Below are 213,932 nucleotides of genomic sequence, written 5' to 3' on the forward strand. Positions count from 1 at the left end.
CTCTCTTCTAGAGTCTCTGTTTGAAAGGCTCCAGGTAAAGAACAGAAACTTGGCTGACAGAAGAAAGTACCAGATGGCTGCTGGGATGGGAAAAAAATTGAAGAGAAGAAAACAGTGAAATGTGAGTTGTAGAAATAAGGATTGAATCACAATCAAAATGTAAGTAGAGAACCAGAGCCATCAGATTTTAGCAGAAGCCATGTTAGCAACATAGCATCTACCCAAGCGGTAAACTTGACAGCCTCAAGAGGCCCTTAAAAATGCAATGCAGCATTAACAAATTGCATAAATTATATCTATAAAGAGTGCTCTTTGAACAGTCTCTTTTGGCTGATGTGGATTTGCACAAACCTTTCTGCTCGTACCTAAGATGTGTAAACCTGAATATTGAGCCCACACCAGTATGTGTGTCTCTCACATAAACCATGCACTTACTCAGGGTTTTTTTGTTGTTGTTTGTTTTTGGGTTTTTTTAAATTTTAAAATTCCCAGTAATCTGTTCGGGAATCAAAGGGATGAGAATTCATATGCTAAAAAAGTACTAATATAAATGTTCATGCTGTGGTAGTAGACATTGTCTTTAGTAGAGAATGGTGTGGAAGAAAAAGAACTCTGGGACTAAAATTTAACTCTAAAGATAAAATATGTAACTCACTTAGGAATACAAATGAGAGAGTCTGGGTTACAGTATACATATCCTTGAACTGTTGGTCACTTTATTCTAGCTCTAGACACTAAAGCTAGTAACACCCTTTTTAAAAAAAAATCTGTCTCATTTTAGTTTGCCTTCAGAAATACTGTCCTAAAGAAAGCTACTAGTACTGTGTTAACATTCATGAGTATCCAGATTTGTATCATATTTTGCATATTTGTAGTGCACCCCCCAGTGGGGGAAAGCATGGTGATTGTGTGATTAGATCCACTTAAAGAATAGGGCCATCACTGGCAGCTGTGCTGGGTGACAGTAGCTCAGGCATCCATTTTATATCCAACCTGAAAAATTATGTTCCGGTGGGATTTTTTTCAACAGCTAATGCTGTTTATGAAATAACAAATGCTGCATGTTCTGTAGCAAAATCATTAACAAAATGGTTGCTCTTAGCTAGCTCAGACACCCAGTCATCATACCCATTCTTAGGCACACCCTTTTGCCACCTCTTCCTAGACACAGCACTGTAAAACAGCCTTCCAGAACATCCCCAATTTCCCTCGTCTTTCTTCATTTGCCTTTCCTTCCATTAGATGATCTTCAGCCCCACTGGTATGAGAGACTTCATTAAAAAATTCCAGTTGAACTGAACTAGCTGATTCTTACTGCCAATGAAATTGCTGTTGCTAAGAAGTCTGTGTAAAAGACTAGCACCTGGAGACACTAGATTGCTCAAGGGATTGGTAACAGGCTATGGAATATTTAATCTCTAGGGTATTGGCTTAAATCCAGAGTCAGGACCAAACTTGAAGCATCAGTCTCTTAGGCAGGCTGCCACACGACACCTTTAAAAATTATACTCCTTCACTCAGGAGACCCCTTACCAATCTTCTGTTGAGAAACTTTCTCCTCCCTCCAGTCTGAACCTTACAGCTGAGACCACTACAGGTTGGAAGGCTATAATTTAGAAATGTGCAAAATGTTATGCCAACACAAAATAAAAGTTTTAGTGCAACTGTATGAGCAACCCTATGAACTAAATCTAGTGGTCTTTCAGAGGACTGACATGTAGACTCATGGTTTTGCTGTCGATACATGCTATATCACAAGAGACAAATGACAGAACTTCTCTAAGACCAGAGCATAGAGACCACATGCAGCTATGACAACAGTCTTCTATTGCCTCCACACTGAATCTTTATGGACTAAAAATCCAACTAAAATTTCTTAACGATAATGAATAAACATATAACAAAGAAAATAATTTTAAATGGAAATTAAAAGGTAGTAAGGGTAGAAACCATCACAACTAAAAAACACTTCAAGCCAAACAATACAATGAAGTTTAGTCTGTTTTAAACAAAAGACATTCCCCAGCACCTTTTCCCATACACGGCAGCAGCAGCTGTCTGCTCCTTCTCTGTGATGGTGTTGGAAAGAAAATTCCTATGCCACTCCCTTCCCTCCTTCTGTGTTATCATTGTCCACAGCAGATATATTCACACCCTTCATTAAGCTTGATCCTCTTACTCTTTGAGCAAAGACAAAATTATTTCCATTTGATGTTTTGTATCACTGTTCATCTCAATGAAAATACAGTAACTCCCTCTATTAGTGACTCCCAACTTAGCAGGTCTGCGACTGTACAGTATCAGTGAAAGCGCAGCTGGGGAAATAAAACCCATGTAAATAGCTGAAAAGATAGGTAAAAGTCTGGGCAGTGATCCAAAAACACTAAACTACAGACTCCCAACATCTGGTTCAGGGTGGATTCCAAGAAAGACAGAAAGACAGAAAAAGAAAGACAGAAAGAAAGGATTGATTTCTCTGTATATTTTTTACAGAAGATTTTAATTTTTTTTTAAATTCATAAAAAATTCTACTTTATTATTGTGGTTTAATTTCTTCACCCTACTGCATCCTGTTGCTTTACTATTTTAGCCATATTAAGCAGAAGGAAGCAGTGCTTTGGACAGGAATTATAAGCAGCCCTCAGTTTCATACTTCCATATTTTATTGTGATAGAAGCAAATTACAGATAAAAAAGACTGAACTTTATTATCTGTCCTCTCTCTCTTTTTAGCTAGGACTAGGCTTATGACACATGCATGAGAGTCTTACACTGATTTCATCATTTTTCAGACAAATGGTTGCAATAGTGCTAACCCTGCAGTTACTCAGCTTGTCTAAGCACTACGGACTCCAGAGCAAAGCCCACACTGTTAAGCACCTACATGAGGCACCCAGGACTCCACCACTTTCACCACCGCTGTGTGAAGAGTAATTTTCTGCTTTGAACAGTTTTATGAGCTGAGAACTTCTGCTGAGTTCAGAGACAACGTAATTCTCAAAAGCTCATACATGGCTTAAGATCACAAAAGCCCCCTGGTTTTCAGGGTTTTCCCTTTCAGTGTTGTCCACCCTTAACACACCTGAGCTCTTTTCAAACTCCTGCCTCACCATGTTAAATGAACATATCATCTATTCTGCACATGACTGCCTTCTCTGGCCACACAGAATGCCCCAGGCTATCAACATGTAATGTCTACCACCGATACATTCAGATCACCTTGCTCTACACAGAGCTAAAGATGCTGTTCTTACAGACGGCTTGCCTCTCTGGGAAAGTCTTGCTGCCATGAAGACTGTCTCCCAAGCAGGGAGCACTCTGCCTTGTCTGGGTGTTTAATCAACAGTGGGTTTTGCTCTGCGTTAAGTGACAGGTAGCAGACACGCTGCTGGGCCTCCACACTGCTCACACACCAGCTCTGTCCCCACTGTTTAACAGGACTCCTCCTCTGGGGTGCCAAGCTGCCTGGCACCTGCGTGCCTGCATTGCAGGTAGGCCTCTCTGTCCCTCCAACTGCTGCCAGTGGCATTCAAACCTCAAAAACTCTTGATGTGTGAACTCACAATAATCATTAAACGTACAAATGAGATCATGAGAAACTCTGAAAAGTCTCCAAACAATCTCAAATTTGCCTGCTTTGTGCTTCAACGCCGCCTCACTCAGCTGAGCCATGCGTGCTTGTGTGCTTTGCAAGTGTTATACACATACAAACACAGAAAGAGAAAAAAAAAATTCACATAGGGTAATTGTGTGATTCTCCTGCTGAGATTAATCCCCCCTCCATCTAAGCAAGGTATGCATGTTCTTACTTTCTCCTGTCTCAAAACAGAAAGGAGGGTCAGGACAGTGTTCAGGACTTGACACCAAGCAAGTGCACAGGCAGGCTGGACACACCTGTCTTGCCTCTGCCAGTGCTGTGCCCTAGCCCAGGGCACCAAAGAATTTATTTCCATCAGAAGACCTTTAATGCAACAAGGTGGCTTCCAGTAGTGTATGCTGCCAGTAAAATGGCAATAGGCCACCACTCACGTCTCTTAATCCATGAGGAGCTTTCCACTTACGAAAGAAGCCAAAGACATTAATGAAATGGGAGTCCCATTAGGGCATTGACAGGTAATATAAGGAGATGAATTGTCCCTCAGAAACAAAGTCCCTGAGAAATAAGGAAGCTACTGTTCTTGAAGATCTGTGCAAATCATTCTTTAAGACTGGAGCCTCAGGGTAGCAATTACATATGCATATTATTCAAACCTGAATTCTTTTCTTGAAACTCTCTTTAAATTATGCCAGTTTACAAGACTATCTTTTCTACCTGTTCATAGCTTGCTACCACAGAAAGATCAGCTTTCTCCCCCAGCCTGCTGCCCTCCTGCCTGTGCCATCTCACTTCTCCCTTTGCATCGGTCCTGGCTTTGAACTGACCCTCAAGGGAGCACATTCGGCTCTCTAGACCACCAGAAAACAACTGACTTTCACTCTGGAAATACTTGACTGATGTTCCACTGCCCCAGGCAGAAGAAAGAGAATAAAGCAACTTGCTACACAGTTGACAAAGCATGAATGCTTTGAAAAATGACTGATAGGCTCTCCACCCCATACCTTTGTGCTACCCACATCAGTCTGAATGCATGTGTTCGTACCTGGGCACCTAGATCACACACCGAACTAAAGGAACAGTCACAAATGAGAGAGGTAATTTCAAATCAAACGGAATTTCCTTCTGAGTTACACTAACACCACTTTATATTGAAAGCGACAGGCAAGTTAAATGAAATGCCCTGATACAATCCAGTACCTTTCACCCAATCTCCTGCAGTTATTAGTTTCTTCTGCAATTAAGTAATCTAGCAGAAAGCTAACCCCAAAAGACAGGACAGGACAGAAAGTTTTCACCTCAATTTCTTTCAAATGAATTTGGAACTGTTGGGTTGGGTTGAAGATTGCAGGTACTAGCTGATATGCAGGTTGTGGGTTAAAAATGGGGGGAAGGAGGAGAGGGGAAATGTGTAAATACAACCACCATGACTCACCTTATCAGGCAGAATTAATTAAAGCACTTCACAAATAATTACATTAGGTAAAATTCTAGCATTACACAGAATGATTTTTTGCAGGCCATAAGCCACTTGAAAAGATGAATCATGACAGTCAAAAAGCACATCTATCCTTCCTTTACAAGGTTCTTACTTTACAGGCAGATTTATACACAAACAGGCCAAAAAGCTAGCCGAGACAGTACGGCTTCATCCTGTACAATGAAGGCAACACACCAAGTCAGTGAAGCTTAAAGGAAGTCACTTTTTTCTGTATCTCAGCCCTCTGGCTTTTCACCACCTGGACACCAGTTCTAAAACAATGACCTCATCATTTATCATTTTACCTTTCAGTGCTTTACTTAATACATGACCTGCTCAGTAAAATATTTGCAGACTTGGTACTCTGGTACTTTATCCCATTACAAAGGCACGCATAACATTTCACATCTCTTTCATGCAGGTGGTCCTCTGTTCTAACTCAAGGCCAAACAGAATATAAAGTTAGGCCAGTTCAGCAGTATAGGTGAAGGCATCTGAATTGAGAGGAGGGAGTACAGTAACTGCAGATGCCAATTGGGGCTATACATTTCAAAGATAGTGCTAATTTATTTATTTATTTGGCTTACAGTGACCAAATCCATCTGTCCAGTACAGATGATCAACCACATGACATCTAAGAATCACTACGAATATACATTTTTTTATTAAAATTGTTCACATATGTACCGAGGAGCCACAGAAAGGTGTATTAAAAATCGTCCCGTTCTTTCAGGCAATTTCACTCCATTAAATATTATGAGTACACGTGTCTGAGAGAAGGAGAAGAAGAGAAGAAAAAAAAAAATAGCATGCATCAGATACTTTTATGTGCCCAGTTTATTTTTATAATGTTTAACAGTGCAAAACATAATACCTTTTTAGTTCATTTCTCCATTTTTCCCCCCATTCCAATAAAATATTTCCTGTGTTAGATGATTTTTTTTTCTCTCTCAATAGTTCTACAGTGGATGATCTAGTTGCAGACACAGTGATTTAGATTTACAACCAGCAAATAGAATGTATCAATAGAAGTATCTAGACAGAGGAGTTACAGTACCCACAGGCAGGAGGCATTTCTTTTCAGCTTTCTTACAGAACGCATCTGCACAACTGGTTTTGATTTCTATTTATATTCCTCACTAAGGAGACAGATGTGAAATTTGGTGCTTATGGCATGCAGTGCTGATAGGTACTGGGAATGATGCCACCTCCAAAGATGACACTGTAAACTATGGGGACACATACAGGTCTCTCCCAAGGGAAGTTTGCCCTTTCAAAAAAGAAGCACAGCAAAGAAGAGTTGGGAAGATCTCTGCAGTCTAGCTTTCTGTAACAATTCCATTTGGGTACAGAGCTTGACTGTCACAAGAGCAAAAGGGCAGATCCAAAGACACACAGGTGACAGAATCTAAGAGTGAAAAGTACTTTACAGAGCCCTTTATTATGAAAGGTTGCTAAGGAAATTGCTGGGTATACAGTGACTGACTTACTATTCTTTCTCTCTTTTTCAAAGACTCAGTTATTGTGCTCTCAAATTAAGATTTGGCTTCAGCTTTTAGAAAGACATGAATAATAATAAAACCATATTGCCGCACATATGACTTATGATTAAGCAGATCTCTGGGTTATATACAGAGGAAATGTCTGAAAAGGCACTGGCTGACACTTATCAAAGAATTTGGAAATGGAAATTACAGCAAAAGAAAGTAAATTAGCCAAGAATTTTAAAAGAAACAGGATATAATGATCAAATAGATGACATCAAATTAAAACCCCAGACCAGGAACCAATGCAAAAAAACGCAGGAAGATATACTTTCAAGCTGGTGGCATCATATTTATGTATGTCCTATGTCATTCAGACATATTCTGGTGGTTTCAGTGAAGATACAAAGCATACAATTTTGAGCTCCCATGGTTTTGTGCCTTGTATATTGCCAGCATCCCCGGGCTTTGCAGATTACTGAAGTCAGTCCCCATTCATAATTCTGTTGCTAAAATTCTACTTAAAGTCAATATTGGAAGGTAGTGCTTTCCAGTAGTATAATTATTGTGAAGAAAGAGCACAGCATTTTTCAAGACATGAGTTAATGAGTCATACAGTTTGTGTTTCCCAAATAAATTAATAACAACAACTAACAATTCATTCCTAAAGTTCCTGCATGCCCACAATTCCAACTGACTGCAGCGGGAGCCAGAAATGCTCTGCAGCTTTGAAAATGAAAACCATCCTATGTGTTCCAGCAGAAGTTTCTACAGATTAATCTGATGATGGTTAAAGGTGACACTTAAAATCTTTGAAACCAAATCTTACAATTAAAAATCCTAACCCCATAAAACACAATAAATTTATTATAGAACACAGTCTTTTGACACTACTACTCCTTTTACCTGTGCAACCTGCCATTGAGTAGCAGATTCTGTATTTACTGTTACTGGCAGTGACAACATTGTCATTACAATTATTTATTACCAATTATTCCCAACAGATTATTGAGAACATCGGTAGAGCAATCCAAATAGAAAAATGTTCACTTTGATGAAAAACACCAACGCCTGACATGAAAAGCTGGAACCTGAACTCATGTCCTGAATGAATCTACTTTAATGACACTATTTTAAATGTGTGTAGGTACACTTTGTACCTAAAGCACACCTTTATGCAAGGACCTCAAAGGTTTGGTATTTGAGGGTTTGGTTGATTGGGGGTTTGGGGATTTTTTATAAGTTGGGTGTTAACATTCCTTCCGTATGGAAAGAGAAGAGATGGCTCAGGGTGGTACACAGGTTTGCCCAGCACAAGTCATTTCAACGAAAACAGCAGCAGCAGCCACACCCTGTGCTGGGCTCCAGCCTGCAACCTTCCATCATCCATATTGCTGAATGGACTGCTACGCCATTCTTCTGTGTGAACAGCTTTTAAGATTTCAATTCGGGAAAGTACAGTAACATACAAAGTCACTTTGGCTTCTGCAGCTGCCTTAACTCTGGCCCGAAAATAAATGTTCCAAGACTGGGACTCTTAGTGTTTAGCTATTAGAAACAAGAGAAATGGAATCAGAAAGGAAGATTGACTTGTGTATAGTAAGCCTGGATGGTGGGTGAGGATGGTGGTGCTGTTTAAGTGAGGGCAGCCAGCAGTTCACCTATGTGGGGAGAGGAAGGCAGCGCAGTGAGGGTTATATAAGCAAAGTCACTTGTGGAATGTGCAGAATGTACACAGAGGGTGTGCCCGGGGCGAGGGCAGCAGGGAGCTGGGGGAAGAGCCTCCCAGACCTGTGTAACGGGTTGCCTGACAAAAGGTGTTTCCAAAATGTAGCCCATGTTCTTTGCCCTTGCTGCTGTTTCTGCCCTTGGACTCAAAGTCACTAAAGCCATCAGATACTAGCATGGACAGTACAGTGCATTATTTAATGCTATTAAGATAATCATAAAATAGTCAACGTTTCTGCAGTGCCTTCATCATCCTTCCTGAAACAGGCAAGACTTCTGTAGTTGTTGGCATCAAAGTGCAGGCAAGATACATACAATCAAAGGTAAAGAAAAAACTTCATACCATTTCCAGAGCAGTCTGGGTTTTTTGCTCTTATTGCTTTGGATTTTCTTCCATGACTAATTAACACACACATCCCAAAACCTACCCAAACCCCCAAGCAAATAAAGAGAAAAAAGGGAATATTTTGATTTTCAATGAGTCTGCTCTAACCACTGTAATGCTCCTTTTGTTTTCCTTTTCCGGTGCCACTTGAAACAGTCAAATCCAACTGGCAAAAGTATTGAAAGTAAGTCCACTTTAAATTTACAGAGGTTTGTAAAGCAAGTGCTCTTGAAATCATGGACTAAAACCTCATCCAGCTGAGAGGTCGATTTATCTAACTAATGCACAACTCCAAGTATCTGTGGAAATTTGTGTTGAATAGTTTTGCTAAATACTTGACCACTGGCTTTGTGGACCCACTGTGGGCACACAGAAGTGTGCATGAGTATCCTCTGACTTCAGTACAAAATCAGTTAGGGGCAGAATTCCACTCCTTCCCACTCAGCTACAGGACTGCATCCTGTAAGTGTTTTGTGACTGCCAACAAGAAAACTAAGTTAAACTATCTACAGTGGTACTTGCACTAGCTCTACTGATCAGAACTAATTATAAGAAAAGTTCACACATTGAATGTCAAAGATGAATCCCCAGAGGAAATATAACACATGAAACACATGTTCCAGACACACTGATCAAAACAAATCTGAAAAAAATAAGGTCAAGGAACCTGGAATATTTCTCACAGAGATTCTGCAAGCTAAGTAGCAAAATGGCATTAAATAAATCAGGTGGTTTCAGATTACTCACTATACAACTACAAACTACAGAAGAATATGGCTTTTCAGGAGTACCCTGCCTACAGCAGGACAAACTTGTCTGCAGAAATACACAAAGAAGAGCAGAAACTATCAGATACCCTTTAACTGTTGGCCATGACTTACTTTCTGTTCCATAAACACCAATCAATCTGTTCTTCAGGAGCCGAATTCTGAATGGACTCACTGAGCAGTTCTGTACTGGGAAATTGTGAAGACAACCATTAGCAGGCAGTGAGAACACCGCATACACATCACCTCATTGTACTTAGGCTCCCAGCAGCAAACTGACACAGACCCACAGGCATCTCTGAAGCCCTATCACACCGGCTCTGGGCAGATCTCAATACAAGATTGGGGCAGTAAGATAAATTTAATTTAGAATCAGATGTAGTTCACAGCATTTAGTTAATTTTGCAGGTCTGGAGCGTTACATAGGAACACCATTTCCAGAGATAGCATCATTTCTTTCAAAAAGGATTGTTGACTGCACATTCTGTTAGAAAAGGGATCCCTGCTCCTTCTGGAAATTTCATATTCTCAAGTGTCATTTTTCATAGGAATGGCCTCATTTTTGAGTTCATAGAAAGCGGAAAAAGCAATAAAACCTTTAGATGTGAGGCGATTTTTCATCTTGCTAGAAACACTTCAGCAAAATTCTAATTCACCATCATCCCAGGAAAGGCTGTCTATAATACACTGAAAGACAGCTTGGGCTTTCAGCCAGCAAAGCACTTCAGCATGAATTCAGCCTTGTGCTCAGGCACTGTACCACTGATTTCAGTGAGATGACTTAAAAATCATTGCAATTAAGAAGTCTAAATGGCTTGCTAGTTTAGAGCCTTGGTGTGAACTTCCTATATGGAGTATCATAGCACACAGCTATATCATTTTGAGTTTATAATGCCCTACCACATGACCCAACCTGAGTAAGGCCCTGCAGATGAGCTCCAGGTGAAATTTGATGGGAATGGACAATACTTGCAAAAGGCCTTCAGCAGAGGCCTTTGTATTCAAGAGTCTCTTATCCCAGCACAGGTGAGAGTCTATTTTATACATCCCAGGAGAAAAATAACTTAGTCAGAGAGCTCTCAAAGATAAAGAGTACAGACAGGAAAGCTATTGTGCATAAATCCAGGTGGAATCATAAGTCTTTCTCAAAATGCTGAAAGAATAAATCCTCCTCCCACAAACTACATAAAAAGATGTGGTTCCCATACACAACTGAGTGGCAAAGCAACTTCCCACATAGTCACATCTGCCTCCTTTTTCCTCTGGTCCATCACTTAAATTCTGTCATGACAGTAAATGCAAAAGGGGGAAGGGGCTGTATATGCACACCGTCAGGGGAAAGAAAAAAGGAGGGAAGAGGGTCTGTACCTTAGATGTTTGCATATGAATTTGGCTTCAGCCTTCATCGCGTTTACATGCCTTTGAACACTTTCTGTTTCTTTCTGCATTCTTCGCTGCTCCATTTTATTTATTTTCACCTTCTGCTTCTCAGATCTTCTGCCAGACTGCTTATTTAATTCTACTTGTTGCACTGAAAACACCATTGTTGTCATCCAAATTAATCCCTGAACATAATAAAAACCTCAAAATAACTCAGACGACCAGTTTTCCATCCTTTGGTCTCACTTGAAGTATAGTATAAAAGCCAATACTTGGGAGCTCTGATAGTTTACACAGGAACAGTCCTAGGTAAATAGTATTTTAGTAGGCAGGGAAGTCTTTTCCTTCCCTACCTATCTTCTCCTTTCATCAGTTAAGACTGCTCAGTGTTCCCCCCACCATCTCCAGCCCAGTTAGCCCCTCTTCCAAGGTAATCCATTGCAAGACTTAATGTTTTTCAAATAGACTCAGCACTTTTCAAATACTGAGGTGGCCTTCTGTGACAGGTTAGCTAAGAAGCAAGATAAACTAAGGTCACCTTTACTTTTAGGGATGAAAGAAGAGAATCGTCTCCTAAGAGTCTGTGGTGAAGCATTAAAGCATGATGGCTGCAGATGTCCTATTAAGTCTCCTGTGTTCCTCTCCAAACTGCACAGGGGACAAAAAATAGGAAAAAAAAAAAAAAAGACAAGACAGAAATATGATAGGACCAATATTTTCCCCAAATCTGTATTGTCATTATCTGCCCTTATCCTCAACTTTTTTACCGTGAAGTCTTCCCAGAGATGAGAAGGGGTCTGAAAAGACTAAATATTCTTTTGCTGCAGATCAAATATCTATCCTTTTAACAGTCAATCAGGAGGTAAGGGAGCTAAAGTGAATGAACACAACAGTCCACACTACTAGCCCAGTCAAGTATTCATTTCATGCATCAGGGGAACAAAAAGGCAATGTTGTTCTGTTTGAGGAGCTGGACAAACTTTCTCAGTCTAAAGCTTCTGGTGCCAAGTGTGCATGGGGGTACTCTGCAGCATAATGAAGAATAAGAGCACAGGCAGATGAAGACATTTATCATATGACACAACATGATCAAAGAATAGGATCTGGTCAGCTGGTCAAATTTATAATTTTTAAATGCTATTTTTGTGTATTGTTTTACAGAGGAGAAGAAAGTGGCAGATGCTAAAAGAAGGAATCGCTAGAGTAAGGACTGACTTTCTCTAGTCTCTGAGTCTGCTAAAGCACTCAGAAAGCAATACAGACTACTTAGTTTTCTTACAAACAACAATAACAAAAATTCTGAAACTGCAAATAATCTTTTCTTGCTTGCATTGTTCAGTCTGTCAGTATTGTATTCTTTCGAGGGTAGCTCACTGATTACCCTTCAGTCTTTTTCATTACCTTGATTTGAACTAGATGGTAAATAAATATCATAAGGTGAATTTAAACAGCATATCAGTGAGAAAAATGCTTACTTGAAATATAAAGAAAACACTCAAACCAGGACTAAAATAATTTTTAAAGCTGTTCTAGTTTTTAAAGGACTAGTTTAGATGATTTCTTACAGTCTCAAGGACTCCTGTTTATTTTTTTCACATAGAATTGACAATTATTCCTACCATTTATGTCATCCAGTAGCACTTCTAAACCAGAAAGCCAGACTGGAACTTCAGCAGCTTGTCTGAGTATTAACCAGCCTCAGCTCCTCCACTCTGACAAAGCTTTGGCTGAGAGATAAAAAAGAAACACATACCTACTTGTTAAATGCTATTCATGACAACTCTTCCTTCCCCTTGCTACTACGCACTAATCACAAATTAGAAAGTATTTTCATATTGTCAACACAGAGAGCTTATGCAAAGCCAGATGAGAGAAATAAATCAGAAAAGTAACAAAATCTTTGAATTTATGCTTATGTTGCTTTAGCAAATAATTAATTGACTGGATTATACACAGGCTGCTTTCTAGTCTGTAGATACATTGGATGCTGTTGTAGCAAACAGTGTCGTTTTAAAAGTAAGTCCTTAAAAATAAAAGTTGTAATTAAGACCAAAACATTTTAAGCACTCACTTTTTACATTCAGGATCTCACTTGATTTTGCTGATTTGGGGAACCCAAATTGTAGTTTTCTGCTTCACTTTATGTTCATACCAGGTTTGCTCTGTAGCTGTAACACTAAACACAGTAGGACCGAGTTTAATAAAAATGTGCAGTTTCCAGTGGTCTGGTGGATCTATTTTCCGACTCACAGATATTTCCACTCATATCAGACTCTGTAAAAAGCAAAACAAAAAGCAAAGTCTAACCCACATTTTAGTCCTAAGATATCTTCCAGTAGTCTTTTAATCCTGAAAGATAAAACCACAATAAGATCACCACATTCATAAAGAGCAAAAAGCCTTCCTAAAATAAAGCCTTAAAAGAGGGGGGGGGGGGGGAGGCGTCCTGAGAATTTTATCATGCACTGAAACAGTCAATTGCATCAGATCTGAGACACGAGCAAAAGCTGTTTCAACATTGACACTGCCAGCCTCAGCAGACAAAATTATCCTGTCATTTGAGAAAGTATTTACCACCTTGTAGCTGCTCTTTCCCATGCCAGTGTTTCTGTCCCCTCAGAACCACTTAGGAGGGATGCTCTTCCTTATTTTAACTTACCTGCCATCAATAAGGGGTAACCGACAGGGAAGAAGAAAGTAATGTACATAACTGCCTCTCCATATCTCTGAAATCCTTTGAACTAGAAGCACCTCAAAGCTTTCACTGAAAGGCAGGTTTTTGCACTTGGACTGGGGCCGATATCACTGAACCATAATATTTACATTCTTTCTCTTTTACATTGCTTTTCCCTAGCACTTCCATGAGACACTTAAAAATAGAAGGTGAGACACTATAACTAGGCAGAAGGCTATTTAGTGGCATAGTGCTCCCTGTGGATTGTCCATGCCTATTCCTTTTTGATGAGTGGGGGAAATACCTACTAGGTCAATTGGTGCACCTCTTCCTACTCCTGCCAGTGCGAGATTACTACACTGCACCTCTCCACACTGGCTCATGCCCAAGAGACTACAGTATCACTTGCATAGGTTATGTAATGAAGGCTGCCGAGAGCTTTATGTAGCTCACTGACTTAGAAAATTAAATTGGCTGTTCTCATGAAGGATCTGTTTGAGGTGCTTCCTCAGTTTATCAGACTCTCATGTCACTTCGTCTGCTGTCCATGACTGTTCTGGGAGGTTATCTGGCATTGCAGTACTTCAACAAAATTTTAGGAATTTGTTCTTTCCTAATTCACGTTGCCATAATTTTTCAAATTTAGTTGTCTTTTTGATGTCACTTTCTTAAGGTCTCCTCATAGTAACTAATCTCCCAAATACCTAAGTCTCATACAGAAATACTAAAAAGTTTTGTTCTATCTAAGGCTCTCCATACGAGAAAATTTCCTGCATATGTGATCTGCTCCGTATGGGGAATCTCCAGACTCTAACTAGTGTGGAAAGAGCGAGACATGCCAGCCTTCTTGCTGCCTTTTCAACTTTCTTCATAAGATGCTAATACTATGAAACAAATTATCTCTGTGCATTGTCAGAGTAAGGTCATATCTTAATACTCGTGTGAAGAATTACTCTTATTTGGTGCACAATGTATATATATGCCCATGGGTGTTTACTGTGCCAGTGCTGTATCACATGCATGCATTTCAGTTAGGGCAAAGTAATTCACACTCTGCACAGTTAACACACAAATCCATAATATAATTAGAACAAGAATGAAAAATATTAGTCTCCAGATGAAGGATAATACACAGAAGAAATGGTTCTTGAAATTACTAGTATCAATCATCATTTCGTCAGAAACCTGTGTTTACACAGCTTAGAAAGCAGCAATATTGAAATGTATCTCATGTTTTTCATTCCAAATGCATTTCTTTTCTATAATGTTTAAATCTGTTTAACTGTATTTCAGCTGTAAAAAGGTACAAGTGACTTAATGATTCAACTAATTTTACTAACTTGATTTTGAAAATCAAAATATTGGCCTAGTTTTTCACATTTTTAAAAATTATAGTAAAAGTTATTCTTCTAATAAGTTTTCCATTCAGCTACCAGTGAAGTTCATATTCTTTTTTGTTTGTTCATATTCTTTTTCTTACAGAAACCAACAAAGCCATCTCTACTTATACTTCAGAAGACCATTTGCATGTTTTTTGTAACATACAAACCAAACGGAACAGATATTGGAACAGAAAAAAGGATAATAAAATCTGTCATGAAAACAAAACTTCCACTTATTATTAATTACAGTTTACTGTCTGAAATATTTTACTTTAAAAAATGGTTTACCACCATGAAAAAATTCTATTCTAAGTAACATATTATACATAAGTATATGTTCACAACTGAGAGACATAAATTACAGTTTCTTACCTGAAAGAAGACTATGTAGTGTGCTAGAGTGATTAATTACGACAAGTAGGCTGTTTCCATTAAAGTTTCACTATAAATATATAAATGTATACATGCACGCACATACATATATATTTATTATTGCTGGTTGGTGATCATGGTTCTGGGTCAGTGAGACAAACACTGTTGCAGTTCACCCTCCCATCATGTTTACAATGGCTGCAGTTTTCCACTGCTTCCCATGCACATTTACTCCACAAAAGCAGACCATGCCTATACCCAGAAGCTTTTCCAAATGGTTTTGAGAGTATGGTATAAACAAGATTGAAATCAAATAGTACCACTGCAAAATATCTCAGGTACTCAGTGGACGTAGTACACTGACAGCTAAAACATTGCACGTATAGCTGTTGATTGTGCCCATGGGACCACTACAATTTCTGCAGAACCATATGAACCAGACCAGTGAGGGTTGCATAGTTTAAAATGCTGAAGACCCCATGCCATTTAAGCACCCTCTCACATTAACAAAATTAACAGGTCCCGCATTGGTGTTACACGTGGCTTACACCTTGAGCACTTAAGTCACTCTGCAACGATACCCTGCATCTGCAATACATTGCTAACAAATTCACACTATTAGCTATCAGTCTTTCTTACAAGGAAATCAGGTATCCTTGGTTTCATTTCCACTTTTATTTCTTATGGTCTTCCCATTTCTCCTTCCTTAAGTTTGCTTCTTTCTCTCCTTAATTTGTGACTGAGTTTTTGCTGCTCCTTATGCTTGATCCATCTTTCATTCTACCTGCCAAATACCCTCTCAATTCAGATTCCTCCTCAAAACCATTAATTTCTCCACCTTTACCCTTTCCTTTAAATGTAACCAATGGCTTGTCTCTTTTAGGCTGCAGATCTTTTCACTAGGGCCTACACTTTCAGTGTTTATTTGTACAATATCTGATTAATTTGTAAGCCTTTGAAAATTCTTACTAATATTTCAGTAGGGTTTTTTTCCCCTCACACATAGGAAGTGATACAGTGTTTGTCTTTTCTGAAGCCAGAGAGATAAAGTGGTCATCCATAACTAGATGTACAAAGCACAATGGAAAAATTAGGTGGTTTCAGCCAGAAAAACTAACAATCGAGAACCTTTTGGCAGGTCTGAATTTTAACTTAAAGCTGCAAAATACATCATTTGAGACAGTTTCAAGTCTTGACCAAATCTTTACTGGAAATTACAGTAGCAAAACAAAGCAGAGTCTCCTGAGACACCCTCACATCTCAGCTAACATTGTTAATCACCTGGCAGCTTACAAGCATTTATTTCACATAAGAGGGAATGTTCCAGATGATTCTGGAATTTGATGGAAAAGACTGTTGAATTCAATAATATTAAAAACTCTGGCAGTCAGTGTCAAACTTGCTGGGCCCAAAATACAATTTCTCTTAAAATGTTATTTCCTTCTCTTAGAGTTTAAATGATGTAAGGCTCCAACTTACACTTGTTCTTTGCAAGACCAACTGGCTAGAAATTTTAAAGACAAAACCCAAACAATTCACTGTGGGGCCCCACCATAAACAAAGTCATATATGAATGCTATTTTTATTACAAAAGCTGTAAAGGTTTCCTGGAAGCTCATCTGTGAAGTTGCTGAGTACTACATACCTAACCAAGGTTTCTGTGATACTGCCTCCAATTCCATGGACTTTCTAGGAGACAGGAAGATTTTTAATATCCTTCTCCTGTTCCAGTGGAAGCACTCAGGTTGAAGGAAAGTATCACTAGCCAGAGTCTTACAAATTTATGATTCTGATTAAGCATTATTTTTTTTCTTCTGGAGATGGCAGTAGCATCCATGTACAGATCACCTAATTGCCTTTCTGACTTTTCATTTGAGTGCTTGGAGAGAACAATTTTTTACTTAATAAGTGGAAGATGGAAGTAGAAGCCTTTAGTAAGTGGAAGATGTGACAGAGAGACATTTTTTGTACTATGCGACAAACTAGTTTCATTCTCTCTCCTTATCTTACATCCTCAGCATGAAGTGTTCCTTCATTTCTTCTCCAGTTTGTTTTGCAACTGCAACTGCTGTCAGTCAAGCTTTCACATATAGGTCACCAGCCCTGAAAAACAGTGGGGGCACACAATAATACAATTCTCATGAAGCTGACCTTTTCAAATAAGGTAATTTTATTTCTCCAGACCAACCTTGTATCAAAAATAACCCATGAAATAAATATAGGTGAGGAAATAAGGAGCCCAAACAGTTATATGGGCAAGCTGCAACAATGCTGTTAATCTGCTCACCTGCCTGTCCTGCCTCCTCCCACCCCAGCCCCACATCAACTCAAGATCTTTCAGATGTCTTTAGTGTTTAGTTAAACAAAGAAGGTCTTTTCCTCTGTTCCAAGTTTTATCTTTCAGTTACTTGCCTGAATAGTTATAAGTGGACAGTTTTTAGCATATAGCCTTTTTTCTCCTTTCTAGCGTTATGCAGACCACCCAACATTTCAGATCCTTCATCCTCCCTTCTCCTCCTACAGCTTGTTGCATCTTGGGTTGAAATTTCTCAGAGGATCAACACCACCACATGTTCAACTCGTAATAGATTCAGCATGTAGCTCAGATCCTGACTGGTCCTTGGATGCTATCAAAAAAAGTAGCACCATATATTTTTGGTTTTAAAATAAGCTTCTGATTCATGCTCCCCTGTTACTGGCAAGACCACAAGTGTGACAGAAATAAACTGTGTGACCTCCATATCAGCAGGGGATCTGTTTTAGGTTGTGCTCACAGAGCAGAAATGGGAGAAGGGGGAGCCGTAACAAGCAGCATCAGACTTCAGTCTTCCTCCCCAGCCCCAGCCTTAGTGTATACGTTAGCCTATTGCAGGGCTATGCTGCCATCCTTCAGGGATTCCTTGCTTAAATTTCTGTTTATATCACAGTGTCATCTCTCAACGCATTTCCAAATTCTACAAACCAAACAGCATTAGTCTATTATTTCTTACAATCTAAAGATGAGTGTCAGAGAGCAAGCTACTGTCAAGCAGGCGAGCTCTAAATGTCTTTCTAAAGAGATTACTTTGTTGAATAAAAAGCATTTCAGAGCCAAGGAATGATCGTGTTTATTTTCTTGTCTCCTTGATGAAATAGAACTAATTTTTTTTTACGTTCAAAGAGATTTTGCTCAGAGCGCTCAGTTTTCAGAACTGCAACTCTGAGCATTCCCATTAGGTTCTCCTTGCAGTTTAAGCTTTTGCCAGCAAGAGACAGACAAACCTGCTGGGTGTGGTCTAATGCACGTCCAGGAGGTCTCTCAAACCATATGTTTCTCATGGTTCTAATCTAGGATTAAATCAATCTAAAAGAACAAAAGCTGTGTGAAAGGAGAAAAGACCTTTATCTAGAAATGAAAGAAAATGCAACCAAGTGTCATTTTCTGAGATTTTTTAAAAGATGCTGCACCTACCAGCAGGTGCTAAACATGGCAAAGTCTTACTCAGTGATCAGTCCCTTCTCTCCAGTCTACAGATCAATAGGTTCTGATCCTCATCCACAAACCACAAGACTGGTGAGCAGCTTTTCTACCAGAAAACATAAAAGGATTTGCCTTTAACAAAAAAAAAAAAAGACCCTCCCACAAAAACATCTCTTGTCCTTCACAACCCTTTAGAAATCCACTTGTTAGTTTTTCCAGTTGTGAAATGTTGAGAATTACAGGGCACTAAGCATGTTTAAATTGTGTGTTTGTATGACATGACACACTCACTTGTACAGAGGTGCAGGTTAACTTAAACAGAGAGGTACAGAATTTGTAATGATGGTATCACAACATTTTAGTGGAATACAATAATATGCAACCACTGTACCTCAGGTATTTGAGATTAAACAGATTCAAACCAGTAAATATGTTTTTCAGAGTAACCATGTTTATAACATAAAAAATTACATAATTGATTGTTCCATACTGACACCAAATTACAGTGTCCCAATTTTGGGACCCCACATAAAATATCCTATGCCAGCAGCTCATAACAAGGCAGTAAATCCACAGCTGAGCCACCTAGCTGTAGTCCTCACCTGGACGTGGTCCCTCTGCACCAGTGTCCCATCCCTCTGCCAACACAACCTCCTCTGGCCCAGCCAGCTCTCTTCCATTACACCACACACCCTTGGCTGGCTCTGCATTGGGTCTACACCGCTCTGCTGTCCCTGTCAGGTACAGCAGTGTTTTGTGGCCCTTCCTCTTGGCTGTAGTGGACACCGGACACTGCTGTTCCATGTGCACCAGAACAAAAGGACAATGCCTGACCATTGCAGAGAGGCACCATTGAACACCTAGGGAGAAAAGCAGGTCCGCCAGTTTCCCTGTGCTGTTGGCCTCTCCCTCCCTTCAGCATCCCCTGAGAAGCCAGGCTCAGTCTAACTGGGGAGGTGGATGAAAAGGATCACTAGCTTATTTTGCTACATCACAGCACATTCCTAGGACCCCAGCCCTTAGGGGCTTTACTGAACTTGCTGTGTATTACACTCGTTTGGCTGTCTCATTAAACACTACATTTGGCAAATCTGACGTGCCTTAGGCGACGTCTACACTGTAAAGCTTTGCCAAAGTTTTGCACACCCAAGGTCAGCTCAGGGCATGGAAAACACGCATCCTGTAGCTGACACTGTTACAGTGGTGGGACTCCAGGGACTGACAGCATCTGCGCTAGCAACAGAGTCCATGTCATTGTACCTTCTGCTGTTTAGGAAGGTGATGTCCCTAAACCAGCATAAAACCTCCTGAAAGGATATACTGTGCCTCCACGAGGTAGTCTGTCTTGTAGCCACTGCAGAATAAATAGCTTTTGCTGGGTACACAAGACATACTAATTGCAAGTTCTACTTGTACGTTCCCATCTGGCTTTTCTTTGTTCACTTTCTTTTCCTTATACACCATATAGTTCCCTAGCCTTTACTTTGGAAAAGATTCACAGTTGCCTCAGGATGTAACAGAAATTCTCTGTGAATTTTTCATGTTGTGTTTACAAAATACACAGGTTAAAACATGCTTTTAGAGCTCAGTTTCTTGCAGATATCAATTATATGAAGGCTCTTTTTGTTAAAAATATTATCAACATTTCACTGGGGGAGACATGTTCAATACCAAGAATGCAAACTGATGGGAGCCGAGGGAGTTGGTGATATGCAAAGAGGGCAACACCAGGTCTTTCGGATTGTCATTGACACATCATGACAAACATTCCCAAACACGTTCTGTGCAAAATAAACTGTGCCCTTTCTCCTTAAAATAAACATCCTTGATATACTTACTGAAACCAGGAATGTGCCATTACTAATGATAATGTAGTGCAGGAGACAGCTTTTCTTAAGGTTACCCAAAATATTTTTGCTGCTTCATCAGATGTATTGTTAGAGCTCACCAAACCCAGAGCTGTGGTGCACCTGTTTTCTCTCAGACACATCTTATTTTTCTTCCTTGGAAGTCCCAGCTGGCGTCCAGGTTTTCTTAAAACGCTACCAGAGCTAATTGCTAAATTGCTACCAGAGCAATGCCCCAGAAGATGGGGAATTGCTTTCTGTGGTGAAAGGTAATCAAATAGGTGGACTCAGTTAACTAGAATGGCCAACAAGATGGAAAGAGCTGGTGCTAACATCAGCATGGGAGGGAAGAGGGAATACAGCAGCTGTAGCCAGGCAACCACAGTTTTGGGGTCTTTGACTTGGGGATGCTGGAAGCAGGAAAATTTTAGGGAGGCTCAGGGGAGAAAGGTGTTGCTTGGGGCTGGTAAAAAGCTGGCAAACAGGTGGTTCTGTTGGGAGTCACTCAGCTATGAAATCACAAACTTAGGGAAAATATTTACTGAATCCCAGATTTGCTCCACCTGAAAGCATGAAGGCAGTCTGTTTTCTTCATTTGTTTTTTATTTCTTTTGCTTGTTTGGATGCTCTATGATACTATTCCAATATTAGTTTTGAGAGATTTCTCATTTAAGTAGATACTGAATTCAGCCTAATGGAATGGCTTCTCAGCCTGTGACTGGACTCTCAAGCACTGCTTCACTAACAGAAAGGTCAGTCTCACACTAGTAGCTGCAATAAACCCAGCAGCAGAAATAGCAAATGGCAAAAGCTAAGAACAGGCAATGGTTTTGAACTTGCAACCAGTTTGGGAAGGGAAACAGTATTCAACTCACTCAGCAAACTCACAACTTGGTAACAGCTTTGTTGAAACATTTACAGAGAAATTATTGACAACACCATGCACCTTTTTAAAAACAACAACAACAACAACAACAAAGAATACCACCACTAAAACCCTGTTCTATGGGGCCTGTAATACTAAAATAGTAATGATAATTTAAAAATTTAAGTAAATCTGTGCAGTTCTATGCAAACACAACAGAAAAGACTGCTTCCCTGTGATAATCATCTCAAGAGGCTATATCAACATTTTCACACTCTGGCTTCAGGAACCACACCAGGATATCAAACAAATATTATCCCATATGTGCAGCAAACTTCTTTCTTCTTGCAACAAGCAAACAAGAATTATTTTCTTAACAAACATACAACAGACAAAAGTGCTACTAAGCAAGATCATAAGACTAAGTAAAAAAAATAGTGGTACTGATGAAACCAAAAGTTTGGGGTGATGTAAATGAACACTTTCTTCTTTCCAGTCACAAGTGGCTGGAATTTACACATGTTGATTACTTATGGCTGGTGTTGCACAGGGGCAGCTTTGCAAGGTGCTATGTGCCTGTGTGAATGGCATGCAGATCACCTCAATGGAAACTGAGATGAGCACTTCATGCTGCTGGGGGGACACAGAAAAATACCCAGAAGTAATAGAGAGGAACAAATAGATGATGCAACCAGACTTCTATAAGCTCAAAATGCCCAGTCAAGGTTAGATACGACTTCTCTTCAGGGATTTGATCTGAAGAAGAAAACAGCTCTGCATGAGAAAACTCCCAGACTGATAAATACCAAGACTTGGTATTTCTCAGCAAATGAACTACTTGAGGGATTTCAAGGAGTATCACTATAAAGCCTGTACTGCAGGGTACGCTCCCTGCATGCAAATTTGCAAACATGTTAAAATGTAGTGTGTATTGTAAGGGAAAAAACTTGATGAAAGCCTCAGTCCCACCACACCGAACATAGACTGTTACCTCTAAGAACATGAGCACAAAGTCATGTTAAACTTTGCATTCATCACATTCCCATTGGTTTTACACATGAAAGGGAGGTTGGGACATTGCTCTAGCAGGCAAGGAAAACAGCATTAGAGATGGGTTTAAGTTATTTGAGTGTGAGTTCTTTTCTTAAAAGTCTTCAATCCTAAGACAGTCAGTTGCTGCTGAAGTAAACCACACTGAAACCAGCACAGAGCATTAGTTGCATTTCTCTAAGCAGCTCAGCATCTCTAGATTTATATTTGCCAGTTTTCCTTCACTTATTCCTCCCTTGTGCTAGGGAATGGAGTCCTCAACAAGCAGGATTAGTCTCTTGTAAGAGCAGTAACATTACCAAGAGTAATAAACAAGCAGTAACTATTTTAAACTTAAGATTTAAAATGAGATTCAGTCAGTTAAATGCTCATTCCCTGCTTTCATTTTCAGGAAAAGAAAAAAAAAAAAATCTTCAGGGGAATTAAGGGGGAGGGGGCAATTCTTCCCTAGAGGTTCAAATATATCTCCCAGGCAGCACAAAAAAAAATGTTGGTATTCTGTACCACCCAGTGCCTGCCCACTTCTATGCTTGATTACCCCGATAAATCAGAAAACCTGTTTGTTACAGGCTCTCCTTCCATTACAGCTGTTGCTCTGGTTAACATCTTCTGAATCATCCAATTCATCAGGATCACATACATGGGGTTTTAATCCTTTGATTTTTTAAGTTACTTTGTTCTGAATTTTTCGCTTCATCCCTTTACTGACAGAGGAACTGGATAAAGATAAATAAGTCAGAGTAGCATTGTTTTTCTCCCCTGCTTTTTATTTTGCAAGGGGAATAGGGAGGAGGGGGAACAGGGTAGCTCTCTATTTCACAGTTCTTTAGCGGTATCACTCAGTGTTGACAGTGCAGCCTGAAATCTGAAGAGTCTGAAAACCAGTGGTGAACTTCTGAAGTACAGTTAGTCCTATTGTGTTTTCCCAGCCGTTAAAATGCTATCTTTGAAAAATGTATATTACATAGACAAATAGCTTGGTGGTTATTCCAAGCCCTCCATCACTGCAATGCCTTTCAGTACTAATTTCTGTAAAAGGAACAAAATCAGGAATTGTGTTACAACTGAAGTGTAATTGCTACATAAATTATATGGAGTGTCAAAGCTGGAAAGGAAAATGGGGAACATACTAGGTCCAATGGTTGCTAATGGGCTATTGAATCATTCACCTGCCCAAATCAAAATCAGACATGAGTACACACGTTGGAAGGACGCAAGAGAACATACTCTGTAACACTGTTTCAACATGATTTTAGGGTTAATGCACACAAACACACCACACACCTCATATTCATACAAAGATAGGAGAAAAGAGGAATGATGACTAAACCTCAGATTGTTCCATGATTCTACTATTGATACGACACCCTTTGTTTTGAAAATCAGACTGCCTATTTCTTTGTAAAAATGAACTCAACATAGGAATCCAAGATTCCTAAGACTGTGTTGTTCCAAGTCTTAGCTACCTTCAGGACACAGGATTTCAAAACCAAATATAGACTATTTATAAGAGCAAAAATCACTTTTGACAGAGAAGGAACATCTCTAATATTTTACATACCTCATACTGCATAAGATTAGCACCAGTGTTTATAAATTCTTTAAGAAGAAAGTATCACAGCCTTCCTTTTCTGTCCTCCTCACCTGCTTCTTTCCATCTATTTCTTCCCCCTTTCAATAATGGCAAAACCTTATGTCATTACAAGAAAGTATTTTATTGACCAGCATAATGGATTCAAGATCTGAATCCAAGGTTACCAAATGAAAAAGTACCTGTCTAGCCGTAATATGTCAGAAGGAACAGTCTTTAATTACCAAGTTCCTGTAACTGTGATCAAGGATTTTGCTTCTGTTTAATTTCCCAAGAGCCATTAGGAATATATGGATCCAAAAAGATAAGTCAATGGCATCAACAAAAGTACAATTTCTGGCCTCTTATATTTGAGGTAGAGAAAGACAAAGAAAACATGAATAAAAGAAAAAGCCTTCCTTGAAAAATCTGTCTGGTATTTGCTACAGAAAGATTTAAATAGCTGCTTTTGATTGAATTTATCTGATTTGTTAAGCACTTATAGAAAATATTTTGTACTAAAGTCTTTGGGTTCTTGCACTGATTGGACACAGTTGCACAGTATAAATCACATTTATACTGGAAACCCATAAAATAATAAACTAAACTTGAACACAGAGAATTTTGTGAAGATCTTTAGAATCAAAGCAAGCAGTTTTCCCACAGAGTATCTCCTACAGGCAGAGGCTCAACAAGCAATACGTCTGGGTTATAATAATAAACTGTAGGCTCAGTCCTGCAAGAAGTTGAAGTTGGCAGAGCTGCTCAAGAAAGACATTCAAGACTTTTCAGGAATGCACCTGTATTCCACAAATGACAGAGAACAATCTCCTTGAACAAATCAAATCAGTCAGCTTCTGAGTTAAAAAAAACGTGTCATTAGGAAAATATGTGAAAGAGTTATGAATAAAAGCAGCAACATACACCATTTCCCCCATAATACTTTCATTTAATCTTGTAGTCTTTCAACAAAGGACTGACAAATACTGACAATATATTGCAAATGCACGTCCTTCTGTCTGATGACGCTGTTATTCACATAGCATTCTATCAATGTGTATAATGGATAAACTCAGGCACAAAACAGTTGATGTAAATGTTTTCAAATACAGCTTCGGGTTAGTAGCCTACATTCCAGCCGTGCTAAGGACCCAGAGCTTTCACTAAATTAAATAGATTGACAGTACAGATAGCTGCATTAAAATTATTAGAAATATGTAAGTAAAAAGTAACATTTCCACTTTCAAACTCCAAATGGCTGACTGAAAAGGGAATATTAGTATCAAGAGAAGAGAGAGTACCCTCCCTTTACCAGAAAATGCCACCTGCTTTTTACTGCAGAAAAATTCCCTCAGACAGAAAAGAAAAGTTCAGAAGTAGTAGTACGCTGCGACATCCACCTCCAGCTGGGGAAGACAAACATAGGCCAGGGCCAAATAGCATACTGTAAGAATAAAAAGACAGGACCCACATCAAGGGAGACAAAAATGTGGCACATAGAAAGGTAACATAAATAGTCCAGCAGGAACATTTATCAGACTGTGATGAAGCTTGGGCTTACAAACAGAAGTGGCATTGCTCAGAAAACAGGTTGGAAAAAATGACACTGTTTTTTAGAATCACTTGTTGAAAAGAAAGAACCAAACAAAAGCCAAATAGCAACACACCCCTGAATAGCCAACTTCAAAAATAGAGACTGGACTTGGTAAAGGTCACTATTATTCTTTATAAAACAGGAAAGACTTTTTACTTTTAAGTCTATAATTAGACTTCAATGGAAAGTTACATTGTAAGCTCAAGAAAATTGCCAAACTTTCAATATGATTTGAAGAATAGTACAATCTTTATTCATCTGGTCTGGACACGTGTTACATTTTAACAAGTACTTTGCATTGGAAAAGTTCTCAGTCACAGCAAATTTTTAGTACCATTGGAACCAGATACTTCAAAATTTGTAGAGAAACAGATCATTGTAAAAGAGACATCAAAAGTTTTACCTTGAAGCTCTCTCCAAGGCATCTAAGTATAGCAAGGATAAGAATAATAAAGGTCTACTGCCTACCTCCATGCCCGCCACCCTGTGGGACTGCTTATTTTGCAGTCCTCCATGAACATCATTGGCTCATGGAGGCCTCGGTGAACGATGGGTCCTCGTCACATCATCACCGTAACTTTGTACAGCTGGCAGTCTTTCTTCCAGGGAAGTCAGAACACACTTAGCTCAGATATTGAATTTCCTTTCACCTCTCCAGGGTATGGTCTTTCCAACTCAGGGTTAAGCTTGTTTGCAATTCATGGGGAAATGGATTGCTGCTATTGCTGTTGTCTGCACTGTGCATGGCTTATGAACAAAGAACTCTGGTTTCTAAGGCTCTTGCAACTCTTTAAACAGTCACTCCCTAAACGAAAATTTCCTGAAATCTGACCCTCAGATCTGAACCTCTTGAAAACTAGAGGATGAACAGTCTGGATTTAAATCCTCAAAACCAAGTATCATGCTTCTTTGTTTTTAATTTATCCAGACCTCGATTCAGAAGAAACCCAGATCTGATTCTAGCATGGCCAGACCAGAGTCTTGTCTTAACAATCTCATCACAAGCTGGCACAACTGTCTGTGAAGGAGAAAGTTACTCCTGCAAGATTTCTGTTGTCATCTACTCAGATCTTGCAAGACTGAAGGCAAGATTTCAGCAGTCAATAATCTCAGACTTAGCCAGATCAGCCTAAACATGCAGACCCAAGCTAAACACCACCTCTTCAGGAACTCTGCAGTCCCACAGCACAGGGAGCTGGACACTCCTGCAATCAACAAAGCCATAAGCACTTCATTAAAAATCGCAGTGTCTTCCCCCTTGCTTGAACACAGTCGTAATAATGTTAACATATACTTTAATACTATATACTATTACAGACATTTCATAAACACCTAACACTGTTCAAAAGACCTTTATTAAAGTTTAAATATAGCTGCCATTCTCTGCTACTTTCCAACAGGCAAAAAGACTCTCTCCAGAGGCACTTTTGATTTTCCAGACAGTCGGGGTCTACAGTGGTCTACAGTGGTCAGACAAGAGTCTGAACTTTGGCAGCTCTGCAGCAGTCCCTTCAGTCATCATAAAACAGCTTTGATGGGATCAAAAGGAAGTTGTATCAGATGGGACTCATGGGAAGTTACATCAGACCTTTATTTGCCCAAAGAAGGTCAGCAAGTCAGAGTGTTCAGAAACAGCATGCAAAACATGGCACACATTGCAGGGTGTGGATAAAGAGGAAGGATCTTTCATAAGAAAGAAAAATAATTGACATGGCATATTTCATCGGACTACAGTTTTTCCCTATTTCCTGGAGAAACCAAAGCACAGAGAGAGAGAACAATTTGCACACATTCACGCATAGCGAGTGTATCAGAACACATATCTCTTGGTTTGCAGGACACATCCTCTCTCTTTTGCCTAACACGCTGTTTCTCCATTGCCTGGAAATGAATGCACTGGAGAGACTACACTTCAAAAACTCCTGCTTTATGTACTACCATGTTTATGTTTGTTACCCTGTTGCTTGAAAACTGAAGCATTTCTAACTGCTTGTCATTTTATTCATGATTCTGTTTGGTTCCAACTAGATGTGAATGTATTTATACCCTGGAGTTTATTCATTGGTCAGAGATACACAGGAGATTGCAGTGCGAAAGCAGCAGGCCTCCTGGCTGACTTCCCTAGAAAGAGGAGGATCCTCCCTTCTGGCACACCCAACACCTGTTGAGGGACACTGACCTCATAGGGTAGGGGGTGCCGGCTCAGCTCCTCCTGACACTCCGGAAGGAGATGGCCTTGTTACAGATTTGAACACACTAGCAAGTCCAACATCTATTTCAAATTCTTTGCAGAAACCCAGTGCTAAAGAGTGCAAGGTCCTGCACCTGGGTCAGGGCAACGCCCAGTATTAATACAGGCTGGGGGATTAAGGGATTGAGAGCAGCCCTGCGGAAAAGGACTTGGGGCACCAGTGGATGAAAAGCCAGCAATAGGCACTTGCAGCCCAGAAGGCCAACTGTATCCTGGGCTGCATCACAAGCAGCGTAGACAGGAGGTTGAGGGAGCCAATTCTCCCCCGCTGCTCCGCTCTGGTGAGACCCTTTGCAGTGCTGCACCCAGCTCTGGGGTCCTCAGCACAGGAAAGACACGGACCTGTTGGAGCAGGTCCAGAGGAGGCCAGAAAAATTATTAGAGGGCTGGAACACCTCTCCTCTGAGGAAAGGCTGAGAGAGTTGGGGTTGTTCAGCCTGGAAAAGGCTCCAGGGAGACCTTATAGTTGCCTTTCACTACTTAAAGGGGGCCTTTAAGAAAGATGGGGACAAACTTTTTAACAGGGTCTGTTGCCATAGGACAAGGGGTAATGGTTTTAAACTAAAAGAGGGTAGATTTGGCAAGATCTAAGGAAGACATTTCTTAAGCTGAGAGCAGTGAAGCACTGGAGCTTGTTGCCCAGAGAGGGGGTAGATGTCCCATCCTTGGAAACATTCAAGACCAGGTTGGACGGGGCTCTGAGCAACCTGGTCTAGTTGAAGATGTCCCTGCTCATTGCAGGGGGGGTGGACTAGCTGGCCTTTTAAGGTCCCTTCCCACCCAAACCATTCTATGAAGAAAAAAAAAAAAAAAGGAAAAAAGTCTGAACAATAGATGACAGTCTGCAGGGAACAGCATTAACTGTGTTTGATAATGGAAGTGAGAGTGAATTACCATTTATTGTTTGTGGCAAGGTATCATCTTTGTCAGTTTTTCTGCTTGCAAGATGAGATTTCTATACGCTGTCAACACACACCAGGGTTCTACTCTGCTTAAATACCTGATCAAGACTAATTGGCAACAATGAAAGAGCTAAGCATGTTTTGACAGTACAGCAGAAGCCATCCATTAGTCCTTTCTGACAGCAGTATGAAGCCCAAACTGCACACAACTGCCAGGAGTGAATTCTGGGGGCAAATACTCCCACAAGCCGTGAGAGAAGAGTGGGACCCATGAATCGCACTGGTCCTTTCAGCCTCAGATCAACACCCTCTGGTTGCTCTGGAGAAAGCAAGCTCAGCATCCCTGTTCTTTCAATTCTTTCACCTCCCCTCTGAGAATGCCAGTAAATGGGCTTATTGCAGTACTGCCTATAAATACGAACAACAACAAAATCACTCAAGAAACCCCTTCTATTTGTCTCCCAGAAAGTGTGTGTTCACCACCTCTTTTCATGTCAGTTACTTTAACACAGTAAGGTGTTTTCTTCATCCAAAAGGCTGGATGGAGGTTCACTAGGATGAAGATTCTTGCTGTTACTTAATAACCTCTCCACAGTTTAAAGGTCTTCCTTTGCTATCTCAATATCTTTAAAATCCTCTACAACATATATAATATTGAATTCTCATACCACTAGGAAAGCGTAGCTCGGGTTTAGAGAGACCTATTTAAAATGAGAGATGAATGCACCCGAAATTCTATTCTGCTGTTGAAAGGTACACTGACCTTGAGGCTTGAAATAATGTCCCGAATTAGCTTGTCAGCAGCCCAGAGATCCAATCTCAGTTTTCATGGAACTGTTCCCAGAGCAGGTAGATAATGCCCAATCTTCAAAGTAACTATGTCTCAAGTTTATCAAACAAGCAGAAAAAAAATGACACACCAAAGGGCCTATTCACTAAAGAGTGGCTTACATGAATCGGCCAAGCATGTGAAGATCTATTTTTCTTCCTTGGGTGACAGAAATCTTGCACTACAAAGGGCAAGAATACAACTTGCAAGTAGATTACATGGGTTCAGCATAGACAGAATGAATTATTTCAGCCCAATCACAAATCTCCTTTGAACATCAGAGTTTAGGATTTGATTCAAGTATTAAGTTCAGATTTGATCAGCAGAGACCAAGAAGAGAAAAACTAGAAAAAAAAAAAGAAAAAAGCTAATGAAAAATGTACACAGTCTCAGCAGCTCAAGAAAAGCAAATTCCCTTAAGCCAGTGTGACACATGCTGGACATTTCTAATCCATGAATGAAAAACTAGATGCTTCAGGATTTATTTAAACAAAATTCAAACTCCCTTGAAGAAACAAAAAACTACAGCATAGGCTTGACCTACATGAAACAGGCATAAAGCCCTGTACTTTGGGGAGTCTGTAAAAACAACACAACCCCCCCTAAAAGTTCTCCAGTGCAAAGAAGACTTTGTCTACACTTCAGCTGAAGCCTGGATGTATTTGGAGCACAGAATGAATAACAGCCATCATCTTGAGTAGGGGTGGCTAAACCATCCTTAGCACAACATTAGTATCTGTACTCCTGAACCAAGCTATGAGGACAAACCCTGACTTCTTGCAAAAATTTTCTTTTCACAGAGGAACAGATCTTCCAAATCTGTGCATGATTTTATGCAGATTGCTGATGTTTTGTCCATACACCAGATTCTGTTATTGCTAACTCTTTAGCAAAAGGTTCTGTACTTAAGTTCCAAGAAAGTTGAGTTTATGCCTCAGTCCTCATAGCTTTTGCTACATACATTTTATTCTCTGATATCACTGCAGATCACCACACAGGCTCGATACACCAGACACAGTTTTCATTTAACTTCTTCTAAAGTCTTTGTGATGAATATGTAATCCTCACATAATTTTGTTCATCTCAAAGCATCAGTCAAGATAGTTTTCAGCCCTTGGTCCCACTCCTACACTTAGCAGTCTGCCAGTCTTGGAGGGTCCTACCTCTTCTCTTCCTCTTCTTAGCCGTTCAGCATTTTCAGGGTCTCGGAGAAGATCAGCTTCTTGTCCTGTGGGTGAGGCAGCAGCAGCAGCTCTTTGCAAGCAGATGGAAATTCTGCAAAGCAATCCCCCTTCAGTTCGCAAAGGATGCAAGACCAAACTCACAACACAAGCACACAGGGCCAAAAAAAGGCCAGACCCTCCCCACCTTCCCAAGACCATAAAGAAAATGTTAGATAAATGCTTATGGCCTTGGCAACTTTTTTTTTTTTCTTTGAGACAGGCCCTGTACTTTTGACAGTGTCTGATCAAAATCCTTTTGCACTTTTAGGTTTACGGAACAGGGGAGATTATGAGGGGGTTACACTTTCTCTCTGCCAGGGATGACGGAGGGCATCTGTACTGAGAGGTAAAGCTTTGATGTTAAGCAACACACAAGCATTGCCATAGCCTCTGAGCCTGACACTAAGCTGACCAAAGTAATCCACTGAAATCAATTAAATGACATCAGTGTAAAATCAGAACAAGTGAAAAAATAAAGTCCAGAGGTTCTTCAGCCTTACTGAAGAGATGCGACAGTAGTGGAGAGGCATTTTTGGTTTAATGTCTTCTTTGCACATCTAACTCATTTTGGTGGCAAGTAGCTAGGAACAAACAAACAGTAAAAGAAAGCAAGGCACAATGGGAACATGTCATAACATTTTGGTTAACAAAGGTAAGGGGAAAGGTACTTAAAGTATCTGGTGTTCAAAGCCAGAGACTGAAGCCTTTAAACCTTCCTGGGCAATGCAGACAGAAATTTCAGTGCTGAGAGATGCACTTACAGGAAGCACATTCTTGCCTTTCATTCTTTCCTGAATTTTCCAAAACCCAATTGTTTCAAAATCAGAATTAAAAAGCCTTTATACACATACACATACACACACACTTGACATTGTAAAGGGACTAAAAGTTCGGTTAGGCTGACAACAACCTGGAACAGTTCCATTAATCTCAAGTGGTGGAACAGTTGGCCAATCGCTGACCTCCCATTTCAGGGCTAAAATCTTGCTGGTGAGTGTACCTCTGTCCAGTCTCAAATATGGCTCCATTTCAGTCCTGAACCTTAAAACATTAATCTAGTTCAATCCAGATCTAGATACTGCATCCCTCAACGCATCTTGCTTTATAAACAGAAAGTAGTTTTTTCTAAGAATACCCATCCTTAAATAGAATTTACCACATGCAAAGTAATGAAGCACTGTGATAGACATCAGGTCAATGATGCTTGCCCTGGTATGTTGGCAGTTTGAAAACCAAGACAGAGAAGACAGACAAGAAAGGCAAGACGGAGAAGCTGACGGTTTTTTAACTCACCACATCTTACTGATTCTGCCAAAGATGTGAATTTAAAGAAGGTTTCTGAACAACAGAAGTGATGGTTTAGGAAAGTACAGTGAGAAAGGGGACTAGCATTCAGGTAGAGATGGGAGGACAACAGCCTATAATACAGAAGCTAGGCGAGAGGAGAATGTGGAAAATATCTGACAGGAGACAGCACAGGAAGAAAATCAAGAGCTTAATGAATGCTAACCACTTATTCAAAATACAGTTTAGTCCCCAGTCTCTCAATGACTTTTTTCCCCTAAATCTTAACAGAATTTCAATTCTAAAAGAAATAACACAATGAAATACATATGTTTTCATCAAAACTGAAACATCAAAGATCACAATTCAACGAAGGTACAGTAGAAAGAAAACCAATAACCTTGCAGTTACATTAACACTGGGTTATTTAGGGGAAAAAAAAACCCCAAACCTTTCATTTATAATTCAAAAACTCAGAAAACCGATTTGCTTGTAGACTTGGGTCATGCTATTTCCTGCTGTTCCCATATGGCATAATTAGAAATACTGTTACTGCAAGAAACAGAAAAAACACACAACACAATTCACACTAGCAAATACCAATGCAAAAAGGCAGAAAACCAGATTGGATCAAAACTGCAGCCTGAATGCATTTGTTTCTATGCATAATAATGATCAGTATTATGGCAACACCTTGTGTTGAGGACGTAAAAACAAAATCCTCTCCGAAGAAATGACTCATTGCCTTCACTCTCAACTATCTGTGAGATTCCTTGGAAATAATTTGAGATCCTCGATGCACAACTCTGTGAGGAAGCAGCTCTGCAAAGTCTGACAGCTTTTTGGGATGAAACAATCTCACACCTGTCACTGCACCTCCTGATAGCCACTGGAGCTTTGCAGCAGAAAAATCGCCTCTCAGATTCAGGTTAGGCTCTCAGTATTTCTAAGCATCTTCACATAGAATGACATAGACAGAAATTTCAGAACATTAAAAGACAAGTCAAAAGAACCACGGTTCTGAGCCAACACCTATTGCACTGCATTGGAAAGCTCTGCATTAACTTTCTTTTCTTCATGGTTCACCTTTTTGCACCCTTTTCCAGAATTATCTAGAAATACAGAGATACAGGACTAAGCGCTACCTTGTTTCATCACTCGCTCTTTTTTAACATTTTACGTAACTTTGGTTATATTAACCAGAGCTTTCTTCTTAAGCACATCTTACAAGAAAGAGTAGTTCAGAAAAGATTATAGCACCATCTTTTAGCTCAATTAACTGCCTATAAAACAGAAAGCCCATGACTCATTCCTTTTAAACAGAAGTTTTGCCCTTTACTGTCTTCGCAGTTCAGTCTTCAGATTAATTCAGATCTGCCACCAAGTCTTCAGGTAAGGAATCAGAGAGAAATACACAAATGCAGTAGAACCTGACCTCTGCTACACTGAGGCAGAGTCCCTTTCTGCCTAAGTAATTCTTCTGGGCTTTTGAAAAGATAGACAAAATGCTGCAAAATCCACAACAACAGTCATTCAGAGTAGTGTCTATGTTCCAGTCGCAGTTCCTGGGATATACCCCTAGAGATAAAACAGTTTTTCTTAGGCTTGGCAGGTCTATCAACATTTTATCCAACCCAAGGTTTAAACCATGGCTCCAATCATGCCCAAATGGCCTCCATCACTTGACATCTACTTCATTTAGCACATGGCCCCTACTAGTCCACTGGAGAAGTCAAAGTGAAAACTGTGTTTAAAAGAGAAAAAAAGAAAGTGTTTGGCTCTCAATTTGGGCATAAATTATAATGTCCAGGAGCCAAACAGATTACACTACATATGCACAGCATGAATAGCTGAAAGGCTTTCTAGCCTTAAAGTTTCCAGACAAGGTAGGCAGTTCAAAGGCATGTGCAGTAGCTATCAGACCTGCCCTATGCCCAGCCTGGATGCAAGTCCCAGCTTTGGCAGAAACCTGAAAGGAGATGGTGCTGGGCAGGGAGGGGGGAGACAGCACATGTGAGAGTTTTCCTTTGTAAAGGGCGCGTTTATTTTTTTTTAAATAAACAGCAGAAAACGCAGAAGGTGCACAAACTATATTTGAGAGCAGGATTACGCCTGCAAACATCACAGGAGGAAGGAGAGGACATCAAGTAGGAAAGTGAATTGGGGAAAGAAAGCGGAATTTAGGAAAAAAAAGGAGGGGATCAATGGGTAGACAGTGGAACCTGAGGAAAGAAGTAGCAACAGAAGAACTGGCAAACACTGACCAATGAGTATTAGGGGCTTTGCATACCCTCTTTCCATATGAATTGAGGGGTGTGTCTTTCTCCAAATGAGGCAGCTTCTGAAGAGAACGTGGCTGGAATCAGTGCATGAGAAAACCATAGCCCTAGTAGATTTTTGTAACTTTTCCCATCCTTACTTCTGGGCCAGGGCATTGGTCTAGTCTTTGTATATAAGGTCAGGAAAACAAGTAAATACATAACACATGTCAGTCATCCATGTGGTTTAGCAGAGAAATATTTTTCTGTTTTTCTTTATTTTAGGAAGCATTTTAGATGCTGATATAACACAAAAAACAAGTTAATAGACCTGAATTTGCCTCAGAAAGATCAGATTTGTCAGCTGAGTACTCAGCTGAAACTTACTTTCCAGTCAGCAAGACTGACAGTTCCAGCACCCAGAGGACCCTTTACTGTCTTGAGTAAATAAACAGTCTATAGCTTAATTTCAAGGTAGAAAGTTGAGTTAATTCCTTTCAAAATACCATCTTCAATGTGGAAACATACTTAAAGGGACACAAACTCAAAGCAAAATGGATTCCCCAAAACTACCGAAAAATAAGTTACACCTAATATTCATTTGCTCAAGAAAGATGCCATCTGGCTTCTAGACTTCAGAACACACATACAGTGTACCATGTGCCCCACAAACAACATTCCCATGTCCCTCTGACTATAGTAGCCAGAGCATCTACTGCTCAAAACTGTCTTACACACTTAGTCTTTTCAAGCATATCATTCCTTGAAGGTGGATAAAAATTCACATTTTAGCCTACATTGACTTTAGTGACTTTTCATCAGACAAGCAACTATTTTCCCAGGTTTGATATAAATTCTAACTAACCTGAAGTTAAGGGTGTTCAAGTTTTTCTTACTTTTAAAATTCTCAAAGGAAAAAAAGAAAAAAAAAAGTCAAAGAGAAAACATCACAGGCAGTCATGCTTTTATCCATTCCTGATTTTTTTTTTTACTTGAATACATAGGCCAAATTCTGCAAAACATCTTTATAGCCATCTCTTCAAATTACAGAACCCTATGTCAGCTGCAGCAACTGAAAATGAAACTGAGAATAGAGTTGTTTTAAGGCCAGCCAAGTTGATATTTCATGTAATCTTTCACAGTGATGAGATCATATTCTACTACCAAGCTAATACTATAATCAAGATAAGTCCCTGTTTTAGGAGGGCCATGACTGACACATTCCTTCCTTCTGCCTTAAAGGCACAATCCTGCTTCTACAGCAATCAAGTGGCCAATGTTTTTTCTATAATTTCTCCAGATTTTAGAAAAATAAATACTTACTTTGTCATTACATATAAAATAGAAGAACGAGCTCATTTAATTAATAAAATATCCTTGAAATCCCAGGTCATATTTTAACTTGTATAAATTTAGCTGATATCCACAATGGCCCACACTCTGCTTAACTGTGCACACTGCTGCCTCAATATACAGAGAAGGCTTTTTAAGTGCAGGCGGCCTTACTGCCTTCCAGATGAGGCTCTTCTCAGGCAACCTCCAAAGAACTTGCACTGCAAACCTTTGCACCTTATTTGTGAGTGCTCTAGCCAGGTTCACCTAAGTGTATTTAGTCGTCAATCTGCAAAAAGGCAAATGTGTTTGTAATTAATGAGTTCTTAGTTTACTGTATATAAATCAGAAAAAGGGAAAGATACCGTTAAACAAAGACAGCTATCAAAGGAATTATTTTGCTTCCAATTAGGTTCATAAGGAAAAAGGCTTTTCAATGACTGGTTTCTGTTGGATCTAACTTGATGCTCTCATTTGTTTTGCAGGGGTCCAGAGATTAGCCCTTCATTAGAGCAAAGAAGCGAAATGGCTAATTTAAAACTCATTCCAACACTCCACAGATTTTTGTCCTCCTTTTAACTGAGAAGATTTGCTGGGAGGTCATTTATCTTCTCTGACAGATGCTGCTGCTGTTTAGCTTCTGATCATTTTGTAAGTGCACACACACTCAAAACCGGAAGATTTCCAGGAATTTTTTTATATATAGAAATAAGAAAAAACCAGCAGTTTCATAACAGTGTTGATTTTTCTAAAACATTATCCTGACACAATAATTAACTAGCCATATTCTGATTGTTACAAACCCTTCATTCATTTTACTTTCTTTCTTATCTATCTTATATTCCAGATATAACACTTACAACTAAGCAATCACTCAGATCAAACAGACATGATCAGTATTTGACAACATAGACAGACTTCCAAAAAGCTCTTCAAAAGCACTCTGGAAACTTATACAGGTAGACTTGACACACAACAAACTTGCCTTTCAAAAAGTGTTAAATAAAAGCATTGCTAAAAGTACTCTTTTTAAGGACAAGTACAAAACAGTAACTCTCACCCTTTGTGGCCTTTAATATAATCTTTTCTTACTTGAGAGAGCATTTTTTGTGCAAACTGTGTTTTGAAGGCTTCAGTAAGGAAGAAAGCCACTACTTCCACAATCATATACAATAGAAGAGAAAAGCTACCCTGCCCTATTTAAATTCGACTAGAAGAATTACTTCCACCCTCCCAGACTTGTGCCATCTCATTGCAGTTTCTAATTCACTTCCTGGCTCAAATGGCTAAAGCCTAGGTAGGTGCTTTGGTAAACCACTCCTTCATTAACTCTGCACAGGCAATTATAAGATATTTCTTCAGGATGTAAAGTTCTTGGGCATCATTCTAGGTAAACCATGCTGTTATTCATCGCATTAACGAACACAGCCAGTGTTATTCACTTATCTCTCACTACACAATACGGCCCTTAATAGCATACAATCACACATTACCTCTCTTCTCTGAACTATGATACTGAGAGGATCTCCCTTACCCGAAGGAAAGCTGAGCAGAAACATGCTGATGTTGTTTTGCAGCCCTGTGCTATTTGATTAAATCCCCATTTGTTGTGTTCTTTTGCCACCCCTTTTCTCAAGGCTGTATCTATCACACAGCTGTTCCACATTGAGTTGGGGAATTCATTTGGAGACTCAGGAAAGCAATAGCTTGGCAATTCCAGCACTGCAAAGGCAAGGCTGAAATGCCTTTATGCAGCACCTGCTGAGGGGACCTTTTACTGCTTTCATAATATGGAACAGGAGTTTGGCCCCAAGGGGAGGATCTCACTATACACATGCAAAACCCCAGGTTCTGCCTCATTATAGTTATTGGCCTACCAATTAACTTGCTTCCTGTGAGAGCTGGGAGGAAGGTGTTTTGTTCATTGAGATATTCAGGCTCTACAGTTTGTGCAGTTCTCTACTTTAAGGACTGTGTATGTCCCTAATTGGCATTTGTCACTAGCCATTCAAAACACTTTTCCTAGGCCAGATGCTACATAAAGCATCGTACCCCACTTTTTTACAGATGGGTAAACTGAGGCATAGAACAGGATATCTTGCCGTGGTAATGCAGCATGTCCACAACCCAGCCTAGTTCTCAAGGCACTGTGTTCAATCTGCCTCCACACAGCTTCTCTGATTGCCCAGCTATCAGATAACTATTTGTACATGGTTTTAATAAGAAATGCCAGAAATACTAATTCCTGGAAGTGTTCTGTGTTTGAGAATGTATCTGGGATGCCTAGTCCTCTGTAAGTTTAATCTAGGTCATTTAAAATGTCTTTCTAGTACATCACTCAGTCATCCATTGGCAATGCCATCTGCAACAATAAGATATTCTATTTGTAATGACTGTAAGAGTGGAAAAAAACATTAATGTAAAAAAGGCCTGAAATAAAAGTTCTCTTCTAAATAAGTTGTGTAATGCTTGCAGACTATTTAATACAAGCAGCACGTATGATGTAGCACATACCTACCAAGTGTTAAACTGTGCTACTGTAGTAAAACTGTCAGCCTTGATTATTTAAAAGGTGTCTACCTGCAGGCTTCGTTTTCATTCACTGTTGTTATTAGTACATCCCACATGTCTGATCAGACTGGCCAATGCTCCGCTCCGTTCATATTACACTTGGCCCCTGCTCCTGATTTATCAACCACAGAGACAAAAGTTTGGCTTGCCCTTTCTGAACAACCAAGATTTATTCTTGATGGCATCCCTCTGCAGTCAAATAAAATTCATGTATGCATTTCTCAACAAATCCATGCTAATGCCAGAAACATACATCAGTGTTGCAGCCAAGACAATGACTACTTGTGATAAAAGATGGGTATCATGCAAGCATTGCAGTTGATTGTAACACATAATAGAGTTGACGCTGCCTGAGCCATAGTTTCCAAGCTCACTTGTTCCTTCCTGACCACCACTTTTCAAGTTTTTTCAGCTCTGTCTGCAGGCCCCATCTCATTCTCCACATCTGTAACTCCCATCTGAACTCAAGTCTAGCCTATATTCAATCCACGCATCACAGAAAACAGGAACACTATCTAGTCAATCTCTACACCAGAGTTAAAACAATTTACACTGCCTCCACACCATGACAGAAAGAAAGTTTATGCAATCTTTGTGTTTCTATTAAACATTAACATGCATGAATCAATATGGGCTAGATTCTAAGCTCATTGTCCCTGGTGGACATGGGGAGTAAAATACTTTTCTTTAATGGAATTACTCCAAAATCTGTCCTTTCAGAAGTGCCACAATAATTCTAAAGTTTAAAAGGAGCTTTGCTTGATTCAGCAGCTTTTAGCAAGAACTTCGTCAAACCAAAACATGCTTTAAAATAAATATGGTCTGGATCATCTTTGAAGTGAAACTATAGCTGAGATTTGTATTTCTTACCAGATTAATTAGACTAGCCAAAATTTTTAATACTATTTTGCATGCCTCAGAGAGACAGAAAGATAAAGATATAATTTTCTGTGAATGGGCCATTACTAACTGTGAAATTGCTTGCTGTTATCTACAGCAAAGCTCTTTGTGGTCTAGCTGTATTTGTTCTGCATAATGAACAGAATGCCCGTGGTTTCCATCTACATACAGCTCTGCACTCAGGGCACTTTACAGATACGGCTGACTACCTTTACTAGTTAAAAATGGAGTTACCAGAGGCAAAGAAAATTTAGCGGTCAAAACCCAAGTCTGTGGCAGAGTCAAGAATAGAACTTAGAGCTTCTAAGCTATTCCCAAAGGCCTGTTTTAACCACTACACAGCACTGTGCTAGCAGGGTGCAACCACAGGTCGAGTTCTGCGCCAAAGGGAGAAGCTGTCTCTAGTGGTGTCAGCTCCACTGTAGCTGTGTGCGTGCATGCGCTGTAGAGCATGTGTACTTGCACATTTCTTTCCCATCCCCCAAATCTTTACAGAGCTTTTATGTGTCACAAGAGAATAAATGCCTGAGACATTATCTGCCCATTCCAAGAGTTCAGAGAATGTGTATGACATCATGGGCATGACTCCCCCACTAATCACATTATATGCTGTTTAACTTAACACTGCTAAGCTTTGTCTGATAACATTGTAAATACCATTTTATTGTAAATTAGATTATACAAACCTCCTCGGAGTTTAGGTCAGTTCTTGTGTGAGGTCCTTGTTCCCCCTCCTCTCTAGGACCCTAAACTGAATCTTTTTGGTGCCTAAGCCAGGGCATTTCTACAGAAGGAAGCACAAGAAGAAAAGAAAGCTAAGCCATTATCTGTTTCTAAGTCAGCACTGCAGATTGCCGTAAGTGGACAGAAGACTCCACACATCTGTTCTTTTTCTCTTTCTTCCCTTGGAATAAAATCAATAGGTTTTGTTTTGCTCTTGAAGCTGGCTGGATTTCATTACAATCTTCCTGTGAGGTAGCATATACTCGAGACCTATCATTTCCTTCTATCAAGCCTAAACTGAGTTATTCCAGTTGGTAGCCACTGTGTGCTTATCCTGGCCTTAAGGTTTCCAATTTGTTTACCAAGAAAGCTGCAGAAGTATTACTTTATTTTAATTTTTGCATTTGATTCTGGTTTCATTAACAAAAGAGCCAGACTGATTACACTAAACCATAGCCCCAGCACCAGCAAGATTTTCAAAGCAATTGACACACTGATGCTTCCCACTTTTGAGAAGGTTATTTTAATTTTCACATTTTGACATATTTAGGGCTGAGGGAGATAGCCGAGAAGTTTCTAATTGTTTAGAAAACCTCAGCAACAGGATTTCCCAACTTTTTTAGACTACTGCATGAGAAGATGCTCCTCATCTATGTTCCCTAATTTTATCAAGGCCATAAATATCCCATGCTATTAAAGCAGAGGTTTGAGAATCCAGACTTCTGAGGTCTTGCCTCAGCTATGCTCCGCTCTACATTCCTGCCCTCACTACAGTCAACACCGGCTCCTTGTGTCAACCTGAATTTTGCTTCCCATCCCTAGGCAAAACTCTGAGGCTGGTGATGCTTCAGACAGAGTTATACCACCCAGGACCAGAACTACCAGCTCTGAACACCAAAACAAGGCTTTGATTTTTGAAGCTGGACCCACTTCTCAGCAAGGATGCAGACCAAGCCCTCATGCCTTCCCCACCTCCCATACTTAAGACAGATAAATACTATCACAACTAACTGAGAAAGAAAACGTAAGTGAGGCTCATCCTTCCTCAGCATGAAGAACCACATGATGCACTTGTCTTTCACTTACAGGATCCCTGGATAAAACAGGCTTTGCAGCCAGCTCAGAGCCTACACATCCTTAGGGTAACTGTCTTATAAGACATGGTATTAAGGAATGCTAGCAGCCCACAAGGGGAATGCAACACAATCCAGGTGACTACTCAGACCAAAGAACAGCAAATACAAGTGCTAGTAAGGCAGTAGTTAACTGCACTGAAGACAGATTCTCATGGCCTTGAGCAAACCACCTGCATTTTGCATTCCTGCCATGTTCCCATCTGGAGAAAGGCAACAGCAATGCTATACAAACACAGCAAAAGATGCTGTAAAATAAACATTTTGAGTTCTCACATGAAACTCAATCTAGCCAAATTGTGATTACTATATACTGCATTTGTATAAGGTTAATGCTATAGAAACTGGGTTCTGTTCATTCCTGATTTCTCAAGACAGATTTTAATGAAAGTCATATTACGAAACTTAAGTAGCTGTCCTGAAAAGAAACCTCTTATACTAAAACCAATGCACATTCCAGTGGGTGTCAGTCAGATGGAAGCAAGACTGTGCTCTCTTGAATATGTCCTCCCTATCCTTTGCCTGCTTGCAGAACTCATCAAAAATATGCCTTTATGGTGGTTTTCGTAACCAGGTAGTTCCTCTCTCCACAGAGATACAGTGATGAAGCAACATGATTTGTAGGGCTGTTGGTTGCTCGGGTTGCTTGATGGTGGAAATCTCATACAATTAACATTCATCAAGTCAAGTATGCAAAGTACCTGGCTGCATTTTTGACAACAGGAGGATAATGCTGTATTTTAATTAACTAATTCATTAGAGAAAAGAACAAACCTAGTAAGGTATAGAGGGATTTATATACAGAAAAGCGTAATTACAGGATAATTAGCAAATGGGGTTACCATTTTAGACATTTTTTACATGTTTCTTGATAAGCATACTATACAAATAACCTGGTACTAGGTAAATGAACTTGAGTAATGTTACTCATGTGAACCATTAGCAGTTAAGCTGAAAAGCTTCAGTTGTCAAAAATGCCAAAACTGTAGCCTTTTAGCATAATCAGGAAAAGGACGAGGTATTTATTTTATTTTTCCCTTTTCTGTTCTTTATTTTAGGGTCTGTCTTGTTTGGATGGATCCATCTAATCACTCACTTCTAGAATGAGCTCAGACTTCCTAACTCCACCTCACACACTGATATATTTCAGTTTTAGTTTTCCAGTGAGAGAATCAGTGCCATTGTCCTCAAAGAGAGACACAGAGAAGTTCAGCTACAGGGCCAAAAATCCCAGAGCAACTTAACCATAGAACTGCCCCAGTGTGTAAATCTGTGCTTCAGTTTGAACAGTTCACAGTACCAAGAGTTGACTGAGGTATTTAAAAAACGCTCCCAGGTGATAAGATGATAGCAAGAAAGCTCAATGAGTCTTTCTATCTATGTTTAATACAGAAACCTACAGCCTTTTGCAAGGAGAATTAATTTAAGGCAGCAGCACAGATGAAAATAATGAAATGATATGAGGATTAAATGACAATCCCCACAGGTACCACATGGGAAATTGCCAGACTATTAACTATGGTAAGAAATCTAGCTCATAAATGAGCCTTACTGCAAGAAGAATAAAAGAGAGAATAAATGACATAACTAGTGAAAAGATCATGACCAAGAGAAATAGGTATTCAATGTCAGTGATGTGGGGAGCTCCCCAATGGACTCTGAATCAGGTCTGTGATGTGACTACTGCTTTTTCATATTCCACAAATGATCTGGAAATGCTGTAGGCAGATGGCTGATGATACAAAGCCATTCCCAAAAATGAAAACTAAAATTTATTCAGTGAGTGGGTGTTAGAATAGTAAATTTAACTCAAAGTTCATACATGAAAAATAATGTATGAGGAAAACGACATTCTTGCTGTGCTTTACATCAGCTATTACCAGTCATTAAAGAAATCCCGGAGAAGTGGATAGTTCTCTGAAAAGATCAGTACAGTGTCAGCAGTTGGGAAAAACCATCCTGTTACAAATTTTTAGGAGAAGAATGAGAACAAAGCAGAAAATGGCATTATTCCTTTATATAAATCCATAGGATGCCCACCTCTTCAGTACCAAGCACAGTTCCAGTGGTTGTGGAAATACAAAGCTACAGAAAGGGCAAGAATAACAGTGTACCAAAGCTGCACAAGAGATGTTAGAAAGCCTTAGCACTGGGAAAACTTGAGCAAGCCAGAGCCTTTCAAGCTGGAAAACAAGGAGAATAACAATTTAAGTTCTAAACAAGCTGTTACAGCACGGAAAAGGTAAACAGCAATGATTATTTTAAAGTAGTCTTAACAGAAAAAATAGGGCACAAACTCAAACTGGCAGGCAGCAAGCGGGTTCAAAAGCAAACAAAAGGAAGTTCATTTTCACACAATACCTAATGATGTTGTGGAACTCATTGCCACGGGATGTTATGGCAGCCAAAAATACAAGTGGGTTTCGAAAAAACGATTAGACAATTTTATGGAAAAAGGTCCATCAAGGAATATCAAAAACAATGATACAGCTGCAGCCTCCAGCTCAGGAAGGTCTCTAAACCAGAAACCACTGGAAGCTGGGAGGGTTTACCAAAGGAAGTATCACTCTATACTCGTCCTGTTTTCCATACACAAGTTATTAGCCATTATCAAGAGGCAGGATATGGGGCTAGACAGAACTTTGCTGTGACTTTTTTTTATATTTGACCAATACTAACTGATGCAGATATAAAGACATACCCCTCCATGGTCACGGATAATTCTATGAAAGGCTGCTGTAGTTAAATGGCACACACTTAGAAGAGTAACATAATAAATATCAGCATTTTTTGAGTTGGACTAGAACAGCTTTTGTGTTTCCTTAGGTATGTTCTGAGTCTATGCTCTCCAGAGAGGAGTTAGGATGTTATCCTCCTTTGTATTACCTAACTACAGCAAAAGAGACAAATCCAGTATCTAATTATCTAGACAAATCTAAATTTCAGCTGTAAGCTACACAGTGACTTACATCCTGGTGACTGAGAGCTTCTCAACTTAAGAAACTCCAGAGAACTACTGAAGTAACTGCCTATCAAGTTTGCTGAATATGGCCATGCTGCACAGGTGCTTTAAAACACAGATTAAGACTTCCAGTGATGGTCTAGGACAGAATCTGCAGTCATGGTAAGCCTTCAACAGCGGAGTGTGAGTCCTTTGAGATCTTGTTCCTTACAGACTCCAGCATCCTGAACATGCTTCGACACTTGAATGGCCTCCTTATCTCCTCCATCAGTGAAAACAGAGAAGGAAGTGACTCCCTGTTACTTCAACACCCCACCACCTCTTAGCAGCTATGAGCCTATGCATCACATGACAAGCCTCAAGCCTGCTATAACAGATTACTTACCACCCTTTTATTAACTGTTTCTCAAACCATGGAAGTGAAGGCGGTGGGGGTGGGATGAGGAAAGATGATGACAATGAAGGGATTTTACCAGGATACCCTTATTCTAATTTCTATCATGCCCCTTGGTTCAACAGCTGGGAAGGAAATACTGCTGTCTTGGCACAAAATTACAGCATAAACTACAACACAAAAGGTACGTGCAAGATATAAACACTGTGGAGAGAAAAACCGTGCATCAGTCAGTAGCCACATGGCAAGTTGCATTGGTGTGTAATATACTGAGGGGTAGAATTACACAGGTACGTATTCTCTGGTACGCTTGGCCAAATACTAATACCAAGGCCTAATGACTCAGTGTTCCTGTACTTCTAGGCCAAATCCAAAGAAAAAAGGTTACAAACGGAGACAACTGTCTTATGCACCACTTTACCCCACTGAAGAAGCATTTCCCATTCCTTATTAAGCATTTAGTACTTGGTAATGTAATAGTATGAATAATTTGAGTCAGGACTCAAACCTGTGCTTAGCCATGCCAAGGAAAGAAAGGTGTAATTTTTCACGGACAAGAAGTACCTGCAATTTTCAAATGGGATAGAACCCAGGCAAAGCTGAATACGTGAGGGTCAACAAAGCTCTGATGTTCGTTTGCACATGCTTGTCCATTACTTGTTCCCCTAAGGACTACAGATCTTAGTTACAGCAGTTCTCTCCAGATGGGGGTTTCTTGTGAGTCAGAGGAGAGCCAGAACAATTCTGCTTCCTACTCGTTAATCCATACTGGGATTACTAAAAGCAGCAGATCCACATTTGACACCAAAATAAACAATAACTGGAAAAGGTGGGTACTTCCTCCTTTGAAAATTACATAATCTATTTAGGCACCTGATCCCAAGACCCAGGTAGGCAAATTCAGAGCTTTATCCTTAGTCCCTCACCTTCATTCTGCCACCAATTCTAAACTTGCCACAAAAATATATACATACTGCTATACATTGACTGAAATGCTGTTGCCTCATTCATGTTGCCTTCCATCAGAAATCCTTCCACAAGACAGAGCAGTGAGATTCCTCAGGTCAAGGACTCTGGTTTGTTACGCACTTCTTAACACAGTACCCAGCACAAACTGGGTCTGGGCCTGGAAGTGGTACTACAAAAGATAATAATAATACTAGCTTAAGTAAAAACAATCAAAGATAAAAACCAATAAACCATCCTCTGCTCCCCTTAAGAAAATTTGTTTATTCACCCCCTCACAAAGGAGGTTGTCCTATTTGTCTGCCAGGAAACCTCAGACATTCCTTGCATGTGCGGCACAGATGGTCGCCACACAACAAAAGGCAGAAGGGCTCCCCACACATGCACAGTGGACGTGTCTGGTTTCTGGATATACAGAAACTTGGTCAGAGCTACTGCTCCAGCAGGGCTGCTATGCATCCAAATCCCAAACAAATATAGAAAGCCATCAATATCCTTTGAACAGCATCTCTTAGTGGAAAAAGAGACTGTTTGGGAAAATGGAGATGCACAGTGACTTCAGTTGTGAATCTTAATTCATTAGTGTACATAAATTGTTTTGAGATCCCAAGCTGGGAAGTGCTAAGGAAGCAAAACTATTATTTGTTAAAGCTCAAGGCTCTGTTGTTTCTTTATCCTCAGATATTCTTCACATCTGATTTTTCATTCATGGCCATTGCTACTTCAAATTTTTTTCAGCTGTCTTAATCTTTTCTTTACCAAATGGAATTGCCCCAGGCAAAGGATATGCAGTATCTAGATTTGCTCAGTGCACTTATTTATCTTACTCTTTTCTAATTAATTTAGTGCTTTGACCCCAGTCCTGCTCTTCCTTTGATTTTATATTCAGATATCAAATGTGGCTGCTCTCCATGAATAGTAATTATCTTGCAAATAAATGCCATTAATATTTTCACTACCTTGCTAAATGTACATTTCTACAGTGTATGGGAAGGGGTCTGCAAGGTCCATTTTATCGAACTGGGTATAAATATTGCTGCTAATTCTTCTGTAAATGGAAAGGCAGAGCAGTTTGGCAGTAACCATTTCAGTTCCCAAGGTAGACAATACAAGCTTAATCAAAGAATAAACCTGGGGAAGCTGCATGAACTGAAACAAAGCAGAGCAGAAAATCAGTTCTGCAACGCATTATGTTCTGTGACACAAATTGTATGCAAGTTTCTGTCCTCCTTTAAGAAATTACTGAGTGCAGAACTGTATTCTATGTAACACATGAAAAAAAATGACTGTTTCTTCTTTTGAAGGAGTTATTCTAGCTTTCAGTATTTAAAATACACGCCTTTTTTTCTTGAAACAATACAGGATACAAATCTCTCTGCTTTTTCCTCAGCTTAGTGAAAACATAAATAAACCAGGAAATTAAAGATTAAAAAAAAAAAAAAAAGAGAGAGAGAGAGAAGAGAAAGCTAACTTTTCCGCATCCTGTTGTGCGTAAATAGAACATATTGTACCAGCCTGTACAACTTCTCAATAAAATGTATCGCGGGCACTTCAAAAGCTGACCATAATCATGAGAGTTAAGTGAGGAATGTCAGCTTGGATGGGGGATTTTGCTGCTTTTGATATACATTAGTTAAGCATGCAGGTTTGTGTTTTTTACTTTATCTTGGATTTTACTGTAATGTAATTGAACTCTATCTTGGATTTTACTGTAATGTAATTGAACTCTGTTACCTTTTTCAGTATCCTGTAGTGTTCCTCTAAGTGCTTGTGTGGATTTGGGTTTAAGGATATTGTAACAGTCAGCAGCAGAAGCCAGCAGCAGAAGCCTCTGTAGAGTTTGGGTAGTCCTTCGATGCGGAAACTGGTTTTTTCCTCTCTCTTCTTAATACCCCCAGGATCAACCTTCAGACATGTTCAGAAATAAGGTGACTGCTATGAATCCAGAGGCAAAACTCACACTTACTTCAGCAAAACCAGGCTTCACAGAAGAAAAGTGTATTTGGTTGTAGTGGGATCATTCACATTATATGAATTTCATGCATTAAAATCACAGCATTTACAGGATTATGTCCTTAACAGTAATTCTGGGTTTGGGGCATCCCATTGTTGTATCTCCACCCCATCTCCATCTTGGACCTCTGCCATTTTCACCAAGGCAGTTTATTTCCCTCAGTTACCTCATCACACCTGAGCCTTCATATAGATACTACAGAAGTAAAATATCTGCATAATCTCTGCAGTGGGATGCTTGAACTCCTCAGACAGTGGTATCTCCATGAAACCATACATGATAAACAAATAGTCAACAAACACACTTCTGTAGATTTTACTACCTCCAGAGCAGACTGTATTTCTATAAAAAACCCAGGTTTAGGCTTCATGTGTCAAGTTCTGCATCAAATACACCCCTTTTACAGCCACAGCTCTGACAGGAAAAAACACACCCACCCCCATTTAAAAACCAGATTCTTCACCCACTGCAGAGACACATGTAGGTGTTCCATGTCATAACATCACCATTTCCTTCGTATCTTCACAACAGCACTTCCCCGGGGCCTGCAGGGAAAGGAGGCTGCATGCCATGGTCTTTTTAACCCTCCCTCTGGGGTGGATGTGGGGAGAAGCACTTGCTGTGGGGCAAGACCTCCTGATGGCACAGACCCACTGTGGGGGAGAGACTCTGTGATGGGAGAGGCCTGCTGAGGGGATGCCCACCATGGGGTAGTCTTGCTGAGGGAAGAGACCTGCTGGTGGGGAGAGATCTGTCGAGGGGGAGGCTCTCTGAGGGGAGAGACCCACTGAGGGGATACCCACCATGGCGTAGACTTGCTGAGGGGAGATCTGCTGAAGGAAGAGACCTGCTGTGGGGGACAGACTCTCTGAGGGGATGCCCACCATGAGGTAGTCTTGCTGAGGGAAGAGACCTGCTGTGGGGGACAGACTCTCTGAGGGGATGCCCACCATGAGGTAGTCTTGCTGAGGGAAGAGACCTGCTGTGGGGGACAGACTCTCTGAGGGGATGCCCACCATGAGGTAGTCTTGCTGAGGGAAGAGACCTGCTGGTGGGGAGAGACCTGCTGAGGGGATATCCACTATGGGGTAGACTTGCTGAGGGAAGAGACCGGCTGACGGGGAGAGATCTGCTGAGGAGGAGAGACTGTCTGAGGGGATAGCCACCATGGGGTAGACTTGCTGAGGGAAGAGACCCACTGAGTGGATACAGACCATGGGGTAGACCTGCTGAGGGGAGATCTGCTGAGAGAAGACTTGCTGAGGGGTAGACTCTGAGGGGAGAGACCTGCTGAGCAGGAGAGACTCCTTGAGGGAATGCCCGCCATGGGGTAGATTTGCTGAGGGGAGACCTGCTGAGGACATACCCACTATGAGGGGAGAGACCCTGCAGAGATGAGACCTACTATGGCGATACACCTTGCAGGAAACCTGCTGAGGGGGGCACGACCCATACCTCAGCTGCGGAGGCTGATGCCCCCGGAGGAGCCGCTCCGGCCAGAGGGCGTCTCCAGCAGCAGATCGGGCTGGTTGCTTGGGGTCAATTTTGGCGAATTGTCTGCGGTTGTCTCTAGCCCCCGGAGCGGCACGGAGAAGGACGTGGGCGACACCACACTTCAGGGACACGAAAGCCCAGTCGGACCGCGCAGTCCCCGGCGGCCAGCTCAGCCCCCCGCCGGCGGCAGAAGCGGCGGCCCCCCCAGCACCCCAGGCCGGCGGGGCAGGCGCGGCGGCAGTGGCGCGAGCAGCAGCGCCGCCTAGCGGGCAGGGCGGCCGCCGAGGGGGCGGTCGGGGCACCGGGGGCGGCGGCGCGGGCCCTTCCCTCCCTCCCGGGCCCGCCGGTGTCTGTGTCTGCGCCCCCCCCGCCCGTCTCCCCGGGCCCGGCTCCGTCTGGCTGCAGCGCGACCGGCAGCTGCCGTTACAGATACGGTGTCGGCGGGCCGGGAAGAACGCGGAAACACCTGTTTCCAACATGGGGAAGGTGGGGAGGGAGCCTGCGGCGGGGCCGGGCAGCGCAGCTCGCCCTCCCCTCACCTCCCGCCGCCTGTAAACCCGGCCGTAAAGCCCGCGGGATCGCTTTTCAAAAAGATCGCTTTCAGTTTTTACACATTAATCTGAAAAACGCGTCTCGAGCCCTCTCCTCACGTGTTATTTTTTCCACCGTGGCCCGGTTGGGGGGGGGGGGGGGGGGGGGGCCCTGACAAGACCCGCCGGCCCTGGCCGAGCCGGGCCGACCCGCCGCCTCCGGGCCGGCTGTGCGGGACGCGGCTGCGGGGGGACCGCCGCGGAGGGCCGGGAGGGGGCCGGAGGCTGCCGGCGGAGCCGGGGCGGGAGAGGCAAGGGCCGGCCGCGCTGCGCCGCATCCCCGGCTGCGTGCGGGGGCTCCATGATTTCATCGGCGGCTTCGCGGGGCCCTGCCAAGAGCTGTTATGCCTCACTGCGATGTGTAGCTTTTTCCTGCCATTTTTTTTTTTTTATAATAAAAGAGGGAGTGAAGCTGCCTTTTTTTTTTTTCCTTTCAAAAAAAAATAATAAAAAGAGCCAAATGGATCAGAGAAGAAGGGGGGGGGGGGGGAAAGAAAAGCAATAGCCAAAGGGGATGCCAGTGAGGTGTGGCTTACATTTAAATATCCAATATGTCAATGTAAGGGGAGTGTGTACGTATATAAAGTGCAGTTTGCATCCGAGCGCGGGACACATCCAGCTATGGGAGGCGCGGGCAGCGCGGGGCCGCGCCGGGGCCGGCAGCGCGGGGCCGGGCGGCCGCAGCCCGCGCTCTGAGGGGCCGCTCCGCGCCGCGCCGCGCCCCCCGCACGCCCGCCGGCGGCCCCCGGCCCCATGGCCGAGGTGGGCGGCTTCCTGGGCGCGCTGGACCCCGACCTGCACGGCTTCCCCCCCGCGCTGGGCGCCGGGCTGCCCCTCGCCGATTCCCCCGGCTTCCTCAACGAGCGCCTGGGGCAGATCGAGGGGCGGCTGCAGCGGGGCTCCCCCACCGACTTCGCTCACCTCAAGGGCATCCTGCGGCGGCGGCAGCTCTACTGCCGCACCGGCTTCCACCTGGAGATCTTCCCCAACGGCACGGTGCAGGGCACCCGGCAGGACCACAGCCGCTTCGGTAAGGGGGCGGCGGGGGGGCCGGCAGCAGGTGCCCCGCGTACAGAACTAATTACCCCGCTAATATAAATCATCCCGGGACGGATATAATTAGACTCCTAAACAAATGTGCTCACTCCGTAGCAATGCGGGAGTTTTTATTTCCAATTTCCTACTCTCCCGGCGCTCAGCCCTTTGCAGGTGCACAAAAACGTGCCTTAGCAAGACGGGGGAAAAAAAAAATTAGAAAAAAGGGGGGGACACATGGCAGCTCTTGCTGTGCCTCTGAAGTTAGCGGTGAGGGAAGCAAAAGAGAGAGCAGCTGGAAAAAGAAATTCCCAGCTTTTTGGTTTTTTGGTTGGTTTGCTGTTTTTTTTTCTCCCCTCCTTTTCTTTTAGCCTTCACAGATATGTGTGAGCTGATTTCTTTTACTTGCCTGAATTTCATTAGAAGAGTGTCTTCCCCAAAGCGGGCAGGGATCGGTTGGCTGGATGGGTGTCAGCAGCTCGGGTTGGGGAGGCTGTTGGAAAGGAAAGGGGAAGCTGAAGGGAAACCTCCGAAAGAAAGGAGAAGAACAATAGGCAGAGCGCCGTGGATTTTACCTTGATGCCCGGTATACAGCTGGAAGACTGCAACGCCTGTATCAGAGTCACACAAGAGCAGGGATCTCTAATGAGACTATATGTAATCTTCAAAAAATGCATCCCAAGCCACAGGCGAAGAAGTACAGTAAGTTTGAGCACAGCTAAGAAAAATTCCCGCTACTTCAGCATCTAGTGCAGGTGTCTGTGTAAGCTATCAACAAGTCCCATGCCAGTGATCTCAGCTATGTTGTCAACAGGTTGCAAGAAGTGCTCGCAAGACTTTTTTTACAGTTTTCAAATGATTTAACTCCTCAGTGACAGGAATTTTTTTTTTTTTTTTCCTTTACTTGTTTGCAGCCAGTCCTTTCTGATACGTAAGGAACGCCACCACTGCTGCTGGCGTTGGTAGTGTAAGGCAGGTTTTTAGAACAATTGGAGAAGCTTATCTCAGTGCAGCGCTTTCCATAAACACCAGGTGTGTGCATAGCATGTCCCTGCCTAAATCAACAAGAAAGTCATAACCCACAGGTCAGAGCCAGGTACTAATAGGCTTGTGGGGTACACGTTCGTTAATTACCTCCCGAAAGACACGCATCTCTTAACCTTTCATGCTGCAATATGTGATGGGTTTCCACATTAAAAGAAACTGAAAGCAAACCCCTTGCATCTGTTTGGTTTTAGTTCAATCTGCCACGTAGTATTTCTATCGGTTCTTTTTACTTATCTTTATGCAAGTAAACAGCCAGTTTCAAATGGCAGCATTTGTCTTATTTCCATTTTTATAAAGATTGAGTAAAATAAGTGTATTTCCACAAACTTTGGAAAAAGGCGTTAAAGGGGCTACAATTTTTCATGAATTTTGCACGCTTAAGCTTAAGTCGCACAGTGCATTCAATAAATCCAAGCATTGGCATTCCCTAAGTGTTTTAGCAGTCAGCATCCAGCTACGTAAACTAGACCAGACTTCAGATATAAAATATTACAGTTTTCTGCTTCAGGGTTTTCCCAGAGGCAGTGTAAAATAAATAGTTATTTGTTGTAATTGCAAGACAAAGCCCCAAAGGATTAGACTGGAATCCTTGTGTTCAGATAAAGTTGGACTAAACCTGGCTTCAGCAGAGACTCAAAGCAATAACATATTGGCACACAGTATTCACCATCTGCATTCAGTAGCCATGAATATTTAAATTCCAGTGTTACTGGTATGGTTCGTATTAGGATGTCATGTATCAATGCATTCCTAAATTTTGCATGCAGCAGTCAGGAAGAAGTAACTTATTACAGAAATAGGCAGCCTGAGCGATTCTGGGGGACTACAAAACTGTGGCGAGGGATACAGAGCTCAGCAAGAGTTTCAGGCTAGCGGTTTAAAGCTGCCTTAAATCTAGTGGCATCTGGGGAAATACTTAGAAATCCAGTATGGTGGTTTGGGGGATCAAGCCCACATGGCTGGAAGGTGCTCCCTGATACCATGAGCAGGTAATTAATGTGCTCCATGGATGGCTGCGACACCGCAGCAGGGTCACGCATCCAGCTGCAGATGGGATGTAGGGTAGAACCAGACTTTGCATCTGTATTTCTTAATACTAGAAGGGGTTCAGGGAAAGATGGACAGTATCTGCACCCTCCCATGCACAGCCATCCCAAAGGCTACCAGATGTGCAAGACATCCAAGTCCTCATGAGAGGATGATAAAGAGCCAAAGAGCCCACTGATGCAGAACACAGTACCAAGGTCCAAACGGCAAGGGTTAAAGGGAGGGATTCTTTTGTACCACAGCATTCAGTGGATGTGACCATAGGACACAGGGGACATAACAGCAGCATCTACCCATACTGCCTGTGCAATCACAGTTAACTATTCCCTCTCATCTGTTGAGGACTGGAGCGTTCCTAAATCCCACCTGTCTTCTGGAACGCGTTATTTTATACTTGTAAAAATACAGATTCATGTAAGAACAATGGGGCACAGCTTGTTTTTTCTGGAAGGAGGCTTAGTGCAAAATTTGGTGAAGCCCTCTGGGATCGTTGGAAGAAAGCTCATTCTCACAACAGAGAAGTGCCCAAATTCACTCTCTGAAACCGCAGCTCTGCCTAAGTTATCCCAGAAAGAATATCTAAGTGTTTTGAAGACTGTATCTGTTCTCACTGCATCCGCTGAGAACCTTCCCATACAAAGAAATAAAGGATGGTCAAAGTCTGGGGGGGGGGTTGGACTGACAATAGTGCCCCTGTGAGAATCCTTCTCAGAATGAAACCCAGACGAATCCACCACGAGAATATCTGCCAGGAGGAACTGCTCCTTTTCTGCCTCGTGTCTGTTTTACAGCAGCATTGAACAAGAGTAGCACCCCTGGTGTCACTTAACTGCAGTAGAGGAGAGAAAAAGGCCTTGAGTTTGTACTGCAGACTAATAAAGGCAGCGAATGCAGCTCTTCTCAGGTACGAATCTGCTAATGGATCTGTAACACAGTCTGCTAAGAAGCTGGTGAAACCTCAGAAAAAGTTTTGCTGTGGGTTTTGACTGTAGTGCACCTGTTGCTGAACAGTTGTTGAGGTTTTTAGCCGAAGCTTTAGATTTGTAGCCATTAATACAACATCTGATGTTTCTGTGCCCTGCTCCTGAATGTAGTCATGTAAGAAGAGACAGGTGCAAGGAGCTGAATTGTTCTTTGAGGGATGGTTTATAGTAAGGCGAGAGCGTGCGGGTCCAGCCACGGCAAAGCTGGGGAGATTATTCAGTGCTTTGGTGGTAAATGAATCCAGGCAGAGTCTTAATCAAACCTCTCCAAATATTATCGAGAAAGGCTCAAGGAGCAAAGAGAATGAAAAGTCAAAGCGAGAAAAAAAAAAAAAGGCAAGTCTGGGGTGGGGGGGGTGGGGGGGGAGAAAAAGGAAAGAAAAGAAAAGAGAAAAGAAAAGAAGCATGTTCTACCACAAAAACACACCGCTACAATTGGAAAGAAAATTCTTGAGCTGGCCCCAGTGGCCACTCCCTGTGCTGCTGGAGATCACATGTACGAAGCTGCAATTTTGTCTAGCAATTGGAGTGAGTTAAGGACAGGATGGATATCCGCCCACATTTTTTCAGCCTTCACTCTGTCTCCTGACTTTTGTGGGTTTAAGTTACGTTCTTAATGCTGTTTCAACATAGTTGTCTTCCGTGCACAGCTCTAAGTGCCACTCAAGGATCAGAAAAGGGGAACATTGCAAGGGACACTGTCAGAAGGGACTGTTGTAGGCACACCTTGAAGAAATGTAATTTGCAAAACCAGCAAGCATTTCCCCAATCTGCACCAGCTGAGGGGTGTCTCACCCAGCCACTCAGAGAGGGAAGAGGCTAATGCTGTTCCTGGGTTGCTCCAGGTTTGGAGACCTGGGTTCACGTGCCACGTACAGAGCGTGCTTGTGGGCATACTCAAGAAAAGCTCTTGGTTTCCCTGCCTCAGATATCCCTTGGTTTTGAAGTGGGACGAGCAGTGGTTTTCTGCTTCCCAGGGGTGACAAAAGACAAATTTTTTAAAAAATCTCCGTTGCTGCGGACTGTGTTTGTACCTACAGGAAGGTCTCCTACTGTACCTACTGTTCTCCAGCTGTCAGATATTTTTTGCTTGAACATCCACTTGTCTCCAGTCTGGGAAAGATGACTCCGTTTCTGGGTATCCCTGTACTCTTTTCCCCCCTATTACTGTTTACACTCTCTCTAGTTGTTGACACTCTTCCTTCACTCTCTCCTTTTCAAACATTGGCTGTCATCGTTTCTGTCCCGCAGATGCGGAAACGGAAGCACACAGCAGTTCAGTAACTCCCTCCACATGTCAGAACCGGTGGGTAGCAGAGGCAGAAGACCACCCCTCATCCTGCACCTCTTCCCTCCCTCTTCGTTCTTCTTTTCATATAGGAAACCACGATAACTACCAGGGAGCGAGCAGAGCCAGGGTCCTGGTTTGCCTGCCTGGCTTGGGAAGGCTGCCTTCCCTGCTTGCTCCTGGCATTTCAGAAGGCAGTATGTGTCCCCAGGCCGGGGAGTGTAGCTGGGCGTATTTCAGCCTGGAAAATGTCTGCACTGGTCCATAAAGCATGTTTTCTGTCATTTGCTTCCCTGTTTGTTTTGAGGAATTGCTGCTGCCAAACCCATATTTCATCTCCCTCCACCCCAGCACCTGCTCGCTGCAGGGAGGGCTGGATTCGATGCACAAGCCCCAGAGTAGGCAGGGAAAAAGGGGACAGAAAGTCTGATATAAGGCAGGAAGACTAATTCTTGCACCCAGTGTAGCTGCCTGCATCTGGGTGATGAGTCTGCGTTGAGCGAAGGGGGGCAGAGGTGTCCATCGCCGTCTGGTCTGTCCTATATTTAGGTGGTGATGCAGTTATCGTCTGAGATCACACCCGTGCCTGGCCAAGAAGACGATACATGCCCCAAGCTGAGGGGTGATGGGGAGCTGCGACTGCCGCTGAAGTCAGCTGGCTCAGGTGGCCGCTCGTCACGCGGGGATTTTAGACTCGAGGCATACTTTTAAGAGGAGCTCTGGGAGGTAACTTGATCAGAGCGGCAATTGCTCAGGACTGGACGTTTGGGGAGCTATATTAAGAGACCTGGAGCCACACTAAAGGTTAGAGCAACTTGGTCTGCCTGTCAATGGAGACATCTTGCCCAGTCACTAGATGGGATGGTGAAAACCATCCTTCCTCTGCTGCTACCTCCCAGTTAATTAATTCAGCACCGGACACAGGCAAAGACTGCCCATGACCTCTAGCTAGGGAGCGTGTGATATCTACAGTTTAACACGGTCCCACTAACGCCTTCAGGAGGTTTTCCTGTGAAGTTTGAAGGTCTCCATCACTTGCAACGTTGGCTTTGTTCAGACCAGTTAAAAATGCACCTACTTGGGGGCTGTTTGTTTTTAAGCGTTTCACCGAGGGTTCTCCTGTTACAAGTCTTTCCTCCACCAGAACAGCTGCCATCCCCCTTTACCGGCAGCGGAGTTGCGGCAGGCAGCACAGCAGACCCCGCTCATTTCTTTGCCAGAGGAAGTGAGGCTGCCCCTCATTACTTAAAGCATCTGACACCATCGTTGTAGGCTGAAGCCCACGGGTACAATGGTTGCTCTCGCAGGGCTGGAGATGGCTAGGGCAGGTACTGCTGGGCCGGGAAGGGGCTGGCACGAGGCTGGGGCAGGCAGCAGGACACAAGGGGCAGGAGGGGGTTTCTGGCAGTAAGGAAGGAGCTCCTTCTGGAGGAAACACCAGCGGCTCCCTGGTTCCGAAGGCTGCAGAGGAGGATGCATTTCTACCTCCATGTATTTGAAGGTGGATTTTATCCCTGCAGCTTATGGGGGTGGCAAGTACCCCACTGGAGTGCCAGGGTGAAGATGGCCCTCACAGACGTCTCTTCTAGAGCTTTTTACTTATTTTTGAATAATATATTACTCAATAATGTATTTTTCAATAATATATTATTGAACTGATCACTTTAAAACATGTGGGACTATCACCTCAAACCAGAAGCCCCACGGTGACAAAAATCATTCTCCTTTTGGTGAAGAGTAAAACCCAGCATGGTAGCAGCGTTCTGAAATTTCTAGTGGGCTAGGCACAAGTTTCTACATCTGTCTTCTTGGTAATAACTAGGGAAAAAAAAAAAACAAAACAAAACCAAAATGAAAAGAAGAAAACCTAACAAACCTTTTCTCATTAGCAAAGGTAATTCCTCTTGGGCATGTCAAATTTGCAGTGCAGGGGAGAAGCCTAGAGTGAACCTGGAAGATTGCACGCATGTGGGTCTACAGATTCAAGAACTGTGTCATTACAAACTAGGAAAACGGGGTCTGTAGGAAGCTCTGCAAAGGTTGGGAAAGGCTGTTAGGCATTTGACACGGGAGCCTGGTGTTGATTTTATTCTCTGTATAATTTGGACTTCTTTTCTCTTTCAGGGATTTTGGAGTTTATTAGCCTGGCAGTGGGGCTGGTGAGCATCCGTGGGGTGGACTCAGGACTCTACCTCGGCATGAATGAGAGAGGCGAGCTGTATGGGTCGGTAAGTTGAAGGTTTTGTGCTGGTTACAACACCGTGTAACATACACAGCCGTACAGGCTGCGGGGCCTCATCGGTGCCACAAGCTGTGTCTGTCACAGGCCTCGGAAGCCCCTGGGTTCCACGTGCCCCCAGCCTACCCGTGATGCCACTGTTGTTCTAACACCAACGGTATATTTGAAATAGGGTTGTGGAGGGAAGATTCGCTCATGTGGCAAGATCCCACGGTGGTGCCCAGCCCCTGGGGCAGTGCCTGGGGAGCTGCAGGGGCTCAGCGAGGTTTTACCTTTCAGAAACCGTGAGGCTGCGTGGGAGAATTTAGCATAAACCTGGGGGCTGCTTGTATGTTTTCACTGCCTGAGTAATACACATCAGTTGTACTCTCTGCGTGGTCAGGATCTGCACCTACCTGCAGATGTTATATTTCTATTACAGCTCTTTAACTAACAGAAGCTGAAGTTGTGGTCTGAGTGTTATTTTATTATAACATTCTCTACAACTCCTTTTAGGAGTTTAGGGGAGCTGCTCATAATTTTCTAGAAGTGCCCTTTTCGGACTAAACTTTTCCATCTTTTGCCAAAAACAAATGTAAACTCCTTGTGAGTTTTTCACTCCACACAAACTCTTGAAAACCCATAAACTCTTCCTGACATCACCCATAGCAGATTCTGCCTTACCCTGTGCAGGTTGCACTGCCGCAGCCAAGGAGCAGCTCAGGTCCGCCTCGCTGCTTTTCTGCCCAGCATTACTGAACCTGAGCACCCTGTAAACCACTTTGAACATGGGCAGGTGCTCTGATGAGCCAGACCCAAAATGAGAGCGTACATCAGGGTTTTGCTGGATGAAACACCCGCACGCATAGCGACCGCTTCTGCAAAGCTCAGCTGGGACTGCGGGGAAGGGGTGCTCTGAGGAGCCTTGGCATCACTGGAAAAGTCTCCATCAACCCGAACAGAGCTGAGCTCTCCTCTGCGTCTCTCTTATTTTATTAAGTGTTAAGACTTGCAGTCAAAATGTCAGGTCTTAACAACTCGGCAGAGGTGCTTTCCACAGGTTAATTTAACCCAATCCCTAATTATTTAACTCAGCTCCTTACAAAACAGTTATTTCTAGTTAGCTAGAAGAATCACTTCTATTTGGAAAAATTAATTGCATTTTAGATAGCCATGTTTAAGTTTCCTTTTCTGTAGCTGCTGCATGTCACTGGTGCTTTTTCTTCAGATGCCCTGTTGCCTTTAATTCAACCCATCACGTGTGGGTTTTGTTGTGGTTTTTTTAATGCCTCTTTCTAGATCACAGCACTACCCTACGTGAGGATCCTCATTTTTAAGGATGGATCACAGTAAATTTAAAATGCAATAAAATAAAGCAGTTTTAAACCAAAGTGGAAGGCACATACTCCCTCTAACCAAATCAGATCAATCTCATTGTGTAGAGGTTTAAACTTGTGTACTCTGCATATCCAGAAGCCTTCAGAAAACCTTTGCTTAGCAAACAGTAAAAGTAAACCACGAGTTTCCATCTTTTTTTCCTCCCATTCCCATCTGAGACTGCCACAGACCCTTTCACTATTTAAGATGCAGTTACTCATGTTTATATGAGATAATCAAACAGCAGCATGCAGCGAGATCTGCTCTTTTTCCACTTCATTTCTGTAATAACATCTACTATGGAGACAGCAGTTAAATTACAAATGTGCAAGGTATATAAAAAGTAAAATCACCAGGATTCCATAAAACACAAAAAACCTTAAAGCACACTTCAGAAGGCAGGGCTGGAGCCTCCGCGTGTGCAGCAGCATCTCCTCTGTCAAACCGTGGTGCTGCTCAGCAGCTCCTGGAGTGACAGCTTTTCCTTGTGCCTGCTGGAAAGGAGGACAGAAGCCTGCACATTCCCTTCTGTGCTTTCGAACCCTGCAGCTCTGATTATGAATCAACAGTTTCATGATGGGTTAATTAAATTCTAGGGCCTGTGTTCCCGTTACGATGCAGCAACAAAAATAGGCTAACATTTTGCAACACTTCATCTGGAAACAGAATTGGCCTGAAGACATAATCTAGAGAGTTTCCTCTCTGTCATTGTGTCTTGTTCACCAGACGATACGCTGATGGGACACTGTCAGACTGCTGATCCAAACTGTGCAGAAGTCACGAGCCAGGTCCCCAAATAACCCCGGAGGTTTAAAATCTGATGATTTTAAAATGATGGCTTTTCAAAATTGAAAGCCACTACAGTATTCTTAATTAAAGGTCCATAAAACAGTGCCTAACAACAGCATTAGCATTACAATGGTATTTTAGGAGATTACAGTGCAGCGGTATTTTTAAATTTTCGGCAAGTTTATTATTTCCCTCTGTACCAGTTTTGCCTGGACTGTGTGTTATATCTGCGTATAGCCCGAGCCAGCCATCCCCATGGCGACACGTGGAGTCCCCTCAGGACAGACAGCTTTTCTGCCTGCCCCTGTTAACCTTGTGCCAACGGTTCTGTGAAGTTTTCCACTGATTTCAGTAAACGCAACTAATACTTAGGGCAGCAAAAGTCGCAGGCAGCACCTTGCACGCTGCCTATACGGCATCAGGCTCAGTGGAGACATCCCGGGGCTTGGAAAGAAATCAAGCGCACCTTGCAGTCACCCCAAACTCACCAAAGGTTTTCCACAGACACTGGACCTCCAAACAGCGCAGTGAAGAGCGGGTAAACTGGGGCAAAGCAGCAGCGCACGAGTTCAGCCAGTCAGCAGTTTCTAACGTATTCAGAGCGGATGGCATCCTAGGGGAGGGGAAAGAAAACGGAGTCTGTGTTTATTGATGGATCTGGGAAGACAAACCCCCGGTTCCCTAGGCCTCAGATGGCAAGGGCTGTGGCGTAGGCTCACAACACACCTCAGGGTTGATTTAATTAGCAGCAAAATATTCAAAACAGGTTCTGAGCACAGGTGAGCTCCTGGGTCATATTACAAAACATCTACTGCAGGCGATAACATTTACTTCCCACTCTGTGTGCCGCAGATAAGACGCATTCCCTACCTGAGTAGTTTACAGTGTAGGTACGGTGTTTGTAATAGTATAGCATCCTACGTTTGCAGACTGCCTTTCACCTGAAAGCACTCCCACGTCCCCCTGGGATGGGGCGGGATGGTGGGTCCCTCTGTGACACAGCACGGCGGCTCTGGCAAAGCCACCCATGTCCCCGTGGGGTGGGGGGACAACCCCGCTCCTCGCTGTGGCTGGGCACGTCCCTGCAGCTGGCACGGGGCAGGTGGGAGGACAGGGAAGGGGCGATGGACGTGAACTGAAAAGCCATCATCAGGCGCTGGCTGTAAGGGCTGGAGGGAAAGGCTGGTTGTGGCCAGGTGACACCGGTGCCATCCATCTCCCCGGCCCGGCGCAGGATGCACTGGCCGTGGGCTGGCGCACACTCGCCACATCACCTATCGCCGCTGTAAATCTTCCCCGGGGTTAGACATCCCCATCCAGACCTCCCCGGGTCTTGTTATGGCCTCACATCACAGCTCTCTGGCGCTTCAGAAGATGAAAGGCCTGAGGAATGCTTTCATTCCCATTGCAGTGTGTACTGTTGCGCACCTTCAACTTTCAAAGCGGCGCTTGCTCCTGTTCAAACCCTTCAGATGCGCTGCCCGCTTCTCCCGGGGTGGCCTTTTACCCAGGGGAGCGTTTTTGGGGTGTGTGCGGTGCCGGGGGACACGGCCGTGGTGGGCAGCCCCTGCAGAGGACCGGCCCTGCCAGGCAGCACGGCCACCCCAGCAAGCTCAAAACTGGCTCCCTGGTCACAGAGACCTGGCTCTCAGGTTTGGAGTTCTGCTACGGCCCTGTTTTGTTTTTTTATGGAGCACCTTTGCAAAATGCACACCCACCTGCCCCTCCTCCTTTTGTCTCCCTCCACCTCCAGCTGCAGAGGTCTTTGGGTCCTGGCTTGTTTGGCTTGTGCCCATTTCCAGCTCTCACCCAGGGGAAACATCGCCGGCAGCGCAGTCCTCAGGGGAGCCAGGAGAAAGTAGCTGGGAAAACGATAGGAAAATACATTGAAGGAAAGATGAAAAGATTATTATTATTATTTTCATTTTTGACACAAATGTCTTTTCCTTCCCCTCCCACGCCTGCCCCATGCAGAAGAAGCTCACGCGGGAGTGCGTTTTCCGAGAACAGTTTGAAGAGAACTGGTACAACACATACGCCTCGACCCTCTACAAGCATCCCGACTCGGAGAGGCATTACTACGTGGCTCTCAACAAGGACGGCTCCCCCCGCGAAGGGTACAGGACTAAGAGACATCAGAAATTCACTCATTTTTTACCCCGGCCTGTGGACCCTGCCAAAATACCTGCGATGTACAGAGACCTCTTCCACTACAGGTGATGTTTCCTGCAGCTGTCCCATCAGTGTACATACTTGGGCTCCCAAGCTTTTTCCCAGAGCACTATATTAATAGTCATTCCATCATTCCTGTAAGCGTAGATGACATAGGAAAGCACTTACATTGAATTCAGACACTGCTGTTCCTCCTTGTTTCAAGCGTATATCGAACCTGGGTTATTTATGGGGTGGGGGTAGGGGAAGGGAGGGAACCTTACATATAATCTTTCGTTTTCAATCACTTTCCTTACCTGGTTGCTACAAGAGAGGCTGAATGTTCGATGTTATGGTTGCTTAAGGAACAAGCAGGCGAGCAAACCTGATCACCGGGGAGGGGGGGGAGGGGAGGGGGAAATTAATCTAAAAATGAAGAGAAGGAAAGAAAACAAAAGACCACAGAACCGCTGCAGATGCTGCTGCTGAGCTCGGGATGGTTACTGGCTAAGAAAAAGCCTTTGGAATGGTACCCTGCTTCAGCAGCCTGGGAGTTTGCTACATGGATGATGCTACGTGGACTGGTCCTGATGCGTGGGGTTTTTCCTGCTGTTGGGGTGGGAATGGGACGAGGAACATTATTCAGATGTAAGCATGGATACTGTGCATAAGGACAAAACTATTTATAAAATGTATATGATATTTATTTTATATATTTATTTATTTCAAAATAATTTTATTTTTAATGAGAGATGCTATGACCGGATTTTCATCAGGAAGAATAAGGTCCTACTGAAACAGGAAAAAAAATGAGTTTTAAGAGCTTATCGGCAATAAAATTGTCTTTATATTGTAGATTTCTTGCTAGCCCTTTTTTTTGGCACTCTTAACAATTAACCCAGTATTTCCCCATCAGTATAAATATTAAGACCTCTAAAAAGTCTTTGTATGGTAAAGCTGAATTACCTAAGCCTCAAACTCTTGTACAAGGATGGCAACAAATTATACCTGGCACGGACCTTGGAAGCGTGACCCTACTGAGATGACCAGTTGGGTGTCCAATGAACCGTCATTTCCAGGAAGTGCAAATCCAGCTTCTCCTTTAGTCTGGTGTGGACAAAATAGGTCCTGGGGCCACACCAGCACCCAGCACGGCTCGGCTTTTGTAGCCATCGGATGGGTTCGCCCTGTGTGAGCGTCACCATCGCTGCGAAGGGAGGAACCGGGCAGGCAGCGCCGGCGTCCTCGGGCTCTCCCTCGCCTCTGTGGCCCCACCAGCCTGGGAAGCACCGGTGCAGCTCTTGTTGGGAGCTGGGTCGTTGGGAGCTGAGATGCTTCGGCACGTGATGCAGCCACTGTGGATTAACTGTCTGGTCAAAAATCAAGCGGAGAAACATTTGGAGCATCTGCTGAGTGTTTGGATGGCCCTGTTGTTCCTGCAATGAAACTGCCACACCTCACACAAGACTTACCTGAAGCATGATGGAAAATCAGTGAAGAAAAAGTGGAGCAAAAGCAATTTTAAACCCACCTCATTTTCAAGCAATTACTGTGGATGAAAATCATCCCTGTGGGCAGTGCTTGGATGTTCATGGCTGCGTGGCATTGTCCTCTGCAGAAGCTGCCTGGTCACACAGTCCCATCCCCTTTCCTCTGCAGGGTAGCTCCTGCCTCTTGCTGGGCCCAGCCAAACCCACCAGCGTTTCGGCAGCCCCGAGCCAGCCCCGCATGTCCACTTGCTGCCAGCGCTGTGCCGGGGAGCTGGGGCTGCTTGTGCTGGAGGTTTTGCTCTGCAGCTCACCCCAACACGGCTGCGGTGACGCTTGTGCTGCACATCTGCCCTCACTGCCTGCCCGGGGTGTCAGAACTGCAGGGGAAGCTTCCAGGAATGATCCCAGGTTATTTTTTGTCCCCTGTGATCAGCAGAGGGTTTTTCGCACATGATGGGAGCAGGAGCATGTAGTTGCTAGAGGCACTTTGCAGCACAGGAGAGGTTGGTGTGAAACATGGTTCTCCAGAGCATGCAAAAATACATACAGATACAGATGTAGTGGCTTTGAGTTGGGGTTTTCTGTATCACAATGGCATTTTTCACAGTGTTGTTTCTCAGCCGCCTCCTTGCAAAGCAGTGGAGGTAAAATCTCAGCTTCTCCAGCTTCAGTCCGTGAATTCCCAGGATGATTTCACTGACCTGGGGATGATCCTCACCAACTTCTTCACGAGCTGTGCTGCTAACAGAGCAGCAGCCCTGGTGCCCAGCTCTGCTCCTGGCTATCTCTTGCCCTGTCTGCCACCTTCCACGTCCCTGCCGCAAGCCTTCGGTGCCCCAGCCGCTCTGTGCCGGGCGCAGTGGGTCCAGCAGCCACCAGCTGACAGGCTGCGGATCACAACGGGGAGATTACAGGAGCTTTACCTTGAGCGATCCAGACATGATGGAATTTAATCCTGTGTTTGAAATAAAAACTGTTTATTTACCTTCTTCCTCTGAGTCACTGCTGAAACATCTCATCCTCAGCCACCATGTCGGGAGCACGATCACTCATGAAGTGTCCTAAAGTGTCCTTTTGACCTTCCCCCGTGCGAAGGGAAATCCCTCAGACCTCGAGCTTCACTCTGCCCCCAGGATGATCCTGCCTCCCTCTAGCCAGGGCTTTCCGTTGCACTTGAAGATAAATCCAGTGGTTAACATCTTGCTCCTCTTCTTCAAAATGAAGGTCAAAACCCGATCTCAGCAATGCCGAGTACATTTTTCACCAACTCAGAAGGGAGCTGATTTGGCCCGTGGGGGCAACACAATGGTCTCATTTATCCGCTACCCGAATTGAAGAGCTGCCCCAGCAGAGCCTCCTGCTGCAGAGGGATGCACAGGTGTGAGGGATGATGTAAAACACCTTCCCAGGATCTGAGTTCAAAAACCCGATACTTGCAAACAGCAAGATTCACAAAGAATTTACTGGAAACCCCTTGGTGAAGGTTGGTGTTATCTACGATGTGGGACGTTCTTTAAAGGGGGAATTCAGCATTGCTGAGTCTCACCCCAATGGTTGCTTTCAGCAGAAATTTACTGGGTTTGCTTCTCGTTCAACAAAATCCTTAAAAATACAAGGAATCTTACTGACCTGGGAGCTTAATAGCAGCAGAATTAACAGCCGCAGACTTTGGCTGCGTTTTGAGTGGCACAGGGAGCAGTCGGTGCCGCACAGCGGGTGTCCTCAGGTGGACGCAGCCACCTCTCCGTCCCGTCCCTGCAGCAGAGCAGCCGGTCACCTCGTCTAGTCGCTGCCCCACCAGCTGCCACTCTGCTGGGCAAAAGCCACCTGAGGACACCGGCCGCCCCTTGGGCCGGAGGCTCTGGCAGGATTGGGCAGGTGGACCCCGCAGCGGCGTACGGGGCTGGGTGCATCCGTGGCAGCGGCCCTGGGGGCTGCCCTGCTCTGGCTGGGAAAGTTTTAGAAGAAAACATGTTGGCGGTGCATCAACCTGAGAGACTCTCTCCTACATCAGCAAAAGGAAACGTCGATGTATGTTTGGGATCTCAGCTCATGGAGTTGCCATGTGCTTCAGTTACCATGGCCTGCTGAAAAAAGGAAAGGCAATGGCAGCTGGTGCAGGGGTGGCCACGGTCCCACAGAAACCCTGCTGTGCCCTTCACCCCCAGTGTTGTTTTACACACAAAAAGCCGTGGGTCTGAGAACACCACAGCAAATGGGACAAAAGGCATTGCTTTCAACCCCTCTCCTTCCATCCAAGAGGGGTGGGCACACCGAAAGGGAAACCTTACCCCAGGAACAGCTGTGCAAAGCAGGAGGAAGGAGGTCGGTGGCAAAGGGTTGGGTAATTTCTCGAGTCTCACTGTGGAGGGGTGCGGAAACGGAGGGAGACCCCCTGCGTGAGGCCAACATGGTGCGAAGCAGAGCACAGCGCCAACCCAGGAAAAGCCCAGCTCCCCAGCTTTGGCACGTGGTCCGACACATGGGGATGGTCGCAGATGGGACCAAGGAGACAAGCCTACAAGTGGCAATGCACAGGTGGCCTCAAGGACATCCCTGCAGAGACCCCACTGCCTGCGGGGAGCCCTCCTGAGCGGGACGTGTGGCTCAGGGCTCCTTTCTCCATAGGGGGGAAGGAGCAGAGGCCTCAGAGACTTCCCTTCCCTGGAGAACATGATGGACAGCCCAGAACTATGGAGGGAATCCAGAAACTCGGCACTGAAAGGCAGAGAAGGTGCCTGTCTGGTGAGGTGCTGCCCCGCCTGGCAGTGGGTCCATCGCAGAGAGACACATCGCAGCTGCCGGACAGTGGCTGAGACATTCCCGAAAGGGCACCCCAGGGGGGAGCATCCCCGAAGAAGAAGGGCTGAAAGGCTTGCTGACGGTGAGACAAAGGCACCCGCGCCCAGTGGGACAGCGCTGGTGTTAGATGACGCTGGGTGCCTCATCTAAAGGGCGATGTCCTCTCCCACAACCCCACGTTGGAGTCACCTCATACTCGGGGGTTTGGCTGAACCACCGACTGTCCTGGCGCGGGGAGCAGGCTGCAGGGCAGGGTCCGGCTTCAGCTCAATCCCGAAAGCTTTGCAGTGCCTGAGGTGCTGTGAGGAAATACAGTGAGGTTACTGGGCGCTCCCTCTAAGCCACAGGACATACAACACACCGAGGGTGTTACTGGGGTTACCTGGTATCTCGGTGTCATTATTAACGAGCAGCTGCGAGTCAATTATTTCTCTGCTCTTCGGAGGACGAAGCAGCGCCAAGGCCTTGCGCTTGGATGGCAGACAACATAGCGAGCACCTGCGCTGAAAGTAATCCATGAGCAAGTGGGCAACACAGGTGCGATGCGCTGCCTCCCCTGGTGCTGTGGGCACCCCGGGCAGCTGGCGGAGGTGGAGGCACAGGACAGAGCTCAGCCCCCGGGACGGAGCAGGGACGCAGCCAGCAGCACTGCGGGGAAGGTGCTTTCTGGGGCTGATGCTGTACAAACACAGCTCCTGATGCTGCTTTTCAGGTAAAGACAGAACAGGCTGCAGGAGGGGAGAAGCAACACGCACCGCCCGCAGCCCCTGAGCCACCCGCTGCCAGCAGCCAAGTCGGCAGCATGACATGGAATCGCAAAAGATGATAAACCAAGAGGACCAAGTCATGCAATAGGGATCATAAGACTTCCCCCCCCCCCCCCCCGCCCAAAGCCATGTAACTGCTTTGGAGATGTTAAATTCTCCTACTGGAAATTACCAAGGATGGAATCTCACACCTGTGCTGGCCAAGTCTGAGAAAGGCATCTGCAAAGCCAACTCCACCAAGGCGGCTCAGGCTCTTCCTTCACCGCACCAGCAAGTGTTCAGCACTGGGATGCCCGTGCTGAGCTGGGCTGGTCACCGCGCGAGACGCAGCGTCCCCTGCGCTGCTGCTAACGGGCGTCAGCAAGAATGCGGGGAAATGAGAGAAATGGTTTGTGCAACTGAATTACAAATGTAGCTGTGTCACGGGATGCCGCTTTGGGTATCGCCCCAGCTATTGGTGATGCGTTCCACGCCGCCGATAGTTCTTGCACACACCAGTCGTTAAACATGAAGCCAAGGTGGCGTTGGAGACCAGACAGCGCAAGTGGCCGCGCACAGCCCCAAGGGGTGACCCCAGCCCCCCGCCCCCCCAGGGCAGCCTCTCCGTGCCAGGCCTCAGCCCCTCCCCAACACCCTCCTGCCGTCACCACCTCCCCGCCGGGCAGAGCAGCTGCCGGCGCTGGGGCCGGGTGAGAAATGGCAGGAGCAGGAGCAGGCGCAACTCCAGGCCCTTGGCGCAGCGCGCCCGGTCCGCGGCCACCAGGGCAATGGCTGCAGGCGGCTCCCGGCCCTGCAGCACCTCGGAGGCCGCAGCTCGCCCGGCCTCTTGCCGCAGCGTGGCTCTCCGAGGGCGTGCTCGGTGGTGTCCCGTGGGTGCTCAGCGCTAGGGGTGTCCGGGGCAGGTTCCACAGCACAGGGGTGCACCGGGATTGCTCCAGCACCTGAGCGGGTCTGGGAAGGGAAGTTATGTGGCCGATGCTGCAACACTGGCATTTTTCCAAACATCTCCAGCTGGGAATACTTGGGATATTCGTCTGCCCATAAATACTGAAAATTTATCGAACTCTCAAACTCTTTTTGCTTGAACTGATGGATTTACTCTTATTTACCCTGCTCAGAGGGGTTCTGCTTTAAGGCAGCCCCCCCCGGGTAAGCTCTCAGCACCCCCACACCAGAAGGTCGCTGCTCAGCACCAGAGCAGCCCCCAGCCGGTGCCACGCGGGGCACAGCCCGGGGCGCTCCCTGCTGCAACAGGCACAGCCAGCACGAGCCTCCGCCACCAGCCTCCCCTGCCCTCTGCCCAAGGTTTTAATCAAGTCAAAAGTCACACGGGTATTTAAAACCACGTCGCCCACGCTGCCCCTTGCAGCACAATGTGACAGTTCTCACACCAGACACAATTCCCACAAACCGGCCGGGGCAGCCGCCCGGCTGCAGCACTGGCCAGGAGCCCCCAGGAAAGCTCCAAGTCCAGGGAACGAGCATAGGGGGCAGACTGAAAACACAATTGTCTTTTTTTTTTTGGCGTAGGAAAGGAGGTTTTGCCCATCAGGTGGGATCTACTAACTAAGAAAGGGAGAAGAATAACTACGAGGCTGAACTATGCAAGTAGGTTATTCTAATTTGACCAAGTAGAACTCCACCTCACTCTAAACAACTTCTCACTGCCGGGCAGCAACTCACTCTCCATTTTAAACAATGTCTCAGTGCCGGGTGACAACTCACCCTCCGTTTTTAGCAGGCAGGCTGGCTGCAGGAGCTACTACTCACTCACAGAACTCAAAAACCTGGACTGCAACTGTTTTCGCTAAATGGAATTAACGGCTACGTCCAGTAACGGGTAAAGAGCGCTTCAACTCACAGCGCAGCGCTCGGAAGACACGTTCTCAGCCCGTGTCCTGCGCAGTTAATGCTCTTTTGTCAATGTAGCACAAGGCACGTTGATGTATTTTGGTCACTTTATTAAATGAGATATTAAATAGTTTAAGTTTCAACTACTAAACAGCACTTTGAATGGTGAAAACACAGATAGTATATCGTCATACTTGAATGCTTCTTCTCTTTAAAAACACATTTCCAGTCCTAATATATATTACAAAACAGCCTTATAGGAAGAGGGAACACCTTTTCTATAGTACTTAAGATATTTAATACAGAACTGAAAAGCCATCTAATAGAAACAAAGGCAAGTCTTCACAGCTGTATGATTTCAGCAGCCAAAGCTGGTTGATGGACTGAAACATTACTATACAACTGGGACAAAACATATACAATATCACAATACTAAGCAAAAACGCTTTACATCAAAAGGAATAAACAGGTTACAAAATGTGGAGAATTTAGCAGGCAAAACTGTATTACAAGCAACATTTTTATTCGTCATCTTAAGCCATTTTATCTAGTTAAAACATCTAAAACAAATATAAAAATGAGCCTTTTATTATCTTACTGATTTATGTTCTGTCTTTAAATATTTGTTAAAGCTTGATGTTATACTCAAAGCACATTGTTATGCAGCTAAAATGTCAAGTGAGAAACATGTATGCAAAGTGGTCCAAGTTTTATTTCAATGCTTATCTCTGATTTCTTCTTCTGTGTTAGTCTTCTGTTATCCGTAGTTTGTCCAGAATGAAAAAAAATGTGCCTTTAAATGTTGCCTAAAACTTCCACATTTAAGTCTTTGAGTTACTGTAAAACTCCACTGAACATTCCCAGGTTTGGTAGAAAGTATTTTTCTTATTCATGACACGTAGGAATATTGGTGAGAGTTGCCCAGAGTACATTTGCCTTCAAAAGTTTGTCTCAAAGTCTCACATTTTGTTTCTTCTAGTGTGAATACCTCTCTCTTTGCTCCCCCCGGCCCCAAATTACATTTAATTGCAGAGCTGGCAAAGCACTAGAACATACTGAGGTTCTTTTGTGGTTATCTTGTAATAAAAGAGTCCAAGACAGCAACGTGTTAGCTGGTTTTGCAACAGATCAAACAAACTGTTCAGATCACAAACCAAGTTTCAGTCACAAAATGAAATGTCGCGCAAGATTTGCATGTTCATATGCAAAAACCACTTGTCCATTCAGGGCAAGAACTCAAACTCCTGCAAGAAACCTTCCAGAAACCAGAACAATTTTAGTTCGTGTCAGCAAGTCAGAAGAGTCCAGCAGTATCTGGAGCAAAAGCTTCCATCCGATCATTTCTCCAGAGCTCTCCGTAGTCCATACACCATTGCCTCTGATGTTCCTGTCGCTTACTTTTACCCCCAGGTTATAAACTTTTTTCAGGGGGAAGAATCAACCAAACTATATTCAAAGAAAGGCCCTATTTGTATTTAATTAGATCTTTACAAGCACAAAAAGTGTGGATGAAGAGTGCTAATGATATATAATAAACCAGAAATTCACCTCCAGTCTAGATTGAATAAAACCCCAAAACAGAACCAAAAAAAAAGAAAAAAAATAATGAAGCTCTTCATGTACTAAATTAAGTTTTCACACAAATGAAAGGGAACAGGGAGGAGTGCATAACCAAAACTCTTACCGAACAGAGGGAAAGTTATTTCACTGTTCTGGCAGCTCTGGAAGTTGCCACAGCACTTTCTTTGTATCGATTTTAAATGGGCAATGGTTCTGCCATTTTAAAGTTGTTCATATAACAGGGTTTGACCCTGGCCACCATCCCTATTTTAACCCCCAAAATACCAGGAATTTAGTTTTCTTGGCCCGTCTCCCATTGCCGGCAATGGGAAAAGACAGTAGCACCAGCATTAAGGAGTTAAAAGAAATGTGCTTTGTATTGGACTCCGCACAGAGTAAATCAGCGTGAAGGAAAAACGTCGCCAACTCTAAGATCACCATTTGTTATTCCATCACATAAAACTGAAAATAAAAAATGGCAGAAGACTAGGGAAAATCAATCACCTTCCCCAAGTCGCTATTTAAGGCTGTATACAGTTTCTATGTAACTGCACGACTCGAAAATTTCAGAGCAGTAGTATTTAAGAATATTGCACTCAATTCTGTTTCAAAGAGCATTTTCAGTTCCTGTTTCATTCAGCGTAGGTGATATAGTATGAGTCCAGACCTCAGTCAAAAGGAAACTAGACTACTCCTGTTATAATATTCACACTAATATAAAGAAATGGGTAAGCAGAAAACTATTCCATAATTTGAGGAATCAACTCTAATCAAGAACTCAGCTGTTTACAAGTGACATATGGTATACTGAAGCATACAGACCTGCAGTCCTTCCTAAGCTTCTCAAATCTGTTGACAGCTTCGCAGCTACTAAAAGCAAGCATAGGAGTTTAGACAGGAAACCTGTGGAGATGCTACTGTTACGGGAGGACTTGTTTTCACTGAAAACAACTTGTTATCTCCTGTACTCAACATATGTAAGAAGATTCTAGGCAACATCACTGACAACAGGGAAAACATTATGTCCTATTTAAACAAAGCTGAAACACTAATATGGAACATGGCATTTAAGGGGACCAACCAAACTTTTTTTTTTTTTTTTTTTACAGTTGAGTTCTGTTAAGCCATTGATTCCTAAAAAAATAAAAGTTCTTTCTCTGATTTTAACAATCCTTTAGGCTTTTAGTGCAAAATCACATTGATTTCCCTTGGGAAGGCCCTGGACTTTTGCCTCTCATTGGGGGTGGTGCTCGTTGTAACGGTGGTGGCTGCATACCACCAGACACAGACTGATACATTCCTCTCATATCTACCTGTTGGTAGTTGGAAGGATTCATGATTAAATTTGGTGGCTTTGGCATCATGAGATGACTCATTGCTGCTTGCTGGTAAGACATCTGCTGCTGTTGTTGCTGATTGTACTGCTGCTGTAGTCTTCTGTTCATAAGTATCCTCTGAACACAACTGATTAACTGTGAAGGGAAAGTAAAGCTGTTGTAAGAGCGTGACCCGCGTATCAAGTTCAGAGTTAAAATCAATTTGTTAGGGATAGCATGGCTGAAGGAAAAGAGCACCATTGTTATCACCATCACTAATGTGCTGGTATTCACAAGCTGATTACTGTAGAAACCATTTAGTAACACCATTTAGGGCTAAGTTCTCTTAATGACTTGCCTACTGTATCGCATGCAGCGTTTACATAAGTTGCTACAGCAATACTACGAATGATTCCCAGGTATAAGTTACAACGCTATGTATCAGGTACCATTTACCTTCCCTTGGAAAGCCCTGCATGAGGACTGTCATTAAATGTTTGTTTGCCTTAGAGAAGGCTCTTCCCATTGACATCATCTGGGCAACTTTTGGATTTTGCGAAGTAATTCTAAGCTAAAAACCCATTACCGACGCTTTCTAAGATGAGTGCTCCCTAAGTTCCTTCCTGAGCTCTGGGAATCAGGTTTCTCTCGAAGGCCTCACGACCTTCAAGCAAACTGCTTCTACAGAAAAATCCGGTATTCTTCTTTTTTTAAATGAACTTCTGAAGGAGTCTCCTTCGATGAGGCTGAGCAACGCAACCCAACACGCTGCAGAGGTCACCACCTCCGGATGTGACACCACGTACACCACTGCGCAGTGCCAGCAACCCCCAACCCACTGCAGCACACGTTCTGTCAGCACCACCCCTGTACCCACACACATACTCCAGCTCCTGAACACACACAGGCACGTCCATGCTCAGCATCCCAGTTCAAACATGGACAGTTGATCAAATAAACAGTAGCTATTTTACCATCTGTTGCTTGGTAAGGACGTCGTTATAGATGGCTTCTCGGCGCTTGACATCAAGCTCCTGGCTCGCCTGTCTGCTCAGTGCCAGGGCCTGCACTTGGCTCTCTGTGAGCGTCGCATTTTCTTTCCACTGAAAAGAAAAAACAAAACCAAAACCTTCTTGGCACTAGTCATTTTAACAAAAGCGTAATGGTAACAGAGGTGCACCTAGAGTTAAACACACAGCCCAGTTTCTCAAAATGCAAAATTATACTTCACCAGAATCGGAACTATGAGTTACTAGTTCTTCTAACTGCTCGTTAAGGTGATATACCTCTAGATTATTGGGAGCAAGTGAGAAATGTGGCAGACCACGACAGACAGGTAAGGATAAGATACAGGAAATACGTTCTCATCTCTGTATAATTATTGTTATTTGTAGAAAAACTGGCATTTTCTAATTACAGATCTAAACTGCCAGTCCTCCAAGGTCCATAATATCTAGACACCATTAAGGGTAACTACAAGTGGCAGGAATAAACGTCAAACTGGAAATTATATTAGTTAATAAAGCAGTTAATTAGCTGAATGACCATACGTAACAGTAATTTCTTTGCCTGATACGTTTAACATTTTCCCATCTCCTGATCTAAACCTAGTCACCCATTTCACTCACTATGGTTGAAATAATGTCTTCAAGGGGCTGAATTCTTGCTGCATTTACACTATTGGTTGCTTCCACAACTTTCTCTCTTCCTTGATTAATGAGGTCCTGAGAAAACACCAAAAAAATAAATGTAAAGAACAGATACAAAGAACACGTTTCTTTGCCAACCTTCTGTAAGTTTTCTTCATCTTTGCCTTGCGTACCTAGACCTTAATTACTCTTCTCTCTCTATTTGCACAAGTCAATGAGCCTAAGCTTTCACGCAACTGGATTTCAGCATACATTGACTGAACAGCAGGTATAAATCTGCCAATCTGTACAACGGACAGTATTTAAAACCCCTATTTTTGTAGCCAAAGGTTTTCAGATCATCACAGGAGTGCTACATTCCTACCTAGGCAAATTTTCTGCGATACTGACTTTGATGATGTCACGGTTTCAATTCATTCTGTGTGCTCAAAATATTATCTATTAGGCTACATTATCTATTTTAGCCTAGCACTAGCATTTATTGTGCATTATTCCTCAGGCACACTCAGCACAGGGCCCCCTGGCCTGCACACTTTACTGGAGGTGTTACATTCTTTAGCGCAGACTCCTCACCAGACACCGGCAGGTACCGTAAGACAACTGTGCGTCAGCTCCTGCAGTTTACAGCTGGCATCTCGTGAGGAAGAAACGCCCTCAGCAACTTCAGCCGAGGTGGCAAACCAGGACCCGAGGTAACTGAGGAACACAGCACGCGTTCCTCTCTCCCATTCCTTCTTGGACAGGAGGCAGAAAGCTAGGTATGGTAATTAATTTCTGCAAAGAATGCGCTTCACCCTCCAGGATCCCGAGCTACTACACAGGAATGGGTTTATATGCGTACAAGGCAGATGTCAATATAGCTACACACACCAAAAAATACCCTATTAGAAACAGGATACAATTACATATCAAGATATTTAAGAACAACACTACCCATTATTTGTGACGTAAAAAACCACACGCTTACGGCACACAGACATGTTACAATACCTGCGACTCCTACTCACCTCCAGCTGTTGGTTACTCATTGCTGACAGAGCACCCACATTGAAAGGAATATATGGTGTTTGAGAGTTGAAATTTGTGGGAAGCATATTGGTCCCAGCTGGCATGTTGAAACGCATAGTCAAGCCCTTAAAAACACAAAATGCGCTTGTATTTTAGTAACTCTGATAATTCATGGTCTTCTATAATAGCCCATGAAATACCAGAGGCAGACAACCAGCCCTTGGAGGAGGCTACAAGCCCCATACGCTGTGCGAACCCCTCTCAGTGAAACAAAGGCCCTTTCCAGACCTCAATTCAGAAGGACATTCTAATCACAGAGGAACAAAAATTCTAGTCTTGAGTAATACAGGAATTTAGCTTAAAATTGTTGCACATACTAAGAAAAATGAATGACCAAGACTTACTAGTGTATCTTAGGTTGTTTAAGATGCATTTTTTTTTTAGCATTTCAAGCCCACTACTGAACATTGAGTCTGACCTGACTGTAATCAGATTTTGGAGAGGTGAAATGCGTAGTTTATTAGCAGGAATATAAAGCTCATCTCCCATACAGATTTCTCACAGGACAATTTTCAGGGTGTAGTGTACTCTATCTTCCAGTTTCTTTTCCCAATACTCCATACTTCGCTTGTCATTTGTTCACTCAAGATGGTCAGTGGCCATTTATACGTTCACTTTTTGTGCTTTCAGCTTACTGATCAGATCTTCGTCCTCCCCGGAATTTTCTGCTATTAGTCTCCAGTTACAAGTTATCATACTCCTTTTACAATAAAAATATTCCAAACCTGTACCCAATTTACAATTTTCTTCATTCCACCACCTGCTTAAATATCAAATAAACAAGACACAGGGAATAAGGGGGGGCGGGGGGGAAGCAAGCTCTCAGGTCCTTTCCAGCAGATGTTTATATGGGGGATCATGGCAAAAGATTCTGAAATCCAATGTATACCTTTAATGGAGCTAGAGATTTCCCTCCAATGGTAAAAGAGAAGTATTACAGAGGACACCAGTTGAGTTTTAATATGTAATAGAAAAAAATGTGTGTGTAAAGGGGAAAATAATTTTTAAATGGAAGTAAAAAAGAAAAGACACACAAAAGACCAGCACTGAAAGAGCGAACAAGACATGGTATCTCCATTTGTCCTATGTCAAAATTTACATATCAATTTCTTGGCCAATAAAAAAACCGATTTCCCCAAAACAAACTTAAAAAGGTGAGTGGCACCTAAATCTGGAAAGGTTTTTTTCGTATGTGTAAACCTGATCAGCTAGCTTTACCTTCTTTTCTGCTTCATACTCTGCCCATGCTGCCTTCCTTTCCTCTTCAGTGAGCTCCTCTTCCTCCTTATGGTCCAAGAGTGAATCATGTTCATGATACCCAACTATATACTCTTTATGGATTTGCAGCAATTCTGCCAGAATTGTATCCTGTTCAAATGAAGAGACAGTAAAATGAGAAGTCACTCTAGAGCTCTACTGTATTTCTTCCTTGTGCATGCCTAACTTACTGCTTTGACCCAATTTCACAAATCGCAGCTCAGAGCTCCTCACAGCAAAAGAAAATTAAAAAAAAATAATGTAAAAGCACAATTTTCCTCAGAGGGAGGGTAATGGATTAACAATCTGTTACAGAGATGACAGTCCAATCACTTAATGAACCACAGGAATGCACTCAGATTCCACAATAATAAATGCAGTTTAAGAACCCAAAAAGAATGGAATGTGCTCAATGAGTTTTCCTTTGCTCAGGCTGGATACCTGAGAGGACCTATCAATAATCTGCACTTATAATACACAAAGAGCACCTCTACTGGATATAAACCACTAAGCAGTACTTTAGTCCATCAACTGTCCATCAGCATTCAACAGGAGAGGCTGCTTTCTTCAAACTGCTAAGATACAACGTCAAGATAAACAGTCCTGCACCCACCTGGAGTCCAGAAGGTGAAATCACTGCTACAAACCACACTGCATCAGCAGGCTGCAATTCAGACCTCTATATTCCACAATACCCCTAATACTTAATTGCTTTTGAAGGTGAACCAAAGTATTTACAATGTGCTTTATAACGGCAAATGATTGCGAAGGTTCTGTTCACGGGCACGCTAACATTTTATATACATAGATCTGTATTTTTTTTACATATATACACACATACATAAAAGAAAGCTCCAATGTAGCTCAGCGTTCAGTCCAAGATTTCTAATACAAAAAATTATACAGAAATCCTATTAGTGTTTTTTGAAATGCAGATTTACCAGCACATTGAACATTTACTAGATAAAGGAAAACCAAACTAGCTGCTAAGCAAAACATGAAGTTGCTACTGCCCTTTGTCTGGACTACAGATGCCACATCATGATAAATCATTATCTCCATTCAAAAGTGAAATAAAAAGAGAAAAATCAATGTGAAAAGCTGGCATTTCAAGGCAGGTAGCGATGGTTTTGCAGTCCTCATTCTTACTGAGTCAACACTCCAGCCTCCACGTTTTGCAAAGATGACGCCTCTGTGTTAACATAAAGGTGATGCTGCAAAGGATGAAGGAAAACATGCTCTGTAAGACTATTAAGAACTGCTCGTGCTGTGTGGCAGGAGTCCCCTTTAGGGGTAACTATTGAACGTGGGGTTTTATGAATGCACTGGCATCAGTAATGAGCTTGCCAGATTAAGAAAGCTCCAATATACCTCAGCATTCAACCTAACATTCATAATACATTATCCCACTGAACTTTTGGACCACTCCTGAAATGACTGACCGCGAATACACTGAATATACATTTTGCAGCAGGATTATGTAAGTACCTGCAGACCCATTCCACACCATGCCCTGACCCTGCCAGGCACTTGTACAGGCAGGGGTGACACTGTCCTACCCTGATGTTTTACGATCCAGACAGAACAATAACTGGCAAGAACGGCTCGGATCCACGAACAGATTTTTGCACCACCACTGGCAACCCTGTGGAAGTCCTGATGGGTGGTTTTGTCACAACAGCTGCAGAAAGTTGTTTGTTCCTCTGTGTGTTTAGAACTCAACTATGTTAACCAATTATATAAACTAGTCTTTGATTCATCCTTGGGCTATCTGGTCTCTCTAAATTCGAATCGAGGCTTTCTTCCCCAGCTCCTCAACCAAATCCTCAATGCACTATCTGCATGGCTAATGGGCACAAGGAAGAAATAATGGCAGTTTTGGGGCGATGGGCGAGAAAGCTGAGAGAGAAGAGGGATGCAGTAACAGGTATGACACAAACATCTAGAGGAAGTGGGTGAAGAAGAGGATACTACAGAAGTAAGCTAATGCAATTAAAGTGCTCTCAGCATACCGTAGCTGTATATCAGTGTGTGGAGGGTTCCGGGACATGCATATGCATCAATTTCCATGGTAACACTATTATTGAAAAACAATACTGGAATATAATCCACACTCACTCTGCCAGCAGAGTCTTCAAAATGTGGCTTAAATTACATCCAACTGTGTATTTGCTTTCCTTGTCTAAACTTCATTTTGTGTTAACTTTAATGATGGAGCTTGAAAACTGGGATATGGAAGGCACTGCCATTTAGTTTAATTTTACAATTAAAAGAATATTCATCTTACACAAAAAAAAATTATCAGAATAAGTATTCCTTTTCGTTGATTAGCTTGTTGATAGAAAAATGATTATCTATTGGTTTATAAGCTTTAAGGTAAGTCCTGGTGATGAATGAAGAAAATTAAGACACTGAAAAAAGGTTTTGAATTTTAAAAAAGGTTTGTCTTTTTAAAATCCTGATGGAAATTAAATGCTATGGAGAGATAAATGTATTGGAAAGGAAACCTTCCATGAAGGAATGTAAGCTACATTGTAAGTTACAAACAAGTTTTCCTCAACCAATTGAACATTTAAAACCAAGGTTAAAAATAAAAATAAATTTAAATAAGCAGCAAATTCTTCCAATTTTGAGATCAACAGCCTTCCCAAATTCACAAAATTGACCCCTAGTACGGAACTACAGTAAAACACATGCCCTGGCTATGTCCTGAGGTAGTATAAAATAATTATATACCGTATCCAACTGAATCTGAACTATTATTTTAATCTGCTTTTCCAATCTGCATGACATGACCTCAACTGAGCCAAGTTTTTATTTCACATAGAGAATGTGACTGTGACTCTAAGCCAGTGAACACGCCGATCTGGGGGAGAGTAAGCCAGGAACAGAGGGTGCGACAGTGCCAGCTCCGAGGGACGCGCAGAGCCCCCCCGTTCTGCCTTTGCCCAGCTCCCACCGCACACGTACCGCTCCGACAGGCGTACGCACTGGCCAAGGCGAGCACCGCGCTTACCGCTTAACTTACTAGCGGTACTTGTGGCTAATAAACGTTTTCTCTTTACCTACGTATCGGCCAAGTCTACCCAGTACACAACCCTCCGGGAGCCGACCGTTCAGAGTCTGGGAGAGCCTGTTTTAAAAAAAAAGAAAAATCCCAAAACAACAGCCCAGTCATAAACCACAATGATTTCAAAAAAGGACTCCAGGTCCGCTGTTCAATTCACAGCAAAGTAAAACGTAAAACCCAAAATACAATCACAATACATCACGCAGAGTTTTCTCACTTTACACCAGCTCTTCTTTTGAATTGCTACTCCTCTATGGAAATAGTAACAAAACCTGCTTACGCCTTTACTCTGTGTTAGATAATGAGTCATCACATTTGCATATAGCTCGTGGACTATATACAGTAATTATTTCTATACTTAAATACAGCAAATTTGACTGATTACTCAGCCTTAAGACATCTGTCACACCTTTTTTTTGGACCAAATTCCTGAAGTAGTCCTTTTCGACTCGACAAGGGTAGCGGATGAATGAAATCAAGCAGTGGAAGTTAAAACTAGTAATTCATGTGAACAACATTCATAATACAAATATTCTGTTAAACCCGAGTATTTACAATGTTCAAGACACAGAAGCCCTTTCAGAGGGGTAAGGGCAGACGGCACTACGAAGGGACGGCTGTCTGCGACGGGCATTTTCCCCCCGAGAACCACAGGCACTGGCTCCTCAGCACTTCTCGGCAGCCTGAAGGTCTCGTTCTAAACTGCTGCTAAAATTAAAACTTGACACGCAACTTTGATAAGCTTCCAGGAAAACTACGTACGGCACATTTGCTGTGTGACTTCTTATATAAAATAGCAACATTCAACATCTTCCCAAGGAAACTGGTCTTTGATTGAAACTTGGATTATTGCAGAAACAAAATTCTCAAGGCTATCTTTTAAAAAGCAAGTGGCACTTGTTTCTTCACTCACAGAATGGCTTTACTTCTCACTTTTAAAACAATATAGAATGAATTCTCCTAACCCATTAAAAGCAAAAGAATTTAAAACCTTTTTTTTCTTAGATCAAAGAAGTTGTAGCTCTTAGTTTTAATACACTTTCCAAAGAACGCTCAACTCTGAAACTATCCTACTCAACACAGGCGACTCCTGGCTCCGTACCCACTAATGCCTTGAACCTTCAAAGTCCGGCAGCTCTCAGCCTTAGCAGACATCCAGCAGGAAACCTATTATCCGTCCAGGTTCTTCCACATTCATGCTCAGATAGATGGTTGGAGAAAAGACGGAAAATATTTCACCTAATTCCTATTCAGAATTCCCTCTCGAACAGACGCTTGGAAGGGGTCAATTCGACCACGCGTATTTTCCAACGTCTTTCTACCCACGATCCCAGGCACCCGGTACCTGCAGAGCCTCGCTGTGTCTCCAGGTGACACGAAGTCTATTTACCTGTTTCTACTGTGCATTTCACAGCCAGGCTAAGGATTACAGAGGTAATCCCTCACCGTCCCATCCACACAACAAGGAAATGACACGGCGGTAACACCGTCCAACAGACTATGCTTTGAAGATGCAGAAGAGGCCTGAAGACACAGAGAGACAATTATACACAAAACCTGTAAAAGGCAGAACTAAAGCCTTCCGCTAGCCTCAACGCCTATTTGGCTTTGCCGGTGATTCTGAAGAGCCAGCTCAGCCTTCACAGCTCGGTGACGGAAGAGTAACACGATGACGTGTTGGGGGCCCTTGTGTCCCGCTGAGGGCTGCAGAGGTCGGGCAGGGGGTACCAGACCTTCCACCAACAAACCAGCCCAGCATCATTCAACGTGATCTTCAAGGACATTTTCATCTCCAAATGCCGCATAATTAATCGGCGTTACATTAAATAGTTTTCATAAGCATATCAGTAGTCTTTTTAACCAATGTTTTAGGAAAAATGCTGCGTTGTTAAATTCATTCAACTGTTAAGTAGTTTTAGAATTATAAAGCTAAATCACGCATCACTGCTCCAATCACACAGAAACAAGGAATATTAACTTTCTGAATGAATAACCTTGCACAATTTAGAGCATAACAACCACTATGGGATTTCCTACAGCTGATACTCGCGTGTGATTGCTTATGTAGGATTTTAGAGAACTGGCCAGATCAAAAAAAAGACAAAATAGGAAATAAAAGTTAAAACTCACAGTACTACAAATAAGGCATGAGCCACAATTCAATTAAATGGATGACAGGAATCTAGGAAGGAGTCACTGCAACTACCGGAACAGCTCAGTTAGGTGCAAAGCAAGAACCTTGTAGTGGATAAAATGAAAAGGAAATGTCCCAACCAGCTGAGCTTCCCAGGGAAGATAAATGGAGCCAAAAATCATTTTTGAGAAGCGGGATCACCAAAGTAGTGAGCATAAGTACCAAATGAAAAAGAGTTCTCCTGTACAAATTCCTTTGTGACAGTTCGCTCGCTGCCTCAGCGCCAAGCGCCGTTCGCCCAGACACGGTGGGTCGATGCCGAACGAGCAGAGACGCCCCCCTACGCGTAACTACTCGCTTGGTGCTCTTCCTTGGCTGAACCACCTTGGCTCGTTCACGGGAACTGGTCACTCAGGCACACTGGATGGCCCCACAGGACAGATGCACTCCTGCCCAAAGCCCAGATCGCAAGCACTACTTTACACGATGACAACTAGTCATTTTTATTAACATTTCTAGAAATACTACCCCACCCCCCCAACACGCTGAGGAAGTTTTCACCACAACCACACCAATGGCCCATGAAACCAGCAGCCACCCCACGTGGCCAGCCCAGGGCGAGCACTGGGAGCCATGGACCGCCGCCACACGGACTGCCGCTCCCCAACCCAGCGCTGCGAGCTGAGGGAACGCCGCAGCCAGCATGATTCCTCCCGGTACCGAGATTAATTTGGGGGACAGAGAAAGGGAAAAAGTGGTCGGAGGTTAGTGGCTACCATCCCATGTTCTGCGAGGCTATCCGGAACGCAAAGCCCTCCTTTCAGCAAATAAATCCAGGGATGGCTAAAATAAGATAAATCTACCTCACGATTTACAGTCTTTTTAACAAACAAATAATAATAATAAAAAAAAAAAGGATTACAAAGTTGCACACAGTATGTACCAAGAGGCACATCTTCAAAAGGACAAAATTCCATTCAGTATCGCTTCCTAAAACCATGAGAAAAACCAGAGCACTGCAGTACACAGATTTGCTCTAGTTACAGCCAGGGACTTGGTTAAAAGCTTGTATTCAGAAAATAAATACAATTTATTATATTATAGTGATCTACAGATAGTCTAGAATGGAAAACATACCGCTTTTCCTTGGAAATTACTAGATTTACAAACTGGGAAACCTGACAGTGATGGTTGGAAGGGAATTAATATGGAGCTATTTAAAACTCCATGATAAAGTAAGTTTCGAGTTTGAACTTCCTCTTTTGCATGATACTTTATTCATTAACAGATTTATTATTGTAAAAGAAAACAAAGTAACTTTCAAAATGTAATTGTTGCATTGGATTGATCAACGCTTTGAGTAAACATACTGAATTGTTTCACAGGGTTTTGACCTATTTTAATTTTCTTAAAAATAAGCAGCAGCAAATGGTGATGCATTAGCTATGAGTTTGTGGAAGCATACACATATATATATACGCTATATAATGACTAAGAACATAAAAAGATAAAATCAATACTATTAATTACAACCTAAAGGAAAATGTTTTAGGAGGTAAAAAAAAAAATACGCCAAAATGTACAACACAGTAAAAAAGTAAATAAAATTTTCAGTTATCTACAATTTACTGCTTACAGTGAGAAACACTGTAATAAAATGAGCTTAGATACAGTCATTAAAGTTTGGTTCAAGGGTTTTAAAATGCATGTGTAACAGCAACTAACACTTACAGGGCTAACACTTCTTAAATCCCCCTGGCAGCTGCACCGACACTGTAGGTGGTCTAATAGACTGTTTCAGAGACTGGCTTAACTATTAAGAATGCCAGTGCGATGCCTGACCACAATTTATTATATTATAGTGGTCTACAGATAGTCTAGAATGGAAAACATACCATTTTTCCTTGGAAATTACTAGATTTACAAACTGGGAAACCTCCCTGCCCACACCCAGACACTGTACAATGACCTAAACACAGCAGTAACTCAAAAATTTAACTCGTTACCTACCTGTGAGTCATACATTTACCTGTTACGGTTTACTAGCTATTCACCTGGTAAGACGCAAAGATAATTGCACAACAGCTTAATGACAAATTAGTCTTTAGCAGACCACGTACACAAAGAATATAAAATACCTTACAAAACCTTAGCCCAATCTTAAATACAAACTGACTTGGAAAAAAAGAAATAACTGAACCAGTTTTCTTTCCCCTGAAGGCTCCTCCTGTCTGACCGTAAATGTTACGGGTTTTATTTTTAAATTCCGTTAGTAAATTTTCAGGTCCCTACTATTACTACGTAGAGCAGTGACAAAGAACCACTACTACACACAACACATCCCCTACAAATACACTTAGGCAGGCTTCAGTGAAAAAAAAAACATTGAGGTCTTAAATGTTCATTTAGCACCAAGTTGGGAAAAGGTCTGACATGGCTACTCCGTACTGGCTCAGAGTACAGAGTATCAGCATTTTCACTAAGTTGTGTAAATGCTTGTCAACAAAAATGTCTCTACTAGTACTGGCAACACTAAAAATAGATAATAAAATCTTAGCTTGTCCGATTTTCCTCACCTGAATGGTAAATTAGTACAACTTTTCCACTATTTCTACTGTTTCTCCATTAATGGTCCCTGCAAGAATTCTTATACAAGGAACTAAAACCCAAAAAGGCTTGGCAGTGGAGAGCATGGATGAATTTGGCTCTTACGAAGGCTCACCTAGGTAGATAAAAACCAGACCCTGAAGTACAGCGTCACCTCACAGATTTGTTATCACAAATCGAGGTAATGCTAAGGTTATCACCAGCAGCTGCTCAGCTGCTGATCTGAATCTTGGCTTCCACAGTTTCCTGCAGTAAAACTTCTATTCACTCAAATTGTGTGAAAAAGTATTTCTGTTTATTCAGATCTAAAACTTCTGTCTTTTAACTTAAGATCTTTTTCTTATTCTGTCGACTACATTAAAGGGAAAGCTGTTATCAGCTCATTACACAATCCGTTATTTTAATGACGTATTTTATTGTTGTTACCTGCTATTCACCTCCATCTGAAGTGAGAAAATACTGCTCTAAAGTGAAAACACAGCACTCTTCTCCTTCCAAGATCACATACCCTATGTTCTTAAACAGATGTACGTTATTTTTATAGCATGTAATTCCTAGTGATGTGCATCAACTTACTTTTGGCAACATTGGTGTATCTCTCTTCTTTTTCTTTTCTGAATTAGGATCATCCAGCAAATCTGGCTCGAAAGTGTACAGCTCTGTAAGTTCATTCATAGTAAAATGACGTTCAACTTGCTGTTGGTCGACAACCCGGAAAGACAAGGACTGCTTCGTTACCTGACGATCATAGATCTTATCTTCCATTGTTCCCTAGGAAACAAGACACTCACTGTCATACACATACTGGACCATCTTGTTATACAAGGAAATAAATTAATACATGTAAAAGAGCTAGAATAACAACATAACAGTGCTCTATTTCCCTTGTTTCTTTGACCCCCCATCTACAAAGTCACCTGAAAACACTTTGTTTCCTAAGAAAAAAAACAAACCCAAGCCTCCTGGAAGCAAACACAAAGTAGTATGAATTGTGTGTGTGGCAGATGTCATCTAGCTATTGACTAGAGTAAGAAATGTATTATTTCAGTAGGGTTTCGAAGAGATCAGTTTCTACTTCAATTCCCCAAAGTGAGATTATGACCAAAAAAAAAATGGCAATTTCCACAGCAGGTACTTTATTTTGCTGCTTTGAGGAGCCTGGAAAAAGGAAAACAGATACCCTATCACTGGGGTGGAGAGGAGAGGGAAAGGGAAGCAGTGAAGGCTAATTCATCGCAGCTGTGTAAGAAAAAATTAGACCCTTGATGAAAAAAGGAAAATTACTTAAAAAAAAAAAGATGATGACTATGAGAAGTATGAGAACAGCACAGCCTGTTCTGAACATCGTAATTTAAAAAGGATATCAACAGTTCAAAAGTGCACATAGAAAACGACAAAAATAGACCAAACCCTGCAGAAAAAAACCATGTCTGACAGTACCATGTTACAAAAAGTCATCTATTTAAGTTGGCAAGTAAATAGTGACTTGATCAAGAGTTAATCAGTTACTGGGAAAAGGTCTTCAGAATACTCTGTAACACCTGAAAGGACTAGATGAAGTAAGATACTTCCTAACAGAAATAATGGAATAAAGCATAATCAGTGACCATCAGAATTATTACACATCTTTAATATCTGTAGGTTGTGATACAAGTTTTCAAATCATGACTAGATGCCTTTTTATAAAAAATTCTCCAGCTGCCTGTATTTTCATTCCAGTTGGACTGTCAGGGGCCCACAGAGCAGGGGTCTGTAGAAGACAGCTACACCAAGCAAGCCTACTGCATAACAACCACCATGCTTATGCAGTCTACTCAATTACAAATTTTTAGTGGTGTGCAAATTAAAAAAAGCTGAGAACATTGTTCAGAGTCTGGATACATGAATCATTGCTAGAGTTCCAGAATTCACGTTACACAAAGTGCCAAACAAGGTAGGCTTAACAGCAAATTTCAGTTGTTATTTATTTTAACAATCCTTCCTTCAAGAGCTTTTTCAGTGGCCCAACACTGCTATCAGATGAGGGCTGGAAGATGACGGGATCAGTGTGGACCACAACAGACTCCACCACAAGGCCAAGCAGTTACAGTCCAAACAGCTGCAGTCCACAAATTTGATTGCAGGACCAGAGCATTCACAAAAATAACAGACAGAAACCTACCTGAGCCAAAAACCTGTACACAAACACAGGTTTGTTTTGCCCAAAGCGGTAAACCCTGAAAATACTCTGGATGTCATACGATGGGTTCCAAGAAGCATCAAAGATGATTACTCTATTAGCAGCCACGAGATTAATTCCAAGGGAACCTGCTTTAGTGGATATAATAAACAAGCGGCCTCTGGAACAGAGAAAAGTTGCAAAATTTTAGTATTTTGGAAAACAACTATTGTTCCCATGTTGCTGTGTTACTATGGAGTTGTTCTACACTGAAATAACTCAAAAACGTCATTAAAATATTGTATTAAGCATAAAACAGATGCAGGTTTCACAAGGACAACACTTGTAGCAAAACACACACTCCCAGAAATACAGATCAGGGCCTTCTGCAAACCAACTGTTAACAAAAACTGGCGGGTAAGAAAAAATTTTTGGGTTTGCATTTTCAAACTCTAATAAAATTAGTTATATCAAATTAAACCATAATTTTAAACAGGCATATTCCATGCTATTGAAACTGTTTCCTGGTTAGCAAACTTCCAGGATAACTCCAGAATGACACTGTCTCTTTGATGTATCTGCTTACTTTTTTGAATACCATCTCACTCAGGTTCAACTTAAAATGAGCTCTTCACAGATACTCTTCAATAGTTTATTCTGTCAGGTATTAACACCAAATTAGTTTACTTTGTTCCATTTAATTATTTTTTTTCCTGTACATTACAAATGACTGCAACTATGTATTTTATTTTTTGAACAAATCTAGGAAGGTGAAGCTCCTTAACTTCATCAAACTTGTACAGGTTTGTATCTACCTACCTAGCCAAATCAGTCCAAATCAAGCCTTGGAAGTCCCATCCCATATGAACACTGGATGGCTGGGAGACAATTCTGGATAGCTGGGAGGGCTCTGAGCTTCTGCCTGGACAAGTGACTGCTGTCTCCTGGCCAGACCCCACAGGGCTCTGACATTCCTAGGTCCTTAAATCTTTTTAAGTAATTGTAATAAAAAGACTCTTTTCCGATCCAAATTGCTTTCAAGCTAAACAAGAGTGAAAACTGCAAGCAAGCACTGAACAAGTATGGATCAGTGCAAATGGAAGTAATCTCAGGAAACCAGAAACTGATTGTTGTAGCACATTTTCTGTGCAAGTTCTGCACCTGACAATACTGTGGTATTTATTTGCCTAGCCTTAAGAGGTCATTAAGCTAATACAAGTCACAAAAAAACAACAAACAGGGAACAACAGAAAGAGAAGGGGGAAAATTAGGCATATATATATTAGAACAGATCTCACCTCACATTAGTTTCATCATTAAATTCTTCAGCCCATTTCTTTCTTGACTGAGCTGTGGTTGAACCATCTAAGCGATAGTAATCAATGTTTCTGAACCACTTTCCTTCACCTGGAAATGTAAGTGTCAAATTATTAAAATGCTGATTGCGTAAGCAACCAGACTGATAATACTGGATATACACAACTCTCTAAAGAGCAAAAGAACTAATACAGAACATAAAATCTACTATTCTCTAACATCTGAAAACACAGGAGAAGACTATAGGCTATTCAAGATAGAGAATGGTTTTGGAGGATACAGGTGCTTGCCACAGGCATGCCTTGAAAATGACGTAGTGAAGCTTGCAGAACAAAATATGAAGTATGTAACATGACAGAAAACAGCAGCAATTGCATTTGTGACAACAATGATCATCCACAAGCCTGCAATAGCTCCTACAAACTCTAAACAGATTTTGTCCAAAATGATTAAAAAAAAGAGTAAGTGTTGTCAATATAATTTTACCTTGCAAAAAGTATCCAGCACCTAATCCCTATCCACTTCTTCTTAAGATTTTACTATTTTTTACATAAAGACATTAAACAAAACTCTGCAAAGCAGTTTAATACAGATGGGAATTAAAGATACAAATCTGTAACTAAATTACATTCCAAGGTTAAATTGAAATTGGAAAAGACCTGAGCTTTTCTGGGGTTGTTCCTCTTATTTTTCACTATTTCTTGTTGTACATACACACTTTAGACATATGCCCTAACTCGGAGCCAAAGTTAATTTTAAAAAGTAACTACATCTAATCGTTAGGCATCACAGTACTTAACTGTATCTTTCTAATTGACGTAGTTTCATGTTACACAATTGGTGTACATCAGTCTCTCCCATACGAATTGCATTCATAAGTAAATGCTCAAAAAGAGATTTCAGAAGTCATGGTCTAATAATTTTGGAACTGAAATTCAGAAAAATTGCTTTGTATTACCCTTGAGTTATGGCTACTTCTTGCCAGATTTGGGGGAGGGGGGGGGAATAATTACAGCTGATAGAAGATAATTCTTCTCTCGCCAATTCACAAGCAACCTTTCATTTTCTTTGGCCATCAAAGTGTATGTACACAAAATGAGCCCCACTGTCCCATCAATTACAAAGAAAACAGCATTTTTAGGAGACGGCATTGCTTAGTACAATCAATTATGAGAAACAGATTGTTATGTCAGGAAGGTCTCTATATGGTGAATCTTGCTATGCTATATAATCTCATCACTTACCAAAAGAACTAGCGTAAATAAAAAACAAACACCACCCCTTAAAACATCATCTCAGACTGAAGACACAAACTCCGTAAAACACAGACAGCTCGTAACACCTGAAGATGACAAATGTTCAGAAGCTAAGGAAGCAACAGCCAGAAACAATAAATCTGTGAGAGAGATACTGGAGATCTTCATCTAACTACGGTGTTGGCACCACTAAGCCACATTTCTCTTACGCAACTGGTCAACATATTTACACTGAGAAATAAAAGATATTTGAAAGGAATGGCAGATTCAGAAGTAATCCTTCAATCAACACATACTGGGAATTGAAACTTCACATAAAGATGAACCGCATCACCAGGAGCTCCAGGAGGATCTCACAGAGTAAACAGAAGAAACGTCCTACGCAAAGGACATGTCTGGCTAGCGAGAAACTCCTCGCCATTTCAGCATCGCTAGGATAATAATTAATTCACTACTTTGCTCCCTTATGAAATCCATAAAATAATCTGCTGCAGCGCGTATGAGCCCAGATTCACATTCTGCATGTTCTACACACTGTTTTAAAGTAGTCTAATTTTCTTTCATTATCTTTCTCCCAGCGGGAAGGGGATCAGAATTTGCCATGCATCAGCATTTAACATTGCTTTTCTACAGAGTTTAACAAAATGCCTTCTCTCCTTTCAGATGATGAACACTTAATCTGCTTAGGCTATATTAAGCACAGATGATACAGAATGAAATCAGAAGCAAGAGTCCGAGACCACCTGCAGAGGAGACCAATAATCCTGCCAACTTCAGGAAAGTACAGAGCACACAACACTTCTAACGCAAACAACTATTTCAAATCCGTTCACTTTGGACTGGATAGAGACTTGTAAAAAGAGTTAGCAGCTTTGTAACTGTTCAAGCTGACACTCACCTTTATAAATAGGAGGCTTCTCTTTGTCAGTTTTCTCCCTGTTGGCCAGCTCCAGAAAATCTTCTATCAAATCCAGAGATATTAGGGACTGGCTAAACACTAGGCTGAAAACAGAAATGGGAACACAAAATTCACCTCTGTGGTTATTTTAATCACTCCATTGCTTTATTTTACTTCCCTCCTCATTCTGGTAGTACCTTTGAAACAGCCCTTCTAGGCCAGAGGAAGACTCTTGTGGAGTGAATGCATGTATGGGAAAACTCACTGATAAAAATCAAAGTAGCATGGACATTTGCTGATAAGAACTGAGCTACAGCATTATGAAGACTGAATGAAGAACACTGTCAGACTAACATATTTATACGGTCATTAACAATACTTCTAGAACCAACTTACACTTTGTCTCCAAGCTCCTCTGCCATTCGAAGAATTTCAAAGAGAAGCACCATTTTCCCAGAATGTTCTAACACTTCAGCATCTGCATCAGTGACAAAATCTTTGTACCAATCTGGTGCTGGGCTACCAGGATTGGAAGAGGATGCAGCTTGGCCTATAAAAAAGAAAGTAAAAAAAAATGTTTAAAACAAAGGCAGTGGTCTCCATTTAAACGCTCTGAAATGTCTGAACTACAGAATTCTTTCCTCATTATTAGGCTTAACTGGTATGAAAAGAGTTAAATAGACAAAGAACAAATAGTGTTTGTTCTATTAGCAGTTACCAATAGCAGAAGTTATCAGTAAGTCACAAATCCCCTTTCTGTGCTGCAGGATATTTGGACAAATAGTTCCACCATCTCCATCGCTACCCCGAGAGTATTTATTGACAGGTCTGTTTCCAAGTATGCGTCTTTGAAAACTCACGCATAAATGTTACAGCCACTGAAAAGAAGCTTTCCATAAAGAGAATTACTGTGGATCTCAAACATCTGAAATTGCTGGAAAAAGAGAGTGGTCTTTTGGGTTACCTAGTTTATCTAGCAAGGTAAACTCTCTGGAAGAAAGTTTCCAATTACTATTGTACAGGTGTTTAAGACGAAACTTGTAAACCATCTCCTCTTACTTCTGTTAGGCTCAGATTTAGGATTTTTTTCCCCTAAGCTAATTTAGAAGACAACATTAGCATATAGGAAAAACACCCCACTCCCCTCCAGCTTTTACATTAATTCGCAACAGAGGGATAAAACAAATTCTACCATCACATTCTGCCTTCTAAAAAGTTCTTTAAGGAAGTTTCTTGTCTGCCTATCTGCTAACACATTATTACACTAATAAAACCGGTAAAATACATACATGGGAAGAATCCTATTTTTAACATGTTACTATCTTACGAATTATTTTGATAATTTTATTTAACCCCTTAAAAATACAGAAGTACTAGAACAAATATCAAAATTCAGTTATGTATTAAAATAACCATGCATCTAGCAAAACAAGTCTGTTGGGGTCTGTGTCACCCACTCAAGTGTCAGATGCAGACCATGCTCATCTTTAATGATGCTCCCATTATGTTTATTCTGAATTCACCCAGAAGAAAGCATGGATTAAGCATTATAATCAGAACCAGAAAGGCTGCCAAGAACCATGAATTATTTTGATTAATATCACTTAATTTCTTTTATGATATTGCCATGACCTTCAACTTAACCTCCTTTGCATTACAGTGATAAAAAGTAATGAATTTACAATTTTTCTTTTTTCACATAAAAACTTTGATCTACCCAAATATTTACTTACATAGTAGCAGAATTCTATCTTATGAACAATTCAAAACATCTATGTTTCAGACTATGCACCACAGATCAATCCTGACACGCCAGTAATTTTCATGTGCAAGATGGGATCTCCACAGAACTCATATCTGAGCCTTCATACAAGCTTTTAAAGAATGTATTTTTCAATACAAAGAAGGTAACCAAGTAAGAGACCTGGATGTGCTGTGGGAAAACCCTACACACAGCACTTAGCTATTTTCACCTTCACCCCTAAACTTCGCAGAAGGGCCTCCGACAGCTGCAGTCAGAGTCTGCCCACAAACCTCAGCTGGTGCAGCATCAAATGTTTGTTTAGAAATTCTGTACCTACATTAAATTAAACAAGGCTGCATGAAAGAGGTAAACATTTAAGCAACCCAGACAGAAACCCATCCTGCCTATAATGCAAGTAATTACCTTAATACATTTAATCTGTATGTGTATTTAACACACACACTCACACTCTTCCCCTTACCTGTTTACAATGTTTTGTCATTGGGATGGGGACCAAAAAAAATAATTCTCACCTTAACAGTTCCCCAAAAAATCATTTATTTAGGGAAAGTGATCAGACAGAATAAATGATGTAATCAGAAAACCAGCTCTATGATACTAGAGACAAGACAAAAGCTAGATTATTAAAGGAAAATCCAAAATTGAAATGCACAGATGTAAGTAGTCTGAGTAACAATCTTAAAAAAGGTCTCATATTCCTGCTACATTATATGCTTCCTCAACACCCATTTCAAATTCCAGGTGCAAGAATGAATGACATATATATTTCTTGATTTTTCCATTACTCTTTCACCAATACACTTAAAAACAGCAGGTGAAAAGCAGCATAGTTCCTCTATTAACTTTGTATTGTTCTGTACTTGCAAATTAAAAAAGTAGTTCACTGTGCAGCTTTCCTGCCACAAGCACCCGGAGCTCCAAATTGACGCCCCTTTTTTTCCCCAGGGTATTATTAGAAGTAGTGGGAGCTGTAAGCATAGAAGCAGTTCATGGAATTAAGGAATCTGCCATTTTGCAACAAAGCAGAATTCCTGACAGCCCTCTCAAATCACCTTCTGCCAAAGGAATTGCTTTATTTTATGTACTTGTGTATTATACTCACCTTCTTCTGATTTTGTAACAGATGAAGGGTTGTTTACAAGTTCTTCTGCGTTTCCTTCTCCACCTCCGCGAGATCTTGAATTCCAGACTTTAATTACTTCAACATCATTATCGCTGCCACTTCCGCTGGAGCTACACTCTTTCTTCACTTTTTTCCCCTTGGATTTTTTTTTCCTAGAAAGGTAACATTGTACACCCCATTATTTTTTAGAAATTCTACTGCTAGAGGATGTAAAAATTCTAAAAAATATGTAAAAATAGGAAGCATTTTTATGAAGGATATAAAAATATAAAAACGGTAAATATTCTACTGCTAGAGGACATATTTAACAGATACACAAAAATAAAAAAATAACGTTCACTTCTATAGAAATGGCTCAAGTTCTATGAGGGAAATGAATCCAACAATCAACAACAAATAAAAGCGCAATTACTTTGTATGATCATCAGAACTTAAGTTCATTGAAGTTTCATCAGAATCTGAAGCGATGAACTCATCCAGACTGTCTTCATCAAAATAGCCCTCAAAAGAGAAAAAACAGAAATTTTATTAAGTATTCTCATCCAGAAGCTTTTATTAAACCTTTAGCCATCTGCTCATTCTTCATTTAAACAATGGTAAGTCCTACAAAGGGTTGACCTTGCAAAATGTTTTAAGAATGACAACATACCCAGGAACAAAAATATGACAAAAACAGCAGCAAAATTACCCCACAGCAACAAAGATTTCCATTAATTTGACGAAACTTTACCTAGCATTTGGCATAGCTTCTTTGGAAAGTTCTCAATAGAGATTGTTTTGATATATCTAATTTACCTTATTTTCTTTGCTAATATAGTCCAGCTGCAAGCACCAAGGGTGAGTCCAGATTCTGCTCAACATCTGGAAATCCTGGAATAGTTTAGCTCCAGCTTTGCCTCTTCCACCTTCATTGCCACCACCTACACCTGACAATAAAGTTCAGGTTTTAGAATGAAACCTTGAAGTAGGTTTGCCACATACTGTTCCCCCTTTGAACAATCCGTTAGTACAGTACTGAGTGTTCTTTCCAGATGCACATCATATTGTAACATCTCTTGTAAAAGAGGTCAAATTACCGAGTCACAGGCATTTTTTTCCTAGTTAAAGTTGTCAAAATTAGATTTTCCCCTTTTTCTTGATAATGAAAAACACGATTACATTTTTACATAAAAGCACATTTCTCCCTGGCATAGGAATGAATCCAAATTCTCTTAAAAGGACAGTCATGTCTATTTAGGTTTTGTAAAAGCAGCCCTAGGTGGAAAACACAAAATACAATTCGCATTTAGGTCTCAATGAATTCAGCTTACTATTTTGAGCTGCCTTTATTTAATGACTTATAATGCTGCAGTATTCTGTTACAATAAACAATCTAAAAAAAGCCCAGGCTATTTTTTCATTGTCCAAGCACAAATTACTGCAAAGTAGTGCAACATTCAGAGAGTTAAATTTCTTTTTGTACTCTCAATTTCTCACTAAGCAGCACACTAACTTTAGGTTCTCGCAACACATTGTTTTCGTATTGATCATATGCATCATTTAAGGCATGTATACCTGCAAGAAAATAGTATTTACTGCGCCACAATTATGAAATGTCTACATCAAAACAGGCACAAAGCTTATCTAGTGCATTTCCTCAATGCACAAGACAATCCCAGCAAATGTCTACAAAGTGTAAGTATTTTAACAAATACTTAATCATACAACAGCTTCGAGTATCTTCCCATTGTGCTCCCATATGACTGGAAAATGGAATTGTAATGACAGAAATTCTTAGCTTCCACTTCCCCAAACCTAAGCTAAAAATCAGAGAAATTGGCTATTAACAAGTTTCAACTTAAAAAATCTCATAGATTTTTTTAATTTTCTGTATTACATTAGTGAAACAAAACATGTACCATTTTCATTAATTGAAGAAAAACCCTGGTAAAATTGCATCTAAAATGTGTACTTTAGTTTATGCCTGTTACAGTGCACAAAAAAATGTAATTTAAAAATTCAGAGAGAAGCAGCAATTCCCCTTCTATATTTATCTTCAGTAGCAAGACTCCCTTTTTTATTTAATGAAAATCAGAAAGCACGTAGTCTTCTTTTGAGATACAAAGGTCTTTCGCTCTAAAGACTTGAGCCATGCTTAGCTTAGAAAGCTTTTTCTCCTCTGAAAAGAGGCTGCCTGTCTTTCTCGCTTCCCCTCATCCTTCTCACACTGTCTCTGGCACTGACCCAAACTGGCAGGACACTAACCAAGACGAAGCCAGAGAATGTAGATGACGCTTCCCGCTAGGTTCAGAGAGTTTAAGCAGCCCACGAAGGGCCGGTAAGTTGTGCACCAGTGCGAGTCCTTTTGACAAAGGCAAACTTGGCTAAACTCAGGTCTGTTGAGCCCTTGAAATCTAGGCAGATTAAATAAACTCCCTGTTAGGCAGTGCATTTTCTTACAGTTAGTTACACATACAATGCTAATAAATTAATGGCTCCGACAACGTAGCAAATTTGAAGCTCACTGTAACAGGCTTTTTGCCAGAGCAAACCTTTTCCTTCACTTTAACAATGAACTAGGGGCACCCTCCTCTTATCTGCTGCCTGCTGTATGAAAAAAAGGTAGCACTGAAAGCCATTGTATGTAAAGACTTCCATAAAGAGTAAACCAGTGGTAAACATACAGCGCTAGCTCTTACGCCAATCAATGATCTGTGAAAGATTTACACTGCCATCTAAAAGCATGGCACACCAACAAAGCCAGCATCGGGAGAGAGAGAAATTACAAAACCAGCCCCACTCTGCATTGGAAATTGGCCAAAAATAACCTACCAACCTACCCTAAGCATTGTGATTAAAAAGTTCCTATGAAGAGCTTCCTATAAAGATTTAACCTAAATCATTTAGATGCATGCCTGTAAAGTAAATAGCTAACGCTTATCACTTTTAAGCTACTAGCTTTTGGAAGGCATTCAGCATGATGAAGAAATAAATAGAACACAAATAACCTGCTTTTCAGAACACTGATATAAAGTAAGATATAGATAAAAGATAAAAAGACCAGACTGCAGTACAGAACTGATTAGGAATCAGCGCTACACAAAGATTTGGGCTTGTTTACATACTGTTTTGAAGTACTATTAATGTAAGAAGGGTGTGTGCGTTTGTTTCAGTCACTTTATATTTTTTTTAAATAAAACAGCAAGTTTCTACTCCTTTAGGATAAAAGGGCAAAGAGGGAAGCTGGCATTTAGGCATCCAGTTACTACTGAAGGTATCAGCAGAACTGAAATTACTTCACTGCTCCTTCAGAACTCCTTACTTCTGTAACTTAACCGAGGAAAGGGAACAGACAACAGAACTGTGGAAATGAAGTCTTGCTAGCAGTTATCTAGGAGATCACAAACTGCACTATCCAGAATCTGAAGTCACTAAGACAACACAGTGAATTTAATATTGCTATAAATGATAGGTTAATTTGAGATACAATCTTTCTTGTAATTAAAACTTGGGAGAGTAACCAGAATAGAAAAATATAGATTAAAAAAATATATATAATAACAATCCATCAGCAACAGACAGGCATTTTAAGACAGGTGGCTTAGCAAGTGCAAAAAAACCCCCACAAACCGGCACAGACTACGTAGTACATTTTGTAATCACTGCAAAAAGCAATTACACACTTCAAGATTTAGACAAAAACCTATCAGCAGTGCCTTAAACATTCTTGACTATGGAATTCAACCCCTGATCATTAGGTCAATTATTACAGATGGTATTTCAAAAAACAAAACCAAACAGAATTACTCTAGAACCCAAGAACTTCTGCTGAGCCATTTGGCTGTATGAAGCACAGTGGTACAGAAAACCTAGCTAAGAGTTCCTTGAGATTAACATTCTAATGGTCTAAATGGTACATATGTGTGTATCATTTAGAGGTGTTGATATTCCAGCACTTTGATACACTAAAATTACAAGTTACCGTAACAGCACACCAGCCCACAGTAACATATTCTGGGCTTGTGTTTTTTCCTTATACACCTTTTCAATTAAACAAATTTATATCTTGTTGGGAAGATGTAAATCCCCAAGACAGAAGAGTCAAAACCCCACTGAAAGCTAATGAAGCACGGCCATTATGAAAACCAGACTTTTGGGTTTAGAGAACAAAAGGAGAGAGTTCCACAAACGAGCCGATATTTGCAAATCACAGCTTCGGTTAGCATAATGACAAAAGGCTATTACAAGGCGGCAGCAATGCTTTCACCAGTACATCTCAATTTTGCATTCTCTCCCTCCAGTCTTACAGTCGTTATCTTGTTTCTTGGAAGAGGAAGACAGTAGATCAATTAGATTTTATGTTTAGAAAAGGAAGAAAAGAGAGATGAACCAAAACCTGAAGCTGTGTATAGTCAAGAGATGCAAATATTATTTCTCAAATAAGTATTTTTATGTGCAACCTAATGTTTTGCTATAATTCAAATTTCAGAGCTAAGGAAAATCTTACAGGAAGCAGAAAAATACATCTGTAGAGCAAATAATACATACAAAAAACCCCAGCCTACTGACTGTGGCAAGAAGCCCCTTATTAGATGACCATCAATCTTGTTACCCGAGAGAACTGCAGGCACATACCTGTCAAATGATCCAAGTAGTACTGGTAGAGTTTGCACTGAATAGGTGTCATTCGAACTTCTAGAACATACTCGTATTTTGGTGGGAGGAACTTTGTTAAAGCTGTGTAATCCTTCCTCTGTAATTTTACAAACAGTACTTCAGTCACATGAACATGAAAACAACTACTGAGAGCTTAAGAACTTCTGGCATCTTAAAGGAGGAAGCACCACGCATAAATTACAAAGATTCAGATACTTTCCAACCACAAAGGGGGAAAAAATAGCCCACTAAATACAATCCAACTACAGGCACTGTCTGCAGAAGCTGATGTACCTAGTAAATGCGGTTGTCTGGCCAAAACTCTATGACCTGTTAACCCCATGTCCCAGTTCCAAGTCCTTGCAAAGTCAACTGCAACTTCAGTAGCTGCTCTGGTAAATACTTCTGCGGTTTTTTAAAAAATATTAAACCATTTTTTTGTGAAAGTGTGGGTAAGTCAAGCAACTGCTATCAGTGTTTGTATCGCACACGAACTCACTCAGGTTAACTTTTCTGGTTTAGAGTACAGAGTACATGGTTTCTGAACACTTGCTTGGGGCAATGCAAAATTCTGTTTTCATTTTTTTGACTCTGAATGCTAGTCTGCTTTTCTCCACCTACTCCTTCGTTCAAACGCTGAACGGTTTATTGACTCTGACCGAGAGACCTTTGCACGTTTAGGAGTTAAGTGACCTTCATCAGAGCTAACCTGCCTGTGCTATGCTGCACAAACTCCTTAGCTGCGGGATAACCTCAGCCAGTCGCTGCAACAGAGGAGCCTGCAGGCAGCTCCCACTTGATACCGACGATTACACCACCTGCATGGCCTTGCTGTTATCTAGAAGTGCAAGAAGCTCTCATGAGAACATCCTTTAGGAACAGAGTTGTTTTCTTCTAAAGAAACTATGTAGTAGCTCGAATGAGCAAAAGAAAGAGCTGCTCCCTACGGACAGGATCTGATCTGCAGAGTGCTGTGAGAAATTCCATCTGGGCTTTGTCAGGGTGGCCAGCACCTGAAGGCACGTAAGATGTACTTGCAATTTACATTCCTCTTCTCGTTCTGTCTTTTGGTTTGCATTCTTGTACTGCTGTATAGATGCACAGAATTAAGTATGCTATCCTCTCACTACAGGTCCTTTTCCAGCTTCATACACCGCCATAAACCTCTTTATTTCGCTGCTTGTGGGACTATCCCACTATGACCATTTCGGACATCTCGAGCCCACTTGGACTATTTAATCAACTACCAACAACTGCGCAGCCAGGAGGTGGCACTCAGTGCCTACAGTGTCACACCTTCCATCAGGCTGCCTGTGCCTGGGTTTATAAAGCAGAAGAGCAGTAGCATCATGCTGATAGTACACAAGTGCAATACCACAGCAGGTTAACTGGAGAGCAAGGAATCCAGCTCTCATTCCAGAAAGCTAGGGAGTTTTCATTTGGTTTTACATCCAAGGTCTTTAAGGTAACAAGTGCTTCACCCTTCTGAATTAATCTTGCTTCTCTCCTCTTCCCCATTGTTCTGATTCTCACAAATCAGAAAAAACAGGAATTCAGAAAGAACCAAGTGACAAACTACAGATCATCAACAACTTTCTGGGTGGCTTTTAAGGCAACTGAGGTTTTAAATGTGTATTCTTTGAACGTGTATATGGAATTAAAAGAGTATTTCAAAGCAGCTGCTGTCCTACTCTACCATGTAGTTTTCTAGTCTCCTAGCAGGAAAACAGCTGGATTCTCTAATACACACATATGTCCTGCTTAGCATACACTGACATTTGGGTAAAAGCTATGAAACTTTTCTGAGTTTTTCTAGTCACAACAAATAACATAAAGGTCTAGAAATTAGTGGAAATATTTAAGCAATAGCTGCATTCGATGGAGCTTTCAAACAGCAAGATAACAGGCCTTTGAATGCTTTTATCAGAATGAGGTGAAACAACTCCTCCCCCCCCCCCCCCCGCAGCTAATCCAAGTCATTAGTTATAGTAAAGCCGCTCTTACCTGAACACATCCAGCTAACATCTCATAGAGAATATGTGCACGCTTCTTCATTACTCTGACATCTACCAGAGTAGAGTCTGCACACTGACCGTTCTGAATTGGATTTATAAATCTATTTCGGAATTCCTTGATTGAACCGAGCAAATTCTCCTTAATAAAGTTAACCATGCAGTGATCTAAGACAAAAAGATCAGACTTGAGTAGTTCAAAATGGAAAGTACAGTACTGGGATTAATTCTAACAGAAAATAAATGCATCTTATTTAAGAACTTTCTGCTGAGAAAAAAAAACCCAAACCACCTCAAAATCTTCCAGAAAGGGCATCTTAAATTGACACATACTTCAGGCACAGAGGTAACTTCTAAATTTAATGTCTGATTTTAAACTACCTCATCATGTTTATTACACAAAGGTTGAAAGCTGCTGTACACCAAAGCAATATTACAAAATAATTGTATTTCCAAGTATGACTTTAAATAGATTGAAAAGCATATTAATCAACAGGAAAAAAACCTATTACAGCATATTCACAAACTGGAGCTACTGTTAGAAGCTAGTTTAGAATCAAATTCCCAAGACAGTAACATAAATCACTGTTTAGTGAGTTCACTAAGAACACTGCTCTACAATGCTTTAAAAAAATTTAAATTGATGCTGCTGTAAGACCCGGTCCACCCATTTCCCCTCTGAACATTCCCTCCCTTCCCCTTTTGACATGCTGAGACTCATCTCATCCTTTGATTAGCCAGATCAAGGAACTAAACTGCCAGAAAGCTATTCACTCCTGCATTGCTGGTTTTCTGATACTCCTCATACAGGCTCCCTGAGGAATCAGATATATGTACGGCCACATCAAGGGAAAGATGGAGGAGAGGCCACCTTCCCAACAGCTTCATTTTAATTTGGCTTAAACCATCATGGAGCCACATCTTGACACAATGACTTAAAATGCAAAATACAAAACCAGATCGTTAGGGTTTTTTTAGACAGAGAAATGTAACAAACAGCTTCACTGTATCAAATTATTTTCTTCTAATCAAGCTAAATCCATCTATATATTGCTGAAAGGCAAAAGTATATTTAAGGAAATAAACACTTAAACCAGACAAGTACTCACATTCTATAAGATTATTTTGCAGTGGTGTTCCTGTAAGGATTATTCTTCTCCTAGATCGAATAGAATTCATTGCCTTAGAAACAGCAGATGCTTCGTTTTTTAGTATGTGCCCTTCATCACAAACAACAAAGTCAGGGCCTAGAAAGAAATAACATTAGATCTCTTCCATCTTTTACAACCACAAAGAATCTGGCAGCCTAAAGAATGAAAATTTGTTCTGTTAGTTTTATGAAGTGGGGTTTTTTAACTTTTGTGTGTGTGTTTTGTGGTGGGGTTTTTTTAGCTCAGTTAAGGTTCTCATTCAACATTTGCACAAGCATTCACAGTAGCCATTCTGGTAAACTACAGGCTGCTGCTTGTAAAGTCTTCATGGGAAGGATTATTTTTTTATATATATATATATATATTTTCATATTCTTATAAAAATTATCTATCCATGCAGCTAGTGTGTGCATGTCTCCATTTCCATTCACCCTGTAAAAAACTCATAAAACTGTGCCTTAAATCCAGCTCAGGCTGCCATCTACTGGTGTTCGCTCAATTCTAAAGAAAACCAAAAATCAGATAACCAGTAATTTTTCATTAAGGCAAGAAGTCAGTATCAATAGGGGTAAACAGTGCAATCAGTCTTACCTAAGATAAGACACAAACAAATCTGATCTGAATTACAGACAAGTGAATACCAGCTTGCAGCTGAAAAGTCACCATAGAAATCTCCTCAGCTTCCTTCCGGAAGATAAACCCAAAGATTACAGACTGTTATTTTAGGTGAGTTGCACAAGGAATGTCAAAAACACAGCGCAATACATTTCCACAAAAGCAAACTCTTCTGTATTTTTAAGTGTTACAATTTGGGGTTTAAGATAAATAATAGCAAACTCGGCAGAACAGACTTACACATCCTAATGCTTTTCAGATTTAGGGCAATTTCTGGTACCTTTTTCCTTGAAAGGAGAAGTGTAAGATATTCTAGGATCCAACTAGTAACTCTGAATGAATGCTTTACCAGATCTAAACTCTATCTCAATTCTAGTACTATAAACCATGAACGAAGTCAGCTGAAGTCAAGTTTATGTACCTTTGAAAAACACTATACAAAGCCACCAGCTGGGTTCATCCATTCAGCTCTAAAAAGGCTGATACTTGAGGTGTCAAAGGAATATTTATCAGCATGGACAATCTCACCTTTTATAACTTAGAACAGTTTTCCTCAGACTAACTTTAAACTGCCTTGTAAAGAAGAAAGTTCACTCTAGGACAATGATCAACAGAGTATCAATTACACCTCTGACCACTTGCATGACCTAATGCCAGTGCCGGTCATCTTCATCGTGCCATGCTAAGTGTCAAAGTGATATGAATCTTATATGCTAACAGAAAAGGAATCAAGAATTCTCCCAAGCAGAAAACCAATGTCTTTAACCAAGTCTAGAAGACAATTATTCAAGTCCACATATGAATTCTAAACACACTCAGACTTATCCAAGCCTATGTATTTCTGAGTTTTCACACCTGCCAAAGAAACATTTCCCCACAGTATGTCACAGTTTTTGTACCTTCCCTAGTTTTGACAGCATGCAGAACACTGAGTGGCTATACACAAAGCCTTCCTTTAATTTTAGGTAAACACCTCTTAATAGTGACAGAGCCTTCTCTACTCCTTGTCCTAGTATCTCCTGAAGAGCAAGGATCTCACAAGTTCACCCAGCGCGCAGTACTACTGAGATGGTTTAGAGCAGTTTTCTAGAACTGCAGCACTGGCAAGGATTTGCAACATCTCCCCACCAGATGTGACAGTTTGCACATTAATACATCATTCTCAGAAATAGATTTGGTCTAGTACATTATGTTTACAACTGGAATCAAAGTACATTAGAGAAGGACAATGAAGTCTTAATAATAGACAGCAATCGAAATTGTGCAGATACCCCAGAAATCAGTTTCAGTAAAGACTGTGATTCATTAACATGAACTGGTTAGTTAAAAAAAAACAAACCAAAAATCCACCTGAAAAGCTGTTGCTTAGAGTAAGCGAATGATAGTAAAATATGAATAAACTACCTTTGTAAAATTATTCATGGTTTGTTTGGCAGGCATGTAGCATTGGTATCTTGAACTAACATCTTGGCTACAATTCAGTGGCAGGGATTTTCATAAATTTTTGTGTTTTTTCCTTGTTCTTAAAAAACATAAATGCAATTCATTATGGACAGAACATTTATCATATTCAAAAGGAATGTAAAGCTTAAAGGGACCTCAAGGGATCATTTAGTCTACTTCACCTGAGATCAGAGTTATGAGAAAGGGACCTATCCTCCTGGACAGAAATAGGAAACTCCATGACCTCTCTGTCTTGCTAAAACACAGTGCAATACCTAATTTAAAAGATCTCTGCTGCAAATCAGAGTAAGTTCTGCCCTTTCCTTTCTCCAACTGATGTAAAAACCAACTGATAACAGTCCTTTCAGTAACCAGCCCTTACATGGTGGAAAATGTCAGCTTAGTTGTCTGACTTCTAGGCTGAAAAACTTCAGTCTTTCAATCTGTCCTCAAAGATCACAGTCTTCATCTTCTTATCCTTCTTACTGTACTTACACTTGTTAATATATTGATATACATTAAAAATACTCAGTGATAGATAGATAGATATACACACGGTTCTCCTCCTCCTCTGAAGTCTACAAGAACTTGTCTGCTTTGTACAACTGCCAATTAAAGAGTAGTTTCCAAGTTAAACAGTAATGGAATTTTTATTAGTAGCAGCAAGCAAAAAAAATATAGTTATTAAAATGCTGCGAGCAAAGCACAACAGCTATCAATAAACCCAACAGCATTTCATCAGCTGCACAAGGCATTATGGGAAACCATTTGTTGCTCTGCATGCATATATAATCCTGCTATTATTTCACATAGCAGAGCTAGTTAATTAATGAAATCACTCCTCCACCCATAAACTTTGGCTAAACCTTCCCTCTCTGGTCCCCTCTTCTGTAGAGTATACAGTGCAATACAAGCTTCTACTATAGAATACATCTACCCTAGCAGTATTCATTTTAACCAGACACATATCATTAAATTATCGCTCAAATACCGAATTTGCAACTTTTTAAATTAAAAATGCTCCCAGAGGAACCAGGTTTCCTATCTACAGTCACAGCAGTAAGCCAGCCTACAGCTTCATAACTCTTACTGTCAGCCTGTTATACTGCCAGTGCTGTGATTCACTAAGATAGCAAGAAACAAACGATGGTCGCTGCAAAATACTTCTCATCAATTTAGCAAATCCAAATGTCTCCAAAAACTAATGGGTAACAACAGATGAACATGTCTGTCTTTTTGTAATTAGTTAAAATAAGGAAAGATGGGAAGCAACACGAAAATAATTACAGAGTTATGTCAAGGTTAGTTTTCCTAATGGTCTGATACCATCCTACCAACCAACTAGTCCAAGAAGAGAGTAGAAGAGAGTAACAGGTTCACAGGGAATTATCCAATTCAACGTTCAATGTGCTGCAGTTTCTGAACCTGATTAAATCTACAAAAGTCAATAACCTAATGACAAACACTGCTCTATCCTGAGTCCTAAGCTGTCTGAAGAGGTCTGGAAGTATAGCAGAACCACACCTCTAAGGAGGATGTAAAAACCAAGAGGTTGACAAGAGATGGGACAGGGAAGGTTACACACGTCACTGCCTCCTCCATAAAATCACGTGCTCAACAGGCCACCTCACTCCACAGCCCAGTATTTCTGAAGTTACATAAAAAATAATCCACAAAGAAAGGGACAATACTACTAAAAAGACATGTGGTAACAACCCCTATGTTTAGCTTCCCTTACACTTTTCACAAGGAATAAACACCATAAAAATCCATCACTGTAAAAGCGTATAACATTTTATTTCATCGTTGCACCAGAACATGACCTGCTGAATACAAAGCTACTCCCCTGTCACTGCTACTTCAAGACAGCAGTTCACACCTTTTCTTCTCTAGTTTTAACTTACTCAGCAATTTTCTCAACAACTGCAACATCCTGAGCAAACCAGGTACAAAATAAGACGGACAGCAGTGTTCTCCCCACCCCGCTCTTTAATTTTTTTTTATTATTTTTAGTAACTGCCACATTAATAGAAGGAGTCAGAAAACCCACTGGCAAGAAGCGTGTTTTCTTAATTGATTAAATAATGTATGCAGGTTCAACATGATCACAAAAATAGTTTATCAGCTACCGTACTGACTACTGTACAGCTACTGACTCCACAGCAATTATACGATTTAGTCAAACTGGCAGAAAAATTAATGTTTTAGCTGCTCAGACAGGCTTTCTGCAGAGCTGGAGATGCCAATTCCAACTGGACAATGCCAACAACCACAAAGTTATTTTTCCCATTAGAAGAATCCCTTTTGTCTAACAGAACAAAATCCACAGCCCTATTATTTGAGACTTCACAAAATCAAGCTCACCAAGTACAATTACAAACCAGACCAATGCTGCATTTCAATCAGATTAAAAAAAAAAAAAGAAGAAAAAAACAAAGAAAAGCGTATCAGCCACACACTTGTCAAGAAACCTGAAGCCTGGCCAAGTAAATAAAACCCAAGAAAACCTATCTCCAGAATCAAAGAAGCCATTTACCCTACCTACTGTATCAGCATTCCTAATTTAAAGAGAAATACCAAGTTACAGCAAAGGTGCCTTCTAAAAACAGTTTTTGAGGTTTACTGCACGCTGTAAAAACATAACTTGTTTTCAGAGATCAATTGCCAATTCAGAATTTGTAGGAAAATTTTGCTATTTTGGTGAAACTTGCTAATCCTAGTATTTTTAGTTCTTTTTAGTGACCACCTGACAGACTGGTTATATCAGCTTGGAATATTTTCAAGTGCTTTCTTTTCAAGTTCACTCAGTTCAGCTGCCCTTAAACCAGACATCCGTTTCTTTAAGACTGAAAAATTAATCAAGTGTTTTATCTGCAATCGATTCAATTAGCACTTAATTAACACTTGTTCATTCACACTTCTAAAGTACATTCTCAACTGTTTTCCATGCGTAGTTGCTTCCTCAACAATACATTTCTATCAAGGATAAAGCAGCTTGTGGCTGCAACAAATCAGCAGATTAAAATAATGTTAGGTTCCAGAGTCACTTCAAATCACCTCGCAAAGAAAGCAATGCTAGCTGTCATTTCTGTCTTTGATCTAATAGAAAAGACTGTTACAGAAGTCTGTTTACAAAAGCAGATGGGGTAGTTTCTGAAGAACCATTCCTGTATCTCAACAAAAGCCAACAAAGAAAATGTGATAAATCTTACCAACGTTATTGTTTAAAATCATTTGCCCAACAGATTTCCATTTGCAAGATTACTCAGCTCATATACATAAACTAGGAAGTACAATATATATAATGCATACCTTAATTTTCACTTACCTGGATCAACTAAAGCTTTATTAAATATTTCTTTAAGTTTTCGGCTCTTCACGTTCCTGCCTTGTGCAAGGTTACGATACATCTCATAGCCTATTATCATCACACCTCCTTCATCTTGCCAACGCTGGAGCATATAGCCTCTCTCTTGAGGGCGTTTCACAGTTGCTAGTTCACAAACCTTTCAAAGGGGGAAAAATATGCTTGAACTTCTCTTAAAATACTGAAGTACTGGGGTAACTTTCAAATGCCTAAGGCTTATTAATGCAAGTAGATTTTTCACAGACTTAAAGTACATTCCTTAGCCTGTATTTTGAGTGGTGGAGCTTCCTAATTATGTAAACCGTTCAGTTATTTTGTTTTCAAATACTTGTTTAAGTCTTATACCTCCAGTTTTTTGTCATCTTCTAAATCTTCTTGCCATTTTTCAAACTCATTCAACCAGTTCAAGGCAGTGTTTAGTGGGCACACTACCAGAGCTGTCCGAAAATCCAGCTTGTCACACAGCAAGACCGTGTGAAGAAAGCTTACTACCTGTGAGAGAAAAAACAGACAAAATGCCAAATAAAACACTGAGTATTAAACGCTAGCAAAGAAACAGACAAGTATATATTCACAGATAGAACTTACCAACAACAGTCTTGTTTCAACATTTTCTTTGTTAAATAACTTGCTGCTTAAAATTTAATACACATGCATTTTGAAGTCATACACTTACTACTCTGCATTATATGGCTGCGTACATCCTTCACATACCAAGATGCATGCAGTTTTGAGTTGTATCAGATTGCTGAACGATTGTGTAAATAAGGAACCCTCCCTATACATTTCACCAATCATTTTCATAAACTAGAAATTTCTACTAGGTCATTTTAAAGTTTTCTCCCAATACCTGTCCCACACATTAAATAACTTCACCTCTTTGGACCATAAATATATCAGGTTTCTTGAAAGTGAACTTCAGCCTTAAATCAACGTTTCCCACATTTTTTCAACATATTGGTAAACTTCCTCCAAAGAGCTCCGAAGCAGGTTATTGAATCACTTTCCAAGTATTCACCCTGCAGCCAGACTGGCTCTATGATGCAAATGATAACACCTCCTTCAGGCCTGGGAAAAAAACTTGAAATATTCCGATGCCCTCAGTATTTCTGCTGGGCTGCCTGGTTTTGAGCAGCAGCAAATAAAGGCAGGGCTAGAGGTAACCTGTAAACACCTGGGAGCAGAAGGATCAGTGGTCCCATGGCAGCTCCAGCTCTCACACCAGACTTCTATTGGTGAAGACTGCACTCATCCACATACTGTACAACATCCAGAAAGCTCTTTCCGGAGCAAATCTTGGTATCTGGCAACTCTGATTTAATACACTGATCAAAGTAATTTCAAACTGTGTGATTATTCTCAGAAAATGGAAAAACATGCTTGGGCCACAGACTGCTTTTAGATGTTGCGATACGAAAGGAATTACTAGTGGTTATGCGATCAAGACAAAAGCATCTCATGTTCAGATGCAAAAACTACCCCTGAAGAGTAACCACGGAAGTCCTATGTCCTGGACAGCCAGCAACTCCCTAATTGCCTTATTTCCCCGATCCTTCACTGACATTCTTCTCTGCAGTTTGCAAAGTCTGCTAAAACCTATTGCTGATTTAGCTCTTTTAAGAGCTAAACAACAAACGGCATTAGAGAGTACAGTAGGACTGGCAAATGACCACAAGGGAAAAACCAACTACCTAAGCTACAAACACTGGCCATAAAAATACCTGACACATATTTGTAACTGTGGCTCTGAGACTATCAAGGCGTTACAGGCAAATCCAATGTCATGAACACATCTGGATCACATACAAAAATACCATCTGCTGTAAAATATTTCATCAAACTGAAGTATACAAAGTGTAAGCGTACAAAGTCCCCTAGACTGCATTGCTACACTAAAGCACAACAGCTCTGCCAAACACTGCAAACCTCCAGTAAAAGGTGTAATTAACCTGAAGAACCATAAGCACGTACAAATACACTCTTCAAAGGTGATTTTCCAAGTATGTATGAAAGCTCTCCTCTACAGTATTGCAGATTTTCAAAATACTGTGCCTGTCACCCCAACTTCCATAAACAAAGCAAAGCTATATATACTGCAGCTGGAGTTCTTAAACACTGCCCACGTGCTGTGCACCACAAACAGCCAAGGCTGCAGCTTGTTTTACCTAAACAGTACATACAGTGCATGACCACAGTGCCTCTGATCATTGAGAACATTGTGTTACTCAAAAAAAACCCCACAACCAACAAAACCCCACCAAAATCAGAAAGCCACAAACCCCAAGCTTCTCTTGAGCCTGTTCTTTGCAGACGAATCTAGGGGATCTAAAGAACCTGAAGACGTTACACCAGCCTAAGCACTCCAGAACTATATCCTGCAATTTGCAGGTCAAGAAAGATGATCCTCAGGATCAGAAAGTCCAAAATAAAATTTATCTAAATTAAGTCAGAGGAGAACAGGATTAGGTCTTTGTCACGTAACTTCACTTTTTGAAAAACCCTGGGTAGCAATGGTTTACAGGGAAGATGCAAGAATACTGAAGCCATCTGACCCAGCAGGGCACACCTAAAGCTAGCAGAGTAGCATTCACCTCCTGCTAGAGTCCCTCTGAAGATTTTCTCTTGAAGCACATTTCAAATCTCCAAAAATATTAATGAAAGCCTTCAAGACAAGTCAAATCTGCTATCTTACAGCATCCAGGTGCACAACCTATGCCAAACACCAACTAAGACGGCAGATGTGAGCACTACTGAGAGTAAAAACTACTGAGACAGCCCATTCCAAACGTAAGTGTCAATACTCACAGCTTGTCAGCAGGATCTTACAGCATTTTGTTTGTGAAGTGCCTGACAAGGTCATAAAGCTACCTGTTGCCACCTGCAGAGCGTGAATTCAGCTATGGCACAACAATCTTAAGACATCTTTCATACAGTTTGGAATTCCCGTACACTGATATACTGACCTCTCTACGCATGGACATATCTTGAGCCCTCGGGTCAGGCAATAGGGCTCCCCAGTCCCATGGGGAAGCTTCTACCACAACTGACCAAGATGGAAGAGGATGGTGAAATGGCATTTCCTCACAGATGTTTTGAGGATCCCATCCTCACTGTAGGAAGAAAATAACCTCTTTGAGAACCACCATCACCACGCTAAAGAGACTGCCCTCCAGGAAGTAAGTGCATCCACATTTGGAGCATGGGAAGAAAGATTCAGAAGGAAGTGCTGAGCAAGTGCTGGCTGCTAACGCGATCTAGGCTGGCCGGTCACATGCTGGGAGCACCAGGCAGAGCTCCTGTTGAGTGAACCTGATGGCCAAGAACCGCTCCTGGCATAGGAAGGCCCTGACTGACCCCAAGTTGAAATTGGGTCTGATCAATTCCCATGCCTGCAGAAGCGGCAAGTTAGATTTCTCATGATTTTGCTCAAGTCAGAGATCAGAAAGGTTCACAGTAATTCATTTCACTGGCCAGCTGTCCTGAGATAAAGGTATGGGAGTATCTCCCTCCTCCAGAAATGAGGAAACGCAGCATCAGAGGCCAATGACAGGGAGAGCCAAGCAGCCCTGCTTTTCTGAGGTCCTTTTCAAGCATAGATAAGGTCATTACCCTTCTTTCTTCTTCAGAGTTCTCTTTTTTCTCTTCCCCAGAATCAGAAGGAAAGGTTCTTCTGTCAAATGTCTTCTGCTAAAGGAGTACTTGGGAACAGACTGGGCAGCAGAGCAGCAGGACAGGGAACTCACCCCAGCTCCTTGCTCACAGTATTTGTGGTGATGCTACGTCTGGCCAAATGCAAAACCTGAATTTATGATGATAGGTGCTTGGAAACAAGCAAATGCGAAAGGGATTCAACATTCCTGACTACCCTGAATGGTACTAGCATGAATACTGAGATGCAGGGAATTTAAGAAAATTGGTTTAGATCTTTTACCTCTTTTGAAGGTCAAGGGCATAAGCTTCTCCTGAGGCCTGCAATGATTATATGAGGCCCAAGAAAAAGAGCTTTTGAGAAGAACTTTTACAGCAACTGCTTGACTGATCAGTTTCAGAAGCAACATTTTAAGATGGGGACTGACCTTCATCTAAAGACTAACAGAAATGGTAACTTTTTCACTACGCAACTTTCAATATGGCAGAAAAGCCACCTGTATCAGACCGAGAAATATGGAAAATTTTTTTAAGAAATGCTACAATATCCTGGTTTAAAGATTTTTGCAAAGCAGTCTTCAGCAGTGCAAAGGAGAAGGAACATGCGCTGAAGTGACAATGAAGGCTCGAACCTGAAGATCTCAGGAAGCAAAGAACAGTAAAGCCAAAGAAAAGAAATAAAGAAGTGAAAAATGGGTTGAAAGTATGCCCTGTAGTTAACTGCCAAGGCAATGAAGGTTTCTGGTCTTAACTGCTTGTGATGCACAAAGACTCAAAAATATGAAAGTACATATGGACAATTACTGAAATAGAAAACAAATGCCCCCTGTCCCTCAACCTGGAAAAGTCTAAATTGTAACAAAACATTTTACATTAAAACGCAAACCATCTGACTTTAGACACTGGAAGTCTGGCACAACCAAAGCCAACCAAACAAAAAAGTCCCAGACCCTAAATAAACCTCTGCTTTATCAATGCAACAAATTAACTGAAAAACCACTGAGTAAAATAAGGAACAACGAAGGAATAAGGAAGACAGTAAAACCCACAATCTGCTTCAGATTATTAAACTGTCTTACAAACATAGCTTCCTGAAGCCTGTATCCTACTAGCTCTTATTAGCTTGTTCGGAGTTGCAAGGGAGCTACACATCACTTACAACTAAATATAATCTTTTCACATGTATAACAATGATTACCTAATCTAATTTTAGATATTTTAAAAGCAGAGAAAGCACAGGTGTGTATCACAACTTTCACAGCTGTATACTATAAAACACAACTTCTTTCTCAAGACCTTGTTACAAAATGTTTATCTCCAGAAACCCTCATCGAGTCACTGCCTAGGAAACAGTAAGCTTCACTATGTTCTGAAAGTCATTAACTTTTGCTGGACCAACTTTTGAGAGTAAACTACAGATCAGAAAAAAAGACTTGTTTCTTACCTGTAACGTTTTCCCCAGACCCATACAGTGAGCAAGAATGCATCCAGAACCAGGAGATGTCTTTGTTTTTTTTACAGATTCACAACAGCAATCCCACATGAACTGAACACCTGAAGAAAATATTGAAAACTTTCTTATTAAATGTTCATTTTAGTAAAGTTCACAAGAGATAGGTGTGATCCCTGTAACATCATAGTAACTCTTAGAAAAGCAGTGCTCAGGGTAATTATTGATGCATTTCTGTCCAATGGGTTGTACAGGGGACCATCTTTTGTCTTGAACGTAATTATATTCACAGTTTTCACTGAAGATGTGGCATCTGGGTCAGAAAATATTACTGTGCAGACTGCAGATGATTGTGATCTTGGGGATAGGGAGAAAAGAGGAGACAGAACAAAAAGTGGCAAGGACCTCATGAAAAGACTAAAATGATTCTCAGTAAATCAGCAACATTATCTGATACAAACTCGAAAAAATTCTGCCAAGACAAATCAGATGTAAGTTCTATGCTTAAAGAGGAAAAAAGTCAAGTTAAGAACTGTGACAGCTGAAAAAGGAAAGGAAATGTATGCTACATTAATAAAATGCATTAACAGCATGAGGGTCTGCTGGGTGGTTTTTTTTGTTCTTTACAGTATTTACTGGGGAGTTGTGTTCTACTATGCTATACTCAGCACAGATGATGCTTCAACTTCACTGCTGTGCCTGGTTCAGGGCACCTCCCTTTAAGAGTTGAAGCAAGTCCCGAAGTTCCTTACTGAAATGGCTGTAGATTATGAACTTTGAGGAAATTTTAAAACAACAGAATGAGCTGTGAAGAAAATTACAATTGGTTATTCCCCTTTTTTCCTTCTCCACTAGAAACAGAATACAGAAAGAAGCTGGCTTGATGAGCAGTCATGTCAGGTATCAGGAAAAAAAAATTCTGTTAAGAAAGCCAGGAAAATACTGAGAGATTTTTAAAACTTCACTGAAAACTGCAAAAAGTGAATATACTAATTCCTCAATAGAACAGGTAAATATAAATTGATTCTGCCCTCAGTGTAGAGAACTGGGTGATTCTGAGGACCCTTCCAACTTTACATTTCTAAGGTTCTTTGCTTGTAAAACAACAGGTATGGCTGATCTCGTTTACTTTTGTTCAGACGTTCCAAACATAAAGCATTAAACCTGACATCCTGGCATTTGCCTGCCAAGGAGATTTTCTTAGGATTCTAATTCAGGTTGCATAAGGTGCTGCGTAAGTGGAGGGGGGAAAAAAAAATTAAATTCTCTTTCCTTACCATCTACTTGGTGTGGTTTCAGTCTGGTAACTATACTCCTGTGAACCTGCACCAATGGTTCTTTGGTTTCTTCATCTTCATCTAAAACCAGCTTAGTTGTAATAGGACATTTCAGAGGTGAAGCATCTTCTACCTCTATCACCTAGAAGTAGAAACAGGGCATCATAGGAATACTGCACATTTGAATAATACCAAGCATTTTACAGACACCAGCTTTAGTAAAATTGGAAGTCACCATTTATGGAGTAAAGAGAAACCTTAAATTGTTCACTATGCATCACAACTTACTTTGGGAGAGCGCTTTTCCCCAGTAAAGCAGCAGGCAACTGACACATACTTCTAAAGACCTCTGCAGTCTTGAACAAAACTTACCAACATTAATCTGCAGGAAACTACAGATAAAACTTGTGGCTTACAAGGTTACAGAGATTTAATTACTTACCAAATTAAACTAAGGGTAAATATGTAGTCTTAAACATCATCATCAGTTCAATTTCCTAGCATTTCACAAAGAAAACAGAACATACCTCTCTCAATTTCTCTCTTTCCCGTTCTCTTTCCGCTATACGTTTTCTTCTTTCTTCTTCCTCTTTCAGTGCATTTTGTGTTTCTGTTCTAAGCTTATCATCTTTAATAATTTTTCTTATTTTCTTCCTGCCTTTTCCAGGAGATTTTGAATCATCATTGTCCTCACCCTCAGAATTACTCTATTTCAAATTAAATAAATAAAGCATTAGGAAGAAAATTATGGCACAGACCATCAAATGCTTCATTTTTAGACAAGCTCCCAACAACTTTTATATATGCAGGTGGCGTTTAGCTTAATAAGAAAAGATACTTTTTCAAAACAAGTTAGCCAGCCTGATGAACTATAATGTATTCTGAGGTATTAAAGATAAGCCCAGCTGTGCAAAGACAGCACTAAAGGTACTGTTATAATTTTATAGTAGCTAATGACTATTAATAAAGAACTATTTTTCTGTTCTAGTAGTGCTAGATCAGATCAGCTATCACCTAGTCCACACAGGAAAAGAAGCCCTAATACTAGGAAAGCCTTAATCTACTATTTGTGTCATCTTCTACAACAGGAAATGGTTTTAGTTAAACATGGCCATTTTTCTCCATAACAGTGCTGTTTTATGAATTGTAGCATTGACTTAACATTGAGAAAAGTTTTAATTTTTTACTGTACTTTATACAGAGTTGTTTGAGATACCCAAATCCCTAAGCAGGTGGCAGAAGAGATAGGAACTCCTTTTCCTATTTATTAGTTCAAAACACAGTATAGTACCTTATTGTTGTTTTCACTTGAAGAATCCTCTTGAACCTTTATACGCCTTCGTTTCTTTTTCTGTTTGTAACTGCGCTGGTTTTCTTCCGCCTCAGCTTTCTTGGCAGATCTATGGAAAAACGCAGGCAGTATTACTGATTAACAATAATCATTCATTGCCTCACTGACAAACAGTAACAAAAGTACATGAATTACATTGCTAATTACCACAATATACTCAGAACATACTCTTTTTGTGCAACCAGGAGTTTACTTCTGAATTTCTTCCTCTCCCTCAACTCAGGGGACTCACACAGCAACAGTCTATTTCAGACAACCCTGAAGAATCTCAGAATTGTTTATTCTTTTTCTACTGCAATCCATCATTCCTCAATTGACATTTGACACATTTGGCATAAAAATGCTCATTTTTTGTTAAATCTGTTTTTCATACTGGCTCATCAAAATGCTGTATACCACATATTGTGCTACAAATTAAAAATTCTCATATTTGCTGCCAAGTTAATTAGCAGATACCAAATTATTGACAAGTATCATCAAAGGTTTTAAGGACCTATCCAAAGTCTTTAACTTTGAGATGGTGAAAGTTAAAGACTTTGGGTAAGTCCTTAAAACCTTCGTCAGTAATTTGCTATCTGCTAATTAACTTAACATTTTTAATAAAATGAAACCCAGGATTAAGCATAGTTAAGTTTTACTTATACCTTGTTCGTGGACGTTGGTCGTCTTCAGACTCGCTGACTTCTTCACTAACCGCAGATTCATGAAACTCGGAGTCATTTGAATCATCGCTGCTCACTTTACAAACAGAAGTATAATTTCATGTTGAATATTACTGCAAAGTTAGCAACGTTACGTATCTTCTAATTATACAAGCTGTTTAAGAACAACAAGCACGGCAGAAGTTTGTTTCAGACACTGTAAGACCCATTAAACCCACTGACAAGAAGCAACAAGTATATAAGGGGTATGGCATAGAAAAGCTTAACATGTAAGCACTAGCTGAGCCGTGACAGATGGCATGTTATGCCAACAAGACTTGAGGTCTTTATGCATTAATACATCTTAGTTTACAAGGAAATGACAGAAAACATTACATGAGAAAGTGTCACATTTCAAAGACAGCAGGCAAGGAGGAGAGAACAAAATGGGAAGAGTGCTGAACAAACAAAAGATGATTTTTTGTTAAACAGAAACTTTTGTTTCGAATGTTTTAGACGTAATTTTATAATCATACTTCACAAATCATGCAAACGAGCCTTATTTACTAACTATATATGCAATTATATTACTGTATTTATGGCTTGAAGTTTCTTCAGGTAATGCAAGTTTAAAACTGACTCAAAAGACAATTAAAAATACACCTGAACTAGCAGGTAATACTTCTATAACTACTTTTAGGAGCTATCACTGGCATTTATAGGCAATTAAGACCAGCATGCCATTTAGCACCTTTAGAATTTCAGTTTGACCTTCAACACAGTGGAAAGCGTAACTATTTTATGAGTAACAAGGTTTAGGAATTGTTTTACATACATGGGGGAACATAATATTGGTAAAATAGGGCTAAAAACTAACAAGCTGGAATAAAGTATGTTGTTCTATCTAAGACTAGTCCAAAGACTTACACTGAGGAATTCTGAGAATTACTCTGGCTGCATTTTATTTGCACATTGACACTTAATTTACAATTACTGTTCTTGAAAGACATGTTGTTGGTAGAGTTATAATTCCGTAAGGGAGGAAAAGCATGAATATACATTCAGACAAAAATGAAGAGTTTTCATGAAGGAAAACTATACACAAAACACATTGCATCTTTTAGTCTATGGAAAGTCTATGGAGTCTGCAAAAGATGGCTAGCATTAGTGCAACACAGAGCAGGAATGTACTGTGCACCCCTACTTCCACTGGTCACAAAATACTATCAACACCTACACTGACCAGCATGGCAGTAAGCATTTATCTTCACTATCGCTCTACTCCTCTGTTCAAAAGGACTTGTTCCAGCACGCAACAATGAAAATGACAAATCAAAGTCAGGCACCGTTTCACAGTGCCATCTGGTGTTCAGCTAAAGCTTGCAACAGTTTGAACTCGGACGGAGACATGTCTGATGCACAAGGGCGTACTAACAGTCCAAACTAAGGAGAGACATTACATAAGGTTGATCTTCACAAATTACGACATGCTGGCCTTGCCACTGTTATTTAAAATTAATATTCTAAGACTAAACACGATTAACCCAATTCAGAGGATACACTAAGTGGAGAGTGCTGCATTTGTATTCAACAGCCTCAATAAAATTATTTATCAATTATTCACAGACAAGTGAATTCTAGATTTAATACATTAAAGTTTATACAGAGATTTTAAAACTACAGAGTTTTCAGATCTCCATTCTGATAGGCTTTCAACTTATGTTATAGAAACAAGTACATGTGAAAAAACCAAAACAAAACAGCTGGACTATGTACCTTTCCTTCTATTTCTGCGTTTCCCTTCTTTTTTGTCTTTTGGTTTCACCTTTTTTTCTTCACCAGACTCTCCATCACTCACTGTTAGCTTGTGCCTCAGCAGTCTGTGTCTGTATCTAGGCTTCTTTGATTCTTCTTCCTCTGAATCCGATTCAGAATTATCTTTCTTCTCATTCTCTTCTGTCAGAGATAAGTCAGTACATGCACACTGGTCATTTTTTTCTTACTTAAATTTGCCAAGAATTAAAATCTGTATTAATTTAGGCTAAATTCTGTGCTTTTCCAGGAAATAAGGGGGCAACAACACACCAATGTTTCCTCAAATTTTAGGTATTTTATGCTGCCCGAACACTTGAAATGTCTGTTCCAATAACGGTGTATGTTAGACAAATCTTTCCCATGCATTTGCAAGTCTTACTGTTCTGTACAGATTATTCCTCACAAATCACTAGGACTTTTGAACTGGTTACAAAAATCAGACTATTAACAAAAAAATACACTTAGAAGAGCAAAAAAGATAACAATCCTCATGACCATGTACACTGGACTATTTGGCAACTACCTATCAACATCGATGACATTTTTTTGTTGAAAACTGAAGAAACTTTATGATCATTTTCCCCAGCAACCTTTGAAATTATGACAGGTGCTACAGCACCATTTTTTCCCAGATGCTTTTTGGTGCTCACCATCATCTCCTGCGTTTTCGTTTTGCTTTCCAGTTTTCTTTTTTCTTTCATCCGATTCATCATCTGAAGATGCATCCTCATCAGAGGAAAGATTGGCTTTAATTTCTTCTAAAAGCATTTTCTTGGCAATTCTTTGAAGTAAAACAGAAAAAATTATTTATTCCATTGTTCAAGTAAATCTATGAATGATCAGTGTAATCCTATACCATTCAGAACTTAAAAAAAAAAGGGGGGGGGGTGGTTTGAAAGTTGAACAAAAAAAAGACATGATGAAAAGTCATTGTGGCAACACAGGATCTATCCGCAAAAATCTCATGTTAAAATATAATGTGTTAACTTGCTTTCAGAAAGCAAATCTGCATAATGCTTCTTAAAAAAGAATTTAAATGCTTTAAGCAAGACTGGAGATAGCTATAAAATGTACAAACTTTCATTTTATTCATGGTTTGTTTGGATGAACTCTCATCAGTTCTGGGACAGCACCTATATGTATGCTATCACTAACAAGAACATGAAGATGCTGCAGACCAAACCCTAACACTCAAATTATTCTCCCAAAAATGGTTATCATGCTTACTTGATTTAACTCAATGTGATTAATTTCCTGAGGCACTGAATCTACTTGACCAGTGTATATGTAAACTAATGGTTTTAAAAACAGCATATCGCTGAACGCACGTTTTAAACCAGGAGAAAAGGATTACTGCAATATGCATTAATGTACAGGTTCAAAAAAAAAGAAAATTTATTACCCTACCTCTAAATAGCTTGCTTTCAACTGTGTTTACCACTCTAATTGCTTGGGCCCACCCTACTGCAAAATAGATGCTGCAGTAATTGAAGCAATTCATGTCGTCTCAAGATGAACTGATACGAAGTGCCTCAGGAAAAAAACCCACACTGAATCCCTCCTAACTACAAGCACTCGCCTTACAGCAACGACAGCAAAAAAAAAAAAAGGTATGTGTACATACACATACACACAAAAACATTTTATCAAATATTATGGGACCTAAATTTCAAGGAAAAACTACAATCTTATTTCCTGTTCCACCAACTGTTTGCTCAGCTTCTTAGTTTCATTTCAGCCCAAGAATGTTTTCAGATAACGTACAAGTTACTATGGAAAAATGATTTCTTTACATGCTCTTGCAACATAAAAATCTTATATGAATCTATCCAAGGCAAAATATAAAATGATATGTGAAAAGCACAGGAAATAGAGGACTTATCTGAGAATTCGTACTTCCAAGGGAAAAAAAAATCCTGAAACCATGAAACCAGGCCTTCCTCAAGCAAGTATCAGAAATATTATAGTTTCATTCCACAGTCGTCAATTTTAATTTTGGGGGTTTTTTGTATGGGTCAAATCTGGTCTGTCTTGCCTTTGAGGAGAATTAATGTATACTGTATATACATGGTTCAGAATGGGAAAGTTTTCATACCAGTCAAAACAATAGTTCAAAACCCGTGAAACTGAACCACAACCTAGGCCTCACTGGGAAACGGCAAAGGAACAGGGATTTCTTAAGTACAGCTTCTTAGGCATTAGATAATTGTTACTTACACACAGCACTACAAAATAGGTTTCAAGGAATCTGTAATTCATTTTTCAGCATTCAACGTCACTAAAACAAAGGAACTTTTCAAAGGGAATTTTCCCAAGGTATCTTTCCTAACACTTCACACAGGATTTCCTGTTTTTTTTGGTGGCAGTATATTTTCCAAAAAGATTCCAATGCTAATGTATATTCAGTTGTTACTAGAAGATGGAAGTAAAATGGTTTAATAAACAATTCAGATTGCCCAGCGTCACAGTTTACATCAGCACCCAAAACACCCCCACACACGCTTTTGAGAAATGGCTTGCAAAGAAAAAAACGATTAAGTTTAAAATGCAGTACTCTTGGTAAACTTTAATTCTATATACATCAACAGATCACAGTGTGAACCCAATGAAAACTTTACTAAAGTCCATAAAGTAACATCTTCATCCAAATGTTTTTTGCATTAGGTCCTTCCAGGACTTGGAAAAGGGACTTAGGGAGGGGGTTGGTTTGTTTTTTTGTGGGATTCTGTTTTCCTGGTGTGTTTTGTTGGTTTTTTTTTAAAACCCACCAAATCATGTATAACAGCAACAGGAATATATAGCTTCTCATGTAAGAAATTAAGCCTATATTTCTTCCATCTCTTAACGGTCAGAACTCTTTCTTCAAAACAAAACTGCTTGGCACAGGTTGGCTCCTCTTTAAAAGCTTTTAATGTAAATTATTAACCCTGAATTCTGCTCCAGGAAATGCAGACAGCAGCGGTTTAGCTACTTTTCTTGTTTAAAAAAATAACAATCACCACCAAAGTTTTGCTTTGGAAGAGGGGAAGGAAACAAAAAAAAAAAAGGCAGAAACACTAATAAAAAACTGCAAAATTTCAATATTCAATCCTGAAAGTATTGCCTAGTAATACTGCCTTTGACTTACTTTAGACTGTCCTCAACTGCATTAGCAAAGCGAACACAACTTGCATGCGGGTAACAATACTTACCTTTCATACAGGTCACCTTTAAAAATTTATTTACATATTTTTAAACAAAGGTTGGCTTTGGTTCTTAACAAATGATGACATACATTTTCACTTGTTCTTTTATGAAAAAAAACTTTTTTTTTTTTTTTTTTTTTGGGGGGGGGGGGGGGGGGCAAACGTATCATTCACCTAAAAATACCATGCACAAAATCTACTATCCATAAACAGAAGATGCTGTTATTTTCCTACTAATCATCATCATAACCACCAACCAGACTGGGTAAACTTGCAGGTGATAATTAATTCTTAACAGTAATATTAAGAAGTTATTACTTTTATACTCCAATAGAAAATCAGAGATATCTTTTTAGCTAGGATAAAGACTCAACTGCTTTGAATCAAACAGATGGAACTGTTTAGTGAAAAAAGGTACATTCTCTTCAATGCGTAATACTGGCATGATTTTAGGCTAAAAATGTCAAATATTGTTGAGATGTTCAGAATTTGAAAGATTCCTATTTTTAATGTAACTACATATTTGATAGGAATTGAAAGTGTAAGCAATATCAGAAGCAGATTAAGACTTGTAAATGCATCTGACATGACTAATATAACAAATGGCATATATGAATTAGAATAAATTAAGTCCTGGACTCTTCAAACTGGTTTTAAATTAAATTATATGTGGCTCAGGATAATATATCACATTTCTATTTTAAGATATAAACCTACTTAGAGTGACCAGGTTTCTAAGCTAAGAAACTACATATGCTAGCTTTAATATTTTGATATTCACATTAACATCAAACTGCAAGTACCACGGAAAAACAAGCTATGATTGTGTGAAAACTCCCTAGCGCATATTCTTCCAGAGAAACCAATAAATATCAAAAGATACCGTAATATTTACTTGGATCAAGGTCAGAAAAGACATTCTTGGCCAACAAGATGTAACAGTTGAACACTATAAACAAATTTAATTAAGAAGCATCAAGAGCTGTATGACTTCCAGCACAGGCCTTCAGGTAGTAAAAAAAAAACCATAAAATCTCTGCATTTCATTCATTTCTGCCACTGATCTGCTGTAACCCCGAGCATGTCATACTGTCCCTCTCCTCCTGATCTAAACTATCGTGAGATTTGTATAAAGGCCATTTTCCCAACATGTGCCTTACAGAATGGGACTGTAATCTTAACCAGAGCAAAAAAAACCCCAACTCTAGAATAAAGTAACAGTATATATGCATGATTTTACATAAATCAGGATTTAAACCTATTTTACCTTTGTAAGAATGACACCAACAATATACATTTTAAAAAAATGAATTGGTTACTATGTATTTTTGACTTATGCTAAAGAAAACATTTTTAAGAAAAGACAGGCAAAAGTGGAAGTTGCCCAGGGGCTGCTTAATCACAGTATAGGACTACTTTGAATTATCCTTCAGACACTGCAGCAAAAATGCAACAGTAGGTGCAACCTCTCACGATGTGGAGTTAAATTCACATAGTAATTTGCACCATTCTTTTTTGTGAATTTTAAGAGTGCCAATACAATGCACTCATTTATAGATTGACAAAAATCTTGGTGAGATAACGCCACTGTGAAAATAATTTTTCTTCTTAGAAAGCCAGTTTCAAATATTAGTTAATTATCATGATGTATTACCACCAATTATGTCATATCAACTTACACTTAGTGTTCATAAATACCTACTAACTCTATGTAGAAATAAGGTTGCCCAAAACAAGGCTTTGGGCCAGGGAGGATGTTTTTATGCGGCTAATAAAAGCCACCTTCTTTCAGCTGAAGCACTAGTGAATTAAATGGGCCTTTGGTATATTACTAAAAAATTCAGAACCATTTAAAATATATTTTTAGAGATTAATAATTGGATGAAATGTCGTACACATTTAAAAAAAAAAGTGAGACCTGCCAAACACCTTGTTCTAAAATACTGTACTGCCTTTGTTGAAACAGTCCGATTTTCAAGCTGTCAAGAGTTGTATTAAATTAAATGCTTGGACAAGAAAAACGTTTTACAAAAATTTATTGCAACCATCAAATACTTGAAAGGCATTCTGCATTGAATACACTATTAACTTGTTAATAAACAAAACTACTGCAAATATATTAAACAGTACCATTTAAAAGATCAGAAGGACCAATAATAAATAGTTACACAGCATAAGATGAAAGCATACAACACTGTATGTCATATTAAGACCCACTTGGATATCGCATTTTGGTAAAGATGATTCCAAGACTATTAATATTCATGTCATGCACATCCAAAGGTATGCAAATAACAAGAGCATCTAAACTAGAGACTTGCAAACATGAGTTCCCATACTACAAATACCTCGTAGGTACTACATACCCTCTTTGGCCTGGAAGAAAATAGGCAACTTAATCTGAATAGTAGGTAAACTATTTAAACACTTTGTGTTGAGTAAACAGAAGAACAACCTTTCAACTTCTTGAAAGTTGTTCCATCTTTTTACATTTTGTGTATCTGATTTTGGTGCCAAGTACAATTCACGATGGATGTAAAATTAGACTGCAGTTACCAGTTAACAAGTCTGAAGGTTGACAAAACTGTTTATTGACAAAATGCCTCCCCAACTCATTAGTATATATTCAAAATATTCCCTAAATAAAAACTTCAACAAAGATTCAGTTCAAAAACAAAGTACAGAAACTGATTTTTAAACCCCAAATTCATATTACCGATTTGCTATCAGTTGGGTTAACTCATTTCCCATGTATACCTCTTAAACTAATAATTAAGATCTGTCAGTAACATTTGTAAGGTAAACACTGAATTTTGACAAAAGTATATTGGCTTAGTTATCAACCAGAAACACTTACGAAACAAAAAAGAAAAGAAAAAAAAAAAACGGGCTGAAATTCAAGAGTAATTTTTAAAAATCTTGTATTAGCATGTTCTACTTACAACCCTGTGCTGTCAAGTCCCCAAAAGAGCATCTTTCTTTAAAAGCTGAATTATTTGATTAAATTTGAAGACTGAAAACAAGCAAAAACTACATCAGCAGCAGTATTTTTGATGCTAAACTGAGGTCTGTAAAGGCTATTAAAACAGTGTTTCTAGGAATTTACTTCAGCCACAGATCAAAGCATACAACTCTGTGAAACAAAGACACCATATTCTAAACTAGTAAGGCTCAGAAGAAGAAAAGAAGGAAGACTCCAATAGCAACTGTGCAAAGCTATGAAGCTGGTCCCACACATGATATCATTCAGCAAAAAAAATCAGTTTCTGAAATACTGTGTAAAAATTTGTTGAATAACTCTTCAGTCTAACTAAAATAACTTCCAAAAAAGAAACTGTGGCTTGTAATTGAGCAATACTTCAAGTTATGCGCCCACTCATTAGGAAACAAAGCTTTTACATTTTCTAGCCAGGCTATTTTTTGTAACTACAATGGTACTGGTGAAATATGACACGTCTTAACTAACTATACCTTACATAGATTAATTTTTATTGAACTTGAAACTGAAGCAATAAATATAAGCCACAATTCTGAAAAGATCTATGCAAAGACTTAAAACGTATTAGTCTCTTCAATACCAGTTGAGCCTATGCACAGTGCTCGTAGAATCATAGCCTTAACTATCACATTACTTACTTCAGGTGTTCTTTAGTGGATTAAAATTCAGTTTAATTAACAGCTGAAAATATCTAATACTGTTTTCTCCACATTTGTGTTTTCTCTTTATTGCGAAAAGGTGTTTCAATTAAAAAGCAAATTTTTAAAAATGTAAAATTTAAAAAGTAGCAGTAATAACCAAGTTCAATCTGAAAATATTTTAGTGCTGCACATTGCACAGATGCAAATTTTTACTTTCTATTCATGGAAGTAGCTTCAGTTCACATTTATCAGAAGTAGGCTACCTGCCTGAATGAAATACTTGTCACAAACCTCACAATTTCAGTGGGAACATAAAATGGACAGCGCTGCAGTGCTTTTATAACATACCCTATGCAAGGTGTGTTAGCTAACACTTCTAAAAACTTTCTTTGCATTTCTGGATTTTGGCCTCTGTTTTCTGGCCCCTTGTTCAAACTTGCGGGAAGCCCGTGAGCGAGTCTTTACAGGGCAGGCAGTCGTGGTTTTTACAACCTGCTTGCTCTTCCGTTGCGCCGGTTTGCGCCCACACCTAGGGTGTGTTATAATCTTTTTTAAGTCCTTACGGATGGTATCATACCTATTCTCAGGATCGTCATCATCATCATCTTCCTCCTCCTCCACTGGAACAGCCCTTGATTTAGTCTCTCCCTCATCTCCTGGGGGAGGAAGGGGAAACAAAAAACCAGAAAACATCAACACTTAATAGGTGTAAAACCAACAACAGACAACACAGCATGTGAACTATTGTCTCCATCAAGAATGCCCATCTAAAAATACCTTGGGCATACCATCACTTCTCCATCAGGAAACAAAAAAGCCAGTTATCTATCTTGACATGTGCAAGTAAATATTTTTACTAATAAAAGCATCTAGTTTTTTAAGCAGCACTTTTATCCATGTTATGCTTGCTACTACACGCACCTTGCGATTCTTTCCTTATTACATACTGTGAAATTGTGGGGTTTTTAGACCAAAACTGTATACAGAGACTGAATACTCCTACCTAGGATTCAGAAATTGAGCTTCCCAAGGCAATTATTAGCTCCATTTCAGAAGCTCTGCTACTGACTTTGTGTAAATTGAAAAGGGGGTCCAAACAAATATATTACAGTCACTTATGAAACTTAGGAGCTACCCTGCTGCCATTAAGTACTCAAGAATAATAATCCTTGCCTATTTTTGCTTTCAGAGTATCAGACATAATACATGTACATGTGTTGTGTATGTGTGAAGACTTAAGCTTTGAAAACTACATGCGCTACCCTTACTGCAAGTTATCAAAACCCAGCTGCACTACATGGATACCGTCTCATACGGAAAGCACATCAAAACCAACAGCATGGGACACATAATAGCGGAGGAAGAGCACAGTATGACACCAGCCTTCAAGCTCCTCTGCACTCTCCTGGCTGAACCGAAAGGAATTCAGATTTCTACTACATTCCCAGGCCTTTCCCCTTTCTCTCGTTCTTCTGACTCGCGTGTAAGTAATTTTACTCCTAGTTAGTAAAATAAGGCTTAGGAAAAGAGACCTCAACATTTTAATGAAACTAGATTCCCTTATTCTTAATTGCTACTGCTTATTTTCTAGCTAGGTGGGCTGGACTAAGACGAGGCTCGCTCCAAGCTGTTTTAACATACACCTGTCCTGGAATTGCCACTACCACGATGTCTGACAGGACTGTGTAAAGGTCATCGCAGAAAGTCCCTCACTCTTGGGCTTAAGAAAATAGAAGTAATTTGTTGGTTAAACCAGATTCTAAGTCTCATTCAACGATCAACCTACAGAGCTTGTTCAGACACAGAAAAGACTAATTTATTCACCTATTAAGCCAAAAGCAAACTGAAGAGAAAGGGTAAGTTTGCCTCCTCTTAAAAAAATACAACAAAGGCAGATTTGAGTATTTCCAAGGACAGGGACTCCAAAATTTCACAGGGCAACCAGTTTCAGGCTTTGACCATACTCAACATCAAGGATTTTTTCCTAGTATCAACAGTTTTCCTTGCGAAAAATTGTACCATGTCCTCTCATCATGCATCTAGCTCAGTCTTCTCTGTAACTACCCATTAAAGTGATTACAAGACAGCAATTAAGACTCCCCATTTTTAGCATCTTCCTCTCCAGGCTAAACCAACCCACCTCTCTCTCAGTCTGACTCTACTATCAATCATCCCACATCACCATCTCATTTTTCCAATCTGTACACTATAATCACTCTTCCATCCAATAGTTATCTAATCTTTCCACTTGTGACTTGCAAATAAAATAATCGCTCCCACTGCCTCAGACACCTTCTGATATATTACAACCAAATTCTTCCTCCTGGGTAATTTCAATACCAAGTCTATGAGCGTACACCGTACATGAGTAAAAATTTTTTCTTTTTAAGTATTTTTTTTTGATGGTCCAGTGATGCTGAGAACTGTTGCATATGGGTTACCTTCACGAAGTAACATCAGTTGTCTATCCATGGGGAGTATTTTAACAACCACGGCAGCTACCACATGCAAGATGCTAGTTCATGACTATGCAAACCATTTGTTACTTGCAATCTGCCCCAGCAGTGGCACTACTGAGAAAAGTAGTTTTGGCAGCCATCAGTGAAAAGCCTCCCAATATTACATGCAGAAAGAGGCTACTATCTAAACTTACTTCATCAGAGGACCTCGAGAAACAAACATTACAGTGCTGTAACATATGCAGAATAAGAAACTTACTTTCCAACTGTTATTCTACAATGATGCAAAGCACCATTAATCAAACCTTGATTTCTTACAGGGCTCCAAGTCCACAGTAGGATATAGCACCTGTTTTTATTGTTGTTTTCTTGGTTTTGAGAAACTACAAATAACAATCATCTCATTTTGCATTTACTGTCTGCCTCCAAGGGCTTTTTGGGAAAGCCAAACTGCAACTGTGCCTCTTCCCTTAGTTTCATAAACATATTGGTGTTCATTTTTCATTTAGTTGCAGCTTCACAAACTACTGTATCTGAGCAAACAGTTACAGTAAAGTCATGTACAGGAAGTTCTATGAAACATTAGAAACAAATAAATTAGGAAACAATTCACCTGTCAGAGTAATTAAAACAGCAGTTAAGGCTTCATTTTTTCTAGCTGAAAATTCATTTAATAAAACCATGTGTAACATCCACATAATGTGAAAACCACCCCTCCTTTTTAAGTTCTTTAAAATCAAGTGTTCCAACTCTGAATTTCTGGATTTCTTTCTAATTTCCTAAACATCTAAGACACTGATGAAATAGCTATCTTGGCAAGAGAAAGAATTCTTACTATTAAACTTGCTATGAAAATAATAAGCAATGACAGATTTCTGTTAACTGATACCAGCTGTTCCAAGGCTACATGGATCTCACGAGGCATGACGATCATCTACTTGATTTTTAAGAACTATGCTAGAGTGCCGTGTCTTCCAAGTGATCTCTAGTGCATAACCAGGAGCTGACAACGGAATTCACTAGATACCTACTGCTTAAGGCCATCTTCTGCTCTATCGCACCCGAGCAGCCAAAGAGAGAAACAGACTTTGGAAAGCTGCACTGCAAGGAAATACCTGCAGCAATCACAGACTAGAGCTTCTCGAGCCTCTCCACCTACAGTGACATCCTTTCATCCACAAGTGACAACCTGCACAAACTGAAATGGCTGCTTCCAAATCAGTATCTTAACTTCCAAAACTTAACCGGCTGCAAAGGTTTAAATGCATAATTACCTACATACTAATATTTTCACTTCTAGGTTATTCAATGTCACCCGAATCTTACAAGCTTGCTCCATTAGTGTATTATTAATACAGGTAGATGAACATCTGTTGCACACCTGATGACTGACAAAATCCTGTAGCAGCAGATAGTATTAAGGTTTCAGTCACTGGCACAATTTTCTGCTCGTCACTGCTTCCATCACCTGATGAATTCTGTTCAGCATCTTCTTCCTTATCAGATGAGGAAGAAGAAGTAACCACCACCTTTGCTGACACTTTCTTTTTTGAGTTAGTCTTCTTACTTTCTTTCATTGATCCTCTTTTAATCTTTTTCTTACTGCCTTCGTAAGACTCATCATCAGAAGAGGACTCATTCTGTTCTTTCTTGGAAATTTTCTTTTTGTGACTTTTTTTTTTCTTTTCTTTAGTTTCGGGTTTTTTTTTACTCCGTACAGCATCTTCAGAAGAACTCTCCTCTTTTAGGGGAGATTTCTCAGCATCAGAGGATAAATCAAGCTGTACTCTTTTAGGTACCCTCTCTCTCAAATTATGCCTTTTCTTTTCTTTGAACACTGGTTCATTTTTAGTTCTGTCATTTTCAGAAGAATTGCAACTTCCTTTCTCTGGAGATGACTTTTCAACATCAGAATAGGAATCATCTTGCTCTTTCTTGCAACTTTTCTTTTTCAGTTCTTCAGATTTCTTCACTTTGCTTTCTAAGCCTTTTTTATTCTTGAATCTGTCTTTTGAAGAATCAAAATTTTGCTCTTTCTTTGCAGATTTCTCAGTACTCTCTGAGGAAGAATCTTCCTGTGACTTTCTCTTTTTCAAATCCTTGCTCTTCTTAAGTTCAGTTAGCTTTACACTTTTAGGACTACTCTCCTCTTTCTCCAGTGAAGATTTCTCAACATCAGAAGACTCATCAGGGTTTCCCTTTACAGCTTTTTCTTTTAAGTCTTTGTTTAGCTTTTCCTTAGCAGCTGACGCCTTACCAGTTTTTTTATCTTTAGGAGAATGATTAATCTCCTTGTCTCGGGAAGACTTTTCAGCATCATCATCTTCAGAAGATTTCTCTTTCTGTTTCTTCAAATTTACCTTTCTCTTACTACTTACTTTTTTCCTCTGCTCTTCTTCAGAGGAATCATAACTATCTTCTTTTCGAGAGTATTTTTTCTTAGCTTTTTTTGCAGACTCAATTTTACTCAAAATTTTTATTTCTTTTTCCAACTCAGAATCATAGTTCGAAGAATCTGAATAGTTTTGTCGTTTCTTTTTAGCAGCAGTGGAATTTTTAGCCAATTTGCCTCTTTTAGCATCTAAATCCGAACCCGAACTGGAACTTTTTCGTTTTCGTTTTCCATTTTCATCCTTCACTGGTTGATCCTTTGAAGACTTCTGATCCTTTGCTGGTGCTTCACTATTGCTATCAATTTCTGAAGAATTGTGACTCATCATAGCTACTTCTTTAAGAACAGCTGGCATCTCATCAGAATCTGAGCTATTATCTAATACATACGGCTTTTTTGATTTAGAAAGTTCATTAGGACTAGGACCATCAACAGTATTGTCCGAAGAATTTTTGTCATTTTTCCTCCTTGGTTGTTTTGATGATTTTCTTTTATGCTTTTCGTTACATGTGTCATTGCTATCTTCCTCTGAATTTGATGTTAAAGGACTGATGTCTGTTTGGCGCCTCAGAGGTGTAGTCTTCACACGTGGTGATCTTCTGAGATCAGATTCCTCTACCAGTGAGACAGTTTCATTCTCTGTGGAAGGTTCACTGCCAGCATTATGATTCTGTTTTACAGAATCACAGTTTTCTGCTTTAGGTATGACATCAACATCCTTATTCCTCTTTTCTAGACTGCTGTCTTGATCTTCAGCTTTAACTGAAGACTCTGACAGGGAAACAGGAGTCAATTTTACAACCAATTCTTTTGTTCCTTTAGCTGATGATTTTAACTTAGTACCACCTTCAGTATCTTTCACAGGAGCATTTGATTTCATACTTGAATTTAGAGTCATGTCATGATCTGTTCCTGTATTTCCGTTGTCTTGCTCATCTGATGTAACCTGAACCTCCATAGCAGATTCCAGGGTCTCAAAAATATCTTCAGGAACAGATGAGGGAATGGACACTATATCCATGTCTAAAGCCTCTGTGCTATTAGGTTCATACTGAGGTTCTTCACTTCTGCCAGACCTTTTATCTTCACCAGAGGTACGCTTGTTAACTGTTTGTTCCACTGTTGGAACACTTTGATCCATGGGCTCACTGCCAGGTTGTCCTGATACAACTTTTTTCTGTGTCTTCACAGTGTCATCCTCTTTTAATGCCACGTGTTTTCCTTCATCTTTTTTCACCTCATTTTTTTCTGATATAGCATCAGTTTTTTTCTCTGTGGTATTTTTATCTTTGATTTTAACATTGAAAGCTTGAATCTCCAGGTTCAGACCTTCTTCTAGTGCCAGATGAGCTTTTTTCATGTCACTCAACACAGATTTAAAAGCTTTTAGCTGACAAAATTGCACAGTTGGGCTTATTTCCATATTTTCTGCAGCATTTTTCAGAAAGTTTACAAAACGAGAATTCAGATTTGTTGTAGTTTCAATCAGCTTTTTTGTCTTCTTCAGCAAGTCCTTTGGCACCATTAGTGCTTTATAAGAATATGTTATTGAACCTGAATATGAATCATCTAGGTTTTTTTCTTCACCATTACAATTTGAACTACTTCTCTTTGGAGAAAACTTGACTGTATTGTCATATATTTTACTTTTTTCACTTTCAACTCTGATCTTTTTTTTGTTTTGTTGCAGTAACTGTTCTAAATTTTCAAAGACACTGTCGCATGCAGTGACCAAGTCCAACAAAGGCTCTGGATGGCAAATATAGCAGTGCCACTGGTTATTTTCATCCAATATAGTCGATAGCTCCTTTCGACCCAGGTTGCGCAAAATGCACTTTTTACAGAAGGCGTTATGGCAAAAGTCACAGCAAATCAAATTTCCACCTTCAGCACACCACCTGAAATGAGAAAGAAAAAATATGAGTGTTACCTCCGTATCAACAAAGTGACAAATTTGACAAGTTCACTTATTTTTCACTATTTGATGAGGAATCTGCATGTAAAAAATTCAGCCCACCAATGGATATCCATTAAGTGAAAACATTATTAAAAGCATGACTGAAAAGTACTCAGTTGAGAATTGGAAATTAAGAAAGGTAAGGTATTAGATTAACAATTCACAACGCTGAAATGGTAAGTAGTATCCAAACAGTTTCAGCACCAGTTTTAAGTAAGAGAAAAAACTGTGTTTTCCATACTTCTCAGTATTTGAAGGGAGGGGTGGGGGGGGGGAAGTAATTTATTCCACAGCGAAACAAATTAGCTTCAAAACTTTTGAGCCTTAACTGGTATACTACTACTGCAGGCACATAATAAAAAAAAAAATCCCACATGTTTTTTGATCTACGTCTAAACTGCACAGTCTTTGATGAAGACCTGAGAAGTAGCTAACAAGTAAGCTTGTAGGCACCACAGACCACACAATTTTGACTAGATTACACATTCAGGTATTTGCCATAAAGACATAGTACTTCAGTATTCCAAATGCAGAAGATGCCTCTGGGAAACCAAGTTTCTGTGGCTCAACGTTTAAAATGCCAGATTTTATTCCCCGCTTTAAAGTATTTGTAAGGTGGCATGCTATTTAGTTAAAAAATGTCTTACAAGTGTTTGCTTTAGATTTCTTTATAAAAAGTTTTCCTGTTGATTACTATATTAATAAATAGTATTCAAAAAAAACCCTGGAGTTGAGCATTTCTTGGTGCGAAACAATTGTACTGGTCTTTATCTGTCAGTTATTTCATTATTGCAAGAAAAAAAAACCAACAACCCAAAACAAAGCATAACTGCTGTGGGTGTTACTTTGGTTTTTGTACACTTACCTACACTGTTCATCCATTCCATCTGAATCACAGCTGATGTCATCGCTCATGTAATACTTGTAGCAAGTCTGTAAAGAAAGAAATAAGACAAGGAATTTTTTATTAAATCTCAACTGGAATTTAGCAATTCATATGATTTCAGCATGTATTAGAAGCAAGCCATTAAGAGCATCAGAAGATCTTCAGCATTCTAACTCTTATAAATCTGTTTTAATCTAAAAAACATCTTCCATAGATAAAACAGGTCGTAAACAATGAATTCTTATTTAGATGGCTCAAGGTTTATTTGAAAATTAAATAGGCTTTTGTTTGATGGCTGCATATTTGCATATTTTAGAACATCATCTGAATGTTTCTCTTCAAAACTATGGTTTTTTCCATCTGTTTCCTAGGTAAATCAATAGCACATCTTCCCTGACACAATTAACCCTACATAAATAACAATTTTCAGCTGTATGCTTCTTATGTTAGCAATCGATCCCATAAGGCATTTAATAAAAAGGTCTTCACTATTAATCCTGATGTTAACATCCAAGGCTCTAATTTCCAGGTGCAAACTAAGCATTTTCATTGAAAAATCGTTAAGAAAAAAAAATACAACTCAGCTAGTAGTAATAGTGGCTTCTGTTGCTCAATTCTTTAAACCAAATTTTGAAGGTGAGAGATTTTTTCCAGTTGCTGGTAAAGGTTCTCCCAGACTTGCAACGCTGCTTTGAATAGGGATCAAGACAAGCTATTGGCTAAATTCTATCCTTTTACCCAGTAAATTCAGAATCAAGAAGAGGCTTCAGCACCTGAATTTAAAATTATGATGCCCCTTTATCTGGAACAGTTATACACCTATTCAACTAACTAAACAACAACAAACAACAAAAACCCCAGTAAAAGCTGATGTTTAGACACTCGACAGAACATTCATAGTCAAAGGAAAACAGCTTCTCAAGTCTGGGACTGTTTACCTAAGCAGGAAAAAAATAAGGGAAGAACTAGGCACAGAAAGTAATGGCAGACATGGAGTATGCAGATCAGGGACTTCCATTCCTCTGTCTTACATAACATAAAATCATGTTCAATTAAGCAAAGATACAGAAAATTTATGGGGAAACAACACATCATATAATCATCTAGCCAGAGCTCACAGTCAAGAGCTGCTAATGAACCAGAAAACTTCAATGCATCCCAAGAACATGTGCAGCTACATGTTAAAGATTTTCAAATCTAGGAACAAGGGTTAGGACTCCAGTGAAGGCTGCAAAGAGTCATCTTGTAAGCTGATTTTTCTAAAGCATATTTTATAAAAGAAACAAGCCAAAATGAATAGAAGAAATGAGCTAGAACATTAGACTAGATGGGCATACCTGAGATAGTATGTCAGCTTAATATGTAACATTAATTGGGAATTAGAAGACAAGCAGAAGGGGAAAAGTGGAATGCTAAATGTGAATAGTAACAGAGATCCATCTCTCTCTCTCTCTTTAGAGATACTTCTGTAAATACAGAATCTCTACAAATGTGGAGATATGCCAGAGAAATCTTTATATCTCTTTGAAAATTAAAAGAAGTCCCCACAACAGGACATAGGGATGTTTCCTTCCCCCCACCTCTTCCCATTGTGGGCAACTCGTGGCCTAACTGAATCCAACATGAAACCACGTAGCTGAAGACCCAGGTGCTGGTTTTGGGTTATGGAGCAGGCCATCATTACAGAGGCTGCCATAAATTAAAACGATCCAGGAACTGTATACAAGTAAAAATGAAATGGCCTTGAAGCTCCTTTTCTGCTTTTTATTCTGATGTTGTTTTACCTACAATGCTTTACCAGAAGATTCAGAATTGCATCTGCTGTTGTAATACATTATGAGTAAGCAGAAACTTCAGACACATCACTTAACATAAAAAATTCACTAAAATTACAGCTTTAAAACTGTAAAAATTAATTACAGAGAAACCACAATGAGTTTAACTGGGGTAAAAGAAAATAGGAACACAAATCTGTAAGTTGTATTTGCCTTTTTGTTTTCTGCTTTTAGTTTCATTAATTGCAACAGTTAATGACTGGAAAGTTTATTGGCTAATCAACAAGAACTACACCCACACAAATCAATTAATGTGACATTTCAAACAAAAACAAACAGTACAAACTGTAGAACTGCTTACCACGTACCTTACAAATAAGAACTTTCAGTGTAGGATGTCTATAGATTGAATCCTTTTGAAAATGGTTCACCTGTTGCCCACAAGCTGTACAGCTTACAATTCCATGTAGTCCTTCCTCTATAGAGAGGATTATAAACCACACATTAATTGAATCTGTATATACCTATTTCATTCTCTTACAATATTTTGGCCTGCTAGGTTTTTCATATGCCTTTATTTCTTTACCACTCAGCATCACAGAAATCTTTCTGTAACCACTTGCCATTTGAAGACTGACAGAATTTTCCTATGATTTCTGTACTCCACTTGGGGCCAAGATACCACTTTTTTCCTTTGAGAGACTTAATTTGGATTAACTGGCCAGCTCATGAGAACGTGTCTTAAATAAAAATTGTTTAAAAAAAATTTTAAAAACCCAATCATCAAAACTCTTTCAAAGCAGCTCTGATATTGTGTATAACCTTCCTCATTTAATCTTTGTTCATAAAATATAATTTAATTCATGTTTGTATTATGGTATTTCTTTCACATACAGTTTTAGTTTCTCGAAATGATAGGAAACTGTTACAGAAGATGCATGAAATCCCTATAATACTGCCTGAAAAAAAAATCTTATCTCACTTTTCATTCCCTTTTTGATGGTGGTTTTTGGGTTTTCTTTTGGTTTTTAAACAACAATTTTGCTGTAATACATATATTCTCACCATCTTGCCAACTGCCCCCACAGTTAAGTGTGCCACTCCACTGCTGTCTACATTCAGTCAAGAAAGCCCATCTTTAATGTCAATCCCCCAATTCACTTTGGAAGCTGGTGAACTTGGGGTTAGGAGGCTCACTATATCGCAGGCTGTTAAGCTGACTAATACTGTAAGACTGTTTTGTTTTCAATGGCAGTGATGCTTTCAAGAAAAAGCAAAATCATTTGTGAAAGCTTACACTCTCAGTTCATATACTTTCAAAAACTTAAACTTGGGATCAAGCAGATCAAGGTTTGATATGGGATCACTTAACAGTGACTTGTCCTTTGCTGTCATGTTGAATTAGTAGTATAGGGAAATTAACTCAAATGGTTAACTTAATAGTTACAGTCAGAGTACAGACTAATATACTTTTTAAAAAAAAAAAAAAATCACTACCACAGAATTAGAATCAAGCACCAACCACCACAATGTTAAGGAACTGAATGAACGTTCTCAATACACAATACAAGCTACTAGCAATCTGCTACTGAAGGACGACCTCAAATAGCTCACAGGCTGGTAAAACCGACTAATCCAGCCTTTACCATTCAGTGAAAATAGCAGGTCTGCAATTCCAGATACAAAATTTGTTATTCTCAGTTTCAACGCATGCATGATTGTGGGCAAAGCACCTCTTATGACCTCAAAACCAGCCCTAACACCTGTTTCAAACACTGCTGGTAAACCTTGAATAAACACACCCGTCCTATCGTACTACTTGGAAAAGAATAGCACATTCTATTACACCGAGCTGCACAGAAGCCTACCCAGGCTTTGTCAAACATCACAGTCCTTAAATGGATGCAAGAATCACAGGGGCTGACAGCCAGCTGAGGGAGAACAAGCTATTCACTGTCAAGTCCCAAGCCACTTCCCCCTTCTCTACAACTTTAAGGGGAAGCACTGCTGCCTCCTTCCCAAAATCTGCAAGTTGGCACCAGGAAAAAAAGAGGATAGTTTAGGAGGCAAACCTTTGTAAACTGTGTTACTACTACAAATGACGATGATCCAAAGAAATGAAACTACTATTAATTCATTAATACTGAGAAAGTACTTAAAAAACATTCCTAACTATGAGTTTATTAGCAAAAATACGACCATAACCATTCTGCAGTCAGAAAATTTGAGAAATAAGGACTGACACAATGCCTCTTACAGTCTTGGATAACAGCATCTAGAAACAGCTAAAAAGGCAGAGTTCTATTACTACCACTATTTCTAACAGAAACAGGACACACAATTCCGAACAAAAATGTGAAGATGCACGCTGCAAAGAACAAGACAGACTGGCATTTTTTGTTTTATTGTTATTATTTATTTACTTGCAGCGTGCACAGAATTCAGGATCTCACATAGCTGGGAGTACACGCTTACCTGCTTAAATCGGTAATGCTTAACGTTGTACCTGCACAGGCTAGGCACCTCATTCTAGTAGCAAGGGAAAGGTCAGTGCCATCTCATGTAACAAGACTTGCTGCATCCAAGTGTAGCATAAACAGATCTGCACTACCTCTTCTGCGCATGCCACAAAATACAACTGCTTTGACACATTCCTAATGCAGCTGCTCACGGCAGACTGCAGTGATGTTCCTCACCTGGCTCTTTCCTGGTCTGGAAGTGAGGACAACACAGGAGCAGGCAGTACCTATTCCGTTTCCCCAAAAGTTGACAGGAGCTTAGCACATGTACTGGATAGCTCTAAAATCATGTCAAAGATTATCAGTAGTGACACAAACAAAGCTGACCTTGCCCTGGATAAAGGTATGCCTTAAACAAACTCTTGATGTTCCTTCCAAAACTGCTATCTTACATCAGACACCAGTACATGTGTAAGCAGCCCAGACACACAAAGGCAGGCCTGCAAATTCTCGAGGGATGAAAGAAAAACAGCTGGAAGGGCAGGTCACATGAATTATCCTGGTGACGCAGACACAGGCCACAAAGCTCAAGCAGAGGAGTCCTATCTTTTTAACACTGCACCCCTAGAGATTTCTGTTCAACCTCTTGTAAAACTGTTATAAACACAAACGGAAAAAGCATTCCTATATGCTGAACAAGACATCCTGCATTAATAGAATGGAACTGACTTTCAAAGATTAGTAATTTAGAGAAAACATTGACGCTGAAAATGTGATTGAAATCATGCATGAGCCCATATGTATGCACAAGCACATTTCCACAGAGTCACATTTTACTTCTCTTCAGCTACAGATAGAGAAATAGCACTTATTAAATTATAGTAAGACTTTAAAAGAGAGCAAGTATCTCAAATCATAACAATGGGAAAAATTAACAGCGTGCAGAAGAGCTGTATGAAAATCCTGGGTACTGCTGTAGGTGTATGAACTAAGCTATTGCTAGTAGTATTAACAAAAATACCTGCCTTGTTACTGGCTAGTTTATACATAACCCTCCCTCTCCTTTAATTTTTGAGGGGAAAAAAACCCCAGAGAAATTAATTTCTGTTATCACTATAATCTACCTAACTTCTCCTCAGTTTTAGCAGCAGCTATAGAAAACCAGCTAGCAGAGCAGCTTTTCAAAGATAATCCTTAGAAGGGCCCACTGGTAGGGAATTTCCCACAATTTAAAAACAAAACAAAAAAGTCTTTGGATTGTTAAGAGGTTTCTTGTTAGCTCACTGGTTGATAATATGCCTATACACGTTCCTGCTTAAAGATGGTTGCTTTCTTGGTGAGTCAGTGAATGTTCCCATATCAATAGTGTTCCAACATTATTCCTTAAAGAAGGAATGCCTGTAACACCTGATTGCAACCAAGAAACTGTTTTGAACACAAAGCGAGAGGGTCCATATGGAGTACCTAATGATGCATCTTATAACTACTGAAAATAAGAAGTTTAATGAGAACTAATCTTAGCTTTCACTGCTGCATTGCAGGGGCAGCAATGGAGGCTAATTTCAGCCAGCTAGAATCTTTAGTGAACAAAAAGCCAGAAGAGTGGAGGTATTTTTAGGATAATTTATTAGAAAAATGAACGACTTTTAGATGTACCAAATGTGGTCATAAGCAACAATTTAAACACGTTTTAATAAATGTTTTAAATTGTATTTACCTCCACGCTTTTTGGGAGCTTCAGGTTTCATTTTAACGGTATTTCTGCTTCTAAATTCAGGCCCTTTAAAATCATCTTTGTCTTCATTCAGCACTGGCTCAGGCTGTACAACCACTGTACCTAGAATAATTTTATTTAGAAATTGGAAACCATTACACATCCAAATGAAGTGTAAAAGTCCTGTTTAAGTAAAAGCCAACATAGTACCTTAAAAAAAGTGCAGTCTGTTGACTAAAACTCCACAAACTTTTGAATGCACAGATGTTCACAGAAAAAAAAAAGACACACATACACAAAAAAGCCACCACACATTTCAAACTACATCTGTTTTGCAGTTGTAGGACAAAAGCCAAAAACTCAATGGGCTATTAGGAGAAAACTCTGCTCTCTCTGCTCTGATGCGGTATGTGCAGAACAGGACTGTCATACTGCTGGGTGTGTGTAGTACAGGAATTTGCAGTGCAATGCTACAAATAAAAGACTTGGGTTAGATCACTGAAATCTATCAAAAGCTATAAAAAAAGGGAGAATAACTCCCCCTTTCTCTCTCTTTCCCCCCTTCTACCCAGTTTCCCTCATCTAATGAAAAAGCGATAGAATAAAATCTGTTTTGCCTTCAACAGGATTCAGAAATTTACTTTTTTATTTGAACAGAGTACTAATCAAAATTATGTGAATGAAAAAACATCTTTCCTACTGAAGAGCTCAGTTTTAATACTTTTGCTATGAGGACACTGGAAACAACCTAACATTCTGAAAGAATTATTGAAGTGACTGCTGTAAACACTTATTCTAATGCAGTGAACAGTAGCGGTCCCTCCAATTTTTCCTGTAACTTTCATAGGTAAAAGATGGAAGAGATTAATTGAACTCACACTACAGTTAAGAAGAGCAGGGTGTAGGCTTATAGTATTCACTGTTTTAAAAGATGTTATCCAAAAGTACCTATAATTTCATGGGAGAAATAGTACCTAGCTGCGATGTACATATATTCCCTCCAAAATGTGCTTAAAAATAGATCCAATAATGACATTACTCGCCAGATTTAGTTTTGCTTTTGTTGATCTAATTGTTAATAACCTCAAAGACAGAACAGTAAAATAAGTAAGACTTGCAAAAGACAGAGTTTGAGACTTCTACAAAAGAACAGAAATAAATTATTTCCTGTTTCATGTTGGGTTTTATACACGTCAGTAGGCATCTGAAATTAAAGTCACCAGCACATCCTGGTGTACCCACAGATTAAATTATGCTGGGTTCAAAATGAAAGGTGCTTGGTTTCCTCTTCTAAATGCGGGGGGGGGGGGGGGGGGGGGGGAAGCACTAGCATGTATGTCTAGATATAAAAGCCAACAGGACCTAAGACAGGCATTTTACTAATACATGTGCATTCCAATTAATTATTTATGCTGCATCATAATCTTGGCTAATTTGCTCAATTCAGAAAGACATGAAACAAAGACAGACATGAACTACCTTTAGGCAAACTTTGCATATCAACATCGTTTTCTGAGTTTTCATTTGAAATATCTTCATTTACAGTTTCATCTACGATTTGTTCATCATCTGATCCGACATATTTTGTTACAACTGTAGGTTTCCTGCATAGAAAAAAAACATACCATGACACATATTACATACTGCAATACAGCTAAGCCTGGTGCTTTGCAAGCAAAAAACACTGTACTGACTGGGGAAACCGATGTTCTTTTTAAATTCATTTAAGAGTTTTATGAGGTGGGATGCTCTGAGTTATTACAACAAACACATCTAAGCTAGTTTTCTTATTAGGAACGGGCTCCCTTCCTATGTTAAATAAAAAGATACACTAATCAAGTATTCTTGTTTCATAGGCTCACTGTATTATTTTTTTTGTAAAATCAAGGTTTGATGCATTTTTAAGAAGGTATGCAGGAAAGTCACACTTCGAGGAATAAAGCCTAAATGAAACACAAGTGAATGTCTGCTCAGAAATTTTATACATTTTTCCAAGTTTAACAGGCAGCGCAAAGAGAACACACAGATATTAGCAAATGACAAAAAGCAGCTTGGCAGAAAAGATGCTTGCAATGAAATAAAGGAAATTCAGAAAGAAATGAAAAAGCTGGCTGTTGAATAAAAGGACCAGTTGCCAGAATTTCACACAAATGTAATTTGGAATTGAATCCATTAAAATAAGTAAGCTTACTATGTCAGGACAGGGAGATAAAAAAAGAAAAAAGAAGAATCTTGAGCATAATTTTCAGTAGTCTGAAGGTATTATGTGAACTGGCACAGTATGATAAATGTATGAATGAAAATACCTTTAGTGATACGGGAGAAATTAAAGCCAAATATAAACCCACACTTGCCAATATAGAATCAAGACAAATAGAAAAGGGACAATTTCATTCCAGTGGCCATGATAAAATAAATTCAGATAAAAAGGAGAGTGAAGAGAGATACACACCTTTAAAGAGCAGTAGTAAGGCAGCTGTTGAAAGTCTGCATTTAGAAAAGCTCACCTATCTACACAGTATAATAGGATTTAAAAAAAACATCACAAAGCACATAACTTCAATGAGCATCAGCTGAGAGCAAAAGATAAGGAGTTTTACTAGATTAAGTCTGCCATTACTTAGGTCACAAATAATTTGTCTCCTGTAGGTTCAAACTGGTCGGTAAACAGTTAACTCCATACTTTCATCAATCAAAGAACAAAAAAGGATTAGGGAGAGATACAGCAAATGGCAGTTTCTGCACAGGACAACTTAATAGCACATTCTGATTCTACAGTTTCCCAGCGGTGAAAGTACACAAAGTCTTTTTTCTGTATGACCCAATTTACATTTTTGGAAGAATTATTCATGGAGAAATAGCAAGAGTGAAGGAACAACTGTGTCTCCAGGACAAAGGTGTTTATACAGCATAATCTTGTTGGTTTTGTTAATAAAAGTCAAGCTTTATGCTGTTAACCTTTGAACTGAAAGATGGTTTGAATTTAAGTTCACTATAACGCATTTGTTTTACCATCACTCTGCGAACTTGACGGATTTATTGTGGTGTATACTGTAACAGTATACACAGGTGCACAGTGCATGGACTTTTCTGTAGTTTTACATGCCAAAAAATAGTTTGTTTTCCAAACCAACCTTTTTGAACGTGATGATCCTGTGGATTTCATTCTTTCTGAAGAACTACTACTCTAAAAACAAGAAAAAATTAAGAAGTCAGCACATTTGCAACCAAGTGACGTGTCAACAAAAAGTTTCTTACATTAACTAGAACACATCTCAGAAGTGACCAGCACTCTTTCAAAAAAAAAAAGAAAAAAAGCATTAATAAAAAGTAGCACACAACATCAACAGTCATGCCAGTTCACTTAAACTACATCTATGGAGTTTCAGATCAGTAGTAAGACTGCAAGAAATCATCATTCTTTTAAAAACAGGTGTCACCAAACTAAGTCACTAATGCTCACCAACCTCCCTATGCACAAAGCAACTGAGAGCACACTGTTACAGGTTGAGATGTTCAGAGAGAAACACTGCATGCGTCTCAAGCACTGACTCTTCATGAAATTAAGGCAATTCTCTCCTTGCAATTCTCAACAAGCATGACCTGCTGAAAGTTCTCTCAGCTTTCTGGAGAAGGGCCTCAGAATGGCTCATGATTACTGGTTAGCCCTAATCACTAACAGTTCTGGGGCCTCCTGCTCTGGGTATCTTCACTGCAATGTTAAGTTAAACGATTATGATTGTGTTCCTGCCCACGGCAGGGGGCTGGAACTACAGGATTTTAAGGTCCCTTCCAACGCTACCCATATAACGATTAGCACGTGGAAGAATGGCCTAACTCATGAACACCCACCTGTCTCACTACTTTTGTGCACTTTCACTTTTTTTTTTTTTTACAATTCACTGGGACTCTTCACAGCACTTAGTACTGCAGTAACTTATGCAGGTCTATGAATGTTTTTCACACTATGTGAAGAAACCATCATATTTTCTGACAGATACAGAGGGCTCCTGAAGGCTGGCATCAGGGAGCTATCACTAGTATACACCAAAGAAGTGCCAGCAGAATGCAGACACTTGTTATCTGGCTCATATGCCAGAAAGGGCTAACTGTCTTTACAGGAAAACTGATTTTTCAGAGGTTTGTGCATGCATATTGTTACTAGGTTTGGACATTATAAAATACCTGAATTTACTGCAATAAAGACAAACAGGCAGGACAGTGACACTTGTGCTTTTTCTACATATTAACATATTGTCAACCAGAACGTTTCCAACACAAGAGTACACGTTAGTAAGACATACTACGTGAAAAATGTCATTTAACCTCTGTACCACATCACATAGAAGAAATCTGCTCATGTTTAATAAAAGTCCTGTACCTCCATCTTTTTTCTTTTTTTAAAAAAGAAAGCATGTTTGCCTAAAAGGACAACTAAGTACCTAATGTTATCTGAGTAAGAGGGTGTAAGTGTAAATATGAAGTAGAGATCAATTATTTTAAACCAAAAATAAGGGCCTGTTTACACGTAAGCCAAAGAACAGAACAAGGATAAAAGAATATTAACCAATTTTTTTTAAAAAAGTAAAACTCACTTTGCAATATACTCAAACTGAATCAACTAACACCACTGTGCATTACTTAACAAAAATGCAATTGTATACCTCAGGTAAGTAAATAAACCCTAACTCTCTTAACTGTGTTAAGAGACTTTTTTCCCCAGGAATTACTGTGCATCAGAAAGACAATTAAGTTGTCCAAGTAAATGAATATATTTCAGTAATTTAAAAATAAAGAAGGGGAGGGGGACAATGGACACAGAATTGCTTGCATATGCCTAAATCAAAGCGAGTAGAATTCAAAATTTAAAATTTAAAATTTATTTTTAAATATTTTACAAATGTTTCTATTCAGCAAATATGATGACATTTACTGCATGGCTGTGACAATATTCTTGAAGTATTTACTGTAAAAGCAACAAAGTGAACTCAGCATTTCCTACACTAGCCATTCTGCCCTAATAATGCAACAAGTTCAAAATAATTTTTATTCCTACCTCTTCTCTATTGTTCTCCATTGAAGCTGGACTACTTTTAGGTTCTCTGCTTTTACCTACAGAGAGAAATTAAAAGAATCCACTGAATTGCAAGAAATTAATTTCAAGTTCTTCACACTGTACATCATAGCATTGTTTATGTTTCACCAGTGTGAATATAGGTGACTGCATGACTTTCAGACTAACTGTTGCACAACAAAACACAGTCCACTGTATGGCCTAAATCTTAACAGAAATCATTTAGAAATTACTTTAAGTCACTGATAGGCTGCCTTTCCACTGGTGAAAAAATACTGGAAAAATCAAAGTGCAACTCCATAGGCAGAAACAATATAGTTAGTGCATTTTTTAAATCTCTAAAAAGTTCTTCATTTTCTCTTACACACCTTGACATTAAAAACACAGTAATACATCTGAGACCACGGAATCACAGACAAAAATCCCATTTCATTTAGGGTATGACAGAGAATTCCCACTTCTCAATCTTGGGAACTGTAGCATGTAAAACCTAAAGATATGCAACCTATTAATACCTGTTCCATCCACCATTCCAGGTAACGGAAGGAAAGTTTCGAGTTCAATGATTCAATGACATGTGTATGAAGTTGCTCAAAAGGCTTTGTAATAGCAGTATTTTAATAGATGCACTACTGAGAAACAGCAAGCAAAGTGGTAGTATAATTACAGGATACAGATCATGACCATTTGTGATTTTAACATAAAACTGCTAGCATTGCAACTTACTTATCCTTAAACTTCAGTTTTGGGAGAAAACAATCAAATTTCTTTTACACTGAAAAAATTAAATTACTTTGATTAGAAAATTTATTTTGGGTATTTGACCTAGGCTGAATTGTCTGGGTAAATTTCAGCCTTTCTGCATGTGAAGCTAACATAGAAGGAGGGAATAAAAAAAGGAAACAAATTTTTTTGCTCTTTTTAAGTACCTAAAATTTCTTCTCTGGAATATTACAGGTATTCCCGTTTTGACTAAAGAACCTGGTATTTGGAAGAAGGGTGATATTTCTTCTGGAAACTAGATGCTGCCCACCTTTTACCCAAGTGATAAATCCATGGGAAATACCAGTTTACACTTGTTCAGCAGAGATTTCTTTCATTTGGGCAGCCACAATCTGCAAATGCTGTATTCAGACTGCATCTGTGCTACCCCCAAAGTAACTGCTGAACATGCTCCATCATTAGTTTCTACATGTGACCGGGTGGTACATGAGCCATCCCCACAGCATGACCAAGCACGATGCACCCCCTCACAGCTTCTTGTGCTGACCCAGCTGCCCATCCTCCATCCACCTCAGGGCTACAAGAACACAGGACTTCCCCTGTGACTGCTGCTCTCGGGCAGGGGCTGGTCACTTCAACCAAGAGCAGGAAGTCAGTCTCTCCTAAGCTCTCAAGTGATTCTCCTGCTGGTACCCATGCGATGTAGAGGAGGTAGACATCCCATTTGAATGCACAAGATAAAGAAATATTATTAAGGCTGTAAAATCCAGTTCTCAAAGATTAAGAAGAGCAAGAATTAAAGTTAGTGGAGCAATTTCACTTTACTTATCATTCCTAGCACATAGGCATTAGGGTACAGTTCAGCTCCATAGCAGTGCACAAGACAGAAGTGCTCAATGAGCAACTGCTTCATATTTTAATTGACCTGTGTGTGACACGAACATGTTCTAACTCTCCTGAGCCACAATTCACCATCTTCATCACCACATCCCTCCTCACAACAGTCTACCTAGTAGTTCACATATCTTCCAAATGCTGAAACTACACAGGGTCCATTACTACATAAGGCTGATTTGGTCCAAACCATGTCTATCACTTCCACACTGAACAAGCATTCTGTGGACTGGGGGGGGGGGGGGGTGGAAAGAGCTGCTAAAGACACTATCATTACACACAGGAAGTTGGGAGGCGAAGTAAATTTGCAGTTAGTTCTGGCATTTCCTAATACTTAAATGTTTAATTCTTAACTTTTCAACTTTAATTAATGTTCTATAAGAAATAAAATCTGAGATGTCACAATCAACACTGAAACAAGCCTGCTACTAATGAGTAAGTGTACCCCTATTTCAAAGTGAATCTGTAGTTTAAGTCAAGGAGTCAAATTCTACTTTGTAACTACAGAGGATAAATGGAAAAATTTCTTTTTCTCAGTATGCTCCTCAGTAAAATTTCACTTTGAGATGCATCTACATCACAGTTTAGTTTATTATTCTGCTGAAGTATCATATGAATAATTTCTTCCTATGTTAACAGTTCGGTTTGATGCTGACATAAGGAGATGAGCACCACGTGGCAGCACTGTTGCAAGACAAAACATTAAAAGAGAGTAATTGCACACCAGAAAACTACGTAAGTTTATTACTTAGGACAACGTGAGTTCGAAAAATACACTAACACAGCCAACACACTCTCAATTTAACCTAACAGGTTAATTTAACAGATTTAACCTACTTAAATTTGAAAACAAATTTTATTTATTTATACTGTTATGAAATAATTCAGCTTTTTATGACTGCAATCAAAACAAAGGGTTTAACATTTGACCTAATGTACGACTAGTGTTTTCCAGAATGATTTTGTTTTCAAACATTTCCAGACTACATATAGAAACTGTTTTCAAATAATTATGACAGCACCCTCTCCAGAACATCTGTAACTACAAGAACTGCAAAAGCTTTACTTCAGCAGGAAAAAACAGTAACACCGAACAATAAAGCCATAGCACAGCAAATACATGCATGTTCTCCGCGTCATGTTTCATAGAAAGTAAATGACCAGTAAGATTAGTTTTCCACATTTAGAAAAGATTCAGAACTGAAAGAAAAATTGTATCAAAAGCCTACTGTATATTTATTAAGATATCACCACTTAAATCACATTAGAACTTTGCATAATTGCCCTAGTGAAGTCCAACATAGTGAAATCCCGCCACAAAGTTACTTGACTTTAGAACCATATACACACTGAAAATAAAAACATAAAATGTCTTTTCACCTATAGTTTTGGGTTTGGATAATGCTGGAGGAGAGTTGGCGTCCTCAGATTCTTCTGATGACTGAGCCAAGAAGTCATGAAGTTTCTGCACCAACGTATTCAACTTGCTTTCACTGTTAAAATACAAGTAAAACTTGAAGTCAGCTGTATTATCTCACTCTAATTAGCAAGCCTGAAAGAAATTATGCTTAATTAATATACACCTACAAAAGAAACCCAGTTATTGCTTAAACATTTATTTCTGCAAGAGAATATTAAAGTAAATAAAAACGATATAATTTTGTTAAACTCCAAGTAAAATAACAGGTGCAGCCTTATTGACAATAAAGCACTAAGGACTCTGTTAACAGTAATAATAAAACTATTTTTTTAATATATTTTAAACAGTAGAGACTGTTTAAAATTATTTACAAAATTCAAGAAAGTCTGTGTGGTAATGCTGCTATGAGCTGAAGATAGCAAAAAATTCACTTAAGATTCTACCTTGTCAGAAGCTGAAGAGGTAAAAATAATAGAATCTTCATTTTATTACCAAAATTGTGAACTTTGGGGATATAACACACTAGAAGTAACAGCAGAATTTCACCTACAACCTTAGAAACAAACATGTCCATCGAGTATGACAGATCTACATTCTTAAACAAAGCTTATATTCAATCAGCCATGTACATACACAGTATATGCTGTATATAGTCCAAAGAACAACCATGTAGGATCAGATCATTTCTTGATCTGTTTGCACAAGAGTTCATAATTAATTTATAAAAAACAATACCCTGAGAATTTTCACTAGGCCATTTTAGATATCAGAAATTGTTAGTCTCGTATATACTCATTACAGTAAAAAGGCAACACCTTTATCCTGTGTTTTTGTTAAAAAACTATACCACTTCATAATCTACATGTTACTCCCTCTTTTTATGCTGTTTATTTCAGATTTTCTCCTCCTGAAACTTTCACAGTTTCCCAGGACAAGTGCCTTTTCCTGACTGCAAGCACACGGACTGAGGCCAAGGGCAGTCACAGCACAGACCCCCTGTACCACAAGTCACCACTCCGCCGTTTGTCACTGTTTCCCTCCCAGACAATATCAGTCCTCCAAAATCTGCCAGCTGGTATGTCTGAGTCATCCTACGTTACCTGCTACCAGATATAGGTTTTCAAACTGCTGAACTAAGGTACCCCCTTCATAAGTTAACCCAGTTAAAGCACACAGGCTTCCATCTCCCCCTTTTTTATCTCCTGTTGCTTTCAAAGTATCTTCTGATAGCAAGAATAAATAAGGTTTTCTGTCCCTGTTTTACAGGTTCTAGGAATTTTTTGAGTATTTATCAGAAGCTCAATCCACTCACCATTACCTCCTCTACTATTTCTCTGAACACATCAATTTATTAACTTCTGACTTTCAATTTGTGATGGCTAAGAAAAATAAAAAAATAATCACCTTTTTTATAAGAAGGACATGCAGATGAGCACTCTTTTGAGCCCCAAGTGAAAGGGTATGATCTCATTAATGCAAATGACTATTTAAATTAGTGAAAATAACCACACATAAACCAGCATAAAACACCCGTTGAAAAAAAATTATCTGTAATTCCTTTAAACCTTCTGAAGTACTCAAAACAAAACAGCACTTTGTAATGGAAAGATTTTCTGCATGAGTAAAGGACACTTTTCTTTTGAGACTACATACATACAATCAATCACTCGAGCAACTTTGAAAGAGAGTGTAACAAAGCCTGTTCTACTCTCAAGTGTATCTTACAATTTTTCTCTCAATCTGTTTAGAAGTCTTTCCCTCTAATTACTGGACTCACGCTGTTACACAACTGCCAGTCCCTAAACCTGGACTTCCCTTCCTATCATGGATGGAGGGCATACTTGGAAAACATCACAGAAAATGGTAACGGTACACTTCAGTTTTAACAGATAGCATGCTCTACTTTAGAAAGGAGATTTAATGACAATTTATTCACTTTAAGTTAAAAAAATCAAGAGTTATTCAGAATTATTTCATAGCAAAAGTACATAAAGAAATTTTATATCCATTCCAGATGGTCTGAAGAACCACTGCACATTTATAGAAAGGCCACAAAAAAGTACATTTTTGGTAGTGAAAACAAAAACAAAAACACCCACACGTGGAATTCTGCTCATTTGGTTTATAAATAACTTGTTTTGGTAACAGCACTTTAGAAAAGAAAATGAGAACTATAGATGAATTATAATATTGTTCTCAATACAAAACAAATTCAGAATATTATCATGTGTCTTTGTGAGTAACAGTTGGAACACTATCTACTACCATTTATTAACTCTTATCCTAACTACCCTAAAATTATCATTTTCAGAGCAAAACGTTCATGCTGACAACAAAAAAACCCCCAACAAACTGATACTAAAAAATCTTCGCAACTTGCTTTTCCTCTTGCTTATTCAGCATTCTGTACCATAAGCCTGTACTAAGGAATACTGGGTCAAATATCAGTAAAGGTGTTACACTTACTAGACTCTACCACAGAGAAGTTTTAATTTAGGGCAATGCTTTTCCTGTTTTTGTACAAAAGCAATTTTATGTCATGCATTTATAGTTGAGAAAATATTATATTTTTTTAAAGCTTCTACTCCGAAAACCTCATTCTTTGCGATATATTCATAGATTCAACCACTATTAAATTGATCACAACCTATAAAATACGTATTTTTTAGAAAAACAGGGGCCTAAAAATTTAGAACCATCTCAGAAGCACTAAGTGAAGGCAAGCAGTCACCCTCTACCACATAGCAACAGTCCCTACAGGTGTTTTCAGGCTTGCATGTTCCAAGCAAACAGCTTCACCATCAGTCTAGAGCTATTTCAACCCTGTTTAGCCTAATTAAAACAGGATGAAAGGAAAGGTGTCCTACTATAGAATCCTAGACTCGTTTAGCCATGAACCTGATTTGTGACCTTGGGAAAGATCTTACAAAAATACCGTTTCTTAACTAAATTCCGAGCAAGTGCTGTGATCTTAAACAGTAAATGCCTGGCCCTTACTTGGATGAAAAAAAAAAAAATCAACACCACTACAAATTAGGCAAACCAGGTATTAGGCCAAATAATTCTACAAATCAGTACAATTATCAGAAGAAAAATAAGGGACAGGTGATGTCCTAACCTAGACACACTATACTTAATTCAATATGGCTGTTCACTGCTGCCCCCTTGAGCATGCTTACCTGTACGGGGTTGTGTGCCAAGATTTTGGGGGAACGGGGGCGGGGGGGTGTGTGCGTACAGGGGGGGCTTGTGAGAAGCTGCCAGAAGCTTCCCCCATGCCCGACAGAGCCCACGCCGGCCGGCTCTGCGATGGCCCCGCCGCTGGCCGAGGCCGAGCCCATCAGCGACGGTGGGAGCCTCTGGGGGAACATCTTAAAGAAGGGGGGAACCCCCTGCGCAACAGCGGCGGAGAGGAGCGAGGCCATGCGAGAGCAGCAGCGCTGCAGCACCCGGGGCAGGGCAGGGCAGGGCAGGGGGGCTCCAGGCACGGAGCAGAGACCCCCCAACCCATGGGGAAGCCCATGAGGGGGAAGTCCAAGCTGTCCCCCTCAACCCGTGGAGCCCACAGGGAAGCAGATCCCCCCCTGCAGCCCAGGGAGGGACCCACGCTGGGGGATGCGACCCGCGGGCAGCCCGTGCTGGAGCAGGCTGTTCCTGAAGGATTACAGCCCGTGGGAGGGACCCACGCTGGAGCAGTTTGTGAAGGTCTGCCGTGGGAGGGACCCACGCTGGAGCAGGGGAAGAGTGTGAGGAGGAAGGAGCAGCAGAGACAGTGTGATGGACAGCCCCCATTCCCCGTCGGTGCAGGGGGGAGGAGGGAGAGAAATCGGGAGTGAAGCGGAGCCTGGGAACAAGGGAGGGGTGGGGGAAGGTGTTTTAATATACGGTCTTACTTCTCACTACCCTACTCTGACTTGGTTGGTAATAAATTACATTCATTTCCCCAAGTTGAGCCTGTTTTGCCCCTGACAGTAACTGTGATGATCCCCCTCCCCTTACAACCCAGGAGCCTTCCGTTGGATTTTCTCTCCCCTGCCCAGCTGAGGCGGGTGGTGATGGAGCAGCTGTGGCGAGTGCCGGGTATTCAGCCAGGGTCAACCCACCACATTACTTCATCACCTGTGTTAGCTAATGAACACGCTTCTGCAAAGTGAATCAAACCACCTTGGACAAATAACATTTTAAGGAACAGTTTTCATTTGGATCCAATTTGCCACATATTCACGTGATCATTCTCTCCGATGGCAGGTGAGGTGCTGCAGATTCATAGCCAGGGCAAGGAAAGAGCAGGACTGCCCACTTCAGCAGCAATCCCAGGTCACACTGGATTATACCATGCAACTGCACTGGAAAAGCTTTACTGGGCTCAGTTTCTACCTACTTTCTTCAAACACTTTAAAAATGCAAGTGGGAAATGTCCCAGTTATTGTCAACATCTGGAAGAACAGTTTTAAAATTATTTAAACATTTATTTAAAACACATTATTCCACAGGATCTTACCAATTTTTAGTCTAGTTAAGTGTCCCCCATCTGAATGGGATGGAGCTCGAAAGCACTCCTATTGCAATGACAAACACGATTTTGCAGAATTTTTCTTATCTCAAGTAGTCACCTTCCTTAACTTCAATACTTGTCTAAATTTTTTCTGTTTAAACTTTTAAAATAGTTCAAGGGCACAAGTTTTTTAAATTCATCTTTATTGTTTCACATTAAGTCCCAATCATTTTTCACTTTTGAAGCTGAAATTAAATACTGCAGCACAAGTATTAAGCAGACAAAATTAAACAATCCTTAGGGAAAAAAAAACCTGAAAACAAGTAAAACCAGATGTGCTTTTAAACTGGTCTGTAGACTACCATCCTCTGCTTCAGACTGTATCCCCATGCAAATGACAGAAATCCAACAACCCACAGCAAAAATCGGAGTATTTTAATTAAGACAGTGGGAAGACATGCTACCTATAAACAAGCCAGTATTCTGCACCTGTAAATCTTCATAGAAGTTTTCCTGATGAGAAGGAAAAGTGTTAGACTTAACTCACAAGATTTCAGTTACCAGGGCAGAGCCTACATAGTTGTTTCACAAACCATGTCAATATTGTGGCTGAACACACATGAAATAGCTTAAGACTGCTGGAAAGACTGAAAGATGATAAACCCTACTAGATAAGTTGTTTGTTTTCTTATCCCTAATCAAAAAAAGGAGTGAACACACCTGCAACAGTCCAAGAAGCCTACTTCTCTCAGAAAAAAATACATAACCAGAAAATAAAATCAGCCTATGACTGTATCAGTTGAACAAGTAAAAGAATAGGGTTTCATCAAGGTGGGGAAACAGAGCACTTCCCCCCCAGTGGTTGGTTTTTAACTCAACAATGGTTTTCCAAGGGCAAAGCAACATGATATTGTATAGCCTAGATCAGATTAGTATTTTGTATTTTATTTATACCGATACACTGATTACACCAAAACAAGTAAGGCTTTACAATCGGGATTCACACAATCTGCTCAAGTTGGCATGAACCAGCTCTACCGCCAAAGGACGCAAACCCTCATGCCCCAACACACACAGCTGATGCCACCCACACTCTCAGTTCTCTACCTTCTCCTCCAGTTCAGTATAAGTATTTGTTTTGACCTATGCACACAAGCTAATCCATATTCAAAGTCACCATTTCTTCTACTGAATCTAGACAATTACCCTAAACCAGCCAGCTCACTGCTCATTGGTACGAATGTTCCTGCAAGCAGAGGTGATGACAGTCTGAGCTGGGAAGCAAGGGACTGTAACTTCAGTGGCAGCAATATGCTACGTGACCCTGAACCATCACGTGGCAGCAGAGCTAAGAATCGGTCAGGTAAATGACACCAAGAATCACAGAATCATTCCAGTTGGAAGGGACCTCTGGAGATCACCAAGTCCAAGCCCCCAGCACAAGCAGAGACAGCTACAGGAGGTGGCCCAGAAATACATTCAGTAAGGTTCCAAGTACCTCCACAGGTGGCAGCTCCATGATATCTCAGGATGACCTTTTCCTGTGTTTGACCATTCTCATAGTAAAAAAGTCCTCTTGTGATTAGATGGAACGGTACCATGTTAAAACTTACTAGATCAGATACAGTCAGCAAATACCGGAATACCAAAGCTCTGACTGAAAAGAGGTGCAGGCATCTAGCACTTCATCAGATCCGGAGAGTCTATCCTTAAGACTTCATTAACACAAATTCACTCTTACTTTGTTTAGAACTGACTTTAAATCCACAGGGGCTTAATCAAGTGATACCTAGCACAGTTGAAGACGCTCACCGGCGTAGACGAAGTAACTTTGGAGCTTAAGTACAGCATAACAGGTTCAGGCAACTAAACAGAATTATTTTCCTCCAGACACACAAAGGGAATGAGAAAGCAATGGTTCAAAGTCACTAAGAGACCCCTTATTCTGTTCAAGGAAGATTATACAATTTCTTTTTGTTGAGACAGTATCCAAACAACCACACTAAGATTTGGCTGAGACTTACCATGTTTCACTAGAAAAATTCTTTGGTTTTTTAACCTGTTTCTTTAATTAATGGGAGCTTAAAAGAAAGCAAACAAAAAAAAAAATCCCGCTAAAACAAACAATTTCGTTGTTAGGTTGGCTTGAATGCCACACAGAAGTCTCTAACTTCAATAGCTAAATAATCTGCAGCTGAAAAAGACTGACCAAAGTCGGCTGAAAAATCTAAATACAGTATTTTCACCTTTATAAGACAAGAATTATGGTAAACTGAATACCTTACTATATTAAGTCCAGAATAATAAAAGCTCAAGCTAGCATATATAACATAGAAAACAGAAAATGGTATTAAAAAAGCTTAAAAACACTTTGTTTAAAGGGAAAAAAAGGGCTCCACATCCAACAGCATCACACCCTTCTAATGCTGAAACTGCTTTTTCTTTTACTTCATCTCCCTTCGTTTCCAGGAGTTTATCACAGATTCTCAACAAAGCATCATTCATTATGAACCCTGCCCTCAGAATTAAAGCATGTCCCTCTAAGTCTCCCAGATACTCCCAATCAGGTTTGCTACAGGTTTTAAAGGCTGTAGCCCATCTGAAGCATAGCTTTTTATTTTGTAAGATAAAAGCCACCTCAGTTTGCCCAACTGTCAGTCCTGAATTTAATGGCTCATTTTTTTGGTTTGCTGTACAGGATAGATGTATTTGCCCAACAAGACTTCTACAGTTGCACTTCTTAAGACCCACAGTTGGACCCAAGATGGAAATTTCTACAACCATGCAGCTTTCAGACTTGCAAATGAACTGCCTAAATAGCACTGAAGTGGACACTGGTCAACACTCTGTGTGATTAAGTCCTTGATTTTTTTTCAAGGTTTCACTCTTTTTCTAAACAAACAAGAAAAAAAAGAGAGAGAGAAAAAAAACAACATCCATCCATCCTCCATCTTGAATGACAACTGCCTGGCTAGATGTTAGAATAAATTATGAAAGCTTTACACTCTTCCTTTAATAAATCAGGGCACTTCACCTAACATCTTTTCAAGTCAATACAAAACCTTCCATATTTGCCACTGAATTTCTACAATTTCTTCTTTCTCCTCATGATTCGCCACTAGAACAACCTGCCACTGTCCTGTCCATGTAATGATTCATGTTTCCAAATCACCTGCAGGCACAAGCTGAGCTCTAGGGATACAAAATGTGATTTCATGAGGTTCAGCAGTATACTAGGCCATTCCCATTTATAAAAGCCACATCTAGTGATCCAGTCTAAAAATGTACTCTGCCGTAGACTGCAGGCATTTGGTTTTATGGTGAACACAGCACATTTCAGTATTATTTTTTATATTTTCTTTTGGTGAGGTATATTCACCTATAAAGCACTAACTTGTCCTCTCTTCAAGCAGAGGGTGCAAGCGCTCATCTAGAACAGAACTGGGAGTTTTAAGTTTCCACAATGTTAAGGCCATCCCACTGCAGAATTTGTATTATACACCCCTTTATCACACCAAATTATTCCATAGAAAATGAAGATACCTTCAGTTAAGCCCTACAGAGATCCTCACACAAAGTTTACAAAACCCTAACAGAGACAGTATTGTACTGAAACATAAATAATGAAGTCACTGCATTAAGTCCCTCTCGGAGAACTGCACTGAAGCAGCACAAACACTTCGGCTCTGGGGCACATCTGGCACAAAAGACAACAGCCAACCTAAAGCTTTGCTCTTCTTTGGGGAAGAGTCAAAAAATCTACTTATGTTCGCTCCAAATGACCATATGAAAGACAGCTAACTTACACTGTACCATCAGAGGATATGGAAGATTGCTATTGACTTAGTTCCAATTAGATTACTGTGGCATTAAATAACATGCCTCAAACAACCCTATATTATCACTCAGAACCAAGAAATTCAAGTGAATCAAAAATGCAGAAAATTTAATAAAAATGTTAAGACCAAGCTACCAAAATATCATCCTGAAAGTTTTAAAAAGTCTAAATAAAAAGATAAGTTTATTTTGCCAGTGTAAAATAAATCTAGTTTCACCAACTACCAGATGGTTCAAGTGAGTAAGACTCAAAACCTGGCTTTTTTTCTATTGTTATGCTTATTTTGTACAACATACAAACTGATTGGTAGGAACAGGTTAGGCCACTATGACAAAGATTCCTCCACTTAACAAACAAACACAAAAAAAAACCCAAACTCTTTTTTAAGTTTAAGATAAATCTTTATAAACATTTACAGAGGCAGATTTTTTTTTTTAGTTTCTTAGTAAGTTACTCCAGTTTTTGTCCTGTATTTCATCATTCCAAACTTCTCATCCTACACATGGGAGATTCCTAGGTTCTTCATATTAAGTAAAAGTATTCCTTATGACAAGTTTAAAACTTCATAACCAGCAGACTAGTATTGATTGTTTTCCTTTTAAGCACTGTAAGTCTATGTTACAGAAATGCTGGGAAAAGATTTTCCATCAAAATTCTATTGTTTACGTGTTTTCCAAAGAATTTGAACAACAATCTCCTAACTTTATGTCTGTACACATCTTACACCAGCAAAACTGCAGAGAGCAGATGAAATGAGCGTGCAGGGTGACTGTGCAGGGTGACAGAAATGCAGGCAGCTGACGGGCCAACAGGACTTGTGGGAAACGGGGGGGAAGAGAGAGCAGGCGCACACAAACATGTGCGTGCATTTTTTGTTTTCCCCTCTCATTCTCTCCAACTCCAATTTTAAGTAGAACGTGAACTGACAGAAAGTAAGAAAAAGCGCATGCAATGTGTTCATCAGCTTGTAACTCTGAAACCATGGTACCCTACAATGTCATGCCTAGCTCCTGGCATGAACTGTTCCTGTAAACTACAACCAAATTGCTCAAGATGAGCTCTATATAGGATGAGAGTTATAAAAAACACGCAGACTGAATGAGAACTGAGTTTCTGAACAGAAGAAATGTTTGGAGCACTGGGAAAGAAAATAATATTATGCCCATCTACTTAAAAGTAGTTTGTCACAGGGCCTGCTTATTCTGTGGGGCAGATCCAACCCAAAGACTGCATACAATCTCAAATCTATTCTGTGCATACTTTTTGATCTTCAAGGGTAGAAGTAATTTGAAATAATCCAATTTACCTCTCTGGCTGCAGGTAATCTGAAAAACTGCATGGAAAAATAGATGAGCTTCTGTATCCTTCTCTACTGAAGCACCAAAGTAAAGCAGCCCCTTAGTAGCAACACTAGTTGTTGCACTAATGACAACATAAGAATACAGAAAGGGTTAAGTACAAAACCGTCATAAGGTAGACCAGGAAGAAGTTGTTTTTAAAAAAAAAAAAAGACAAAGAACAATATGAGAAAACAGGGAACAAAATAAAAGAGCCATAGTAAAATAAAAAGCAAAGTGGTGCAAATGGAAGAACGTTTTTCAGAATCTGCAATGCAAATTACGAATAAATAGTAGTAGCCACATCTTTTTGTTATACAAAAATCAGGCTATCCTCGAACCAACACAAAAGTGGTTTAATCTGTAAGTACTGCAAGAACCTAAAGTGGAGAAAGTGGGAGTCGGAAAGAGAAAGGGGATCTTTCCCCTTTCTTACAAATCCTCATCTTACAAAATAAGGGAGGAAACACACGCACAAGAAACTGCTGTTGAGAAGCTGAGTGCCAAATAATGTGTATTTGCAATACTCAACTTACGAGCCAGCTTATGATCAACATCAAAAACGATGATGAGCTCTTACTGGTTTTGTTAGCTGGAAGTAGAGTACATACTCATGACTTCCTCATAAGTGTTAAGGCTTTAAAATCAAGCAGTACACAAGAGGAGGAAAACTACCATCCCTTGAACTTCTGGCTGAAACTGAACAGCACTTACGACCTACTCAAAATTAAGTCTAAAACTAGGTGGTGAAGACGCACAAACGCGACCCCAGAACAAACTTTATCCGAGGCTCAGTGCTTAAGCCACCGCGATGCCTCCCTTCCTTAACACTTTTGGATTGTGGAGCTATGTGCGACATCCGTGAGGGTCAAGCGACAGGGCGCCGCAGGCAGCTGGAGTATTTGTGGGTGGACTGTGTTGACGAGACCACTTGAGCTATCGATGAACTGAAAGCACACAAAGCCAACTATTTATCGGTCGCGTAACACGACGGCTGTCTGAACACCGACTTTGCTAGGGGTTTTTGTCAGCTTGCTTACTTCACGCAGCAAAACAGGAGCCGTCCGTAACAATTACCACGGCAGGAGCCCGCTCTTCAAGGGTAGCGGGCGGTGTTTGTAAACCAGCATGAAAACAGATCCTTCGCGGGGGGATCAGCGGGATCGGAAGATCTTTACTACAGCGCAAACACGTGGGGCGGGGGCGGACAAACGGAGGACACATCCCCGCGGCGCCCAGCGGCGGGAGCACGGCGGCCGATGGCGGCGGCCAACGGCGGCCCCGCCCCTCCAGGCCTTCCCGCCGAGCCGCGCCGGGACGGAGCAGCCCTGCCTAACTCAGCCCTACCGGCGGGCCCCGGCCCACCGAGCCCGGACAAGAGGGACGGGCGTGCCGCCGCGGGCCGAGCGCCGGGCCGCACCGAGCCCAGCCCGGGCGGTCGCCGCCTCCTGCCGCTGCCCGCCGCCTCGGGCCCGTCCCCGCCCCACCCCCGCCGGCGGGCCGCGCGGTGCAGCCGCGGAGGCCGCCCGCCAGCAGCGGCCGCCGCTCCCCCCGGCGCCTGGCAGGGGCGGACTCCGGGCCGTACCTCACAGGCTCTGCGGTCATGTCTCCGCCGCCGCTGCTCAGAGCAGCCGGCCAGGCCGGAACCGGGCTCAGGCGCTGAAGAGGGACAAAGCCGCTATGGCCACCATCGCAAGCCCCGCCGCCATCTTATCGGATCGAGGCAGAGGGAGACCTGCCTCCTGCCGCCTTCCTCCTTCGCCGACTCCCATTGGCTCCTTGCCGCCCCCAGCTATTTTCCAATTGGGCGGCTCCGACGGGGCCGGTTGCTAGGGTCGTTTACGTCACCGTCCCAACCTTCCGCGCTCCGATTGGCCGGAGCGACGGTTACATCACCGGCAGGGGCCTGGCGTCACGCACCGGCTCCCGTGACATCATTTCAAAACAAAGTGTATTGACGGCTCCGCCCGGCAGGGGGCTCCAGCCCACGGGCGCCCCCGCGGCCGCGGCAGCCCGGCCCCAGTCGCCCGCCCCACCTGAGAGCACCAGCGGCGGCACCTCCACACAGGCCAGGGCCGTGCTGCAGGGCCGGTGGGCCCGCTCTGCCACCGGGCCGGGGGCGCACACCAGCCTTAGAAACCTTTTCCCAAGCTTTTCCCGAATAAAAAGAGCGAGCGAGGTACAAGTGACACAATCACTTGGAGAATTACCGGCCTCGAATTAGTCGAAGAGTGCCCAGGCCGCACTGCCAGCTCCAGCTTCGCTTCAGCCCAGCAGGCCACGCTGCCAGCTCCAGCTTTGCTTTGGCCCAGCTTCGCCAAAACTTGAACCGAAAATCCTTCAGGTGAGGAAGGCCATGGCCAAGGTTTCTGTCAGTATGCCAAGGTGACTTTCCCCGCTTGCACCAGCAGCGCTGATGTCCCCGTCAGAGGTGTGAGAAGTGGAGGGGAGCAGGTCACTGCTGGGAGGAATGGCGTGAGACATGCTTGTGAGGGGCTGGCGGGGACCCTTCTCTTCCATCACCTGCCCAGAACGTGGCACCTGGTCCAGAGCCGGCACCACCTGGCACAGGTACCACTCACCCTATAGCAACCCGTTTAGAAAATTAATATATTATTTTTCTGCAGAAACAAAGTACCACCGCCTCGCCTGGCTTCATAAAAAAATGTGCAAAACATGAGGGAAAAAAAATTGTGAAGCCCTTGTCACCATAACTATAACTACTCCTTAATATATATTTCATTCTAAAAGGCAACAATAATAGAATGAACAGCACTTTGGCACTTCAGCATGTACAAGCTTACACATCCCAGGGAAATTCTACAAAATGGTCTAAACAATTTGCTTCAGAATTTAACATTTTACCAAAGAACTGCATCCTGCATTTGCTGAATTTTAGTAATACCAAACAGCAGATTCAGTAACACCATCAGTATAATCAATTGTCAATACCACATTTTTGAAAGACCAAAGTGTTACCTGCCTTCTAGCTAAGTTTTAGAAGGAAAAAAGTAAATTCATGTAACCGTGACTGCTACAAATTGCATTAAAAAAATGTAAAAAGCCTTTTTTTTTTTTTTTTGCCAGTGGACAGATGAATTAAACCAGAAGCATTACCTATTCTTAGCCCTGCATTAGTATTCCAATAATGTGATTAAATTAAGAAGACAAAACCTTTCTTTTCTTCTTCTAAAGGATTTAAGTCTGCTTTATGGACTAATATCCTACTGATTCAGAATAACCAATAGAAATATTTATTACTATTATTCTGCAATATATTTTCTTATACTATTTTGTTAGGAGATGGAAGGTATTTGAAAGCAGTTTAAGAAAAACAAATTTAAATTGCCCCCAATTCACAACTTATTGCACATGAAAAAGAAATCTTATTGTGAGAAGAGGTCAAGATAGAGTAAGAATGGCGATGTTTCCATGTCCAGTTACACCAGGACACAACAGCTGACACTAGTATGAGGTTGTCAAAAAACAGATTGTAGAAGTATAGTGAAACCTGCCTATGGACAGGTAACACATGCAGCTGCAGAGAAACGTCTTGCACATCTAGAAACATCTTGCACACCTAACATACCCACAGTTAAGTTTCCCCAGCACACAGGACCCCTTCCCCCCAGCTCTCTACTAACTGACTGCTGGCTGCTCCAACGTACCTGGAAGAATGAGGATTCAGAGCTTAGTTTGCAGGACAAACCAAGGGCCACTGTAGGGTCTCATCATACTGATTATTGTTTTTAATATAATGATAGTAATTAGTTTTCTTAAGTAGATATTAGCCTACTTTTAAGAAAAATGGCTGAAAGACATGTATAGTTATCAATCGAGAGTATTTTAATAACTTTATGTGCTCCTGACCTAGAAATACAAACTACATATACATCTCTTTCAGATTATTATCTGTGATAAAAGTAGCACAATTAATCCAGAACAATAAAACACTATGCTTAAATTCATTTTATAGGAATGAGCTTTTAAATGGAATAGATTCTGTGCAATGAAACTCATTCTCTATTCATCAGACAAAAAGCATGATAAAAACTGAAAACAGATGACTGCCTACTCAAGAGCTTGGGTTTATTCTTTGTTTTGCTGTTATTCTACTCCCCTTAATGAAGTTCCAAGTGATGGTGTGGCACCAGTTGAGTAGTGGCTTGTATTTGATAATTAAACCTTTTCAGCATGAGAAAGCAGAAAACATCAAGGTCCAAAAGCGAAACAAAGTGCCAGTACTTTTCCAAATCCTTTGTGAGAACTGATTTCTCTCAGCAGATGGAAAGCACTTTCAAATTAAAAAAAAAAATTATCTGATTTCAGTATAAGCTATTTGCTGTTATAGACTGGCTAATTTTTAAAAGAGACTATCAGAAACCATTGCTAACAAACCATGAAGGAACTCTACAGACCATTTTTCTCCCAACAAACTTCAGCTACAAGATACCACAACCTAGCATAATTTGATGTCACGTGCAGCATATCCCAACAAGCATAAATGCGTCAGGCCTCTGATTTTCTTCGGATGTTTCAAAAGTTTAGGAAGTTAAGCAACTGACCTTCTTCAGTACTTCTAAAACTTCTGCTTTGATTTGTCATGAATATAGACTAGGAATAAAAAAAAAAAAATCAGTTATGCTTACTTTTAAACTTCTTTAACAAGGCACAGAATAGGTCTTGATGTACATTTAAGTTAGATGTCAAATAGTTGTGGCCATTTAGAAGCATCTGTGTTTTTATCCTAAAGCCTCTAGGCAGCCATCATCTCATCATATTCCCCAGTATCCCACTGCCTGCCAAAAGGTTTAATGTCTTCTTACCCTCACATCAGAATGCATATTTATCATGTGATTGCATATGTCCACTCAGCCACAATGACATCACCTGCCATGGGATTAATTAAGATTATTTGCACAAGCACCAAGCCATACACAGCAGATGCAGAGCTGAGCCTGTTTTCCACCTAGTTGGAGGGTTAAGCAGTTCTGCCCCTGAAGAGCACATACTTAGGAAGAATCTCTGTTAAAAGCTTAACTGCAGAGAAAACTGCTAGGCACCACCATTAAGAGGCATGTTCTGTGCTGAACACTGGAATGGTTTGAAGACAGAAGCTTCCAGTAAATTGTAGACAACACAAACCATTACCTACATTAATCCAATTAAGATTTACTATCTTGCTTTGGCCTTAGCTCATCGAGCTCCTTAAATTACTACTAGCTATTATTCAAAAATATTTTAGAAACATACCACAGCCCCTTCTCAAAAGCAGAAAAAGCAGCAATCTTTGAGGCCAGCCACGTTAAAAAAAATACCCCACACAGTCCATTTTCAGCTAAAGAACATACCATTTCTTCCTTCTATTACAATAAGCGTTCTCTAAAGGTGAGCTTTTATAGTACTTCTGAGCTGTTTAATGACTCACTTGCTAAAGGAGATGGCCTCATCAAACTCCCAGTTTTTGCATACTGGTTCTTGAATGCATTACCTCATCCCACCTTTGTTCTATTGGTCCAGAACTGTACTATACTAACTAGTTAGCAAGATGCATGTGCCAATGGTCCCAAAAAAATCACTCTGGTACCAATTACAGCTGGCCATTACCTCTCAACTGATGCACAAGATAAGTCTTTCTAGAATTGCACCCTCTCTAAATCCGCTGCAGGTCCTTGCAAGCACTCAATCTTCTCTTGCTCCACTATCACGCCTGTTCCCTCCTCCATGCACTTCAGTTTCAGCCTAGAGAGCACAAAAAATGCTTACTTTTTTCCTACAGTTTTTGCATTTCATATGTCAGCATGGAAAAAGAGGAAAATCCAAAGCTCTCAGTATTTCTACCACTGTAAGCAGAAAGCCAACACATCTCCACTATCCATCAGCAGGATGTGCAACTATTAGGCAATATATGATTATATGCTTTTTAGAGGGACAGAATAAAATATGCACCATGTCACAGAAATTGGAAACTAGACTGAGAATTTAAGAAAAAACCTGTTACTTTTAGAATGAAACTGTAAGCAACTTTCACCTGCATGGCTAGTGACTGAAGTACAATCTAGAAGTTTATTGGAAGCATTGTACCAACAGGACAGGAAAATAGGCAACAGATACAACAATCCAGAGTTGTTCCAGGCTATCTGTAGTGCTAACTAGACTCCACCTCCAGAAACACTGTTAGTTAATCTGTCTAGGAACCCAGGAAGTCAAGATTTTCACCTCAGGACAGCTGTCAAAGACAGGTAAAAACCATGCAATTTTTATGCTACTAGTTGGCTACATGAGAAGACATCTCATATTGTACATTTTGGGCTGTAATTTCCCTACATAAACACGTATGTGCTGCTAATCCAGTCTACTCAGCCATACTGAGATTATTCACTATATACAGACATTTTTATTAACACATTGAAGCAAGAGTGGAAGAAAAGAGGTTTGTTCTGTTTTATGTTCAAGTTCAAAAGACACAGGAGCAGGGATTAAACTAAAAAATTTTATTGAAACTTGTCCAAAATTCAGTCAGGCACACAATTTATCCATTCCACTAAGGCTTGTCATTTTGTATAGCATAGAAAAAAAAATGCATTTCAACAAGTTGAAACACCAAACAACTAAATTAGTGAAGTTAAGGCACTTGAGATGTGTGTTAATTTAGCAAAATTGCATAAAAATAACATTCTACTTTGAATGATATAGTCCTTTCTGAGATTCAATCTAAAGCATCCAAATTCTGTAACCTCTTGAGACAGGGGAGATGAAGAAGCAAGAGGCAAAAGTCTCATCATATTTTCCTCTGACTAGTAACCTCCAAGGCCACCACAGCCTATGGAAGGAAGATTAGTGAATCAGGCTGCACAGATTTCCTATAGTACAGATGCTGAAATATACAACAGTTTGGGGTGAGGCACAATGTCTTCCACTCAGGAATCCTTAAGGCAAAGTATCTTTGTGAGATGAGAGAACAAAACAAGAGAGCAAAAAGCACATGCATTCAATTGTAAGGCTAACAAATCTCTGTTGGGGTAACAATATCTATCCTGGAATTAGATCTCTGCCCACTCCCATATCCTCCCCAAGGCTAAAAACTTGGGAGAAAATAAATGGAGAACACAGAAACTTACATAGTGACCAAAAATCTGGTATTTTTGAGAGTGTGAATGTTGGACAGTATAAGAACAATTTTTTCCAGCTCCAAGCCAACATTCACAATTTAAATGCTGCAGTTTCAGCATTTAGCAAAGGAAAGTTTTTAAATGAATAACTGAATTAATAACCCAGTTCCACTTGTTGAAAATTCTCCCTTCATCTGTGAAACAACCCCTTGCATCATACAGCAGTTCAGTATTCAAAAATGAGATACAGCTCTAGGATATGCACATTCCACACCACAATCTTAAGTATTCTCCAAGGGTTGCACACAGACTGAAGGAAAACATTTCTAGGTATATGAAGATGTTTTCTCAAACTTAAAAAGGCATGAGAGAAAAGCTATCGTCACCTGCTATTTATCACTTTATTTTCTGTTTGTGCATATTTGAGGGGGAAAAAACCCACATGGTAAACAGATTATCCAATTGAACGTAAAGTACTGTTTCTAGTTAGCCTACAGAAATATAGTTCTAAGCATTAAGTTCTGAATTTCACTAGAAGGAGAGTTGTTTAAGAAGATGTAAAGCTTATGAAAGAGAGATTGCATCTTAATACTCTTGTGTCCTTCAGAGCAAATTGCTTGTTATATTTAAGGCACTACATGTCTTCTTTGGTTCAGTGTTTAACTATCTCATTCAGTGTAAAGAGGTAGCATGAACCATACGTATTCAGCTCTTCCATTCCATTACACACAATTTCAGTTGCCACCTTTCTGAAGGTACAGATTCTGGAATCCTTTAACTCATTAGGAAACTGCAGGAACAAAATAACATATATTATTAATTTTATAAGAAACAAAAGGTGTGCAACATTCCACTTAGCTTTCATATATGCCAAGAAAATCAGAATGAGAAACTGGGCCTGATGCAACTATGATGCAAGCAGCTGTGGGGAAGACACTTAAAATAAGTCTTCTAGTAATGCAAAAGCCAAGATAACCACATCTTAGCTACAAGAAGTTTAGCAGTAGTACATAAGACCATTGCATAGAACGGAATAAAAGCTGACTGGTTATTGAACAGGGACTAAGCTCAGCTCTCTTCTGGTCTTGAGAAAAGTCTTATGAAATAAGTTTTATTATTTAGATATTTTTAAATAAGAAATGACTTCTCACAGAAAGGAGATAATATTTGCCTATTTCCCACCAAATCAGATTTCAGAAAATAGGCCCTTTGCCTATTTTTCTGTTCTGGTTTATATTATTACCACACAGGGAAATACAAGTCAGCAGGAACAGATACATTTGTAAGCACACAGTCCACATAAAACCCCAGACTTCTAGTATCACTCTCAATCTTTAAGCCCTCAGTTCCATCTACCCACTTCCTTCAGAAAAGCCTGTGGTGTTCTAGCTCTATTGCAATGCACAGGAAAATGACAACTATAACAGCACACACACACACACAAAAAAAAAAAAGAACCCAAAACCCAGAAAACACATACCTGTATGGATAGCCATGGTATTTAGACCTGAAGACAGACAGCAACCAGCTGAAGAACAACACCACCAAGCCAATACCAGCAATACACATAACTGCAAGAGATGCAGAGTAAGATTCCAGTAATGTGGCAGCTGTCCACAAAAACACTGCAGTGACTGGGGTTTTCAAAAGCATTCTGTAACGCTTAGAGATTTGCTCAGAGGAGACCTCTGTTAAAGTCACTGAGAAGAACTAAATTAAGACCATTAAAAAAAAAAATCCTCCTGTAATTAATTTTTATACCACTGCTTCAAGAGCAAGTCTGTCCCTCCTCCTCTCCCTTAGTAGCAAAATGCTGCAAAGCACCTTTATATTTCCCCACCTCCCAAAAGGGCTTTGAGTTTATCTTGCCGTTTGCTAAGCAACTCCAAGTTCTCCCAAAAAAAACGATTCACTTCTGCTTAGAATTGGGAAGTGTACAAAAACCCACAGGCAAAAGCCTTTCTATTAAAGAGCATATAAAAAATCTTTACTGAATATGCCTTCTCTTAAGAGAGAAAAGTATTAGTACTTACTTTTTCTTTTCCCCACATCCATGTGAGAAGTAGCAGCTTCGTGGAGAAGTACCATTCCTAAAGTAACACCACCATCTATGAACGCTGTTTAAGGCTAAATCAACAAAATACAATAGACTCAACGCAATATACTCCTTCCTAATCTTGTAAATTCAGCTCCATACCTGGGGCATTAAAACTCACTGGAAAAATTAAAGGCTTCCCAGGCAAACCAGCAACTACAGGTGGGAAAAACAGCAACTGAAAGGCATTCATAATGTCAACTTTCAAAAGAAAATATATACAAAGTTTAAAAATATAAACTGGAAGATACGGTAGGCCTTCACACAAAATTAAAAACATGCATTTATTATCTCAGCTTGTAATGAAACAGCATTTCTTACCAGAGAGCTCAGTCCACTCCTACTACTGTTCTACTCCACTGGAAAATCCCAAAAGGAATTAAACTTCTGCATTTTGCTCCACTAACAGAATGAATAAAATGCATGAAATATTTAATCTAACAAAGTATCCTTCAAGTAGCAGTATTTCAGTCTTTTCTAGTTCTTCAATTAAGAAAAAAATAAATTACCGTTTGTAAAATTAAGGAAGCACAGACAACTCAGCCTGACATCTGCAAAGAATGAATCCTAGCAAAGCAAAATAGTGGATCCAGTGGAACAAAAGACAAGAGTTCCCTCAGATTTCATTCCATTTCACTATAGATGTTCAGTCCCAATCCTCCTCTTGAAATGAGACATACTTATTGTTGACTGTAATGGGACTGTTAGGAAATCTTTCCATTTCAGATGCAGTCTGCCTTCAGCACAAGAGGAAACTGACTTCAGCCTACAGGAACCTTGCCAGCTTCTACCATTTTAAATGTCTCCAGCAACTGGTAGATTGGGTCCATAACATGGATAGCAATAATACAAACATCAACAAAAAGTTTCTAGGTTGAATTTGACCGAGTGTGTCAGAAGTACAGTAATAATTAGAAAAAAGATCAGAAGTTCCCCTCCAAATGGATGGTTTAAGTTAAAAAAAATTTTGATAATGAATACACAGCAAGAGAGTAAAGTTCTTTTAGCACTAGCATATTTAAACATCAATTGCTTACTTTCTATTATTTTACTACAAAAACTCCGGTGTGTTGCTTGCTGAAATTAGAATTTTGAGCAGATAAAACAAGAGAAAAGGGAGAAATTGGCAGAAGTCATTCTGTTAAAGAACACTGCTGCTGCCAACGACTTGTTAATCACTGTCAAGCACTGAAGAGGATGGGTACTTTGAATGAAGTTTTGAAATTATGTCCCTGTAGTAAGTCTGCTATTCTGTATATTTGTGTAGTATAAAATGTAAGCAATTTGAGACTGTGAAGCTGAAAGAAAAAAGGTATTATAAATAAAATATATAAATCCTGAATATAAAGGACAAAAGTATGCACAGGCTAACACAGATAACGGAACAAGGAAGAAATGCTCGAGTGAGATACGACTAAAGTTACAGATGATGGATCAAAAACATACAATGCGAGAACAAAAGGAAAGAACAGGAATTTTGTTCTTATGACTCTAAAGAAACATTTTTATACAAATGAGAATGGTAAAAACTCTTAACCTGCAAGTTTCTGCTTGCCTTTCTTGATGGCATAATACTGGCATGGAAAAATCATGAATTGTTAGCATGAGCAAGTGGTGAGAATAAAAGTAAAGAAGGTAAGCAAAGAAATAAAAGAAGAAAGATCAGTAACAGAGGAAGGAATTCAACACCAAAGCACGAACTAAGTGAGACCGGAAAAGATGGAGACACGCACAGAGGAACAGAGGCTATCCTGAAGAACCTTGTTATTCCACAAAGATCCACACCTTCAACACTATCCAATTCAGTCATTATGCAAGGAAGGCAGCAGTGAGAAAGCAGTAAGTATTTTTCTATTCAACTTAGAGATCACCGGCATAGAAAAAGCGTAAGTTGTCATTACAGAAAGGCTCTACAAGCTTCTGCATCAGTATTAGGTGACAGTTAGAAACCTTGAGAAAGTACCCCAATAGAAAAGGCAGCCAACAGAAAACTCATCACCAACCACATGCTTCTCAGCAGGAAGGATACTAAACAGAAGAACAATGTGTGTTTCTGCCACAAACTGGGCCTGACTGCTCCCATGGATATAGTTCTGTAAGAGACAAAGAGTAATTGATTTTAATACTGGAGTCAACTTTGGCATGATTAACAGCAGCTATGGAGCTTGAAATGAAGTTTTTGCACTGCCTCTTTCAGGAGACCAAACAAAGTTGGAGCATGAACAATTTCATCAGTTGATCACCAATTTTGGGGGGGAGGTGTCAGCATCAAAAATCCTTCTATTAACATGCACAATCAGCCCAATGTACCGTTCAGATTATAGCAAGTGCTGCTACACCCTTCATGGTCCAGATCCCCTGTTCAGCAATAATTACCTGAATTACCATAATTACGCTCTCCTGCACCCACTGTGATCCAAGTCTGATCCACACCCTGACTTTCTTAGGTTACATACACTGCTCCTCAGCTTGGAACTCTTCAATCTACATGTGAACCCTACTCACTTGGCTCCAGAACCAAGCCTCTGATATCTTTTTCATGGCACACCAGGAAAAGAAACATCACTACCAATACCACTGAAGCTTTATTTGCCAGTCTCAAAAAGGCTTAGGAATGATGTAAAGAGGAAACAAAAGGAAGCATTTTCAAGAAAGCATTTAAAATATGAGAACTTTGACTCAGTAAGTCAACTCAGTTTTATTTACATTAGTAGTTTACTAACCAACTAGGTTAACAGAAAATTTGAGATTTGTGAAGGAATACCATTTTTTAATCCCTTATGGGAAGCTCTACATCACTATGGTTGTGATGTTATATCTAAGTAGAAAGATAAAGTTTGATAAGCAGATCCAGAGGGCCTGACCCACCTAACCAGGCATGAGAAGACATTTCACCAAGTTAATTCCCTTCTGAATAAAGTATGTGAGAAAAGCCAATATGTGACATGTAAGCACCTGAAGAGATGCAATGCTGTCAATACATTCTGACTACTTTTACATTCTCATTCTGTATTATGTACAGAGCACTGTATTCCAAGTGATGTTAAAACTTTTTTCCTCCCTCAGAAATGAGATTTCCTAAGTCAAAGATCACTAGACATTAATCTACCTCAAAAACCTCAGAAAGATGTTTTTTATATGTAAGTCATTAGATGGGTGTATAAGATTAAAAAAAAAAGAGCAGGTTAAACATGAAAATGCCAGGCTCAGAAACAAGACTGTTTAGCATGTAATACTCAACATAAACACCTTTATTTTGCTGTTAGTAATTCAGAACTATCATGTCTCTTTACCAATAGAGGATAACAAGACAGGAAAGCAAACATCACAGGTAAATAAATGCTGAAAAGAAAACATGAAAACAAACAGGAATAGTTAAAAGATGCATAGGGAGTCACAGAAATGGAAGAGATCAGGTAATTTAAAATAACCTACCCTCAGAATCTAAGCAAAAGAGCATTGTCATGCTTCCTCCAAAATGTATCCCTTTTTTTACATTTTGGAGAGATGGAAGGAATGCTTACCTTCGGTTCTGAACCAATGCGGAGCCCCCCCCAACCAAAAAACTTCGCAAATAGCTTTGGTTACTCTGTATGCTATCCTCTTTACCTTAGGGCATTATTTTAGTACCTTCTTAGCTTTCTGTGATTACCAGAATAATCGAAGTTTCCACACACAAAAAGACCTTGAACTCTCTAGGTATTAACACAACAAAAATAAACTCCAGGGTAACTCTCTGGAACTAGTCTGTCCCCTTTCCAGCTGAGTACCATCCATATGACTGCTGCCTAATGCTTTATCGCATGGAGCCGTTTCCAACAAGAAACTGAAGGTGCTGCTAGGTAGTAAATGTATCTTAGTATTTCTCATCTGATTAAGAACTGCATTTTCTATTCTATCTTTTAAAAGCTTAGTACTGAGCACAGAAAGCAATACACTTAGGAAACCCTTAAGCATCTGTCCTTAGTCTTAGAAGATCACAGAACTAACACCACCATTCTTATGGAATTAATGAATTATCGAACAGAAGATGGTAGGAATGACCTTCCTGTTCTAGGTAACGGGTGAAATCGCCCCACAGCAATTACAGAACAGAGCACTTTGGTTTAAGAGCAGTATTTTGTGATGGTTTTAGCACTAAAGCAGGAGTTTGCTAACAGAGTTTCTTCCTTGTATTTCAGCCAAGAAAAGGATAAAGCTAATTGGAAGAAAATCTAAATTTGACTGGAGCTCTCACATTCCTTCTGTTTCACACAAAACCAAACCCCTCTTTCACAACCATATTTTAAGAGAAGACAGATCCTCTCTGAACTAATCAACAGCTCTCTACTTCGCCTTGCTCACTGCAGGAGAGGTTAGCCTCACTGACAGACAAAGAAAGAAGCCAAGAACAGAATCTGCTCTCTGATTTGCTTCTTTTAATATCAGCCTTATTTTGCAGAAATAAAACAAATGTAGAAAATAAAACTAAGAAAAGACTTACCACTTGTCCTGTATGGGGATTCTTATGAGCATAGGGTGGACCTCTAATGTGGTTCCACATCTGGCCTGATGTCATTGCTAACACAAAACACTGAAAAGGAAAGAAGAAACACTATTTAATAAGGACTTTCTTCCTATTATTTTTTACCCAATTTCTTTTTAATTTTGTACCCAGAAGCACTGGTTTAGAACACAATCTTAGGCTAGGCATTGTCCTACCTTTTATTTGTATAAAAGGCATCTAATCAAGCGTTACCTGAGTTGAAAAGACCAAGATTAAGTAATATTATCAGACTACCAAAATGTAAACCTAAATGCACCTCATTTGCCTCTACCAGGCTTATGCATCTTTAAGTACAAAAGCTTTTAAAGACTTGATTTGCTACAAAACCTACAACAACAGGCAGACAAGAGTTATAACAACTCACCAAAGCAGCAAATGCCCAGCCAGTTTTGTTATACAGAAAATCCAGATTGCTTCCACGCAAATATACAAGGCCTCCGATGACAGCCAGCAGCAGTCCTAGCATCAACGGTCCAGCATAGTTTGGTGGCCTTATCACACGAATCTGAACACAGGATATTTAAAATTATTTTCCCTCAGTGGGATTACACATTGTATCTGCACTGCTGCTAACAACATCCACAATATATTAGAGTGGGTTAATAGATTTTCTACATAATAGATCTGACTTGGAAAGTAATGCTTCTTCCCCTGCTACTGTAACTTCAGTTTTATACACCTTTACCCTACCTATTAATTTTCTCTTCCATAGGAAGAGAAAGAAGGAAATTAGTTTTACCATCTTATCAAATACAGAATTACACAAAATATTACAACACTGAATGGACATAAAACTTGATATATGCCCAAACATGTGCCCAAACTAGATTTTGTAGATGAGAACTATTTAGACTATGTGAGAGCAGATCATTAGCCACAGATCACAACTGACACATTTCACAGCTGGAATTCTGCAGTAAGGGAGTGCTACAGAGGTGGTGGTGGGGAAAGTCTGTATATACTTACATTGACATCAGTTCTGTCAGCCACCCAACGAGCAAGCTGTTCAGCTGCAAAGCCACGCACCTGAAGTTCGTATGTGTCACCCCGTTTAGGCTTGCCTTTAGCAGGAAAGTTAATGAAGGTTGGAGCAGAATTCATGTTTAGCTGTATGCAGAAAATTCATAGAAGATGACAGCAGCATGAAAGTCTGTTTAGTAACACAATTCTAGACCATTTGCATCTTGCAACATCATCATTAAATCAATAAGAAAAACTGTTTAATACATAGATTTCATTGTCAGTAACTTAAAAAAAGTAAAAACAGAACACAGTAGCTTGCATTACTGTGTTTCATAAAAGTAATCAAGGTAGTCCTGCAGTTTCCCTTTTGCATTCCAGTTTTCTCCTTTTAGTACTGAGGAATAATTTTTTTTAGCTCTGTCACTAGCAGAGCTGGATGTCTTATTAAAAAAAATTTAAGCAGGCTTTTTTATTTTTAACACAATTGTGCATGCTTTCTGAAGTGACTGACATTTCTTTGTTAGCACTCAGATCTATAGCTACTGATTCAAAAGATTCAGACCAGGTAAGAGGACATTATAATAAGTAAATAAAAGGAAAAGATAGAACTGCATTTTGTAAACTACTAACACTGCTTTTCCCGTAGCATTTCAGGTTTTTTTTTTAATGTTTCTTCTTTAACTACTACTTTTGGGAGAGAAATCTGGGAAATCGAAATATATACAATAATCTATGAAGACCATAGCTTCATGAATGAATTTTTCATGCAACACTATGGGAAAATTGATCAAGAGTAAAAGACATTCCTCTCCACTCCTCCAGTCCAAAAGCTTCCATTTAATAAAATATCATTGCCTAAATTGTGTAGCTTTTAAATAGAGACAAGTATCTCTTAAAAAAAAAGTTAAGATTTGCAAAACTATAATGAACTATTAATGTGATCTGCAATTGCAAGCATACATGGAAAGAACTCATACATCTAAAAAAAAAAAATGGTTACATAAAGTTAACCAAAGACCAAAACATCCAGGTACTCAACAAGAAGTTAGCCCATACTGAAAGCCTAATCTAGCACACTCTAGTAATCTAAAAGTTGTAATAGCTGTTCCTAATGACATCGGTGCTTTCTATCTTGCCTCTTTGTGTATCATAGAAAAATTCAATTAAGAATTACACCGTGTTACTACAGGAGACAATCTCAGAAAAAAGTGTCAGAGAAGCCAGTTCACTCCTTGTACCTATTGCAGATTTGTTAGTTCTGTTAATATTACTGCCAACATGCTACTGTCCTCTGCTCTTGTCATTTCTTCTGAACAGCAGCTTTTAGCTTCTCAATTATTTCTTTAATCATTGTTACACTAAATTTTGTATACATCTTTACCTTCTTGCCCTCAGTCTCCAAAACCCAAGTTAAAAATAACGTTAAAAGAGAAAAAGAGAGACCTTACCATCTGAAATACATCTGAGCCTTCATCGAAATCTACCATAGCAAAAAAAATCTTATTGGTAAATGCACTGGAATATCGCCAGGAGTTTGCCAGAATCTGGTATTCCTCATCAGCTTGCCTGTAAAACACACAAAGTGAAACACTGTATCACATGTTTGTCCAGAGCAGAAGTTACAAAACAGCTGAGGGAGCTGTAGTCACCCCACCCCATTACTGATGCCTCCCACACAACCTGACATTAACTTTCTAGTTAAGTCCAGACAATCTTCTAACAATCAAGTGAAGCACTTGACACCACTGTTGTTTTTTTTTTTAAATGCAAGGGCAAGTTTTGTTGAGTCCATGAACACAAGCAGTGGTAATTTCTAATTGAAATGTGAAATGGAACCCAGCTGCTCATGATTTGCTAGACAACAAGATACCAAATCGAGTCCAGGTGTGCCCTCATTTCCATGTCAGAGGATGGGAAACCATTTAATTTCAAGTAACCAGGTATAAAAATAATCTTTACAGACCTCTGCCACCTCCAGATTAATACATGAAAGCCATAATATGGTTAAGGATCCAACATATTATAGTTGTAAATAAGCAAGTGCCAAACATATTAATTAACTTTTAGATTGCATGGCCAGCAGTAATTCTACAAACATTTCTCCAGCAGCTCATACCAGGAAAGTTGAGTTTTCACCCCATCTTTCTCCAGAAGCCTATCAGTGTGAACGCTGTTTCTGCAAAGCACTGATTATCTTAGGAGCGAGATAAATAATTAAGGACTATGTTATATTCTCACATACATATTACACATATTCCACACATTTAATTTCAAGTAAAATCCTGCTATAATGTGCCCAAATATAATCTTCCCACATAGGCAAAAAGCTTTATCCCAGTCTTAAATGTAATTTCCTACAAAGCACGTGATGACTTTCAAGTTCTAATTTAGGACTAAATTAAGCCGTACTTGCACACAACACACTGTCTGTGAGGCTGAAGAGCAGTGAACATCACAATCACCGAGTAATTTCTGGGCGGTGCCTTTACAAGGCGTCGAAATTTATCTCCATTCATTCGAATAACGGATCTTTTACTCGCCCACTCCATTAGCTGGTTCACTTTTTCTGACAACACCATCTGAAAATAAAGCCAGAAAAACACTTGGATTTTTGGTGGGTTTTTTCCTAGTCTCACAGTACACTCTTGAAGGTTTCTAGATGTGACATAACATCTGCACCGTATTTCATAAGAACACTGCTCATGTTACGTGATACTTCATTAAGATTCTTGAAGGCATTTGCAGGTCCATTTGATAGGTTAATATTATTCTTTTACTTGAGCCGCTCAGTAATACACACACTTTGAGCTTAAGCACTTTGCCTTTAAGCACTTGGCTTTACACACGCTGGTGAAGACCCAAGACCATTCAGCTCACTAGTACTTTCTCACATTGCTAACTGCACAGATTTCTTTCAGGTGCACACCTCAAATCATGCCACAGCATCTGGTCAGTACCAAACATCACTCTGTTTCCGATTTCAAAACTCGGTGGCAGCGGAATCAGCACTAGTGATGGAAGCACCATGCGGGTGAGCTCCACCACCAATGGTCAGCATGGCCAGACAAACCTTGACGCAGCGTGTACCTGGCGAACAGGTGAGTGCTCGGCACTAAGCTCTTTTTAAAGCCAAGCCAACCAATTCTGCAACGTTATACAAAGAAGCGCTAGATAAGCGACAATCCCCCCCAGATGTTAATTTATCACAAACTACTTCTTACTAACACCTTCCTTCAGATGAGTACTTTAAGGTAAATAATGAACTAACTCTTCCGTGACTCCTACCTGCCTGAAGCCGTACAGAGCCCTCGGAGCCGGCTGTGTGGGACTACGTGACACCACCGAGGCCGGGCAGGCACCCACCCACCCCTCGCACTGCCGGGCCACCACGCTCCCGCAGCGCTTTCTACAACAATACGGGAAGAAGCTGCATTTAAACGCACTCAAAGGTACAAGGAAAAGGAGACCTGTAGGATTCTAAAGAGGCAGCCGCTCCGCTGGGCCCGCGGCCGCGGGCTGCCCCTCAGGGCCGCGGGGGCCTCAGGGCCGCGGGGGCCTCAAGCTGAGACCCGCGGGTGTCCCAAGCTGGGGCCCGCCCAGCCCCGCTCGGCGCTACACAGCCCCGCTCAGCACTGCACGACCCCGGCACGACACGGCAGAGCCCGGCGGCACCTCACCTCCTTCCGCTTCTGCCCCGCGGCGCCCGGCCCGCTCCAGGCCAGCAGCAGCAGCAGCGCCAGCACCGGCACCGCCGCCATGGCCGCCCCGCGCCCCATTGGCCGGCCCCGCCCGACCGGCAGCGCGGTCCCGCCCACTCGCTTCCTATTGGCGGAAGCGCCGGCCCGCCACTCGCTGACGGCTTTCTATTCGCTGAAGCTCTGTCCAGCACGGGCTGCCGCTAGCCCATAGGAGCGCGGCAAGCTGGAGCCGTGCGATTCGTGAAACGTGGAGGGAAGGCGGGCCGTGCCGCGCGGCGGCGGCCGGGTCCCCTGGAGATGGGGGCGCCGCAGTTTGGGGGGTGCCCCCTTCTCTGCCCTGCTGCAGCAGCCCCTTACCTTCAGGGTACGCCCGGGCTTTCCTCAGCACCTGCGGCTCTTTAAACGCTGCAAACTGCTGCGCAGCCGCAGTGTGCTTGGGCCGCCCGGGGTCCCGGGGGGCTGGCACAGCGGCGAGGGGCCCGGCCTTCACCTCGGTAAGCGCCAAGAAACCAGAAAAGGAATCTAGAATAAAACACCAAGGAGCTTAATTGGTAGCTCCCCAAAGTCATACGCTGGTTTATTTTTAAACACGCATGTATATTGCTGTCTTGTGAGTTAAGGAGATTATTAAAACCGCAAACGCCCTCGGGAAATCCTCTGCCGGTGTGCGATGAGTGAGGGACCCTCAAGTGTAATCCCACGCAAAGATGTGGGTTCACTCACGCTTCGTTTTGTATTCCTCTGTTCGAGGACGCGTACACTATGGAAATTATTTCCGGCTCCGCGAGCCTCGCTGCAACTTCTACTTGCACTAAAATCTGTGGCTTTAGATGTTCGGCGCATTTATTAATTAAATTCACACGGAAAAGGAAAAAATAAAAAAAGTGGTGTCAGAAGTGGGATTCGAACCCACGCCTCCATACGGAGACCAGAATACCCAACCCGCCACGGGAAGGCGCGGAACGCCTTGAGTCTGGCGCCTTAGACCACTCGGCCATCCTGACACTGTGCTTGCAATCGCCGCCGGGAGGCTCTTACTGCTGTGCCCGGGCCGCGCCGCTTTCGCCAGCCCTCCGTGGGGAGTGTAAATTGGCGGGGAGCGCCTGCCTCTTACTCTACCCCTGCCGCAGCGCTCCCCCGGCTCTGGCCCAGCCGTACCGAGACGGCCCCTTTCCCCCGCCACGGCGGCTCCGCTACCCGCAGGGCTCCGCTCGGTGGCGCAGCGCGGCGGCGACTTCCGGCGCCACCATTTTGTTTTTCACCGCTCGCCAAGGGTACCCGCGTCCTGCCGGGCCCGCCGAACCGAGCCGTTTGTCGGCATGTTCCCTGTGGCGAGGGCTGCTCTCAGCCTCACCGGTAAGCACGGGGGAGTTTGTGGGGAGTAGACGGTTTCCTCAGGGGTCTCCCGGCGGTTTCCTGCCTTCCCTGTGAGCACTGTCCCTGAACGGTCCCTGGGCTCGCTTCGTTCCCGGTGGAGGGTCGTGAGGGCGGCCGAGGGGCTGCGGGCGGCTCTCGCCGTCCTTCGTCTGCTGCTTTTGTTGTTGTTATTGTGCTTTGTTTTTCTCTGCCTCGTGTATTTCCTAGCAGCTTTTACCTGAGCTGACCTTGGGTTCCCTTCCTCGGTGCTTTTCCTCTTTGATAACTAAAGGTTCATCCAGGGCTTGTCACCTGAGGTGGCAGGGGTACTCGGTGACAGCCCTTAAGCTCAGGGCAGAGTGACCCCCTCGCTGACAGACCCCCTGGTGCCAGACCGGGCCTCTCACATCTGCTCCTGGTTCGTGAGGTGCTTAGCCCGAGGTACACACACCTAAAATAAACGTTTGGTAGATGTTCAAGCTTCTTTTTTTCTGTTTATCGACCCCTTATGCAGCCTCACAGAGCATGCTAGGGATGTAGTAGCATTATGGGTCTTGCCGTCATCTTCTCTAGTGTTTGGGTAAACGTGAACCATTGACCTGAAACTAAAAGATTGTATTTTATAATGTCTGTCTTTACACGCACATCGCTGTAAATTGCTGTTAATCAAAGCATCATCAAATGTTTTGTATGCAACTACTAAACAGCCTCGGTGTTCTGAAGCTGGTGGTTTGATTCTTCACTCTTGTCTTCTCCTTAATAAGTCTACCTTTTATATTGTATGTCATACGTTCTGTCACTAGCAGATATCCTCCTGTATTTCTTTCTCTTATTATTTACCTCATGCGAAGGCCCACAGTTATTTCCATTTCCTTCTCCAGCTCCCTCCCCTCCCTTCAAAAATCTTGAAGGAATGAGAAAGGTGTTTTACCCATACCCACTGTCTTCAACCCCTTAATTTGATGGTGAGCTTCATCCTGAAATGCTTATATTAGTTATGTGTACTGACAATAAAGGTATTTACATACGGAAATATGAAACTTTTAAGTACCAAATGAAATATTTTATTGGAGAAATAGTAGGACTCAAAAGTGTACTTGAATTTCCACACAGAGGGCCCAAAGAAAACATATTAATGACAAAAGGTAACTTGGAGGATTCTCTTACGGAGATTAGACTTCAGGAATAAATTTCTGGAGAGAAACTGGGAGAGCTGAAACAAAATGCAAGGCTTTCCATGTATCCTGTGTTTTGGAATCATTCCAAAGCTCTTTAAGTCCAAAAGATTAAATTTTTTTCAGCTTTTCTTGAAGTCTTTTACTCTTGCCTCTCTGTTGGTAGGAGATGGGGATTGTGGTTTGCATGTATATTTTGGTTGATTTCTGTACTTCTAATTCTCTTTAACATTCATTAGCTCGTGGCTTTCAGCGTACTGCCGTAAGACAAGCTCATCGCAAACATGAGCCTGACTTCCATGATAAATACGGAAACCTGGTACTCCTTGGTGGAACCGCAGTTTTTACAGCTGTCTGGGGATATGTAAGTCATTCTTTTTTTCACCACTCCATTGTGACTGTAGCTGTAAACGTGCAAACCATTACATTTCGGAAGAGCTTACTTGTTTGAAATAACTTACGTGATCAGAATTTAGGAGCTTTTTATGTAAGCAAACAGTAATGCAATAGAGATGAAGGGTGTGTTAGTTCATATACTGATTTATTACACATGTTTCTGGGTCAGTCTATTGCTCATTTTTAAAACCTAGTAGAAACACAAGTCTTTTACTGGGGATTTCTAAGCTATACACGTGGAGCTTTTAGCAGAAAAATTTCTAGGCAATAACAGTATCATGATGGGATTTTACATTACAGATTCTTTGTTCTAAAGCTAGATATTTTGAAATAGAAAATGGAAGTATTTAAGTATGAAATACAAATATTTCCACTTGCTTTATTAGAAGATGAACGAGATGTCATGTTCTAATACAAGAAATCTAAACATTAGAAATTGCTCTCTATCAGAAGGTGTCTTTGATTTCGGAGTTAATAATCCTGATTTTATCCTCCTACAGGTGTTAACACAAGCTGGAATTCAATGGGGCTTGTCACCTGTTGGCAGAATCACTCCAAAAGAATGGAGAGAGTAACAGCCTTTGCTTATAATGAACTGGTCTAAACTTTCACTGAAGAAATGATCATATAATGGCATTTGTTTCCTGATTACCACTTGTACGCGGTGGCATTCCTGCTCTAATAAACATACCTAGAAACCTGCCTGGCTCTTCTAGGTTTCATTTACATTCTGTGTCTGCTGAAGTATAAGAAGTACTGTAAAAATTCAATATAATTAAATCATGTTTTAGGTAGCCACAGTTGTTCCTGTCAAGGTCACTAATGGATAATGGACAAATCCAAAACGTGGTGGAGTTATCCAGCCAGCCAGATGCGTGTGCTTAAATGAACCTCCCGTGATCTTTGTAGTGGCAATGCATATCCCTTTACCTCTGACTTCTGTTGCACATCTAATGACAACGTTGAGATCCTGGTTTTTTCCACAGATGTATTTTTATGTCATGAATCGCTCTACAAATGTTGCTTCTCTCAGAGGCTTTTGAGAGTTGCAAAGAACTTGCTGTAGTTTTTGCATCAGAGAGAACTCCGCACAGTGTCCCAGTACTGCTGTTCACTGACACCAGAACACGACCTCTCTGATTAATTCCTGTGTAATTAAAATGTGTTAGGAAGGAGGTGGGTGTGTGTGGGCTCTGTAAACCTCCGAGGCCGTGTGAACCCCTGGAAACAAACACCTGCCCTCTGGGGCACCAGTGGGGTGTGCGATGGCCGCCTTTTGCCCCACCCCCGGTGACTAATCGCCACTCCGCTCCCGCCGGGTGCTGTTCCCGGGACGAACACGGCGGCGCGCCCGGCAGGCACGGCCGGGGACCGGGGCCCAGGGGCGGGCAGGGCTGCGCGCCCCGCCCCCTCACGGGCCCTGCCGCCGCGTCACGTGAGCGGCGGGGCGGGGCCGGGCGCGGTCACGTGGCGGGCGGGGCGGGGCCGCCCGGCGGGGCGGCTGCATGGGGCAAAGTGCCAGGCGCGACCCCGCGCCGGGAGAGCCCGCCCGGAGCCTCCGGTGAGTGCGGGCGCGGCCCGGCTTCGGCCCCGCGCCGGGGGGGTCCTTCCGTCCCGACCGCGGGGTAGACGGAGCTGCTACATGGCCCTTCGGGGCCGCCCCTGCCTGGGCCGGTGCCACGGCGTCCCCTGGGCCGGCGGGGCGGACCGCCTCTGGCGGGGGCGGGCGGCCGCGCTACGTGTCCTCTCGGCGCGGCGGGCGGGAGCGGAGGCGCCGCGCGGGAGCGGGCAGGGCCGTCGCCGGCGAGGGTCCGAGCCCAGAACGGCAGCTGCGCCCGGGCCCCCGCTCTGGCCGGCACCCCCGCTGCGGGTGTCTGGCGCTTCGGGGCGGGCGGGAAGGCGGCGGGGGCCCCCGGCGCTGGGGCAGCGCCTCCCGGGCGGCTGGGCCCTCGGCGCTCCGGAGCCCGTCGGCCTGAGGAGGGTTCCGTGGAGGGGTTCGCTGCGCTGCCGCCTCGCCCCGGGCCGGCTGCCCCCGCGCTGGGCGGGCCGGGGACTGTGCGGCGAGGCTCACCGCGGGCACCCCCCCGGGAGCTCCCTGTGCCCGGCGGTGGCTGGGTGTGCGCCCACCCGTGGGGCCGAGGGACCCTCCGCCGGTGGCGACCCCCGGCGGCAGGCTTTTAAGGCGCCTGGAGGGCAGGGACGCGGTGCCGCTCCCCGCGGGCCTGTCTGCCCCATCCTAGAGGCTTCACCGGCACCTCCGGGAGGGCTGGCTGAGCCTCTGGCCGCACGCCCCGCACAAGTGCGTTTTTCCAGTGTTTTCCTTTAAAAACACCGTGTAAATATTCTGGGAAAGGGGCAAGTAGGTCCCTGATGCTTTGGGGTGAAGCCTCAGGAACATGAGCGAGAGCAGACTCGACTGTGGCCTCTCTGTATCCACGTTTTGGAAATGGCACGTAATTATTGTTAAAGGTCCTTAAAATCTTTGTTGTGCAGCCACTAAAGATGGCATTTCTGTACTTAAACACTTGTTGAATTGTGTGTGGGGATGTAAATAGGCCAAGAAATAGTTTAATCTGTTCGGTAGTGTGGAAGCTAGTCATGTGTATTACGATGCACTGTGTGGGCACAAACATAATTTGATTAGAAATTAATAATTATAGCGTCTTTTGTTGTAGAGAAAAGACCTGAAGCTTTCTTCCTTCCCAGGTGGCGAGCCGGGAAAGTAGAAGCTGGCATTATATTATATGTCACTTACTATTTTATTCTTCTTTTCATTTGTATAATGCATTCCATGTTGTCCTGCCTTGTATTTTAAGGCTGAGCTCAAGAATGAGGAGCCCCAGTTGGCCTTAGGATGCACACATAACAAGGGTTTAAAAATTATATTCTGTTCCTAATATTTGCTGTGATTCTTGCAGGGGAATGTTCATGTTCTCCAGAAATCTGACTTAAAAAGTTAGTGGAAGGGCATGAAGAAATAAAGGGATTCATGAAGAATTTGTCTCAAGTGTTACAAAACTCTTGTTAGAAGTGAAGTAGAATGTATTTAATGTGTGGTCTTTTTTTTGTCCTCCATTTTGTACAGAAGTAAGTCCCTCAGAGCAATTTCCATAGTCTGCTGACCAAGCAAGGCTTGTTATGAGCAACATGAATTACAACCTATTCAGAGTATCACATGGCTGGCTGTCAGATATTTATTATGCATATACAATTTCTCCCTCAATGATTAAGCCTCATATAGCTAGTCATACTTGCAAATGTTTGCCAGTTAACCTAATAAAACCTTGTTCTTGCTTATTGCACCAGATCGCCTGTAACCCATTCTCCAGCACCTCTGTAAGCCCAAGGATGAGATGATGCAGCTTTTTCCTTTTGTGCTGTCCTTTACTTTTGGTCACAGGTCTTTGCAGGCTTTTAGGGACAGGTACATTTTTTCCATTTAATGTAATCAGTAAATTTATCTTTCTTCTGCCATAAATAAAGTAAGCTATAAAGTAGGAATCAGCCATTTAGAAATTTAATAATGTCCAGAGGCTGTAGTTAAATCTGACAGACTCTTTTTCTGGTGTTCGTGTGATTTTTGCCTAGCTTGGGTCTCTTTTAGGTTCAGCAGCTATAAATTCAAGATAATTATACATGGAAAACTTCGGTGGAAAGTGGTACATTTAGCCTGAAACATTGTGTGCTTCTGGGTTATGTATCTTTACTGATCCTAGAGCAGGCATGAAGCATGTTTGTGGTGCACAGAGCTTTGTTGCACTGTGATGCCAGGGTTAGCTCAGATACTGGAAGCACTGAAGTGTTTTTTGTGGGGTAGAATGAGAGTCTGGGTCTTTACCAGTGTTGTAACTTCCTCTTCACATTGCCTATATTTTCTTTTTTGGTTGGGGGGGGTGTGTGTGTGTGTGTGTGGATAGTGTGAGGTTGGGAATGACTTAACTTTGAGTTCATTAAACCTTATCTTGCTTCAGATATTTTACTTGGAGACTGTTCTTTAGCACATCAAAAAAAGAGTTTAGAGAGATGTATCTGAATTTCTCAGTCACCTTGTGCTTGATCACTGTTTAATTTTCCTTTCCATAGGAAGAATTTGCTGTTGGAAGTAGAAATGACTTTCTTTTCCTGTTGCATCATGCACTTCATGGAAACACTAGTTGCCTTTCTTCAAGAAAATGAAATGCTTGAATTTAAACTTGCACACAGGCAACCCAAGTGTTGAGCCTAAAATTGTACCTGAGAGAAAAAAACCCCAAACATATGAAGACTTATGTCTCTTCCCAGCCATGGTTTCAGTCTTAATTATCTCTTGCATTCCTCCTGTTCTGTCTCTGGGTGTTGCTCCTCCACATGAAGGCTAGTGTTTGGTTCTGCACTGTTGCAGAGCCAGATTATTTCTAGGGCTCTGCTGCTTCATTGATGGTGTTAATGTCCAAACACGGAAGTACTGCTGCTCTGTGTACTGCAAAAGAGGTGAAAGTAATGAAAGAGAATGGAAAATGGGAGTTTCTACAGGTGTTAAGCAGTAAATACTACAGCAGAGAATACAAAAGGTTTTACAAAGTTTGTTCAAAGACAAAGCTCTTTGTAAGATGAACCCACTTTATTTGATACTCCAAAACAGCAGTAGCTGAATTGAAGCCCTTTGGTTTCTTGTATTCTAAATACATAGCTGTTAGTTTAAATGGGACGGCTCCCATTTGTTTGCATTATCAAATCCAAAACTCTTCACTAATTGATGGTTAAGGTGTTTTATAGGTGGGGCAATGCATTGGTTAAGAATAAAGCCATTATTCTTCTCTGAAACAATGTATGATCCATAACTTAGCATATCACTTAAAAGAGTACACCGGTGATAACGTTGAATTACAAATTATTCATTAGCAGTCATTTGCCTTGCAGTCGGTGGTAATAATTGAGCTCTTCAGTGTCAGCTTATAAAACGTATGTTGCCGCCTAGAAAGCCTTTTAGATGTTGCAGAAGTTCTACATTTGTTGATTGTTTCAGCTGCATCCTGCCAGAAAATAACTGTCCCTTGTACAGTGAGGTTCTCTTTTGAGCTAATGCGTGTATATATACACACAAGTGCATATATATATGCTTTGCTTTTTTATTTCTATTTTGTTCACAAAAAAAAGTGGGAGAAAAGACAAACAGATATGTGGTGGTGGATGGCAAGAATGAGGAAACAGGGTGTTCCAAGTTCAAGCCATGGCTGTAGTATGCATGGATTACTATACAGCCTCATGCAGATCTTTTGACTTCTGCATCCATTTTCATGTGAACTTAGTAAAATATTAACACATACAAGGGGAACTAGGATTAAATTGTCAGTATTTGTACATCTACTCATAATTTATTGGTGTAACATATTTTTCAGGCTGCTTAGTCATGAGTTTTTCTTAATTTAACGTTGTCAGAAGGAGGAAATGATGACAAAAGTATTTCTTCTGCTTTTCAGCCAAAGTATTTCTACCAGGAAGTACTCGTAAGGAAGGTAGAGCGTTAGAAATTAAATAGAATATAACAAGGTAGAATACTGTCTCAGATGTGAGCATGTATTAGCTTTTAAATTCAACTTTTTGTCCTGGGCATCTTGTAAGGGGAGGAAAATGCGTGTGTGCGTGGTTAACAGTCCCAGAGTATGAACTGTATCCTTTCTGCTGAGAACGAGAACTCCTTAAAGCATCAGGAGCACTGGAAATCCAGACAGCTGGGTCTGCAGAGCTCTACAGCCGTACAGAAAACTGAGATTGTGAATGTGCCATTTCTTGATTCAGTGTCGATGATACCGTGCAACTGATGTGAAGAGGCAGTATTGCTTACAGATGGCTCACCTTCTACCTGTAGATACGGACACATCTCATTTTTTTAGAGAACAGCCTGTTTTTAAAAATGGCGTGAAAACTGTTAACTACTTGCAACAAAGCAAAGAAAAATCCTTGCTTGTTGTCCTCCCCACCAACAGAGAGCTGTTTATATCCTATAGATCCAGTAGCATTTCTTAATTAAAAGTCAGAGAACAAAAAGCAGAGACAGTTTGATCCAACGTATTAATTCTGTGATGGAAATTCTGGGTTTGGTCTTAATACTTTGGGGCCTTGAAGGGTAGGAAGAAAATAATTCCTTTACTGTAATGCCTTTATGATTTTTGCATGTTTTAATTACAGTCTCTTCCAGGAAAGAATTTATTCTACTGTGTTTATACAATTCCTAACAGCATGGGGTCTTAGGAGACCAGTCTTTAAAAATAGCCACCAACCCAACAAAGAAAAAACTTCTTGGTGCAGTGGAACGGTTGAAGCTTGATTGCTTTTGATTTATTATTTAAATCCAAACACAAATATAAAACATACAGAAACAAAAATAGCAGGTGATGTATTTTATTTTAAAGGAAAGATTGTGTCTGTATGAAGCATACACTTGAAATGTAAACGGGACATTCTATTGATATAGTAGGATTCTGGCATCATTTGTAAGTGCTCCTGAACTACTGCAATCAGAGTATTTTCTTGTACTTCTGTAAATATCATCCATCATATCTGAAGTCACTTTACAAGCTGTGTTTAGCTAATTAGTCCAGTTAGGCAGAATAACTCTAATAATTCCTGTTTCTCTTTCCACATGCTACTTTTTCAGTAGGAAAACATGAGGCTGTGTAAAAAAATTGTGGTGGTGATTGTATGTGAAATGAACAGCAGAAGAGCAAGGAAACATGCTGAGAAAATGGAGGAAACACTTTGTCCATTTCAAATGACAGTCATAGTAGATGTTAAAAAAAGTATAATGTCATTTTTGCATATATAAGAAATTAATTTTGTAATGCATTGGCGAGCATTCAGTAGCAGTGCTGATGGCTGCTGTAATGACCTCAGTAGTACCAGTTCACCGTATTACGTGCATGGCTGCTGTTAGCTTGACATACTACTTAAAGAAAAGACTTAAACGCTGTATCCTAGTTTCTTGTAACAGTGGATATTATTGTGCTGTAGTTTGAGTCTCAAACCAAAGACCAAGCAAGATAGCCGGGAACTCGGCGGGCTTTCTCAGACCTGCGTACAGCTGTGCCCCAAGCCTCATCCAAGGCAACACCTTACTAACCTTTGATTATTTTAGATAGACCTCACCGTAAAAGTATTACCTTTAATTTATTGGGTTTTTTTCAAAATATGGTAGCAGTACAGTTGTCAAGACAGTTCAAGTTGATCATGCACCTGAAATGCTTTTAAATTCACTTCTAGCCAAACCTTACTAGAGGACAGATCGTCTATGACAGACTGTTGTGTCCCATTTTCTTTGGTTCTGTGTGTCTGGTTGTGCTCACAAAAAACACTATAAGTCAAGTACTTTTTGAAACTTTATTCATACTTCAGCCTTGTGGGAATATTCATTGCTTCCTGACTGTGGAGTTAGAATCCTGTCTTTGTTCTGTATGGACTGAGCGTTCCTTACAGGAGAACAGAGGTAATCCATAAGGATCACATTCAATATGATGACATGAAAGCATGTGTTTTCTTGGGTAGCTTTATAGGGGTTTTGAAAATATCTTGTACCTCTGAGTGTGCCAGATAAGCCTGTGAGAGAACTTACCATACAAAGTTTGCTTAAAATAAACTCTTCTGCTGCCCCGTAATTCTCTTGCGTGTCGGGTGACAGTTCTGTATTTCTGTGATGTGTGAATGTTTACATATAAATATTTGCATGTGTGTTTCTCATGACTTGGATCTCTTAAGAATAAGCAAAAAGTGAGATCTGAGATAACTCTTCAGGTAGAGTTGCCTTATTTCTGCTCTTAGCAGGGATGAGTTGCCGTTAGTGTTTTCTGCTGCCTATAGCATAACGTGGTGCCGCCTGCAGCAATAGGAACTTACTGTCACTGTTCTGTCTTCTGAGGTGGCAGCACCCCCTTAGTCCAGCCGGTGCCAGTGGTAATGCCATGTTCTTGGCCAGCCTCAGTAATAATTAAAGCTCTCGTGGCCTGAGGGCCCCGCTTTGTGGGAGCCCCTTCCTCTGTCTCCTGGCATGGAGACCACATCGTGCCGCAGTGTCCTGCTGCAGCGTCCTGCGTGTGCCCACACCTGCATCCAGACACAGGACGAAGCTTTTGATTCTGATTCCACAGCCACCAGCAGCCTCCAGTTGTGCTTGCAGCCCTTGTGCTTCCCAACTTCATCCATAAGGGGGGTGGAAGGATGAGATGTTAGCACTTTATGGTGTGTTCAGAGTAAATACTTGATGCCTTTCAGGAAAGTCGGATGTTGCAGGTTGTTCAAGGTTCTGATCAGATTTAAATCCCCATGGGATGCTGCTCAGACTCTCCACGTGTCAGTGAAAAAGGTTCCTAAGTTGTTGCATGCATGTGTTCAGAGTCCTTATGGCTATGAGATTTCCTTCGTGCATGGTGAACATTCCTGTCTCTAGCCGTGCTTACCGTTAACGTGCGCTAATTCTTATATTTACTGTGTAATTCTTGAACAAAACTCTTGCTGCCTGTCAGAATATGAAGGTTCGTGCCACAGTTTAGATGAATTAGCTGATCGTTTGAGGAACTTAGGAGATGCATTAGGAAAAGAAATATTTAAAATCAACTTCTTGGACTATTTTTCATGTTGTGTATGTAGTTCAACTTTTTCTTTCTTTTTCTGACCTATAAACTATAGTTACATTCTGCCAGAGGTTAGTGGCTGACAGAAATTTGCAGTGTGTTCCTGGCTCTTCAGATAAAATGCAGCTGAAGAGAAATACGTGTGTGATCCACTGGAAACTTTACTAATTCAGAGGTTTATGGTGTCTTCTCATTGATTAAGCTTCAGCATTTAGCTTTGTGCATCGGTGAAGTAAACCTGTCTGTATGATGAAACATCCTTGTATTCTTACATGTCTGAAAGTGAAACCAGAGGCTTTCAGACCTTCTGTAATGGAACAGTTCTGAAATGTCACCAAATTAATTTTATTAAACTTTGTTAACGTAATTTAGTTTTCCAAGATAAGTCCCCAGGGTAAAAAAACCCAACAAGTTAAGCATGTGCTTAACTTCAGCTGTTCAATTGATCATCAAGATTAGCTGTTGCTTCCACTGCAGCTGAACATTAAGCATTTATCTCTGATCATTTTCCCCAGTCACTAATCTCTCTGTCATTGGAAAAACTAATGTGCATTTTCAAAAGGTTAAAAAAAAAAATCTGAAAATCACTTTTGCCCTCTTTTTCCCCTCTGTTACTTAACAGTTTATATATTGGAAATGGGTAGTCCTTTGCATTAGCCATTATTTCTACAAATTAGTTTCATCTAGGTTCACTCATGTTTTTCTGGTGGGTTTTTTTGAGCAAAACTAATAGTGTTCATCTTCAGAGGAGCAGAAATTAGAATTTTCTGAATGAGATTGGGAAAAGGCTTGATTTCCTTCATAGGATGAATTTCAGTATAGCTCATTGTTGCCAGCATAGGATAATATGAGATATAAATGTGGAAAAACGTGATTGTCACCTGTGCCCCTGTGGCTTGCAGGCTGTCCTCTCATTGTAGCATCCCAGAGCTGGAGTGTGTCTCGTTCTCACTGCTCCCTGTAGCTTCGTCTCACACACCAGTGAATCGCAACTTTGTGCATGCAATTAAATGATCCCTCTTGTAACACAAATGGAATAATAAGTGTTCAAACACTTTCCCTTTTGAAGATTCATAGGAATAAATACCTAAAGTTCTCCTTCCTGTTAAACTTTGCTCAGATTTTGACATCTACTACAGTTACGTGTGGCTAAGTACATAATCTGTTAAATCCCAGTTTTAGTTTAAATCTTTGTGAAAAGATTGAAGAACAAGTGTCTTTATTGCTTTTTGGCCAACAGCAATGAGAAGACTTGAGTAGAATTTCACAATGGAGGCAAAATCCATAGTCATCGGCGTGGAGGGCATGACGTGCAATTCCTGCGTTCAAACCATTGAACAGCATGTCGGGAAGATGAATGGTATCCATAATGTTAAAGTAAGTAACACGATTTCTTACAAAGCTTTGCTCTTCTATGAGAAACCGTGATAAAGTATGCACCAAGGGGGGAAAATACGTGGCGAGAGTATATTCTGTACGTTTCGTGGGAAGCTGATGTTAGAAGTGCTTTAGGGTATTTCTGGTATAAGAGAAAAACAAGTGCTTCACTGCAGTGGGAGCTAAGTCTTTCTCTGTTACTCTTAAGTAATTACCTGCTTTACTTCACAATACTGAATTTATTATAATGAGAAAAAAGAAGAAAAAAAAGGGTGAGAACAGGAAATTTTTAAATAAGAGAGCGCAAGCACCCTAGAACTTAACACTGGTGAAAAAAGCAAGCTGTCCTTGTCCCTTCCACCGACTAAACGTCAGGATTTGCTCACAGGCCTTTTCTTTCAAACTGACAGTGCACAGGGGTCGCTTGCAGGGGTTCAACAGTATTTGTGGGCTTGAGGGGTTCAGTTAATCATGTGGTAGTTGACCCACCATGAAAAATAGAGCTGTTTTGTTGTGGTTCGTGAAGTAAGAGTAGCAGGTAACCCAGGGGACAAAGCAAAGTCTGGCTAGCGCTTCCAAGCGTGGGAAATTTCCTTTCTTTTGTACGGGTTATGGGGAAGTGGGAGAAAGAGCAACAGAACTCGTGTTGAACGGTTAACAGAGCTACTTGTTTGCCCTTAACCCAAACTTCCTTGACTTGACTTCATTGTAAGTAGTTTGGTTGTTTTTTTCTTAGCTCAGAGGAGATACCAATAGGTTTTTGTTAGTGTTTTTTCTTTTGTGGGCAGAATACTGGACTGTAGGCTATGCCAGGGTGAGCTGGTTATTCCTACACAATACATTTTTACAGTAGTTTTGATAATGGAAACAGTTTAAAGGCTGGGAGATTCCTCTTAGTTTTATGGCTTAATTTGTACTGGAAAGAACAGTCCTACCAACAGCAGCGACACAAAATTGTGAAGTTTACTTAGTATCTCTGGTCTGAAATCATACTGTAACGTTCCGTCGTGGTTGATTTTACTCTAAAGAAAATAATACCTTCCTGGTTTCATCAAAACATAATTACTATTTTAGTGGCTATGTCTTGGATGAACACTGGCCTTCCAGAGTAGGGTACACTGTCTTAATGTGGGGGGCCATGTGGTTGTTACCCTAGGTGATTTTGAGGGGCGCACTGCGGGGCACCATTCTGTACGGAGGCAAGCGCTGCACTGCTTAGTGCAGTTTCCTTTTGCCTGAAGTGGGTGTACGTGTACACACGTGGAAATCTGGGTGAACAGCACCGATATTTACAAGGTGCATCATTTTTCATCTTCCTCCAACTGGAATGGAGCTTTAACGTGATGCAAGGCTATCCACGCCCTCGCCCCAGAACCCTGGCTCACCGGACAGACCGCTTCAGAAACAGGGATGCCGCCGTTAACATCTGTGGCGTGATACGGTCAGATAGCTCACTAGGTATCTGCAGGTGTGACGTCAAACGAAGGCTAAAAGCAGCCTGTGAAATAATATCCCAAAATAACCTGACTTAAGAACCCTGCCTTTCTGGCTTGTTCTAGCAAAAGATTTAATCTCGTCAGCCTTGCATTTTTATTTTTTCAGCTAATTTCTGAGAATATACAGATGACTTGTGCCAGGAGAAGGAGTAGAGATTCATACTTTAATTTGATTGAAGACAGTGTGCATCCCATAGCATATTTTACGTAAGGAACGAAGCAGGTTTTTAAAAGGACAGTATTAAGAGTTTGTATTTAGTTTTTAAGGTAAATATTCCAAAGCTGAATACCACTTCTAAAACTACTCTTGGCAAGAACCTAGTCTGCATAGAACAGGACTATAAGAAGCTTTGAGGTCTTATTTAGTAGTTATCGTCATTACAGCATCAGAACTTCAGTTTAGCCAGATCATTTGTTTCAGAAAACCTCTGAGAATGGTGACAGAGGGTTTTGTTCAGAATTCCGAATTAGGTCGGTAAGGGAGATGCATGCTAGGTGAGTGATACAGACACATAGAGCTGCATTTAGGTTATTTTGCCTCCAACTGCAATGAAACCAATAAATGTCCATGTTCCTAATTATGCCAAAGCCCATAATCGGAATAAAAATGAAGAAAGGTTGTTCTTAACATGATTTAAATGTTCTAATTTAATCATGACTGTGGTCTTCAGGTTGTAACTTTGCCCAGAGCAAAGATAGAATTGAGTGATAACGTGCTGGGCCTCTGGCAGGCATCCTGGCTTCCCTTTTGGAAACTGCAATAATTGTGTTTGATATATCATCAGTTGGGAGCAAATTAAATTGAGGGTATTTGTAGCATTTGAGGTGAAAGGCTAGTACCAAATCAGGACATCTCTGAATCACCAAAATGGAAAAAAAGAGGAAAACCAGTGGCTTTAATGTTTCTCATATGTCAAATTTTGAAAGTGAATTTGTTCCATGAAGTCTGATGAGCTTTATTGCTCGTAGCAAGTTAACAGCCTGTGCCTAAGATGCCTAGAAATACTGGACTCCTTTCACTGCTACTTAAATCTGTGGGTTTTTTCAGAGTGTTTTCTTCCATCCTTGTAGCCTAAGGGTAATTACTGCTAACTGCAGAATTGTACATGTGATTAGCAGTGTTTCCGTGGGCTGTTTTGCTTTCAGGGTTGAATTGTGTTAGTCATAATTTAAGAGAGTTTGGGTCTGGAAGTTTCATTAACTGCGTTGACGCTGTCTGGACATCATAAGTAAAAGTGGCCAGACTTGCAAAGGGTCCTGAAACTTGGGGGTTCGGTGGGGAAATCTGCTTTTTCTAGCCATGTGGTACAGATGAGCACAAGATACTTTATGGTGGCTGTTGCTGTGGCTTTATTCTTCAAGGTGAGTAGTGATAGACAAAATTATACTGGACAGGTATTACTAATATATGCAAGTAAAAGCTGTTTCTAGTTTCATGCAGGGTATTAATTCTCATCTCATCTCTTAGTATTGCATTTTGCTAAATTGTTTTGGTTGTGTTTTTTTCCCTTGCAAGGTATCTCTAGAGGATAAGAATGCAGTCATCATTTATGACTCAAAATTGCAGACTCCAGCAACGCTGCAGGAAGCAATATATGACATGGGATTTGATGCTACATTAGCTGATTCAAACCCACAACCTGTTTTACCTGACACTATTTTTCTTACAATTCCTACTCAGTCAGCTCTAACGTCTAAACAGATTTGTAGTACGCTACGAAAGAACAAAGGTATCGTGGATGTTAAAATGTCCTCCGATCAAAAAATCGCAGTGGTGACTTTCATTTCTTCCATTGTCAATGGCAAGCAGATTAGCCAAATGGTCCCAGGAGTAGAGTTGAGTCTCTCTGCACCAGAGGTAACGCCTGGAACTTGTGAAGATTCCAGCTGGTCTCATGCGAGCAATGTTGTGCTGCGCCTGAAAGTAGACGGGATGACCTGTCATTCCTGCACCAGCACCATTGAGGGGAAAATCGGCAAATTGCAAGGAATTCAGCGGATTAAAGGTAAAACCGTAGTGTATTTTTGTGTAAATTGAAGCTGACCGTGCTGTTCTTTGATGGCATTGTGAAGGTTTCTTGGGTTTAGATTTGACAGCTTAGTGTGACAGTTACTCTTTGCAGTACCAGGTATTTGGTTACGTGTTTAATTTGGCCCAAATTGTGGTGAGGCTGTTGCTGTTATGCATGACAGTGTTCAGTGATTGCTATGTAATATTTTGGTAGGGAGCCTGGAGTAGTCATGCTCCATAATTTTACTAGATGTCTTGTTTGTTTGTTTTGTAATTATTATTAGTTTATATTTTCTGTTCAATTTGAAATTAATGTTAGCTTATATGTGATTGTATCTAAAAGGCAAGACAAAATTATCTGTATAATAAAAATAGCTTTGGCATAAATGTATTGCCACAGACCCCTGATAAAAGGATACATTTAGTAAGAAATGGTGATGCCATTTGTGAAAGTCCTGGGGAAGGCAAAAAATTGGGGAAAAGAGGAGTTGAAAATTGTCGTAGTGCTGGACAAAAAATGGTGGAAGAGCTAAATTGTTTGATATTTACCAAACCAACTAAATCTCCTTGGCATTGCAGTTACATTTCTGACCATTTAAAGTGTTCTTGGAAAGCTTTGACAAGACCTGTTGCTCTTAGCGACATAATAAGCAGCGTGCTTATTATGCTTAGGGCAGTAATGCACACGTATTTTTATTGATTAATTTTCAGTGTCCTTGGACAATCAGGAAGCTGTTGTTGTCTACCAGCCTCATCTAATCACAGCAGAAGAAATAAAACATCAAATTGAAGCGGCAGGTTTCACAGCAGCTTTCAAAAAGCAGCCTAGACCCCTCAAGCTCAGTGCTGTCGACCTGGAGAGGTTGAGGAATGCTCAGACCAAAGGCTCCGAGTCAGCACTGAAACACAACTCGAATGTGAATGAGACAAAGACAGTTGCCTTCAGAGTTGATGGGATGCACTGCAGTTCGTGTGTCCTCAATATTCAGAGCGCCATATCAGCACTTCCATCAGTAACAAGTGTAGTTGTCTCATTAGAGAAGAAATCTGCAACTATAAACTATAACCCAAACTTAATTAGCGTTGAAGTCCTGAGAAGAGCCATAGAGGCAGTATCTCCAGAGACATTTAAAGTCAGCCTTCCCGATGAATATGAAAATGTAACTCTTTTCCCTACCCTGGTGTCTCCGCTGAAGTCTCCTCATCCAGCTTTGAAGGATGCTGGCCAGCCACTTACTCAAGTTGTTGTGATAAACATTGAGGGAATGACTTGCAACTCCTGTGTGCAGTCTGTTGAGGGAGTGATAGCCCAAAAGGCAGGTGTGAGGTCTGTTCACGTCTCTCTCACAAATCGTAATGGGACTATAGAATATGACCCTCTGCAAACAAGCCCAGAAGACTTGCTATCCTCAATAGAGGATATGGGATTTGATGCGTCTTTATCAGGTAATGACATATTAAGCTTCTAAATTTAACAGGATTGTACGGTTCTGTTTAGGATTTGGTACCACCTGAGATGAAATGTAGCAGTTGACATATACTTGCCAAGAGAGCTTTATATCTTCGCTGTCAATGAAATAATTAAATATACATGCGGTTCCTTTAATACATCAGATGAATTAAAAATAATTGAAATATGTCAGGTAAATACTGATGTTTGAATGGTGCTCCACTTTGCTACTGTGTAGTAGTCATGGCATGAATATGGAGCCAGAGCTTTGCTAGCAGTGAAGAATGCTGCAGGATGCTGTGCTGAAGTTTCTTCCGTAGCAAATTATCACAGACGTGGCTCCTGCGAAGCACCTAGTGAAGGGATATTTAGCCAGGTTCAGGCATGACTGAGGAGTGACAAGAATCTGAAGAGTGTGGATATAACTGAGGAAGTTAAAACAATGCTGTCGTGACATAACCCTGGTAGGTGGCTGAAGGCCACCCAGCCACTTGCTGTCCCCCCCCATGGTGCGATGGGGAAGAGAAAGGTAAAAGAGTGAGAACTTGTGGATTGATACAAAGGTGCTTTAATAGGTAAAGAAAAAGTTGCATGTGCAAGCAAAACAAGCAATTAATTCATTACTTCACATCGGCAGACAGATGTCGAGGAAAGCAGGGTTTCATCATGCATAACAGTCACTTGGGAAGACAAATGCTGTCACTCCAAACATATCCCCCCTTTCCTCCTGCCTCCCTCAGCCTCTGTTGTGAGCATGACATCGTATGATGCGGAATATCCCTTGGGGCAGTTAGTGTCAGCTGTCCCGGCAACTCCATTTCTTGATTCAGTAAGATTAAATTTTGAAAAATACAGTACATGAGCTATTATTTGGCAACATAATAGAAGTGGTCAGGTGCTCCCTTCTAATTCCTTTCGTACTGTTCCTGCATAAACATCTCCTGAATTGCTGTAAGGAGCAGTTGTCTGTAGCTTGAGAGCGCTTCTCTAAGGTCAAAACCCTGCTGACTTTGCTTACGAAACGGGCACGCACTTACAAATTCAGCTTTGTGCCCCAGGGAAAGTCAGTAAAAGTGTGTGTAAAACCCAGGTTGCAATGCAGAGGTTTAGCTTACAACCTATGGAAGAGGGCAAAGGGTGTACAATAGAGAAAAGATAATGCAGAAAGGCAAAAGGAAAAATAGTATCAAAACAGTCAGTGAGTTGATCAGTGGCCCAACCCTTTGTCTTGGTCTCTGTTGCTGACTCTTAGTTGACAGACGGATGGATGAGCCTGGTTGACAAGGCTTATACAATTACTGGGTTTTGGTCTACATTTCCAGCAGCGTGTATCTGTGGCACTGCAGTGGCCGTTCACAGTGTCGTGACTTGCCATCTCCTTTTCAGCGAAGGCAGAGCTGCCTGTGGCCGTGGGGCAGCCCTGGCCCGAAGCGCAGCTGGAGTCTCATGGGACCGAGCTCCCCCCCGCAGTGTCACCAGCCCACCTTGCTGGGCAAGAGACAAAGACTATATCAAAGTGCTACGTCCAAGTCACAGGAATGACGTGTGCCTCGTGTGTAGCCAACATAGAGAGAAATTTGAGAAGAGAAGACGGTAAGCTGGATGTCAGTGTTATCTCTTAAATTTGTGTTTCTTTTAAATAATCCATCTAGCTTTTGTGCAGCATTTTTAATGAGTGGGCTGTCAAGGGAAGTACCGTTGCTGGTGCGTTTCATGGGTGGGATCATAGTCTACTCACTGTTTGCTCATAGGATGCAAACAGTGTTGTTCTTGCTGGTTTGTGGATGTGTGGCCAGAGGCTGCCTTTGCAAAAGCAGGAGCTGGAGTGCTCCAGAGAGAATTTAAGGATCAAATTCAGATCCTTTAGAAACTAAAAATAATCTTTTTCTATGGGAGGGATGTGCCCAGGCCTGCAACTTAAACGCAGAAGCATATGTGCCTGCGTTGGGAAGGGAGCTGTTAGAGAGGGACAGCGTTTATATGGATTAAAGACACGTAAGTTAACCTTAGCTCGGCGAGTCAGGACAGCTATCTCTACCTTCTGTCAGCGTGATGGTTATATTTGCAGGAACAAATAGCTGCATGACCATGATGTAATAAAGAGTCATTAATGTAGACTGTTTAATTACTGTAATGAAAGTGGATGTGTTCCAGGTTAACCTGGAATTTAATTTTTTTCATCCTAGAAAATGGGTTAACAGAAATCCTTTTCACTTAACGTACAGTAGGATTGCACGTTGGTAGATCTGCCCTTTCTCATGGGTGGTGTTGTCCCTTGAAGAAAAGGCTTTTGGAAATGGTTAACGCAGATCAAAAAAATAGGCAAAACTGTATTTCAGAAGAACTTTTTTAGAGTAAAAACAGGTCATATAGCATAGTTTGACCATCTGTAATGAGACTGTTAAAAGCATGCAACGCATGGAGTAATACTTTCATCTGTCACATCTACACTTAGGTGCTGTTGTTGCAATGTTGTTTGTATCTTCCAAAAATGATGACTTTTTATATGCACCTACAATACGGTAGCTTTCTCAATTTCAATAAATTGCTATTGTGCCATCAGGTTACCATAAACGCAGTGTTCCACTCAAACGTGATCTGCCATTCACATTTTTGTTTTCTAGGAATACATTCAATACTTGTTGCCCTAATGGCAGGAAAGGCAGAAGTAAGGTATAATCCTGCTGTCATACATCCTTCAGCTATTGCAGAGCTCATACGGGAACTGGGATTTGGAGCTACCGTGATGGAAAACTGTGGGGAAGGAGATGGAATTCTGGAACTTGTTGTAAGCTAGTAATTAAAACCAGCCACCCCTGTCTTTATTACTTTTATCTATTGAATGTGTTTGTGTAAGCATCCACTTCCTAAAAGTGTTCATCACATAATAGAGCTCAATTTACAAAAAACAAAGTTTAAGACTACACCAAGTATGTATCACAAACTGTATCATGCCGTACAAACTGTGCTGGCTCACTACTACACTTAAGTTGGAGGAATATTCCTGTGAGTTTTTTGTTTACTTTGCCAATTGCAGGAATTTCCTTTTTTTTTTTTTTTTTGTTTGTAGGTGAATCTAGCACAATGCACCCCAGCTCTGAGCCCGACGAGCCAGCAGAGGTTTAGCAGAGCTTAATAACCTCGTCTCTCTGCTATGCTTCCTCTGTAGTGCTGTCATCCTTAACTAGAGAGCTCCATCTCACTGCTTTAAACCCCAGAAATACGCAATAAGCAATTCAGGATAGTCATAAATGCTTTTTCTTTTCCTACTTTTTAAGGTGCATAACCTGTGGTTTTGGTAACAGGAGTGAGCCTTTGTTTTACAGGTGAGAGGAATGACTTGCGCTTCTTGTGTACACAAAATAGAATCCACCCTCATGAAGACTAACGGTGTTTTATACTGCTCAGTAGCTCTTGCAACCAACAAAGCACATGTTAAGTACGATCCTGAGGTTATAGGTCCTCGAGATGTTATACAAGTAATAAAGGTAAGTGTCATGAAGGCACCGAGTCTTGTAAAATGTCCAGTGTCCTTTGAAGAGTTACATACCCCAGAAACAGAAGGCAAGACTATTAAAGGGAAATATCTGTGTCTCTTCCTCCCTCTGCTATCTCTTAACGCAGGTTTCTGCAGATACTATGTTCTCAAAAGCAATGCTCTATCCTGACTTGGTCTAAGGTTTTAAGTAGAAATACTAGGAGAGCCAGGCTGTGGTAGAGTTGAAGATACCAGCTATGTGTTTGTCGAAAAATGAAGCACATCCATGGGTGCTGTAGCAGGAGAGAGGTGAAATAAGTTTCTTGGCTTTCTCCCTCGATTTCTCCACTTCCATGCTTCAGGAGTAACCACCTTGGAAAGCCACATCTTAGAATAGCATTTTAATGTTCTAGACAGATTGGTTTCTACGTCAAATTGCTTTTCTCTCTTTGCACTGAAAAATAGTGATAGTCAAATCAGAAATGTTAATGAAGTAAATCATATGTAAGGCTGGCACCATCAGTCATCTGGCAATAACTTTATATGAGACCAAAGTGTCCTTAAAAATTGGCTGTTCTCTTTATTGTTATGCTTTTTTCTTTAGGATTTGGGTTTCACTACTTCGTTAGTCAAAAAAGATAGATCTGCTAGTCATCTAGATCACAAACAGGAGATAAGGCAGTAAGTATTCCTGAACATATTTAGATTTTATAAACATCTCGATTCTTCTGCTTCCATCAACAGTAAAGTTAGGATTAATTTTTTTGTGACTGTGCAGACTTATTAGCACTAGACTGCAAAACAGTTGTGTGTTTTTTCTTTTTTTCTTTTTTTTTTTTTCCAAATCTGAGGTGGAAAAGGTCGTTTGTTGTGAGTCTCGTTTTCTGCATTCCTGTCATGGGGCTGATGATTTACATGATGGTTATGGACAGTCAGCTTTCAGATGCTCGTGCACATCACAACATGAGCAGCGAGGAAATGGAGGCCCTTCACTCCTCGATGGTCCTGGAACACCAGCTCCTGCCAGGACTCTCTGTTATGAATTTTCTATCGTTTTTACTCTGTGTCCCTGTACAGGTAAGTGGGAAGATGACAACTCCTGGTTTGTTGGGCTTAAACACTCAAAATGGGAGGTGATGAAGAAATTAAATTTGAAAAGCGACTCTAATTCTGCTGATCGAAAATGTGTTTGAGGGCGCTGTGGACCGTGCTGAGTGGGCGTAGGGGTGCTGGGCAGCATCGGAGGCAGCCTGCCTGGCTGGCGAGCACGGGGAGGAGCTGGTGGACCTGTGTGGGGCCGGGAACACCGGAGAGTACTGCGGTAGCGATCCCAGCCCTTGACTAGAGCTGGGATTTTGTTGGGGAAGAGGTGGGGAAGGCAGAGAAGGCAAATAAAACCGGCGTCTCCCTCTCTGACAGTAACACCGCTGTGGCGTGTTACAGACACGTGTATAAAACGCGACGGACGCTCTCGTTGCAGATATTTGGAGGCTGGCACTTCTACATACAGGCGTACAGAGCTCTGAAGCACAGAACTGCGAATATGGATGTGCTCATTGTTTTGGCAACCTCCATTGCGTTCGTCTACTCATTTGTTATCCTTCTAGTTGCAATGGCTGAGAAAGCAAAAGTAAACCCCGTAACGTTCTTCGACACACCTCCTATGCTGTTCGTGTTCATCTCCCTGGGCCGGTGGCTGGAGCATGTTGCGAAGGTAAGGCAAATAGGTGCCGTTTCGGAATGTTGTGTATCTTTCAAACAAAAGCTTTGTTAGGTTCTTTTAACCTTTGTTGCAAAATAATGTTCAGTAACCAAACTATTAAAATGTGAAATTACTTAATATAATCTGTTTGCAGAAAGTGTTTTCTTAATAGGGTAAATTGCAACATACGCAGTTGTCATTTACCCAGCCATTTTTTTTCAATAGCATAGTCAGAAAAATATAAAAATTATTATTCTAGGGTAAAACATCAGAAGCGCTGGCAAGACTAATTTCATTACAAGCTACTGAAGCTACTATTGTTACCTTGGGCCCTGATAACGTTCTTTTAAGGTATCTTGCTTTGTCGTTTTTCTCTGTTTTTTCCTTTTTTGTTGTTAATACGCATAATTAACAGACAAATGTTACCATTCTATAGAAATATGAAGCAAATAACTGCAGATTTGCTGGCAGATTTGCCAGATATAAATGTTAAAATGCAGAAAATTAACGCTGCTGTGATTTGTATTACTGGAATATTGCTAACTTTTGCTGAACTAAGAAAATTAGTTGATTTGCTCAACTGGAAAGTAAATAAAATGATGATAAAGTAATCGTAGTGCTCATTATAAAGGGCTTTCTTCTGACCATTTCTGTATACATTAATGATGTCAACCAGTGGGATGATGTTTTGTGTGTAGTGACAGCTGCTTTTGCCTGGGAAACTTCAGTTGTAACAGCCTCTTATTAACAACACTACTTTGTTCTAGTGAAGAGCAAGTCGATGTGGAGCTGGTTCAACGAGGTGACATTGTCAGAGTGATCCCAGGAGGCAAATTCCCAGTGGACGGTCGTGTTATTGAAGGACACTCTATGGTAGATGAATCTCTTATCACAGGTGAGCACTTGCTTTTTGCTACTGTAAAAATGTTTTTCTTTTCCTTTAAACAAATCTGAAGAAGAGGAGTTAACTGATGTTCTCCTCAGTCTTCTAACTGCATGTTAGGAGTTGGTAGCTGCTATAATGTTGCCGAAATATACCTTAGTATCTGTCCTTGACCTTTCCTTAGGTGAAGCAATGCCTGTGACTAAAAAACCTGGCAATACAGTTATTGCAGGTTCGATTAATCAGAATGGATCACTGCTGATTTCGGCAACCCATGTCGGAGCTGATACAACTCTTTCCCAGATTGTTAAACTTGTGGAGGAGGCCCAGACCTCAAAGGTAGAGTATTATCAAATTAAGCATTTGGGTTTCATCTTATCATTTAGGCATCAGCACATCAAATCGTTTAAAGAGTGGTTAAGATTATTTAGGCTTGCATTGCAGTTGCATAATGAAGTATCTTGGTGAATAAGGACTTTGATATGGTCTGCTGTTCCAAGTCTCGTCGTCTTATTAAGCAAATACATAATTATAAAGTGTGGTATGCCAAATGTGCTGCAAACAGAAGCTATGATTATGTCTCTGTCTGAAGGCGTGCAAGACAGTAAGCATGATGTTGCCTGAGCTGATGTTTTTCCTTCCTAGGCTCCTATCCAGCAATTTGCAGACAAACTTAGTGGCTGCTTCGTTCCTTTTATTGTGGCTGTCTCTGTGGCTACCCTTTTTGTCTGGATTGTAATTGGATTTGTGGATTTTGAAATAGTAGAAAAATACTTTCTGGTAAGTAAGTCTCCTTAAACACCTTCTGAAATAGGTAAAAAAGAGTTAGCCTACAAGTCTGTTAGACTGCGATCATTGCCTTTACCTGAATTATCCTTGCAGGCAGTTGCTGACTGTAGATATTATATTATTGTTCTTGTTATATTTTTCATATTGCTTTTTTTAACACTTTTATATTTATACTTACCACTCCTAGGTTTATACTTAAAGAGAATCTGCAGCAATTCATCAACTCCTAAAAATTAGTACTTAAAACGAAAAAGTTAATTAAAAGCAGTGGATACTAAATGTCAAAATTGCCCGCTTTCTGTTCCTCCTTTGTGGGGAAGAGAAGTCCCTTGTGTCACAAGCTCCACTTCTGCATCTAGTTTTGTTAGCATAGCTCGGTGTAAATTCATCTTTGAAATCAGTGGAATTAATCTTCATTGCAGATGCAAGCAGAGGATCAGGATCCTAACTTGTACCTTAGGGTTGCTTTAGGTCACAGGTTTCCTAGTTAATGACAGTTTCTGTAGAATTTATTAGCTTCCAGGAAGGCAATCTTCAAATCCTTTGTTGCTGTATTTGTCGTTGATAGAGTATCTTTTATTACATTGTGGCGTAATATTGTTGATAGAGTATCTTTTATTGCTTGACAGCATACAGAAGTTACCATAGCACGTGGTACCTTACTTGGGAAAATGTCCTGTAAATAAGACAGATTGTGGGTATAGGCAGTATAGAACAGAACTTAGTTAACTAGTCATTATCTTTGTCATTAATCTTACCTTTACCATGATTTGCCTGTGCTTTACTACTTAGTATTAAGTATTTTAGCTTATATACTTGCCGATTATTTTATTTTTTTTTTTTAACATCAAAGGCAACATGTAGTTGAATATGTTGTTTCTACTGTTTGATTTCTTCTATAACTGAAATAAACTTCTGTCACTAGGGTTACAATAAGAGCATTTCTGCAGCTGAAGTGGTAATCCGCTTTGCTTTCCAAGCCTCTATCACAGTGCTGTGCATTGCGTGCCCCTGTTCTCTGGGATTAGCCACCCCGACAGCGGTGATGGTCGGCACTGGAGTGGGAGCCCAGAACGGCATCCTGATCAAAGGAGGCGAGCCGCTGGAGATGGCACACAAGGTAGGAAACGCAGGAGGTTGCTACCAGGGTGGTGCTGGTGGCGTTTTACCGCTGGCTGCCCTAGTAGGTAATTACGTGTGCTTCGGTGTGTGTCGGTAAGTGACGGATCGTTAGTGAATTGGGTTGAACTGGGTGGTTTTCTGAGGCAGCTACACCTTAAAGCTTTTTTACTGAATGAAGTCTTCCTGGTTTGTTGCAGGTAAAGGTGGTCGTATTTGACAAAACGGGTACTATTACTCATGGGACTCCCGAAGTGATGCAGGTGAAGTTTCTAGTGGAGAGTAACCAACTACCACACAATAAAATGCTGGCGATAGTGGGGACCGCAGAGAGTAATAGCGAGCATCCTCTTGGAGTAGCAATAACAAAATACTGCAAAAAGGTAAGATAGTTGTACAGGAAAAGTGTAGCTTGTGTTATGGAGGAACCTCTCCTGCAGTACTTAATATGTATGAATAGTCTTGTGTTATTTAAAAAGTAATTGGTGTATCCAGTCGGGAAAGCTGAAAGTTGAGGAGCCACATAAATCGCTTAATCCTGTATTAGGTGTGCTGGATACTCCAGCTTAAGTTTTCATGGTTGATGTTTCTCTGTTCCTGGTAGAGTTAGTGTGGCTGCACTTTATTTCGTGAGGTTTGTAAATGCATCTCGTGGTCTAACCTCAGCCAGCAGCTAATAGCGAAGCACCGTGCAGCTGCCAACTCGCTCCCTGCCCCCAGCCCACACAGCGGGATGGGGAGGAGGGAGCGGGGAAAAGGTAAAACTCATGGGTTGACATAAGAATTTAATAACTGATGTGAAATAAAGTAAAAACTAATAACGGTTGTAATGGAAAGGAGGGAGAAGGGGAGAGGAATAAAATCCAAAGGGAAAAAACCCAAGTGATGCATGATACAATTGCTCACCGCCCGCTGACCGGTGCCCAGCCAGTCCCCGAGCAGCGATCGGCCGGCCCTGGCCAGCTCCCCCTGGTTTATACACTCAACATAATGTTCTATGGTATGGAGTATCCTATGGCTAGTTCAGGCCAGCTGTCCTGGCCGTGTCCCCTTCCCAATTTCTTGTGCCCCTCCAGCCTTCTGGCTGGCAGGGTCTGAGAAGCTGAAAAGCCCTTGACTTGGTATAAAATTACCTAACAACAACTAAACCCATCCGTGTGCTATCAACATTTACTCTCATACCAAATCCAAAACACAGCGCTGCACTGGCTATCAAGAAGAAAATTAACTGTGTCCCAGCTGAAACCAGGACAATGTGGCATGCTTTTATATATTTTAAATTTTTCTCTGCTTGCATCCTTTTTCTTTAGGAGCTGGACTCGGAAACCCTTGGGACATGTACAGATTTTCAGGTAGTTCCAGGCTGCGGCATTAGTTGTAAAGTCACCAATATTGAAGGACTACTCTACAGGAAAAATAAGATGGTTGAAGAAAACAATATGAAAAATGTGACACTTGTGAAAATTGAGGAAAGTATGGACAGATTGGTACAGCCTGCTTCCATTATTGATGCTGAACTACCAAGTAAGCTAACTCTGATTTATAGAATGAAAGGGATAATTTTTGCTTTTGTGTCTTTAGGATCCATAAGAATGAGGTCACTTCTTTCTGCCCTGGAGAATCATCAAGGCAGATGTGAAGTCATTGGTTTATGTCGTGCTCGCACATCAGTCAGGTCACTTTGATTAAATACAGTTTGAAGTTACATGTTGAATATGGGGCTGGAAAATCATACAGGAATTGTCTTGCAGCTCTGTTTTTACTTTGCTTCATCCCAAGTTACCATTTGCTAGCCAAAATTATGTGTGTGTGCACACTTCTCCAATCAAGAACAGCTCGTTGTTAGATCGTTCAACTCGATGGGGCTGTGAGATACCTATTGGAAGCACTGAGGGAGGGACTTGGTTCTTCACTGTCTTTGTGACCTGTGATTCTTGGTCCACTGACCTGCTTAACTACCCCTGACTGAAGAAGCCGTGGTGGCTGTCTAGTTAGGGACACATGGAAATGTTGGTAGGGCAGAAGGTATTGAGAACTACTTTCTGCTTGGGTTATCTGTAAATGGTATTCCAGCGCGTACTGGGAGAACCTGGATAGGATTAGCTGGAGGGAAACTTCCCAGTTATTCGTATTACAGTAGGATTGTGTTTTCTTCCTTCAGCTGCTGTGACCTCTCAGAAATACTCTGTTCTCATTGGGAACCGGGAATGGATGAACAGAAACGGCCTCCTTGTTAAAAATGAGGTTGACAAAGCCATGACAGAACACGAGCAGAGAGGTCGCACAGCGGTTCTGGCAGCTGTTGATGGTAAGTTCAGTGCTGTGCTGGTTTTTTTATTCAGGGGTCGATTTGTCACTATTTAAATAGAAAGTAATAAGTAACAATGTCATAGCCGTTACACCTGATGAAGAGAGATCATTAGCTCATTTTGTAACACTTCCATATGAGAAAGACCTCTTCCTGCCTGCCTTAGCGGACTCGAGAGTTGAACAATAAAGCAAAGACTTCAAAGAGAGCAAAGGGGAAGAAAGAAGAGAAAAGAATTATTTTATTTGTTATTGGACAGTCCATGCTCTGTGTTTCCTCAGACATTGCTGCCCTGATAGCTGTTCTCATTCTGTGTTTTACTGGCGATGCTACCGCTTCTGGAATTGGTCTTACTGGGGAAAAACAGTCAAGTTTTTTTTTTTTCTTAAAGCAATAAAGATCTTTATTACAAACTCATTCTTTCCTTCTGTTCTTTTAGGGGTGCTTTGCGGCTTGATAGCTATTGCTGATACTGTGAAACCAGAAGCTGAGCTGGCAGTCTATACTTTGAAGAGTATGGGATTAGAAGTTGTCCTGATGACTGGTGACAACAGCAAAACGGCGAGATCTATCGCCTCTCAGGTGAGCTGTTCTCCTGCGCGTTTGAAGCTTGCTACCAGCCGCTTCCAGGAAGTATGTTTTGTCATGTTGATGCTGCTTGTGGCTGGCTTAAAGCCAGTCTGTTGTGAAAAATGGTAATTTAAATTCAGAATAAAGGGGGAACAAAAGGAGCCTTTTTGAATGGAAGCAGCAGCTTCAACTTGGAATTCAGAGCTCTGTTCACACTGTGATGGGTTTGGTCCTTAGGTCGAGCGATAGGTCTCGGCCTTCCTAGTCACATCATTAAAAGCAGAAGCTTTGCTAGCTAGTAGAAAAGCTGTGAGACAGCTTTGTACTTTCTCTCTCTCTTTAGGTTGGCATCACCAAAGTGTTCGCAGAGGTTCTTCCCTCCCACAAAGTAGCCAAAGTGAAACAGCTACAAGATGAAGGAAAGCGGGTGGCCATGGTTGGAGACGGTATCAACGACTCCCCAGCTCTTGCTATGGCAAATGTGGGAATAGCTATCGGCACGGGTACTGATGTAGCCATTGAGGCAGCTGATGTGGTTCTAATTAGGGTAAGAAATTAAGAGTGCTTCATTAAAATGAGATGGTGAGAGGGGTCGGAAGGCCCAGGATGTCTTGAATGATTCAGACCGCTGCTGAGGTGTACAACCTTCATAAGCCCGGAGAACTGGGGCAGAGAAGAGATTGTCGTCATCATGTTTCAGTGTAGTGATGATTATCCTATGAAGGAAACTCCCCCATTTTCTGGGTACTGTATATTGTGGAGGTAATTAAAGTTTGGGAGTGGGAAAAGGAGAAAGCAACCTGACCTTTGGCAAACAAATTATACTTCGGTACCTCCAAGCTTACAGTCGCTTCTTCCTACACGTCAACACCACCTTGACAGGAATTGTGGTCAGTGCCTAGAGCTGTGCACGTCATTTGGATTGCGATGACGTCTGGAATAAATGGAATTGGTGCTGATTGATTGGGCTGTGCAGACAGACTAGAGCAGCCTGCAGAATGCTTACTGTGTGCAGCCTGTAATGTCCAGGGTGTGGTGTTAGCTTTAAAATAGGAGTATGATGATGCTACGTATATGCGCTTTTTTTTCTCTGAGCTCACCAATAAACATTTTAACTTGCAGGATGACTTGATGGATGTGGTAGCAAGCATAGATTTATCGAGGAAAACTGTGAAAAGGATCCGGATCAACTTTGTCTTCGCTCTAATTTATAATCTCATTGGTGTTCCAATAGCTGCTGGTATGTGAACAGTTCCCTGCAGTAATAAGGTCGTGCTTAGCGAGTAGAAGATGGCAGTGATTTACTGTTGTGTGGAAGAGTATCCATTTTCTGCATTTCTGACTGTCAGTAAGCGCACCGTGCTATGCCTGGGGGTGTTGCAGCAGTATATGTGCCCTGTCCTCCTCCTGCATTATGGCTATTACAGATATGCTCAGCACATCAAAATAACTTTAAGATAAAAGGCTTATTGAATGAGCCCGATCCTGTGAACAGGCAGTTTACTGCAAGGCAGGCAAGACATACCTGCCTCTGAATGTCGGGCTGCGTAAGTGACGTGTCCAGCTGTATCCACCTGGAGGCTCTGGCAGAGGTACAACACAAATAGTCGTGTGTTAAATATTTGTCACTTAACACTGAACTAAAATTCTATTTATTGACATTGAAATACAGCTACGATTAGACAGTCCATGTGGAATTGTGTGTGTTAATGTATGAAATGCTGTGCGCCTGCTGTGACCTACCGCTGTTTTCCAGGTGCCTTCATGCCCCTCGGTTTGGTTTTGCAGCCCTGGATGGGCTCTGCAGCAATGGCTGCCTCCTCCGTGTCTGTTGTGCTTTCTTCTCTGCTGCTAAAGATGTGAGTACGAACCATTTTGTAATGGGGATTTGAAGCTTGGGTCTTTCTCTCTGGTGGCAAAAAACCAAGTGTGGGACTCCGACAAATTCTGAAGACCATCAGGCAGGGCTGTGTTCAGCAGCACTCGGTTTTCCTCTTGCTTGAGGAGTCGGTTGGTCCGACGCACTCCAGACAGTAGTGTTTATAGTGTCACTTCTAAAGTGAAATGTACAAATCAGAAGTGTGTTCAGAATGGGAAATTCCTTAGTGGCCTGTGTGTGTTTGTGTGCGATCTTGTGGGGACACGCTGGCTTCTGGGACCGTGCAGCTGTACACGGCGCGCTGGCACTGAGGATTGTTGCAGCCGGTGAGCCAAGCTGCCGCGTTTGTCACTGCGTTACTGTCCCTTACTCCATGGTGTTAGGGGTAGCGTAGCCTTGTGGTGGGAATTGTAGCCTTTGTTACCACACGAGGTTTTGGAAGGAGAGTGGAAGAGCTGGTAGGTGACGGCTACAGTGTTCTGCTCTCAGTAGATACGTTTTGCCAGTGTTTTGCACATGCTCAGCCCCACCGGAGCAGTTAAATACTGAGCGATGCACGTCAGCTTTACCGGTTCCTCAGAGCCCTGGCCAAAAAGCACTGGGTTAGCTTATGGTTGTATAGTAGCCTTGCAAAATCTGAAACTTCATCACTGTATAATTATCATCAAATGATGAATGTCTCTGGCTTGTGCACGATCATAGCATGTAGGCTAGTTCCTTCCCGTATTTCAGTGTACCTTACTCCAACCTGAGATGTATTGTTATCTTTGGTTTTTTCCTTTTTTAGGTACCAGAAACCAAGTTCTGAGAAACTCGAGGTCCGGGCCCGTGGCCAAATGAGGCACAAGAGCCCGTCGGAAATCAGTGTCCGCATTGGAATTGATGAGATGGGGACGGGCTCTCCTAAACTGAGCTTAATGGATCGGATCATCAATTACAGTAGAGCCTCTATAAATTCTCTCTTCTCAGACAAGCGCTCGGTGAACAGCGTTGTTCTTAACGAACCAGACAAGCATTCACTCTTGGTGGGAGATTTTGGAGAGGATGATGACACGGCATTATGAAAGACTCGCCCCTCCCCTCCCACTCTTGCTAAGCAAAAAAAAACCCAACCAAAACAGCTGTCTAGAAGTCTGTGTATGCACTGAGCATTTCTGGAGGTCTTTTCAGGTGTACTACTTTTAGTGTGGAAAGCTGGTTTTCCAGTGACTTTCCAGGGTCTTTGTTGGTTTTTTTTTAACTAGACTTACCAAAAAAAATGGTGCGGGGGCTGTTATTGCTCACATGCAGGCCTGTGTTACCATTCCATGAAGCTTGCAGTATAGCTTTTTTTTTGGCCAGATGTCAGAATACAGTTAAGGAAACTAAGGAACCAGAAACTTTTTTCCCAGCCTTATCACAGACTGCTTTGTGCATTGCCAGGTTTAGTACTGCGTTAAAAAATTACAAATTACTGCATCTGCAAAATACTGGAAAAATACTGGAGGTTCTGCATTTGCAGATAGATGTGCCTTACTTCAGAACTTCCAGGACCCCTCGTTTCCATAGCCCGCCTTCTACCAGTAATGGTTCCTCTCAAACGCCTTTTCTTTTTAAAACACCTGGTTCCAGCTTTTCACACTCCTAGCTTCAAAGCATCTCGCTGTTTGTGATCTGGATTCCTGCGGGGCAGAGGTAACTGAGAGGTTTGGGGTTTGCTTTCCAGCGTCGTACCCACTTTTAACTCTGTGCATCCGAGCCCCGCTACACTCCCAAGGTCGCCTGCTGGAAGGTGGAATAGGTTGGGAGGTTTGCTTGTTCCCAGCCTCACCTAAGCCAAAAACTCCTGCAACGTCCGAATGCAATGTGAATGGGTATTAGTGGGAACTTTTCGCTTTTAAGAAGGCAACAACGTAGGTAGTGCTCACTAATGGTCTACCAGCACTCCTTAAATGAAGCAGGGTAGTTTGGACCAGTGCCACGCAGACTGCCTTTAAAATCTTTGCAGTTCAGTCTTTGCAGATATCTAACACCATCAAAGGGTTCATGATGTGTGAGATACTGCACTGACATCAGTTGCTTGTGAAGGTAAGTGTCTGTAAACCAGGAATGGTCCAGAATCCACTCCATAGATTGATCCAGACCTCCTTTGCTTGGGATGTTCAGATCCAGGCTTTGTGAATTAAGACAGTCTTCATTTGTTACTGAAATGAAGTATCAAAATGCAAATTTTAATTGTTAATATTAAAAATATTCTCAGTGAGAAAAAGGTGGTCATCACCCTGTAACTTGCTACCTGTTTCTTACTTAACAAATCTTGTTCTTTGAATTCTCTGCTGAGATGGCTGTAGGAAGCGATTGCTGGGGTGAATAATATTGAATTACATGATGAGATACAGTCCGTGGTGTAAACGTGTAATTCCAGGTTGTGCTTGTAGAGAAGTACTCACTTCAGAGTGCAATAAAGAGATCTCTGTAATGTTCTAGTCTTTAACTTGAAGTCTGATGTCAGCGCATGGATTATGTGTGTAAAAAAAGTTGTAAGTAAATAGCTTTTGCATTTTATCTGAGAACTACCAGGAAAATACCAGTGTACGGAAACCGAAGAGCTGTGCTATGGAACATGCTGTTAGTAAATCAGTACACTTCTTACACTGCTGTGAGGAGAACAACATAACTTGTTGCTGCCGCTAGTTTAAGAAACAAAGTATTTCTGTTGCAGGATTTAGGTTCTTAATATCTCTACGTGAATATAGATATTTTTTAAAATTAGATTATAGCTATATGTATGTATTGTAGTGTTAAGAAATCCTGAGATATGTTACTGTAAAGCCATTCCATAAGATGTTTTTCTGTTTTCAGCAACAAAGCTGTTTTTACAAGGCAGATATTACCTAAAAACTGTTTGTATTGTGATGAGGTTTTAGTGCTTTGCAACAATGCAAACTGTTCCCAAAGATCTCCATTTCCCTGTTTATCCACGCTCATTCTCAGTGTTGTTCTTGGCAAGATTCTGCAAATGAAAGGGGAATATTCTCCGTATTTTCGTCGGGATTGTGCTCGTGGGCGGTCTTAAGTTGTGAAGACACAAGGCGGATCCTAGCGTGTTTTCAGACGGGAGTTTTACCGCTGCAGGTGCTGGCGTGGCACGTCAATGATGGGCATCATGCTCTTACCACAGGAAACAGAGGAGTAACTTAGGATTAAATTCCTGGCTGGTAAATAATGTGTCATGAAGACTTTGTTAAATTATTTCCGAATATGTTTTCAGAGCGCTTTGACCTTTTGTCATCCAAACTGTACATAGGTTGACTGTTTACAGTGGAGTGTTGGCTTTATCACTAGCTTTTTTCCAGTAGACATGTTTTTCTAGGCTCTTCCATTTTCTGTGAAACCCAGTTATTTGATCCAGTTAGATCAAAATAAGGCTACTTTGCAAAACCAGGACCCTTAAGAGGCACAGAGATGATTATTGGGGAATAAGGAACAGTAAAATGCTGGCTGAGAGGGAACGGGCTGGCAGCTTGTAAGTACAGCCAGAGGATCAAGCTGTAGGAGGAGGACGTACCTACGGATCAGGATCAGCGTTAGCCCAAGAGCAGGCGGGTGTGAGGTGGCTGTGATAAATCTGGGCACGGACTGAGATGGAGCTTTTCAACTCGAGCAGCTGTTGGGTTCTGGAACAGTTTCTGTTAGAGCAAGCATGGGTGGAAAGCAGATCGCTGTTGTGTTTCTGAGGAGTATGAAGTGATGCCAGAACAGCAGCGGTCCAGGCTTACTGACCCAGGAAGCCCCTTTTAATCCAGTTTTCCTCTGTAGGAAAAACTGTCTGAGATTTGTCTTTTGAACTTGAATTTAGTACATGGTATGTTTGAGTACTGTGTAGCTCATCAAGAAATTCAGAGTCCAGATCTTTGAAAACAGGTTGCCTGTCCAACACCCCCCCCCCAAGGGTGTGATACTGACTTACAGAATGTTCATCTTGTGATTAAAATACTATAAAAGGTGCTTTATGTTGAAGAACCAAAAATCTTCCAGTTTGAATGTACAATGCAAGTGAAATAAAGTGGGAGCTAAATTTCCCAAATGTGAATGTTTTGATATGTAAATATGTTACTCATGTTGGAAACAGTTTGGATTCAGAAACCCAAAATATCACTTGGAAACACAGAGTTACAAATGCAATTGTATTACTAGTTTGTCTATTGTATTGTTTTCTGTAACTATTATTTATAAAACCTGTGCTCTATTTAAAAAACAAAGTACATATGCTCTGCTCAAGGCTTTAAAAATTGCTCTTTGAATCTTACCAATAAACTTTTAAAAGAGTAGATACTCAAAATTTTATACAAAAAAAAAATGTGAAGGTGACAAAACACAATAGAAGCAAGCATCTTTATTTATTAAAAAGTATGTTTATTTTTTTTTGCTTACAACTTCCAATGAAATGTTTCAAACAAAATCTTTTTTATTGAGTTCTGGTATGAGGAATGGAGAAATGAATGCTGGTGTGGAATGTTGATTTAGTGCTGTTACATTTCCTCACACCTAGAAACCTGTAGCCTCATACTTCCTTTTCTTTTAAGACTGTGCCTCCATCATCATAATGGCAATTATAAGCTATATAATAAAAATGTAATGTCCAAATACTGTTTTAAATAGTGTTCTTCGGTCTCCTTTAAATGTTTCTTTCGCTGACTTACCAGGTTCTACTGCCAGCTGTGCAGGATGTGCCCCTGTCCCTTGGGCACGCTCTCAGTTCAGAGGGCAGGCACGGCACCACGCACGGCACCGGCACTGCGGGGACGCGGGACATCCCGGCCCGAGGATGAAGTGTGCTCTGCAGGGGGGAGGGCCCCGGGAGCAGCTTTGTACGGCACTCGTCCTTCCCCTGCCCCATGTAAGAGTGTGCTGGGTGAACGGGGAGAGGCGAAGCCACTGTTGTTTTTTCTTGTTCAGCAAAAGGCTGAGGATCAGGGTTTCTTAGTGTGTTTCCAGCGCTGCTACACTGCATGACCTCGAGCGGGACATTCAGCCCCACCTGGAGCTGTAGGGCTGTTGGCAAGTGGTGGGGGTGAGAGGTGGGAATTGCGGAGTAGCCATCGTGTGAAGAGCACTCCTTTGTTACGGATCCGTGGAGTAGCTGAGGCTGGAGAAGACTGCTGGAGGTCGCGTAGTTGAAACCTGCCGGAGCTGGTCACCCAGGCCTGAGATTTTTAATATCTCCACAACCTCTTTGGGCAGTCTTTTTCCAGTCGTCAATCACCCTCACAGTAAAAAAGTGTTATCTTGGGATGAAATGTCCTCCGTTCCCATTTGTGCCCGTTGCCTCTTGTTCTTTCACCGGGCGCTGCTGGGAAGGGGCTGGCTAAGCGCAGAGGTGCAGGCAGTCACTCCTTGTCCTGGAGGAAAGTGCCAAGTATGAAGCGGTGGGGAAAGTTCCATGTGAGTGCTCCTATGTTCTTCTTATGGGGATGGCCAGGCTCCCATCTCCAAAATAATCATTTGGGTCAAAATCTAGCACAGATCTCCTGCCAAAGCCTAGGTCCTATCCTGAATGGTGCTGGAAGCAATGAGGAAGAGCAGCAGCAGCTGCTCCCCTTCTTGGCCTGGTTAGAAGAGGTCCTGGCAGCCTGGCTGGAGCCCGGGTTGTGGTCTCTGATGGCCAGTGCATCTCCAGAGGGCCTTTCTGCCTTCATTTGGTCAGGATAGAAAAAAGTGCAAAGCCTGTCCTCCTTTAAGCTGTTTTTCTCATTTTCATTTTCAAAAAACAACCCCGCTCTGTGCAAAATGCTCTGTGCAAAACACTCCCTGTGCTTGCCAGGCTGCCCCTCCACCATGCCTTATGCCGGTTCGCGGGCAGATCGGCCAGGCTGGCCTCTGGAATTCTGCGGTGCCGTTTTTATTGTATGGCCAGAAGAGAAGAGTGCCTTTTTGATCTTTCTGGATTGCTTGGGCTGGGATCCCACAGAGATCTGCTTTCTCCTGGGACCTCAGCTCACCTCTGCCCAGTGCTGGGTTGGTCTCGCTGGGAGGTGAGGGGGAGCTTGGAGTGCGATGCTGCAGGGTGAGGACCTCCCCTTGCGTGTCCTCCTCCAGCGCCCGGGATGAGTCCCTGCTGGGCTGGAGCTGGGTGGGAAGATCCTGCTGTCAGCGGGGAAGAGCCCCCGAGACCGCGCTGTGGGGGTGTGCGAACGGTGAGGTGGATCCCTGAGCTCGCTGTAAATAAGCGCAGCATGGCAGATCCCGGCCGCTGTACGGACACGCTTAGTGGCCACTGATTCTAGGCAGAATGAGTCTGTCTTCACTAGCTCTGCTGTTGTACAGAAGGTTTAAGTCTGCATCCAAGGCTTTCCAAGATGAAGAATTTTCCTTTCAATTAAGACACAGCCCTGTAATTTCATCATCTTGGACTGACTCTCCTAGTGTGCCCAAACAGGTGTGGAAACTGTAGCACTTGTGGCTTTGAAAACACAGGCTTGTGGCACAGAAATAGTAACCAAAATATTTAGGTTTGTTTAATTTAGGCCTTCAGTTATTTTGGGTTAAGAGAGCGTGTGAACCTTCTTGTTTCAAATTAAACAGTCTTTTTTTGGCTATGACTGAATTAAAAGCAAAAAAATTGCTAGAACGCTTTTTTTGTGTATATATCCAGCTACGGTTTTGCAGCAGATTTTAGTGAAGTGGATCAGAAGCACCTTGGTGTGCAGCCTCAGGCTTCTGTTGCTGCACAGGACGGATGCAGTGCCTGCTGCGTAACTTGGGCAGGGAGGTCTGCCTGAAGCTGTAGTGAGTCCCCAGGGCACAGAACACGGCTCTGCTCAGCGCAAGATCAAACATCTGTTTTCTAACACCTTTCGGTTTTCAGCAGTTTTACAGTCACGAGGCTAAAATGGAACAAAATGGACTCTATCAATGAAAGTGGATCTTGAGATCTGGAAATATCTTTATCTTTTTGAATCTGATAGAGAACAGCTTGTTTTCATGAGTCAGTCCAGACTGGCCGAGCTAGCCTGCAGTGTCAGGGTAAGGTATCACGCATCAGCAAACCTGGCCTTTATACCTGCTGCCCAGAACACAGCCGTATCTCCAGATTATCTGGTGTCACCAATGGGGTTACTGATCTTCCACAACTGAAAGCCTTTCGTCTAACACACTAGAGCATTTCCCTTACAAGCTGTACTTCCCAGATTCCAGCATCTTGGCAAGAGAAATACATGCATCAAGTTAGTTACCCTGATGTGCAGCTGCGCAACGTCTCTGAACAGAAAATCCACCAGTTTAACACATCTGGATCTTAAGGGTATCTCAGAAGGTTCCACAGTTTCAGGGAGGATCACTGATTAATCTGGAGGACCCTGATCTGGATTCATTGAAACATCTTATTTATAACAACGTGTATTTTAAAAAAATCAATCAAACAAATCCCAAAACTCAGATGCTTGTTAAGGTGCCAGGAATCCCCAAATCCTGTGTCAAGGGTTCTTGGGAACAAGGTGCGGTACAAAAATCTCTGCATTCATCTGGCCAACAGATATCATCTGTGATTCAGGTAATGGACAAGTTTAATAGATGAAATTTCTAATTCTGTAAGACTCTCCTGGAATTTGAAAATGTCAGATTTCAGGGAAGGCGAGGCAAGTCAGTGATGTTTCCAAAGTGAAAATAGAGTTGCCACAGTAAATTCTCTTGCAAGCCGCTGATTTCAGTTTTACGGTAGCTCACACAGGTGTTCACCACAGCACCTCATATCCCGTGGTGGTGGCAAGCACTTGTGAGAGAGTGAGCAGAGCTTTCACATTCACTCGTACTGTTCTGGTAGTAAGAAATAAAAAATTAAGTTAAACTATCTGGATTAAATATGGGTTCGTTTTACCCTGTATGAAATCAGTGGAGCAAGCATCAGTTTCTGGAGCTCTGATGGAAAATGATATAGTAGATAATAGTAGGGTTAATGTTATTCTAAAACGTATTTTCTTCTGTGGTATTACAGAAGCACATGGAAATCCCACACCCCCAGCAGCCTCCCGTAGCCAGCTACTCCGCTGGTTCGTATCGGAGCCTCTGCAGCTGCTGCCTGAAACATCCTGCTCTCAGGCTTGGAGTCCATTTTAGCAGCACACAGTTCCTGCATAGATTTTTATTATTATTTTCCACTCCCTAGGTGCTTTCCTTTTAATACAGCTACATGATCTTAAGAGGCTCTTTCCTCATCTCTCCAGAACAGTTTGAAAGCCCTAAAGGTCAAGCTTTGATTCAAGAATCAGCATCTGTCACAATACCAGAGCTGTGCTACTGGCAATGCTGGGGGGGTTTCCTTCCAGGTGACTGGATCACTTTGGTAGCTGTGAATTTATATAATGTCTGCTAAGTCATGAATGAAAACCGCTGAAGAAGTAAGACACTTTTTTTTTGTATCCCATTAAACACCTTAAGGCGAGTTTGTGAGCTCATGCCCACATACATGCTTGGCTGCAAGAAAAAGGAGACGCTGTGTACGGAGTGGGGTTCTTCAGCATTTTCAGCTTAACCCTCCATCCAGTTTTATAGTAGGACAGACCTGAAGCCCTTCATTCCCTGCTAATCACAGAAATGAGATTGCATACAATCATTTGCCAACCTGCTGACGTTAGGCAGGTGATGGGAGCAGCCAGGAGACGTACATGTTTATTCTCTGGCTGCAGCGGTGCTGGGAGTTTGGAATTTTGCCTACGCTTCAGGCAGTTTTCTCCCCAGTGCCAGACTGATGACTCAAACTCCATATCCCAGTACATCGTTAGAAGGAAGAGCTGGGAAAGATTACAACAGACAAAGCTAGAGCTGGTGAGAACATACGGGATTTGTGTTCATGCAAACTTTAATCTTCAGAGCAGTAGTCAGTTTGTGGGTATAAATCTCAATATTTTTGCCTAATTTGTCCTTACCTAGCTGGTAATGCTCGCAGTGCAGCAGTGCGTCACGATCACATACGGAGGCAGAGGCCCTCCCTCGCTTTGCAGGGCAGAGACGTTTGCCAGCAGGTAACTCCACCTTTTACTTAGGATAAAAAGGTGGAAGCTAACCTCATGCATGCACACTGTGAGAAACTACACGGCATTTCTTTAAGTCTTTGAGAGTTCCACAGAGCCACGGCTGGCTGACAGTTTACAGAGTATGTAAACGAATGTTCCTGCTGTAAAATGCTGGAGTTCAAAGCAGGTACGGTCACTGCAGAGGTGACTCGGTAGCCATTCATGGTGAGTGCGGATGACCTCTCCTCTGTCCAGAGGCCCAACCTGCAGGAGCAGCACAGCACTCCGAGGAGCTTCTTCCCGTTGACAGTTTCAGAAGATAAAAGCCGAGCAGAACTGAATCTGTGCCGCTTCCTGTCCCCTCTATTTTTTACTTGGCGCTGGGATGGCTGTCCAGTGGGGTGTCACCTCGGCAGCCTGCCTACCCCAGAGCACTCGAACCTGGGTTTGTGCTGTGAGAAACTGCCCTCGTTAAGGAGGTATGAGAGAAACCGAGGAGAAAAAGACAAGATCTGATTATTCTTTCACAAGAACTGATTATTCCTTCAGCGCTCAATGGTTTGGGAACCAAGCAAATTACAAATTAACGAAGCAGACTTCTAAGTTCCAAAGTTTAAAATAAGCACAATTCAAGAAAAACATTTAAACATGATAAAGCAAAAACCCTATGAATGGGTCAGGCAACCTGAAATAGGGAAAGAGCATAGAAAGAGCACCTGGCAGATTTTTGGGGAGGAATTTTCCTGCTGAGAGGCAGAAAAATCTTTCCATTGCACCTTTCAGGCATCGTGAAACCATTGGTTCAGTATCGGTAGAGCATTAACATTTCCCACTGAGTTCTTACCCACCTTGCCTGGAGAGCCCTGCTTCTTAAACACTCCAAAACCAGCATCTGTTTCGCAAGAGGTGGGGATGCTGCGGTGGCTCCTGGGCTGGGAGGAGGCAGGGGGGCAGGTGCTCCAAACCACTCTCGCCTCTGGTTTATTCTAGTCGCTGAAAGCACAGTTCAGTGGCAAATCTATTAGGAGGGTGTAATTGGGGACTTGTCTTTTTATTAGTTGGTGATTATTGTTAGACTAATTTGTTATGCATTTTTTAAGTAGGCAGTATTAAAAGTCTAAAGCAAAAGACAGGAGATGATTGCATTAAAACAGATAAATATGCAGTTAAGATAGATGATGGCAGTATGCCTGATATTTATATTGAATATGAAAATACATGCCCCCAAACACCATCAGCTTTGATTATCCAAGAAAATCTGTATTACAAATCAATTCCATAAGTTTTAAATAATAAATTAAAAACAACACAACAAACTGTTGTATTAAAACTTCATAGTGAAATACGTGATATGTGTGTAAAAGCCTTTTAATATAAATGGTCTTGCTCAAGACTCATTCAGTGATGCTTTATTTCTGAAATGTAGGCATATGAGGTTGAGAGTCAGCATTTGTGGAGGGGGGGCAGGGGGGAAGGGAAAAAAAAACATTTCTCAGTCTCCCTCCTGAACTTCTTCCATCTCTCTCAAGAATGCTCTCATATCTTTCTTACAAGATACTTGTGGTTGAGTATTACACTATGCAAAGTGAAAAGAAACCTTAGAACCTGTGCTGAAGCGTGGCTTTAGGTGGGAGCTTAAAATGCAGAGGGGTGGTTATAAAAGCAGGAAGTTTCTGAAGACTGGAACATATGCTACAGATGAAGATGCAGATTACTGGTCTCCAAACCACAGCCATTCAGCTTGATTCTTATAAACGTGCACAGCAAGTGATCTGTCCAAACTTGCCACGATTCCATTCCGTTTGGCTAAACGAAGCAGGCAGGACCGTACAGGCAAGCACTATGTCAGTCTAAAGTACAGCTTTGGTTTTGTATTCCTAGAAATCACTTCCTAGGACGGTCACAGGTCTAACACCAGACCCTCGTTCTTTTTGTTACCAGCCCTTTGCCCTGCTGGCTTTGTTGTACTGGTTAATTTAAAAGTAAAGGTTTTGAACTGTTTGCAAGGGCTTTTTTCTTTAAATATTTGCAATACGTTCTAAATATTTCACAACAGGAGGGAAGGACAGAAAGGTGACTCGAGCATGGGAATGAACTTTGAGTCTCAAACACGTGTCTGTAATTCTTCCCCTTTCTTCGTATCCTCTTTATAAAGCACAAATGCTGGTGCCCTGGCTGTATCCCATCTGGAATTATGTTCTGCCACTGCAATTTCTCATCTGCCATCCTCCCTGTTCCCCTACTTCATGTTCTTCCCCAAGAAAAATGGAGAAAAAGCAAGCAAGCATAAAGCTAAAGTAAGGCTTGTGAACTATGGCTACAGTTCTGCCCAAAGCAATGATGTCTGTAAGAGCACCAAGCTTCTAATTTCAGCTGACTACACACTTCCTATATAATACTCTACTAGCCTTTTAGATGGATATAGTTGTAGCTGAGTTAGCCCTACTGAGTAGAATGTTCTTCGTCGTTTTTATTTATTTATTCTTATTTATAGCTTGCTTAGTCCTTTACTCCTGAGTGCCGCCTTCTAACTGGGGATTAGCAAGTGTCCCACTGTCCCCTCTCCTCAGTCAGCTGTGGTATTGAGCTGCCTTCCACCTTCCACTACTGTGGGTGCTCAAGTCACCGGGTTCATGCCACTTCCCGTGGCGTTTCTCCTTCATGCCTTTTTACCCCTAGGAGGCGGCATGCAAGCTTTCTGAAATAAAGCCTTGTGCTAATGAATGAATCCATTTACAGGGGAAAGTAAATAGGTGCTGCAAGGATGCGGTTGTAGACTGCAGCTGAAAAAGGCCTTCCTTTC

The 213,932-nt window shown here is 41.1% G+C and overlaps 5 protein-coding genes, 1 long non-coding RNA gene and 1 other non-coding gene across 11 annotated transcripts; 3 read left to right on the forward strand and 4 right to left on the reverse strand.

The window, feature by feature from the left end:
- Positions 1-50,146: 50,146 nt before the first annotated feature.
- FGF16 (fibroblast growth factor 16) lies at positions 50,147-62,248 on the forward strand. The gene is made up of 3 exons (XM_014276129.3): positions 50,147-50,488; positions 56,983-57,086; positions 61,217-62,248. The coding sequence occupies exons 1-3, from the start codon at positions 50,212-50,214 to the stop codon at positions 61,460-61,462; spliced, it is 627 nt and encodes a 208-aa protein (XP_014131604.3). The 5' UTR covers positions 50,147-50,211; the 3' UTR covers positions 61,463-62,248.
- Positions 62,249-68,396: 6,148 nt separating this feature from the next.
- ATRX (ATRX chromatin remodeler) lies at positions 68,397-154,884 on the reverse strand. Of its 4 annotated transcripts, XM_055727798.1 has the most exons (35): positions 154,719-154,884; positions 143,424-143,536; positions 140,409-140,464; positions 138,487-138,539; positions 136,832-136,956; positions 135,356-135,475; positions 131,548-131,657; positions 129,384-129,451; positions 125,551-128,459; positions 122,288-122,366; positions 115,537-115,667; positions 114,848-115,027; positions 113,075-113,168; positions 112,371-112,479; positions 111,607-111,786; positions 111,080-111,221; positions 109,797-109,906; positions 105,050-105,196; positions 104,666-104,843; positions 99,238-99,375; positions 98,121-98,296; positions 96,096-96,213; positions 92,277-92,407; positions 91,894-91,982; positions 91,461-91,633; positions 88,990-89,143; positions 88,594-88,697; positions 86,421-86,529; positions 85,126-85,303; positions 83,541-83,735; positions 75,115-75,264; positions 73,836-73,961; positions 72,808-72,903; positions 72,154-72,282; positions 68,397-71,335 (listed from the first exon to the last, which is right to left on the reverse strand). In XM_055727798.1, the coding sequence occupies exons 1-35, from the start codon at positions 154,736-154,738 to the stop codon at positions 71,057-71,059; spliced, it is 7,269 nt and encodes a 2,422-aa protein (XP_055583773.1). In that variant the 5' UTR covers positions 154,739-154,884; the 3' UTR covers positions 68,397-71,056. The 4 variants fall into 4 exon arrangements, with proteins under 4 accessions (XP_055583773.1, XP_055583774.1, XP_055583775.1 ...); XM_055727799.1 differs by lacking the exon at positions 135,356-135,475; XM_055727800.1 differs by lacking the exons at positions 140,409-140,464; positions 154,719-154,884.
- Positions 78,298-83,534, reverse strand: LOC129737447 (uncharacterized). The gene is made up of 2 exons (XR_008735313.1): positions 80,580-83,534; positions 78,298-80,125 (listed from the first exon to the last, which is right to left on the reverse strand). It is a non-coding gene; the product is annotated as an uncharacterized LOC129737447 (long non-coding RNA).
- Positions 154,885-159,612: 4,728 nt separating the features above from the next.
- Positions 159,613-171,678, reverse strand: MAGT1 (magnesium transporter 1). The gene is made up of 10 exons (XM_055727566.1): positions 171,527-171,678; positions 170,259-170,428; positions 169,298-169,415; positions 167,853-167,993; positions 167,251-167,391; positions 166,824-166,913; positions 164,370-164,433; positions 162,279-162,353; positions 161,726-161,816; positions 159,613-161,035 (listed from the first exon to the last, which is right to left on the reverse strand). The coding sequence occupies exons 1-10, from the start codon at positions 171,623-171,625 to the stop codon at positions 161,020-161,022; spliced, it is 1,005 nt and encodes a 334-aa protein (XP_055583541.1). The 5' UTR covers positions 171,626-171,678; the 3' UTR covers positions 159,613-161,019.
- A 757-nt stretch (positions 171,679-172,435) lies between these two features.
- On the reverse strand, positions 172,436-172,551 carry TRNAL-CAA (transfer RNA leucine (anticodon CAA)). The gene is made up of 2 exons: positions 172,514-172,551; positions 172,436-172,481 (listed from the first exon to the last, which is right to left on the reverse strand). It is a non-coding gene; the product is annotated as a tRNA-Leu (tRNA).
- A 201-nt stretch (positions 172,552-172,752) lies between these two features.
- Positions 172,753-175,176, forward strand: LOC102056249 (cytochrome c oxidase subunit 7B, mitochondrial). Its single transcript, XM_005434441.4, has 3 exons — positions 172,753-172,903; positions 174,318-174,442; positions 174,975-175,176. Exons 1-3 carry the CDS (start codon positions 172,867-172,869, stop codon positions 175,047-175,049), a joined length of 237 nt encoding a protein of 78 aa, XP_005434498.1. The 5' UTR covers positions 172,753-172,866; the 3' UTR covers positions 175,050-175,176.
- A 754-nt stretch (positions 175,177-175,930) lies between these two features.
- Positions 175,931-206,778, forward strand: ATP7A (ATPase copper transporting alpha). Of its 2 annotated transcripts, none has more exons than XM_055727373.1 (23): positions 175,931-176,035; positions 184,318-184,454; positions 187,467-187,956; positions 188,673-189,407; positions 190,798-191,004; positions 192,036-192,199; positions 192,738-192,899; positions 193,494-193,570; positions 193,741-193,966; positions 194,370-194,603; positions 194,851-194,942; positions 195,359-195,486; positions 195,659-195,813; positions 196,120-196,254; positions 197,189-197,383; positions 197,583-197,765; positions 198,693-198,906; positions 199,544-199,690; positions 200,130-200,272; positions 200,604-200,807; positions 201,383-201,500; positions 202,017-202,119; positions 202,927-206,778. In XM_055727373.1, exons 2-23 carry the CDS (start codon positions 184,347-184,349, stop codon positions 203,201-203,203), a joined length of 4,497 nt encoding a protein of 1,498 aa, XP_055583348.1. In that variant the 5' UTR covers positions 175,931-176,035; positions 184,318-184,346; the 3' UTR covers positions 203,204-206,778. The 2 variants fall into 2 exon arrangements, with proteins under 2 accessions (XP_055583348.1, XP_055583349.1); XM_055727374.1 differs by having other exon boundaries at positions 187,761-187,956.
- The last annotated feature ends 7,154 nt before the right edge of the window (positions 206,779-213,932 follow it).

The sequence above is a fragment of the Falco cherrug genome, chromosome 15 (genome assembly GCF_023634085.1).
Source record: "Falco cherrug isolate bFalChe1 chromosome 15, bFalChe1.pri, whole genome shotgun sequence".
Taxonomy (NCBI): Eukaryota; Metazoa; Chordata; class Aves; order Falconiformes; family Falconidae; genus Falco; species Falco cherrug.

Coding starts and splice junctions, on each gene's coding strand:
- FGF16 (XM_014276129.3), top strand. CDS start 50,212: ATGGCCGAGGTGGGCGGCTTCCTGGGCGCGCTGGACCCCGACCTGCAC. Junction 50,489..56,982: donor GCAGGACCACAGCCGCTTCG/GTAAGGGGGCGG, acceptor TTTCTCTTTCAG/GGATTTTGGAGTTTATTAGC. Junction 57,087..61,216: donor GAGGCGAGCTGTATGGGTCG/GTAAGTTGAAGG, acceptor TGCCCCATGCAG/AAGAAGCTCACGCGGGAGTG.
- ATRX (XM_055727798.1), bottom strand. CDS start 154,738: ATGACCGCAGAGCCTGTGAG. Junction 98,297..99,237: donor GCAAAATAATCTTATAGAAT/GTGAGTACTTGT, acceptor TTTTTGTCTTAG/ATCACTGCATGGTTAACTTT. Junction 88,698..88,989: donor GAGGAGCTTGGAGACAAAGT/GTAAGTTGGTTC, acceptor TTCTGTTTTCAG/CCTAGTGTTTAGCCAGTCCC.
- MAGT1 (XM_055727566.1), bottom strand. CDS start 171,625: ATGGGGCGCGGGGCGGCCATGGCGGCGGTGCCGGTGCTGGCGCTGCTG. Junction 169,416..170,258: donor AGACAGTGTGTTGTGTGCAA/GTACGGCTTAAT, acceptor TGTGTTTTACAG/GCAAGCTGATGAGGAATACC. Junction 167,392..167,852: donor CTGACAGAACTGATGTCAAT/GTAAGTATATAC, acceptor TCCTGTGTTCAG/ATTCGTGTGATAAGGCCACC.
- LOC102056249 (XM_005434441.4), top strand. CDS start 172,867: ATGTTCCCTGTGGCGAGGGCTGCTCTCAGCCTCACCG. Junction 172,904..174,317: donor GGCTGCTCTCAGCCTCACCG/GTAAGCACGGGG, acceptor AACATTCATTAG/CTCGTGGCTTTCAGCGTACT. Junction 174,443..174,974: donor TTACAGCTGTCTGGGGATAT/GTAAGTCATTCT, acceptor ATCCTCCTACAG/GTGTTAACACAAGCTGGAAT.
- ATP7A (XM_055727373.1), top strand. CDS start 184,347: ATGGAGGCAAAATCCATAGTCATCGGCGTGGAGGGCATGACGTGCAAT. Junction 198,907..199,543: donor TATTGATGCTGAACTACCAA/GTAAGCTAACTC, acceptor TTCTTCCTTCAG/CTGCTGTGACCTCTCAGAAA. Junction 200,273..200,603: donor CGAGATCTATCGCCTCTCAG/GTGAGCTGTTCT, acceptor CTCTCTCTTTAG/GTTGGCATCACCAAAGTGTT.